At 43.8% G+C, this 279,415-nt stretch overlaps 1 protein-coding gene across 10 annotated transcripts; it reads right to left on the bottom strand.

Annotated features, from left to right (window-relative positions):
* Window positions 1-41,316: 41,316 nt before the first annotated feature.
* Window positions 41,317-250,939, bottom strand: fam20b (FAM20B glycosaminoglycan xylosylkinase). 10 transcript variants are annotated; one of them, XM_068037900.1, is made up of 12 exons: window positions 250,491-250,939; window positions 236,375-236,615; window positions 212,275-212,336; window positions 148,550-148,661; window positions 140,333-140,477; window positions 134,915-135,411; window positions 91,326-91,412; window positions 64,877-64,986; window positions 57,310-57,481; window positions 54,115-54,306; window positions 48,763-48,822; window positions 41,317-42,728 (listed from the first exon to the last, which is right to left on the bottom strand). In XM_068037900.1, the coding sequence occupies exons 6-12, from the start codon at window positions 135,289-135,291 to the stop codon at window positions 42,494-42,496; spliced, it is 1,233 nt and encodes a 410-aa protein (XP_067894001.1). In that variant the 5' UTR covers window positions 135,292-135,411; window positions 140,333-140,477; window positions 148,550-148,661; window positions 212,275-212,336; window positions 236,375-236,615; window positions 250,491-250,939; the 3' UTR covers window positions 41,317-42,493. The 10 variants fall into 10 exon arrangements, with proteins under 10 accessions (XP_067894001.1, XP_067893994.1, XP_067893997.1 ...); XM_068037893.1 differs by lacking the exons at window positions 140,333-140,477; window positions 148,550-148,661 and adding an exon at window positions 213,801-213,963; XM_068037896.1 differs by lacking the exon at window positions 236,375-236,615.
* Between the last annotated feature and the right edge of the window lie 28,476 nt (window positions 250,940-279,415).

The following is a 279,415-nucleotide window of genomic DNA, read 5'->3' as shown; positions in this document are numbered from 1 at the left end:
TTAAGATAACTGTAACAAAACCACCTTTAAAGTCCAAAAAGTAATTTAACATTGGAGTCACTTACCTGAGGTGGTGATAGAGTGTGTCCGATCTGGTCCGACTCGACCCGAGCCCGAATGCCGGACCCAGAAGTGCGACCCGACCAAACCTGACGCATGTCATTGGGTCCCGTCGGGTTCGGGTCAGGTAGCAGGCCTTTATCACCGGCTGCAGAAGTTTGAGCTCCAGGTTTCGGAACTCGAGCGGCAGCTGGAGTCACTGAGGCAGAGAACTAAATTGATATCGCGTTTCAGGAGGTAGTCACTCCAGAGCTCAAGAGAGTACAGGCAGAGAAGGATGCACAAGCACCATCTTTACCCCCTTGGATCCACCTATTGGGATAAACAAGAGCGGTAGCCATTTTAGGAAATCGTCAAAACTTCAGTTCACACAAGCCCCAGAGGGTTTCAACCCCTGTTGGTAATTACCCAGAATCTTGCCTTCCTTCTACTATGAACACATAGTAAGGATTGACTCCTCACATTTCAAAAAACTACCACAGGAATCCAGGTTAACCGTACTATGAGAAAAATAAAATTTTACTGTCTAAGAAGGTGGGGAAGAACTGGCCTCTTTTTTTGGCACTAGTCCCACGTTTATTTTTAGTTTATATAAACGTAACAGAAAAATATTGCAGTGAAATAGTACATTTCTTTCATCAAAGTTTTTAACAGTATTGCAACTAAATTTTAACAACATACGAGGTTCTCAGTGCTTCCTGCCCAGTTGCTGGTGTCTGGTTTCAGAGTGGCCATGGTGGGAACTAAGGGACAGGTTGCTTACTTGCCCTCTCAACTGAGGATGCAACACAGTGCAGGAGCATCCATGCAAAAGGGCAGAATTGCCTTATATTAAAAAGGGACATCCCCTCTGCTAAAACACGAACATCTATTGAAATTAACTTCCTGATAACACAAATAATAAATGACACATGATTTCAAATCAGTCTGTTTATATTACTCCCTGTCTACACTACCTTTTTCAATTTATTTTAATAAAAAATAAACTGGTCAGACTGCAATGACAATGCACTACAGTGTGATGCTAAATTGTTCTGTCAAATAACATTAATTTTTTTGACCGTGTCATATTTTTGCATCAAATAAAATGGGTAAATGACACTCTACAAACACTGCCGAGAGCCAGCATGAGACTCATTTAAACTGAAACATGCACAATTAATCTGCTGCTCAGTCCCTCTGTGTTCAGAAGTAAAAGCCCCCATTAACTTGTATCTTTGATCTGTCTGCCGAATCTGCCTCAATCTTCTGCAATCCTCATCACTATTAGCCAAACCTCATACAGTGATACTGTGCTTCAAACTCTAATCTGAACAACAGTTAAGCATCCCAACTCTTTGTTTCCTGCCCAGCAACTAACTTTCTATCCATGTTGCTACATTCCTCCTTAAACTATGTGCCTCAACTTTTTTGTGAAAAAATGTCTCAACACCCCTTCAAACAAGAATGAAGACAATATAATTCAGCATAGACAAATGTTTTATTTTCATCAGGTCTGCTTCCAGTAAAAAAAAATCACATTTAAATAAGGGTAATTGAGCTATCATGCATAATATTAAAAGGAACAGAATGTTTACAGTCATATAGTACCTAGAAAAAGTAGCAAGCTATCATAACCTAGAGCATATTCAAAATTATGTATAACCAAATGCCAGAGGACTGAGAATAACAATAATCAATAATGAATGAAACAATTACATCTCTCTTCTCTCCCTACAAGCTCCAAAGGCAATTTCTGCTTTCCTCCCTGAAGAACCCACAACTACTCCCCTCCAAAGATCTCACTAAGGATAGCCCCCCCCCCCCCCCATCAAAACAAAAATCACATCTTAAAACAAGATACCCTGGAGCATCGTGGCAGCAAACATGTTTTGAGAAATAAAAACAGAAATTGCTGGAAATGCACAGCAAGTCTGGTAGCATCTGTGGAGAGAGGAACAGTCAACATTTCAGGTCTATGATGCTTCATCAGAACTCTTGTGATTGTCATGATCCTGTTTTTTTTACCTCCGGGGAATATGTGGTGTGTCTTTAAGACAGCAAAGGAGCCATACTGCTTTAAGAACCGGCAAGCCTCAGGAGTTAGAGAAAGTGCATTTTGGTTGCCGTTAGATACAAGTATACGGAGAGGGAACCAAACATCTTTAAAGAATGCATCCTGGTTATCTTTTAAACTGTTTTTTGAGTTGAGACAGTCTGTTCTAGCTGGAGACACAGACAGACAGCTGTGTGTTAGCACCTGAAAGGAGAAACAGACCATTTAAAGTGAAGGAAGAATTTCGTCTGTTTGCTTATTATCTCTCAAAATTCTAAAAAAGGTTAAGCCAAAACAGAGATTTCTGATAATTTAAACTGAAGGAAGGGAAGTTAGACTCTGACAATCTTTTATCCCTCAAAAATTCTAAAGCCAAATTGATTCATTTAAAAAGTGTTCACAAATCGTTAATTGTGGAATTTCATCACTGGCGAAGGGAAGCATCACTGACTGCTGGAATTAGACTACAGACTGTTCTACTGTTGAAGAACCTTTTTTCCCCATCGGACGGCTGTGAGGACTTCAAGCAACATTGGATTGTAAAGTTGCAAGGCTTCTAATTTTTTCTGTTTTAAATGTTGTTTATGTCTTAGTAGTGTTTAAGAATTTAGTTTTTCTAATTAAAGAGTTAATTTGTTGATTTAAAGACACCTGGTTTGGTCAGCCTCATTCAGGGGTTAATAGATTGTACAATTTGACTGGGTCTTTCTTTAATTTGGAAAGTTTAAAATGATATGTTAGGCGATCTGTGGAGGGACAGGATTGAATTAACAGTGCGTTTCTCCCACCACAATCAGAATGGTATATTTGATTGGGGGCTTTGACTGGAGCGGTCGGTCGTAGCATCTGTGGAGAGAGGAACAGTCAACATTTCAGGTCTGTGATACTTCATCAGAACTCTTCTTGTGATAACCGAACTGATGGGCTTCCTTAGAATAGAAATTGCCCGTAAATCATAAATTGTGGTGCAAAAGGTTAGACAGTAACAAACAGATGTGCTGTGTGATTGATATTGGATACAAATGAGAGTGGTGTCCCTGTTTCAAGTATAAAAGCCTGACCCCTTGATCAGAAGAGCAATAAAACCTTGGAGTATTTTAAGAAAAATGTTGAATGCGAATTATACTCCAAAAGAGTAAAGGCAAGTGGCACACTTATTTAAACAAATAGCATACTGCAAAACTTTCAAAATACTGCACTTGATGTTGAGCTTTAGAAAGGATTTCCAGTCTATCAAGGAAGTTTTGTCATCTTATACATTTTAATTTGTGTTATCTTTTTTCAAAATAAATGCAGAGTCCTATTACAAGCTCCTGCTTCTGGAGTGAACTGTCGGACTGCAAAAATGTTGACTTCATAAAATTTAAATAGATTTTCAGTTGGATTCCCTCTATTTAACTCAAACAATTGCCACATTTCAATGATCCATAGCTTACAACCCGATTGACCTGCGACAAGGAATTTCACAAGCAATTCAAGAGATTTATTGTTCAGAGTAAGATGCATCAAATTAGAGAAAATGTTTAAATTAAAAGCAAGGACTTTTACTCTAGTAAGAGTAGATGCTGACCACTTTTATTTTGGATCAGACAGTTCACATTTTCAACAGGTTGTCCAGTTGTTTCTAAAACTTGAACTGGGTACTAAAATTCGAAAACTGAAATAACCCCCTCCTCTCCATCTGGTGACCGCAATGATTAAGTTAGATTGGCTCAGTGGTAGCACTCATACCTGAGTCAAGTTAGTGTGTGCAAGCCCCACTCAAGAAACTTGAGCACATAATCTGGACTGACACTTCAGTGCAGTGCTGGGGGAGTGCTGCACTGCCAGAGGTGCTGTCTTTCTGATATGATGTTCAACTGAAGGCCTGTTCAGTTGGCCATAAAAGATCCCATGGCGCAGTATGAAGAAGCAAGTCTCTGTTAACATTCAATCTTCAAATTACACCACAAAAACAAATTATCTACTGTTTATGGAATGTTGCCATGTTGCAAACGGAATACATAGCAACAGTGAGTACATATCAAAACAAAGCTATTGGCTATGAAACAAAAACAAGAAATGCTGGATTCACTCAGCAGGTCTGGCAGCATCTGTGGAAAGAGAAGCAGAGTTAACGTTTCGGGTCAGTGACCCTTCTTCGGAACTGACAAATATTAGAAAAGTCACAGATTATAAACAAGTGAGGTGGGGGTTGGGCAAGAGATAACAAAGGAGAAGGTGCAGATTGGACCAGGCCACATTGCTGACCATAAGGTCACGGAGCAAAGGCAAACAATATGTTAATGGTGTGTTGAAAGACAAAGCATCAGTACAGATTAGGTGTGAATATACTGAATATTGAACATCAGCAAGTGCAAACCTGAAGAAAAACAACCTGAAAAAAACAGTGGGTAAGCAAACTGAACAAACTAAGATGAAATGAAATAAATGCAAAAAAAGATTGTAAAAAATGTAAAAAGGAATGCAAAAAAAAGGAAGAAAAAATAACTAAAAATGACTAAAAATGAAAGTAAAGTGGGGGGCTGTCATGCTCTGAAATGATTGAACTCAATGTTCAGTCCGGCAGGCTGTAGTGTGCCTAATCGGTAGATGAGATGCTGTTCCTCGAGCTTGCGTTGATGTTCACTGGAACACTGCAGCAATCCCAGGACAGAGATGTGTGAATGAGAGCAGGGGGGAGTGTTGAAATGGCAAGCAACCGGAAGCTCAGGGTCCTGCTTGCGGACTGAGCGGAGATGTTCCGCAAAGCGGTCACCCAGTCTGCGCTTGGTCTCCCCAATGTAGAGGAGACCACACTGTGAGCAGCGAATACAGTATACTACATTGAAAGAAGTACAAGTAAATCGCTGCTTCACCTGAAAGGAGTGTTTGGGGCCTGGGATAGTGAGGAGAGAGGAGGTAAATGGGCAGGTATTACACCTCCTGCGATTGCAAGGGAAGGTGCCCTGGGACGGGGACGAGGTGGTGGGGGTAATGGAGGAGTGGACCAGGGTGTCGCGGAGGGAACGATCCCTTCGGAATGCTGACAGGGGAAGGGAGGGGAAGATGCGACTGGTAGTGGCATCACGCTGGAGGTGGCGAAAATGGCGGAGGATGATCCTTTGGATATGGAGGCTGGTGGGATGAAAAGTGAGGACAAGGGGAACCCTGTCACGGTTCTGGGAGGGAGGGGAAGGGGTGAGGGTAGAGGTGCGGGGAATGGGTCGGACACGGTTGAGGGCCCTGTCAAGCACAGTGGGGGGAAATCCTCGATTGAGGAAAAAGGAGGTCATATCAGAAGCACCGTCATGGAAGGTAGCATCATCAGAGCAGATGCGTCGGAGACGGAGAAACTGGGAGAATGGAATGGAGTCCTTACAGGAGGTAGGGTGTGAAGATGTGTAGTCGAGGTAGCTGTGGGAGTCAGTGGGCTTATAATGGATATTGGTAGACAACCTATCTCCAGAGATGGAGACAGAGAAGTCGAGGAAGGGAAAGGAAGTGTCAGAGATGGACCATGTAAAGGTGAGAGAAGGGTGGAAATTGGAAGCAAATTGGCTATTGGCTATGAAGTGCTTTGGGATCTCCTGAGGGCATGGATGGAATATGTACTTCCAGTACCAACATCGACAGGTGTTGGGCATTTAGCCCCACGAACCATTCAGTTAGATCACGGCTGAACTGTACTTCAGCTCCATTTACCTGTCTTTATTCATATCTGTTGATATCCTTACCCAACAAAAATCTAGCGATCCCAGTCTTGAAAATTTCAACTATCTCAGCATCCACAGCCTTTTGGGGAACAAGTTCCAGATTTCCATTACCCTTTATGCAAAAAAGTGCTTCCTAATTTCACTCCTAAATGGCCTAGCTTTCTTTAACTTTGAGATGATACCCTCTTGTTCTGGATTCCCCCAACCAGAAGAAATAAGAACATAGTAACCATAAATAGTTTCAGTCTGAAAGGTCAAATAAATTGGAAACAATTACTTGGTAGAGAACGAAAGCCCAGACAAATAGGCACAATACAAAACCATCTCACCACTATTATGAAAGTGATTTTTTTTTTTTGTAAAATATTTTTAAAGGAGTTTATAGTGAAACAGAATAAATGTTGGACTAGGTTTTTTTTAAAAAAGCCATCAAGGGGGCACTGAAGGAAATGGATTGGCAACAATGTTATTGGTTGTTACATGCCTCAAGTTAAAGATAGAACAGAAACTCTGGTAACAGGGGCAGAGAAGTGATAAGTGTCCCTTGATAGGATAAGCCCAGTAGCAGCAGAGCCCACCTGGGATGGGCAGAAAACTCACAAGCTTTTTGGTTGCGGGTGTGTGTGTTTTACCTTCTGGAGTGAGTGGCTGCTGCAGATGTACAAAAAGGAGAGAAGACCACAACCCAGTTTGTTTCCAGCATACCTCTGAAGGACCCTGAGAAGACCACTGTGTCAATTCATCTAATTTCCTGTCTTTGAAGAAAGCCTGCTAAATTACTTTTCAGCGCTGCCTGAAAAGAACTGTTCTAAAAGATCTCAGTGACCTGTCTACATGTACTCGGAAGTTAGACTGTATGACAGTTTTTGGAACAACATATCTCATCTCCTGTTTTCTTCAAAAGCAAGCAACTAATCTGCCCAAGTGTTCTTTGTCTGTAACAGCTCTGAATTTTGAAAAATCCCTTTTTTTCGGTTAACTGGTGTATGTATATGTGTGTGTGAGAGAGAGAGAGAGTGAGGGGCTAAGGCAGAAAAGGGAACTTTAAAATTTATTGTTGAAATTTAAAATTTTAATGTGTATGTTTATGCTTTACTTCATTACTAGTTGAGACTTGTTCTATAATAAACTGTTAATTTTGTTGTTCATTAAAGAAACCTGGTTAGTGTGTTCTATTTTGGGGGAAATAGAGTGACTGTATCGGTAAGTGGGAAAATTTAAAATATATGTTGTAACCTGTGGAGAAATGGGACCAGAATAAACAGTGCACTCCTCCCGCCTCTGTCATAACATATTATTGGGGTCTCATCTGGGATAAACCCAACCTAGAGATGGTACAATTGTAAGTGGGGTAATAATTAATTGGAAAAGGAAAAAAAAAACCAGGATTCTTGTGCAATAAAGTTTATTCTACCAGAATGTCTTAACAATTGCTGCAACTTTTTTGGGGAAAGAGGATGTATCCCTGAGTGATTTGAGACACTGAATCAAGGTTCAACTAAAGGATTTCGCAGAACTGTTGGTATTAGAGTTAATACCAGGAGCTAAGAAAGCAGACATAATTGAAGTAATAGCACACCATTTGAAATTGGAAGAAGAAAGTAAACCAGAGGGTAGTGCAGTTGAATTAGCTAAAATTCAGTTACCTATGAAGCAGCTTGAGCTTGAGCATGAAAAAGAATTAAGAAAACTTGAGCTTGAGGAAAAAATGATAAAATAAAAAACTTGAACTAGAATTGCAAAGAGAGAGAGAAGAAAGGGAAGTTGAGATTAGAAATCTGGAACTAAGTCAAAAGAGTGATCTTGACTCCAGTGAAAGTTCTGGGGGGAAAGACCTGGCTCCAGCTCAGGACCCAGTGGAGAGCTGTTTAAATTTGTGCAAGCCCTCCCGAAATTTGAGGAAAGGGATGTAGCGGCATTTTTCATTACTTTTGAAAAGATAGTCAAACAAATGAAGTGGCCAAAGGAAAGCTGGACATTGCTTATGCAAAGCAGGTTGATGGGTAGTGCTCATGAGGTTTATGCCATGCTTTCTGAAAAGGCATCTGCAGATTATGAGGTGGCAAAAAAGGTTATTCTCGCTGCATATAAGTTAGTCCCTGAAGCTTACCAACAGAAATTTTGGAATCTCCGGAGATTGTCTGAGCAGACTTAAACAGAATTTTAGAGGGTAAAGCAAATTAATTTTGATCGTTGGAGGTGGGCACTAAAGATAGAGGCCACGTATGAGAACCTTGGGGAATGAATTCTCCTGGAAGAATTTAAAAATTCACTGCCTCCATTAGTAAGAACCCATGTTAGTAAGAACTAGAAGGTTTCAATGGCCAGACAGGCAGTGGAAATTGCTGATGATTATGAGCTTGTGTATAAGCCCAAACCCTTTGTCTGTCATCCCCACAAACTCGGAAAGGATAGAAGGTGGGACAGTGAAAGGAAGGCAAGTAGCTGGGGACAAGAAGGGGCAGCTGTGAACACCCCGGGATCTCCTCCTCAAGCCAGAAAGGAAGGTGCTGAGGGTAGAAGTGAGGTCCGCAAGCCTAAATGTTACCATTGTCACAAGGTGGGACATCTTCGTGCCGAATGCTAGAAGTTGCGGGGAAAACCCATGAGACCTATTGGGGTGCACAAAGCCAACGCAGTGAAAAGGACCCTGACTGAGAGTACAGCAGATCAGGCTGTAGGTCTGACCGCAGCTATAAGGCCAACTACTAAAACCACCCTGAGTGCAGGGGTTGTGAATAAGATACCTGGGAGTTATAGGGAATTCTTGTCAAAAGGAAAAGTAACTCCTTATTCCCTCAAGTGAGGCAGTAAACTTATAGTTATACTTAGGGATACAGGAGCCATCCAAACACTTTTGCTGGGAAAAGGCATAACTTTTCCACCAGAAAGCGCACTGAATGCTAAGGTTTTAGTGAATGGTATTGGTGGGGGGTATATACCCATAGCTCTGTATCAGGTGCAACTAGAATGTGACCTAATGTCTGGAATGGTAACTGTAGGAATTGTCCATAGTTTGTCAGTAGATGGAGTTGACCTACTCCTGGGGAATGATTTGACCGAAGCGAAAGTTGTAGCTTCTCCAGTAGTCCCATTGCCGGAGGTAAAATTGGCACCACTGTCAGATAGCAGAATATCTGAAATATTCATTCGGGATTTGGATAATCCAAAGGAAATATTTAATAAGTCTTCTCTGATCATGGCTCAGCTAGCTGATAGTTAAATTTTTTTTTATTCATTCATGGGATGTGGGCGTTGCTGGCCAGGCCAGCATTTATTGCCCATCCCTAATTGCCCTTGAGAAGGTGGTGGTGAGCTTCTTGAACCACTGCAGTCCATGTGGGGTAGGTATACCCACAGTATTGTTAGGAAGGGAGTTCCAGGATTTTGACCCAGTGACAGTGAAGGAACGGCGATATAGTTCCAAGTCAGGATGGTGTGTGACTTGGAGGGGAACTTGCAAGTAGTGGTGTTCCCATGCATGTGTTGTCCTTGTCCTTCTAGTTGGCAGAGATCGCGGGTTTGGAAGGTGCTGTCAAAGGAGCCTTGGTGCGTTGCTGCAGTGCATCTTGTAGATGGTACACATAGCTGCCACTGTGCGTCGGTGGTGGAGGGAGTGAATGTTTGCAGATGGGGTGCCAATCAAGCGAGCTGCTTTGTCCTGGATGGTGTCGAGCTTCTTGGGTGTTGTTGGAGCTGCACCCAGCCAGGCAAGTGGACAGTATTCCATCACATTCCTGACTTGTGCCTTGTCGATGGTGGGCAGGCTTTGGGAAGTCAGGAGGTGAGTTACTCGCCACAGGATTCCTCGCCTCTGACCAGCTCTTGTAGCCACGTTATTTATATGGCTACTCCAGTTCAGTTTCTGGTCAATGGTAGCCGCTAGGATGTTGATAGTGGAGAAATTCAGCGATGGTAATGCCATTAAATGTCATGGGGAGATGGTTAGATTCTCTCTTGTTGGAGATGGTCATTGCCTGGCACATGTGTAGCGCGAATGTTACTTGCCAATCAGCCCAAGCCTGGATATTGTCCAGGTCTTGCTGCATTTCTACATGGACTGCTTCAGTATCTGAGGAGTCACGATTGGTGCAGAACATTGTGCAATCATCAGCGAACATCCCCACTTCTGACCTTATGATGGAAGGAAGGTCATTGATGAAGCAGCTGAAGATGGTTGGGCCGAGGACACTACCCTGAGGAACTCCTGCAGTGATGTCCTGGAGCTCAGATGATTGACCTCCAACAACAACAACCATTTTCCTTTGCGTTAGGTATGATTCCAGCCAGCGGAGGTTTTCCTCCGATTCCCATTGACCTTAGTTTAGGGCTCCTTGATGCCATACTCGGTCAAATGCTGCCTTGATGTCAAGGGCAGTCACTCTCACCTCACCTGTTGAGTTCAGCTCTTTTGTCCATGTTTGAACCAAGGCTGTAATGAGGTCAGGAGCTGAGTGGCCCTGGCAGAACCCAAACTGAGCATCACTGAGCAGGGTATTGCTAAGCAAGTGCCGCTTGATGGCACTGTTGATGACACCTTCCATCACTTTACTGATGATTGAGAGTAGGCTGATGGGGTGGTAATTGGTCAGATTGGACTTGTCCTGCTTTTTGTGTACAGGACATACCTGGGCAATTTTCCAGATTGCAGAGTAGATGCCAGTGTTGTAGCTGTACTGGAACAGCTTGGCTAGGGGCGCCACAAGTTCCGGAGCACAGGTCTTCAGTACTATTGCCGGAATATTGTTAGGGCCCATAGCCTTTGCAGTATCCAGTGCCTGCAGTTGTTTCTTGATATCACGTGGAGTGAATCGAATTGGCTGAAGACTGTCATCTGTGATGCTGGGGGCTGAGATGGATCATCAACTCGGCACTTCAGCCTTATCTTTCGCACTGATGTGCTGGGCTCCCCCATCATTGAGGATGGGGATAGTTGTGGAGCCACCTCTTCCAGTTAGTTGTTTAATTGTCCACCACCATTCATGGCTGGATGTGGAAGGCTGCAGAGCTCAGATCTGATCCCTTGGTTATGGGATTGCTTAGCTCTGTCTATTGCATGCTGCTTATGCAGTTTGGCATGTAGATAGTCCTATGTTGTAGCTTCACCAGGTTGACACCTCATTTTGAGGTATGCCTGGTGCTGCTCCTGGTACGCCCTCCTGCACTCCTCATTGAACCAGGGTTGGTGTCCTGGCTTGATGGTAATGGTAGAGTGGGGGATATGCCGGGCCATGAGGTTACAGATTGTGGTTGAGTACAATTCTGCTGCTGCTGATGGCCCACAGCGCCTCATGGATGCCCAGTTTTGCATTGCTAGATCTGTTCGAAATCTATCCCATTTAGCACGGTGGTAGTGCCACACAACACGATGGAGGGTATCCTCAATGTGAAGGCAGGACTTTGTTTCCACAAGGTCTGTGCGGTGGTCACTCCTACCAATACTATCATGGACAGATGCATCTGCGGCAGGCAGATTGGTGAGGACGAGGTCAAATATGTTTTCCCCTCTTGTTGGTTCCCTCACCACCTGCCACATACCCAGTCTAGCAGATATGTCCTTTAGGACTCGGCCAGCTCGGTCAGTAGTGGTGTTACCGAGCCACTCTTGGTGATGGACATTGAAGTCCCCCACCCAGAGTACATTCTGTGCCCTCGCCACCCTCAGTGCTTCTTCTAAGTGCTGTTCAACATGGAGGAGTACTGACTCATCAGCTGAGGGAGGGCAGTAGGTGGTATTCAGCAGGAAGTTTCCTTGTCCATGTTTGATTTGATGCCATGAGAATTCATGGGGTCCAGAGTCAATGTTGAGGACTCCCAGGGCAACTCCCTCCTTAATGTATATCACTGTTCCGCCGCCACCTCTGCTGGGTCTGTCCTGCCGATGGGACAGGACATACCCGTGGATGGTGATAGCAGTGTCTGGGACATTGTCTGTCAGGTATGATTCTGTGAGTATGACTATGTCAGGCTGTTGCTTGACTAGTCTGTGGGACAGTTCTCCCAACTTTGGCACTAGCCCCCAGATGTTAGTAAGGAGGACTTACAGGGTCGACAGGGCTAGGTTTGCCATTGTCGTTTCTGGTGCCTAGGTCGATTCCGGGTGTTCCGTCCGGTTTCATTCCTTTTTATTGACTTATTAGCGGTTAGATACAACTGAGTGGCTTGCTAGGCCATTTCAGAGGGCATGTAAGAGTTAACCACATTGTTGTGGGTCTGGAGTCACATGTAGGCCAGACCAGGTAAGGACAGCAGATTTCCTTCCCTGAAGGACATTAGTGAACCAGATGGGTTTTTACAACAATCAACAATGGTTTCATGGCCATCATTAGACTAGCTTTTTAGTTCCAGATTTATTAATTGAATTCAAATTCCACCTTCTGCTACGGTGGGATTCGAACCCATGTCCCCAGTGAAATACCCTGGGTCTCTGGGTTACTAGTCCAGTGACAATACCCCTATGCCACCACCTCCCCAGATAAAGCGGTCAAGAGAATTGGTGAAGTAAATTATTTGATTGGCACTCCAGGTCGCTGGAGAAAGAATCGGCTGTGTCATATCAATATGTTAAAATAATATTATCGCCAGGAGCAAGATAAGCAAGCACAGGTATATCAGGTACAGTGAAGGATGAAAGGGAGAGTGAGGATGAGGCAGAAGGAGGCCTAGACAATTCTCAAATTGAGACTCCTACTATCCAGTTAGCTAATACTGAATTGCTAAGGAGATTTGACACAATGGGCTAAATTTTAAGCCCCCCTCAAAGAGTGAGATGGTGGTGGGGGTGGGGCGGCGTAAAATGCAGCGGGAGTCTCCAGGAATCCCTCCCGACCTGCTGCCGCCTCCGCTGCCACTTTACGTAGGGCGGCGGTGGCGAAAAATGGCCCGCCTGCCCCAGGCCTATCAAGGCCCTTAAGTGGCCAATTAATGGACACTTAAGGGTCTCCACTCACCTCCATGGTGATTTAACTCGTGGCTAGTCGGACAGCCGAGGCCCGAGAAAAGCTGCCTGACAAAGGCAGGCGGCTCTCTGATGGCCCGGGGGTCCCTCATGATCGGGCACCCTGTGCTCGATGGAGGGCCGCTCCCGCTGCCCCAACCACCCCGAACACGCCCCTCCGTCCCCGCAATCGACCACCCTCGCCGGGGTGATTGGGCGGGCCCCAGCGAGGCAACCAAAACTTACCTTTGTTTCGGGCTCCCCGACATCATCCTCTTCAAGCTGGGCTGTAGTCCCAGCAGTGGCCACCGCTCCCGGCTGATTGGCCAGCAGCTCGATTAGGCAGGACGTCATACTTCAAGTGGGTGGAAGTTCCCGCCTCACACCAGTTAAAGCCCAGTGACCCGCAAAATAAGTGTCGGATCCCCAGACGAGGCGGAAGCGAGTTCGCCGCCGACTTTTCAGTCGGTGGCTGGCTCCTGTCCGCCCAGAGTTAAATCCCAGCTTCTGTTTTCATATTTAGATGCAAACCAACGAGAAGACCTAACAGGGCTAACCACAGCATTTAAAAGAGTCTGTGGGAATAAGCAAGGATGTACAACCTCAGCCACAAATGATGTGGATGTAAGAGAATCCATTCCTATAAAACAGCATCCAACCACTAAACTCCAGAGAAACAGGCCCAGGTAAAAGCAGAAATCCAATACCTGCTGGAAAACCACCTAATTGAACCCAGTCAAAGCAGCTGGAGTTCACCCATAGTATTAGTGCCTAAACCTGACAGGTCAACCAGACTTTGCATAGACTACAGAAAAGTTAATGCAGTAACAAAGGCAGACTCCTACCCAATCCCTTGCTTGGAAGACTGTATTGACAGAGTGGGCAGTGCCATGTTTCTTACAAAAATAGATTTGTTAAAGGCATACTGCCATGTTCCTTTCACTCCCAGAGCTAAAGAAATATCAGCTTTTGTCATGCTAGATGGTATTTTCCAGTGCCAAATGATACTATACAGGCAAAAAAAAAATGCCCCAGCAACCTTTCAGAGACTAATGAACCAAGTGATAGCCTGTGTTCCTAACTGTGTAAGTTTACCTTGATGATGTGCTAGTCTATAGTGACACTTGGAAGGACCACTTGGAACAACTAGAAACTCTGTTCAAAAAACTTAGCAATAAACCCTGCGAAAAGTGAATTTATGAAAGTGCCAGTGACCTGCCTTGGCCACAGACTTGGTGGACCAAAGGGCCTGTTTCAGTGCTGTATCGCTCCATTGGGCGGCACAGTGGTTAGCACCGCAGCCTCACAGTTCCAGCGACCAGGGTTCGATTCTGGGTACTGCCTGTGCGGAGTTTGCAAATTCGCCCTGTGACTGTGTGGGTTTCTGTCAGGTGCTCCGGTTTCCTCCCACAGCCAAAGACGTGCAGGTTGATAGGTAAATTGGCCATTGTAAATTGCCCCTAGTGTAGGTAGGTGGTAGGGAATATGGAATTAATGTAGGATTGGTATAGGTGAGTGGTTGTTGGTCGGCACAGACTCGATGGGCCGAAGGGCCTGTTTCAGTGCTGTATCACTCTATGACACTATGACCTTTTGAGTAGTCGGGGCCAGATGGCCAGTGGGGCGCCCAAAGCTCCACTTGCAAGTGTGACATGAAGGCCCTAAATGCCGACTGTCTCATCTAGGAGCCAGCAGCTGGCAAAAGAGGGAATGGCAACACATTCTGTGGACTGGTGTTCACTACCATGACGACCAGTTGCTACAGCAGCTTGGCAACAGGCGCCAACATCAAAAACAACTCTCAGTCTCACTTGGCAGCTTCTTGTGCAGCATTTGTGGCAGAACCTGCCTCTCAAGGATTAGCCTTCACAGCCATTAGCAAAGGTGCACTAAGAGAAGACACCCTCTCAAAATAAAGAGAAAGAAAAAAATTCTCCTTATCTCTGTCCTAAAAGGGCAACCCCCTACTTTTAAAACAGTGCCCCCTACTTCTGGTTCTCTTTCATAATTATGGAAAAGGACAAGGATAGAGCAGGAGTTAGAGTTCTCAACTGGGACAAGGCCAATTTCACTAAGCTGTGGAGTGATTTAGCGAAAGTGGACTGGGAACAGCTACTTGAAAGTAAATCAGTACCAGAGCAGTGGGAGGCATTCAAAGGGGAAATTCAAGGGGTTCGGCGTAAACATGGTCCCACAAAGAAAAAGGATGGGACGGCTAAATCTAGAGCCCCATGGATGTCAAGGAGCTTACAGGATAAGATAAAGCAGAAAAGGAAAGCTTATGCCCGACACAGAGAACTCCATACTACAGAAAGCCAAGATGAGTATAGAAGGTGGAGGGGTGAAATCAAAAAGGAAATTAGGAAAGCAAAGAGAGGGCATGAAAGAATATTGGCAAACAACATCAAGGTGAACCCAAAGATGTTTTATTAATACATTAAAAGGAAGAGGATAACTAAGGAAAGAGTAGGGCCTGAAGTGATTTATGACTTAAACCCCTAATAGGGACTAAACCAAATCAGGAGTACATCCCTATGCATCGCCTTTAATTAAGTTCTAACCAGATAAATTCTTATCGACACTTATTTGGGTCCAAAGAATTGAACCAGTTTTCCCTCAAAGAAAGAAAACTAACAGAGAATATTACCATCTTTTGGATAGCCTATTTTTAAAAATAATTATGGCTAAATCATAAATATCTCAGATATTATAAGGGTCTGGGAAGCTCTCTTCAATATGCATCTCTATACTTAAAGAGACAGAGAGAGGAGGTTCTTGTAGTTGTATACAGAATGATACATGAGACGATTTATTAATGTTTACATATTTATTAAAGAATTTAACATGTAATACACTTCTAAGTGGAAAAGTATACTACAATATCAAAGATTACTAAGAGATGTAAAACATAATCTTATTTCTAAAATAGAATCCAAAAGTTCAATCTTGACAATGTTACAGCAAAATATCTTAGAATATCCATCAAAATTCAAAGTAAACTGTTACCTTAAATTCCCCGAGTAAGCTTCCTGCTTAACAAGACAAAACACTCTCGGTTAATAGCAGAATTCTCTTGTCATGCAGTCAGCCATTCTTACAATAGGTGAGAAGCATTGATGAGGAATTTCAATATCCCTAATTTTTCAATTCAAAAGCTCTCACTTTTATACTGTTTCTAATCTATTAACTCATCTTTTGGAATGTCGGTGTTACCTTTCTGTGCGTGTTTTTCCCACTTTCGTTATCCATATATGGTAATATCATTACCTACTTATTCCCAATTAATTATCTGCTGAGAATTCCTTTCTCATGAAGTTGTGAGCTTTTATCTGGTCAAAATGTTTGTAATGTTTTATAGTAACACTAACACTTAACTTTATAAATGTGTTTTAAACTTAAAAGATTTTTAATTAAATTTGTGCAGTAACTGTTTTTGTAGATAACATTCCATTTTGTGATTGATCATCTGTGATGGTACTTTGTACCATCTCCTTAAGTCAGTCTGTCTATATCATTAACATTATCAACTAATTAGGATCATAGTTATCAGTACGGACCATGTATAGCCTGTCTCATTGAACTTAAAAGGCGTTTCTGGTACACATTCCATTGTACCAAGGATGTTCTTGGATTTTTAACTCTGCCCTTAAAGGGAATTTCGGTGAGTCTTGAAAACTGACCAATCTTTAATTCTAAAAGGTATAAAGTATTAATTATATCTAAATTCTACCTGGTTAAGCCTATTATACCTATATTTAATCACACCCCCTCTTGACCAGTATAAAGGTGAACAGCGAAGATAGGTAGTTTTAACCAAGTAATGTCTAAAATTTAAACATGCAATAGAGTGTTACTACTTTTTTTAGAAAACAGTGCGATAATATAAAAGCCTGCATCTACAATAATCATAGTTCGTGTTCTTACATGGATCATCTAGATTTTCCAAAAATGAATCTTTTAATTTTATCACAAAGTTCAGAATAATACTATGCGAAGTGTCGGCGATCTGAGGTTGTGAAATGTTTAATGAAATGACTGTATCTTGACATGTCGATCATCAACCTTCAATCGATGAAACCATATGATGAGATAGAGAAGTCTGATGAAGCGAGTTAGACATGTCTTCGATGAGATGGACAATAGGTGTGACTGAGATTCTATTTGCAGAGCTAGAAAAACTTATAGCAGCAAAAGAGAATAAAGGAAAAAACCCTGCAAAGACAATATCACTGAGCATAATTTTACAAAAAATCACAAGAACTAGAATGAGGATAACAATCCCAATTACAGTGAACACTGGAACTAGAGAATATGAGAATATACCAAAAGTGCATCCAAATACTCCTGTAACAGCATCAGTAAGCCATTCACTGGCAGATTTCGCAACAGAAGCCTCCACAACCCCTTGACTAATAGCTTGCAGCCAAGCTTGCCAAATATTAGTCGATTTAACCTGTGACAACAAGTGTTGTGCCCTTTTAATAATTTCCTCAACTGAATAATTGGTAAAGGTAAGAATCAATTCTATGCCCTGTAACTGCTAAGAACAGTACTGAGCTTACTAAGTTTAACAGGTGTATAAATAACAAGAGGAGAATAGGAATTTCTAGATCTAGAGGATTTAATATGTTGGAAAGTGTGAACACAGCAAGTAACATCTTCAGAGGATAGTATCATCCAGGTACCAATATCCAGATCACAGTCAGAACACCCGGAGGCTGTAACAAACGCATAGGAGCCATTTCCCAACGAGAAATGTCGCCAATAATCCGGTCGAACAGGAGTAGAGGTAACGGGTCAATTTGCCTTACCTGAACCAGTGCCACAAGGGTTAAGTTTTTGCCGAGTGTGACAGATAAGGAATCCCTGATCAGTGCAGTCACTCACCTGAATAAAATCATACATCGTTGAGGAGAGTTAAGAGTGGAATTAAACTGCGAATGCGGATGAGTTATCCCATCATATGGATGCTGTACTGTCACTAAGGCCCACGAGCTTCCACAAATGAATGTCCTTATCTGTGTAGCTTGTATTTTGTACAGCTAACAGTCATTAACACTTTGTCATCCAGCCTTAATGTTGAAAGCATGAGTCTGTTACTTGTTCTATTATTTCTATATTTCTGAGTCATGTTTTGGTTGTGAACTAGTTGAACCTATGTGTTCCTTGGGCTCAGGACAGGGGATTTAGTTTTGGTACGTTTATTTCATAACCCATTATAAGAATCAATATTTCTACATTGTTTGGAATTAAGAAAGTGTGAATATGATTGTTGAGTGTGTTCATTTCAATTTAAGATTTTGCACCCAGAAATGGGATATAATTAAAAGTTGGTTTTGCAACTATGCAAAGGCAATGAACAATTTTGTGAGGTAAGCTTCAGCCTTGAAGATGTCTGGCAGAAATCCAATTTAAAGGTTTAAAACACTGCTGTAATTGGACCAAAATTTAAAATCTGCCATAGCTTTTTTGAAGTTTAAATTAACAACATGTCTTACTGACTTTTTATGTAGCAAACGTCAGAAATTGGAAAGTAGTTTCACGGAGAGAAAGGATAAGTAAAGGAGATATGGGAAGGATTCTGTCTATTTTAACTTTAAGAGGCTGGCATTAAATGTTTTGTTGCAAGAATGTTAAATAATTCTGTCTTTTGTTTTGTTCCTTGTGGGTAGTTTCAACTAAAGAACAGGAAAAATGACATAATTTACCTTCAAAAAAGCATGTGCTATTTTGTTCTGTGTGCAGTTAGTACGTATTGCTCTGAATTTAGTTAAAATCATTAAGGTTACCGAACCTGTTAAGTTGGGAAAACTGGAATTTTATTAGTGGCCACAGTGAACTTCCAAGTAATCATGCCAAGTTTTGAGGGGGTCTTTAATTCCGGATACAAGGCTCACTCTTATAACATTAGCAGTTTTGGATTTTAAATGTTTATTGCTGTGAATTGGAATTTGGAACCAGCCTGGTGTTGTGCCTAACACGCACACACACTACTCTTAAAGAATCCACGGAATCCGATTGGTGAAAGGTATCTCAATATTTTATTCCCACATTAAATCGTCAAGTACAAGCTCTTACTACTTGTACAGTATCAAAACTCATCAAAGTACAAGGTCTCACTACTTGTACAGTATACTACCCGTCAAGACATGTGGTGATCAGTCTCGGACTTGCGGCTGCTCTTCGGTTCTCTGAGCCCCTGGCTCAGGGTATCTTCTCGCGTGTTCTTCCCCGGGGTTCTCGTACCTTCCTCAGTTTCAGTCAGGGGTTAAATCGTATTTCTAAGACTCGCCCCTCTTACTTACTCATAGGGGTCTGGTATAATGACATAATGATAATTCCTTATTTGGCTCAGTGAGAACCTGTTCAAAACTTCACAGTTTCCCATTGTCTATTATGAGTTTAATCATATCTGGTGTCCATGACGACTCCTAGTTTCTGGGATCCTCCTCAATACCTTTTCTACAATTATATCTACAACTCCTTGGCCATCTGTGTGCTGTGGCCTCTTTTACCCATCCTCCCTTCAACACGCTGTTCGTTGTTGTTTTACTGGCCCCTTTGTTTTAATTAAGTTCTTGTGTGTTTTTACTGTATGTGTTTTTACTGGGTCTACACTGGGTCATATCAAAAAAAAAAAAATCCTTGGGTTGGAAATGTCTAACAAAAGATGTTAAAAGGTTTGGAAACAATTGGAGTTTAATCTAAATTGCTGTCTCCTCTGATGGAGATGTTTTCTTTTGAAGTTGATAATGTTACCAAGAATTTTTGTTGTTTTCAATCACTAAGGTTACCAAAAAGAATTGGGGAAAAACAGTTTGAAATAGAGTTCGATTTGAAGTTTGGTTCTTTTTCAATCGAGAAAGTTTTAAAAAAAAGTGAGATAAAGTGACACATCTGGGAATGTTTTGCTCCACCCTCTTGAATACAAGCAGAGAAGTTAACCCTTTCTGTTGACAAATTTTTTTCATTAAATTCACACAACATTTGTAGTTCTGAGTGTAAATTTATATATTAGGCATTATTAAATTTTAAGTTTCTAAATTGATTGTTATGTTTGGACAAATTAACCCATTGGAGTCTGGGGCAGAGGCACAATGGATTCTGGATTCTTTGTGTTTAAGACATGTGATGATGCTGTCCAGGACCACATGACTACTTATGCCACAGCATGAGATCTAGCAGTTTCTTTCTAAAAATAATTTAAGAATTTATCTGCAGATATCAAATTTGGACTAAAGGCTTTGCCTTTCAAAGACTTGGCCTTAAGCCGTTCAGGCCATTTGTTATCTTCCAATACAAAGTGCTTGAGAAGGAGAGATATAGAAGTTATCTCTAAACTAGTTGCAAGCACTTCTATCTTTAATGCAATACCCCACCAAACCTGGGCATAATTATTTATGAGATTTGAATTAGATTAAAATAAATTGATATGAGTCGCCATTTCAAGCACTCAAAAGGGAACATCTACCTATTATTTAAGGGGATAATTAAATTTTCATTCAACAAAAAAACTGATGGAAAAGCAGTCTAGGTGGTTCCTGAGTATTAAAAAACAGTTTCTTTTGGGGAGAAATTAATTGAACATTGACAAAACTTGTCGGCCCAACAACACTGTTATTTGAATTTGGGATAATTTCAATTTTTTTTGAAGCAATAAGGGTCATCTAAAATAAAGAACAAACAAATATGTTAATAACTGGTACCACTTGTGAATTATGATTTTAGCTCTAAAGATATTATGAGAATATTGCATTGGACTGTAAAGTTCTTCCAGGGCTCATGCATGAGATAAAATGGTAACTAATAGGATGTGTAAAACTGGATGAGAGTAATTGATTGAGGGTAAGAGATAGAGTTGGAAAAATTACACCGCCAAATAGGAATTGGAAGAGTTAGGGAAGTGCGGTTAAGAATTGTACTTGACAGCTTTCGCGTGGAGATATTTGTATCTTTGCCTATGAGTTTTTTTTTAAAAGAGAACTGCATTTGATAGTCTGGCCACTACCTGAAACATTGGGACCATGCAGGGGGAGATAAACAAAGATCTCAGACAGACACCATCCCCCCTCCTTTTTTTGATCTTTTGTTAAGAATGTGTAGACAGGATACTGGAACACCGGTGTAAGTGTGCAGATGTGAATTGTTACATGTGAAGCAACTAACAAGCAAAATGCATGGTAAATGCACTGAAGAATGGGTCTCAGACAGGCACAACTACTTGACAAACAGCTTGGCATGAAATGGTTAAAGTGGCCAGTCGAGTGGGACAATATTTGAAATGATCAAAGTATTGACAAACACTCCATAGAGCAAATGACTTTCGAATAATCAGGATAAATTAAACACATTGGTAATGGTCAGAGGGAGGAAAATTAAAGCTCAGAGAGACAATTTTTTTTTATTCATTCATGGAATGTGGGCGTCACTGGCTATGCCAGCATTTATTGCCCATCCCTAATTGCCCTTTAGAAGGTGGTGGTGAGCTGCCTTCTTGAACCGCTGCAGTCCATTTGGGGTAGGTGGACCCACAGTGCTGTTAGGAAGGGAGTTCCAGGATTTTGACCCAGCGACAGTGAAGGAACGGCGATTTAGTTCCAAGTCAGGATGGTGTGTGACTTGGAGGGGAACTTGCAGGTGGTGGTGTTCCCATGTATTTACTGCCCTTGTCCTTCTAGTTGGTAGAGGTCACGGGTTTGGAAGGTCTAGGGCGAGGAAAATAATACTTAGCAAGAACTACTGTTCAGACCGAGGTTGGAGGAATGCACAGTCTTTCTCGAGTTCCACTACTCCACTGGTCACAACATGTATTTAAATGTTTTACCCACTTACTGATATGGCCAATTATATACTTTATCTATATAAGTGTCAGAATAAAAAACCACCAACCAGGTTTCTTTAATAAACAACAAAATTATTAATTTATTATAAAACAAGACATATTCAATAGAGATGCAAAGCTTATCAACACACAGGTTGAAATATGAAAGTATAAATATATTCCCTTCTAAAAAAAACCAACAAACATGCGCGCGTGCATACACACACACACATACTGATTAAAGAAAAAATAAAGAAGCTTTCTCTGCAGAGATCAACTTTACAAAAACAAAAATACTTTGCCCAAAAACTTATTAATTCTTGAAGAAAATGGGTAAGATATGAAATGGTCCAGCTGGCCCTTTCGTCTGGCATCCGGGTACACCTAGACAGCTGTCACTGGGATCTTTCTGGAGCAGTTCTGTTCAGGAGACATCGAGGAGTAGGCTTGCAGACCTTTCAAGAGAATTTGTGTATCATTGGATTCTCAGAAGATTTTCCAAAGCAGGTGGCAAAGGATGAGTTTGGTGGCTTCTCTCTTAGCAGGATACACACTGACTGCCCTCCAAACAATCTCCAAAAATGAAACCAAAACTTCTGAGACATAAATCTAGACATGTGACTTCTCTGTAAACAACTCCAAATAGTTCCATAGTCCATAAGGCTCTAGATTTTTACTTAGCTCAAGACTTGTGACTTACAGTAAGTGTTTTGAAAGAAAGTCCCAAGTGTCCTTCCAGTGACCCTTTCAAAAAAAAGTTCAACATCTCCTCAGGTATTTTCCACAGTCTTTTAAACACAAGTCCTCCAAAAATATTAATAATGGAAGCACGTTCATGACACTATGCACAAGATAGATACAGGTAAGGAGAGAGCTGGAGAATCTTTTAAGTCCATGCATGATGGAAGGATTGTTGATTGTGATCTTATTGTAATGAATGTAATATAAAGTTTTTGTGACCAGTGTGATTGAGCCATGTATGTTGCCACCATGATTAGATGAGTTAGAATTAAGGAAGAGGAATGGTTGGGTATTGGAATAGCAGTCAGCACTGCAGCCTGGAATAGAAAGGACCACTACCTCACAGAAACACTCAGTAAAAATGATGCAGAACAATGACTGTGGAATGCAGGAAATACAACAGCTACCTGACCACCAATGGTGAGAAACTGTATATAATGTAGGCCAACACCCATGGCTCCAGCCACTGTCCATGTTTATGATACTAACCCAGGCCACAGTGTTAGTACTACATGCTTTGCTATTTGAGGCACCTTGTGTGACAAGTGTGTTACAAGACATGAAACTTACAGCTTTTCTCAAATAGTAAAATAATTAATGAGGGGTCAATAAAGATATTTTCCCTTCAACCGGGAATTGTAAGATTATTAGGTGACTAAAACGTTACTAACCAGAATACTAATTGTGACAAAATACTCTCTAATACTAACAGAGAACGACAAAGGAGGAGGGGTAACCCTGATAGTAAAGGATGACTTAAGGACATTAAGAAGGGATCTGGCCTCAGACGATCATGAATAGCAGGAGTCAGAAAACACTGGTGGGAATAGTTTACAGGCCCCCTAACAACAGTTAAATTATTGGACAGAACATCAAATGGGAAATTATTGAAGCTTGTGAAAAAGGTAATGTATTAATTGTGGGTAACTTTAATCTACATATAGACTGGGACAATCAAATTGGCAACAGTGGTCTAGAAGATGAGTTTGTACAATGTTTTTGTGACAGTTTCTTGGAGCAATATGTTGTAGAACAGACTAGGGATAAAGCTATCTTAGATCTTGTAATATGCAATGAAGCAGGATTAATAAGCAATGTCATAGTAAAAGATCTACTGGGAAATAATGATCATAATACCATTGAATTTCATGTTAAGTGTGAAAGTGACACATTTCAATCACAAACAAGAATCTTCAACTTAAAGCCAATTACGAAGGTAAAAGTAGCAAGTTTTGAGGATTGGTAGTGCTTTGCAAACCAGCAAAAGGCCACCAAAAAGTTGATAAAAAGGGGGAAAAAATAGAATGAGAACTAACCAGCAATATAAAAACTGATTGTAAGAGCTTTTATAAGTACATAAAAAGGAAGAGAGAAGCTAAAGTAGACGTTGGTCCCTTAGAGGCAGAGACAGGAGAAATCATCATGGGGAATCAGGAAATGGCAGAAGCATTGAACAAATATTGTGTGTCTGTCTTCACAGTAGAAGACACAAATTCCTAGAAATAGGCAATAACCTAGAGGCTAGACAGAGTGAGGAAATTAAGGATATTGATATCAGCTGAAAAAGTATACAAGAAGAAATATTGGGTGCTTATGATAAAGGGATGGCAATAATCATGGGTGATTTTAATCTACATATAAACTGGAAAATTCAGATTGGCAATATGGATGATGAGTTCGTAGAATACTTTCGAGATAGTCTTTTAGAGCAGCACGTTCTGGAACCAACCAGAGAGCAGGTTATATTAGACTTAGTTTTGTGTAATGTGACAGGATTAATTAATGACCTCAGAGTAAAGGCACCTCTGGGCAGCAGCGACCACAATATGATTGAATTTTACATCCAGTTTGAAAGAAGAGTGGGTCTAAGACTGTATCTTAAACTTAAATAAGGGCAACTATGTGGGCATGAAAGCTGAGCTAGCCAAAGTGAACTGGGTTACTAGGCTAGGAGACAGATCAATAGAGAAGCAGTGGCAGAAATTTAAGGGAATATTTCAGAATACTCAGAATAAGTATATTCCTATTATAAAGAAAAATTCCAAGGGAAGGACCCACAATCTGTGATTAACTAAAGAAGTTAAGGAAAGCATCAAACTTAAGGAAAAAGCATATAATTGCACAAAGATGAGTGGTAGGTCAGATGATTGATCAGAATATAAAGAGCAGCAGAGAGTGACTAAAAGGTAAATCAGGAGAAAGAAATTAGAGTATGAGAGGAAGCTAGCTAGAAATGTGAAAACAGAAATCAAGAGTTTCCACAAGTATTTAAAAAGGAAAGGAGTAAGTAAAGTCAGTGTTGGTCCTGTAGAGAGTGAGAATGGGGAGTTAATAGTGGATAATAAGGAAATGGCAGATGAAATGAACAAATATTTTACTTCTGTCTTCACTATAGAGGATACAAAAAACATTCCAATAATAGCTATAAATCAGGAGGTGGAAGGAAGAGAGGAACTTGGTGAAATTACAATCACCAGGGAAACGGTATTAGCAAACTGATGGAGCTGCGGGCTGACAAGCTCGCGGGTCCTGATGGGCTTCATCCTAGGGTCTTAAAAGAGGTGGCTAATGAGGTAGCAGATGCGTTGGTGTTAATTTTTCAAAATTCGCTAGATTCCGGAAAGGTTTCATCAGACTGGAAAGTAGCAAATATAACCCCTCTATTCAAGAAGGTGGGGCGGGGTGGGGGGGGGGGGGGGGAGGGGTGCTGGGGGTGGAGACAGAAAAGAGGTAACTATGGCCAGTTACCTTGATGTCTGTCTTGGGGAAGGTGTTAGACTCGATCATTAAGGAGGCGATAGCTGGGCACTTAAAAAAAATCAGGGTAATCGGGAATAGTCAGCATGGTTTTGTGAAAGGGAAATCATGTTTAACCAATTTATTGAAGTTCTTTGAAGGCGTAAATGCACTGTGGATAAAGGGGAGCCCGTTGACATACCGTACTTGAATTTCCAGAAGGCATTTGACAAGGTGCCACATAAAAGGTTATTGTGCAAAGTAGGAGCTCATGGTGTAGGGGGTAACATACTGGCATGGATAGCAGATTGGCTGGCTGGCAGAAAACAGAGAGTATGCATAAATGGGTCCTTTTCTGATTGGCAGGATGTGACGAGTGGAGTCCCGCAGGGATCTGTGCCGGAGCCTCAACATTTTACAATTTATATCAATGACTTAGATGAGGGGAGAAATGGCATGGTAGCTAAATTTGCAGATGTCACAAAGATAGTAGGAAAGTATGTTGTGAAGAGGACATACGGAGGTTGAGTGAGTGGGCAAAAATCTAGCAGATGGAGTATAATGTAGGAAAATGTGAAGTTGTTCACTTTGGCAGGAAGAATAAAAAAGCAGAGTATCACTTAAATGGAGAATGACTGCAGAATTCTGAGGTGCAGAGGGATCTCGGTGTTCTAGTGCATGAGTCACAAAAGGTTCGTATGCAGGTACAGCAGGTAATAAAGGCGGCTAATAGAATGCTATCCTTTATTACAAGAGGAATTGAAAATAAAATTAAGGATGATATGCTTCAGTTATACAGGGCATTGGTGTGACCACATCTTGAATACTGTGTGCAGTTTTTAAAAAATTCATTCATGGGATGTGGGCGTCGCTGGCCAAGCCAGCATTTATTGCCCATCCCTAATTGCCCTTGAGAAGGTGGTGGTGAGCTGCCTTCTTGAACTGCTGCAGTCCATGTGGGGTAAGTGCACCCACAGTGCTGTCAGGAAGGGAGTTCCAGGATTTTGACCCAGTGACAGTGAAGGAACGGCGATATTGCTCCAAGTCAGGATGGTGTGTGACTTGGAGGGGAACTTGCAGGTGGTGGTGTTCCCATGCATTTGCTGACCTCGTCCTTCTAGTTGGTAGAGGTCGCAGGTTTGGAATGTGCTGTCTCAGGAGCCTTGCTGTGTTGCTGCAGGGCATCTTGTAGATGGTACACACTGCTGCCACTGTGCGTCGGTGGTGGAGGGAGTGAATGTTCGTGGATGGTGTGCCAATCAAGTGGGCTGTTTTGTTCTGGATGGTGTCGAGCTTCTTGAGTGTTGTTGGAGCTGTACCCATCCAGGCAAGTGGAGAGTATTCCATCGCACCCTGACATGTGCCTTGTAGATGGTGGACAGGCTTTGGGAAGTCAGGAGGTGAGTTACTCACCGCAGGATTCCTAGCCTCTGACCTGCTCTTGTAGCCACGCTATTTATATGGCTACTCCAGTTCAGTTTCTGGTCAATGGTAGCCCCTAGGATGTTGATAGTTGGGGATTACTGTGAGGTCATCAATTAATCCTATCTCGTTGCATAATACCAGGTCTAGTATAGCCTGCTCTCTGGTTGGCTCCAGAACATGCTGTTCTAAGAAACTATGCCAAAAACATTCCATGAACTCCTCATCTTGGCTACCTGTTCCCATCTGATTTTTCCAGTCTATATGTAAATTAAAATCCCCCATGATTATCACCATACCTTTCTGACAAGCTCCCATTATTTCTTCCTTTTATACTCTGTCCTACCATGTCACTCTCATGAGTGACTTACCTTTATCATTTCTCATCTCTACCCGAACCGCTTCTACATCCTGGTTTCCTGAACTTAAGTCATCTCTCTCTAATATACTAACACCATCATTAATTAACAAAGTCACTCCTCCACCTTTTCCTAGCTTCCTGTCCTTCCTAAATGTCATGTACCCTTCAATATTCAGGTCCCAATCTATGTCATCCTGCAGCTATGTCTCTGTAATGGCTATCAGATTGTAATTATTTATTTCTATTTGCGCTATCAGTTCATCTGTTTTGTTTTGAATGCTATGTGCATTTAGACACAGAGCCTTTAGTTTTGTCCTTTTATTATTTTTGTAACATCTAGCCTTGACTGCTGATTTACTCTTAGACTTGTACTCTCTATCCCTTCCTGTTACAGTCTGTTTTATAATTTCCCATATTAATACCTTTCTCTCTTGCCTTGTCTCTACTCTTTGATTTACCACTACTTCCCAAATTTGATCCCCTGCCCCCACTATTTAGTTTAAAACCCTCTCTACTTCCGGAGTTATGCGGCTTGCTACAACACCAGCCCAGTACAGTTCAGGTGTAGACCATTCCAACGGTACAGCCCCCACTTTCCCCAGTACTGCTGCCATTTCTACCACACCAGTCTTTGAGCCATGCATTTATTTCTCTAATCTGATTTGCTCTATGCCAATTTGCACATGGCACAGATAATAATCCAGAAATTATTACCTTTGAGGTTTTGCTTCTTAATTTGGTGCCTCGCTCCTCACACTGACTTTGCAGAACCTCCTTCCTTGTCCTGCCTATGTCATTGGTACCTACATGGACCACGACGATGGGATCCTCCCTCTCCCACTGTAAGTTCCTCTCCAGTCCTGAGCAGATGTCCCGAACCTTGGCACCGGGCAGGCAAAACAGCCTTCTGGACTCTCGCTCTTTGCTGCAGAGCACAGTATCAATCCCCCCTCACTATACTGTCCCCTACTAACACTACATTCCTTTTTGCTCCCTTCACATGAATGCCTCCCTGTACCACAGTGCCATGGTCAGTTAGCTCATCCAACCTGCAGCCCCACTCTCATCCAAACAAGCTGAAAGAACCTCAAACCTGTTGGACAATTGCAAAGGCTGAGGCTCCTGCACTCCTACCCGCTGGGTCCCCTCACCTGCCTCAGCTGCAGCTACATTCTCCTCCCTAACCACTGACCAAATCAGAAGACCCTATCCTAAGGGTGTGACCGCCTCCTGGTAACTTTCCCCCTCCCTGATGTGTCTCACTATCTGCAGCTCAGACTCCAGCTCTGAGCCGAAGCTCCTCAAGCCGCAAACACTTACTGCTGACGTGTTTGCCCCAGATCACATTGGCATCCAGGAGCTCCCACATGCGACAGTCATGACACATCTCCTGTCCTGCCATCCTTAATGTGTTTTGACTACTTCGTTATTTTATTCAATTATTTATTTTCCTTTAACCTTACCACCAGTTCCTACACTATTTTAAACCTTAGGAATAGAATAGACCTTAACCACTTACCAGATACTCACCAAAAGGCTAGCTTCTTCCTCTGTAGTAGAGGAAGAACCAAATCCTACAGGGTGAAACAGTTAGAAAAAGCAATGGAGCACCTCCTTTTCCTCACCCAACTCCCTCAACTCACCAAACTCCCAGCACTCTGTTCAAGTCGCACTGTCTTTTTTTTAACAATCTATTTAGTTCCCTGTTTAAACTATTATTTTTAATTAATACCTCTAGTCCTGCTCTGTGCTTATACTCTTATTACAGCACTTACTGTTACACTACCCAATTGAATATTTTTAATTTTCCAGGTCCTAATTTGAATCAATACACTCGCTCGCTCATTTTGTATGATAAATTATAAAATCCACCTTAGTTTTTCGTCTGTATACTCATGAATTGATCAAGTCTTATTTCATATTTGATTGATTTAGATTAAATTAAATTAAAAGCTTACCAGTATACTTAACCCGGCCAGCTCTTCCCGTGCTCGCTCTGTTGATTGTGACGTCACTTTTCAATTTTTTTTCTCCTGCTGTACTCCTGCTGCTCTCTCTCCGACCTTTTGGCGCGCTTTTTAAATCCCCGCTCCACTCCCACTGCTCTCTCTTTCCAGCTGTGAATGGAATGCTTCATGGCAATGCTGCTTCAGAGTAAGAAAAACTGCCAAAAATAGGGTTTCCATGTGGAAGCACAGTGTAATTAGCTAGTCATGAGGTCAGGGTGACAACATTCACAAAGAGGTATTTGGCCTCATCCTCCCAGGTGAAGGAGGAAGGATGAGGAGAAAAATACTTGCATGGGAGAGGAAGAATCCATGTTAAAAAACTAAACAAAATCATCATACCATCTCCAGAGTTGAGTAACGTCATCAGCTAGGACTATGTCTTTTCACTACTGGTGTTTAAATTTAGGCTTTAATTGATAGGATCAAATTACTCCCCTTCTCTGAGGGTTACATGTAACATCAATTCCAACAGGGTGTTAGTCCACAGCATAATGGTATGGGGTTAGAAATGTCTGAAATTGAGGGTTGAGCAGACATCTGGGCAATCGGAGAGGTTCCCAAACTGGGTTTTGTCTTTCAAATTCCAGGAATATTAGTGCACAGCAACACAGCATCACTTGCCAGTATGCTCATGTTATGTCAGTACCCACCAGCTCTCACATACTATATAATTGATGTAAGCGTGAAGTTTGGTGTTCCATAATTGTGAATGGATGGAAGGTTTTTGCTAGTGCAAAGTTGAGGGCTTTAATCCTAGGGAAGGAACATGTAGCCAAAAGAAAACTGGAAACAGTTTTCTTGGAATTCACATTTACTGCTTCCAACTGTTTTTTCTTAAAAGGGGGCCTCGGCGCATGGAACATGAATCGGTGAGGGTGGGTGGGCACAGCAGAAAAGATTGGGAACCGCTACTCTAAAGAGGATTGTTATCCTGTTTAAGATCTTTGTATCTGTCAGGAATACTTTAGTCTGACTGTGTGCAACATTATTTTGTTCAGCAGCACGGGCATCCACAAACCTGGTGAAAATAAAAGTTCATCAAAAAGAGCAAAACAGTAAAAAAACCAAAAGACGGAACACTGTTGGTCTTTATGTGGATCTCCAACCAAAAAACTGAAAGGAAAGGTAAACAAGTAATTACATTAATTAAGCTGCCACACATCACCTTTAAAAAAAAAATACAGAATTTTAGTTAAAGATTTCTGTCCCATAAGATGGGTACCTCCTTTTCCTGGTCTTGCAGTGGCCGATCCCAGTAAAGTATGTTCCCTCACTGCCTCAAAATCTCCATCAAATTTTGGCAGAGGCTGGGCAGGAGACATTATTACAAGTTATATATTTTCCTAGCAGGCCACTTGAAACAGAAAAAAAGAGACTACAAAAGGGCGATTGACATTCTATGGAGCATGATTGAAAGGGATGCTCAAGGCTAAAATCACATCTGTATCTTACTGTTTCTGTATCTTACTGGCTTTTTAACCTAAAGGGCTTTAAGGGCTCCTAAAATAAAAACAATATTTTGTTCTTGTATGGAGGATTTTTTTTTATATCTGTGATGGTACCTATATACAGCTACTTTGTCTCAATCTGAGCTACATGATATAAAGAGAGGACAAGTCATCAAAGCACTTGCAGGTAGGTTTAAAAAAAAATACACCGGTATTTGTGCTTCACGTGATAGGAGAAATAGGCAGTAGTAGTTCACCTGCAACTCATTAATTAGTGACAGAGTTAACAGTGCTGAGCATCCTCGTCTTCATAATCTTCATTGTGATGTTGTTCGCTGGCGTGTTTCAGGCATTGCAAGTCATAAAACAAGAACACCAACAACAATACCATGATGTCTTTGGAGGTGGGAAGTGAAGCAAATCAATGGTGGCAGTACCTCATTGTCTGGGACTGAGGCAACTTTGTTAAGTCAAATGAAATGTAATTTATAAAAACAACATTTTCTTTGTCCTACTGAAGTGACAATTACCACCAGCATATAAAGGATTATTTGTTGAATGAGAAAAATCTAGACACAATCAAAAGGTTTATTAATGGTTACCTGCAATTCTTTGTTATTCTAGTTGTAAACCAAAGACCTACCAGTACTTAACATACTAATCAGACACAGCCTTAGCTCAGTGGTAGTACACTTGCCTCAGAATCAGAAGGCGACTGTTTCTGCAGACTGTTGGAGATGCCTCTTTCAGATGAGACATTGAACCAAGGCCCAGACTGCCCTCTGAGGTGGATGTATAAGATCCCATAACACTATTTCATAGAAGAGGGGAGTTCTCCCCAGTATCCAGGCCAACATTGATCCTTCAACTAACACCTACAAGCAGATTACCTGGTCATTTAGCCCATTGCTGCTGTATTTCCTACAGTACAAAATTGACTGCACTTCAAAAGTACATCTGTGGCTGTAAAGTGCTTTGGAAGGATGTGAAAGGTGCTATATAAATGCAAGTTCTTTCCTTAAAAAATCAAGTTTAATGTGTTTTTACTGTTTAATTGTGAAGTAATTTTGTGCTAATGCATTGGACTGCTTACCATTGCAACTAATTTTGAATAATTTAGGCAATTGTTAGAAATTATACATGCTCAAATGGTCAGCTCCCACTGTGATGACTTCTTAATCTACTGGATTATTTATGGTCAGTTAAAATCTAGGAGAAATATATTGCACCAGGTATCTAGTGTTCTGTCCTCAGTATGGTGAGAAGCACATTTGGGCCCGTGGTTCAACATACAGTTACTGCTGTCAGCTGTCCTTCTGTGGGGAGGCACTGAATGAAGCTCCTCAGTCCTATTGAAATGTATAAAACATCCTTTACCTCTACTTCAATGTCTTCCCCTTGACAGCATTAAATGTGATTGGTATAATGTTTTCTGAAGGCCACAAGAGACTACATTTCAGAGAAATAAGACTTTTGGTGAGCAGTCAGGATCTAATCAAAGAAAGGTTTACCACATCCAGATAGAGGATCTCACTGTCCGAAACAGGAGGTAAACTGCATAGGAGTGAGATCTGACAAGACCTTTAAGAGCCCAGATCTTCAATGTCAGCAGGGAACTAAAAGCTTAATTGTCATTCATATTTTCACCTCTGCAACCATGTGGGAATTGAAGATAGAGGTGAAACCCAAAAATAACCCAATTTCTCAAGAAAACGGATAGCATCCAAGTTAATCTGCCCCTATTCCATGAGATCTATTTCAGGTAGTTAACGATAATTTTAGGAGCAAACAATTGGTAACCCAAGTTTTGAAACAGATCACCCGTCTTTTCAAAGTGAAGCATCTGCTCAATGAGGATAAGCCAAAACGGCAGCATAATGCCCACATAAGCCAAAGGCTGGATTGAAAAGGTGACTGGTTACAAAATAAATGCCTGGAAAAGGGATTATGAATTTTTCCTTGTCTATTGATTTTTTTAAAAAATGGGACCACTGTGACAGTCAGTGCCTATGGCTCTCCTCTGAGTCAAGGCGTTGTGGGTTCAAGTCCCACTCCAGAGACTTGAGCACATAATCTAAGTTTACAGTTCAATAATGACAAGTGTTGCATTTCCAGAGGAGCTGTCTTTCAGATGAAACTTTACACCAAAGCCCCATCTGCCCTCTCAGGTGGTGCAAAAGATCCCATGGCACTATTCGAAGAAGAGCAGGGGAGTTCTTCCAGAAGTAAAAACAGAAAGTGCTGGAAATACTCAACAAGTCAGGCAGTATCTGTGGAGTGAGAAGCAGAGTTAACGTTTCAGGTCTGTGACCCTTCATCAGAACTGTGAGGTGAAAACCAGACCTGCCAAGAATGAGGCATAATAATTTCGTCATATGGAACATTAATTTTAAACTCTTACTGGACTGAAAACATGGCTGCACCTGCATTCTAAAAGGACAGTGGCTGGAAACTTTTGTATTCTAAAAGACAGTTACCTGGAGAAGACAATGGAACATCTCTCTGATTCAATTAACCAAATGGATTTTGATCAAAAGACATTAAAGATGTAAAAGTCAGCATTCCAGCCCCTTACTGAGGATGTCTACTAAGATTGAAAGAATCTACAAAACCTCGCCGGGCAGGTTGTTCCAAAAAAGGAATTAGTCACATGGCTGGCCTGCTGGCCCAGGTTTGGTTTGAATTGTGCCACACAGGGAAAAACAGACTGCAACTGAACTTGAAGCGAGAGCATTTCTCCCCCTCTCTCTCACGAAAAGTGAAGATGGCAAATGGATTTCAAGAAGACAGCATCTCCCTGTCACTCTCGCTCCCTCTCACGAAAAGACAGGGACCCACTGAAGAAACTAAGCCTCAAGATAGAAAAACCATTGAAACAAGTTTGGAAGTGTGTACTGGGCTCCAATGAGACAGCAAGATTTAATGGCAAAGACTTTACATCAAACTCAAAAGACAGTAAATGAACTCCAGCTATTGCTTCAAACCTTTCCCGTTGATTCTTTCTCCTTTTCTGTCTCTATCTGCGTGTGTGGTCATCACGTATGCATGCTAGCGTGGTCGTGTCGCGTATATTTAGTAGTTTTAACCAAATTAGAGTTTTAAGGTTAATAAACTTACACCTGTCTTGTTTAAAATCTAAGAACACCTGCCTGGTTGATTTCTTTGCCATTACAATTGGAGAGCAGTGGACCAGGATTCACGGAGGGGGAAGCTAAAAACACGGTGTTCTAAAAAATTAAGCCCCATTGCAGCCAAACCAGGAAAAGGCTGAAAGGGAACCCCTGGACCTCTTTCTCACCTGGTCGTAACAACTGCCAAAAGTTAGAAATGTAATAGGTTTTAAGCAGGTGAAGCGGGGTTGGTGGGGAAGAGAACCAAAGGGACGGTGTGTGATAGGGCAGAGGGCAGGAGACATTAACTGACAAGGAGGTCATGGGGCAAAGGCAAAGCGAGTGTGCTAATGGTGTGGTGAAAGATAAAGCATTAGTGCAGATTGTTACTAACAGAATAATGAACAGCTCTGTCCAAAAGCAGAAACATGAAAAACGACCCCCCCCCCCACCCCCCCAACCGCTCTCATGCCCACATTTCTGTCCTGGGCCTGCTGCAGTTTTCCAGTGAACATCAATGCAAGCTCGAGGAATAGCACCTCATTTTTCCGATTCGGCACTCTACAGCCTTCCAGACTCAACATTGTTCAAGAATTTCAGAGCATGACTGGCCCCTTTTTGTTATGTTATTTTTTTTTGTATCATGTGTCTGCCTTAAACTTGTTTTTTCATGTCAGTTCTTTTGGACAGAGCTGTTCATTATTCCGATATTAACACACTCTCTGCACTAATGCTTTGTCTTTCACCACGCCATGAGCACACTCCCTTTGTTTTTGCCCCATGACCTCCTTGTCAGTTAATCTGTCCTGCCCTATCACACACCTTCCCTTTTATTCTCTCTCCCTCCCCCATTTCACTTGCTTAAAACCTATTACATTTCTAACCAGTTCTGATGACAGGTCACAGACCTGAAACATTAACTCTGCTTCTCTCTCCACAGATGCTGCAAGACCTGCTGAGTATTTCCAGCACTTTCTGTTTTTATTTCAGATTTCCAACATCTGCAGTGTTTTGCTTTTATTTTTAGCTCTTCCAGAAGTCCTGGCCAATATTTATCCCTCTATATGAAACAGATGATCTGGTCCTTATTTAATTGAGTTGTGGAATATTGCTTTGCAGAAATTGGCCATCGCATTTCCTACAAGTGACAACACTTCAAAAACTGACTGTAGCTTGGGACATCCTGAGCTTGCGAAAAGTGCCGTAGAAATGCAAGTTCTTTCATTCTTTTTCAAAGTGCCACAAACTGTCCATGGACTAGAACCTGAAAAGTCCATCAAGTCTAAAGCTAAAACTGCACAAAGGTGAAGTTAAATACTGTGCCAATTCATCTGGTGTCAGGTCCACATCCCTTGATGTTAAATGCCCTAAACCATCACAGGCACTAAAGATTTGGGTGGGGGTGGAGATTTGGGGGCATTAACTATAACCTAATTCCTGAGAGAATATTTGCTTCTATTGTCCATCATCTCAATGCCAAAGGAAGTTCAATTTGTACTTGGTTTCACATCAGAACCGCACAGACTTTCATACCTGTGATGAGTCAATGGTCATGCCTGCAAATTCTGTAGCTGTAGAGAGGTTGCAATTGTAGAGAGGCATCAGCTAAAAGAAATATCTGATATTGTCATTTTATTTCTTTGAATGCAGGCTCTCAAGAACGTTCAGAACAACAGCCAAAACATATGTAAGAAATCATCAGTGAGGTTTAACAAGTTCAGCTTCCTAGAGAGACTGATCATCTTCAGCTTTTTTCCTTCACAAGAGGTTTATTAACTGGTCCCGGTGCAAGACGAAAGAAATGTGAGAAAGAGGGAAATTACAAAGTAACAAGAATAAAAATTAAATCCAGTTTGATCCCACAGAACTTTTTTTTTGACACACGGCTTCATTTCATTTGCTAAAAGGTATCCAAATGAACAGTCCCTGAAAATCTAAGGAATCCCGAGGAAATGTAATAGGTAAACACATTCCATGGTTTCCTCTGAAGCAAGTATCTCAGGTAAATGCACTCCCATTGGGCTGCAACACCAAGATTCAGACTCTCTATCAACATGTGTTACTTATGAGGTTGGAAGTATGGAGCAACTATAGTGTGGTTGGGCAGAGTTCTTTTACCACATCTTACTGCAAAGTATGGAATAAGGGGGTCGAAATGCTTTGTACACTAAGTTGCACACCAAGGTGCTCACTGAGATGAACCTTGCCTTGTACTGTAAAAAGGCAGTGGTATGGCACTTAGGCCAGAATGTTCCTCATTTATCCCTGGAAGTGCATCAGAATGGTCTTAAACCCACCAGTGTTGTACCACTAAGAAGCCAAGCAATTTTCTGATGCATCTTCATTATATATTCATGATGGGCTTCAGGCACAATTAATACCCTCTATTGGCAACCCATTCAGTGCTGCTGCAGCAGATGAAAAGATGAAGCCAGCCATTTTGTTTCGATAGCCATCTGACTCAAAGCAATGTCTGAGGTTGAAGCTTTTTAGGATACCAAGCCTACAATTTTTAAGGTTGTTCATTTGAGATGCTGTTGTCTGTAATTTGGCCCAGTGTTTACACTTAAGGGAAAGAAGTCCATAAATGGCAGAATGGGCCTCGGAAAGGAGGTGGCCTTGGCAGTCAGTGCCAGCCCCATTAAGGAATGCCTTGTGAAATCTTGAATGAATTTCGTATGACAGTGCAGAGTGGCTTCACACTCTAAAGAGAAAGCCATCATGGAAGACCATTTCAAGGTTCCTGCTGCAAATCATCAGTTAATCAGCTCAGAAGCTTCAGCCACTATAGGAGAACTAGTTGACTAAGATTGAAAGGACTTGCAACAGTAGGCATGGTGGTATTAAACAATAAGAAAGTTGTCAGATTTCATTGGCAGGGAGGTATTTTTGGAACTGACAGGATACGTGCAGAATAATTTACAGCAAGGCAAGGTGCTAGGACCCCAGCTATTCACAATATATATTAATGATTTAGATGAGGGAATAAATGTAACATCTCCAAATTTGCAGATGACACAAAACTGGGTGGGAGGGTGAGCTGTGAGAAGGATACAGAGAGGCTTCAGGGTGACTTGGACAAGTTGAGTGAGTGGGCAAATGCATGGTAGATGCAGTATAATATGGATAAATGTGAGGTTATCCACTTTGGTTGCAAAAACAGGAAGGCAGATGATTATCTGAACAGCTGAGAGAGGGGAATATGCAACGAGACCTGGGAGTTCTCGTACGCTGAAGGTAAACACGCAGGTGCAGCAGCTGGTAAAAAAGGCAAATGGTGCATTGGCCTTCATAGCGAAAGGATTCGAGTACAGGAGCAGGGATGTCTTGCTGTAATTATACAGGGCCTTGGTGAGGCCACACCTGGAATATTGTGTGCAGTTTTGGTCTCCTTATCGGAGGAAGGATGTTCTTGCTATAGCAGGAGTGCAGCGAAGGTTTACCACTGATTCCTGGGATAGCGGGACTGACGTATGAGGAGAGACTGAGTCGGTTAGGATTGATTATATTCGCTGGAGTTCAGAAGAGTGGGGGGGGGGGGGGGGGCGGGATCTCATAGAAACCTATAAAATTCTAACAGGACTTGACAGGGTAGATGCAGGAAGGATGTTCCCAATGGTGGGGGAGTCCAGAATCAGGGGTCATAGTCTAAGGATACGGGGTAAACCTTTCAGGACTGAGATGAGGAGAAATTACTTCACCTGGGGAGTGGTGAGCCTGTGGAATTCGCTACCACAGAAAGCAGTTGAGGCCAAAACATTGTATGTTTTCAAGAAGGAGTTAGATATAGCTCTTGGGGTGAAAGGGATCAAAGGATTATGGGGGGAAAGCGGGAACAGGTTACTCAGTTGGATGATCAGCCATAATCATAATGAATGGTGGAGCAGGCTCGATGGGCCGAATGGCCTACTCCTGCTCCTATTTTCTATGTTTCTATACCTGGGCAAAATTAAAAATTGCAGCCTGAGAAATAGTGTCAAGAAGAGCTACATATCAGCCAGTGACTGAAGTGCATTTGTTGTCAACAGTGAACTGTGAACCTATGTAAGACTCAATTGACAGTGGGCATGGATCTTAGTTCGCTGAAGATCCGTTGAGTTGTGCTCACAACTCAGTAATGGCTTTGCTTGGGAAGCACAGGCTTCTGAAGCATTGCCAAGAGTCACGATGAAGTAGTCCAACTGTATCTGCAGACAAGGAGGCATCGGTAAAAGTGGGCAGCTTGGCAGCACTGTGCTGGGCTTCCAGATTTTCCTCCTCCTCAAAGCAGGAATGGGGGAGACCACGGCAGTTCCAGAGGACCAAATCAGTCCACACCTTTTTTTTAAAAAAGTTTTTTTTAAGTTTCAATCTTAAGGAAATTTGAAAAAAAACTTTACAAAAAAATGAGAAAGTGTAAACCAACTTTAAGTTAGAACCTTACCACCATCCTGTTACTTTCAGGTTTGGAGTACATGGCCCTCCAAAACAAGGCTCCAGCACCTCTTACTCAGAGACACTCTCTAATGCTGGCTGCCACGGAGGTGAATGTGACCCTTCTGCAAACCCCTCCCACATGCTGTAACTTACATATGGTGGGGCTGGGGTGTAGTGTGAAGTTGTGCACTCCCAGCAGGGTCCAAGGACAATCCACTGTTAAGTTTTATAGGTAGACATCTGGCTGTGGTTGTCAATTGTCTTCTTCAATCTTGCTCTGTTGGTTGGCCTGATTATGCCCAAAAACGGACAACCTGATGCAGGTAAACTGAACCCTTACTTAGTATCACTTATCGACTTTCTCTTGACTGTATAGCCTGTTTACCAAAGAATGCTTATACCACCAATAGCATCTGTTGATTTAGAGGAAGACCTTCAAAATGTAGACAGCCATGATAGTAGATTAAAGCTGTCCTAGGCAGTAGACTGCACTGGATGTTGGGCATCTGTTGCAGCAAGGCAACTTGCATGAAATCTTTTGCTAGAAGCAGGGAGGTTGACATCATAAAGGTTTGTGTGCTTATAACCACTGATAAGATCTAAGATATTACACCTGCTAGATGTCATGACAGTCTAGGAGTCCATCCTTACCTGGACGAATAGGGATATTACTCTGCTTTGTTGTCCTTAAAGTACTGTAGCATGTAATTGATGCACCTCTGTAGGCTAGATGAAGTTTGCCCATTTGGTAGACTTAGGGAACCATTACCCTAGGAATAGTAAATGCCTTACTGTTGGCAACAGGAATATGAATAGTGTAGCAGTCCTGGAGACATCAGTATTATCAGACACTGATGGGCATTTCCATTAGCAGTATTACCATCTAACAACTGAACTCTTCAAGTTGAATGCCTGAGCTTACTTCTATGGCATGCAGACAGTGCAAATTTGAAACAATTACATCATGTTCATGTAAATGAAAAATGAATTTCAATATAGATAAAGTGTGCGGTGGTGTGTTTGGTAGGAGGAATAAGCAGACCACCTACCCCTTGGATACTAAGAGTCTAAAGAGGTGCATGGGGATCTAGGGGTACTGATTCACAAATCATTAAAAACAACAAAGCCATAACAAGTTCAAACGAAGCACCGGGATTCATGTCTAAAGGAAAAAAATCAAAAGCAAAAGAAGTTATATTCACTTACATAGAACCTAGAGTACTGTGCACAGTTCTGGTCTCCACAAAAAGGATACAGAAGCATTGGGCAAAATGCAAAAAAGATTTGCAAGAATGACATCAGAACTGAGTGAGTACCATTATCAGGGAAAACAGAAGACAGACTGGCCACAGAGTGATGCCAGCCGAATGTGGCCCTTCAACAAACCCTGAGGTGATCTCAGAGATCATTAACATTAGAAAGGGCTTCGACATGGGGAGATGGAGAGAACATGTGTCTATTTATGGGGAGTCCAAAACTAGGGCCCGTAAATATAAGAAAGTCGCTAATAAATCCAATAAGGAATTCAAGAGGAACTTCTTTACCCAGTCAGAGGTGGGAATGTGGAACTCGCTAACACATTGAGTGGTTGAAGCGATTAGAACAGATGAACTTAAGGGCAAGTTAGCTAAATACAAGAGGGAGAAAGGAAAATTGAAATAAGGTGGGAGGATGCTAGTGGGGAGCAAAAACACCACCATAGGCTTGTATCTGTGCTGTATCGGCCCATGTAATGTTATTGGTTTCTTTTTGAGCCCCTCTTATATTCAAAATATACCTTACAAGGAGTCTCCACTCTATGATAGATTTGAGGTGTCATTGATGGATAAACTACAGCATTACTGACAGGTGAAACTTGATCCAAAAATCCTGGTTTAAATCTGGTGAGAAAGATAATTATTCAACTTTTGGCATTTGGGAAAGCTGCAACCATTGCTGGGATGGCAATTATGAAATAAGTACCAATGACTTCCAACACCAAGTGCCAAATCCAATTTTGCTACTCAAGTTGGAATGAAAGGAGGAAGAAATCCAGAGAAACGTCAGTATAAGGCATGGATAAACTGTGTAATAGGTTATATAAATCAAAACCAGTATCATAAAAGATATCTCACAATGATAGCAGAGACCAGCTGATGCTACACTTGAAGAATGTTCGGTGAAAATGACTTTGATAAGGAATGTCCAAACTCATGACTCCTGCAGTGCACTTTGATCTCAGTGCATGGTCTGCTATTTTAGATGTTCAAACAATGGAAAATAGACATCTGTAATGCTCATTGTTGTTAACAGAAGTCAACATATTCAGTGCTTAGAACCTTCATGTTTCTTCACTTGACAACACAAGTTTTTTTTTTAACACAAGATAAACATGTAACAGTAAGACAATTGTGTGCTCTTTGGAATGACAGAGGGAAAGGCTCACTGCTAATAGTTGGGACTCTTGATGCTGACAATTTAAGATTACTACCATTTGTGGAGGCTGCAAATAAAGAATTGAGGCTATTTGTGAACCTTGTACATTGCACAAAATGGAGTTCCATCGGCAAAGTAGTACTAAAGCACCTTTTTGCTCCAGTTCATACCCAGAGCAACTCACAATGCAAGTTCCCACGTAACTGTGTTGTCAGGGTAAGGTGCTGATCAAAAGCGATAGGGAAGGAGAGTGTAAGAATGGCAAGCTATGCAGGCACCCTAAAACATGAATAGGCTGTGAGCAGAACATCTGCCTGCCTTCTAGGGAGGAAATTGTCTTGTTTAAGAGGAAGAACATTTTTTAAAATGGAACATTAAAAGTAACTAGTTTTAAAATAAATTTAGGAACACAAATATTCCAGCATGAAATTCATACAAAGTAGAAATTAAATGACAAGAAACATTACTGACTGATGATCTTTAATAGAGACTCGCGAGTTTTATAACATACTGATGAAAAGGCAAATTTGTTGAAGCTGTGCTTTAATTTTTTTATTAAAATAGAAGGGTGTTATCCTACACAATGCTTGAATCATTTATTTGCACTGGAGGTGATCAGAACATTATTTTCCAAACAGGTGGGTTACCAGAGAATTTAAACCACAGCTCCAGACATCCTCTCCACTAAAATATGGAGTAATCTTCCATTTGTTATAGATACACTAAGCAATGCAGAGGTGGCAATCACCAAAGACTACTCCCAACAAATAAATTATCTGTATAATTATTTACACACCACTTTATTATCCTTCAAGAAAGGTTTCCATGTCTTGCTAATGTTTGAATCGATGATTTAAACAGTCCGAGCCTTCCTGCTTCGCAGGAATTATTGTAAACATCCAACCAAAAGCTGGTGGATCATATGCTGAGGGGGAGGAGAACTGCCACTGGCCATCAACTTTGAAAGTTCTACTGCCAGGTTTTGAGTATCTCACAAACACATTTAGTGCACATAAATGTCAAAACAGTAAACCAACAGCTCAAACATAGCACAGTATAAAGCTAAGAACCCAAACACATTTTTAAAATCAATAAACAAACAATTAGACATCCTGTTCTGTTACTCTTTACTCAAGTCCCATTTTTTTAAAAATCACTCAAAATGACAATAAACATAGAAATTCACAACCTTTTAATCCAAGCTCCTCCCCAGGAAAACAGTCTCAAACCATGGACACAAACTGTTCAGTTGCAGAACCAGCTACATCTCCCTTCCCAAACACTACCACACAGTGCTTGATAGTGTGGCCTGACTGAGAACTGAAAGTCAATCCACGGGTAAGGCTGAATGTCTGTTGGGTGTTGTGATCGAACTGCTTGTGTTCTGAACATTACAGTGCTTATATGAAAAAAATTATGGTTTAGAGTTCGCCATTTGCACCCTAATAATAGGACAAGTCTGATTGAGCACTATGATTACAAAAAGTCCTTTACCTTAAGCCTAACAGTTACACAGTTTTAAATGCTCACAAGTCAAAATAAGAAAATAAACATAAATTCTGCAGTTTAAGATAAACCACGGCTATGTTTTGAATTCACACAAACTGAAGGCATTCCTTCAGATTCTGCCTTGTTTGTATCTAATTTGCACTGCAGCAATACCATTACTGTACTGCATAAACAAATTTTTAAACGTTTTTCCATTTTCTGTCAGAAAAACTGAGACACAGGACCTGCGTTAGTGGGGTTTGTAATTTGTCCATATAAGCATCTTCAATATAACTGAGGCAGGCTTGTAAAGTAAAAGCTAATCCAATTGGAGAATGTCCTGGATTCCACTATTGGTAGTGTAAGATCAAGAACTTAAATAACCTTTCACTTCCTGAAGGTAACAGATGTCAGAATAAGCAGAGATTTATCACCTTTCTTTAGGACACTGAAAACAGGTCTGCATTATTTGACGTAAGACAAAACCACAAAGAACATGCTTACGGTTTCAGTAAAGATCAAGTGAAAGCATTACTTCAAAAAGCAATTTTACTGCCCTCATTTATGCTCATCTGTGTGTCAATGCATCCAGGGTTGGTAGAATTCAATTGGGCCAGCTGCTTTTCTAGTACCTGTCCTAGGAACAAGCCTACTTTTCCAAATAATTTATACCCCTAAAGGGAATGGAAACATTTTCTTAAATTTCCTTGAGTTTGTATTCCATACTGTGCACAGTTTGCACTATGTTTGTTTGACGTATGCAGAGCAGTAGTATTATTTGATCTGAATTTCGAATACCTTATTTCAAGTGAGATAGTTTCATTCTGTCTTCCACCAGCACATTGTCTGTCCCAAATTGTTCAATGCACTGCTTGATAGTAGCTATGATACTCATCAGCCGCCGGTCCATGGCCTCCAAATGTGCATCTGTCAAAACTGGGGTAATGGGGTCATGTGACATGGCAGTCCGCATAGCAGTACTCAGAACTCCATTCCTTAAGTAGTTTAACCTGTTCCAGGTAGACACTCTAATACTGTAAAAAGAAAGAGTCGCATCTGTATAAAATCTAGGTCAAAACAAAACAAAGTGAAAGCAACTCAAAAATTACCCTCTAACAAGTGTGAAGGCTGCGGAAATGAGAGTTCAAATAGAGTAAAACGTGCACACAGATGTGCAAATGTCATTAAAAATTCACTTCCTTGAATTTTTTTGGCAAAAATTATCAAAAATACTGAAAACAATAAACAATGGCATGTAATAGGGTAAAGAATTATAATGTAGTGTGCTCCTCACCACGTCCAACTTTAGAAAAAAATTGCTTCCTTGCATTTTCTAAGTTTTACCTGTTCCCAGATTATTGGCAATGTCATCTGGAAACTGGCTACGGGGATACATGTGAGAGGGGTCCTGGATGTCTCTCCTATATGATGAATTTCCCACACTCTGCTTGTATTAACTGATAACAGGAATTGAGTGTGCAAGAAACACAAATAAACTCATATGCAATCACTCTATAAGCTCTACAAACTGCCCTGCCCTCCCAACACTGCAATTTTAGTAGTCTATGTTTTCTGATGGCTAGTTATTTCTTCTTAGCAGATAGATGTCATATACTTTTTTTTAAAAACTGAAACAGGAGACAATTGAAAGCCTCTGACAATGTTGCTCCCACCCAGTTACTAAGGCTCCCCTCACCTTCAGATTTTTCCACTCCTTTCCATAGCTCTGGGTAAGGTGGCAAACACTGCCAGAACAGGGAGAGATGCAGGGAGAAGCTGTTAAGACCATAACCATAACCCAAAAATGCAGTGAGAATATTTAGGTAAATGCAGTTTATTTATTTTGTTCTTTTTCTCACCTTGCAATTTTTAAAATGTAATTGTTTGCTGCTGCTTTTGAGCTATTAAAAATTATAAACTGCTTCTACAAATAATCTTAGAGATTCCCTCGGAGTCAGATTGTCATTTATTTTATTCATTCATGGGATGTGGGCATTGCTGGCAAGGCCTGCATTTATTGCCCTTCAGAGACTGCCCTTATGAAGGTGGTGAGCAGCTGTGCCCATGCAAAGGAACTCCTACAGTGTCTTCAGAAATTAGAGAAGTTAGAAGTTAGAGAGGGAGCTTCAGAAATTTGATCTAGCGCCGAAGAAGGAATGGCAATATATTTCTAGAATGGTGTGTGACTTGGAGGGAAACTTGCAGGTTATGGTGTTCCCATGTGCTTGCTGCCCTAGTCCTTCTAAGTGGTAGAGGGCACAGGAGGTGAGAGGTGTTGTTGAAGAAGCCTTGGTGATAGTTTGCAATGCATCTTATTGATGGTACACACTGTACTGGTGGGGACCTCAGGAGGTGGTAGAGATGAATCATCCACTTGGCACTTCTAGCTGAAGATGGGTACAAATGCTTTAGCCTTGCCTTTTGTATGCACGTGCTGGGCTCCGCCATCCTTGAGGATGGGAATGTTCATGCAGCCAGCTCCTCCTGTGAGGAGTTTAATTGTCCACCATCCTTCATGACTGGATGTGGCAGGACTGCACAGCTTTGATCTGATCCGTTAATTGTGGGATCGCTTAGCTCTTGTCAATAGCATGCTGTTTCCGCTGTTAAATATGCATGTCCTATGTTATAACATCACCAGATTGGCACCTAATTTTTAAGTATGTCTGGTGCTGCTCCTGGCATGCTCTCCTACACTCCTCACTGAACCAGGGTTGGTCCGCTGGCTTGATGGTAATAGTACAGTGAAGGATACACTGAGCCATGAGGTTACAGATTGTGGTGGAATACAATTCTGCTGCTGATGACCCATGGCACCTCATGGATGCCCAGTTTTGAGCTGCTAGATCTGTTCTGAAACAATCCTGTTTAGCACAGAGGTAGTGCCACACAACAGGATGGAGGGTATCCTCAGTGTGAAGATGGGACTTCATCTCCACAAGGACTGTACAGTGGTCACTCCTACCAATACTGTCATGGACAGATGCATCTGCAACAAGTATATTGGTGAGGACGAGGTCAAGTAGCTTTTCCCCCCTCATAATGCTTCACTCACCACCTGCGCAGGCCCAGTCTGGCAAATATGTCCTTCAGGATTCAGCTAGCTCAGTTCGTAGTGGCGTTACCAAGCCGTTTTTGTGATGAACAGTGAAATTCCCCACCCCAGAGCACATTCTGTGCCCTTGCTACCCTCAGTACTTCTTCCAAGTGGTGTTCGATATTAAGTTGAAAATAGCAATAGCACTCCTTTGCAGATATTTAATCCAAATCACAAAGCTTAAATGAATTTACTAAAAAAGCAACATATTGTTCCCTTGTAATAAATGTTTCCATCTAAATTTTTAAGCCAAACTACAGGGATCATTTAAACTACTAAAAGAATATCCATGTACAACCCTCATCTCAGCTGTAATGCAGGACAATCTTTATTGCAGCCATCACCAGAATCACCACTCATACTCTGTTAACCATTTCCATTGTGAGATACAAGCTACAAAATAGATTTCAAGGAAAAAATGTGCATCAGGACTGTTACATTACTGACATTCTCTCATTCACATTCAAACTGTCATGATTCCATACATGGGAAATATGGACCTTTTCACAAGTAAATATGAATTTTCAAATCACACCACCTCGAGAGCAACATCTTATACATATTTCACATTTCAAATTCAAATGTTGCGCTTACATATAAATTCAAACACAGATTTTCAAGAATTTTCCTACCCAAATAAAAACTTTAAAGAAATTGTATTCTAAACTACCACAAAAAATATTTTGTGCAGAAAACTGAAGATTTGAGATTCATTACTTTGAGCTTATTTTTCTCCTCTTCATGTTTCTATAGGCACTTGCAACCTCCCAGTACCCCAACTAACTTACAACCACAGTCAAGGCCATTCCTGTCCACATCTGATGACCTTACATACGAACTTTCCGGCAGAAGCCACTGAATTGCACCCAAAACCGAAAGGTTGACTGCCTTTTTTTTCTCTGTATCTGGGAGCACTGTGGTCAATGGTAGTGTCCATGTTGCTGTCGGTAGTGATTAGCTAACCCAGTACGTACAGGAATCAGCCAGTGGAGCTTCTGAGCCTCTGTCTCAGAAATAAACCAGCTGCCTCATTTACCCACTGAACTTTAGCAAGCTTTACACCTGGTTTCTAATCCTCTTTTGTATATTCTAGCTGCTCAAGGAGGATGCAAAGGTTCTGACCAAACTGATGGAGCTGCGGACTGACAAGTCCCTAGGTCCTGATGGACTTCATCCAAGGGTCTTAAAAGAGGTGCCTAATGAGGTAGTAGATGCGTTGGTGTTAATGTTTCAAAATTCACTAGATTCTGGAAAGGTTTCATCAAACTGGAAAGTAGCAAATATAACCTCTCTATTCAAGAAGTGGGAGGAGGCAGAAAACAGGTAACTATAGGCCAGCTAGCTTGACGTCTGTCGTGGAGGTGGTGTTAGGATCAATCATTAAGGAGGTTGTAGCTGGGTACTTAGAAAAACTCAAGGTAATCGAGAATAGTCAGCATGGCTTTGTGAAAGGGAAATCATGCATAACAAATTTGTTGGCGTTCTTTGAAGGAGTGACATGTGCTGTGGATAAAGGGGAGCCCGCTGACGTACTGTACTTGGATTTCCAGAAGGCATTTGACAAGGTGCCACATAAAAGGTTATTGTGCAGAGTAGGAGCTCATGGTGTAGGGGGTAACATACTGGCATGGATAGAAGATTGGCTGGCTGGCAGAAAACAGAGAATATGCATAATTTCTGATTGGCAGGATGTGACGAGTGGAGTCCCACAGGGGTCTGTGCTGGGGCCTCAACTTTTTACAATTTATATCAATGACTTAGATGAGGGGAGCGATGGCATGGTAGCTAAATTTGCAAATGATACAAAGATAGGTAGGAAACTATGTTGTGAAGAGGACATAGGGAGGTTGCAGACAGATAGCGATTGGTTGAGTGAGTAGGCAAAAATCTGGCAGATAGAGTACAATGTGGGAAAATGTGAAGTTGTTCACTTTGGCAGGAAGAATAAAAAAGCAGAGTATCACTTAAACGGAGAACGACTGCAGAATTCAGAGGTGCAGAGGGATCTCGGTGTTCTAGTGCATGAATCACAAAAAGTTAGTATGCAGGTACAGCAAGTAATAAAGAAGACTAATGGAATGCTATCCTTTATTACAAGAGAAATTGTAAATAAAAGTAAGGATTATATGCTTCAGTTATATAGGGCATCGGTGAGACCACATTTTTAATACTCTGTACAGTTTTGGTCTCCTTATTTAAGGAAGGATGTAAATGCATTGGAGGTGGTTCAGATGAGGTTTACTAGATTGATACCTGGAATGAGCGGGTTGTCTTATGAGGAAAGGTTGGACAGACTGGGCTTGTTTTCACTGGAGTTTAGAAGAGTGAGGGGAGACTTGATTGAAGTTTATAAGATCCTGAATGGTCTTGACAAGGTGGTTGTGGAAAGGATGTTTCCTCTTGTGGGTGAGTACAGAACTAGGGGGCACTGTTTTAAAATTAGGGGTCACTCTTTTAGGACAGAGATGAGGAGATACTTTTTCTCTCAGAGGGTTGTGCGACTTTGGAACTCTGTGCCTCAGAAGGTGGTGGAGGCGGGGTCATTGAATATTTTTAAGGCAGAGTTAGATTCTCGTTCGGCAAGGGAATCAAGGGTTATCAGGAGCAGGAGGGAGTGTGGAATTCGAAACAGATCAGCCATGATCTTATTAAATGGCGGAGCAGGCTCGAGGGGCCGAATGGCCTGTTTCGGCTCCTAATTCATATGTTCCTATGTTTTGGCTGTGGGCTTGTCTCTAAAGGAAACTAATTTTTTCATGTTGCACATAGCCAAATATTTACTGATGAAACAATACCAGGAGCAGGACATGACAGCAGGATTGGGCTACTTCAACAACTGCAGTTTCTAAGTCATGACAAATTAATCGGTTGATTCATTAAGAAAATAATTGGTGTGGGTGTAATCAGCACTATATAGATATTGGACTCATTCTGATATTATTCAAGTGGATACAGCTTGTTCTTGTTCTTTGGCCTCCTTATCTCGAGACAATGGGTAAGCGCCTAGAGGTGGTCAGTGGTTTGTGGAGCAGCGCCTGGAGTGGCTATAAAGGCCAATTCTAGAGTGACAGGCTCTTCCACAGGTGCTGCAGAAAAATTTGTTTGTCAGGGCTGTTACACAGTTGGCTCTCCCCTTGCGCTTTTGTCTTTTTTCCTGCCAACTGCTAAGTCTCTTCGACTCGCCACACTTTAGCCCCTCCTTAATGGCTGCCCGCCAGCTCTGGCGAACAAATTAATCGGTTGATTCATCAAGAAAATAATTGGCGTGGCTGTAATCAGCACTATATAGATATTGGACTCATTCTGATATTATTCAAGTGGATACAGCTAATACCCTGCTATTGAGACACATTTATCAAAATACCAAATGTACACTTTCAACAGCTGGTATCTTTTAAAATAAGCTTCTAAGCAAACTTGTGCGTAGTTTATAATATATCGAATTGCTCACTGACAATGGACATATCCGCTTAAGCATCAACAGCCAATTTAAATAAATTAAATTAAAGTAGTGGGTAGCCTGCTTCCAGATTTCTGGCAATGTCAGTCATGAATGGTACATGAAAGTGGCCTGGAGTGACAGTGTCCTCCCTGTTGGGTAGTATCAATATTACATTGTGAATGAATGGAATCAAAAACCCACATGCTACCACTCTGTAGTGTGCAGCATTATGGCTCCAACACACTCTCACCACAAAACAAATATTCTAAAAAATAAAGTAAAGTAAATAAAGGAATCTGCACAACACATTGTTAGAAAACTTTCACAAGTGCCCACGCATCATGTTCTTTGGACAGCTGTTTGTACAAATGTAAGATTGTCACCAATGTAACAGTATTTTTGCATTTCAACGGGACACCTATTTTCATGTTTCAAAGATGATATGAGATTGAACGATTAAGCAAAGGAATAATTCTCGCCTATGGAATAATTTCTTTGCAACAACCTTTTTGTACGGCATAGCACTTACATGCAACATTGATAAACTGATGCGAGGATGCTTCTTTCATCTAAATTTGGATTCCCAAAACTAGAAATAGAAACAGAAAAAAAAATAACTTTTAGGATCTTTTTAATGAAATAATGCTTATCCCAGATGTTCGTGCTAGGCAATGGAACTTTCATGTGTTGTACAAAATACGACCATCAAGGTTCTCAGAGATCAGGAGCAGAACAATTATTTTATGTATAAAGCACTCGACATATTGCTTTAACATTATGGCTCAAAATTAGCCTCATAGAAACATCTTGTGCACTAGTGATATTTCCATTTTCCTTTAACTCTTAGCCCCATGAGAAAAATACCAGATTAGTGTTGAACTTTTGAATTCCCAAATCTACTGGAAACTGGGTTGACACTATTCAAACTAGTTTTACTTGCAAGCCTTACACAGATGTGAAAAAGTAACAACTTTCACTCAATTAGTCTGAATTGGAATTAAATATGCAGTATTGAAGAAAAAATACGAGCCTGGATTTCGTGATTTTTAAAAATTCATTCATGGGATGTGGGCGTCGCTGGCCAGGCCAGCATTTATTGCCCATCCCTAATTGCCCTTGAGAAGGTGGTGGTGAGCTGCCTTTTTGAACCGCTGCAGTCCATTTGGGGTAGGTATACCCACAGTGCCGTTAGGAAGGGAGTTCCAGGATTTTGACCCAGCGACAGTGAAGGAACGGCGATATAGTTCCAAGTCAGGATGGTGTGTGACTTGGAGGGGAACTTTCAGGTGGTGGTGTTCCCATGCATTTGCTGCCCTTGTCCTTCGAGGTGGTAGAGGTCGCGGGTTTGGAAGGTGCTGTCTAAAGGAGCCTTGGTGCATTGCTGCAGTCCATCTTGTAGATGGTACACACTGCTGCCACTGTGCGTCGGTGGTGGAGAGAGTGAATGTTTGTAGTTGGAGTGCCAATCAAGCTGGCTGCTTTGTCCCAGATGTTGTCAAGCTTCTTGAGTGTTGTTTGAGCTGCACCCATCCAGGCAAGTGGACAGTATTCCATCACCTTCCTGACTTGTGCCTTGCAGTTGGTGGACAGGCTTTGGGGAGTCAGAAGGTGAGTTACTCGCCGCAGGATTCCTAGCCTCTGACCTGCTCTTGTAGCCACAGTATTTATATGGCTACTCCAGTTCAGTTTCTGGTCAACGGTAGCCCCTAGGATGTTGATAGTGGGAGATTCAGCGATGATAATGCCATTGAATGTCAAAGAGAGATGGTTAGATTCTCTCTTGTTGGAGATGGTCATTGCCTGGCACTTGTGTGGTGCGAATGTTACTTGCCACTTATCAGCCCAAGCCTGGATATTGTCCAGGTCTTGCTGCATTTCTACACGGACTGCTTCAGTATCTGAGGAGTCACGAATGGTGCTGAACATTGTGCAATCATCAGCGAACATCCCCACTTCTGACCTTATGATTGAAGGTCATTGATGAAGCAGCTGAAGATGGTTGGGCCTAGGTCACTACCCTGAGGAACTCCTGCAGTGATGTCCTGGAGCTCAGATGATTGACCTCCAACAACCACAACCATCTTCCTCTGCGCTAGGTGTGACTCCAGCCAGCAAAGGGTTTTCCCCGATTCCCATTGACTCTAGTTTTGCTAGGGCTCCTTGATGCCATACTCGGTCAAATGCTGCCTTGATGTCAAGGGCAGTCACTCTCACCTCACCTCTTGAGTTCAGCCCTTTTGTCCATGTTTGAACCAAGGCTGTAATGAGGTCAGGAGCTGAGTGGCCCTGGCAGAACCCAAACAGGTTATTGCTAAGCAAGTGCCGCTTGATGGCACTGTTGATGCCACCTTCCATCACTTTACTGATGATTGAGAGTAGACTGATCAGGCGGTAATTGGCCGGGTTGAACTTATCCTGCTTTTTGTGTACAGGACATACCTAGGCAATTTTCCACATTGCAGGGTAGATGCCAGTGTTGTAGCTGTGCTGGAACAGTTTGGCTAGGGGCGCGACAAGTTCTGGAGAACAGGTCTTCAGTACTATTGCCGGAATATTGTCAAGGCCCATAGCTTTTGCAGTATCCAGTGCCATTTGTCGTTTCTTGATATCACGCGGAGTGAATCGAATTGGCTGAAGTCTGGCATCTGTGATGCTGGGGACTTCAGGAGGAGGTCGAGATGGATCATCAACTCGGCTCTTCTGGCTGAAGATTTTTGCAAATGCTTCAGCCTTATATTTCGCACTGATGTGCTGGGCTCCCCCATCATTGAGGATGGGGATATTTGTGCAGCCACCTCCTCCAGTTAGTTGTTTAATTGTCCACCACCATTCACAGCTGGATGTGGCAGGACTGCAGAGCTTAGATCTGATCCGTTGGTTATGGGATCGCTTAGCTCTGTCTATCACATGCTGCTTACGCAGTTTGGCACACAGATAGTCCTGTGTTGAGGCTTCACCAGGTTGACACCTCATTTTGAGGTATGCCTGGTGCTGCTCCTGGCACCCCCTCCTGCACTCTTCATTGAACCAGGGTTGGTCTCCTGGCTTGATGGTAATGGTAGAGTGGGGGATATGCTGGGCCATCAGGTTACAGATTGTGGTTGAGTACAATTTTGCTGCTGCTGATGGCCCACAGCGCCTCATGGATGCCCAGTTTTGCATTGCTAGATCTGTTCTAAATTTATCCCATTTAGCACGGTGGTAGTGTCACACAACACGATGGAGGTATCCTCAATGTGAAGGTGGGACTTCGTCTCCACAAGGACTGTGCGGTGGTCACTCCTACCAATACTATCATGGACAGATTCATCTGTGGCAGGCAGATTGGTGAGGACGAGGTCAAGTATGTTTTCCCCTGTTGTTGGTTCCCCCACCACCTGCCACATACCCAGTCTAGCAGATATGTCCTTTAGGACTCGGCCAGCTCGGTCAGTAGTGGTGCTACCAAGTCACTCTTGGACATTGAAGTCCCCCACCCAGAGTACATTCTGTGCCTTTGCCACCCTCAGTGCTTTTTCCAAGTGCTGTTCAACATGGAGGGGTCCGGACTCATCAGCTGAGGGAGGGAGGGCGGTAGGTGGTAATCAGCAGGAGGTTTCCTTGTCCATGTTTGATCTGATACCATGAGACTTCATTGGGTCCAGAGTCGATGTTGAGGACTCCCAGGGCAACTCCCTCCTTACTGTATACCACTGTTCCACCTTCTCTGACGGATCCGTCATGCTGGTGGGACAGGACCTACCCAGGGATGGTGATGGCAGTGTCTGGGACATTGTCTGTAAGGTACGATTCAGTGAGTATGACTATGTTAGGCTGTTGCTTGACTAGTATGTGGGACAGTTCTCCCAACTTTGGCACAAGTCCCCAGATGTTAGTAAGGAGGACTTTGCAGGGTCAACAGGGCTGGTTTTGCCGGTGTCGTTTCCGGTGCCCAGGTCGATGCCGGGTGGTCCATCCGGTTTCATTCCTTTTTATTGACTTCGTAGCGGTTAGATACAACTGAATGGCTTGCTGGTCCATTTCAGAGGGTATGTAAGAGTCAACCACATTGCTGTGGGTCTGGAGTCAGATGTCGGCCAGACCAGGTAACGACAGCAGGTTTCCTTCCCTCAAGGACATTAGTGAACCAGATGGGTTTTTACAACAATCAACGATGGTTTCATGGCTATCATTAGACTAGCTTTTTAATTCCAGATTTATTAATTGAATTCAAATTCCACCTTCTGCTGTGGTGGGATTTGAACCTATGTCCCCAGAGCAATGCCCTGGGTCTCTGGGTTACTAGTCCAGTGACAATACCACCACGCCACTGCCTCCCTCTAATTACCAATTCACTACACTTAACAGCTGGCCACAAATCTTTTTGTGGGCTGTTGAGAGGAATATTGCTCTAACTCAGCATTTGATGTAGTGTGGCCCACTCTATAGGACACTTAAGGTGTCTGCGAGCAGGGCAAGCAACAGCAACTCTCTTCAACCAGATTGAAGAATCGTCACTGAGGAACACCAGGAAATATAAATCACATTTAATTCATGTTAAGCTAAATAGAAAGCAAACAGCAAAATCATAAAGCAAAATATATTGGGAAATAAAGATGGGATTAAGAGAGAGAGATAAAAGACAGAAAGAACAAGCAAAAAAAAATGTAATTCTAAAAAAACTCCAATACTAATTAACTCCTGAAGGAATGTGACTCCACATTTGTAGATTACATTTTCAGGGCGAGAGAGGTTGTTTGCAGTAATTATCACATTGTTAAAAAACTCTCTCACACCTGAATGCACCAATCCTAACTTTTCAGGCACGTTTAGTGGATAGCTAGTGAGTAAAGTACCCCAGCTTCATGCGTTGGATGTATTTCAATGCAGAGTCTATAGCGCAGCCTGTGCTGAAGCAGGGTAACTCAAACAGCAAATTCCAGATTTCCACATTTAACTGTGCAAATGCTGTCCAATTTATTCTAGAATAACGGTGAGCATTGACAGCCTCACTGAACCAGTAAGTCATACAGCCAAAGCTGTACCCTAACTTTGAGATTCAGGTGACTGCTGTAAACTATAAGTTTCAATTTATGTGCTATATGATGTCATCCCAAATCAAAGCAAATTTGTCACTTTCAGTTAGCTGCAACTATTCACTAAACGTAATGCATGTCTGTCATCTAAAAGGGGAGAGACCATTAAACTAAAGCAATGTAACAATGAAACAGAGGTATCAAGGCTCCAACCATTTTATGAGAATTTACCAGCATGACCTCAAACATAATGGGCAGCTTACTGGAAAACTGCAGATGCGCTTCCCATTGATTTCAACTTTAGAGGCCTAGCTGTTGGAGTGGGGGCTTGCAAAATTCTACCCGATAATGTTGCAAAAACACTAATATTTTAATATTGGTCAGGTACATCAACGGTTTCCTGGTTCCAGAATCTACACTTCATGAGAAGCTTGGCTACTGCCCATGTGACAGTCAATTGCACCATTACTTTCAAGTAATCCAACTCTTTATTTGACCATTCCAGGGAAATATGTAATTTCTGGCATCTAAGCCATGAAAAGAGTGAAAAGGAAATGACAACAGACAGGAACAGATATCAACTTTTTATGCATTAGTGTCATAACCTCACTCAGTTTAAATATTTTATGATCACATGCCCATCCTAACATGTCCTTCTTAAAGCTAGTCTGCATACAAGCAAACATGACAAAGTGAATCAAGGCCTATTACAAACGATTTATTAAAAAAAACAAATCTCTCTACTATTTTTACTTATTATCCTTCCTCATTTCTATTAGATGTTAATAGTTCTCATATAATGGCATGATGCTATTCTACTAATTAGGCCATTTAGTAGAAGTCTACAATGAAGATTCTGCAGGTACCTCTTTGCATTGTCCAACAAAATTAACATGCTCGCTCCACCATCGTCTTGAAAGCTTTCGTAGTGATGCCGGTCTGCATTGCCAATCAAATAGTCAAAAATTGCAGTATCTATTATATCCAGGAGGCGCGGACCAGAATCATAAAGAGGGGTCTTCTTTACGGCATCACAGTAACTTTCATCATATTCCCACCTACAGCAAAGAGAAGTTACATTGAGGAGCAATACCCAAAAGTTTAGAAACAAATTACAGTACATACCAGAAAATCAAGATCATTATGTCATTGAGCATTGCTCACTGCCAAGATATTGTATCTCAGACTTTTATCACATTGATTGCTTTAACTAAGAGGCATTGTAATCCATTCTGTAGGATAAAACTTCATTAATTAAAAAAAAATTGTGTGCATGTGCTTGCGCATGTATGTTTCTGTGTACTACTGTACTTCTTAAAGCATTTTATCCCCTTTCTTGTCCTCTCTTGAAGGCAACACAAAAGGCACCAGAAGCCCTCTCGAGTGTGCCTGAATGATGCTCGTGCTACTAGAACCCATACTGTTGTCCAATAATTCAACAACCATAGCATTTCAGGTCAGCTCAATCCTGGCTTTCGCCATCTCACAGCAGTTCCTGTTTGAATCCTTTTTCTCTGATTTCCATATCACCTAGACTGCCCTGATAAAATACACCAATGTCCTATGCAATTGTGGTGCACTATGCCTCCTGAATCTCCCCACATACTTCATTATAATCATTCCACCCTCTCTCCTCAGTGATCCATTTTTGTTCCACTTCTACCAGTTGAAATGGAGCCATTAAATCTCCAATCTTTAATGTAATGTAGTACAATGTCCCATGGTGCTTCAAAGGAATATAACCAGACCAAAATTGACACTGGGCCAAAGGAGACATCAGGACAGTTAAAGTGGTAGGTTTTAAGCAGCCTCTTTAAAGGAGGAGAGAGGGGTTCAGGGAGGTAATTCCAGAGCTTGGGCTCTCCACAATTGGTGGGGCAAAGGAAGTGGAGGATCCACATGAGGCCCAGTCTTGTGCAGCTGGAGTCGGTCGCAAGATTGGGAAAGGTGAGGCCACGGAGGGATTTGAACAGGAGGATGAGACTTTTAAATTTGAGGTATTGCTGGACCAGGAGCCACTGTAAGTTAGTGAGCATAGAAGCAATCGGTGAACAAGATTTCATGCAAGTTAGGTTACGGACAGTAGAGTTTTGAATGAGTTCAAGGTTATGGAAAGTGGACGATGGGAGGCCAACCAAGAGAGTATTGGAATAGTTGTGTCTGGTGGTAATAAACCATGGATGAGGATTTCAGTAACAGATGGGCTGATGCAGGATTAGAAATGGGCAATATTACGGCGGCAGAGGGGACATGGGAATGGAAGCTTAACAGGATTAAACAGGATGCCAAGGTTGCGATTTTTCTGGCTCAGCCTCAGACAATGGTCAGGAAGAGGGTGGAATCAGCGGTTAGGGAACGGAGTTTCATGTGGGAGCTGAAGACCACAGCTTCGGTCTTCCCAATACTTAATTGGACGAAATTTGATGTTGAATAAGCAGTCGGGCAACTCAGACAGTGGAGTGTTGAGGTGGTGAGGTAGTGCTGGATAACATCAGCCAACATGTGGATCCTGGCACTCTGCGTTTGGATGATGTTGCTAAGGGGCAGTGTGTGGATGAGATGTAGAAGGGGCCAAGGATAGGTCCTTGGTGAATTATAGAAGTAACGGTACTGGAGTGGGAAGCAGGGCTTTTGCAGGCGTTTCTCTGGCTACAACTGGATAGAAATAGTGGAACCAGGCGAGGACAGTTCAACTCAGCTGCACAATGGAGGAGTGGCATTGGAGGAGGATGGCGTGGCCAACCATGAGGAGGAATAGTGCATCACAGTTACACATTATGTCTCCTGTGACTTTGATTAGAGCTATTTCAGAGCCATGGCAGGGGTGTAAACCTCATTGGAGAGGGCCAAACTGGAGCTGTGGATAAGTTGGATGTGGATTTTGGAGGCAACAACACGCTCAAGGATTTGGTGAGGAAAGGGAGGTTGGAGATGGGGAGATAGTTTGCAAGGACAGAGGGGTTAAGGGGAGGTCTTTTGGAGGTGGGGATTGATGACGACAGATTAAAAAGGGGGTGGGACAGTACCTGAGAAGAGGGAACTATTTACAATATTAGCTAGCATGGAGGCCAGGAAGAGTCGGGTGGCCTGCAGTTTAGTGGGAATAGGGTCAGGAGAGCAGGAGGTGGTCCTCATTCACAAGATAAACCTGGAGAGGACATAAGGGGAGATAGAGTGAAACTAGAGAAAGATGCGAGTTCAGATCTATGGTTAGAGAACGAAGATTTATATGCTGGTGAGCAGGATGGATTAAAGTGAGGTGTTCAGAGCAGGAAAGGTGCCAGAGGAGTAGGAAGACAAACTAAGGTGAGGTCTTGTCATAAGAACTGCACTGCCACCACAGCTGTTTGAATGGGGCAAGCAACGGAAGGTATAGACAGGCGGGGAGGCTTCAATAAAGGGGGAAATGTACCATCACCAGTGAACCAGATTTCCCTCAAAGCCACGATGTCAATGCAATAATCTGCATTAAGGTCATGGATTTCAAGGATCCTGTTCACAAAAGAATGGACATTCTGAAGGAAGAGGCAGAGAGGGGAAGTGGTTGTTAACCCACTGGTAGCGTCCATGAGGCCAGTGGGGGAGGTGAGTCAGGAACAGCGTTGGCAAGATTACCCCAGCAAGTGAGCCAGGTGGGAAGGTCAGCAACATATAATACGCGACTAACTTTAACTCTAATTTTTCCTCCTTTTCATTCCTTCCATTCCCTCCATGTGGCCAAGTGTCCAGTTTTTGCTCAGCATCACCTTAGCTGTTTGTTCCAAGATTTATGACTTTGTGAATGGTTGCAGTACAAGTCTGTGTTCAGTAACTTTACTGAGAGTTACACCACCCATAAGGAGTTATCTACTGGGGGGGCAGGGGGTGCACATTGAATAAGGAGAAGGGGCCATTATTGGCGTAACATAAGCAGCCAATTTCTCGAATTCCCAATTTCATTTGGCTTTTGCACATCCGAGTGTTATTAGGATGTTGATAAGATATTGTAAGCTCCATGATCATGAGAAATAAAAACTGACAGGCATCTGTGGAAATACGCAGCTAAATGACTCAGGGCATACCTGGCTAGCTTTCCCTCTCGATAAGTCCTGCCCCATGGGTGTCTATGTTTTTGTAATGGCCAGATGTCAGGTAACCATAGTGTGACAGATCCTTCCATAATATGCCCATCAGCACAGGCTGGTTCTGATTCCCTGCAGTAGTAGCATTTTCCATAAAAGCAGCTATTGTTACCTGAAACAGTAAAATAATTCATCAAGACAAATCCAGAAAATCAACAGTTTCATTTAAAACACCCCACAGAACCAGTGAAGTTCATTTACCATTCAAATTAACAATTGTAAAACTAAATACAGCAAGGATGCCACAACAAAAAGCTTCACTCCAATGGAATATAATTGTTTTCAGATCTGATCAAGGTGAGGCGATGTTTCATAAAATCACAATATAAGAAAAGCCTATGGAATGTCTCCTGACAATGCAGAACATGCGCAGAGCAATCGCCGATATAATCAATGCGTCCGAACATTTGCCAGCTTGCCAGTATGGGTCTGGGCATGGGCGCGTCAATGTCACACGCAATGATGTCCGAGTGTAGCTTCATCCCTCAATATGAACATACAAATTAGGAGAAGGCGGCCATTTGGCCCCTCTAGCCTGCTCCGCCATTTAATCAGATCATGTTTCTGTCTCGAATTCCACACTCCCATCTACCTCCAATAACCTTTGATTCCCTTGCCTACAAGAATGTATCTACTGCCACCATAAAATTTTTCAATGACCCCGCCTCCACCAGCTTCTCAGGCACAGAGTTCCAAAGTTGCACAACCCTCAGAGAGAAAAAATTTCTCCTCATCTTGGTCCTAAAATGGTGACCCCTAATTTTAAAACAGTGCCCCCTAGTTCTGGATTCATCCGCAAGAGGAAACATCATTTCCACATCCACCTTGTCAAGACCGTTCAGGATCTTACATACTTCAATCAAGTCTCCCCTCATTCTTCTAAATTCCAGTGAAAACAAGCTCAGTCTATCCAACCTCTCCTCATAAGACAACCCGCTCATTCCAGGTACCAATCTAGTCAACCTCCTCTGAACCAGCCAATCTTCTATCCATGCTAAAATGTAACCCCTTACACCATGAGCTCCTATTTTGTGCAATAACCTTTTATGTGGCACCTTGTCAAATGCCTTCTGGAAATCCAAGTACAGTACGTCAAAAGGCTCCCCTTTGTCCACGGCACATGTTGCTCCTCCAATGCATTCACATCCTTCCTTAAATAAGGAGACCAAAACTGCATAAAGTATTCGAGATGTGGTCTCACCAATGCCCTGATATAACTGAAGCATAACATCCTTACTTTAATTTTCAATTCCTCTTGTAATGAAGGATAGCATTCCAGTAGCCTTCTTTATGACTTGCTGTATACCTGCATACAAATTTTTTGTTACTCATGCACTGGAACACCTAGATCCCTCTGCACCTCGGAGTTCTTCAGTCATTCTCCGTTTAAGTGATACTCTGCTTTTTTATTCTTCCTGCCAAAGTGAACAACTTTACATTTTCCCACATTATGCTCCATCTGCTAGATTTTTGCCCACTCACTCAACCTATCGATATCTGTCTGCAACCTCCTTATGTCCTTTTCACAACATATTTTCCTACCTATCTTTGTGACATTGATATAAATTGTAAAAAGTTGAGGCCCCAGCACAGATCGCTGCAGGACTTCACTTGTCACACCCTGCCAATCAGAAAAGGACCCATTTATGCAAAAGCTCTGTTTTCTGCCAGCCAGCCAATCTTCTATCCATGCTAAAATGGAACCCCCTACACCATGAGCTCCTATTTTGCGCAATAACCTTTTATGTGGCACCTTGTCAAATGCCATCTGAAAATCCAAGTACAGTACATCAACAGGCTCCCCTTTGTCCACGGCACATTTTGCGCCTTCAAAGAAGTCTAATAAATTGGTTAAACACGATCTCCCTTTCACAAAGCCATCACCGCCTCCATTCCTCGCAACAGTACCCAGCTCCCTCCTGCAATTGTCGCCTCAATGGCCACTTCTCTGCCCCACTCCTGCCATTCTCTCCTGTGTCCGTCTGCTCACCACCTCATTTTGCTGCTCTCGACTGTTTGCCGCACCATCCCGCCACTCCACTCTGCTTGCTGCTCCATCCCGCTGCTCTCTGCTCATTTCGCCACTCCCGACTCTTCACCGCTCGCTTCCTTCCTCGCTGCTAGCACCCCGCTTGCTCCTCCCACCTGCTGCTTCTCCGGCTGGGGAGCGAGCAGCGGGAGGGAACAGCAAGCAGATGGGGGCAGGACAGAATGGCAGGATGGAGCGCCGAGCAGTGGGTTGAAACGGCGAAGAGTAGGGAGGGACGGGATGGAGCAGCGACTGTCAACAGCGGCGGGAGGGAGCAGGGAAGAGTGTGGCAATTGGGGGCGGGAGTGGGAAACTGAATGCAGCAATTGAGGCAGCGATCACAGGAGGGAGCTGGGAACTGAAGCGGCAATTGCAGGAGGGAATGGGGTACTGTTGTGCGGGAGGGTGTGGAGGCGACGATCACGGTCATTGAGGGGTGAGGGGGTTTGGGTTCAGTTCGTCTTTTTGTGTCAAATTGAACGGCGCCATCTTTAACATTGGCTGCTGCCTGAGATGTCGCAGACAGTGACTTTTCATAGAAACATAGAAAAATAGGAGCAGGAGTAGACCCTCCGAGCCTGCTCCGCCATTCAATGCGATCATGGCTGATCATCCAAACTCAGTACCCTGTTCCCGCATTCTCCCCGTATCCCTTGATCCCTTTAGCCCTAAGAACTATAACGAACTGTTTCTTGAATATATTTAATGATTTGGCCTCAACTGCTTTCCGTGGTAGAGAATTCCACAGGTTCACCACTCTCTGGGTGAAGAAATCTCTCCTCATCTCAGTCCTAAATGGCTTATTCCTTATCCTTAGACTGTGACCCCTGGTCCTAGACATCCCCCACCATCGGGAACATCCTTCCTGCATCTAGTCTATCCAGTCCTGTTAGAATTTTGTAGGTTTCTACGAGATCTCCTCTCATTCTTCTAAACTCTAGCGAATACAAGCCTAATCGACTCAATCTCTCCTCATACGTCAGTCCCGCCATCCCAGGAATCAGTCTGGTAAACCTTTGCTGCACTCCCTCTATAGCAGATAAGGAGATCAAAACTGCACACAATACTCAAGGTGTGGTCTCACCAAGGCCCTGCAATAATTGCAGCAAGACATCCTTGCTCCTGTACTCGAATCCTCTGACTATGAAGGCCAACATACCATTTGCCTTCTTAACTGCCTGCTGCACCTGCATGCTTACTTTCAGCGACTGGTGCACAAGAGCACCCAGGTCTCGCTGCACCTCCCCCTTTCCCAATCTATCGCCGTTCAGATAATAATCTGCCTTCCTGTTTTTGCCACCAAAGTGGATAACCTCACATTTATCCACATTATACTGCACCCGCCATGTATTTACCCACTCACTCAACCTGTCCAAATCACACTGGAGCTTCTCTGCATCCTCCTCACAGCTCACACTCCCACCCAGCTTTGTGTCGTCTGCAAACCTGGATATATTACATTTAATTCCCTCATCTATATCATTAATATATATTGTGAATAGCTGAGGTCCTAGCACTGATCCCTGAAGTACCCCACGAGTCACTGCCTGCCACTCGGGAAAAAACCCGTTTATTCCTACTCTTTGTTTCCTGTCTGCCAACCAGTTCTCTATCCATGTCAGTACCTTACACCCAATCCCATGTGCTTTAATTCTGCAGGCTAATCTCTTATGTGGGACCTTATCGAAAACCTTCTGAAAGTCCAAATACACCACATCCACTGGTGCTCCCTTATCTATTCTACTAGTTACATCCTCAAAAAGTTCCAGTAGATTTGTCAAGCATGATTTCCCTTTTGTAAATCCATGTTGACTTTGTCCGATCCTGTAACTGTTTTCCAAGTGCTCTGCTATTACATCTTTTATAATGGACTCTAGCATTTTCCCCACTACTGATGTCAGGCTAATCAGTCTACTTTCTCTCTTCTTTTTTAAATAGTGGGGTTACATTAGCTACCCTCCAATCCATTGGAACTGTTCCACAGTCTATAGAATTTTGAAAAATGACCAGCAATGCATCTACTATTTCTAGGGCCACTTCCTTAAGTTCTCTGGGATGTAGATTATCAGGCCCTGGGGATTTATCGGCCTTCAATCCCGTCACTTTCCCTAACACCATTTCCCCACTAATACGGATTCCATACAGTTCCTCCTTCTCACGAGACCCTATGTTCCCCAACATTTCTAGGAGGTAATTTGTGTCCTCCTTTGTGAAGACAGAACCAAAGTATGTATTTAATTGGCCTGCCATTTCTTTGTTCCCCATTATAAATTCCCCCGTTTCTGACTGTAAGGGACCCACATTTGTCTTCACTAATTTTTTTCTCTTCACATATCTATAGAAGCTTTTACAGTCAGTTCTCTGCGAGTTTACTCTCATACTCGATTTCCCCCTTCTTAATCAATCCCTTTGTCCTCCTTTGCTGAATTCTAAACTGCTCCCAATTATCAGGTTTGCTGCTTGTTCTGGCCATTTTATATTTCTCCTCCTTGGATCTAATACTATCCCTAATTTCTTTTGTAAGCCACGGTTGAGCCACCCTTCCTGTTTTATTTTTGAGCCAGACAGGAATGAACAATTGTTGTAATTCATCCATGCGCTCTTTAAATGCTAGCCATTGCCTATCCACTGTCAACCCTTTAAGTAACGTTCCCCAATCTATCATAGCCAACTCGTGCCTCATACCTTCATAGTTTCCTTTATTTAAATTCAGGACCCTAGTCTCGGAATCAACTCTCTCACTTTCGGTTTCAGTTGATGAGGCTGCATTTGCGCATGTGCCAATAGTGCGCTACTTAGTTGTTGTGTTGCCAGCAAACGCATCCAAAAGCCTATTGGCTTTCAGTGATCAATGTTGAAAACCAGAGGGACTACATGTGTTAACTCAGTTAGTGTTAGTCATTGACGTATTTGCATTTGATTGGCGAGGCTACTAAGCGCCACGCAGTGAAAGACATAAGTTACATAAAAGCTGTGAGCAAATTCCAAAAAGTGCATTTTGTTACAATTGTGCAATCTGTACGCCACAGCTTCTTGTAACTGTTGCTGCATGAGTTTCATTGGTCCCAAACCGAAGTATTTTTTATTTACCTCATTTTATTAAGTGACAAGAATATGGTTGATTTTTCTACTACTACAGGCACTGTTTTCCTCAGTCTTTGAATATAATTCAACTTCTGCATACAAAAGAACTCTGCCCTCGGACATGGGAAAAACTTGGATTCTGTCATCCTGCTCATTTGGTCTTCCTCACTCCTACTATACTCAAAGTTTTGTTTTGGAATCAAATCTCAGTTCCTGATTGTGAAGGCAGCAAAGAGATTTAAGTTAAAATAACAAAAATTTCAACACATACATAAAAATGACCAGCTCCAATGTACATCAGGTCACGAAGTACAAACACCTGGATGAGGAAGAAGAGTCATTACGGCTCCCTCAATACTACAGCAGGTTTACACTGTATTTTTCAGCATCATGTTTAACTAACTTGCTTGAGATTTTCATGAAGTAACAGAGAGGGTTGATGAGGGTAATGTGGTTGATGCAGTGTACATGGACTTCCAAAGGGCATTTGATAAAGTGCCATACAACAGGCTTGCCAGCAAAGTTAAAGCCTATGGAGTAAAAGGGACAGAAGCAGCATGGATACAAAGTTGTCTGATTGACAGGAAACAGAGAGTAGTGGTGAATAGTTGTTTTTCGGACTAGAGGAAGCTATATAGTGGGGTTCCCCAGATGTCAGTGTTAGGACCTCTGCTTTTCTTGATCTATATTAATGGCCTAGACTTTGGAGTACAGGGTACAATTTGAAAATGTGCAGTTGACACAAAACTTGGAAGTATTGTGAACTGTGAGGAGAATAATGATAAACTTCAAGAGGACATGGCAGGCTGGTGGAATGGGCGGACAAGTGGCAGTTGAAATTTAATGCAGAGAAGTGTGAAGTGATTCATTTTGATAGGAAGAATGAGGACAGGCAATTTAAAACACAGGGTACAATTCTAAAGGGGGTACAGGAGCAAAGGGACCTGGGGGTATATGTGCACAAATCATTGAAGGTTGCAGGGCAGGTTGAGAAAGCAAGGCATACTGGATCCTGGGCTTTATCAATAGAGGTAGAGTACAAAAGAAAGGAAGTTATGATGAAGCTTCATTAAACACTGGTTCAGCCTCAACTGGAGTATTATGCCCAATTGTGGGCATCACACTTTAGGAAGGATGTGAAGGCATTTAGAGATGGTGCAACAAAGGTTCCCGAGAATTGTTCCAGAGATAAGGAACTTCAGTTCTGTGGATAGATTGGAGAAGCTGGAGTTGTTCTCCTTGGAGATGAGAAAATTAAGAGGAGATTTGATAGAGGCTTTCAAAAACATGAGGAGTCTAGACAGAGCAGATAGGGAGAAACTGTTCCCGTTGGTAGCAGGGTCAAGAATCAGAGGACAGCGATTTAAGGTGATTGGCAAAACGCACAATGGTGACATGAGGAAAAGCTTTGCTACACAGTGCATGGTGAGCTGCTTTTGCAGAGAGCTGGCATGGGCATGACGGACTGAATGACCTCCTTCAGCGCTGTAACCATTCTATGATTTTCACCTGGCTGCAAAATAAAAGCATATGTCTAAGAGTTAGCCCTTCAGAGAGTAAAGGCAGCTTTTTCCCGTGGAATTGTTAAAATTAGTCAATTCTCAAAAGAGCTCTATGGTTTTCTAATATAGAACGGAAGTGTGTGCCATTCCAATGTTCTACTTCTTTATGCACCTCCACTCATGAGTTTGGATACAGAACAGGTTGACCCAGACCGGATTTTCAGTGCATAAAGAACACAACCAAAGAGGTTCAATATGTACTTAGCCATTTAGATCCTATATCCTGAATATCCTTCGATAAACCAGCTGCAGCAACATCAGGTGGATGTTAAAAATGAATAAAAATGACTACATTGATTTAATAGAGCTCACTTCTTTATACACTATGCAAGATTTCAGAATGAGATGGAGGAGCAAACGGACGTTGAATCACACTATGTCCCAAATGACTCTTTTATAATCCTTAATTCGTGATGGTTTATTACCATGCTTGTTAGATTAATTTGATTTTATATTATGCTTCAACTGTGATTTGATTCTAAAAGAAAGGCTGCCAGTTGGCTGATTTGGCAGGATACAAGATTTAGGGGAAGTTTAAAAGGTACCTCCTTGCAATCTTTCAGAATGACGATTTGCTTAAGGAGATGGGCATGGATGGTATTTCTTAACTCAAATTAGATCCCCCACTTTCACAACCTAACAGTCATAGCAGATTCAAAACAAAACCTTTCTCACCACCAACCCACCAAATTATCAAAGCATTTCAGTCCAATTTGTTTAAAAAAAAGTGTTAAAAAACCTTTCTGTATAATATGAAATATGTATGATATTGTGGAAGAAACAGAACTAACTATCTGGGATTAATACTCCATGCCCAAAATGGGGTACATACCTTGTCTGAGGAAGGTGCTCAGAAGCTGCTCAGAGGCAACTGGTTTTATCTCAGTATGTAAATTCACATATCTCCCGACAACCACTGGAGCACGGCGTAATCCCAAAATCCTGGGTGAAAAAATATAGGTTATCTCTATGGAGAATAATTATCCTCACGCAAAGCTAAACTATTAAAAGGATTTAACTTGTCACCTTAAATGCCTATCATGGCTGTAGAGCGGCAGTCAACAAACAACATGCAATAGGTCTGGTGAGGGGATTTATTAGTCAGTTCTGATCCAACACTTTTGAGGTTTAGCAATGATTAAGACAAAAGCCAATTGTGAGTTCGCAATATAAGAGCTAAAACTACAGCGTTTTGATGGTGAAATAAAAACAGAAAATGCTGGGAATACTCAGCAAGTCTGGCAGCATCTGTGAAAAGAGAAATAGTTCTGATGAAAGGTCACAAACCTGAAAGGTTAACTCTGTTTCTCTCTACAAAAATGATCCTATGACGTGCTGAGTATTTCCAGCATTTTCTGCTTTTATTTCAGACTTCCAGCATCCATGGGATTCTACTTTTGTGTTTTTACTGAGGTTTGCTACTCGTGAGTTTTCTTACTACTGATGCAGCTCTAGTGCTAATTTGGGCATTTTCTGAATGTAGCAAATTTGAGAAGTAGCTACATAGAGTTACACCCAGGAAAAGAGGCGGTCTCAGGCTCCCCTTTCGCCCCTTCTCTGGTTTGACCGCAACAGGGCTTATCCTTTTTTTTTAAAAACACAATGGTTGAGCTTACTACCTCAGTGAGCGCTTGCTCCTGTTCCTCTAATGTAATTGCAAAAGAAACAAACAAGTTTTCTTGAGTTTAAACAAGAGATAAGTTTATTACACTTAACACTCTAACCTGGTTTAAAATACTAAAAATACGCTACACATTCATGCACACATTCGCACGAGAGTCACAAACACACAGATAGATTACAGAGGGAAACAGATTTGGTGGTTGGATTAAAGTCTGGAATAAATGGAATTTAAATAGAGTTTATACATCCAAAAGTCTTCAGCTGAAATTGCATTCCTGAAGTCTTCGCTGGGCCAGGTGCATGGTGGTGGGCTTACTCTGCTCACGGCTCCTGAAGGCAGAAGAAGGGGTTGATTCACGTTCCCTGGTTGCTGGCTGTGGTGGCCTGTAAGCTTGAGGGGGTTTCCAGTCACAGCTGGATCTTCTCTCGATACTTTCTGGGGAGAGACCTGCTTCATTAATGGCTTTTCAGTTACTGCTCTCTGCTATCTGTGTGACAAACAAAGCTTACAGTTTCTCTATCAAGCCCCTATGTTTTTTAATGAGTTTTTTTCTGGAATCTTCCCTGAGATTCAAGGTGCTACATGCCTCAAGATGTCCAGTCACACATGGAGGGGGTTGGCTCTTTCAAAGTCAATGAGTGTAGCTGGCTTTGACGACCGTGTTGAGAAGGCCATTCTAGGTAATTCAATCACTAAGAGCCAATCATTGTTCTGGCTCGGCTGGGTGAGACTTTTCGTCTCCAGTTTTAATCTTCTGGTGTTTCAAATGTAAATTGCAGTCGCCATCTTGGCTGCCAGTTTTTTAAAAAGTTACTTCTAAGATTTTTCCATTAAAAGTTGAATGTAAGGTTCCAACCGATGAAATTAATATTTCTCCTTTGGCATATTGGGTTTTCATGACAATAGAATCATAGAACTGCTACAGCACAGAAGGAGGCCATTCAGCTCATCGTGTCCATGCCAGCGTTCTGCAAGAGCAACTCACTTCGTCCCACTCCCCTGCCTTTTCCTCTTAGCCCTGCAATTTTTTTCTTTTCACTTAATTATCCAGTCCTCTTTTGAAGGCTTTGATTGATTCTGCCTCCACCACACTCTCAGGTAGTGCATTCCAGATCCTAACCACTCGCTGCATAAAAAAACCTTTCCTCATGTCACTGTTGTTTCTTTTGCCAATCACTTCAAATTGGTATCCTCTGGTTCTGGATCCTTTGGCCGATGGGAACAGTTTCTTCCTATCTACTCTGTACTTACCCCTCATGAGTTTGAACACCGTTGTCAAATTTCCTTTTAATCTTCCCTTCTCCAAGGAGAACAGACCCAGCTTCTCCAATCTATCCACATAACTAAAATTCCTCATACCTGGAACAATTCTCGTAGATCTTTTCTGCATCCTCTCTAATGCCTTTACATCTTTCCTACATCAAGTGTGGTGCCCATAATTGGATCTACTAGCTAGAATCACATCACATTACTATTCAAACGCATTCAACTTGTAATGAGTACAACAGGATCTAAGCCAATAGCTAATGCACACATTATCAAAGTTGAGCATATTAAATGCATCTGCATGGTAACTTCCCGGACCAATTTAACAGACTAACACAAGCTTTTGGGGTTTCATAGATTCATGCCTCAGGTGATGCAAGCCTTTTGTCATTTCTAAATTGGACGACTCTTAAAATTGGTGTTACAAATTTCCTGTTTTGAAGCCCAGTTGGTAAAGAACTGGGGTGAGTTTTACCACACAACAAAAGGATTGGAAGAGGGGGGGGGACTGAAAATTTTTAAATTCTGAACCCCGACCAGAAACCACATCCAAACCACCCACTTCCAGGTTTTGCGACGGTGAGACAAGGTGCAGGCAGCCAACCAACTCCCAGGGGTGGACTCACAACTTAAATATGTTATGAGGCTATCAGACTTTGATTTAGCCTGGTTTGCAGGTTTTAAAGTAGTCATAGGTTTCCCAGGCCTTGGGAAACACGGCAGTTGAGGCGAGATGAGGACAGCTTCGAGGAGAAGACTTCAACACTACTCGTAGACCAGGAGGCGCTGGAATGCTTCTCTTGCTGGCTCCATAAGCTACTCCCTGCGCTCCCCACCCCCCCCCCCCACCGCATACAAAGGCGTACTGGTATTGAGGGGGTGGGGTGGGGTCAGGGACCAGATGAATCGGGCCTACTTAGGGCTGGGCCTGCTCCGAAGTGCTCCCTGCCCGACGGGAGCCAAGCCTGTCAATTAAGCTGACTCCTGGGCAGGGAACCTGCCAACACGCACGCTGCGGAGTTAAAATTTCAAAGGATATGGGGAAACCTATACTTCTGGGTTTCCCATCCGAAATCCCACCTCCTCTTTGCTGCATAACCTGCCCCTGTCACTATCCAGGCCGACCGCCAGATATAACATTGAAAAATGATTCCAAGACCTATGAGCCAGGAGGTTTTACTTTATTTGTGCATCAGTTTTGCAACCAGTACCACATAAATTGCTCGTCAATAAACATAATGTACAAGTTGCGGGTGAACATCTGAAGCTTTGTGCAGAAGTAAGATCACATTCCTAAGCGTGAGAAACTGCTGGTGAGCAAACAATTCCCAAAGTAGCTTCCTATAACACCATTTGTTTTATTTTAACTTAAGCGTACTGCAAATAAAGAAAAACCCAAATGTTTAAAAGAAGTGTCAATTTGCTTTTTTGCCATTAAGAAAAGGCACAAAAAGCATTTTGTAGGCCTGTACCAGAGCTTCTCAAACTAGGGTCCATACAACCTTACCAGGGGGTTCGGAAAATAATGTCAATGGGACCTGTTGCTGCGATGATCTGGGTGGGGCTGCTATTTTGATTTCCTTTGTTCACTCACTTGGTGCAGCAGAGTGCTCAGGGAGTTCGCTGTCAGGTCTGGGGGCCTGGTGCAATGGTAAGCAATCTCTGGGCCAGCACTTGGCCTGAGGCAGCACTGGAAGCAGACATGTAACCAGATTAGCAGGGCCTTGGACTGAATGAGAATCTCTGGTGAGTAGATGAGAGCTCCCATATACACCAGGAATGGATTTTCAGGGCGGGGGCACAGGAAAGGTAGGAAGGAGCTGCCACATCAGTCTTGTCCAAGGGCCTGGAATGATAGTCAAGCCAGGCTTTGTTCACTGAGTACAGCAGCTGGGTTCCAGGTGTCCCAAATGCAGAATACTGCACACCAGGTAAGCCGCTAAACAACTGAGGCAAAGGAAGAAACTCAAACATCCAGCAGCTGTTGGAGAAACCTTCGTGAGTTACTGCAATGCATCTTGTATATGATACACACTGTTGCCACTGTACGCCAGTGGTGGAGGGACTGAGGTGGTGTTTAAGGTGGTGGATGTGGTGCCAATCAAGCAGGCTGCTTTGTCCTGGGATGGTATCGAGCTTCTTGAGTGTTGTTGGAGCTGCTTTCAACCAGGCGAGTCTGGGACTTTGGCTGAAAGATATGATTCAGCGAGCTTGAGTATGTCAGGCTGTTGCTTGACTAATCTGTTGGACAGCTTATACAATTTCCCAGATGAGAGAGAGGAAGACTTTGCAGGGTCGACTGGGTTTGGTGTGCCATTGTCCTGTCCGAATCAGAGGTCCAGGTCAATGCAGGGTAATAGCTCCAGTTTTATTATCACACTTGCTTGCTGTTAGCTGGAGACCATTACAGAACACGAAAGGACTATAAGCTGCAACTGTCGCTTTGATGGTTAGATTCACTCTGTCTGAAAGTAAAGCATGAGTGAAGAACGATTTTACCAATCATAAAAAAATTGCTACTATCGAAATGATAGAGTAGCAACATAAGCCATTTATGAAGATCCAAGATGCAGAACACTTAATTATATTCAAAATTCTTGTTGGCAAATGTAATCTTGCTTCTCGGAAAAAGCTCTTGGAAACAAAATTCTGGAATTGTAAAATATTTCATGGTTAATAAAGGAAATTTTAAGAAACTTTTTAAAACCTATTGCTGAACCAAGGCAGTCTTTACCATAAATTTGCCAATGAAAGGTTTGAGAAAGCACAAGTATGTGTTTAGAATAAATTGATATAATTATGCAAATTAACCCAAAAATTAATATATCATTTCTAAGTTTCATATTTTTAACCAAAGTCCGACATAAATTAGAACTTGTGTTAATTATTTAAGCTATTTTATTTGAATTACAGCTATCGCTGCAGGTTCACCCAGGCTTTTGAGAGAAGCACTGCACTTGGGAGCATTGGTTTGAGAGTGACAGAAACTGAACAGATTTGCTGTGAAGTTGAACAGGCAATCAGATAATTGTGGTCAAGATTGAGACCTCAGAACACATTTTTGTTCACTGTGATTTCCATGAATATTGACAAGATTTTCAGCGGGGATATACGTTTGCAGTAATTACATCTGACTTTGACTCCTCCTTGTTGACAGGCATGATGTTTGAACTGAGCTAGGGAGCATAAATATTTAGATTTTTTCCCAGCCAACTCACTAACTGCTAAGCAGATAAGAAACAAAGGAACATAGGAACAGGAGTAGGATATTTCGCCCCTCAAACCTGTTCTGCCATCCACTGATCATGGCTTATCTGTGACCTAATTCCATACACTTGCCTTTATCTGATTGCCTGTTCAACTTCACAGTAAATCTGTCACTCTCAAACCAATGATGTGAATCATTTGTCCCGATCCAAATGCAATGCATTCACATTGTATGGGCGAGGAGAAGTCGAGTACCATAGCTTGAAACATGCATTTGTTTAAAATTGCTCTGCCAGTGAGTAGAGAAACTGATTAGTTATATTTACCACAAATAAAGAATTCACAGTATTACTAATATTCATAGATTTAGCCAAAATGTATTTGTGAATATTAGTTCTATAGTATACTGCACGAGCTAGTCTTGAGATTCCACAGGTGTGGGCAACATCAGGGAACCATGGCCTAGATCCCTCCCAAAAATTCCCACAACTGGAAACTTTTCTGGCCCAGTTGACAATGGCCAGCTGTCAGTGACTGACAGAAAGATGAGGCTTTTAACTAATAGATTTCCACAGGGCATGTAAATGTCAGTCCACATAATGTGACATTCATTGCAGCCAGCCATTGCATTAACTTTGTTTGCAGCAACTGGCTCTCTGCCCTGTGGCATTACCTTTGTTATTCAAACCAGCATGATGACAGATCAATCAGCATCCATCAGATTTCCTTTAAATCCAAAAAGGATAAATAAATATTTCTCCTGCTAGAAAACACGAGATTTCACAAATGCCATTTGGCAATAAATACCTTACAATACCTCATTAATAATGCTCATAAAAAATACCCACTTGTGTTAGCTGTACTAAATTGCTATAACTTTTTCCTCCAAGAGGTTTGTGGGTTCAAGACTTTAGCATCTACCTAAGGCTGATATTCCTGTGCACTACTGAGGGATGCTGTATTACCAAGATGTTAAACTGAGATGCCACATTTGCCTGTTGCAGCAGTAAAGGGTAACATTAGATACCCCACAGTATCAATGAAGAGCAAAAAGTTCTATCAAAGAACAAACAGAGACAAGGAACAGTACAGCACAGGAACAGGACATTCGGCCATCCAAGCCTGCGCCGATCTTGATGCCTGCCTAAACTAACACCTTCTGCACTTCCGGGGCCCATATCCCTCTATTTCCTTCCTATTCATGTATTTGTCAGGATGTCTCTTAAACGTCGCTATCGTATCTGCTTCCACCACCTCCCCTGGCAGCAAGTTCCAGGCACTCACCACCCTCTGTGTAAAAAACTTGCCTCGCACATCCCCTCTAAACTTTGCCCCTTGCACCTTAAACCTATGTCCCCTAGTAATTGACTCTTCCACCCTGGGAAAAAGCTTCTGACTATCCACTCTGTCCATGCCGCTCATAACTTTGTAAACATCTATCATGTCGCCCCTCCACCTCCGTCGTTCCAGTGAAAACAATCCGAATTTTTCCAACCTCTCCTCATAGCTAATGCCCTCCAGACCAGGCAACATCCTGGTAAACCTCCTCTGTACCCTCTCCAAAGCCTCCACGTCCTTCTGGTAGTGTGGCGACCAGAATTGCACGCAATATTCTAAGTGTCACCGAACTAAGGTTCTGTACAGCAGCAACATGACTTGCCAATTTTTATACTCTATGCCCCGACCGATGAAGGGACATCATTCCAAATTCAACTCGAGATTACTTTTCAGCAAAGCCATTACAATATATAGACATAGAAACTGCCCTTGTGGGCTGCACTCAGGGAAAGCAGCTCTACTGAACAACAGCCACAGAGAAAGTAAATAACTTATCTGAATGTGGAGCCAGGATGAAGAGGGGAGTTCCTCCTGATCCCATATTAAACAGCCAGATGAACACTTTTGAACCTTCCTCCCATCGTCAGTGCTCCCAAACACCCGACTCATTGCTGCCGCACCTAATCCTGATCCTCGACAGTGAACTCCAGAGCCCGACGATGGACTCCAAGCAACCCCGGATTCCAGGCCCGCTAACCCCCAACCGCAGACATCTGACCCACAGCTCCGATCCAATCCCCACACCCACTTGCCTGAGGGCCACGACGACAATTGAAGTTGTCAGATTTTTCTTCCCTTCTCTCCTTTTCTGCTGCATTATGCAGGCTATATGCCAATGAGGTCTGAGGCCTAATATCAGCGATGCCTCGCACCTCCCCATTGTAGCGCAGGATATTTACTTTGGGTGCTGCCAAATTTCTAGGCCATAAACTTCATTACCAGAAATGTGATCCAAATGCCCTAATCCCACACAAAGAAGTCATTGAACCATTCCCCATCACGAGCACAGCTTATAGATGTGTTTCACCACCTCAAATGGCACTGGTATAAAGCAACATAAAAGAGCTCTGACAGCAAATCGAAATGAAGTCAGTGCCATGAAGCAAAATGCCACACAATGAAATAAGCATCTTCTTTTCAGGTGTCTGACCCAGAAAGAGAAGATATTGCTTATTCATTTATGCATCAAAGACAGTCAGGGTTTTGCCTATTTAAAAGCATTCTCGAGTGATACAATGGGAAAAGGAGTGCAAGAGAAACAGTTCCAACTCCATTCTAAATTGAGGTGAAGACAATTTATCTTTCATTGAACAAACAGAAGCATGGGAACTGGAAGGAGCCATTCAGCCCCTTGAGCATGTTACAATATTCAATTACCTCATGGTTCATCTGTATCGCAACTCCATTTACCTTGTCTTTGCTCCATATCCTTTGATACCCGTACTTACTTAAAACTTATTAATCTCAATCTTGCAAATTTAGTTGACCTAGCAGCCACAGCATTTTGAGGGAGAGAGTTCTAGATTTCAATTATCCTTTGTGAGAAAGTGATGTCCGATTGACTCTTAAATGGCCTAGATCTACTTTGAAGTTTGTACCCATTGTTTTGTACTTCCCCAGTGAATTTCCTTTATTGATCTGGATTTTGCAGTCTGTGGCAAATTCTTACAGCTGCCCACAGGCTTTCTATGGGCTTTTGAATATCAATTTATGATGATTGGGAATCTGAAACACTTCTACAAGGGATCAAGGACTTGAGCGAACGGGACAAGCAACAGTGTTTCTTTTCATTCATTCGTGGGATGTGGGCGTCGCTGGCTAAGCCAGCATTTATTGCCCATACCTAATTGCCCTCGAGAAGGTGGTGGTGCGATGCCTTCTTTGGGATGCGGGTACACTAACAATGTGGTTAGGAAAGGAGATCCAGGATTTTGACCATGAGACAGTGAAGGAACGGCGATATAGTTCCAAGTCAGGATGATGTGTGGCTTGGAGGGGAAATTGCAGGTGGTGGTGTTCCCATGCGCCTCCTGCCTTTGTCCTTTTAGTGGTAGAGGTTGCGGGTTTGGAAGGTGCTGTAGAAGGAGCCTTGGTGAGTTGCTGCAGTGCAACTTGTAGATGGTACACACTGCTGTCACTGTGTGTCGGTAGTAAAGGGAGTGAATATTGAAGGTGGTGGATAGGGTGCCAATCAAGCAGGCTGCTTTGTCCTGGATGGTGCTGAGCTTCTTGATTGTTGTTGAAGCTGCACCCATCCAAGCAAGTGCAGAGTATTCCATCATATTCCTGATTTGTATCTTGTAGATGGTGGACGGGTATTGGGGAGACAGGAGGTGAGTTACTCCCAATTTTGGCACAAGCCGCCAGATGTTAGTAAGGAGGACTTTGCAGAGTCGACAGGGCTGGGTTTGCCGTTGTTGTTTCCAGTGCTTATGTCGATGCTGAGTGGTCCGTCCAGTTTCGTTCCTTTTCTTAGACTTCGTAGTTTGACTTGCTAGGCATTCAGAGGGCATTTAAAAGTCAACCACACTGCTGTGGGTCTGGAGTCACATGCAGGTCAGACCTGGTTAAGGACGGCAGATTTCCTTCCTTGTTTTTACAACAATCGACAATGGTTTCGTGGTCACCATTCGGCTAAACTTTTGAATTCCAGATTTTATTGATTGAATTCAAATTTCACCATCTGCCATGGAACTCATGTCCCTAGAGCATTAGCCTGGGCTTCTGGATGACTAGTCCAGTGACATTACCACTACCCCACCACCTACCCGTGTCATAAGAATTTAAGAAATAGGAGCAGCAGTAGACCAAATGGCCCCTTGCACCTGCTCCACCATTCAATACGATCTTGGATGATCTTCTGCCTCAACTCCACTTTCCTGCCCTCTCCCATATCCCCTGATTCCCATTGAGATCAAAGTCTATCTATCCCAGCCTTGCAGATACACAGTTATGGAGCATCCACAACACTCTAGGGCAGCTAATCCCAAAGATTCACAACCCACTGAGTGAAGAAATTTCTCTCAGTCCTAAATGATCGATCCATTATCCTGATTTCCCCAGCCAGGGAAAACCACCTCGCAGTGTCTACCCTATCAAGCCCCTTCAGAGTCTTGTATGTTTCAATGAGATCACCTCTCATTCTTTTGAACTCCGGAGATTATAGGTCCAATTTACTCAGCCTCTCATTATCGGACAACCCTCGCATCCTAGGAACCAATCTAGTGAACCTTCACTGCACTGCCTTCCTTTGATATGCAGACCAAAACTGTGCATAGTACACTGTGTGGTATCACCAAAGCCCTGTACAACTGTAGCAAAACTTCCTTGTTCTTGTACTGCAGTCCCCTTGTAATAAAGGCCAACATACCATTTGTCTTCCTAATTTCTTGCTGTACCTGCATACTAACTTTCGGCGTTCCTTATACAAGCACACCCAAGTCTCACTGAACATCAACATTAACATGTTTCATGCCCTTTAAAAAAGTCAACTTTTCTATTCTTACTACCAAATGGAATAAACTCACACTTCCCCACATTATACCCCATCAGCTACCTATTGCCCACTTACTTAACCTGTCTATATCGCTTTCAAGCCTCTTTGTATCCTCCTCACAACTTAGGAACATACCAATTAGGAGGAGTAAGCCATTCGGCCCCTTCGAGCCTGCTCTGCCATTTAATCAGATCATGGCTCCACTTTCCCACTGAACCCAATATCCTTTGACTCCCTTGTCAAGAATTTATCTACTCTGTCTTAAAAATATTCAATGACCCTGCCTCCACTGCTCTCTGGAGAAGTGAGTTCTAAAGATTGACAACCCTCAGAGAAAGAATTTCTCCTCATCTCTGTCTTAAATGGGTGACCCCTTATTTTTTAAACTGTGTCCTCTAGTTCTGGTCTCTCCCACAAGCAGAAAACATCCTTTCAGCATCTACCCTGTCAAGTCCCCTCAGGATCTTATGTTTGAATAAAATCACCTCTCATTCTGCTAAACTCCAATGGATACAGACCCAACCTGTCCAATCTTTCTTCATAAGATAACCTCCCCCACCCATCCCAGGTAACAGTCGAGTGAACCTTCCCTGAACTGCCTCTAACGCATTTATATACTTTCTTAAAAAAGACCAAAACTGTACACAGTACTCCAGATGTGGTCTCATCAATACCCCATGCAACTGCAGCAAAACATGCTTACTTTTATATTCCATTCCTCTTGCAATATCAACATTCCACTTGTCTTCCTAATCACTTGATGTATCTGCATACCAACTTTTTTGATTCATGTACTAGGACACCCAGATCCCTCCGTACCTCAGAGTTCTGCACTCTCTTGCCATTTAAATAATATGCTGTTTTACTATTCTTCCTGCCAAAGTTCCCATTTAGCTTTGTGTCATCAGAAAACTTGAATACATTACTCGCGATCTCTTTGTCAAAGTCAGGAATATCCAACCTTTTCGCGTGGGGGGCCACATTACAATTTTTGTCCTACTAAGGGGGCTGGTGAGAAAATTTCAGAAAGATAAAGGCATTAAAAAATTCTTATTATAAATCAACACAACAACTAACGTGCATTTTTGTAAAGAATGAGAAGACTAATTTATTGACTTACTTTCTTGTCACTATGTTGAACACTGATTTTGAGACAGACTTGGCATTGTTTTTGCTTGCATTAATAGTCAATCTCTGCCTGCACACTTGATGTAGCGATACAGAATATTCCGTATAGATGTCCACCTGTCAGGAGTGATCTTGATCTCTTTCTCTCCCCTCTCTGTGGCTACCTCTCTTCCCTGCTCTGTGTCTCTCACCACTCTTTGTCTCTCTCTCTCTCTCCACTCTGTGTCACCCTCCCCCTCCCTCCGTGTATTTCTCTCGCTCCCCACTCTTCGCTCATGGTTCGCCAGTCCCTGCTCATGGTTCACTGTTCCCCACTCCATGCTCATGTTTCGCCACTCTCTAATCTTGGTTCACTGCTCCCTGCCCCATTCCCATCCACTCCCTGAACCACGTGAAAACAGCAGGGGCGGCCGATCCCAGTGCGCCTGTGCCGCAAACTGCCAATCAGCGCTCACACTGACCGGGCAGCCTGCTGTCAGTCATGGACAGATAGACATCCACCATCCCTCAGACATAGGTCCCGCTTACCCTTCTGCCTGATGTACACATACAGGAGAGCCACAGGTAGGCCACTGTCAGTCACAGAAGACTGGCAGGTTGAATGGAAACTTTCAGCAGGCCGGAGTCTGGCCCGCAGGCCATATGTTGGACAACTCTGGTCTAAGTCATTAATATTGTTACAAGATTTTTGCTTTGTATTTAAAACTTCGAATGCTATGTGTTTTTAAAAAAACTGAAAAAGGACTTTTCAGTGGACACTGATACGTGCAAATAGCTGAAATTTTTGGATGTTTTGAAAAAAAGTTGAACTTGTACAAGGACAGGAAAGCAGGCAATTTCAAGGAAACCAGCAAGGGGTTTGACCTCCTTTAGAATTACTCTTTGAATGACATAGAAACATAGAAAATAGGAGCAGGAGTACGCCATTCGGTCCTTTGAGCCTGCACCGCCATTCAATACGATCATAGCTGATCGTCCAAACTCAGTACCCTGTTCCCGCTTTCTCCCCATATTCCTTGATTCCTTTAGCCCTAAGAACTATATCTAACTCTTTCTTGAATATATTTAATGATTTGGCCTCAACTGCTTTCCGTGGTAGAGAATTCCACAGGTTCACCACTCTCTGGGTGAAGAAATCCCTCCTCATCTCAGTCCTAAATGGCTTACCCCTTATCCTTAGATTGTGACCCCTCGTCCTGGACTCCCCCACCATCGGGAACATCCATCCTGCATCTAGCCTGTTAGAATTTTGTAGGTTTCTACGAGATTCCCTCTTATTCTTCTAAACTCTAGCAAATACAAGCCTAATTGACATGGGAGACTCTATGTCACTCTCTAGTGTCCTAGGCCCAGCCATCTTCAGCTGCTTCATCAATGACCTTCCTTCAATCATAAGGTCAGAAGTGGGGATGTTCGCTGATGATTGCACAATGTTCAGCACCATTCATGACACCTCAGATACTGAAGCAGTCAGTGTAGAAACGCAGCAAGACCTGGACAATATCCAGGCTTGGGCTGATAAGTGGCAAGTGCCAGGCAATGACCACCTCCAACAAGAGAGAATCAAACCATCTCCCCTTGACATTCAATGGTATTACCATCGCTGAATCCCCCACTATCAACATCCATTGACCAGAAACTGAACTGGAGTAGCCATATAAATACCGTGGCTACAAGAGCAGGTCAGAGGCTGGGAATCCTGCGGCGAGTAACTCACCTCCTGACTCCCCAAAGCCTGTCCACCATCTACAAGGCACAAGTCAGGAGTGTGATGGAATACTCTCCACTTGCCTGGATGGGTGCAGCTCCAACAACACTCAAGAAGCTCGACACCATCCAGGACAAAGCAGCCCATTTGATTGGCACCCCATCTACAAACATTCACTCCCTCCAACACCGACGCACAGTGGCAGCAGTGTGCACCATCTACAAGATGCACTGCAGCAATGCACTAAGGCTCCTTAGACAGCACCTTCCAAACCGGGACCTCTACCAAATAGAACGACAAGGGCAACAAATGTATGGGAACACCACCACCTGCAAGTTCCCTTCCAAGTCACACACCATCCTGACTTGGAACTATATCGCCGTTCCTTCACTGTCGCTGGGTCAAAATCCTGGAACTCCCTTCCTAACAGCACTGTGGGTGTACCTACCCCACATGGACTGCAGCAGTTCAAGAAGGCAGCTCACCACCAACTTCTCAAGGGCAATTAGGGATGGGCAATAAATGCTGGCCTGGCCAGCGATGCCCACATCCCATGAATGAATAAAAAAAAAAGTGACCTGTTCAGGAAGGTTTGCTTTCACTTTGGACCCTTTAAAAAGCCAGTGAGTTGGACAAAGAGCAGGCATTTGAAATTTGGTTTTTGACTTACTTAGAGATCAGAGAGGGAGACCCAGAAATAGTGTTACCTCTCTCTGTCAAGGAATCCTGCATCTCTCGAGAAGAAATCCAGTATTTCAAATGTGGCAGATTCCTATTGCCTCCTGTCTCTGAAGAATTCCTGCATCAAATGTGGTTCCTGTTGCCTCCTGTGTCTTAAGAAATCTTGAAAGTTGAAGAAATCTTCTATTGCTATCCTGCTGCTGTAAAACCTAAGACGACCTGTTGCTGCACCCCGATGAAAGACCTATGTGAAGCCCGCTGCAGTCGAATTGGATTGAACGCCTACCCATCGCAGACTGTTCATCAACCTCGCCTGGAGAGACTTCGAATGGCATCCAACTATTTGAATCTGAGACACCTCATCAAACCAAAGAACTTCCTACCAGAATGTGACAAACTAAATTATTTTATTATTCCTTCTATTCCTATGAAATAGCTGTAAACCAAAATCCTTATTCCCCAGTTAACTTTTTTTTTAATGTGTGTGTGTGCGCATGAGGGCAAGGGAAATAAGGAGCTTTTCGTATATAGATTTATCTCAGTATTGAATAAGACTTGTTTTTATAATAAATAGCTAATGTTGTTGTTGATTAAAGAAACCTGGTTGGTGTGCTTTATTCTGGAGGACAAATAGAGTATGTAATTGGCTGGTTTTTTCGGTAGATGGGAAAGATTTTTGATATGCTGTGACCCGCAGAGAAGTGGGATTGAATTAACATTGCACTCCTCCCACCTCGGTCATAACAATCCACGGATCCACTGAGGCCCAGCACTGATCCTTGCAGCATTCCATTAGTTACAGCCTGCCAACTTAAAAATGCCATGTTTATCCCTAATCTCGGCTTTCTGTCTGCGAACCAGTCCTTCATACATGTAAATATATTACTCCCAACTCCATGAGCCTTTACCTTGCACACTAGCTTTATTAGATGCCTTTTGGAAATCTGAGTATACTACATCTAATGGTTTCCCTTTATGCATCCGACTAGTTATAGCCTCAAAAAACTCTAATAAATTTGTTAAACACATATAAAACCATGTTGACTCTGTCTGATCATACTATGATTTTCTAAGTTGTTATGAAAGTGAATTTTTTTTTGGTTAAAATATTTTTAAAGGAATTTATAGTTAAGCTGAATAAATGTTGGACCAGGTTTTGTTTTTTAAGAAGACAGCCATCAAGGGTGCACTGAAGGAACTGGTAGCAACAATGTTACTGGTTGTCACATGACTCAATTTAAAGATAGAACAGAAACCTTGGTAACAGGGGCAGAGAAGTAGCATGCCTTCCCTTGATTGGACAAGCCCAGCAGCACCTGCGATGGGCGGAAAACTCACAAACATTTTGGTTGTGTGTGTGTGTGTTTTACCTTCTGGAAGGAGATAAAGTCAAGTCTGCCACAGAAATGTCAAGGAGGGAGAGAAGGCCACAATCCAGCTCGCTTTTCAGCAACTCCATAAAAGACCCTGTGAAGTCCACTGTGTCAATTCATCTCGTCTCCTGTCTTTGAAGAAAGCCTGCTAAAATTAATTCTCAACGCTGCCTGAAAATAACTGTTCTGAAGGATTTTAGTGACCTGTCTACGTGTACTCAGAAGTTAAACGATATGCCAGTTTTGGAACATATCTCATCTGCTGTTTTCTTCAAAAATGAGCAAGTAATATGCCCAAGTTCTTTTGTCTGTATAGAGCTCTGAATTTATCAAATCCCTTTTTTTTTCAGTTAACCGGCATATATTTGTGTGTGTGAAGGGACTAAGGTAAAAGGTAGTAAGGGTGGGTTAGTAAATTTGCGGATGACACGAAGGTCGGTGGAGTTGTGGATAGTGTTGAAGGGTGTTGTAGGGTACAGAGGGACATAGATAGGCTGCAGAGCTGGGCTGAGAGATGGCAAATGGAGTTTAATGCGGAGAAGTGTGAGGTGATTCACTTTGGAAGGAGTAACAGCAATGCAGAGTACTGGGCTAATGGGAAGATTCTTGGTAGTGTAGATGAGCAGAGAGATCTTGGTATCCAGGTACATAAATCCCTGAAAGTTGCTACCCAGGTTAATAGGGCTGTTAAGAAGGCATATGGTGTGTTAGCCTTTATTAGTAGGGGAATCGAGTTTCAGAGCCACGGGGTCATGATGCAGCTGTACAAAACTCTGGTGAGGCCGCACCTGGAGTATTGCGTGCAGTTCTGGTCACCGCATTATAGGAAGGATGTCGAAGCTTTGGAAAGGGTGCAGAGGAGATTTACTAGGATGTTGCCTGGTATGGAAGGAAGGTCTTACGAGGAAAGGCTGAGGGACTTGGGGTTGTTTTCGTTAGAGAGAAGGAGGAGGAGAGGTGACTTAATAGAGACATACAAGATAATCAGAGGGTTAGATAGGGTGGATAGTGAGAGTCTTTTTCCTCGGATGAGGATGGCAAACACGAGGGGACATAGCTTTAAGTTGAGGGGTGAAAGATATAGGACAGATGTCAGAGGTAGTTTCTTTACGCAGAGAGTAGTAGGGGCGTGGAACGCCCTGCCTGCAACAGTAGTAGACTCGCCAACTTTAAGGGCATTTAAGTGGTCATTGGATAGACATATGGATGTAAATGGAATAGTGTAGGTCAGATGATCGGCGGAACATCGAGGGCCGAAGGGCCTGTACTGCGCTGTAATATTCTAATTCTTAAAAAAAAAGGAAACTTTAAATTTTAATGTTGGAACTTTAAAATTTCAATCTGTGTGTTTATGCTTTACTTCATTACTAGTTAAGATTTGTTTTATAATAAACTGATAATTTTGTTGTTCATTAAAGAAACTTGGTTAGTATGTTCTACTCTGGAAAAACAGAGTATATGATTGATCGATAAGTGAGAAAATTTAGAGAGGTGGGACAAGAATAAACAGTGCACTCCTCCTGCCTCAGTCGTGACAAAGTGCATTCTTTCGACTTCCTTAATAATAGATTCCAGCATTTTCCCGACGACTGATGTCAGGCTAACTGGCCTGTAGTTTCCTCTTTTCTCCCACTCCCACCTTTCTTGAATAGCGGTGTTACATTTGCTAACTTCCAATCCGCTGGGATTGTTCTAAAATCTAGGGAATTTTGAAAAATCATAATCAGCGGATCCACTATCTCTGCAGCTACCTCTTTTAGAACCCTAGGATGTAGGCCATTAGGTCCTGGCGATTTGTCGGCTTTAAGTCCCTTAAGTTTCTCTAGTATATTTCCTTTGCTGATCTTTACTATTTTAAGTTTCTCAAACTTATCAGCCCCTTAGTTACCCACTATTTCTGGTATGTCATTTGTGCATTCTACTGTAAAGACAGACACAAAATATTTGTTCAACCCCTCGCCATTTCCTCATTCCCCCTGATCATTTCTCCTGTCCCTGCCTCTTTAGCTACTCTCCTCTCTATATACTTGTAAAAGCTCTCATAATTTGTATTTAATATTCCTGGCTAGTTTATTCTCATATTCTATTTTTTTTACATTTTTATGAACTTTTTGGTCACCCTTTGCTGGTTTCTAAAACTCTCCCAATCCTCAGGCTTACTACTATTCTTCATAACATTATAAGCTTCTTCTTTTAATTTAATACTATCCTCAACTTCCCTAGTAAGCCACAGATGGATCTTTCTCACTGAATTTTTGTTTTTTAATGTAACATATTTTTGTTGAAAATCTTGAATGATTTCTTTAAACATTTCCCATAGTTTATTTGCTGCCACACCTTTTAATCTATTTATACAATCAACCTTAGCCAGCTCTCCCCTCATCCCTATGCAATTGTCTCTTACACCAGATTGAACAATCCTCGCTGAGATACACAGGGATGGATTTTGTTGAGCTCCTGACATCAGGCTCCATGGCAAGGGGGAGCCGGAAGATCACAGCGGCAGGGGCCTGCCATGGAGCCCGATGCTGTGATTGCCGGGCCCCATCTTCCTGCTTGGCGATAGGACCTGATTTTAAATATTTAAATAAAGGACATGACTAAATTAACATGTCATTCCCCGCGATCTTACCAGCTAGCTGCGATTCTCCGTGCCACGACTGACACTTAAGTGCCTTCACTTTCCTGTCCAGGGAAAGATGGCGCCACCGAGGTGCGGAAAGGAGGAATTAAGGATTTTTAGTGTAATGAGGGGGACAGGGGAAGGAGCGACCTCAGCACTTTGTGCAGTTGGGGACGGGGGGGGAAAGAGGTTAACTATTCAATTTAAGTGTTTTGTGGGGAGCAAACGGGGCTATCATTTATTTTCTGTGTATTGGGGGGAATGGATCACACATTTATGTACAGTGTAGTGGGGGGGGGGACAGCAAAAATAGTGCCAGCTCCTGCACAGAGACAGCTGACGCTGTTGCCGGCGTCACAGAACCCGCCCCCCGCCATGTGATTGTGGGTCGCCATTTTTTCGCCTGCCACCGCTCCCATTCAGCCTACAGAGTCCAAACTAGAAAGTGTAAATTCGAATACTTAAATCAAAGTGACATCATGTACTGAATCTGAAATAGAGAGGGAAAGATGGGACTAAAAGAGAGATAAATGACAACGAAAAAAAGTACAAAAAATTTCTATAATCTCCAATAATTAAAATCTGTAGGAATGAGACTCCACACTAATAATAGTTAATTTTCAGTTCGGGAGATGTTGTTTGACAGTAATTAAGACTTAGCATGCTGTTAAAAATTCACTTACACCCAAACCCAGACTTTTTCATGAGTATCTACTTGGTAAGTACCAGAACTTCATGCCGTTACAAGTGTTTCAATGCAAATCTATCAGCAAGGTACTGGTTTAGTGAAGCTTCTGGATGAGCAGGGCAAATCAGAGAGAAACTTCTGAACTTCCGCATTTTACTGCGCATTTGCAGCATCTCTCAATTTATTCACATAAGTATTGCAAAAAGTTATTTTCTGAAAGAAATCCATCTAATCTGCATTTGAATGAATCAATACTAGCTGCTTTCACCAGCCCCCTAACGAATCCATTCCTCAGAATGACCACATGCTTACTGAAATATTATTTCCACACAGTAGTTTGAAATTTACTCCTCTTCCAGTCAAGCATGTCCACTGGTTCTCCTGTTCTGGACACTGTGAACTAGGTCATCATGGTCTATGATTTTCTCGTCCCTTTAGAATCCTAACAGAAGCAATCATATCTCCTCTCAACTTCCATTTTCCAGCCCAATTTACATAATCGTTCCTTATAATCCAATCTCTCAAACATTCTGGTTGCTCTTTTCTATGTCTTTCAATAGCTCCAATATCCTTTTTGCACCATGGCAAACAGAACTTTACAGGTTACACCAACGATCTATAAAGGATTACCTCACTATTTCGGCTCACTATTAACCTTCCAATACATCCCAATATCTGATTTGCTTTTCTCACTACTGCCAAGCATACTTGTATATTCATAAATTCTTTTTCTTTTGGGCCTCCTTATCTCGAGAGACAATGGATACGCGCCTGGAGGTGGTCAGTGGTTTGTGAAGCAGCGCCTGGAGTGGCTATAAAGGCCAATTCTGGAGTGACAGGCTCTTCCACAGGTGCTGCAGAGAAATTTGTTTGTTGGGGCTGTTGCACAGTTGGCTCTCCCCTTGCGCCTCTGTCTTTTTTCCTGCCAACTACTAAGTCTCTTCGACTCGCCACAATTTAGCCCTGTCTTTATGGCTGCCCGCCAGCTCTGGCGAATGCTGGCAACTGACTCCCACGACTTGTGATCAATGTCACACGATTTCATGTCGCGTTTGCAGACGTCTTTATAACGGAGACATGGACGGCCGGTGGGTCTGATACCAGTGGCGAGCTCGCTGTACAATGTGTCTTTGGGGATCCTGCCATCTTCCATGCGGCTCACATGGCCAAGCCATCTCAAGCGCCGCTGACTCAGTAGTGTGTATAAGCTGGGGGTGTTGGCCGCTTCAAGGACTTCTGTGTTGGAGATATAGTCCTGCCACCTGATGCCAAGTATTCTCCGAAGGCAGCGAAGATGGAATGAATTGAGACGTCGCTCTTGGCTGGCATACGTTGTCCAGGCCTCGCTGCCGTAGAGCAAGGTACTGAGGACATAAATGAACAATGGATTTTTACTGAAGCTAAAGACAATTTAAATGAACACCAAGCCAAGAGCAATGCTATTACAGTATAAGTTAGAATCAACAGAACAGCATTTGGACTATCAACATGCTGCAGTGCCATGACTGAAAACCTTAGTGCCATAACTGAAAACCTTAATATCTAATTATTCTACTGTGCCAACTAGTACAGTACTTCAAACTGTATACCGTAATGCAGATACAGTGTATAGTGCAGATATAGTGCAGGTTCTGTACAGGAAATGAATAGAATGAAAACATCTAAATACATGCAGACACTCTTCTGTGTGGGATGTTAATGCAGCATCGTCAGCAAAGAGGAGTTACCTGATGAGGACCTTCCGCACTTTGGTCTTCGCTCTTAGACGGGCAAGGTTGAACAACCTGCCATCTGATCTTGTGTGGAGGAAAATTCCTTCTTCTGATGACATGAACGCATGTGACAGCAGCAGGGAGAAGATGATCCCAAACAGTGTAGGTGCGAGAGCACAGCCCTGTTTCACGCCACTCAGGATAAGAAAGGGGTCTGATTAGGCATCGCTATGCTGAATTGTGCCTTTCATATTGTCATGGAATGAGGTGATAATATTTAGTAGCCTTGGTGGACATCCGATCTTTGCTAGTAGTCTGAAGAGACCACGTCTGCTGACGAGGTCAAAGGCTTTAGTGAGATCTATGAAAGCAACATAGAGGGGCATCTGTTGTCCACATCATTTCTCCTGTAGCTGGCGAAGGGAGAACAGCATGTCATCAGGGAACTCCTCTTTGCTGACGATGCTGCATTAACATCCCACACAGAAGAGTGTCTGCAGAGACTCATCGACAGGATTGTGGCTGCCTGCAACGAATTTGGCCTAACCGTCAGCCTCAAGAAAACGGACATCATGGGACAGGACGTCAGAAATGCTCCATCCATCAATATCAGCGACCACGCTCTGGAAGTGGTTCAAGAGTTCACCTACCTAGGCTCAACTATCACCAGTAACATGTCTCTCGATGCAAAAATCAACAAGCGCATGGGAAAGGCGTCCGCTGCTATGTCCAGACTGGCCAAGAGAGTGTGGGAAAATGGCGCACTGACACGGAACACAAAAGTCCGAGCGTATCAAGCCTGTGTCCTCAGTACCTTGCCCTACGGCAGCGAGGCCTGGACAACGTATATCAGCCAAGAGCGACATCTCAATTCATTCCATCTTTGCTGCCTCCAGAGAATCCTTGGCATCATGTGGCAGGACCATATCTCCAACGCAGAAGTTCTCGAGGCAGCCAACATTCCCAGCATATACACCCTACTGAGCCAGCGGCGCTTGAGATGGCTTGGCCATGTGAGCCGCATGGAAGACGGCAGGATCTCCAAAGACACATTGTACAGCGAGCTCGTCACTGGTATCAGACCCACCGGCCGTCCATGTCTCCGCTTTAAAGACGTCTGCAAACGCGACATGAAGTCCTGTGACACTGATCACAAGTCGTGGGAGTCAGTTGCCAGCGATCGCCAGAGCTGGCGGAAAGCCATAAAGGTGGGGCTAAAGAGCAGCGGGTCGAAGAGACTTAGCTGTTGGCAGGAAAAAAGACAGATGCGCAAGGAGAGAGCCAACTGTGTAACAGCCCCGACAACCAATTTTATCAGCAATGCCTGTGGAAGAGTCTGTCACTCTAGAATTGGCCTTTATAGCCACTCCAGGCGCTGCTCCACAAACCACTGACCACTTCTAGGCGCTTACCCATTGTCTCCTGAGACAAGGAGGCCAAAGAAGAAGAAGAAGAAATACATGCCAGACTGTTCTGACTTTGAATGCAAACTAAGTGCCTGGTTGCTGAATACACCTCTATCTTTTTCTCATCTACTAATCGCTCATATTCAAAAAATATACACATTATCCTGCCAAACATTTTTCATAAACTCAAATGAACTTTAGTTCATGCACATCAAAATCCTACCAATAATTGCTAGCAATGCACAGAACACATCTGACATAATGGGATGGTACAATTAAATCATAAGATATGTAGACCTTGCTCAGAACTGCCCAACTACAATACCTACTTGACATTAGATTCCTTTCATGATATTGTAAAATTCAAATCCAAATGAAACAAAAAAGCTTTCAATATATTTTATGTAATAAAACTTTAACAAGTGACTGGTTTATTTAAACAACAAAAAAATTTATAAATCAGCACTATATCAGGTTACAACACACTGAAGCAGATGTGCAATTTTATTAGGCTACATCCCTGACTTTTCTCAAGACTGTCAGCTGTTCCTAGGGCGGTCATTTCACTTTTCCATTTCATTGGAATTATGACCTCTCTGTTGTTCTTGGTTGAGCATAAACAAGCAGCATGGCAGGAGTATGGCATAATATAGCAAATCCAGCAACTCCCATCACAGATTTCAAATGATACTTTACACACTTGATTTCTGTTGCTGTTATATTAGAAAGGATGAATTACTGTGACAGTTTGCTTTATGTGAAACTATCTACAGCAGGCAATTTGTGAAATTATTCAATGGCTTATTCAAACACTGGACTGCAGAAATACAGTGTAGGACAGCCCAACCATTGACACTGTACGAACAATGGGAGGGAGGGAGGGAGGAAAGAAAGAATTGTATCTATATAGTGCCTTTCACAACCTAAGCACGTCCCAAAACTCGTTACAGCCATTAAGAACTTTTAAAGTGTGTTCACTGTTGTAATGTAAGAATAACTAAGAGATGTCAATTATGCCCATCCCGAACCCATCAACAGACATTTTGAATTCAATGGGTTCTTCTGAAACAAAGAAGATGTGAAATGGCCACTTCCTGGTCTATTGTTGGTCACCACAGGAAGGGGGCTCTGCATCTCCCAACAGAGGCAACATGCGAGAGAGTTTTACCTTAAAAAGTAGCTATCTGGACAGAGGGAATCAGATCAAGATAAAACCCTGCCCAGGCGAGAACTGAGAGATCCAACAAAAGCCAAAGAAGGAGCCTTACTGTGAATTCTACTTTTCAACTTGTTACAGCAGAAAACGGAAAGTGATCACCGCCTCCAGACTGAAGTCTCAACCACCAGAAAAACGTACAAACAACGCAGGCCTGCAACTTTAAAAGAGAAATTGTTCTCCGAAAGGATTCAACAGGTTTACTGTAAACCCCAAATACCTACCTCACTTCAAACCACTTACCCTTTTCCTCTCTATCTACCTATTCTTGTGTGCATGTGTGCAATTGATTGTGTGTGTGGGTGCAGTTGGGACCATTTCGGGAATGAATATTGCTTGATGGTAATCTTCTGTTTTAAAGCTACAAGAACACCTGACACTTCTGTTTATTCGACAAAACACAAGGGGTTATAACTCTAGCAACAAAAAACTGGCTGTGGGCAGTTGGGAGGTGAACAGTGGGAACCACCCACACCCCTTACCACCTGGCCAAAACAGCTATCAACCTAGCCAACTCTAATGCGCAGTTTGCTCTTTTTTGCAATTTGAAAGCAGTTGCTCCAGAATTCCCTCACTACACACTAAAATCCAAAATGCTTAAAGGCTGATTTTTCGAATGTGCACTTCTGGCATGGAAGCTAATCCAACAAGAGTGCATATTGCGAAATCACTGGTATGCTCCCTATGAATTTGCATCCTTTAGTAACAAATTTCCTTTATGTGCTTTGACCGAGTATGGCTCAGCACCAGCACACACCTGAAAAACAAGCCTTTTAGTGACACATTCGTTCATGTTTCAAAAACCTTAAAAGCGAAGCAGACCATAAGAAACAAATAGGAAGACAAAGCAACACTCGGCAAGACAAAGCATGGCAACAAACAGCAAGACAGAGAAAACAGGAGAAAAGACAATTGTACTTTTTGTAAAAACCAATACTAACTTTCAAACGGGAGTTGGATGACTGAAATTTGGAGGGCTATGAGCAAAGAGCAGCAAAATGGGACTTGTTGGGCAGCACGTTCAAACAGCAGGCATAGGCTGAATGGCCTTCTATGCTATATAATTCTATGATTGCAGGAATAAGAGTTGATGGTCTCAGGAGAGTAGTGGAGAAAATTGGCAGTAGGATTATATTCAAATCATGAGCAAGTAAAATTTGATTCAAACGATAGATAGTCTGGCATCTTTGTGACTGATATTATTGCTTCATCCTTCCAACTTCAGAGCTCTTGAAAAAGCTTTCAGTGGAATGCCTCTGCATCACAAACTCTGAAGAAAGCTCTCCATTCAGTGACACTGCACCTGCTGAGGTTTCCTTGCTGTACCATCATTATCCTTCATGCCTGCCCTTCTGCCAAACTAGTCTCAGGCCTTGTAAGAATCTGGGTCAACAAATTTGAGTAAAGATTTGTTATTTTTTAAAAAGATACAGTCTGTAAAGGAGGGAACATTTTGCTCTCCAAAAGAAAAAAAAAGCAGGATCTTTTCCTATCTCTCCAGAAACACCCTGTTCAAATTGCTGATCCTGACCCTCCTCAATTTTTATTTAGCATTTAACATGCTTGACCATACTGTTCTCCTCCAGTGTTTATCCTATTTTCCAGGGACTTCTGTGGGACTTCGCTTGTACGGTTCTACTACTACCCATCGAGACACAGCCAGCACAATTCTAGCATTGGCTTCTCTTCCCTCCCCGATAATGTTACATTAGAAAATCCATTAGAATCTATACTTGATGGCTGCTTTTTCTTCATCTGTAAGTTGCCCCTCAGTGGCATCATCCACAAGCATGGGGTCAGCTTCCAAACGTCAAGAGAACAATTTGTGGTAAGAACTGAAAACCACTGTTTCAGTCTTCTGGATGTTCAGCTGAAGGAAAGGACTTTGGGCGAGACTTTAATTCATTCAAAACTCACCCATTTACACAGAGTTAAAACTGGACCCTTTGAGTGGCACAGAGAGTCTGACGGAAAAAAATTGATTGTGGGGTAAGAGAAGAGGAAGAGCTCAAAAAAAAGGTCCCAAAACAATTTTTTCTTTGAGAGTCAGATGGAACAGCAGCATTCCTTTGGGATCCACAAATAAGCTCCTTTCTACTCTCAACCCCACTCTCACCCTTACCTGTGGGGCTCAGTTGTGGTCAGAAAAGAAAAATTCTTGGTCAGCCGAATGAGGGTTTCCAATTGGCACCCGCAGTTCACCGAAATTATGACGTGGCCTATGGAAAAACGTAGTTTGGTAATAGGGCCAGTAAATCCTGGCATGCCTCCCGAATTGCGCCCGGTTTAGTTAATTAACAAATTTAGGCCCAAATATCAGCTTCAATAAGAGTGTAAGAATTCTTTGAGAAATGACCGTTGTCTCTATGACACACTCATTCACTGTACTATCACCTCCACTTCTGAATTCTGTTTCTCAGATAATTTCCCACTGTTGTAGCAATGAAATGCATGTCCCTTCACTTCTGTCCACACCATTGTCCAGGGCCAAAAACACCATTAGCAATAGTAATGTACAAGAACATAAGAAATCGGAGCAGTAAGCCATACTGCCCCTCAAGCCTGCTCCACCATTCAACTAGGTCATAGCTAATCTATTTTTATACCACTTTCCTGCCATTTACCCCATGTCTCTCGATTCCCTTAGAGTCCAAAGATCTATCAATCTCGTCTTGAATATACTCAACATGTAAGCATCTACAGCCCTCTCGGGTAGAAAATTCCAAAGAATCACAACTCTCTGAGTGAAGAACTGTTTCCTCATCTCAGGCCTAAATGGCTGACTCCATATCCTGAGACTATAACCCCCTGTTCTAGATGTTCCTGCCAGACGGTATCTGTTTTCGTTTTCCTACCATTTTCTATTTTTATGTTGTGTCTGAAGACACTCTCTTGATATTCCTTTTATCTAGTTCTATCAAAAGGTCCTCACAATATTTTTTCTTTTCACATATTGACTGATTTGTTGTGAATTTTCAGAATCCTTGTCCTTCTTCACATATGAAAGCAATTTTTCAGAGGGGGAACAATACATCTAAATTTAGCATTAAATTCCTGAATAATTAGGGAATTTTAGTCTTGTTTAATATGTAACAGAAGCAGTTGCCGGAATTTTATGTTGGGCGGGAGGCCCGGTTTGGGGTGGGGGTGGGGGGGTGAGGGGGTGGTGGTACCCTGTGTTGTGCGGGCAGTTGGGCCATGGGGCGCAGGGTGTCCGATCAGGAGGCCCCCTCCCCAGCCCACAAGGAGGCTGCCAGGTTTTACTTGGCGGCCTCCTGGGGTACCTCAGCAGCCTGCCCGCCGCTGGCAAAATACCAGCAGTGGTGCGAGGAGGCCCTTAAGTGGCAGTTAATTGGCAGGCAGGCAGGCCATTTCTCGCTGCTGCTGCCCCTCATAAAACTGCAGCGGGGGCGGGAAGGAATTGGGAACAGCACCCCCTGCCTCCCGCTCAATTTTGCAACACCACCACCACCTCCCCCCCCCCTCAATACCGGGGGGCGGGTGTAAAGTTCTGGCCAGTGTTTTCCTTTATTAATATTTACACTACCAATACAGTATCAACAGCATGGTAATTAACATTTCCTGCTGCTCAATGTTGAGTTACACTATTGCAGCCTAGGGGGATGAGAGCACAGACTATGAAAACATATGTACAAAAATGTGCTAACTGGCCTGACTGTAATTCGTATTCCACTGGTTGAGGAAAAAATGAAGCTGAACAGTTTTCAATCTGAATATTGATTTCAGCAGAATGCTGGCACATTTCTCAATTTTTCTACTACCCTTGTACCAAAAACATGCTATATGTACAGTACCGATCCAGATGAAAAGCAGATACTTCAGCGTTGTGTCTGTCATAACCAGCATATGGCTCCCCTTCCACCACGTAACCCCTGCTGTACCTAAAACAAAAGCAAAAGGAATAATTAAACAAGAATTAAACTATAACAGATTTTTATACTATGGAAGATAGATATTAGCAGTTTTAAAATGCATCCCGTGGAACGACAGCTTAAAAATATCGCCTTAAAATGATTCCTCCCAACAGAAGATGATCTTCACTATGTCAACAAAAATGCAGCACTCAAGTAAATGTTTTGCTTGTATGCATTTTCAAAGGGTGGCTGACTGCCAGCACTATAAAATACAATATGAGTCAATCGTCAACATGCCAAAGAATCACCCAATGTCAATTCTGTATCAAGTAGACTTGCACACTCATTCCTACAGTGCCAAGCATCAGGACAGATACATCCATTCAAAGATTCAGTGAGTGAGTTGCAGGAGGGAGAACTTGGTAAATCGTCACCTTCTGTACATTATATTTTTATGGTTCTATTAATGAATGAAGGGCCACCCCAGTAAAAACCCCTGGTGCCTACAGTTATGAAATCTACTCATCCAGCACAAGGAGGTACTGTACCAAATCCATCCATAAAAGATGACATCAACTCCCAAAAGTCATCGACCTCACTTCCTCCCTCCACTGGGAAAAGATCTAGAAAAGAGCACCTGCTTTTTGGTCAGATTGCATTAGGTACAGTATTTCCAACTCCAAGTCTGAAAATTGTGGCTTCAGCCCCATTCCACTTATACTTCAATGCTGAGAGAGAACTGTATTGTTGGAGGTGACATCATGAAGTTGATGAATTAGACCAATGTTCCTTCTGCCTTGTTTCTGTTGCTGCCGCCTGTTCGGGTGGATGTAAAAAAATATATATTTATGTATGGCCTTTAAACATAGAAAAGTATTGCAAGGTGTTCCACGGAGTTGTAAGCCAAAATGGATGCTGTCAAAAGGAGGAAGATTAGAAAGGGTGACCAAAAGCTTGGTCAAATAGGTGTCTTAAGGAGCATCATAAAGGAGGAGATGATGGTGCAGAGGTACAGGAATTTATAGAAAGGAATTTCAGACTGTGAAGCTGATGCACCCAACAGTCCCCAGATCTATTCAAAGAGAATTAGGGATTTTTCACAAAGTCCTGGCCAATATTCATCTCTCAACCAACGCCGCCAAAACAGATTATTTATCTCATTGTTTTTAGTGGGTCCTAGCTGTTGCAAATTAGCTGTTACGTTTGCCTTCCACATGACAGCAATAATTTCTCAAGAAAAAACAAATAATTGTCTTTAAAGTACTTGGGGATATCCTGAGGACATGAAATGCATTATATAAATGTAAGTTCTTACTTTCACTCACAGCAAAGCAGTCAGTTATCACTGCAACATCTTCTATCCTTCACATTAGATGCTATCATGTTACATTATCATAGTAGTAAGAATCTCTACAGTAGACTGTCGTGTATGAAAGGCAACTTTAATGGACATCTTAAGAGTACAGCATTTCTATCAAATTAATATTAATCTGTTCCAACATTCTTAAGTTTGCACCTGGCAAGTTTTATATGCATTTTGTGGCGGCACAGTGGCGCAGTGGTTAGCACCGCAGCCTCACAGCTCCAGCGACCCGGATTCAATTCTGGGTACTGCCTGTCTGGAGTTTGCAAGTTCTCCCTGTGTCTGCGTGGGTTTCCTCCGGGTGCTCCGGTTTCCTCCCACATGCCAAAAGACTTGCAGGTTGATAGGTAAATTGGCCATTATAAATTGCCCCTAGTATAGGTAGGTGGTAAGGGAATATTGGGACAGGTGGGGATGTGGTAGGGAATATGGGATTAGCGTAGGATTAGTATAAATGGGTGGTTGATGGTCGGCACAGAACCGGTGGGCCGAAGGGCCTGTTTCAGTGCTGTATCTCTAAATAAATAAATAAAAAAATTTGTAACAACAGATGGTCTCATTGCTACAGTGGTTTACTGCAAAATGACTGCCAAATATTTTCCTGACGGAAAACCACTCCATTTGGACTTTCTATAATACTGAATGAATATACCAAAAATACATTGTTCATTACAACTAGGCTTACTATTTTGGTACTGAAAAGAATAAATGTCTATCACATTCAAGTGATTAATCAGGAAGGTAATTCCAGATATCGCTAATTTGTTCATTAAGGATCTAGCCTTATATTTCCCTAAATTCCTTTTGATAGATTTAATCTGCTTTAAAAACAAACTTCTTTGAAAAGCTTTTTCATAGAACTCTGTAGATGATCCATATTCTGTGTGATAAAGGGAATCTTCTGCAGCTTGTTCACGCCCTTCGACTAACACCCATGTGTTTAATTTTATTTCAAAGTGATTATAAACCATGTTTCCTCCAGTCACCATAATCTTGACTTGCAGTCAGTTTGAAATCAAACAGAATGACATTAAGGCTAACAAACAGAACGTGCTTTGGGAATGTCCTTGGCCAATGTCCCCAATACTAACCAAGTACCGTGTTCCACGGATGCCTTTGGCTAATGTCATGGAACAATATTTACTGGCCCTTCTCATACAAGTATAGATTAATTACCTCAAAGTATTTCAAAAAAATCTATTGCGAGTGTAACTAAATCTGTGGGTAAATAGGACATGTGCAAATCATTTAAATTGTTGAACAGCTCTTGTATATAATTACAACAAAAAAGCACAAATACTGCCACACATTATTAGCTTAAAAGTATTAGAAACCTTCCAGTGAAGTGAGGCAAAAAAACTCACTTCTCCCAAACAACCCACTTACCCAAACCTATCTTTCAATATCTTTCTCCAAGACTCTATACTTCTGAGATTTTGCAATTCCAACATGGTAAGTGAAAAAATCAAATTTGAAATTTTGTGCAGTTCAAAAGAAAAAAAAAAATCAGTGTGCACAGGCCTCCTCAGATCTGAGCCAGGTACTTACTCACTAGTTCCACACTAGCAATGACTGAAAAGTAGGGCTGGCATGTTCAGGAGTGTGTGAGTTTTCAAACAGTGTGATAAGTGATAATTACCGCTGAACAACTTCTCTGGCCCTGGAAATGTAATTTTACAAGTGTGGAGTGTCATTCCCTCAGAGGAAATTTAGTGTTGGAGATTATTTTTTTAAATCAAAATTAAAATAGTTTGTTTTTACTTTGTCTATCTCTCTCTTAATTTTTAATTTTTTTTATTTAGAGCTACAGCACTGAAACAGGCCCTTCAGCCCACCGAGTCTGTGCCGGCCAACAACCACCCATTTATACTAACCCTGCAGTAATTCCATATTCCCTACCACCTACCTATACTAGGGGCAATTTATAATGGCCAACTTACTTAACAACCTGCAAGTCTTTGGCTGTGGGAGGAAACCGGAGCACCCAGCGAAAACCCACACGGTCACAGGGAGAACTTGCAAACTCCGCACAGGCAGGACCCAGAATTGAACCTGGGTCCCTGGAGCTGTGAGGCTGCGGTGCTAACCACTGCACCGCCCAAATCCCAGCTGTATTTCCCAATCTTTATTTTGCTTCTTGTACATCATTTACTTTATATATCCTTAGTACTCCCTGGTATAGACTCTGCATGTTTCAGTGAGAATTCTTCAATCGAAGTAGTTGAAGAGCCTTGTTGTTTCTTGCTCAAAACTCTGTTTGTTCATATCCTGTATTAAGTCCAGATCCCCCAACTTCACTGATCTATGGTGGCTTTCTGTCTTCTCAGTGTCTGGCGCATCCAACGACATGAAGTGGGCGGCCATTCCGTCCCTGGCAACGTCGACCAGCGCCACTGTGCAGATGCCAATGCCATTTTTAAAGGGCTTTGAGCCCTAGATGACAATTTAAATATTAAAAGAAAAATCGGATTAAACTTTATTGAAAAAATGTAATGAATGTTTCTCGCCCCTTTCCTACCCCACCAATAAACATACACTTCATTCCGTGCCCTGTCTGCCCCACGTCAAATTACTTACCTTGTTTACCTGACCTTTCTCCCCGCCAGTGTTCACAAACTTTTATCTTTAACCCTTCCCATTAACCCCTCCACCAATCATATTAGTTTGACCCCACTCCCCCCCACACTGAAATACTTAGCTGCTCCCCCCTCCCCACCAGTGTCCCGCATTGGATCTCTGAACAGAAATCTGAAGGCGCAGGAGTGCCATCCACCGGCTACAATATTGGAGCGGGATGGATGATGGGGCGAGTAAGTATTTAACTCACTTATTTTAAGAAATTTAAATATTTAGATTGGCCTCCAGTCGCCAAGCAGCTGTGGGGGGGCCCTGTCATGAGGCCTTGCCGCCGCTGGCAATATCGGGCCGGGCTTCCCCAGCGTTGATGACCGTAGCGGGCCTCCTCCGGAGACATTTTCCGGACCTCGCACCGCTACGACCCCTGATGTCCGAGGGGGGGGCTGTAAAATCCAGCCCATATATTTACTCTTAGAGCTCAATTACAAAAAAACCCCAAAAGAATACTTTGGCCAGGTACTTGCTAACTCTTGAAGAAAAAAATAAAAGATATGTTTTGGTTTGGCATCCCAAGTACACATGGACGGCAGTCACTGGGATCTTCCTAGAACAGTTTTTGTCTGGCAACACTGAAGATCAGTTTGGGCAGGCTTTCCAGGAAAATACAGCAACTGGGGTTTCAGGCAGTTTCTGACACTTGCTTCTTCGGGCTTCTTAAAGAAATGGAAAACTGGCAGGCATTTCAAAGAGCTGGAACAGACTGAGTTGGGGTTTTGCTCCCTTTGCAAGTTTTCTCCAACTGTCTTTTCTTTTAAGCACTGTCTATATTACCAACTCACTGTCCAAAGCGAAACCAACGACATCATCCAGGATACAGCAGTTTAGTCAATCATCCCCTTAGACTCAATATTGCCATCAGCAGTGCATTGTGGCTACAATATGCATACTGTATTTATCTGCTATTGATTTCTTTTTATTCAAATTCAATCAGTTTGCAAAAAGTATTCCAATTGCTTTGAATGTAGCCTTTAAAATATGTACCTCTCTGCTGGCCCTCAGTTTTTCTGAAGCCCCAATGGTCAAATTTGATCATTCATAACAGTTTATTGTGGCTCTGTTGCCATACCATGTGTTGAGGTTATTAGTTGTGCATATACACAGCAGGATCTCTAAGCACGCAGCGAACAGAATCAATATAATAACTTGTTTCGAGTGCAAAATTTAAGCTTTCAAGCAACCAAGCCATAGTTGTCAATACACTTACTACAGAACTTTATTAATCTGGTTAAAGGACCGAAGCAGCTTTATTTTTAACTGATTCAAGAACACACGGTTTTTGAAAAGCTAGGGGACTGAAAAGAGTTGCATCATTTTTGGATGCAACATTCAAAATATTCCGAAGAAGGGTCACTGACCCGAAACGTTAACTCTGCTTCTCTTTCCACAGATGCTGCCAGACCTGCTGAGTGATTCCAGCATTTCTTGTTTTTGTTTCAAAATATTAGACAAGTTTTGTACACACATCTAATATAAATATTAATAAACCTATTCACAGATTTATCAAAGAATAATCAAGCTTACTCAATCCAGTTCAGCACAAAATAATGGAAAAGTATTTAATAAAAGGGAAAGAAAATTCACATACTAGAACTGCAGCTTGCTTTCCAAAGAAAAAAAAGACAATGTTCATGAAACTAGGCTACCAAAGGCAAAGCTGCTGTCAGTCAAATTATAAATACTTCAAATTCCCTAGCGTCTGAAAACCAATAGGTCTGTAGTAAAAGAATTGTTCAAAGTAATCAGACATTCAATTAACATTTCTCTTATTCCTCGGACTGCTGTCAAATCAGAAACCACAGTTAGAACATAAGGAATTTCTTAGATGTCCAAAGCAAAATGTTGAAATTTTTTAAATAATGTACTCATGCTATCAATTACCAACACTCAATTCCAAGATAAAATGTCAAAAAAATGTTAACACTCTCACCATAATCATCCTGTATCATGTAACAATCTGGTACAGTTGACATAAAAACATTGAAAAGAGCAAGGTTTTGATAGGAACACAGAAACAGGAGAAGGCCTTTCAGATCCTTGAGCCTGTTTGGCCATTCAATGAAATCAAGGCTGATCTGTGTCTTAACTCTACCTTACCAGCCTTGACTCTATATCCTTTCATACCCTCATCTAGAAAAACAACCAATTGGCACAGTGGTGCAGTGGTTAGCACTGCAGCCTCACAGCTCCAGCAACCCAGGTTCAATTCTGGGTACTGCCTATGCGGAGTTTCCAAGTTCTCCCTGTGACCGCGTGGGTTTTTGCCAGGTGCTCCGGTTTCCTCCCACAGCCAAAGACTTGCAGGTTGATAGGTAAATTGGCCATTATAAATTGCCCCTAGTATAGGTAGGTGGTAGGGGAATATAGGGAAGGTGGGGATGTGGTAGGAATATGGGATTAGTGTAAGATTAGTATAAATAGGTGGTTGATTGTTGGCACAGACTCGGTGGGCCGAAGGGCCTGTTTCAGTGCTGTATCTCTAAATAAAAATAAATAAATAACCAAGCGAGCATCTACTGTTTCTTATTTCCCCTTGTCTTAGATTTCACCACCACCAGAAAAGTTTCCATTAACCTCATCAATTCCTTTAAAAAGCGTTAAAAACCTCCCATCAATTTACCTCCTAACCTCCTAAAATCCAAAGAATACAATCCTAATTTATGCCATCTATCCTCATAACCTAAATATATCATAGAATCAATGAAAGTTTACGGCTCGGAAAGAGGCCATGGCCCATCATATCTGTGCTGGCCCAAAAATCAGCCAGCCTCTTTCCAGCATTTGGTCCTTAGCCCTGCAGGTTACGGCACTTGAGATGCACATCCAGGCACCTTTGAATGAGATGAGGGTTTCTGCCTCTACTGCCCTTGCTGGCAGTGAGGTCCAGATCCCCACTACCCTCTCGGTGAAAAAGCCTTTCCTCATCTCCCCTCTAATCTTTCTACCAATCACTTTAAATCTATGCCCCGGAGTCACTGAACTCTGCTAAGGTAAATAGGCCCTTCCCATCCACTCGAACCAGGCCCCTTACAATTTTGTACATCTCAATCAAATCTCCCCTCAGCCTTCTCTGTTCCAAGGAGAGCAAAGAACAAAGAAAATTACAGCACAGGAACAGGCCCTTCGGCCCTCCAAGCCTGCGCCGATCCAGATCCTCTATCTAAACATGACGCCTATTTTCTAAGGGTCTGTATCTCTTTACTTCCTGCCCATTCATGTATCTGTCTAGATACATCTTAAAAGACGCTATCGTGCCCGCGTCTACCACCTCTGCTGGCAACGCGTTCCAGGCACCCACCACCCTCTGCGTAAAGAACTGTCCACGCATATCCCCCCTAAACTTTTCCCCTCTCACTTTGAACTCGTGACCCCTAGTAATTGAATCCCCCACTCTGGGAAAAAGCTTCTTGCTATCCAACCTGTCTATACCTCTCATGATTTTGTACACTATGCAAGCCTATCAACTCTTTTCTCACAGTTGTATTTTTCCAGTCCAGGCAACATCCTTGTATATCTCCTCTGTACCCTCTCTATCCTTTCTAAGAGGTGGTGCCCGAAACCATGCACTGTATTTCAGATGTGAATAAAACAGGGCTTTATACAACTACAGCAAAACTTTCTTCCCTTTATATTCTAGCCCTCTAGTTGTGAAGGCTAACATTCTATTAGCCTTTTGGCTTATTTTTTGTACCTGGACATTACATTTCAATGATCTGTGTACATGTACCTCCACTGTTTCTAGCTTTTCACCATTTATATACTCTGATTTATCCTTTCTTGGTCCAAAATGGATAACTTCACATTTATCTGCATTGAATTCCATCTGTCACAGTTTCAGACACTCACTTAATCTATCAACATCTCTGTAATTTTATGCTCCATCTACATTTGTTACTATACCACCAATTTTTGTGTCCTTGGCAAATGTGAATATACAGCTCCCTGTTGTGTTACCCAAATCATAAATATATAGTGAATAGTGAAGATCACAGCACAGATCCTTGTGGGACACCATTTGTCACTTCCTTCCAGTTCGAGTACATACTCATTGTCCCTACTTTGTCTTCTAGCACCTAACAATCCCCTAAACAGGTCGATAATTTGCCTTCAATTCCATGCGCTTTAATTTTAACCAAGTCTCGTATGTAGAATTTTATCCTATGCTGTCTGGAAGTCCACATAAACTACATCCATTGACATTCCCCTGTCTACTAATTTAGTTACTTCTCAAAAAATTTAATTAGGTTCGTAAGACATCACCTACCCTTTACAAATTCATGTTGGCTCACTCCTATCAGCTCAAATATGTTGACGTGCTCAGTCACGCTGTCCTTAATTATAGATTCCAATAACTTTCCCACAACAGATATTCGACTAACGTCTATAATTTCCTTGCTTCTCTCTCTCTGGTTTCTTAAATAATGAAGTTATATTTGCAATTTTCCAATCTAAAGGGCCAATCCTGACTCCAGATAGCTTTGACCCTTGATGTTAGCTCAAATGTCTGCAATTTCCTAACTGACTTCCTTCAAAACCCTGGGGTGGAAACTATAAGGCCCTGGAAATTTGTTAGCCATTCCTGCATTATTTTTTCCCACAATACTGTTTTCTTGCTGGCATTAATTTTAGTGAGTTCCGGTCCTTGATTCATTAGTGATTTCCCTGAAACGTCAGCTATATTATCCTCTTCCCCCACCGTGAAGACTGACACAAAGAGCTGGATTTTGTTCCCAGCCCGCCGTCGGGTTCCGTGGCGGGGAGTGGGGGTGGGGGCCAGAGAATCGGAGCGGCAGCAACCGCCACAGAACCCAACGCCAGGATGGACGGGCCTAATCCTCCCATGGGTGGGATAGGCCGAAGTCAGCCTTCCCACCCAAAGCCCAAATGAGGTCCTTAAGTGGCCTACTGACTGCCAATTAAGGGCCTCTTCCCATCACTGCTGGGATCTTAGCGCGGGGGGGGGGGGGGGGGGGGCGGGGGTGCAGTCGGGGGATCTGCCACACAGACACCCTCCCTGTGGGCTTGGGAGTGGAGGGGGGAAGACCTCCTTCGTGGGCAATTTGTGGCCTATGGACGACCTCCTTGGGAACCACTGCACCCTTCTGGGAACCCCCTGGACCAAATACTCATCCCTCCCTCAGCAGATAACCCAGCAACTCTGCCTCACCTTCCTCAGGTCCGGGGTTCCAACGCTGGGCCTGGGTCCGAGGCCTCTGCAGTACTGGCAGTGGCCAAAGTTCCTGATGGCACTGCCGATACTGTTGCGCTGCCGGCCTTCTGATTGAGTGTTTAAAGGGATGGGGATCCTGCCTCCTTAAACTTTGACCCCAAAAGACAGGAGGATCACTCCGGGGGTCAGAAAAAATTCAGAGGCGAGGTTACCCCCGTCTTTTCAGCCCAGTGCTGGGAGCCCCGCCTCCTGCGTTAAATCCGGCCCAAAGTATTCAACAAGTCTGTCATTTCCTTATTTTCATTTGCATATTACCCACAGCTGTTTTTATAGGACCCACTACCCTATTCTAATTGTAACAACTTTTTGTGTTAATCTTCATTACCCTTGAAAGTTTCATTTTGTTATCTCTTCTTGCAGCTTTTACTTTTTTTTGTCTTCCTGTTCATTACATTTCTGTCACTCCCCTGAAATTACATTCTTTGCATTTATACAAGCTCTTTCCTTTACTATTATGTTATCGCTCACTTCTTTTGTCAATCATGGCTGTTTTATTTCTTAAGTAGAGCTCTTTCCCCTTCGGGGTATATATTGGTCTTGTATGGAGTTAAATTCTTCTTTGGACACCTACCGCTGTCCATCTGTAGTTTTATCCGATAACAGTTGTGCCCAGTTTGCTGTTGTCAGTCTCTATCTCGTTCCATTAAAGTTTGTCTTACCAAACTCTAGAATCTTAGTAACTGAGTTGACTTTCACCCCGGAGTGTGTACTGAATGCTAGAGTGTTAGTAAACAGTATCGGAGGAAAGTATATGCCCATACCTTCATATCGGGTGCACCTGGAATGCGACCTTGTTTCAGGACCAGTAATAGTGGGGATTGTCCATAGTTTACCTGTGGACAGAATGACCTGCTCCTGGGAAATGATCTGGCAGGGGCGAAGGTGGTAGCTTCCCCAGTGCTTTTAGAGAGAGGGAAGAGGTCAGGGAGACAGACATTTACAGGAAAAGGTCCCTGGCATTTTTCCTGACTGTATGGTGACCTGGTCCATGAACAAACAAGCTCCGTCACAGCAGTGTGAACTGGCACTGCAGATAGATGACCATACTGTCTGGTTATCTGAAAACTTCTTTGGGAAGTTAGCGGACCCAAAGGATGGATGTCATGCTCGACCCCCACCTGCCAAGAATGAGGCATATTAATTTTGTCATTTGAAAACTGTTGAAGTGAAGAAAGGACTTGTTCTGGCTGGAAAGACATTTGTATATCAACAGACAGTGCTGTGGAGACAAAGGGGTTACTTCCCTTATTGAATTTAACCCACAATGGATTTTGAGCAACAGGTATTGTGTGTAAGAGGAGACATTCCAGGTTGGCTAAGACCAGAAAATGCACAAACAGATGTGGTCAGACCAGCTGGTCACGTGACTAGCCTGCTTGGCACCCTGTTTTTTTCTGAATTGTACAAACAGTTTGAACTCAGAGTGTCTGTTTGCCCCTGACTGAAAAGAGCTCTCCTGGCTGGCTCGCCACAGCCTCTCCTGTCTGCTCCCACCTCTTTCTCACGGAAGCCCAAATCCACTGAAGACACATGAATCCCAAGAGAGAAAAGTCTTTTACAGCGAATAAGGTTTAACAATAATACTGGGCCCCAACGAAAAGCAAAATCTACCTACAATCAAGGACTCTACAGTGAGCTCGAAGATCCATAACAAAAACCCTCTTCAGAGATTGCCTCAAACTTTTCCACTTTATTTCTTCTGCTGTGTTCCGTCTCTATCTGCATCTGTGTATCGCGTCTACATGCTAGCATGGGCGCGTTGTGTATCTGTAGGCATTAACCAAATTAGAGTTTAAGTTTAATAAATTTCAACCTTTCTTCTTTCAACCTAAGAAAACCTGTTTGTGCTGGTTTCTTTGCCTTACAATTGGAAAACAGTGAACAAGGATTCACCAAGGGGGAGCTAAAAAAAATGGTGTATTTAAAATAAAACCCTGTTACGGTAAGATCAGGTGAAGGCTGAGAGGGAACCCTTAGACACCTTTCTCACCGGGTCGTAACAATGGGTTAAATAGATCTTCCTTGTTCGAGGCGCAGCAAGCTGACGCAGGGTGAAAAGAATTAGCACAGACTGCCCAAACTGAAGCAGAGGGAGTTCCACAGTGCTACTATTTAAAGGACGAGGTGCTGATGAAGTCCTCACAGACCTGCAGACGAAGAGTGGACATTGGTTCACCAGGTAGTGGTGCCGCCGAGGTACCGTAGAGAAATATTGAGAATAGCCCACGAGATTCCAATGACTGGACTTGTCGGTATCAGAAAAACCCAAGCCTGCATCAGGCAGCATTTGCACTGACCACAACTCCAAGAGGATGTAGTGGAGTTCCGTAAGACTTGCCACACGCACCAGGTTATGTGGAAGCCTCAACCTGCAATTAAACCTGTACCCCTAATTCCCATACTGGCTTTTGGGGAACTGATCAGCAGAGTGCTGGTAGATTGTGTGGGACCCCTGCCGAAAATAAAAGATGCTACCACGATCTTCTCACCATTATGGATGTGGCTAGCCAATTTCCAGAGGCTATCCCTCTAAGAACTATCTCTGCCAAGGTAGTGGTAGAGGGGCTACCAGAAGGATGAGGAGGCTTTGGAGAGGGTACAGAAGAGGTTTACCAGGATGTTGCCTGGTCTGGAGGGCATTAGCTATGAGGAGAGGTTGGATAAACTTGGATTGTTTTCATTGGAACGACGGAGGTGAAGGGGTGACATGATAGAGGTTTACAAAGTTATGAGTGGCATGGACAGAGTGGATTGTCAGAAGCTTTTTCCCAGGGTGGAAGAGTCAGTTACTAGGGGATATAGGTTTAAGGTGCAAGGGGCAAAGTTTAGAGGGGATGTGCGAGGCAAGTTCTTTACACAGAGGATGGTGAGTGCCTGGAACCTGCTACCGGGGGAGGTGGTGGAAGCAGGTACGATAGCGACGTTTAAGAGGCATCTTGACAAATACATGAATAGGATGGAAATAGAGGGATACGGTCCCCGGAAGTGCAGAAGGTTTTAGTTTAGACAGGCATCAAGATCGGCGCAGGCTTGGAGGGCCAAATGGTCTGTTCCTGTGCTGTACTGTTCTTTGTTCTAAACTGATTCTTTACCCGATGTGGATTGCCTGTTGAGATCCAGTCAGATCAGGGCACAAATTTATTGTGCGGTATTTGTCAAAAGGTCATGGGTAATCTAGGCATAACCCAGCTAAAGTCTCAGCCTACCACCCACAAACACAAAGGGCTTCGGAATGGTACCACCAGACCCTAAAGACAATGATCAGGGCATACTGCTATGAGTACCACCACGACTGGTACTTCTTCTGTTTGCTACCAGAGACTCACCCAATGAGTCCACTGGTTTTAGTCCCTCTGAATTAGTTTGTGGACAGGAGGTAAGAGGTCCTCTAAAACTGATCAAGGAGAGGTTTTTGGGACCCAGGAACGAATCTTCTCTGTTAAACTACATCTCCATGTTCCGAGAACAACACACAAGAGCCTGTGCGATGGCTCAGGAATACCAAAACACTTCCCCGACAACTATAAAAAGGTAGGCGGATAAACATGCCAAGGCCAGAACATTTCAGCCCAGAGACCATGGGCTGGGTTTTACATTGGGTGGACGGGAACTGGCCACCGCCGGAGAGATTCAGTGGTGAACCTTCTTCTGCCTAGCCTGGGGATCCATCCCATATCTTACAGATCCCCAGGCTTTAACCTGCTTGAGGGAGGATGTCCTGCCTCATTAAACTGCCACTTAAGGGCCTTGAATGGCCTGGGGCGGGTGGCCTGTTTTCCGCCCCCCATCCCACCCAAAGTGGGGCGGAGGTGGGAATAGGTGGGGAAGGCCTCCTGGAGCCTCCCACTCTATTTTATGCCACCCACCCCCGTCCCCCCACACCGCCACCATCCGGCTCGCTGGGGTGGTGTAAAATTCCGGCCCATGTGTTAGCACTATTACCAATAGAGGGAGAACCATTGAAAGCCCGGTTCAGCGGCCCGTACAGAGTAGTAAAGTGAATTAGCCAGGTAAATTATATAATTGACACCCCAGATCATAGGAAAAAGCAAAGGCTGTGCCACATCATTACGTTAAAAGGGGATCACAGCCGGGAAGGCGACAAGCAAGCACAGATCTTTCAGACAGTCAGGAACGAGGAGGGCGAAAGGGACAGTGAGGACGAGTTAGAGGGAGACCTGGAGGATTCCCAAATTGAATCCCCTACCCGCCCGTTAACTAACACTGATATGTTAGGGGAATTAGACACGGTACTGTCCTATTTAAATGCAGAAGACAGACGAGACCTAACAAGGCTGCTCACAGCATTTAAAGGGATTTGCAAGGACAAAGCAGGTTGCACAATCCTAACCCTACGCTATGTAGACGTAGGAGAGACCCCTTCGATAAATCAAAACCTCTATTGCCTAGGTCCCAGGAAACTCACCCAAGTTCAGGAGGCGATTCAGTATACGCTAGAGTACAAGCTTATTGAGCCCAGTCAGAGCAGTTTAAGTTCCCCAGTTGTGCTGGTGCCCAAAACCAATGACTCAACAAGGCTCTGCATTGATTACAGAAAGATTAATGCAGTGACCAGAGCTGATTCCTACATAATTCCCCACCTGGAAGACTATATTAATAGAGTAGGAAACACCACTGACATAACTAAAATAGACTTGTTAAAAGGGTACTGGCAGGTTTCCTTAACCCCCCGAGCTAAAGAGATCTCGGCTTGTGTCACCCCAGTTGACTTATTCGGGTCACTGACCCGAAACGTTAACTCTGCTTCTCTTTCCACAGATGCTGCCAGACCTGCTGAATGGTTCCAGCATTTCTTGTTTTTATTTCAGATTTCCAGCATCCGCAGTATTTTGCTTTTATTGACTTATTCCAGTGCCAGGTGATGCCCTTTGGATTAAGAAATGCCCCAGCCACCTTCCAAAGGCTGATGAACCAGGTAGTGGCTGGCCTGCCCAACTGTGTCGTGTAGCTAGATGATCCGTTAGCGTACAGTGGCACCCGAGGGTCCACCTAGACCAGTTCGAAGTCCTCTTCCGAAGGTTACAATCAGCTGACCTCATGGTAAATCATGCAAAGAGTGAGTTTGCTAAAGCTCAAGTAACCTACCTGAGGCATATTGTGGGTCAAGGGCGAGTGTTGCCCAGAAAAGCAAAGGTACTGCACTGATTGATTTTCCCATCCCCACGACCAAACGGAAAATAACGCGATTTTTGGGTGTGGGTTTTACCGCACGTTTGTGCTAATCTTCAGCACTACAACCACCCCACTGACAGACTTATTACAGAAACAAGCAAAGGTAGCGTGGTCAGGGAGGTGCCAAACAGCTTTCGAGATACTGAAAGCCATCTTAACCAATGAAGCGGTGCTGGCAGCTCCAAACTTTAACAAACCATTTAAAGTGGCAGTGGATGCAACTGGCCTAGAGGTAGGTACCGTCCTGAGATGATGAGTTAGGCAATGAGACACCAGTTGGGTACTTCTCCAAAAAATTAAACAGACATCAAAAGTAGATACTCTACTGTGGAGAAGGAAGCCCTGAGATGGTTGTTGGCTCTCAAAGATTTTGAGGTGCATGCCCAAAATGGATATAGAGAGACCGTAGCTTATACCGACCACAATCCTTTGACTGTTACAGAAAAATTGAAAACCCAGAATACAAGGCTTTTTCGTTGGAGCCTGCTTCTGCAACCTTACCACCTAAAGATTATCCACATTGGAGGGAAAAACAATGTGATAGCTGACGATTTATCTAGGGTTTAGCTCAGCATGGAACCATCCTGTATAAAAAAAAAGTACGGTATGGCTATGACGGTGAGACTGGTGTGTGTGTGTGTGTGTGTGTGTGTGTGTGTGTGTGCGCGCATACAGTTTCTTTTTAAATTTGTGGTCTCACAATGAAATGACCCTGTTGTCATATTTCATTTTGTGTGGTGGGAGGTGTTATGTCAATGTTTTTTATTGAATGATAACTTTCTTTGGTCCACTGATCGGAGATATGAATTTTTCTTTTTGAAGAAATTTAAAAAGAACATTTTAAACAGGATGACTGCTGGCAACTTAAGATGATCACCGAGTTTGCTACATTGTATCCTACATTACCAAGGACCATAAGGAGGGAGACAAAATGTCTGTGCATTTCCCAGCAAAAACCAAGACCCAGGAAGTTTAAAGGAACTACCTGTTCTTTTCAGCAAGCAGCGAAATACTGCTAACTGCTATGTTTGAATCACTGAGTGTCTGTCATGTGACAAACCCCTCCCCATCTGTGGTTTTAAGCTGGTGTTTTCTCTGCAGCAGAGGAGAAGCAATTGGATTCTGACATGAATGTGGGTCCCTCTCCCTCCATTCCAGCTTGAAAGCTTTCAAATCCTGCTTGTTGACTGACCACCTTTGCATACTCCGGCTAAAATCTGAAACCCCGTTGGAAGAAATCATCCGCATCGCTATCTCCAAGAGACTCACTGAACCAGTCATCTACCTCTTCTAACTGAAAGCCTCAGGACCACTGTATTCAGCTAGAAGCCAGCCAAATCACCAAACTTCAGACTGTATACTTTTTTTTAATGAACTCTAACTCCACCAATCTGCCTTTCCCCACTCTGCAACCTATTTTTGTGTGCGTATACCTCTAGTGTGTGTGTGAGAGAGTGAAAGTTGGTGTGTAGTTTATTATTTTCATTAGTTCGGTTTAGGTTAACCTGTTTCTTTGTTAAACTCAAGAAAACCTGTCTGACTTTTTCTTGTTTTGGCAAGTGTTACGACTGAGGTGGGAGGAGTGCACTGTCTTTTTGAGTCCCACTTCTCCGCAGGTCACAACATATATTTTAAAAATGTTTACCCAGTTATTAATTAATCAATCATATACTCTACTCTTTGTCCCAGAATAAAATACACCAAACAGGTTTCTTTAATGAACAACAAAATCATCAGTTTATCAAACAAGACTTATCCAGTAACGAAGCAAAACATTAACACACAGATTGAAATGAAAGTTCCCCTTTTAAATCTCACACACACACACACACACACACACACACACACACACACACAGAAAAAAACACAGCAATTCTCTCTGCAGAGGTCTGTTACAAAAAAAGACCAAAGAAAACCACTTTGTCCAAATACTTGCTAATTCTTGAAGAATAAAAGATATGCAAGGAAGTCAGTTGTCCCTTTTGGTCTGGCATCCGGGTAAACGGAGACATGTCACTGGGATCTTTTCTAAAGCAGTTCTTTACAGGCGGCATTGAGAATTAATCTGGCAGGTATCTTTGCAGGATTTCTTCAAAGAGGTAGAGAAAGAGGTGAGCTGGGTGGTTTCAACTGTCTTCAAAACAGTTCACACCCGAACTAAACTGAAAACAATATCCAAACCCCAAACAGAAAGTCAACCTCCTGACCGCCATAAACCTCGACATGTGGCTTCTCTGTAAACATTTTCCCCAGGTCACCAAGGTTTTAGTTGTATATTGAGCTTAAAACACATGATTTCCAACACAGATTGTTTTCAGACATCTCAAGTGAGCTTGGTAAAAAAAACACATCCATGGAACCTTTTCAGCTTTAATACAAGTCCTAGAAAAAAAATTTTAAAAATGGAAGCATTTTCATAACAGAAGTAAATAATCAAACACCTGCTGAATTGGACAGTGCATCCACTTTAAAAAAACTAACGCGATCGCCGCCTTTCTTCCCCAAACGGTGTAAGCGGGGTAGAGAGAGAGTGACAAGATAGGCAGGGGAGGGGAGGGAGACTGCGAGTGGGACGGAGTGGGGAGCAGAAGCGGGAGGGAGCGGGTAGCAGAAGTGGGAGGGAGCAGGGAGCACAGGCAGAGCAGAGGGGATGAAGCAGTGAGGCTGGGAATGAGTGGCCCATAGGTGTGGGGGGCTGAGGGGTGTGGTTGGTGAAGCGGGGAGCGAGTGGCAGAGGAGGGAGAAGTGACGAGGCATGGAGCAAGTGGCGAGCAGACAGGCACAGGAGACAGCGGTGAACAGATGTGCGAAGGCAAGAGGGAGTGGGGTACTGCTGGGGGAGGCAATCGCAACTACTGTGGGCATTTGGGTTTCATTTGTTTTTGTGATAAATTGAGCAGTGCCATCTTTACTACTGGCAGCGGCCAAAAATGTCACAGACAATGAGTCTTCAGTGCATGAGGCTGCATTTGTGCATGTGCAAGTCCTGCCCACCTAGTGGTTGCGTTGTCAGCAAATGCAGCCAAGAATTCAACCTGTTGTGGTCAAATAAGAAGGAAAAGAAGGAAGCCCTTTGACCCCTCCTCACTTGACCGTAACACTATACAAAGTTAAATTTATCGATTGAGAAAAAATTTGCCTATATTTCAACCTTTCAAATCACAAAGGTCTCCACCAATGATCGATGACTTTAATCCCAGTAAACTCAAAAGATGAATTTTTTGCCTTAGATTTCAGTAGTTCCAACAGCAGAAATCAGATAAGTTTGAAGAACACAGAAGTATGGAAAGGAATATTAGATTGTGCTCAAATACAGTTGAAAGTGGAGTCTAGGAGGTGTCATGACAGTTTAAAGAAGGGAAATTATGTGGAAGGTACAAGAACATATTACATGCAAGTGTAAAGTTCGATAACTACCATGAAACAAGAAAAGACATCTTGACTTAATCAAGATGTACCCCAGAGAAAATAAAACTGCATTTTCAAAATAGCAGTATTCTTTTTACTACGTCATCCAAGATATCAACTTGAACAGGAAAAACATGATTGTTACTTGCTGGCCCTTTTCACTGTATGTAGCAAACTAACTTTGTCCACTGCAGAGTGAACTTCAAAACAGCTATTACCAACAAGTTTTATTAAATTAAACCAAGTTAAGTTGTGATACTGCAATTTTGAACTGATTAGGCTGTTAAATTGAATCCCATTAATATTTTAATCCATATCACAGAATCACAGAATAATACAGTGCAGAAGAGGCCCTGAAATATCACGCTGTTCTGTTTGTGATTATTAAATTGACTACTGCTATAGCCTTGAAGTAGTCTAACAATAGATATTACTTCCACAGAGCATGTCCTGTTTAGTCCTTGAATAGAGTTAAATAAGTTTATCGAGTGTTATGTGTGTTGGCGGTTGAACTGTGGCCAAATAGTTTTCATTGAGTTGGTTTATGTAGGATGATAAAATAGGCAATAAAAACCCAGGTAATAAATCTGAATCCCAAACCATTATTCCGGCACCAATAACAGCATTTAAAGGCATCAGCCTTCAGAATTCATCTACTCATTTATGCTCCCAACTCAACTACATATAGCTTCCAAGGAGAATGTCAGTGTCAAGGAAATTAAATTTTTGGAAGGACAGCAAATGATTTACACTTCACTTCACTGTAGACTCTTGCTGTTTTTCAAACTATCTAGGTCACAGCCCCATTATTTCATTTGTTAATTTCCTCACTTCTGCTAGCTAAAGTCAAAAGGTGTAAATCAACAACCTCTATTATTAGTCTATATTGCAAAAATACAGGAAGCTTTCTGTTAAATTGATGACAACATATTCAGGCATTACACAATCTATAAGCTTCAAATGCGTGCTGAATATTCATCCTCTGCTTAGGAACTGTAGTGCAGATGGATATTGATAGATGATAATCCTTCACTATCTCCTTGGGGACAAAGACATATTTTAAAATGATTCGCTCCTTGTTGCTGAGTTACGCAATGATTTTCTTTTGCAGATCAGAGATTATAAAAATGTGAACAGATAGGTAACCATTTAAACTTTATTATTAGTGATGAATGACCTTAGATTGTGATCATTAGATGCCCACACAGAAGTTCTTGACCATACTCAAAATAATGCTGGATTAGCAGATTTAGCCAAATAGGGGAGAAGTAATGATTAATCAGGTTTGGCAGCATCTGTTCTGATGAAAGGGTGTCAACCTGAAGCAGTAACTCCATTTTTCTCTCTCCACAAATGCTGCCTGACCTGCTGAGAATTTCCAGCATTTCCTGTTCATATTTCAGATTTCCAGCATCTGCAATATTTTGCTTTTATGATTAATCATAATCAATCAGTTAGAACTTTCAAACATATAGTAAATGGAAACATTATGCACAGTTGAAACTGTTTATGGAAACCAAGAAATCTGACGGCAACCCAGACGACGGGAGCCGATATTAATATCGTTGCAGGTATCTCCTTATCCTGAGCGGATCGGTGGTGGCATGGGAGGCACCGACGGTACAGGTGTACGACAACTCCTGCCTGCACCCTGGACAATACGCTCAGCTCCCTAGAGGAAGGATTGGGGAATGGTTAAAGAAGCCGAATACCTGAATTACGGACCGGGTCACCACCCAGACACATCAGACGAAAGTCTGGGAACCGAACCATTATGTATCCGAAACATAAACGAGGGGTATTGAGACTCCAGCTGCGACGGAGAGCTACGCCTATCAGCACCAGGGCAACCAGTCCGACTGGCACAACCTCCATGCCTTCGGGGATGGGAGCCCATGGGCTGGGTATATAACCCTAGTAGGGAAAGGGTGCCCCAGGTATGGATTTTTCCCAACGGATCTCAGCATCCCAACCACCCCCCTTGCCGATCAGAACGGACACAAAGGGGGAATTAACAATAACAGGGATATATGATAATGTGACCGGATTGGGTAAATGGTATTATGGGTGTCGAACAAATAACGCAGACAACACCAACCTTCATTCAGTAAACATCACAGCCGGATGGATTGATCTGCCCCCCTTCGTTAGGGAGCCAGGCCTTGATGGCCAGTATTGTCAAGAAGTATGTAAATATGTAACAGACACAATTGTTATGATACGCAACGCTATAATTTGAGTACTTGTGAGTATCAAAGGCCGATTTGCTGTCCTAGGATGACAAACCCCGCCCCCCTCCAGATGGGATAGTTAGAGTAGGGAAGGCTAAACCCTTGTTGTAAGACGTTACCATGGTATCCCTGGAAGTGACTTACAATGTTACGAACCTGGTAACTGTGCTACAGGGACCGTGTAGGGATCATCAGAGTTCAATCAGATGGGCTAGATATCAGTTCGGACAGCTCATTGGGGATTACAAGGCTCGAATTACCCCAGGAATCAGGAGATGGGAAAAATGGAGAAGGAGCTTGGTGGGAGATGTAGGGGGACTCTTTGGAAGCACGAACTCAGTAATAAACTCTGCTCATATCCATGAAGTAAATAGTTACACGTCACAAGGCTATGGGGCAAGTGCTGGCAAATGGAATTAGGTAGACAGGTCAGGTGTCTTTAATGCATCGGTGCAGACTCGATGGGCCGAAGGGCCTCTTCTGCACTGTATTATCTAGTGATTCTGTGACAAGCAGCTGCTGAAACAGTCAAAGTTCTGTAGTATAATGCATACGGGACAGAATATGCCCTGAGTGCTATTGAGATACAAGGCGAAGGACTGGTGAGAGCCCTAAATATTACCAATCAAGAACTAGTTGATACCATCGACTCACAAAGCAGGGGGAGGGCATGTGACATGTTAGCCCGAGATTTGATAGAGGGAATAAACTCAGATATAGGAGACATCAGATTTGGAATCGTTCCCGGACACATGTTTGAATCAATATACCAACTGAATCTCATAAACCTACACTAGGAACGACGAGAGCTAGTGGTCACTCGACCCCAGGGTGGAGGAACGGACGGGGTTATTAAATTCCCAGTGATAATACCCCAACAGTACCACCTGGGAACCTCCTTTAACAACAGTTATCGCTTTGAGTCATTGGGAGTGGAACGGGATGGTTGAGTATACCGAACAGGATCCCATGAGTACCTCTCTTACGTTAACTCCACGATTTGGATGAGTACCAAGGAATGTTGTGCTGAATCCAAGAATTATATTGTATGTACTTGTCGTACCCTCGAGCCCCTGACTAACCGCAGCAAAATCATGCTCGAGATGTCCCCCGTCCAGCATGCTTTTAAGGCAGTTCAGATGTCCTCAACGCAATTGTGATCTATGACAAGCGAGGCCGAAATGGTTTTTGGAGGATTAACACCAGATTTTGCATGCAAGTGACAGACTCACTTATATTAGGGGACTTCCACCTGCCTGGGCAAACAACAGGTTACGTATTTAGCCCCTGGTGGGATGATACGGAATTTACAGATGAAACCCGGGCAGGGTAGCGCGGTCGGCTATGCAGCAAGCCACAAAGATAGCACATCGGTATACCCAGGCATTGAAAGAACAAACCACACGGGGGTGCATCCAAATAGACCTGGCTACCAGATCAGCAGCACAATTGGCTAGGTCGGCCTCAACTTACTCTACCACATGGCAACTGACAAATTGGTGAGAAATCCTCCACATGGTAATGCCCATTTTTAGTTTGGCACTATTGGTATGGACCATCTGTCTGTGTCACTACCAGCGGCGAGCCCTAAAAGAGTATAAAATGGCATTCCGAGGATATGCTCCAGTACCCGCCATGCACACAAGGGGAAGGGATACGGGGATAAGTGGAAAGGCTAATCTACATAGTTTGGCAGTTTAAGATTCCTCCAGAAGTCTGGACGACTGGCCACCCGAAGGACAAACGGAAGAATTCTCAACGCTGGTGTCTGGCCAACTTGGGCAGGGCTAAGGGCTAAAAGGTGGGGGGGGGGCTATAGGGGGAGCAAAAGGACGAGGACAGTGAACAAAGGAGAAGGCCCGATGAACCACAAGTTGTTCGAGTGATTTGAACCAGGCAAGGGTCAAATACGTTTCATGTGTACATGCCTTAGGTTGAACAAAGGAAAGGGCCTGATGCTGTCAGGAGTGACAAAAACCAGACAACTCTCGAAGTTTCATGTGTACGTGCCTTGCTAATGATTGGATAGTATAATGTATACCTGCTTAGAATGTAATTGGGTAACCTAGCAATGTCCAAGTAGACACAATTGGATAGAGATAAGAAAGTAAGAAGTGTAACCGATTGATTGGTAAATGCAAACGAACTGTTATCTGTAAAATGGTATAAGAATGATGCTTTGTAACCACTCGGGGAGTTCGTACACCATCTTGTATGGGTACGGTCTCTCCTGCACATGCTTGCAATAAACCGGTAGAGATTTAAATAAGTAAAGGAGCTTGAGTCTCATGTGGTCTATCGCGGAATCAGAGGGTGACTGAACTCCCTTTCAGGCTCAATTCTGACTGGATTAGACTAAAAGAGATTTTTTCCCACCCCATTCCAGTTTCCACCACAGGTTATTCAACCCAAAGATGAAACACTTTGACCCTAACTGTGAAATAAGAGTCATTCAAATATTTGGCTGTCTTTATGGTAGTAGTTTGTGTTTTTTAAGTGACCATACCAAATCTAGTCAGAGTCATTTACAGCACAGAAGACCATCAAGCCCATGCAGTTCTCTGTAGAGTAATCAGGTCAGTCCCATTTCCCTGCTCTATCCCTGTAGCCCTGCAAGTTCATTTCCCTCAAGTGCCTAACCAATTTCCTTTTAAAGTCATCAATTGTCTCCGCTTTCACCACCATCGTAGGCAGCGAGTTCTAGGTCATACCACTCACTGCATAAAAAACTTCTTCCTTACATCCCTTCTGCATCTCTAGCCTAAAACCTTAAATCTATGTCCCCTCGTCCTTGTACCATCAGCTAATGGAAACAGCTTTTGTGTATCTTATCTGAACCTGTTACACTTTTGGACACCTCTATCAGACCTCCCCTCAACCTCCTTGGCTCCACGGAGAAGACCAGCTTCTTCAACCTAACCTTGCAGCTAAAATCCCTTATCTCAGAACCACTCTGTCCACAAAAAGCAGGACAAATCCAATTCAGCCAATTACTGCCCCATCTGTCTACGCTCGATCGTTAGCAAAGTGATGGAAGGTGGCGTCAAGTGTTATCAAGCGCCACTTAAAAAACAAGCTGCTCACCGATGCCCAGTTTGGGTTCTACCAGGACCATTCGGCTCCTGACCTCAGTACAGCCTTGGTCCAAACATGGACAAAAAAAACTGAACTTAAGGGGTGAGGTGATATCAAGGCAGCTTTTGACTGAGTGTGGCATCAAGGAGCCCTACCCAAATTGAAATCAATGGGAATCAGGGGGAAAACGCTCCACTGGTTGGAGTTAGACCTAGCATAGGAACATAGCAAATAGGATCAGGAGTAGGCCATTCGGCCACTCGAGACTGCTCTGCCATTCAACTAGATCATAGCTAATCCTCTACCTCAATGCAATTTTCCCGCACTATCCTTATACCCCTTAATATCTTGAAATTTATCGATCTCTGTCTTGAATATACTCAATGAATGAACCTCTAAAGCCCTCTGGGGTAGAAAATTCCAAAGATTCACCACCTTCAGTGAAGAAATTCCTCCTAATCTCAGTTCTAAATGGCCTACCGCTTACTCTGAGACTGTGTCCTCTGGTTCTGGACCCACCCCTCCACAGCCAGGGGAAACATCCTTCCTACATCTTGAGGAATTTTGTATGCCTCAATGAGATCACCTCTCATTCTTCTAAACTCGAGAGAACATGGGCCCAATCTCCTCAATCTTTCCTCATAGGTCATCCCACCATCCCAGGCATCAGTCTGGTATACTTTCATTGCATTCCCTCTATGGCAAGTATATCCTTCCCTAGATAAAAGAGACCAAATCTGTACACAATACTACAGGTGCAGTCTCACCAAGGCTCTATACAATTCAGCAAGATATTTTTACTCCTGTACTCAAATCCTCTTACAATAAAGGCCAACAGACCATTTGCTTTCTGTCATGCACACCAGATGTGCGATGATACAAACTATGGATCAACTCTGGAGTTATGAAAAACTGACTGTCTTTAAAAAAATTAATTTATTTTATAAAGTGAACAATGGTCCAAAAGGGCCACCGGAGAAAATAGGACTGGCCTTTTGTGCATTCAAACTGTCTGACAAAGACAAAGGTCAAATCTTCAAAGCTAAGAGGTGTCTAGTGCACCCCATCCTAAAAACATTGGCAGCGTTTGCTGACAATGCAACCACTAGGTGGCGCTGCAGTGACACATGCGCAAATGCAGCCTGTGCCACGAAAACATCACAGTCTGCGACGTCCGGCAGCTGCCAGGACTAAAGATGGCACTGCACAAATAATCACATAAAGGCAACCTAAACACATGGCAGCACACAATGGCCGGAGGGAGAGAGTGAGCAAAGGAGGCGGGCGAGCAGGCCGGGGAGGGGGGAGAGCAAGCCGGCCAAGGAGGGAGCGAGTGAGGAGGGAGCGAGCGAGGGGGCCAGAGAGGGGAGGGAGGGAGTGAGTGGGCCGGGGAGGGGAGGGAGAGGGTGGTGGGGGGAGGAGGACAGCGCACCTGTCACCACCAAGGTCTTCAGCCGCACTCTCCCCATCCCCCACACCCCGCTCTCCCCCACCCCGCTCTCTGCCCGCGTTACGCGCGGATGTCATCTGCGCATGCGCCAACCAGTCCTGGCAATGCGGAATGCAGTGAATGCGCAGAGAGTAGGACTGAATCTGCACATGTGCGCATTCTGATGACGCCAGCTGCTGGCTGTGTTGCCAATAATCACTTTGAAAAACATTCCAGAATTGAATGTCTTATAAAATAAAGAAGGTGTGAAGTAGCCACGTTCTGGGCCATTGTGCGATCACCATTGGGAAGAGACAAGAACGTATCCTACCAGGAAGTGGGAAGTAACACAGCTTTACCTTAAAGAAAAACAGCCAAAAGAGAGAGAGCCAGAGAGAGAAAAAGCTTGTGTTCCAGCCAAGCCAGAAGGCATGTGCCCTGCTGTAGAATCCTACATTCACATTAAACAGCAGCGAGAGATAGAAGAGACCCAATGGCTTCAACTGAATCTTCAATCAAGAGAGAAATCTACAATCATCTCAGGCCTGCACCCATTGAGAACTTGATTTCCAAGAGAATCTAACAGGTTTATCATGACACCTCCCCACTAAAAGTCACCTTCCTTTTTCCACTCTCTATCTCTTCTTGTGTGCGCAAGCGAATGTGCGAGTGGATACAGTTGTGACAATTTCAGGATAAGGTGTATTGATCAACTGATTTTCGGCCTTTTAAAACCTACAACTAAACCTGCCGCTCTCTATTTATTTGAAAAATAGAACACCGATGAGATAAACCTAAATAAAAATACACGCTGCAGTCAGGTGGTATGTTAAACAGTGAGAACCACTTGCTGCACCAGCATGTTCGCTTCCAGTAACTTATGAACAAGGACGCCCAGGTCCCTTTGGACATCAGCACTTCCCAATCTCTCACTATTTAAGAAATACTCTGCATCTCTGTTTTTCCCTACCAAAGTGGATAACTTCACATTTTTTCACATTATATTCCATCTGTCATGTTCTTGCCCACTCACTTAGCCTGTCCCATCCCCTTAAATCCTCTTTGCACTTTCCTTACCACTCACATTCCCACCTAGTTGTGTGTCATCAGCAAATGTGGAAATATTATATCTGGACCCACATCCAAATCATCAATACAGATTGTGAATAGCTGGGGCTCCAATCACTGATCTTTGCAGTACCCCACTAGTCACAGCGGGCCAACCTGAGAATGACCCATTTATTCTACTCTCTCCTCTGTCCGCTAACCAATTCTCAATCTATGCCAGTATATTACTCCCAATGCCATATGCTCTAATTTTGCTTACTAACCTCCTGCCTTCTGAAAATACAAATACAAATAGCACAAATGAAGATGGTTGTGGTTGTTGGAGGCCAATCATCTTAGCCCCAGGACATCACTGCAGGAGTTCCTCAGGGTAGTGTCCTAGGCCCAACCATCTTCAGCTGCGTCATCAATGATCTTCCCTCCATCATAAGGTCAGAAGTGGGGGTGTTTGCTGATGATTGTATGATGTTCAGCATCATTCGCAATGCCTCAGATACCGAAACAGTCCGTGTCCAGATGCAGCACGACCTGGCTGACATTCAGGCTTGGGATGATAGGTGGCAAGTAACATTTGCCCTATACAAGTGCCAGGCAATGACCATGACCAATTAGGGAGAATCTTTCCATGACAGTATTGGTAGGAGTGACAGTCCTACTGGAGACAAAGTCCCATCTTCACATTGAGGATACCCTCCATTGTGTTGTGTGGCACTACCACCGTGCTAAATGGGATAGATTTCGAACAGATCGAGCAACTCAAAAAAGGGCATCCATGAGGCACTGCGGGCCATCAACAGCAGCAGAATTGTACTCAACCACAATCTGTAACCTCATGGCCCGGCATATCCCCCACTTTATCATTACCATCAAGCCGGGGGACCAACCCTGGCTCAATGAAAAGTGCAGGAGGGCATGCCAGGAGCAGCACCAGGCATATCTCAAAATGAGGTGTCAACCTGGTGAAGCTACAACACAGGACTACTTGCCTGCCAAACAGCGTAAGCAGCATAAAATAGATAGAGCGAAGCGATTCCACCAGCAACGGATCAGATCTAAGCTCTGCAGTCCTGTCACATCCAGTTGTGAATGATGGTGGACAATTAAACAACTAACAAGAGATGGTGGCTCCTCAATGATGGGGAGGCCCAGCACATCAGTGCGAAAAGTAAGTTTGAAACATTTTCAACAATCTTCAGCCATAAGTGCCGAGTGGATGATCCATCTCGGCCTCCTCCTGAAGTCCCCAACATCACAGATGCCAGAATTCAGCCAATTCGATTCACTGCACATGAGATCAAGAAACGTTTGAAGGCACTGGATACTGCAAAGGCTATGGGCCCTGACAACATTCCGGCAATGTACTGAAGAACTGCGCTCCAGAACTTGCCGCGCCCCTAGCCAAACTGTTCCAGTACAGCTACAACACTGGCATCTACCCTGCAATGTGGAAAATTGCCCAGGTATGTCCTGTATACAAAATGCAGGACAAAGCCAACCCGACCAGTTACTGCCCCATCAGTCTACTCTCAATCATCAGTAAAGTGATGGAAGGTGTCTAAGACAGTGCTAACAAGCAGCACTTGCTTAGCAATAACCTGCTCACTGATGCTCAGTTCCTGACCTCATTACAGCCTTGGTTCAAACATGGGCAAAAGAGCTGAACTCAAGAGGTGAGGTGAGAGTGACTGCTCTTGACATCAAGGCAGCATTTGACCAAGTGTGGCATCAAAGAACCCTAGCAAAATTGGAGTCAATGGGAATCAGGGGGAAAACTCTTCACTGGTTAGAGGCATACCTAACACAAAGGATGATGGTTGTTGTTGTTGGAGGTCAATCATCTGAGCTCCAGGACATCACTGCAGGAGTTCCTCAGGGTAGTGTCCTAGGCCCAACCATCTTCAGCTGTTTCATCAATGACCTTCCTTCAATCATAAGGTCAGAAGTGGGGATGTCTGCTGCTGATTGCGCAATGTTCAGCACCATTCGTGACTCCTCAGATACTGAAGCAGTCCGTATAGAAATGCAGCAAATCCTGGACAATATCCAGGCTAGGGTTGATGTATGGCACAAATGTTACTTGCCACCTAAGTGCCAGGCAATGACCATCTCAAACAAGAGACAATCTAAGCACCTCCCCTTGGCATTCAATGGCATTACAAACACTGAATCCCCCCACTAACATCCTGGCAGTTACCATTGACCAGAAACTGAACTGGAGTAGCCATATAAATACCATTGCTACAAGAGCAGGTCAGAGGCTAGGCATCCTGCGGCAAGTAACTCACTTCCTGATTCCCCAAAGCCTGTCCACCATCTGCAAGGCACAAGTCAGGGGTGTGATGGAATACTCTCCACTTGCTTGGATGAGTGCAGCTCCAACAACACTCAAAAAGCTCGACACCATCCAGGACAAAGCAGCCCACTTGATTGGCACCACCGATCCTGAAACATTCATTCCCTTCTCCGCCGACCCACAGTGGCAACAGTGTGTACCATCTAGAAGATGCACTGCAGCAACGCAACAAGGCTCCTTAGACAGCACCTTCCAAACCCACGACCTCTACCACCTAGAAGGACAAGGGCAGCAGTTGCATCGGAACACCACCACCTGCAAGTTTCCCTCTAAGTCACACAGCATCCTGACTTGGAACTATATCGCCGTCCCTTCACTGTCACTGGGTCAAAGTCCTGGAACACCCTTCGTAACAGCACTGTGCGTGTATCTACCCCAAATGGACTGCAGCGATTCAAGAAGGTGGCTCACCTCCATCTTTTCAAGGGCAATTAGGAATGGGCAATAAATGCTAGCATAGCCAGCGATGCCCACATCCCATGAATGAATAAAAAAAACTTGTTGTCCTTGACTATAAGCATCAAGAAAAGTGGTCATGGAACAAGAAGTCGCATCTCCGCCCCGATCACACTAAATAACACACCACTGGAAGTGGTCAGTAAATTCTGTTACCTTGGGTCCTCGGTGACAGACAATCTGTCCCTTGATGCAGAGCTTGATACACGCATAGGGAAAGCAGCTATCACCTTTGGCCGACTTGCAAAAGACACATGGGCGAACACCAAGCTGACCCTTAGGACCAAGCTGATAGTTTATAAGGCCTTTGTTCTCAGCACCTTGCTGTATGGCTGTGAAACAAGGGTGACTTACAGCTACCAGGAAAAGCTCAATAACTTCTACATTCGCTGTCTGTGGCGCATCACGGGTATATCCTGGCAGGACAAAATCACAAATATTGCAGTTTTGAAAAAAAAAGGCAGAGCTTCCAAGTGTGTTTGTTGGCACAAATCAAACAGAGTTGGTTTCGGTGGATCAGACAAGTCTGCAGGACGGAAGACGGTCGCACACCCAAGGACCTTCTGCATGGTGAAGTAGCTGGGGCCAGACGACCAGTCGGGCATCCAAAGCTCCGCTTCAAGGATGCTTGCAAGCGGGGCACAAAGGCCCTAAATGTTGACTATCGCACTTGAGAGTCACTAGCTGGAAAAAGAGGGAAATGGCGATGACCAGTTGCTACAGCAGCTTGGCAACAGGCGCCAACGTCAAAAACAACAACACAGAGCGTCACTTGGCAGCTTCACATGCAGCACTTGTGGCAGAACCTGCCTCTAAAGGATTGGCCTTCACAGCCATCAGCAAAGGCGCACCAAGAGAAGACATCCCACCTAAATAGATTGCCTATCTTGACTCTATATTTTCTCCCCTGGTCCAGTATCTTCCCACCTACATCCGTGACTCTTCAATGCCCTATGCTACTTTGACAATTTCCAGTTTCCTAGCCCTAACCGCCTCCTCTTCACTATGGATGCCCAATCTCTCTACACCTCCATCCCCCACCAGGACGGTTTGAGGGCTCTCTGCTTCTTCCTTGAACAGAGGCCCAACCAGTCCCCATCCATCACCACCCTCCTCTGCCTGACTGAACTTGTTCTCACATTGAACAACTTCTCCTTCAATTCCACTCACTTCCTCCAAGTAAAAGGTGTTGCTATGGGTACCCGCATAGGTCCTAGTTATGCCTGTCTTTTTGTGGGATATGTCGAACATTCCTTGTTCCAGTCCTACTCAGGCCCCCTACCCCAACTCTTTTTCCGGTACATTGATGACTGTATCGGTGCCGTTTCCTGTTCCCGCCCAGAACTAGAAAACTTTATTCACTTTGCTTCTAATTTCCACACTTCTCTCACCTTTACATGGTCCATCTCGGACACTTCCCTTAACTTCCTCGACTTCTCTGTCTCCAACTCTGAGGATAGGCTGTCTACAAATATTCATTATAAGCCCATCGACTCCCACAACTACCTCGACTACACTTCTTCACACCCTGCCTCCTGTAAGGACTCCATTCCATTCTCCCAGTTTCTCCATCTCCGACGCATCTGCTGTGATGATGCTACCTTCCACAACAGTACTTCCGACATGTCTTCCGTTTTCCACAACCGAGGATTCCCCCTCCACTGTGGTTGACAGGGCCCTCAACCGTGTCCAGCCCATTTCCTGCACCTCTAACCTCACCCCTTCCCCTCCCTCCCAGAGCCGCGACAGGGTTCCCCTTGTCCTCACTTTCCACCCCACCAGCCTTCACATCCAAAGGATCATCCTCCGCCATTTCCGGCATAATGCTACTACCAAACACATCTTCCCCTCCCTTCCCGTCAGCATTCTGAAGGGATCATTCCCTCCGCAACACCCTCGCCCACTCCTCCATTACCCCCATCACCTCATCCCCATCCCATGGCACCTTCCCCTGCAATCGCAGGAGGTGTAATACCTGCCCATTTCCCTCCTCTCGACTCACTATCCAAGGCCCCAAGCACTCCTTGCAGGTGAAGCAACGATTTACTTGTACTTCTTTCAATTTGGTATACTGCATTCGCTGCTCACAATGTGGTCTCCTCTACATTGGGGAGACCAAACGCACATTGGGTGACCGCTTTGCAGAACATCTCCGCTCAGTCCGTAAACATGACCCTGAGTTTCCGGTTGCTGCCCATTTCAACACCACCCCCTACCCGCTCTCATGCTCACATCTCTGTCCTGGGATTGCTGCAGTGTTCCAACGAACATCAACGCAAGCTCGAGGAACAGCACCTCATTTACCAATTAGGCACACTACAGCCTGCCGGACTGAACACTGAGTTCAATAATTTCAAAGCATGACGGGTCCCCCTTTTTATGCTTAGTTGTTTTTTCTTTTTCCTTTTTTATTTGGTTATTTTATTTTAGATTTTTCAGTTTGTTTAGTTTGTTTCCACTTTGCTTACCCACTGTTTTGTTTTTTTTAATGTGTTTTTTTATGTTTGTGCCTGGAGTGTTCTGTGCTTTACAGTCATTCACACCCTCTCTGCACTAACGCCTTGTCTTTCAGCACACCATTAACATACCGTTCGCCTTTGTTCCATGACCTTCTGGTCAGTTATTCTCTGTGACCCTGTCCTATCAACACCTTCACCTTTGTTATCTCTGGCCCCATCCCCGCTTTACTTGCTTAAAACCTTTTACATTTCTAATAATATTTGTCAGTTCTGAAGAAGGCTCTCTGACCTGAAACGTTAACTCTGCTTCTCTCTGCACTGATGCTGCCAGACCTCCTGAGTATTTCCAGCATTTCTTGTTTTTATTTCAGATTTCCAGCATCTGCAGTATTTTGCTTTTAGTTAATTAGATTGCTTGCTGTGTGTCCATCATTTTTCGTAGATGGAAGGATGCTAACCCAGACAGTTCACGTTTTTCACTGACGACCAAGCCTTTACAATCATATTTGGTTCAAAGAAGGGGCGCACCATCTGTCAAGGGAGAACAGCTTCAAAGATGGACATCGATTGATGTTTCATCAGTACAATATGTAATATCGTAAGTCAGCAGATTTTGAAATCCTCAAATACTCTCTTCCTCAGTCAGCTGAAAGCTGAGCTGGCATATTGGAGGCGACAATGAACCTCGTCGTCTATGTCTGCCTTCGCCGAGAGGAGGCTCCCGAGATATGGAAAACGGTCCACATTTTCCAGGATCTCACCATCGATCTTTATTGACAAGGGGAGGTGTTGTGCTGTGGGAGCTGGTTGGAAGAGGACCTGCGTTTCTAAGTGTTTAGTTAGAGAAAGACCCATTTTCTCATATGCTTCAGAGCAGGAATGGACAAATACCGAGAGCTCCATTTCAGAGTGAGTACACATGCAAGCGATGTGTACCACAACTTCTGGATCACTCCATTCCCCCTGCAGAATATTCTGCACCCTCTCCCTGATTATTCCTTTAATGCATTTCAGAAGATTGAAGCTAATATGACTTCACAATTCAAAGATTTAGATCTTTTCTTTAAAAGATAAATGTTCACACTACAAGTTTAGGTCTGCATTGGTACCTTCTCAGGGTCAGTGACATCAGTCACTCATAAAAGTGATTTGACGCTTTTAATTTTGGGGAACTGAGTCACGCTGCTCTAAACCTTAATGTACAATGTGATAACCCAAGGTACAAGAATAATATCTGCGTGTGACCCAAACCAGAAATAGTGTCTTTTGCATTCTTACAGGTTTGCTTCAATCTCTTTAACGACAGAACAAGCAAACAATTATTGAGCCAAGCCCGATACAAGTAAGCTGCTTCATTTAACAGTATGAACATATAGAATGGCTGATGTGAGTGGACTCAATTTATCTTTATGCAGTAACAAAAAGTAAAAACATATTCTGATTTACCCACCACCGCCACCCCCAACCACATCCCATCGGTGGATCGTTTGATCAAACTTTTTTTTTTACTATTTTCTCCCCAGCACTCCAATATATTCCCATAATCCAGCAGACACTAAATATCCAGCAGATAACAAGGATAATTTTATAAATAGTGCAAAATGTACTCTGTCATTTCAAAAACAATAACCTGTTGGAGGCACCTAGTTGTTATATTTTAAAAGCTTTGGATTTGCTATTTCTAAATGTTTTAAATATTTCAAAACAAATTTACATCCTATAATTTGTAGCCATCAAATTTACCACATCCAGTATTTAAATTTAAATACCCAGCAAACTAGGTTCAACACCACAGCATATAACAGAAGCAGAGGGAGAGTAGCTCTTAAGAAATCTCATTTTTCTCTCCTCCACAGTGCCTGTCAGTTTTGCATTTCTTTGGAGTGGAACCTGCTGTGCAGTATGCAAAGATGGCAGTATACCTGCACCCAATTATAACAAAGTCAAAACCTAACACAGGTTTCAGCTTGATAAGTAACAAATCTGAAGCTTCCAAACAAAATGGAACACTCAAATTATATTGAGGAAAGGTCACCGATCTGAAACATTAACTCGTTTATTTATTTGTGGGATGCGGGTGTTGCTGGCCAGGCCAGCATTTCTTGTCTGTGAGTAGGTGGTGGTGAGCCGCCTTCTTGAACCGCTGCAGTCCTTGGGTGTAGGTACACCAATGGTGCTGTTAGGAACGGAGTTCCAGGATTTTGATCCTAGCGACAGTGAAGGAATGGCGATGGTGTGTGGCTTGGAGGGGAACTTGCTGGTGGTGGTGGTGGTGTTCCAATGTATCTGGTGCCCTCGCCCTTCTCGGTGGTAGAAGTCACGGGTTTGGAAGGTGCTGTCAAAAGGAGCCTTGGTAAGTGGCTGCAGTGCATCTTGTAGATGGTACACACCGCTGCCACTGCGTGTCGATGCTGAAGGGAGTGAATGTTGAAGGTGGCGGATGAGGTGCCAATCAAGCAGGCTGCTGCGTCCTGGATGGTGCTGAGCTTCTTGAGCGTCATTGGAGCTGCACCCATCCAGGCAAGTGAAGAGTGTTCCATCACACTCCTGACTTGTACCTTGTAGATGGTGGTCAGGCATTAGGGAGAGAGGAGGTGAGTTACTCGCCGCCAAATTCCCAGTCTCTGACCTGCTGTTGTAGCCATAGTATTTATGTGGCTGGTCCAGTTCAGTATTTGGTTAATGGTAACCCCCAGGATGTTGATAGTGGGGGATTCAGTAATGGTAATACCATTGAACACCAAGGGGAGATGGATAGATTCTCTCTTGTTTGAGATCGTCAATTCCTGGCACTTGTGTGGCCCAAATGTAACTTGTCACTTACCCACCCAAGCCTGCAAGTTGTCCAGGTCCTGCTGCATCTGGACACGGGCTGCTTCAGTATCTGAGGATTCATGAATGTTGCTGAACATTATGCAATCATCAGCGAACATCCCCACTTCTGACATATGATGGAGGGAAGGTCATTGATGAAGCAGCTGAAGATGGTTTGGCCTAGGACACTACCCTGAGGAACTCCTGCAGTGCTGGCCTGGGACTGAGATGATTGACCTCCAACAAACACAACTATCTTCCTTTATGCTAGATATGACTGCAGCCAGCAGAGAGTTTTCCCCGATTCCCATTGACTCCAGTTTTGCTAGGGCTCCTTGATGGCATACTCAGTCAAATGCGACCTTGATGTCAAGGACAGTCACTCTCAGCTCACCTCTTGAGTTCAGCTCTTTTGTCCATGTTTGAACCAAGGCTGTAATGAGGTCAGGAGTTGAGTAACCCTGGCGGAACCCAAACTGAATGTCAGCAAGCAGATTATTGCAGAATAAGAGCTGCTTGATAGCACTGTCAATGACTCCTTCCATCACTTTGCTGATGATCGAGAGTAAACTGATAGTTGGCCAGATTGGATTTGTCCTGCTTTTTGTGTACAGGACATACCTGGACAATTTTCCACATTGCTGGGAGGTGCCAGTGTTGTAGCTGTACTGGAACAGCTTGACCAGGGGTGCAGCCAGTTCTGGAGCACATGTCTTAAGTATTATTGCCAGAATGTTGTCAGGGCCCATAGCTTTTGCAATATCCAGCACCTTCAAGCCGCTTCTTAATATCACGTGGAGTGAATTGAATTGGCTGAAGGTTGGCATCGGTGATGCAAGGGACCTCTGAAGGAGGCAGAGATGAATCATCCACTCGGCACTTCTGGCTGAAGATGGCTGCAAGTGCTTCAGCTTTGTCTTTTGCACTGATGTGCTGGGCTCCCCCATTGTAGAAGATGGGGATATTTGTTGAGCCTCCTCCTCCTGTTAGTTGTTTAATTGTCCAACACCACTCACAACTGCATGTGGCAGGATTGCAGAGTTTAGATCTGATCCGTTGGTTGTGGGATTGCTAAGCTCTGCCGCTGTTTGGCATGCAAGTCGTCCTGTGTTGTAGCTTCATTTTTAAGTCTGTCCTCTCCACATATGCTGCCAGACCTAAGTATTCACAGCTTTTCTGGTTTTATTTTAGATCTCTAGCATCTGCAATATTTTGCTTTTCACAATTGCAGTTTTTAACGAATCTGTTGTACATTACCAGGAAATTATATGCCCGGTGTATAAATGATCAAAAATGGTCTTTCCCAAAGGATAAGAAAAAAAAGTAAACATGCATAGACCTGAATTTTAGGGCCCACCTTACAATATCCTTGCCAACTCCCACCACCCATCATCCTTTCACCAATTAAAAATGTTGCTCCCATTGCTTTTAACATAATTTGATCAGAATATTTTAGAACATTTTAAGATAATTCAAAAATAAGTAAATTCATCCCAATATTCCTTTCTTTTATCATTTTTAGTGGCAGAGCAAATGTGAAAGCAGGGAGCTTAATCTTGGCTCTATATATGAACAGCTCTATGGAATGGAATAAACATTTGGGCTAAGAACTATAAACAAAGCTTGTAGCACAGAGGTAAATTATGAAAAATTATAAGCTGTGGCCTCAGCAAAATGTTCAAACTACATATTACTTATGCACAGGCCAAGGTTGTATTATAGTGTAAGAATAAAACCAAGTCCCCTTCAATTCAGGGCATTCTAGGGTCAGTAGCAATGCAGCCACATGGAGGGTCTGGAGAATGGGAGCTAGTCACTTAAGGACTGGTGTTCTTCTCTGATAACATAACATATTCTCGGAAGTAGACGGAGCCTGTGAACCAGATTGTATTATTTGCATGTCATTTAATATAAATGTAAGACCAAATCAGTCACTGTACTAAAAGTTATTATAAAAAGCACTCATGTAGGAATCATAAGCACAGCTAGTGTCACCAGACTATTTGTTCCAATGGTAACCACTAAGAAACCCGCTAACACAGGCACATCCTGGATGGGCTCGAGTTAAAAATTTGGAGATGACAGGTGTAAACAGATTGACTGATTTCTGTCTGAAGGGATAATCTCAAGCCTAAAGTAGGAAGGGGAAGGAGCATGCCAATTGCGTATAACTGCATTATTAAAAATAGCCAATCCCTAGGGTGATCCATACCTAAATTGGGGAGATAGTTGCCTTCCAGGATTAAGAGCCTAGCCATGACAAGTGCACCGGCAGTGATATGCTCTACAATCCAGATGTAGTGGAAAAATGTAAAGCCAAGCAAGAAGAGTAGGAGGGTTTAAATCAACGTTTCAACAAAAAGTAGAGGAATTAACCAGTGCCTTAGAGAGGGTCCTGAAACAACCAGGGAAATCTGCATAGGGCTGGAGACATGACAGACCCAGATACACATGGACAAAAGAAAAGTACATGAACTGGAAGAATGTTTAAAAGTGTGTATGAATGTGTGGAATGTTTGAGCTAAAAGCAGTGTAAACTTCTGTGGTCTGGTCTTTGATAATTATGCAGCATTTTAAACGTATGCTGTTTTATACCATTACAGGGATCCATAGCTATATGTTGCTTGAAAGTGTGAATATGTTGAGTACCTTCATTTCAATTTAAGATTGTGCACCTAGAAGTGAAGAAAACTTTGTGGTTTACATTTTAAGTTTAGACACTGATGCAGATCTATTTTGACTGTGGCAGCTTACATTTGCCAAGTATCTGTACAGCAAGGTGCAACATGATAACTGGTTCAAACCAGAGTAAAAGACAACCAACCAAGAATTACAAAGTTACAATACACAGTATACTCACTACCTGTTAAAAAGAAAAGCTTGCATTTCTAGAGCATCTTTCATGATCTCAGGATATGCAAAGCACTTTACAGCCAAGGATCAGTCATGATCGTACTGAATGGCAGAGCAGGCTCGAGGGGCCATATGGTCTACTCCTGCTCCTATTTCTTACATTATGTTCTTAAGTACTTTTGGAGCGTAGTCACTGTTGCAATGCAGGAAAGGGTACTTTTCTAAAAAAAAAGATACCATTCACTGTGGGTGGCACAGTGGCGCAGTGGTTAGCACCGCAGCCTCACAGCTCCAGCAACCCGGGTTCAATTCTGGGTACTGCCTGTGTGGAGTTTGCAAGTTCTCCCTGTGTCTGTGTGGGTTTCCTCCGGGTGCTCCGGTTTCCTCCCACATGCCAGAAGACTTGCAGGTTGATAGGTTAATTGGCCATTATAAATTGCCCCTAGTATAGGTAGGTGGTAGGGAACTATAGGGACAGGTGGGGATGTGGTAGGAATATGGAATTAGTGTAGGATTAGTATAAATGGGTGGTTGATGGTCGGCACAGACTCGGTGGGCCTGTTTCAGTGCTGTACCTCTAAAACTAAAAAAAACTATAAAATAGGAAAAAAGATAACATTCACAAAAAAGGAAAAAAATCCCTGAAATGACCCCTACCAAAGGTATTCAGTTTCCATATTGATTCTACACTCAATGCCACAAATACCTCTTAGAATAAAAGTTATGACAATGAGCAGCTCTGGAAAAACAGAATACAAAGCTGACCCATCTCATCTTTTAGAACTCCCAACCACTTTCTTCTGCACAGAGCTACCCTCCCTTGGTGCACTATGCATGCTTTCAGCTCCATTCTCAGAGCTGGGATTGTTCAGTTAGGTTCTTGCTCCCCGCCACCCAAGAAGCAACAGAATTACAGAGGCTCACAATCTAACTCAAAGGTCACAGGAATGAGTGATGTAGGAAATTCAACTGTTTGACAGTGAGGTTATCAACAAGCACTCTTCAGCCAAATACAGCACATAACTAATGCAGAAGAGAACAAAAAGACATATAATAGGAAAAGGCACTAGTATCAGAAGCAGCTAGATTATCCATATTCTGGATTCTCCATGACAATTTTTTTTTTTAATATACAGGAGTTGACAAAATCAGCAGCTTATTTTTTATTTACAAAATTCTTATACCAAGAGCTAGAATTAGCTCAGTGATACAGAGGCTGCTAATGGATGTGGGCATATTGCCTTAGGTACTCACCTCTGTGAGTGCCATGGTTGGTGTCAGGTATGTGACAAGGCCGAAAGCTTGAGTTGAGTCATAGTTAAGTCATATATGTGGGGAGGTGCAATCTCATGGATAAGCTGATAGATCAGCAGCTTAGTATTAGTTTATCTGGCCAGCAGAAGCAGTTGAAGTGAGTGCTGATGAAGGGGGCTGAAGATGACACGCAAGGAGAAGAGGAGCATTCATAATTGGTGGAATCAGCTGCATAGTTTCAAGACTCTCCATTACTGCTGACATCCATTATCTACTGATGTCCATTATCTCCCAAGGCAATCCTCTCCATTTGGCTGCGTCAAGATTCAATTGTATCCTAGTTTGTAAGGCAATATAGCCAGAAGAGCATTTACATTCCACTTCTCCGAAGCTCCAGTAACTTTTGTTTCTGTCTCTTCTAGACCAAGGGTTAGCTTGTGTGTTAATAGGTAGATTTCCTTTTAAAACAGTTCAAGACATTTTGTTTTAAATGAGAAAATAAATTTTTTTCATTAGTGTTATCACAAACACTGCCATTTCATAGCATAGTGATGGCAGTGAATGACCCAATATACAACCCTCAATCTACAATTTTATAACTTGTAGGATATGTGAATTATTTAAGTTTATATGGATTTAAATTTTGTTTCAGCAAATTGACTGGTTCTTGGCTGTTTCTCGTCTGTGAATGGCAGCTTAAGAAACAACATGAGGATCTATATGCGAAACTGTGTACTGGTTAATGATCAGCAGCTTTTCCTATCCGACTAACAAATAGAATAAATTCTGGCTTGCTCAATTTCATCAACTGGATGTTTGGGGCAATCAGCGTGGTTAACAGAAAATGGTTATTTGAGCCAGAAAAGACTTAGTGCCATTTGGACTCATGATGGTTTGAGCACAATATTATGAAAGCAGGTTAGACACAAGACTTGAATACATAAAAATATGTCTAATATTTTATGCTATTTTGGTAGGACTTCATTGCACCCAGCCAGGGAAGTGGAGAGTATTCAATCACACTCCTGACTTGTGCCTGTAGATGGCGAACAGGCATTGGGGAGACAGGAAGTGAGTTACTCACCAGAGTTCCTCTGACCTGCTCTTGTAGCCACAGTTTTTAAGTGGCTGGTCCAGTTCAGTTTCTGGTCAATGGTAACCCCCAGGATGTTGATAGTAGGGGATTCAATAATGGCAATGGCACTGAACACCAAGGGGAGATAGTTAGATTCTCTCTTGTTTGAGATGGTCATTGACTGGCACTTGTGTGATGCAAATGGTACTTGCCACTTATCAGCCCAAGCCTGGATGTTGCCCAGGTCTTGCTGCAACTTCAATACCTGAGGAGTTGCGAATGGTGAACATTGTGCAATCATCAGCAAACATCCCCACTTCTGACCTTATGATGGAGGGAAGGTCATTGATGAAGCAGCTGAAGATGGTTGGGCCTAGGACACTACCCTGAGGAACTCCTGCAGTGATGTCCTGGGACTGAGATGATTGACCTCCAACAGCCTCAACCATCTTCCTTTGTGTTAGGTATGATTCCAACCAGTGAAGAGTTTTCCCCGACTCCCACTGACTCCAGTTCTGCTAGGGCTCAATGAAGCCATACTCAGCCAAATGCTACCACTATGTCAAGGGCAGTCACTCTCACCTCACCTCTGGAGTTTAGCCGGGTAGATGCCAGTAGTGTAACTGTACGGGAACAGCTTGGCTAGGGGTGTGGCTAGTTCTTGAGCTCAAGTCTTCAATACTATTGCCGGAATGTTGTCCGGGCCCATAGCCTTTGCAGTATCCAGTGCCTTCAGCCGTTTCTTGATATCACTTGTAGTGAATCGGATTGGCTGAAGACTGGCATCTGTGAAGCTGGGGACCTCAGGAGGAAGCCAAGATGGATCATCCTCTTGGCACATCTGGCTGAAGGTGAATGCCAGTGCTTCAGCCTAGTCTTTTGCACTGATGTGCTAGGCTCCCCCATCATTGAGGATGGGGATATTTGTGGAGCCTCCTCCTCCTGTTAGTTATTTAATTGTCCATGTTATGACCTAGGCGGGGGCAGTACACTGCTAATTCAGTCCCACTTCTCCACAGGTCACAGCATATCAATAAATCTTCCCACTTACCAAAGAAGCCAACCAGATCCTATTTGTCCCTGAATAAAGGACATCAACCAGGTTTCTTTAATAAACAACAAAATTAACTGTTCATTATAAAACCAAGTCTTAACCAATAATGAAATAAATTTATATACAAATTGAGATATTAAAGCTCCTTATTTTCCCTAGGCCTCGTGCACACGTACATACATCCAAAAACCAGTTAACTGGGGGGAAAAAAGGGATTTTGGTTCACAGCTGTTTCATAGGAATGAAAGGAATGAAATAAACTTAGTCTGTCATGATCTGGAAGAAAGTTCTTCGGTTTGGTGAGGTGTCCCAAAGTCAAACAGCTGCATGCCACTTGAAGTCTTTCCAGGCGAGCTTGATGAACAGTCTGTGATGGGTAGGCGTTCAAACAACTTTAACAGTAGAAGACTTCACATAAGGTCTTTCATCAGGCGTGCAGCAACACGGATCGTCTTAGGTCTTACATCAGCAGTATAGCTGTCAAACGTTTCTTCCAATATTCTGGATTTCTTAAACCCAGGAGGCAATAGTACAGCTTGATGCAGGGATTCTTCAGAGACAGGAGGCAATAGGAATCTGCCACATTTGAAATTCAGGGTTTCTTCTCAAGAGATGCAGGATTCCTTTGCAGAGCGGCAATACTTTTTCTGGGTCGTCTTCTGATCTCCAGGTAGGTCAAAATCAAATTTCAAATGCCTATTTGTCCAAATCCACTGGCTTTTTAAAGTTCCAAACCGAACCCAAAACCTTCCTGAAACCGGTCACATGCTCAATCATAAATTCTTTCTCGTCATAACATGCTCTGAGGTCAACCCCCTGCTGGTTTCCTTGAAATGACCTGCATTCCAGTCCTTGTTTACCAGTTCAGCTTTGGTTGAACTTCCTTTCAAAACATCCATAAAGTTCAACTATTTGCAGGTGTCTCAATGTCCACTGAAATCCTTTTTCAGTTTTTTAAAAACACCAGAATCCTAAGTTTTAATACAAAAAAAATCTTTGTAACATCCACCATTTACGACTGGATGTGGCAAGACTGCAGAGCAGAGATCTGATCCATTGGTTGTGGGATCGCTTAGCCCTGTCTATGGCATGCTGCTTCTGCTGTTTGGCATGCAAGGAGTCCTGTGTGTTAGCTTCACCAAGCTGACATCTTATTTTTAGGAATGCCTGTTGCTGCTGCTGGCATGCCCTTCCACACTCTTCATTGAACCATGGTGGGTTCCTCGGCTTGATGGCATTGATAGAGTGGGCGATATGCTGGGCCATGAGGTTAGATTGTGGTTGAATATAATTCTGCTGCTGCCCCACAGCGCCTCATGGATGTCCAGTTTTTTGAGTTGCTAGATTTGATCAAAATCTATTCCATTTAGCAGGGTGATAGTGCCACACAACACGATAGTGGGTATCCTCAGTCTGAAGTCGAGATGTCGTCTCCACAAGAACCGTGCAGTAGTCACTCCTACCAATATTGTCAGTGACAGATGTATCTGCGACAGGTACATTGGTGAGAACGAGGTCAAGTAGGTTTTTCCCTCTTGTTGGTTCCCTCACCACCTGCCGCAGGCCCAGTCCAGCAGCTATGTTCTTTAGGACACGTACAGCTTAGTCATTTGTGGTGCTACCAAGCCACTCTTGGTGACAGACATTGAAGTCCCCCACCCAGAAAACATTCTGTGCCCTTGATACCCTCACTGCTTCTTCCAATTTGTGTTCAACATGGAGAAGCACTGATTCATCAGCCGAGGGCGGGGGGCGGGGGGGGGGAAGCGGAAGGTGGTAATTAGGAGACTTCCTTGCCCATGTTTGCCCTGATGCCATGAGACTTCATGGGTCCAGAGTCAATGTTGAGGACTCCCAGGGCAACTCCCTCTTAAGTGTATACCACTGTGCTGCCACCTCTGGTGGGTCTGTTCTGCCGGTGGGACAGGACATAACCAGGGATGGTATTGGTGGTGTCTGGGACGTTGTCTGTAAGGTATGACTCCATGAATATGACTATGTTAGGGTTTTTCTCAACTAGTCTGTGGGACAGCTTTCCCAATTTCGGCACAAGCCCCCAGATGCTAGTAAGAAGGACCTTGCAGGGTTGACAGGGCTGGGTTTGCCTAGGAGGACTTGCTTAGGTCAATGCTAAGTGGTCTGTCCGGTTTCATTCCTTTTCTTAGGCATCATAGCAGTTTGAGAATTGGGCTTGCTAGGCCATTTCAGAGGACAGTTAAGAGTCAACCACATTGTTGTGGTTCTGGAGTCACATATAGGCCAGACCAGGTAAGGACGGCAGATTTCCTTCCCTAAAAGACATTAGTGAACCAGATGGGTTTTTACAACAATCGACCATGGTTTCATGGTCACCATTAGACTAGCTTACAATTCCACATTTATTAATTTAATTCAAATTTCACCAACTGCAGTGATGGGAGTCGAACCAGTGTCCCCAGAGTATTAGCCTGGAAGTTTGGATTACTAGTCCAGTGACATTACCACGATATAACCACTACACCACTGCCTCCCTCTGCTGAACAACTGCTGGACGATTTTCACATTAATATCATCCAAATGCCATAATCTCTCAGCATATTCTAGGCAAATACTTCCCCTGTTGACTCATCCTTAGCTTCAGATAAAGGCGGCAACTGGCTTTAAGGTACACAAATATCGCCATGAGTTATTCCCATGACCAGTGACATGACCTTGCCAGTTACTTTTCAAGAACTCTAGGATTTGAAGTCTGTCTGAAGGTCAGCAGCAAAGCCAGTAATGAGTAGATAATCTACTGACAAAAATTTAAAGTCAAAATGCTGTCTCTGGATCTTCTGTGCAAGCATACGTTGAGTTCCAGATTCTCAAAGTACATCTCCATCTCAAGTTCAGGCCCTGGTCATTCTGAGGAATACCTAAAAAATTAGCACTGATTAAGGAAAGTTAGACGCCGTCTCAGAAAACAACGAAGAATGCATTAGGGTCCTTCTGGCCACTCAGTTACCATAACCTCTAATAAAGTACAGCAAAAATGTAAAATTCATGTAACTGAAGCATAGCTGTTTCGACTGTAATCATAAATCAATAATGGATAGGAGTGTGCACTGTCTAGCCAGAAAGGTGTGTTGAAAGAGCAAACAAAGGACATGATCTTTAAATTGTCAACCATTCATCAATTTGACAACACTGGATGGATTTCTGTTGTTGGCTTGTATAAGCATATAATAGATGCAATCCTGCAGTTGCCCTCATTAGTCATTAGGGTCTGAAGTACTATTCTCAAGAGATATTTTTGTACAAAATGGGGGTTGGAAGTCACTTACAACTGGACTTGCATTTACCAAGAAGAGTTATACCATTTCCAAGTCTGGAATTTCATGTTGAACCTGTGTCTATAAATACTGTGTTTTATAAATGATGCCTTTGGGAACAACACAAAAGTGTGTTTTATAGGGTAGGTTTGCGAAGCAAGCTTTCTCTACAGGTTTTCAGTTAGACTCTGCCATAAACTATCAGGGAATTCGTATTCTATCAGAAAGCCTTTTTCAGAAAGGAAGGGTGTTAACTTTAATCTAATTTCAGTGTTGATGCAAAATAATACCTTTTAGGTTTGAACACAACCTTTTGTCCACCTTCAAGCACAAGGAGAGCCTTCAGCTGGGTTCCTTTGTAGCCCACATCAGCCTTAATGATCTTTTTGGTAGCCATGGCATGTAGAATGGCTCCAAGCTCTGGAGTATCTTCTGGGTACACCTCCCTGGGAACAACCCACTGTGCTGCAATCTCCCATGGTGACTGCAGTGTGTGCTCCAGATTTGGATTCAGTTCAATCTTAAGTTTGTCCATCATATGCTGGAAAGAGTGCTGATCCTCTCGGTTAGCTGCAGAGGAGTCTGAGTTGTCAATCAGGAATACTTTTGTAAAAATGAAAATAACAAGGAGGATAGCTAGCAAAACGACACGCTGCTTCAGCTTCATGATGGCCTCAGACTCAAGATGTTACTAGGTATCATAAACTGTCTCAATATAAAGGCGGTGGTAACAGTCCAACATTAACTTCAGCTGAACTCTATCACTTTCATATCAATAATTGCTGTCCTGAAAGAAAAAGAAAAATATATTGTTAATAAAAGCCTTTTTCAAAATGTTTCAAACACAGCATTGGCATAAGTAGTTGAGTGGCTAGTTTCTAATTAGACAGCTATAGACTTGATTTATCCAACATTGCAATTTACGTGCTATAGATGGCAATAAGCTTAATCAATTTGTGTCTCATCAATAAATACATTTCCTAAGCTGCTCAGGGAAAAGAAAAACGGACATGAATGGGAAAACACAAATACGTCTCATTAGTCAAAGAGCAACATTAACAGCAGACACAGAATTGTGTGTAATCCTGATCAACTTATCCTACCAGCTAAAGGTAGCTAGTTCCTCTTAATTGAGAAAGAAAATAAAACTAATAGTGCAGCTCATCATCAACTAAAACTGGTTCAGTGGTTTGAATTATAACAAATCCCTAGGTCCTGGAATAATTATTACTCTTGTCCTAATTCTCTCAAAAGCTTAATTGTTTCTTCTAGTGTACAGTACTCTGATCTGCACAATGGGTTTATCAAGGTTAAAATTATTTGTTTCAACTTATACTCAAATATCCTTGAAATGTATAACTTCAGCCTGGATAACAACTTCACGTAAGGGCCTAAGTATGAACTCAGATAAAAAAACAGAAAGAGCTCTGCGCTAAGGAGCACTCTGTCTGTATCTACAACAAAAGGGTCAGGTCAACAAAAACTCTTGTACTTTAGCATACAAGTTATGACACAGAAGGAGGCCTATCAGCCCATTATGTATGCTGAGCTGATAAAACTAGCCGCCCAAGCTAATCCCACCTTTCAGGTACCTTTTAAATGAGTTGAGAATTTCTGCCTCCACCACCCACCTGGGGCAGTGAATTTCAGAAATCCACCACCCACTGGGTGAAAAAGTTTTTCGTCATGTCCCTTCTAATTCTTCTACCAATCACCTTAAATCCATAAAATATCAAGGGACAATAGACATGCATGGACTGTCAGGGCTGTGTTGTTTGAGGGCAGGAATGCCAAGATCAACGGGCAACTGATTATACTCCGCAAAATACTTAGGGGAGAAAATATTTCTGGATATGTTCCAAAAGACTCTTGGAAAGGAAGGGAAGCCAACCAGAAGTTGTCGTTCATGAAGCAGGGTAGAACTTCTGTTCAGCGAGTTTGAAGGGTTAGGTTCCTTACTGAAGTGCAAACCTTGAGGGTAGTAATCTCGAGAATACTTTCAATGTTACACAACGGTCAGTCAGTCAGAAACAGATGATACCTTAATTCATGGCATGAAATATTTTATAGGAAGGCTTTCACTGAGCACATTGAAACAAATGCCAGGACAGAGGGAAATTGTTCAGACAAGAAAGATAGGATTCACCCAAACTTGACTGGTATCAACATTCTTAGAGATGGTAATTAAAACGTTAAGTATTGGCGGGGGGGGGGGGGGGGGGGGGAAAGAGAGGGGGGAATGTGTTAAACAATTAAGTTACAAGGGAGGGATAAAGAAACAGCCCCAAAAGAAAGGAAATTAATCACAAAGATCGAATAAGAAAATAAATGCTGTTAGGGATAGACTTAATCCATTAAAGTGCAATTACATAAATGCTAGAATTATTTGTAACAAATTGGCTAAACTCAAGGCTGTTATTACATGCTGGGAGTCTCAAAAAGGTGGTTAACCTTAATGATAGAGACGAGTGAAACACAAGGGGGCAACGAAGCACAAATCTATCAGGAGAGGAGGCGGAGTGGCTGTGAAATGTCAGGGCCCCTGGGAGGTAAAAGTTGGTATCGGATAATCTTTTCAATGTCACAAATTACATTCTGTGTGACTGCTAGCATGGTGCATTATTCCTCCTCACCTCTGCAGCCCCTGTCACATTTAGGAACATAGGAACATTTGTTACAGGAGTAGGCCATTTAGCTCCTCGAGCCTGCTCGTCCACTGACTTACTGTGCTGTGTATGCTCTCGCCATAGTCCCAAAGGAACATCGGCATCTCTCCCCGTTAGAGGGAGACAGTTGGTGATGTACAGCTTGAGGGTCACCACTGCTCAAGCGTGGGGTAAGGCAAGGAGGCAGACCTCCATGAGCTACCACAGCCGTTATGGGGATTGAACCCACGCTGTTAGTGTCTTTCTGCATCACACTCTAGCCGTCGAGCCAACTGAGCTAACTGTAGATCATGGCTGATCTGCATCTCAACTCCATTTTACTGGCTTTGCTCCATATCCCTGGTTTCCCTTTCCTAACAAAAATCTGTCTATCCCACATTTGAAAGCTCCAACTGATCAAGCACTCTCAGCCTTTTGGGAGAATGTGCCAAATTTCATTAGTGCGAATTTGTGCTGCCTGGATTTCGCTCCTCAATGGCCTAGCTCTAATTTTAAGATTATGTCACCTTGTTCTCGATTTTCCCCATCAGACAAAATAATTTCTCAGTAAGTGCCACATCACATCCTTTTCAAATTTTAAATATCTCGATCAGATCATCCCTCAATCCCCAACACTCAAGTTTATGCAACCAGTCCTCATAACTTAATCTTTTAAGCCTAGTTTCATGTTGGTGAATCGATGGTGCAACCCCTCAATAACAAAAATATCCTTTCCAAGTTCAGTGCCCAAACTGAATGCAGACTCGATACAACCGAAGCATAACTTTCTCGCCTTTGCATTCCAGACCCCTTGAGATAAAGGCCAATATTCCATTAGCCCCTTAAGATTACTTTTTGCATCCGACTAATGGCTTTTAGTGATTTGTGTACTTGGGACTCCCAAATCTCTTCACTCCTCTACAATTCATAGTTTCTCACTACTTAGAAAATATTCCAATTTATCTTTCTTGGGTCCAAACTGGATGACCTCATACTTGCCCACATTGAATTCCATTTATTATAGTTTTTCCCACTCAAAATCTGTCTATGTACCTTCACAACTTGCTGCTCCCATCTATACTACTCACTGTCCCTCCCGACTTTGCCTCATTGACACTATTACTCCATAGTGATGTGATTAGTACTATTTGCTCACATGGATGTAAGTGTCAGTATGGACTAACTGCACTTAAGGGCGTTTCCATTGTGTGACTTCTATGTATTTCTGAGTAACCCAAGTAAAGACTGAAGTTGGAAAAGGAATTGAGAAAGTGAGAAAGCCACATACAGTAATGCTGACCTGCAGCTCTTATATTTTCAGAGGAGAAAATAAGACATTGTGGTGGAAGGCAGGGGCAGAAGAAAAGAGCGAGAAAACACGAGAAGAAGGGAGGCAGCAGGCGAGGGAGTCAGAGGGAGGGCAGCAGGCGATGAAAGAGGGAGGCAGAAAGCTGGTGGAGAAGTGGGGCTCACCAATGACAGCTAAGGAACCAGACATGGATAGGAAGAGACAAAGGAGAGAGCAGAGTGAGAGGAAAAAGACAGGATTGAGAGAAAGGGAGGGAGGAATAAGCAATCACATTTAAAGAGAGGGAAGGAAGGGAGATTGTACAGGAGTTCGAGCAAGAAAGAGCACATCTATGCCAACTCTCAGCATTCTATAAACATGCTACTTAACATTCGTGAGAATTCTCATAAAAGCATATGTTTAGACCTACAATATGCAGCAGCAGCTAGAATCCATTAGGACCAGCTCCTCTATCAAAAGAATGCTGAGGGGAGTGGGGAACAGATGCCAATGAAGGTAAAAGGGAATGAAGGGGAATAGGGAATTGATACAAAGCAGTGTGGGAATGTGCAGAAGCCAGCAGGGGGAGGATAAAAGAGTGAGCTTGAATTGGGAGGTGGGGATGGGTAGTGCCAGGTGTGAAACACTGACAAAGATGATTTGCTGGAACAACTGTTTAAGCAACAGGAAGTCCTGATGAGATAATCAGAGAGGATTGATTCTAATCATGTCAGAGCTGATTTAATATCAACTGATACTATTAACATGAGGTATTTCAGTTGTGCATGTGTGAACTTAGCTTTCTCATACTGTGGAACTTAGCAATACATCCAAGCCATTCCCCAACATCAGCACTAAATGCTTAAACAAAGGCGCTCACCCCTAAAAAAATATACTTTCTTCATTCAACATGGTCTTAATTCAATTCTAAATTAAAGGCAGTGTACTACAAAAATTACAGCTTTACTGCAACCACAGTGCATCTGTTCAAAAGTACAGGCCTGACAAATGTAAACTACACCCTGCCATCGAAAACAAGCACCAAAATCAGCTAACTAAGAGCAATATTTAACAAATTCAGAATTCCATTGGCAGAATAAAAAAAAAATCCCTAAATAATCCAATTATTTCATGCAACCTTTATCCCAATCAGAACTGGAATGGAATTATCAGATTTTTGTAAATCCCATCCATTTCCTTTTTGTTATACCCTCAGAGAGACCATTAACATTAAAACACAAGATATGAACGCCCCAGACCAATTTAAAGAATTAAGATTTCACAACAAGATTTCACATTTTAAGACTTTTATTGTAACAACTAAAAGAAATCCCCATTAACTAAACAGTACCTCGTAAGTAGCTGATACCCCAATTTAAAGAGAAAAGTATGTTCTTCACTTATTAAAACACTTGAAAACCTCACAACACGCTTATACGTTACACAGTCGTCCTTCATAACAAAATCTTTTCAGCTGAAAGTCCCAAACTGCTCTCAGTTGCAATGGGTTGGATCGCCAAGGCCTTACTCAAAGTCAATGCCCTGTTTGCCCACTTTTTCCAAGCCCTTTCGCCCTGGACTTCCATGAATAAAGAGATCTGATGAAAGGTCTCAGACCTGAAACGTTAACTCTGCTTCTCTCTCCACAGATGCTGCCTGACCTGAGTATTTCCAGCACTTTGTTTTTATTTCAGATTTCCAGCATCTGCAGTATTTTGCTTTTATGAATAATGTGATCTACGGTGATCCTGTTGGTCTTTTACTTCTCCACAAACCTCAACGTTCAAAACAGGTGCAAGTCTGCACAGCCTATTGCTATATCAGTCTTCTGAGAGCAGGTGTTTCCTCTCTCCTCTTTGAGGCTGCCACCACTGGTCTTCTTTACAGCCTCCTTGCCTTCTGAAAATCTGTTGAATTTATCTGGAATCAAAAGTCAATAGCCAATTATTTTTTCCAATATGCACAGTCCACAAGTCTGGCTACAGCGGAGCCACCCAGGCTTTCCATTGTTTCCAGGTGTTAGCAACTGCCATTCGTATTTACATTTTCAGAATCACTGACTCCTTGTTCACGATCTGAAAGTCTAGGAGGGTGAAACCCATTGTTCTTCAGGTGTTATACCCCTGCAATCTCTGCTTTTCAAAAAGGTCTTTGATCTGGGTTCTTTATTGCCCTGGTAACCAAGATCCCTGCCTTGTCTTTAAGCAGAGTTGATGTGAGGTCACCTGACATTTCTGGCTCCATCTTAAACTACATTAAAAATCACAGTTTTAAAACATAATCATGTTAAAAAGTCCAGCGTTCATAACTTTTCTGATTCAGATTTGTTCATAACTATTCTGATTCAGATTTTTAATGTTTCAAATGGGGTAACCCTTTCTGACACTGTTCTATCACATTACTTCAGCAAATCCAATCTCCTTTGACTTTCACTGGATTGGCATATCAATCCAATCTCTACATCACAATCAGGCTAGAGCCAAGATGACAAGGCAATTTAACTGTTCCTTTGGAAAGCTTCCTAATGTCCACAGGGAACTGTGAAACCAATCAAGGTGCGACATTACGAAATGTGCACTTGCTCTGCCAAACAATCAAATGATAAAGTAGTGTTGATTTCACAGTCTCTTCAACTTCTCTGTACAGTAAACAAGAATCACTGAAAACCTGTTGCCGCAATTCATTTTAGTGATCCATTCAGTACATCAGAAAAGCAACCACATGTAACTATTAACACAATCAGTAAATATCTAATTGAAAGCATTTTGAATCTTTGGAAGATACCTTTTTTCTTTTGTTGGCCTATGTCAGTTTGATTGTTAAACTGTTATAATAATGTACTTTACCATATCTCAAAGTGTTTAACAATGTGCATGTTAACAGTGAAAAATAAAGACATTACTGCAATAATAATCTGACAATTCGTGGGTAAATAAAATTCTTGAATATACTGAATCATTTATATATAGAAAACAAAAGTTTAAATGAAACTGAGGCTGTCTTTGGCTTGCGTGGCATTCAAATAGAATAAATGCAAATCACTTACTGGGATAGAGGACCAGAACATAAATGTTCTGAAAGCAAAACATTTGACTGTGAACCATTACACATTTTGTTGTAAGTTAATGATTTCTAACTGATTAAAAATAACAATTATGAGAGCTGAAATGTCAGACCATAGGAAGGTACGGAGTGGAGTTCTGGAAATGTCAGTGTTTATTTCTGTTTATAATTTAAATCAAAAATCTGGACTTTAAAGCTAAATAGAAACTTGTCAAATTTACTGACTGTATTAAAATATGGACAGTATAGACAAAGGGTTAGATTTTAAATTTAACCTTTTCTCTTATAAGAAGAATTACCCCAACTTCTCCAGTCTCTCCACATAATTGAACTTCCTCAGCCTTGGTACCACGCTAGTAAATCGCCTCTGCATCCTCCACAAGACCTGGTCGTCCTTCCTAAATTGTGGTGCCCAGAATTGACCACAATACTCCAGCCGAGTCCGAAGCAGTGTCTCCCCCCACACCACCCCACCCCCCGCCCACAACCGAGCGTTTAGCATATTTCTTTGTTTTCGCCAGAAAGCCAAGGTTCATATATGCATTTTTAACAGCCTTCTCAACTTTCCCTACCATCTTCAAAGACTTGTGCACATACACTCCCAGGTTTCCCTGTTCCTGCACCTTTTAAAATTGTATCATTTAGTTTATATTGCCCATCCTCATTCTTCTCACTCAAATCATAGAAAGTTTAAGGCACAGAAAGAGGCCACTTGGCCCATCGTGTCTGTGCCAGTCGAAAAATGATCCAACTATTCTAATCCCACCTTCCAGCATTTGGTCCGTAGCCCTGCAGCTTATGGCAGTTCAGGTGCATATCCAGACTCCTTTTGAATGAGTTGAGGGTTTCTGCCTCAACTACGCTTTCAGACAGTGAGTTCCAGACCATCACCATCCTCTGGGTGAAAAAGATTTTCCTCATCTTCCCTCTAATTTTTCTACCAATCACTTTAAATCCATGCCCCCTCACCACTGATCTCTCTGCTAAAATGAATAGATCCTTCACCTCCACTCTATCCAGGCACCTCAAAATTTTGTACATTTCAATCAGATCTCCCCTCAGCCTTCTCTGTTCCAAGGAGAACAATCCCGGCCTATCCAATCTTTCCTCATAGCTACATTTTTCCAGTCCTGGCAACATCCTGGTAAATCTCCTCTGTACCCTCTCTAGTGCAATTATGTCCTTTCTGTAATGAAGTGACCAGAAATGCACACAGTACTCAAGTTGTGGCCTAACTAATGATTTATACAGTTCCAGCATAACCTCCCTGCTCTTACATTCTATACATCAGCTAATAAAGGAAAGGATTCCACATGCCCTCTTAACCACCTTATCGACCTGTCCTGCTACCTTCAGGGATCTGTGGACGTTCACTCCAAGGTCCCTCACTTCCTCTACACTTCCCAGTATTTTCCCATTAATCGTGTATTCCTTTGCCTTGTTTAACCTCACCAAATGAATCACCTCACACTTCTCCAAGTTGAATTCCATTTGCCACGTTTCTGCCCATCTGACCTGACCATCAATATCTTCCTGCAGCCTACAGCTATCCTTCTCGCTATCTACCACACGGCCAATCTTTGTGTCGTCCACAAACTTCTTGATCATGCCCCCTACATTTACGTCTAAATCGTTAATATACACCACAAAAAGCAGGGGACCCAGTACCGAACCCTCCAGAACGCCACTGGAAACAGCTCTCCAGTCGCTAAAACAGCCGTTAACAACTACCCTTTGTTTCCTGCCACTGAGCCAATTTTGTATCCACCTTGCTGCATTTCCCTGGATCCCATGGGATTTTATTTTTTTAACCAGTCTGCCATGTGGGACCTTGTCAAAAGCCTTTCTAAAATACATGTAGACCACATCAACTGCACTACCCTCATCTATTTTTCTTGTTACTTCTTCAAAAAATTCGATCAAGTTGGTCAAACACGATCTTCCCTTAACAAATCCATGCTGACTATCCTTGATTAATGTGTCCTTCTAAGTGACAGTTTATCCTGTGTCTCAAAATAGATTCCAATAATTTGCCCAATACTGAGGTTAGACTGACCGGCCTGTAATTATTCGGTCTATCCTTCGCTCCCTTTTTAAACAGAGGTACAACATTAGCAATTCGCCAATCCTCCGGCATCACACCTGTATCCAGTGAGGACTGGAAAATGATGGTTAGACCATCAGCTACTTCCTCTATTGCTTCTTTTAACATCCTAGGATACATTTCATGTGGTCCTGGTGATTTATCAACTTTCAAGGATGCTAATCCCATTAATACTTCCTCTCTCCCTATGTTTATCACATCCAATACTTCACACTCTTCCTCCTTAACTACAATATCTGCATCATCCCCCTCTTCTGCAAAGTATTCATCAAGAATCACACCAATATCTTACGCTCCTACACACAGGTTACCTTTTTGGTCTTTTATGGGCCCTACTCTCTCCTTAGTTACCCTCTTACTCTTAATGTATTATAAAACATTTTTGGGTTCACCTTGATTTTGCTTGCCAATATTCTTTCATGCCCTCTCTTTGCTTTCCTAATTTCCTTTTTGATTTCACCCCTCCATTTTACACTATTTATCAATCTAAACATCTCCCCTTGATGTTCAACAGCATTACCATTGCTTAATGCCCCACCATCAATATCCTGGGGGGTTAACTATAGACCAAAAACTTAACTGGACCATCCATATAAATATTGCGCTACAAGTGCAGGTCAGAGGCTGGGAATTCTGTAGCAAGCAGTTCACCTCCTGACTCCTCAAAGCCTGTCCACCATGTACAAGGCACAAGTCAGTGTGTGTTGAAATACCCTCCACTTACCTGGATGAGTGCAGCTTCAACAACACTCAAGAAGCTCAATGCCATCCAGGACAAAGCAACCCACTTGATTGGCATCCCATCCACCACCTTAAAAATTCACTCCCTCCACCACTGGCTTACAGTGGCAGCAGTACCATCTATAAGATACACTACAGGAACTCACCAAGCCTCCTTCCGTAGCACCTTCCAAACACGCGGCCTCTACCACCTAGAAGGATAAGTATGTGAATGGGAACACCACCTCTAGGTTCCCCTCCAAGCCACACACCATCCAGACTTGGAACTATATTGCCATCCCTTCACTGTCACTGGGTTAAAATCCTGGAATTCCCTCCCTAACAGCATTATGGGTGTACCTACACCACATGGACTGCAGCGGTTCAAGATGGCAGCTCACCACCACCTTTGCAAGGGCAATTAGGGATGGGAAACAAACAGTGGCCTAGCTAGAGATGCTCACATCCCATGAACAAATAATTTTTAAAAATTCTGTATTAAACTTCATCCGTCATGTGTCTGTACATCTCACCAGTCTGTTATGTCCTCCCGAAGTCTGTTACCATCTTCCTATTTGTTAATAGTACATTTCCAAGTTTTGTGTCATCTACAAACTTTGAAATTATACCCTGCATTTCCAAATTCAGGTCATTAATATGTATCAAAATCAGTAGCAGTCCTAATACTGACCACTAGGGAACCCAACTGTATATTTCCCTCCAGTCTGTAAAACAAACCTTCACCACTACTCACTGCTTTTTGTCACATAGCCACTTTCCCTTTAATCACATGGGCTTCAATTTTGTTAACAAGTCTAATATATGGTATTTTGACAAACATCTCTTGAAAATGCATCAACACATCAACCGCACTAACCTCATCAACCCTCTCCATTACTTCATCAAAGAACTCGATCAAGTTAGGCAAACATAATTTGCATTTAACAAATCCATGTTGACTTTCATTTATTAGCCCATACTTTTCCAAATGCTAATTAATCTTGTCTTCTATTATTGTCTCTAAAAGCATCCCCACTGGTCTGTAGTTGCTGGGTTTATCCCTCTCCCCTTTTTTAAACCGGGGTGTACTATTGGCAATCCTCCAGCCCTCTAGCACCACCCAGTATCTGGATGGAATATTGTGGCCAGAGTTTCCACGATTTCTACCCTTACTTCCCTCACTAACATAGTAGGCATCCAATCCAGACTGGGTGACATTTCTACTTTGAGGCCTCCCAAGCTTTTAAGTACCTATTCGTTATTTATTATATCCTGTCCAATATTGCTACTATTTCGTCCTTTCCTGCTACATTGGCAGCATCAACTTCTCTAGTGAAAACAGTTGCAAAGTACTCAGCCATGCACACTCTCTGTTTCCATAAGAATATCTCCTTTTTGATATCTAATTAGCCCTATCCTTCCTTTAACTACCCTTTTATTCTAATATGTGTTTATAGAAGACTTTTGGATTTCTTTTTATGTTAGCCGCTATTCTCATTCTCTTTGCACCTCTTATTCCATTTTTTGGATCTCCTCTGTACTTTATATATTTGGCTTGGTTCTCTGCTGCATTACAACCTTACCTTTGTCTTAAGCCTCCTTCTTCTGTCTTGTTTTAATCTTTGTATTTTTTGTCATCCAGGGAGCTCTAACTCTGGATGCCCTTTCTTTTTCTCCTTGTAAGAATGTGTCTACTCTGCACCCAAACCATCTCCTCGTTGAAGACCTCCCATTGTTTAATTACCGTGTTACCGACCAATTTTTGATTCTGATCCACCTGGGCCAGGTCATTTTAATGCACCTAAATTAGCCCTCCTCCAGTTAATTTTTCTTATATTCTTGACTGTTCTTGTTCTTTCCCAACTACTCTAAACCTGATGGTATTATGATCACTGTTTCCCAAATGTTTGCCATATAAACATGACCCAATTGCCCTACTTCATTCTCCAGAACTAGATCCAGCCTCTTCCTTCCTCATTGGGCTGAAACATACTGATCAAGGAAGTTCTTTTGTATACATTTCAGGAATTCTTCCTCTCTTTGCCCCTTATACTGCTACTGTATCAGTCTAAACTGTTATGATTGAAGTCCCCCATTATTACTACTCTGTAGTTCTTGCACCTTTCTATAACTAGCCTGCAAATTTGCACCTCTATCTCCTTCCACTATTTGGTGGCCAATTGTATATACCCAGTAGGGTAATAAACTCCTCTCTCGTTCCTTAATTCTAACCAAATGAATTCCACCTTTGACCCCTCATGTACATCATGCCTCTCCAGTGCTATAATAGCTCAGTTAATCAATACTGCCACGCCCCCTCATTTTTCTTTTTCCCTATCTTCTCTAAATACCTTGTAGCCAGGAATATTAAGTTCCCAATTATCTCCCTCTTTGAGCTTGGTCACTTGTTGCAGCTATATTAACCCATGTAGTGACTGCTCACTAACCTTATTTACCATGCTACATGCACTTATGCATGCATACTCCAAACCCATTACAGACTGACTCACATTTTTCCTCTATCTGATCCCTACTATATCTGAATTATTGCTATCTGTCTCTGTGTATCTTGGTTTCTCCCCTTTAATGTCTCATCCTAACGCCACCCTCCCCCCCACCCTGCAAATGAGTTTAAACCATTCCCTCCAGCACTAGTTAACCTTCCCACGAGGACACTGGTCCAAGCTCTGTTGAAGGACGATATGTCATCATTGAACAGGTCACTCCTGCCAAAGAACCAGTCTCAATGCTCCAGCAATCTGAAGTCTTCCCTCCTGCACCACCATTTCTTCAGCCACGCTTTAACCTGTCTTATCCCACTATCCCTATACTCACTTGCACGTGCTACTGGGAGGAATACAGCGATTATTACATTTGAGGTCCTGCTCATGAACTTCCTCCCAAACTCCTGAAACACTTGACCAAAGGACTTCAACTCTTTTCCTTTCTGTCATTGGTTCCTATATGGATCATGACTTCTGCCTTTTCGGCTTCCCCCCTCAAAATGTTCTCCATCCTCTCAGTGAAATCCTTTACCCTGGCACCAGGGAGGCAACACACCATAAAGTTTTCAAGCCAGCGATTGCAGAAACGCCCGTTTATTCCCCAAGCATTGAATCTCCTATGGTACTTCATTTCTAAGCTTTGCTGTGCCCCCCTCTGCAGTCATTGCCCCATGGTGCTGTGGAAATATTCTAGACTACATTCCCCTGAGGCATCATCACCCACACCGGTATTCAGCACTGAAAACCAGTTTCAGAGTGCCACACTCCCAGAGGATTCCTGCGCTGAATGCCTCTTCCTACCCTGTTGGATGGGTACCCTCTTACTATTCTCCTGAATTCTCTGTAGCTGCTGGGTGCCACCTCCTGGAACATGTGCACCAGGAAATTCTTAGCCTTCAATTTGCCCTGCCGTGACTCCAGCGGCTCCTCAAGTTCAGAAACCCTGAACATGAGTTCGAGGACCTAGAGGCACTTTCTGCACAAATGATTGTCCAGGACACATGAAGCGCCTTGGAATTCCCACATGGCATAGGAATTGCAGGCAACAGGTCTCAGCTCTCCCATCATTTTATTTAGTATCCCTTTACTCCTATTTATTTTTCAATTATAGATGTATACCAGATTTTTTAAATGCAATTTGGATCCTTTTAATGCCTTTAACTCTACTTAGTTTAATTTTATCCCCTTAGATCTAATTAAGTGCAATGATATATATATTTATTTATTTACTATTGCCTGTTGGTTTCAAGTACTTAGCACCTCCTTCCCTCTTTGCACCGATTTCTCTCTCAAATGCCTGTCATCATTCTCTTTAGAAAGCCACTCATTCAGCAGATTCTCCCAGCTATGTGCACAGCTCTGTGCATTAGCATATATACATCTAAACCTAGAGAAAGGTGGGAGGGAGAAGAGTCGATAGAGAAGAAAAATATGAAACAACAGATTCGTGATAATACTGGACAGCACCAAGGAAAGGGAGGGGGGCACTGCCTGTACATATGATTATAAAGGAGAGAGAAAGCAAGATAAAAAAGCAGACAGCCCTGCTAAGCACAGCCCCCAGGCCTCGCCATCAGCTACTCTCCTCAATATGCCTTCACCAGTGATAAGCATGGCTTCCTTTTCCATCTGGACAAGTGTCTGGACGGAGCTTGGATCCCATCCTCCGCTCCCCTCCAGTCTGATCCTTTCCTACTTGTGTATCATCTAGTCCTGTAAAAAAGGTTGAAATGAGTTAGCATATAATTCCTGTAAAATGTTGTGCCGCTCTGCGAGGAATCTTCATCTAGTGTGCATGCCGAGAAGCAGCAGCAGCAAACTTGGAGAAGAATGAGGAAGTGGTCACATACAAGAGAGTGGCTCCCATGGGAAATGTGTAAGGAGTTAGCAGAAGAGTGAAAGATCTTCCAATTGTCACCATATACTGCTGCTTATGCCTGCTGCAATAAGGAGAAATGGTATAGTGACCTAATGTGAGTGTAGAAACATATGGAGTGGATGTAAACGAAATTTGACATGCTGGGGGTGGGTTGGGAAAAATACATGCTGTGGTAAGGTCTAATGCAGAAAGATAAAGACAACAAGACATCAATCCCACCCTTGCTGCCCTGGTCAAGTCATTGAACCTCTTGCACATTGCACCCATGTCCTTGGGATGATGCTCTGGGCAATTATTACTTCAGCCACCTCCCTCCAGGCTTATTTATTTATTTTTATTTAGAGATACAGCACTGAAACAGGCCCTTCGGCCCACCGAGTCTGTGCCGACCAACAACCACCCATTTATACTAACCCTACAGTAATCCCATATTCCCTACCACCTACCTATGCTAGGGGCAATTTACAATGGCCAATTTACCTATCACCTGCAAGTCTTTGGCAGTGGGAGGAAACCGGAGCACCCGGTGAAAACCCACGCAGTCACAGGGATAACTTGCAAACTCTGCACAGGCAGTACCCAGAATTGAACCCGGGTCCCTGGAGCTGTGAGGCTGCGGTGCTAACCATTGCGCCACTGTATCGCTTGTTCTTCAACTTGTTTAGGGACCTGGTGCCATCCAAAGAGGATCTGTTTGCATGCTCTCACCTGCACCACCAGGAGCTCAAACACTGTTCGTTGAACTGAGGGTCACTTGCTTTTGATATCCTGTACTGGCTTGAAATAAATTCCTGTAGCAGCCACAGTCTGTACAGGGTGAAAGTAGATTTGTCTTTAAACAGGTGAATTCACTTTTTAAATATTTTCTGCATAGGTCAAAATCCTGCCCATCAATTAGGCAACCATCTGTAACTCCTGAAAATGTGTGGGTAGCTCGTCAACAACATGCTAATGATGCCCGACCATCAAATTTGGCCACTCCTTCCACAGATGATTGGGCGGCCAGCCAGACTGCTCTATGCACTGGCCACGCAAAATCCATCCACAATATCTACCTAAGTTGATTTTACATTATGGGAGCAGAGCTAATTGCATGTAGGCTTTCTGTACCTGCTGCCCATTAGCTCTATAATGTAAACAAGTCGAGGTGCCTAGAAGTGATGGCATCACAGTCTCACTAAAATGTGAGAGATGATTCTTTCATTTAGAAATGGGAACCAGTTTTACCAATGTAAACACAGGAAACTCATCTTTCTCATTTGCTCTCTACGGGTCTTGGTAACAAGAAAGGTGGCACACGCATAGGAAACAGGTTAACCAATGTTAAGCAAACAGTAGAAGAGTGACATGTGAACATGCTGTCCTGAGATTGGATGCATGGTAAGTGGATAAAGATCATAACAAATAAATACAGATGAAGGAGATCTCATTTGGCTCATTGCAAAACAGGAAAATAGGAACCGAAGTAGGCCATTCAGCCCCTTGAGCCTGTTTCAACATTTAATTTGACTGGTTAGGCCGACAAGCCTGTTTCCACACTGTAATTTCCAAATGTCACCTTTGGAACCTAGATTTCAATCCAGAAAAGCAGGGCAGATAATAGTTGCCTTCCTAGAAGTTGTTAAAGATGCCAAGTGATATGAATGTGACAAAAATGAAGAATGTTTGCCTAATATTTAGCATTGTGTTAACTTCTTCCAATTCTGTCATGACACGAGTTTAAAAAATAGCTTTATTTGCATTAATAATTTACTAGGTTAATGACAGTTCATGGATTTCTTCCCATAGTTATTGTTGCAATGTAAAATAGTTGGTCTTTCAACAATATCCATGTGATTCAGGTTTGAATGGTTTTAAACTACAAGCTTTAATACATTTTAACTATTCATTATTGTTCTTGTACAACTGCTCTACAGTATTACATTAAATCACAACAAATTATTACGTGATTTCCCGGTGTACTCCAAAGCTATTAAGCATGACCTCCATTACTAGGCGTTACTATTTCCTGACTGTTCAGAGCACTGCAACAACCACCGACCACTAACCCTATAACTATATTCAATAAGCCAGAATCTAATTGCATACATACTGATCTTGTCTCTGACCATAGCTTGTTGTTAGCCATCTGCTATCGGTAAGTTTCTGGCTCTTTGCAGCCTGCTCCCAAACAAAAACTGTATTTTCGGCAAGGGTATTTTAACTTGCTGTACACAGGTAGGATCTGATGGGAAGATGGTCAACTAGTAATAGTCAATACTCGAACTATGACAATCATTTCAGGTTTTATTCTATTAGTCTCCGATTGATGTCTGAGAAAGGAGGTCAAGCCATGCAATTGAACTGTAAATATCTTGCGGGATTTATTCAAATAGGTTTTTTTTTTAATTAATGTACAATTGGTCATGGACTTTTTTTTAATAAAAGGTATTTACAAACCCATTTTGTGAAAGCAAAGAATCTGTCTGGAGAGTGAGAGTCAGATCAAACTGCTTCTGTAGGCAGTGAGGAAAGAGAACTACAATATAAAAATATTACATCATAATTTAGGATTGCAAACCATTTTTCTGCTTAATACAAGGAGCTAGTTAAGCTCAATAACAATTGCAAAGATAAATTTTGCACCCATTCACTTATTGTTTAATAAATTTGCTTCACAATTAAAGCCCAAGTCTAAGTCTAGTGTAATTATATTCTGCTGCCTTCCAAAAATGAGAAAGACCATGTAAAAATACATGATAAAATGAGTAGCTGAAAGAAATTCAAAGTTTCTCTATTCAATGCCTTGGCATACTATGAAGTGACTTGGATATGTGGGCAAATGTAAAGACACTTTGAGGCACCAAGTAGCTCACCTACAGCTGTGGTCCAAGAAGCAGCTGTAAAAATAGTTTTTTAAAAACAAATTCTGTTCAGAGGATAAAGGTTTAATTCTTTTGTTAATTACCCTCAAGCTTTAAGAATGGTTTATGTACAAAATGGAGAAATAGAAACTTATACTAAAGAGTGGCTTCTTTTAAACATAGCTTCAGGTAAAGGACAGCTTTAGTTGCAGAGTAGGGACTTCAAACTTCATTGGCAGTACCATCACAGTACACTTTACTGTGAAGAAAATGTTCCAACTACCCAATAGACACATCCCTCACTTTGACAAGCACAGAACATATTAAAGAACAACTATCCACATATACATAATTTGTTTCAATCGATTCTAGGTGTAATTTTCAGTAAAATAACAGGTTCTAAGCTTGTATACTTCATTTAAGAAATCCATTTGGCTCACTTTTGAGACATGCACAAGTACATCTGTGACATCAAAGAATTCTGCACTAGTTAGTCTTGGCAGTTTGAATATAAATCTATTAACTACATGTAGATTGAAAGAAAAAGTGAAGTAGATTTCCTCAGTGGAAATCAAGAATTATGCAATAAAAGTTGATTACTGGGCAAAAGGTCTGTGAAATGAGATGGAACCCAGCTGAACCAGGATAAATCTCTTATGCCACCTCTGATACTTTCAACAGGGTAACAGAAGGCACGATTAATATATTCAACAATAGCAATGATATAATTCTGTCTCAACTTTGCCAACACCAATGACTCAATTCCAATTAGCTCAACCTAAGTGCAATTAACATTTTACATGTGACAGGACTACTGTAACATTAATCTGTAACTGTTTTATGATACCACAATAACCAGTGTGAAACAAAACCAGTTATCAATAGTAAAATATGAAGCAATACAAAAAACTGCCAACAAAGAATATTTTTCAACTAAAAGTGTCATCTGCTGCACAACACTGCCTGTGTGATTTTAAAGGCTTTAAGGATTAACCACTGTGATAATCTTATACTCAGATCTGTAGCAGGTAAACACTATTACAATGTTTTTCAAGAAATTGTATTGAACACAATGTCCAAAAACAAATTATTTCTTCCAAATGTGAGTCTCATTTATCTGTTCCAGTGGACACAGCAGATTATGTCCTGAATTTTTTGTAAAAGAAAATGTGTTGCGTCAATGTGTTTTGTTGAATGATAATTTTCTTTGGTTCACTGACTGGAGATCTGAATTTATTTTTTTCTGAAGAAATTTAAAAAGAACATTTAAAACAGGACGACTGCTGGCAGCTTAAGACGATCCTACATTGCAAAGGACTGTGAGCAGGGAGGCAAAATTTCTGTGCATTTCCCAGCAAGAACCAAGACCCAGGAAGTTTAAAGGAACTACAGCTAACTGCTATGTTTGAATCACTGAGTGACTCTTATATGACAAGCCCCTCTCTGGTTTTAAGCTGGTGTTTTCTCTACAGCAAAGGAGAAGCAACTGGACACTGACATGAGCATACCCTAAGTGGGGCTCTCTCTCTCCGTCTCCATTTCAGCTTGAAAACTTTCAAATCCTGCCTGTTGACTGATCACCTTTGCATATTCTGGGTACAATACGAAACCCCGTTGGAGGAAATCATCCACATCGCTATCTCCAAGAGACTCACCAAACTAGTCATCTACCTCTTCAAACTAAAAGCCTCAGGACCACTGAAGTCAACTAAAAGCCAGCCGAATCATCAAACTCCACAGACTGTATACCTTCTGTTTTATGGACTCCAACTCAACCAATCTACCTTTCCCCACTATGTAATCTATTTGTGTGCGTGTAAACTTCTAGTGTGTGTGAGAGAGTGACAGTTGGTGTATTGTTTATTATTTTATTAGTTCGGTTTAGGTACAATGAAAGTAAACCTCTTTCTTTCTTCACTAAAGAAAACTGGTCTGATTGGTTCTGGTTATAGCAAGTAAGTAATCAAAAACCTACTGAATTGGCCAGTACATCCACTTTAAGAATTAAACCTGTTGTGGTCAAACAAGGAGAGGGAAAAGAGCGAAGCCCTTCGACCCCTCCTCATTTGACCCTAACAAATGTCATGGATATTAGAATTTTGAGTAAATGTGATGCAAGTAAAGCAAAACTGTGCAATTTAGGTAGAAGGCCAAGAAAGATTTTTTTAAATGTTTTAAAGACCGAGACGAATCAGGTTACAGCTATCTTCAGCATGGCTTCACATGGGTCCTTAACTGAGCGTGCTAAATCAGGCTCCTCCACCACATACATGTATAGTCCCTAACCTACTAATCTCCATACATGTATTTCTTGAGTCATCAGGATATCAGCAAAAGCAGTGTTCTGAGGTCCAACGTGATCTGTACATGCACAGCAAATTAGGTGCATAACAGCTAATCTATTCAAAGAAGCCAAGCACTTTTTCCTGGTTTTGACTGGATAGCTGATAGCTACTAGGCATGCAACAATCCCAAGTTTTTGACATGGGTAGATTATGTTTTTTCTTTTATAATATAAAAAAATTCTTATAAACATAAATGTCATGAGTATATAAGATGACAGTGCAACAAATTGCTCCCCTGCAACCAAGTATATAATATATATTTGTACAGAATTGCTTAAAAAACAAAGAATTGCATCACATTCATGGCCTAATAGTTATTAGTTTATATACACATGTATCTCATTAGAAACAGAACATCAACATCCTGAAGTAAAAAACGGCACACTATCTTCTTTACAGAGATTCCTCACTGGCCCAATTGGCCTCCTTCTGTGCTGTACTAGTCTATGATTCTATTCACTCCAAAATTCAAACTTGAAATTGCATTCACTGGAGCAAAATATTTTCTTGAAAACTGAAATCCTACTTGAAGACCATGTTGCAGCATTTTATGTTCCACACTCAGAATATTATGGGCTGGCTCTTGCTGTAAAAATAACTGAATGGCACACACTGTTATTAATGTGCAGAACAACAACTTGCATTTATATAGAGCACTTAACATAAAACACTTCAAGGTGCTTACCAAGCATGATACCAATAAAAACATTTTTGACATCAAGGTTGGTCAGAGGTAGGTTTTAAGGAGCATCTTAAAGGAGCAGAGAGAGGAAAAGAGATTTACAGAGGGAATTCCAGAGCTTAAGGGCCAAGTCAGCTGAAAGCACAGCCATTGATGGTGCAGTGATCAAAATCAGGCATGCGCAAGAGACCAGAATAGGAGGAACACAGAGATCTCAAAGGCTTGCAGGGCTGGAGGAGGTTACAGAGATAGGGAGTGTTTTGAAAACAAGGATGAGGATTTTAAATTTGCAGTGTTGTCAGACCAGGAGCCAGTGTAGGTCAACAATCACAGGGGTGATGGCAAAACGAGACTTGGAGTGAGTTAAAAAAGAGGCTACAGAGTTTTGGAAGAGCACAAGTTTATTTAGGGTGGAAAATGGGAGGCCGACCAGGAGAGCATTGGAATAGTTGAGTCTAAAGGTAGCAAAGGCATGGGTGAGAGCTTTGAGGGTCACAGTTGCACGATGCTACGGTGGTGGAAGTAGGCAGTCTTAGTGGTGGAGTGAATGCATGGTTGGAAGCTCAACTTAAGGTCAAACACAACACCAAGGTTGCGAACTGTCTGGCTCAGCTTCAGACAGTTGCCAGGGATGGAAACAGTGGTCAGGGAATGACGTTTGTGGTGGGGATCAAAGACAATGGCTTCAGTCTTCCCATTATTGAGTTGAAGGAAATTTTTGCTCCTCCAATATTGGATGTTAGACAACCAGTGTCACAATAGTGGATGGGTCCAGATAGGTGGTGGCGAGAGAGAGGCAAGTGTCATCAGAATAGATGTGGAGCCTGATGTGTTTTCGGATGAAATCACCAAGGGGTAGCATGTAGATGAGAAATAGAAGAGGGCTAAGAATAAATCTTTTGGGGACTCCAGAGGTTATGGTGCAGGAGTGGGAAGAGAAACCACTACAGCCAATTCTCTGGCTACGATTCAATATATAAGAACGGAACCAAGCAAGAGCATTTTCTTGCTGAACAATGGAGGAGAGGAACGTATGGTCAACTGTATCGAAGTTGTACATAAGTTAAGCAGAAGTAGGGATAGTTTATCACAATCAAGAATGTCATTTGCAACTTTGATAAGGGTTGTTTCAGCACTGTGGTGGGGCCAGAAACCTGATTGGACGGATGCAAACATGGAACGGTGGGAAAGATTTGCACAGATTTGAGTGGCGACCACAAGTTCCAAGGAAAGGAGAGGTTTGACACAATTTGGAGAGGAAAAGGAGGTTGGAGGCGGCAGTTATTTGGGAGTACAGAAGGGTCAAGGGAGAGTTTTTTGAGGAGAAAGGTGATGACTGCAGAGGAGAGGGAACTGTTAATATCAGCTAGCATGGGGCTCAGGAAGGAAAATTGAGTGCTCAACAGTTTCATATGAATAAGCTAGAGGGAGCATTAAGTGGGTCTCATGGACAAGATGAGCAGCTCAGAGAGAAAGACACAAGATTGGATAGAATCCACAGAAAGATAAAAATTCAGGACTAGGACAGCAGGGAATATCAGGGAGATTTGGCCAGTGGGCGAGGGGAAGGGAAGGAAGCAACAGAGGCAACTGAACAGATGGTGTTGATTGTTGTGACAAGTTAGTTCATGAGCTTCTCACACTTGTTGGAGGTGAGGGTAGAGGAAGCAGGGGAGGGTGGTTTAAGAAGACAGGTTGTGGTGGAGCACAGAAGCCAAAGGTTAACCTTGCATTCCTTGATGATCTTTAAATAGTGAGCAGTATTAGCGATGGCGAATAGGACCCAATAACGCTTGATGTGATTGGCCAGATTTAGCGATGGATAGCTAAAGCAGTTGTCTGCCAAAGACATTGAAATCTGTGTCCCTTGGACTTAAGGGAGTGAACACAAGGGGCTACATGGGGAACAACTAGAGTGAGAAAGAGTAATGGTTTTAATGGGAACAAGGGAACCCCACCACCTGCAAGTTCTTGGAGGCAATAGTGTTCCCATGCACTTATCTGTTTGGTGGTAGAGGTCTTGGGCTTTGGACATGCTGTTGAACAAGCCTCGGTGAGTTACTGCAATGCATCCTGCAGATATTACATGCAGGTGGTGGAGGGAGTGGATGTTTTAGGTGATGGATGGACTGCTGACCAAGTGGGTTGCTTTGTCCTGGAAGATGAGAAGCTTCTTGATTGTTGATGCAGCTGTGCCCATCTGAACAAATGGAAAGTATTCCGTCATGCTCCTGACTTGTGCTTTGTAGGCGATAGAGACACTTTGGGGAATCAAGAAGTCAGCTACTTGCTGCAAATTACCCAGCCTCTGACCTGCACTGGTAACCATGGTATTTATTTGAGTTTCTGGTCAATGGTGCCCCCAGTATGTTTATTGTGGAGGATGTGGCAGTGGTAATGCCATTGAATGTTAAGCAGAGGCAATTAAATTGTTCCTTGTTGGCAATAGTCATTGCCCTGCACTTGTGTTACTTGCCACTTATAGCTCAAGCCTGGATGTTGTGCAGTTCCTACAGCTGTTGACAACACCTTCCATAATTTTGCTGATGATTGAGAGTAGACTGATGGGATGGTAATTTATTTTTTTTATTTAGAGATACAGCACTGAAACAGGCCCTTCGGCCCACCGAGTCTGTGCCGACCAACAATCACCCATTTATACTAACCCTACAGTAATCCCATATTCCCTACCACCCACCTACACGAGGGGCAATTTGCAATGGCCAATTTACCTATCACCTACAAGTCTTTGGCTGTAGTACCCGGCGAAAACCCACGCGGTCACAGGGAGAACTTGCAAACTCTGCACAGGCAGTACCCAGAATTGAACCCGGGTCCCTGGAGCTATGAGGCTGCGGTGCTAACCACTGCGTCGCCCAAATTGGTCAGGTTGGATCTGTCCTGCTTTTTGTGCACAGGACATACCTGGGAAATTTTCCACATTGTCGGGTAAATGCTGTAGTTGTAGTGGAACAGCTTGGCTAGGGGTGCGGCTAGTTCTGGAGCACAAGTCTTCAAACCTATTGCCGGAATGTTGTCACGACCCATAGCCGTTGCAGTATCCAGTGCCTTCAAGCCATTTCTTAATATCACGTGGAGTGTATCATATTGGCTGAAAACTGGCATTTGTGATGCTGGGGACCTCAGGAGGAGGCAGAGATGGATCATCGACTCCGCACTGCTGGCTGAAGATGGATGTAAATGCTTCAGCCTTGTCTTTTGCACTGATGTGCTGGGCTCCTCCATCGTGGAAGATGGGGATGTTTGTGGAGCCTCCCCCTCCTGTTAGTTATTTAATTGTCCACCACCATTCACGACTGGTGTGGCAGGACTGCAGAACTTAGATCTGATCCGTTGGTTGTGGGATCACTTAGTCCTGTCTATCGCATGCTGCTTCTGCTGTTTGGCATGCAAGTAGTCCTGTGTTGTAGCTTCACCAGGCTGCCATCTCATTTTTAAGAATGCCTGGTGCTGCTTCTGGCATGCCCTCCTACATTCTTCGTTGAACCAGGGTTGATTCCCCAGCTTGATGGTAATGGTCGCATGGGGGATATGCTGGCCCACGAGGTCACAGATTGTGGTTGAATACAATTCTGCTGCTGCTGATGGCCCACAGCACCTCATGGGTGCCCATTTCGGAGTTGCTAGATCTGTTCGAAATCTATCCCACTTAGCATGGTGGTAGTGCCACACAGGTGCATGGGAATAACATTAGTTCCAAGTCACACACCAGCATGACTTGGAAATATATCACTGTTCCTTTATCCTCATTAGGTCAAAATCATGGAACTCATTACCTACAAGCTCTATGGGAGTATCTTCACCACACGGATCGTAGCAATTCAAGAAAGCGGCTCACCATCACCTTCTCAAAGGCAATAAATGCTGGTCTTGCCAGTGTTGCGCAGATCCCGAGAATCAATATAATGAGAAAATCAACCGAATATGAAGCCGATACCAACGGTTTTGTTTACTTCATAGCAAGATCATCTTGATCATATTACACTCCACAATTAAAATGTCTGTTGAAATTCCATTTTTGGCCAATACTAATTGCCTTGACAACATTGTCAGAAAAAGGACTGAAGACAAAAGCTGTTATTCACTCATTTACACTCAAAAGCACCATTAATCTTTGCCAGAACATTGAAATACTTTTCTTGAAAGAAACCTCTTTATGCAATAATTCTATCGCTGAACTGCAAGAAATCATCTAAATTAGTAAAACTATAAAAATCGCAGTTTAAAAATGTAAAGCTTAATTTTGTTGACAAATAAAAGGTAACTCTTCCAATTTTCTGACTATTTCATGGATATCAGAAGCAGAGGGTCAGATATGTGTATTGAAGTTGAGAGGGTTCAACTTAGGATGTTATCCAGTGCTGTTTTGGAAGTGTGACAATCCATCTGAACTGTCAATATTTTAAATGTATATATTTTCATTCTCTCAAATGTTAAGTTCTCTATACTTGATACCACTTGGAGGAGCCAAAGAAAATAAGTTATCTTAACACAAGCAAACCACCTCACTCTTTCATGACTGACATATGTCTCTTTTTTTTTATTCATTCATGGGATGTGGGCGACACTGGCCAGGCCAGCATTTATTGCCCATCCCTAATTGCCCTTGAGAAGGTGGTGGTGAGCTGCCTTCTTGAACCGCTGCAGTCCATTTAGGGTAGGTATACCCACAGTGCTGTTAGGAAGGGAGTTCCAGGATTTTGACCCAGCGACAGTGAAGGAACGGCGATATAGTCCCAAGTCAGGATGGTGTGTGACTTGGAGGGGAACTTGCAGATGGTGGGGTTCCCATGTATTTGCTGCCCTTGTCCTTCTAGTTGGTAGAAGTCGCGGGTTTGGAAGGTGCTGTCTAATGAGCCTTGGTGCATTGCTGCAGTGCATCTTGTAGATGGTACACACTGCTGACACTGTGCGTCGGTGGTGGAGGGACTGAATGTTTGTAGATGGGGTGCCAATCAAACGGGCTGCTTTGTCCTGGATGGTGTCGAGCTTCTTGAGTGTTGTTTGAGCTGCACCCATCCAGGCAAGTGGAGAGTATTCCATCACACTCCTGACTTGTGCCTTGTAGATGGTGGACAAGCTTTGGGGAGTCAGGTGGTGAGTTACTCGCCTCAGGATTCCTAGCCTCTGATCTGCTCTTGCAGCCACGGTATTTATATGGCTACTCCAGTTCAGTTTCTGGTCAATGGCAGCCCCTAGGATGTTGATAGTGGGGGATTCAGCGATGGTAATGCTGTTGAATGTCAAGGGGAGATGGTTAGATTCTCTCTTGTTGGAGATGGTCATTGCCTGAAACTTGTGTGGCGCGAATGTTACTTGCCACTTATCAGCCCAAGCCTGGATATTGTCCAGGTCTTGCTGCATTTCTACACCGACTGCTTCAGTATCTGAGGAGTCATGAATGGTGCTGAACATTGTGCAATCATCCGCGAACATCCCCACTTCTGATCTTATGACTGAAGGAAGGTCATTGATGAAGCAGGTGAAGATGGTTGGGCCAAGGACACTACCCTGAGGAACTCCTGCAGTGATGTCCTGGAGCTCAGATGATTGACCTCCAACAACCACAACCATCTTCCTTTGCGCTAGGTATGACTCCAGCCAGTGGAGGGTTTTCCCCCTGATTCCCATTGACCTCAGTTTTCCTAGGGCTCCTTGATGCCATACTCGGTCAAATGCTGCCCTGATGTCAAGGGCAGTCACTCTCACCTCACCTCTTGAGTTCAGCCCTTTTGTCCATGTTTGAACCAAGGCTGTAATGAGGTCAGGAGCTGAATGGCCCTGGCGGAACCCAAACTGAGCGTCACTGAGCAGGTTATTGCTAAGCAAGTGCTGCTTGATGGCACTGTTGATGACACCTTCCATCACTTTACTGATGATAGAGAGTAGGCTGATGGGGCGGTAATTGGCCGGGTTGGATTTGTCCTGCTTTTTGTGTACAGGACATACCTGGGCAATTTTCCACATTGCAGAATAGATGGCAGTGAGCTGTACTGGAACAGCTTGGCTCGGGGCGCAGCAAGTTCTGGAGCACAGGTCTTCAGTATTGCCGGAATATCGTCAGGGCCCATAGCTTTTGCAGTATCCAGTGCCTTCAGTCGTTTCTTGATATCACGCGGAGTGAATCGAATTGGCTGACGTCTGGCATCTGTGATGCTGGGGACTTCAGGAGGAGGCCGAGATGGGTCAGCAACTCGGCACTTCTGGCTGAAGATTGTTAGAAATGCTTCAGTCTTATCTTTCGCACTGATGTGCTGGGCTCCCCCATCATTAAGGATGGGGATATTTGTGGAGCCACCTCCTCCAGTTAGTTGTTTAATTGTCCACCACCATTCACGGCTGGATGTGGCAGGACTGCAGAGCTTAGATCTGATCCGTTGGTTATGGGATCGCTTAGCTCTGTCTATCGCATGCTGCTTACGCAGTTTGGCACGCAGATAGTCCTGTGTTGTAGCTTCACCAGGTTGACACCTCATTTTGAGGTATGCCTGGTGCTGCTCCTGGCATGCCCTCCTGCACTCTTCATTGAACCAGGGTTGGTCTCCTGGCTTGATGGTAATGGTAGAGTGGGGGATATGCCGGGCCATGAGGTTACAGATTGAGGTTGAGTACAATTCTGCTGCTGCTGATGGCCCACAGCGCCTCATGGATGCCCAGTTTTGCAATGCTAGATCTGTTCAAAATCTATCCCATTTAGCACAGTGATAGTGCCACACAACACGATGGACGGTATCCTCAATGAGAAGGCGGGACTTCGTCTCCACAAGGACTATGCGGTGGTCACTCCTACTAATACAGTCATGGACAGAAGCATCTGCAGCAGGCAGATTGGTGAGGCAGAGGTCAAGTATGTTTTTCCCTCATGTTGGTTCCCCCACCACCGGCCACAGGCCCAGTCTAGCAGCTATGTCCTTTGGACTCGGCCAGCTTGGTCAGTAGTGGTGCTACCGAGCCACTCTTGGTGATGGACATTGAAGTCCCCCACCCAGAGTACATTTTGTGCCCTTGCCACCCACAGTGCTTCCTCCAAGTGGTGTTCAACATGGTGGAGTACTGAGTCATCAGCTGAGGGAGGGCGGTAGGTGGTAATCAGTAGGAGGTTACCTTGCCCATGTTTGACCTGATGTCATGAGACTTCATGGGGTCCGGAGTCGATGTTGCTTATATGAATAAATACATGCATTTAAATAGTGCTTTACACAAATATTTCAAACTACTTGACATAATAAGTTACTTTGGAACTGTATGCACTGTTACATAGACAAATTTGGCAGTTATTCAATGCTAGCTACATCCCACAAACAGCAATGGGATATACAACTAGTTGGTTTTTTCCTTAAGTGATATTGTTTATGTATAAACATATGAATTAGAAGCATGGAGTAGACCATATGGCCCCTTGAATTCAATACATTCATGGCCGGTCTTCTACTTGAACTCCAGTTTCCTGCCCTCTCCCCATATCCCTCAATTCCATGGGAGACCAAAAATCTATCTATTCCAGGCCTTAATATACTCAACGATGGAGCATCCAAAATCCGCTGAGATAGAGAACTCCAAAGATTCACAACCCTTTGCATGAAGAAATATCTCAACTTAGTCCTAAATGATCAACCCCTTATTCTGGGGCTGTGTTCTAGATTCCCCAGCCAGGGAAAACAACCTCTCAATGTCTATATTCTGTCAAGTTCCATCACCTCACATTCTTGTAAACTCCAGACAGTATAGGCCCAATTTACTCAGCCTCTCCATCATAGGACAACCCCCTCATTCCAGGAACCAATCTAGTGAACCTTCGCTGTACCGCTTCCAATGCAGATGTATCCTTCCTTAGATATGGAGACCAGAACAGCGCAATATACGCCAAGTATGCTCTCACCAAAGCCCTACACAATTGTAGCAAGACTTCTTGTCCTCCAGTCCTCTTGTAATAATGACCAACATGCCATTTGTCTTCCTAATTGCTTGTGTAGCTGCATGCTAACTTCGTGTTCCTTGTACAAGTACACCCAAGTCTCTCTGAACATTTAAGTTTACGATTCTTGTTTGGGACTCGAGTATGTATGCTCTCAAACTTAATATCGAATTCATTTGTGTCCTGATTACTTTTCCCCAGAGGATGTTTTAGTATGAGATTACTAATTAACCCTGCTGCATTACACAATGCTAGAACGAAAATTGTTTGACCCCCAATTGGTTCCACAATTTATTGTTACAGGAAACTGTCACAAAAGCATTAGGAACACAGGAAATAGGAGCAGGAGTAGGCCATTCAGCCCATCAAGCCTGCTCCGCCATGTAAACAGATCATGGCTGATCATCTACCTCTACGCCATTTTTCCCCACTATTCCCATACCCCTTGATGTCATTAGTATCCAGAAATATATCAATTTCTGTCTTGAACATGCTCAATGATTGAGCTTCCACAGCCCTCTGGGGTAGGGGATTCCAAAGTTTCGCTACCCTCTAAGTAAAGAAATTCCTCCCCATCTCAGTCTTAAATGACCTGCCCCTTATTCTGAGACTGGGTCCTCTGGTTCTAGACTCACCAGTGAGAGGAAACATTCTATCCACATCTACCCTGTCACGACCTGTAAGAATTTTGTAAGTTTCAATGAGACTACCTCTCATTCTTCAAAACTCCAGACAATACAGGCCCAGTTTCTGCAATCTCTCCTCATAAGAGATTCCCGCTATCCCAAGGATTGGTCTGCACTCCCTCTATGACAAGAATAGTTCCTTCGATAAGGAGATCAAAACCGTACACAACACTCCAGGTGCGGTCTCACCAAGGGTCTATACAAGTTTACTCCTGTACTCAAATCCCCTTGCAATAGCTTTCAGTGACTCAAGGACAACGATACCCAGGTCCCTTTGGACATCAACATTTCCCAGCCTCTCACCATTTAAGAAATACTCCGCCTTTCATTTCTCCTATCAAAGTGGATCACTTCACACTTATTCACATTATATTCCATCTATCATGTTCTTGTCCATTCACTTTGCCTGTCCAAGTCCCCTTGAAGCCTCCTTGCATCCTCCTCACACCTTGTATTCCCACCTAGTTCTGTGTCATCAGCAAATTTGGAAATATTACATTTGATTCCCATATCCAAATCATTTATATAGATTGTGAACAGCTGTGGCCCAAGCACTGATCCATACAACACCCCACTAGTAACAGCCTGCCATCCTGAGAATGACCCCTTTATTCTCTGCTTTCTGTCTGTTCACCAATTCTCAATCCATACCGGTATATTACCCCAATCCCATGTGCTCTAATTTTGTTCACTAATCTCCTGTGTGGGACCTTATCAAAAGCCTTCTGAAAATCCAAATAAACCACATCCATTGGTTCTCCTTTATCTATGCTACAAGTAACCGCCTCAAAGAACTCCAACAGCTTTGTCAAATATGATTTCCGTTTCATCCATGTTGAGTCTGCCCAATCATATCATTGTTTTCCAAGTGTCCAATTATCACATCCTTTATAGTAGATTCTAAAATTTTCCTTACTACTGACGTCAAACTAACAGGTCTGTAGTTCTCGGTTTTCTCTCTCGCTCCCTTCTTAAATATTGGGGTTACATTTGCTACTTTCCAGTCTGCAGGAACCCTTCCAGAATTGACAGAATTTTGAAAGATAACCACCAATGCATCCACTATCTCTACAGTCACCTCCTTCAATACTCTGGGATGTGGCTCATCTGGTCCAGGGGACTTATTAACTTTCAATCCAATTAATTTTTCGAGTAATACCTCTTTATCGATACTAATTTCTCTCAGTTCCTCATTTTCACAAGCCCCTTGGTTCCCTTGTATTTCTGGGGCATTTTCTGCACCTTCCTCCATGAAGACAGACACAAAGTAATTGTTTAATCTCTCCACCATTTCCCTATTCCCCACTACAAATTCTACTGCCTCTGCTTATAATGGACCCACATTTGTTCTTGCTAATCTTTTCCTTTTCACATGCCTAAAGAAGCTGTTACAGTCTGCTGTTATGTTTCTCGCTAGCTTGCACTTATATTCTCTTTTCCCTTTCTTTATCAGTTTCTTGGTCATCCTTTGCTGGATTCTAAATTGCTCCCACTCCTCGGGCTTGCCACTTTTTCTGGCAACTTTATAAGCCACTTCCTTTGATCTAATGCAATTTTTAACATCTATTGTTAGCCACGGTTGATTCACCAACTTTCCTGTTGGGTTTTTGTGTCTTAGAGTCACGTATATTTGTTGTAAAAGGTGTAATACTTCTTTAAATACTAGCCATTGCCTGTCAAATCTTTTAATGTATTTTCCCAATCCACCATAGCCAACTTGCTCCTCATACCTTCATAGTTTCCTTTGTTCAGATTTAAGACCCTAGTTTCAGAACTAACTATATCTCTTTCAAATTAAATGTAAAATTCTATCATACTGTGGTCACAATTTCCTAATGACTCCTTTACAACAAGGTTATTAATTAGCCCTTTCTCATTACATAATACTCAATCTAAAACAGCCAGACGCCTAGTTGATTCCTCAACATACTGCTCCAGAAACCCATCTCGCACACACTCCAGGAATTCATCCTCTACAGAATTAGTGCTGATTAGGTTTACACAGTCTATATGTAAATTGAAGTTGCCCATGGGGTTCTAATTTCCTGATTTATACCATGCCCAACATTACCACCAATGTTTGGTGGCCTATAAACAACTCCCACCAATGTTTGCTGCCCCTTGCTGTTCCTCAGCTCCACCCAAACTGATTCTGCATCTTAAATAAAAGCAAAATATTGCAGATGCTGGAAATCTGAAATAAAAACAAGAAATGCTGGAAATACTCAGCAGGTCTGGCAGCATCTGTGGAGAAAGAAGCAGAGTTAACATTTCAGGTCAGTGACCCTTCATCAGAACTGGCAAATGTGAGAAATGTAATAGGTTTTCAGCAAATAAAGCATGGGTGGGGCAAGAGATAACAAAAGAGGTGGTGATAGGACAGAGAATAACCGACCAGAAGCAAAGGCAAACGGTATGTTAATGGTGTGCTGAAAGACAAAGCGTTGGTGCAGAGAGGGTGTTAATTGACAAAAATGAACAGCCCTGGCCCAAAGCACAAACATGAAAGAAAAGTGGGTAGGCACATAGTAAAAAAAAAAAATGAATGATGAAACTAACAAATAAAATAAACAAATAATAAATAATAAAGAAAAAATAACTAAAAGTTAGTGATCTCAATGTTCAGTCTGGCAGGCTGCAGCGTGCCTAATCGGTAAATGAGATGCTGTTCCTCGAGCTTCCATTGATGTTCACTGGAACACTGCAGCAAGCCCAGGACAGATATGAGGGCATGAAAGCGGGGGCGGGGGGGGGGGCGGGGGGGGGGGGGGGAGGTGTTAAAATGACAAGCAACCGGAAGCTCGGAGTCATGCTTTCGGACTGAGCGGAGGTGTTCCGCAAAGCGGCCACCCAATCTGTGTTTGGTTTCCCCAATGTAGAGGAGACCACATTGTGAGCAGTGAATACAGTATACTACATTGAAAAAAGTACAAGTAAATCACTGCTTCACCTGAAAGGAGTGTTTGGGGCTTTGGATAGTGAGGAGAAAGGAGGTAAAAGGGCAGGTGTTACACCTCCTGTGATTGCATGGAAGGTGCCATGGGAAGGGGACAAGGTTTTGGGGGTAATGAAGGCGTGGACCCGGGTGTTGCGGAGGGAACGATTCCTTCGGAATGCTGACAGGGGAGGGGAGGGGAAGATACATTTGGTAGTAGCATCACGCTGGACATGGTGGAAATGGCGGTGGATGATCCTTTGGATGTGGAGGCTGGTGGGACTTGAGTAAAGCGATTTGAGTAAAGACAGGCAGAGTGGGACAAGAAGGAACAAAGAGTTTAACAGTAATAGTGCATTACATAAGGTCCTCGCAAAGAATAGCGGTTTAAAAAAAAAGGTTCATTATCTGAATGCACAAAGCATTTATAACAAGATAGATGACCTAATTTGGACCCCAACTCCTCAAACTCTCTCCACAGAACATTATTCCTAGTTCTACCTATGTCACTGTTTCCTACATGGACCACGACAACTGGACCCACCCCTTCCCAGTCCAAGTTCAATTCCAGTCGTAACAAGATGTCTTTAACCTCGGCACCGGGCAGGCAATACAACCTTTGGAACTTCCAGTCGCAGCTGCAGGGAACATATCTAACCCCCTAACTATACTGTCCCCTATCAATGCCACATTCCTTTTCACTCCCCACTTGAATGGGGTCCAGCACCATGGTGCTATGGTCAGTTTGCCCAACCACTCTGCAGTTCTTGTACTCATCCACACAAGTATCAAGTACCTCATACCTATCAAGGGCCAAAACTCCTCTATCACTACATTCTGGATCCCCACACCTGCCTGACTCGCAGCCACACCCTTCCGTCCCTGAAAAGTGACCAACTCTAAAATTCTACTTAACCTAAAGGGTGTGACTACCTCCTGGAATGAAGTGTCCAGGTAATGTTCCCCCACCCTGATGCCCCACAATGTCTGCAGCTCAGGCTCCACCTCAACAAATCTCAGGCGAAATTGCTCAAGCTAGAAATGGTTGTCTGGGATTGCCATGCTCTTCACAATTTCCCACATGTCGTAGGTAAAGCACACCATCTGCCCTGCCATTTCTGTCTAACCTTACTTATTTTTTATTTATTTTATTAGCTACTAATTTAGTAAAGTAATAGCAAGCAACAGTTGCCCAGCTTAGAAACAAAAGAAAAACACTCACTAGCTACTAGTAAAAGAAAAATAAAAGTACCTCCTTGTCCCTCTGCACTGAATTCCCATTTGCACCAAATTCCTAATTTTAGCATTCTGCTTACAAAGCATACATTTCTGCGATCACTCTGTGCTCCAGCATCAGACCATCTTCCTGCTCCACTTCGAATCATGCAATGGAATCTTGAACATACACGAGAACTGACCAACAAACAGGACTTTGGTTTAGCATATAATCTGGACGACAGCACCCGGTTACACCCAAGTGTCAAATTAGATTATGAGCTGAAACTCTGGTACAGCACTTAAACCCAAAACTTTTGACTCAGATGCAAGAAAGTTCCCAACTAAGCCAAGCTGTCAGACAGTTGAATTAAATTTTTTTGATGAACTGTTCCTTATTCAGGTGTCAGATAGAAGCATTAAATTGCATTTCAAATATACACCCTGGCTGAGATGAAAACTCAATAGCACTTTAGATTTTCCACACAGTTGGACAGCAAGATTCTACCTGCAAATAAATTTAAACACTAATTTTCCTCTTAACTGCGCTGGAGAAATCACCATAGTCTGAGAAAGAATTGAAATTTGTAGGAATATATAGAAATGGGAAAAAAAACATACATCTTACATGCGTATCTGATTGTGGAAAGGGAGAGAAACAATGATTTTCATCACTAGTTTGGAAAAATGGCTTAAAATAAAGTTAATTCTGGATTACTTGACTTATGTTTATATTTTACTGAATTATCAGCCTGTGTAAAAGAAATAAAGGTCTTGCATTTATATAGTACCTTTCATGCCTTCAAGACACCTCAAAACACTTTACAGCCAATTAATTGTCACCATTATAAGAAAACGCAGTAACCAATTTGCACACTGCAAGGTCCCACAAACAGCAATGATTTAAATGATCGGATAATCTGTTTTTTAATAATGTTGGTTGTGGGATAAATATTAGTCAGGATATCAGGGAGAACTCCCCTGCTCTTTCTTGAAAAGTGCTCTGGGATCTTTTATGACCAACTGAGAGGGCAGACAGTACTTTGCTTTGATTTTTCATCCAAAAAATGGCATATCCTATAATACAGCACTTTCTTAGTACTACAGTGAAGCATCAGCCTGGAATGTGTGCTCAAGTCTCTGGAATGGGGTTTCAACCCACGATCTTCTGACTCAGAGATTGCAACTAGTGGTCAAAATGAAATTATTAAACAGAATTGTACTTAATCTTGGAATCAAAGGATCATTGCTATGCTGGCTCTATACAAGAATAGCTGACTACAAACTCTGCTTGCTGCTATGTAAGCTGGGCAATCACAACCTATTAGCTTTCCAATACGACACGACTGATCATCAATTTTAAATCTAGATTTTTAAATGCATCCAAATTCTTTCATTTTTGTGCAAGACAGTCATTCTTATATTAGTTGGAGGGAACTGAATGTTGTCATGGGCATGATGGAAATTTTTGATGGACAATATATTATAAATTTTAAATTATGCTGTTAGCTACTTGTGAAAGGAAATCTGTCTTTAGATTTTGAGATCATCATCATCATTTAGGATGTCTTAAAGTCATAAAAGGTGCTACATAAAGGCAAGACCTTTATTTCTTTTACATAGGCTGATAATTCAGTACAATGTAAACATGAGTCATCCAGCATTAACTTTATCTTATCTTTCCAAACTAATAATGAAAATCTTTGTCACTCTCCCTTCCTATAATCAGATACACATGTAAGATGGATGTTACTTTTCCCCATTTGTTGTGTATTTTGAGAAGTGAGTTAATAAGAACATAAGAAATAAAGCAATACACAATGCTGTCTAGAGATATACACGTCTGTGAGTATGTATGTGTTATGTATGTATGTGACAGCTCATACCGCCATCTCACAGAGAGAAATAGTTGTGTTAAATTTAACTAACATTGCATGTTGATTGCAGCCAGAATTGTCTCCTGACTTTGACATGTGGGATGTATGCAAAACATGCAGACACACATATTCTCTGTGCCAAACTATTTAAGTTGCCAGTAAATTATCAAAATCAAATGTGAAGCTCCAAGTCAGACATCTACAATCCATAACCCTGAAAAGAAAAATTGATTTACAAATTGCCTGCTTTGGGGAAAGAACTTGTTTGATCTGGAATGGCAAAAAAGATTGCTTGGACAACACAAATGGCTTTTCCTATTCTGGATTTCCCTTCAATTACATCTTTCTACAGCACGGTGATGAGGCAGGACTGTGTTAGCAAAGGCGCACCACCCCGCATTACAATCTTCAAAGATTCTGTTAAGAGATTCTATAAAGCATCCAAAATTCCAAGCACTATTATTTTCAAGGTAAATTATAGTATTACGTGAGTATCATATTGCTGTATTGCTTTGGGGATAATGAAAATTCATTTAGATATATGTAATTACTACATTTAGCTTGAATCTGACAGTGCAGTGTTTACTGCTTTTCAGAAGTACTGCAAGGAGGAGTGTCCACGCAATCTTGGTGCAAAATATCACAGGAAAGATTTCATTTTTAATCTCATGGCACACTCTTTCCATTAAGAGCAATTTCTGCTTAGAGGGGACGAGTCTGCATATTGAAACTGCATTTTGTAATGAGCAAAATAGAATTGTGAGAGAGTCCACATTAAAACAACGTCCTTCTATCCATATTACTGGATTTAAGTCCAACCCATCCGAGGATGAAAATAGTTTTACTGCCAGTTACAAGCGCCCAACAAGCAAAGAGTTTAGTCAATGTCAAACCAGTTCTCATGCCAAAAATTAACCACAAAAATGTCTATAATACAACATCAATGGGCTTTAAACTGGTTATACTTTCTAAGCTGAGCATCACTAAGACTGCCTATTTCAACCTTGATAATAATAGCCTGTCTCCACCTCTGCTGCTGAAACCATCATCCATGCTTTTGTTACCTCCAAACCCAAGAGGGGTTGTGGGGGAAACTCTCCATAAGCTACAGCCATGGTGTCAAAACTAGCACAAAGATGGACGTGGTTGTTGGAGGCCAATCAACTCAGCCCCATAACGTTAACTGCAAGAGTTCCCCAGGGCAGTGTCTGAGGCCCAACCATGTTAAGCTGTTTCATCAATGACTTTCCCTCCATCATACAGTCAGAAATGGGGATGTTCCCTGATGACTGCACCCAGTGCTCAGATCCATTCACAACCCCTAAGCTAATGAAGCTTTATCTACAAGATGCACTGCAGCAACGCACCAAGGCTTCTTTGGCAGCACCTTCCAAACCCACGGCCTCTAACACTTAAAAGAGCAAGGTGGCAGGCACATGGGAACACCACCACCTGCAAGTTCCCCTCCAAGTCACACACCATTCCTGACTTAGAAATATATCGTTGTTCCTTCATCATCACTGGGTCAAAATCCTGGAACTCCCTATCCAACAGTATTGTGGGTGTATCTGCAGCCATTCAAGAATGCGGCTCACCACCAAATTCTCAAGGTCAATTAGGGATGGACAATAAATGCTGGCTTTGCCAGTGATGGTCACATCCCATGAACAAGTTTTTTTTAAAAAGCTCAGTATTTTACCAGCTCTTGTATCCCCCACTGTTGCTGGCCTTTCCTTCAGACATCCTAGGCCCCAAGCTCTGTAATTCCCTCCCTAAATCTCTCATCTCTCACTCCTCCTTCAACATTCTCCTTAAAACCTACATCTCTGTCCAAACTTTAGGTCATCTGTCCAAATGTCTTCATCTTTGGCTTGGTGTCAATTTGTGTTCTATTCCTCTTCTGTGAAGTGCCTTAGATTGGCTTTACTACACTAAAGGTGCTTTACAAATGCAAACTGTTGTTATAAACCATAGGATAATTGATTTGGGAGAGCACGAGACTGAAAATTATACTGGTGCTGCAATAATGCTCTTCTGAAGTTGTGTCAATATGTAGAATACCAATTCTGGCCTCTTGAGCGTGCCCGATATTAATTGCTCCATCAGTAGCAGCCATGCCTTCAGATGTCAATGGCCCTAAGCTCTGGAATTTCCTCCCTAAATCTCTCCATCACTCTTTCCTCCCAAAAGGCATTCCTTAAAACCTATCTCTTTGACCGAGCTTTTGGTCATCTGCCCAAATATCTTACGTGGCTCAGTGTCAAATTTTGGTTTTACACTTTACTACATTAAAGGCTATGTGTACACACACACACAAGTTGCTGATGTTATTATTGGTAAGAAGAAACCACAAACAGCAAGTCAGACAGACATTGACGATTGATCATAAACACTTTGGGAATGGCAGAGGAATGACTCCATTGGGAACAATCCAAACTGGGAAATACTTAAGCCACCGAAAAAGCTTAATTCTCCTTAAGTCTCCTGAACAGCACAAAATCTCAGTGCGCCATAAAAATTTGAATGGGGAGAAGAAATTACAAGGAGATCTTGATTTTAAAGAGGAATATGAAGTGCAGGACAGACAGAAGTTACAAAAAAAAATCACCAAGGAGAAATCAAGACCTAGAGGAACAGTGGTCACAGTTGGATAAAACAAAGCAGTTTTCAGGGGATAAAAACAGGTTAGCACTCATAAGGAACAAAATACTTAAGTAAATTCATAAAGGGTGCAACTGACTGAAGGTTAACCAAACAGTAGTTAAAGCAGAAGATACATAGAAATAAGCAGCATATGTATAAACTGAAGTAAAGAGGGATAACCAAGAAAAGTGAAATGAAGCGGAAAGGGGATGAATGACAGAAGGAAAATATAAAGGGAAATAGCAGAGGAATAAAATGAAGATGTAAGCCATGAGGTGTTTGCAGTGTGATGTTTATGAAGGAAAAGTCAGGTTTACTCAATCGACTACAAGGTGTGCAAAAATTGACTATTGATTGACAAGCTTAAAGAAAAGGTTATGATTTAACATAGGAAGGTACAGGAATTTGCAAGGACTAACATAAGTGAGGAAATTATTGAGGATAAACCAACTGTATTAGATTCAATTAAGTATGTCACCACAGGCCAGTGAAAGGTCCAGGCTGTATAACTCGACCTTAAGAATAAACCTTAATGAATTGGAGCTAGTGACCAGGTCAATCAGGAAAAGGTTTGCCAGGCTTTGGAGAACTAATACGAAGGGAAGAAATGCAATAGAATATGAATTGAAGTTGATAATACTAGTAAGAGAAAGAACAGAGTCTACAAAGCTACAGAGATGATATTAATGAACAGATGCTGACCATAAGTGAATAAGGAAACAAGGTATCAGAAGAATAAGTAACTAGAAGAACAGAGGGAAGCTTCAACTAAGATGCAGTTTACAAGCCGTACAGAGATTATAGTCTGAGGGAATTCAACAAAATAGATAGCCACATGTGTTGTAAACATAATATAAATAGGGTACCACCTACCTGGAACTAGAAAAGTGCATATTTAGGAAAGGTTGGAAGGGTTAAGGAAGTGAAAAAGAAATGAACTAGAGGTGGTAGTCCACATGCAAGTTTTTTTTAATTCTTTCACGGGATGTGGGTATCGCTGGAAAGGCCATCATTTCTTACCCATTCCTGATTGCCCTTGAGAAGATAGTGCTGAGGTGCCTTCTTGAACCCCTGCAGTCCATCTGGTGCAGGTACATCCACAATGCTGTTAGAAAGGGAATTCTAGGATTTTGATCCAGCGTCAGTGAAGGAACGGCAATGTATTTCCAAGTACGGATAGGGTGCGACTTGGAGGGGAACTTGAAGATGGTGATGCGCCCATGTGTCTGCTGTCCTTATCCTTCTAAGTGGAAAAGTTCACAGGATTGGAATGTGCTGTTGAAGGAGGCGTGGTGAGCTACTGCAATGCATCCTCCATAAGGAACACACTGCTACCCCTGTGCGTCGGTGGTGCAGGGAGTGAATGTTTAAGGGGTGGATGGGGTGCCAATCAATCAGGCTGTTTTCTCCTGGATGGTGTTGAGCTTCTGAGCGTTGTTGGAACAGCACTCATCCAGGTAAGTGGAGAATATTCCATCACATTCCTGACTTGTGCCTTGTGAATGGTGGACAGGCATTCGGGAGCCAGGAGGTGGGTTAATCACCACAGAATTCCCATTCTCCGACCTACTCTTCTAGCCACAGTATTTATGTGGCTGGTCCAGTTCGATTTCTAGTCAATGGTACCACCCAGAATGTTGATATTAAGGGAATCAGCGATGGCAATGCCATTGAATGTCAAGGGGAAATGGTTAAGATTCTCTCTTATTGGACATCATCATTGCTGGCACTTATGTGGAAAGTCAGATTTGTGCCACACATCAGTCTAAGCCTGAAGGTTGTCCAAGTCTTGCTTCAGTATCTGAGGAGTTGCGAATGGTACTTAACATCGTACAACCATCAGCAAACATCCCCACTTCTGACCTTATGATGGAGGGACCGTTATTGATGAAGCAGCTGAAGAGGGATGGACCAGGACACTACCCTGAGAAACTCCTGCAGCATTGTCCTGGGGTTGAGATGATTGGCCTTCAATAACCACAACCATCTTCTTTGTGCTAGATATGACCCAACCAGTGAAGCGTTTTCCCATTGACTTCAGTTTGGCTAGCGCCCCTTGCTGCCACACTCGGTCAAATGCTACTGTGATATCAAGGGCAATCACTTTCACCTGACCTCGAGTTCAGCTCTTTGGTCCATGTTTCGACCAAGGCTGTAATGAGGTCAGGAGCAGAGTGGCCCTGGCGGAACCCAAACTGAGCATCAGTGAGCAGGTTATTGCTGTTTGTGGCACTTGATAGCACTGTCAATGACACCTCCCATCACTTTGTTGATTGAGAGTAGACTGATGGGACAGTAATTGGTCAGGTTGGATTTGTCCTGCTTTTCGTGGATAAGACATACCTTTTCCACCTTGACGTGTAGATGCCAGTGTTGCAGCTGAAACAGCTTGGCCCCGGTGTGGCTAGTTCTGCAGCACAACTGTTCAGTACTACAAGCTAGGATGTTGTCAGGACCCATAGCCTTTGCAAAATCCAGTGCCTTCAGCCATTTCTTGATATCACGTGGAGTGAATCGGATCGGCCGAAGACTAGCATCTGTGATGTATGGGACCTCGGGAGGAGGTCGAGATGGATCATCAACATGGCACTTCCATCCCTCTTCAGCTGCTTCATCAATAACGGTCCCTCCATCATAAGGTCAGAAGTGGGGATGTTTGCTGATGGTTGTACGATGTTAAGACCGAGAGTCAACAGGAATCATGGGGGAAACTCTCCGCTGGTTGGAGTCGTACCTAGCACAAAGGAAGATGGTTGTAGTTGCTGGAGGTCAAACATCTCAGTCCCAAGACATCACTGCAGGTGTTCCTCAGGGTAGTGTCCTAGGCCCAACCATCTTCAGCTGCTTCATCAATGATCTTCCTTCAATCATCAGGTCAGAAGTGGGGATGTTCGCTGATGATTGCACAATGTTCAGCACCATTTGCGACTCCTCAGATATGAAGCAGTCTGTGTAGAATTGCAGCAAGACCTGGAAAACATCCAGGCCTGGGCTGATAAGTGGCAAGTAACATTTGTCCCATACAAGTGCCAGACAATAGTCATCTCCAACAAGAGAGAATCTAACCATCTCCCCTTGACATTCAATGGCATTACCATTGCTGAATCCCCACTATTAACATTCATTGGGTTACCATTGACCAGAAGCTGAACTGGAGTAGCCATATAAATACCTTGGATACAAGAGCAGGTCGGAGGCTAGGAATTCTGCAGTGAATGACTCACCTGCTGACTCCCCAGAGCCTGTCCACCATCTAGAAGGCACAAGTCAGGAGTGTGATGGAATACTCTCCACTTGCCTGGATGGGTGCAGCTCCAACAACACTCAAGAAGCTCGACACCATTCAGGCCAAAGCAGCCCGCTTGATTGTTTGTGGATGGGGTGCCAATCACTCCTTCCATCACTGACGCACAATGGCAGCAGTGTGTACCATCTACAAAATCCACTGCAGTAACGCACCAAGGCTCCTGAGACAGCACCTTCCAGTTATAGGGGATTCAATTGTAAGGGGAATAGATAGGCGTTTCTGCGGCCGCAAAAGAGACTCCAGGATGGTATGTTGCCTTTCTGGTGCTACGGTCAAGGATGTCTCAGAGCGGTTACAGGACATCCTGAAGGGGGAGGGTGAACAGCCAGTGGTCGTGGTACACATTAGTAAAAACGACATAGGTAAAAAACAAAAGGATGAAGTCCTAAAAGCAGAATATAGGGAGCTAGGAAGTAAGTTGAAAAGTAGGACTTCAAAGGTAGTGATCTCAGGATTACTACCAGTGCCATGTGCTAGTCAGAGTAGAAATAGCAGGATATGTCAGATAAATACGTGGCTGAAGAGATGGTGTGAGGGGGAGGGTTTTAGATTCCTGGGGCATTGGGACCGGTTCTGGGGGAGGTGGGACCAGTACAAGCTGGACATGTTACACCTGGGCAGGTCCGGGACTGATGTCCTAGGGGGAGTATCTGCTAGAGTGGCTGGGGATGGTTTAAACTAAAATGGTAGGGGGAGGGAATCATTGCAAGCAGTCAGAGGAGGGGGATCAAAGACAAGAACAAAAGACAGTAAGGGGAATAAGAAAAGTGATAGGCAGAGAAATCAAGGGCCAGAATCAAACAGGACTCAGTGAAAAATATTGGGAAGAGGACAAGTAATGTTAAAAAGACAAGCCTTAAGGCTTTGTGCCATAATGCGCGGAGCATTCGCAATAAAGTGGATGAATTAATCGCACAAATAGATGTAAACGGGTATGATACAGTCAGGATTACGGAGACATGTCTGCAAGGTGACCAGGGATGGGAAATGAACATCCAGGGATATTCAGTATTTAGGAAGGACAGACAAAAGGCAAAAGGCGGTGGAGTTGCATTGCTGGTTAAAGAGGAAATTAATGCAATAGTGAGAAAAGATATTAGTTCTGACAATGTGGAACCTGTATGGGTAAAGCCGAGAAACACTAAGGGCAAAAAGCGTTAGTAGGGGTTGTATACAGACCCCCAAACTGTAGTGGTGATGTTGGGAATGGCATTAAACAGGAAATTAGAGATGCATGCAATAAAGGTACATCTGTAATTATGGGTGAGTTTAATCTGCATTGGGCAAATCAAATTAGTCACAATACCATAGAGGAATTCTTGGAGTGTATACGGGATGGTTTTCTGGACCAATACATTGAGGAACCAACTAGAGAACAGGCCATCGTAGACTGGGTATTGTGTAATGAGAGAGGAATAATTGACAATCTAGTGGTGCGAGACCCCTTGGGGACGAGCGACCATAATATGATAGAATTCTTCATCAGGATGGAGAGTGACGTAGTTGATTCTGAGACAAGAGTCCTGAATCTTAGGAAAGGAAACTACGAAGGTATGAGGCGCGAGTTGGCCATGACAGATTGGGAAGCATTACTTAAAGGGATGACGGTGGATAGGCAATGGCAAACATTTAAACAGCGCATGGATGAGAGAAATGGTGTTGGGGAAATTGATGGGATTGAAGGCCAATAAATCCCCAGGGACTGATGGTATGCATCCCAGAGTACTTAAGGAAGTGGTCCTAGAAATAGTGGATGCATTGGTGGTCATCTTCCAAGATTCTATAGAACAGTTCCTACAGATTGGAGGGTAGCTAATGTAACCCCACTATTTAAAAAGGGAGGTAGAGAGAAAGCAGGAAATTATAGACCAGTCAGCCTGACGTCGGTAGTGGGGAAAATTCTAGAGTCCGTTATCAAAGATTTTATAGCAGAGCACTTGGAGAACAGTGGCAGAATTGGACAGAGTCAGCATGGATTTACGAAAGGGAAATCATGCTTGACAAATCTAGAATTCTTCGAGGGTGTAACTAGTAGAGTTGATGAGGGGGAGCCAGCAGATGTGGTTTATTTGGACTTTCAGAAGGCTTTCGACAAAGTCCCAATTAAGAGATTAGCTTGTAAAATTAAAGCGCATGGGATTGGGGGTAGTGTATTGTGATGGATAGAAAATTGGCGGACAGGAAATAAAGAGTAGGGATAAATGGGTCTTTTTCTGAATGGCAGGCAGTGACTAGTGGGGTACTGCAGGGATCGGTGCTAGGACCCCAGCTATTCACAATATACATTAATGATTTAGATGAGGGAACTAAATGTAATATCTCCAAATTTGCAGATGACACAAAACTGGGTGGGAGGGTGAGTTGTGAGGAGGATGCAGAGAGGATTCAGGGCGATTTGGACAAGTTGAGTGAGTGGGCTAATGCATGGCAGATGCAGTATAATATGGATAAATGTGAGGTTATCCACTTTGCTGCAAAAACAGGAAGGCAGATTATTATCTGAATGGTTATAAACGGAGAGAGGGGAATATGCAGAGAGACCTGGGTGTTCTCGTACATCAGTCGCTGAAGATAAGCATGCAGGTGCAACAGGCGGTAAAAAAGGCAAATGATATGTTGGCCTTCATAGCAAGAGGATTAGAGTACAGAAGCAGAGATGTCTTGCTGCAATTATACAGGGCCTTGGTGAGGCCACACCTGGAATCTTGTGTGCAGTTTTGGTCTCCTTATCTGAGGAAGGATGTTCTTGTTATAGAGGGAGTTCAGCGAAGATTTACCAGATTGATTCCTGGGATGGCAGGACTGACATATGAGGAGAGATTGAGTCGGTTAGGATTATATTCGCTGGAGTTCAGAAGAGTAAGGGGGGAATCTCAGAGAAACCTATTAAATTCCAACAGGACTTGACAGGGTAGATTCAGAAGGATGTTCCCGATGGTGGGGGAGCCCAGAACCAGGGGTCATAGTCTAAGGATATGGGGTAAACCTTTCAGGACTGAGATGAGGAGAAATTTCTTCACCCAGAGAGTGGTGAGCCTGTGGAATTCGCTACCACAGAAAGCAGTGGAGGCCAAAACATTGAATGCATTCAAAAAGGAGTTAGATATAGCTCTTGGGTCTAAAGGGATCAAAGGGTCTGGGGCGAAAGCAGGAACAGGCTACCGAGTTGGATGATCAGCCATGATCATAATGAATGGCGGAGCAGGCTCGTAGGGCCAAATGGCCTACTCCTGCTCCTATTTTCTATGTTTCTATGTTTCTAAACCCGCGACCTCTGCCACTAGAAGGACAAGGGCAGCAGATGCATGGGAAAACCACCACCTGCAAGTTCCCCTCCAAGCCACACCACAATCCTGTCTATATCACCATTCCTTCACTGTCACTGGGTCAAAATCCTGGAACTCCGTTCCGAACAGCACTGTGGGAGTACCTACCCCACATGACCTGCAGTGGTTCAAGAAGGCAGCTCACCACCACCTGCTCAAGGGCAACAAATGCTGTACTAGCCAGTGACACCCACATCCCCTGAACAAATAAAAAAAAAAGAGACAACCCCCACCACCATGTATGTCTGAACAACTTTGAATTTCAAAGATCATTCCAGAAATGTCTGTTTCAGAGGTAGTCATGTGACCTGTATAATTCTGAAGTTTTGTGAATTATGCCTTTGAAAGCAGACAGTAACTGAACTCCAAGGAAGAAAGCACCTCTCTCTCTCTCCAGAAAGTCCCAGGGAAGCCTCGGTGGCAGCTACTAAGCCTCAAGACTACTGACTCCTACAGGCAACAAGCAGGGAATACGGATAAAGCCCCTCTCCTGCCTTCTGGAACCAGAGAAGCAAGCACGAATTGTGCTATCTATCCATCTATCTATTTGTGTGCATGTGTGCCTCTTATATAAATTTGCACGTGGAGGTGTCGCGTATTTTAGTCATTTTAACCAGTTTAGAGTGAAAAGGTTAATAATCTTCCATCTTTCTTGTTCAAACTCAAGAAAACCTGTCTGACTGACTTATTTGTAATTAGATTAGATTAGATTAGATTAGAGATACAGCACTGAAACAGGCCCTTCGGCCCACCGAGTCTGTGCCGACCATCAACCACCCATTTATACTAATCCCACACTACCATATTCCTACCAAACATCCTCACCTGTCCCTATATTTCCCTACCACCTACCTATACTAGTGACAATTTATAATGGCCAATTTACCTATCAACCTGCAAGTCTTTTGGCTTGTGGGAGGAAACCGGAGCACCCGGAGAAAACCCACGCAGACACAGGGAGAACTTGCAAACTCCACACAGGCAGTACCCAGAATCGAATTATATTCGAGGAACAGTGAGCAAGTGCTCACTGAGGTGGTAAGCTAAATCACGGTGTTAAACGAATAAATCCTGTTGCGGTCAAACCAGAGAAGGGGTGAAAGGGGAGCATGAAACCCCTTCCTCACCTGGTCAGAACAACTGTCATGGACAGATGCATCTGTAACAGGCAGATTGGTGAGGACAAGAACTAGTAGGTTTTTCCCCCGTTGATTCCCTCACAACCTGCAGCAGGCCTAGTCTGGCACATATGTCCTTCAGGACTTGGCCCGCTTGGTCAGTTGTGATGCTATCGAGCCACTCTTGGTGATGGACATACAAGTCCCCCAGCCAGAGTACATTTTGTGCCCTTGCCACCCTCAGTGCTTCCTTCAAGTGGTGTTCAACATAGAGGAGTACTGATTCACCAGCTGAGGGAGGGTGGTAGGTGGCAATCAGCAGGAGGTTTCCTTGCCCATATCTAATCTGATGCCATGAGACTTCATGGGTTCTGGAGCCAATGTTGCGGACTCCCAGGGAAACTCCCTCTCAACTGTCTACCACTGTGCCGCCACCTCTGGTGGGTCTGTCCTGCCAGTGAGACGAGACATATCCAGGAATGGTGATGGTGGTGTCTGGGACATTGGATGCAAGGTATGTTTCAGTGAGTATGACTATGACAGGCTGTTGCTGGACTAGTCTGCGGGACAGCTCTCCCAATTTTGGCACAAGCCCCCAGATGTTACTGAGGAGAACTTTGCAGAGTCGACAGGGCTGGGTTTGCTGTTGTTGTTTCTGGTGCCTAGGTCAATGCCGGGTGTTCCCTCCAGCTTTATTCCTAATCAACTTCTGTATAGCAGTTTTGTACAACTGAATGGTTTTCTAGGCCATTTCAGAGGGCGGTTAAGAGTCAACCACACTGCGTGGGTCTGAAGTCACATGTAGGCCAGACCAGGCAAGGGCAGCAGATTTCCTTCCCTGAAGGATATTAGTGAACCAGATGGTTTTTTACAACAAACAATAGTAGTTTCATATCAACATTGCTGACTAGCTTTCAATTCCAGATCTCCATTAATAAATTGAATTTATTAATTCATTGAACTTAAATTCCACCGGCTGGAATTTGAACGTGTCCCCAGATTATTAGCCTGGGACTCTGGACTAGTCCAGTGACATTACCACTATGCCACCATCTTGTCTCCCCAGTAAACTGACACAGGGAGAAATGATACAGCTGCATCTACAATCACATACACAAGCATTGCCTCAAAACACAAAAGATAGAATGGCTTTCCTCATTTGTAAAGGTGGAAGCAGCTCTGTTTCATTGTTGAGCTTTCTGATGCAACACTACTCATCACTGACACTTGGTTCCAGCACTTCACCACAAAGCATATAATTTTTTTAAATGAACAATTTTGAAACGTCAATACACACCAATGGTTTAAAAAGGTATCCTATTTTTAAAGTTACATTGTTACTTTCAAGTAATATCAGCTTGGCTGAGTATGTATGTGTGTGTGTTAATGAAAGGGTACGTGCGTGTGTGTGGAAAAGGAAGTCATCAGAGGCTGTAGACCAGTACAGTATTTTACTGCATCACAGACCATCACAGGTTTCTGGCACCTCTTCAAAAAGGCAACTAAATATTTGCAACACTTTTTTTAAAAATCACTTGGGAGATGAGATCCATTCCAATACAGATATTATGTTAGGTTTGATTAGAAAAGCATGGCAGGAAAAGCAACGGCAGGCAAATGAGAATCAAAATGGCACTTAGTAATAAAGAAAAGAAACACTTGCATTTATATAGCCCCTTTTATTTATTTATTTTTATTTTATTTATTGATACAGCACTGAAACAGGCCCTTCGGCCCACCGAGTCTGTGCCGACCATCAACCACCCATTTATACTAATCCTACATTAATCCCATTACCCTCTCACATCCCCACCTTCCCTCAATTCCCCTACCACCTACCTATACTACAGGCAATTTATAATGGCCAATCAACCTGCAAGTCTTTGGCTGTGGGAGGAAACCAGACAACCGGCGAAAACCCGCACAGCGGTCACAGGGAGAACTTGCAAACTCCGCACAGACAGTACCCAGAATCGAACCTAGGTCGCTGGAGCAGTGAGGCTGCGGTGCTAACCACTGCGTTGCCCAACCTCAGGATGTCCCAAAGCGCTTTAGAGCCAATGAAGCAGGTTTGAATTTGTCATTATTGGAATGTAGGAAATGTGGTAGCCAATTTGTGTGCAACAAGGTCCCACAAACAGCAATACAATAATGACTAGGTAATCTGTTTTTGTGATAATGATTGAGGGTTAAATATTGGATACTGGGGATAACTCCCCGACTTCTCTTCAAAATAGTATCATGAGATCTTTACATCCACCTGAGAGGGCAGACAGGGCCTCAGTTTAATATCTCATCCGAAAAACAGCACTTCCAACAGTGCAGCACTCCCTCAGTACTCAACCTTGATGTCACAGAATCATGCATCTGTTACAGCTCTTTGAAAGAGCTGTCTATCCAATTAGTCCCACTCCCTGCTCTTTGCCTATATCCTGCAAATTTCTTCTTTTCAAATATATATCCAATTCCTCTTTGAATGTCACTACTGAATCTGCTTTCATGACCTTTTCTTGTACCGGGTTCGAGATCATAACTTGCAGCGCAAACAAATGTCTCCTCAATTCCCTCCTGGATAGTTTGCCAATTATATTAAATCTGTCCTCTCGATACTGGCCCTCCTGCCTGTGAAAACAGTTTCTCCCCACCTCTGCATGATTGCAGTCAGCAGATCCAGGAATAGAAATGGAGCAGAGGAGGGAGAGAAAAACAAGCAAGCATAAAGAGAAACAAGTCATTAAAAGGTTAATTTTGTTAGTGTGAAATACCAGCTGAACAAATCTTAAGATTTCAGTGCTTCAACTCTTAGCCATGTACTATCTTTAATAGATTTATCTTTTCATTACCATCACAAAATATGCTGATCTCAATATTAATCAGCTATGTGCCAGCATTACTCATACAATAAACGTAATCTTAATCTGCAGCAGAATGCACGCAAGAAGACAAAGATTTAGAAACATTTGAAAGATAAAACAAAATTAGTTTCAAAAATGCAAATAAACTAGAACATTCATGTTATTAGGCATCATAACTCAAAAGAGAGAAAGCTGACAGTACATAACACAAATAAAAACAACCCTAATTATACTGAACCAGCAAAATTAAGGACTTGTAGCAATGCAGTGCAACATCTTTTTCATTCACCAAAATTGAGTGCAATCTTTAAGGAACTCCAAGTAACACAAGCAGCTTATGCATTGTTCTTTTCATTCCATCAGATGGAAAACAGAATTTATAAACATGTAGATATCATCATAGAAAGGCTCCAAATATCAACAAGCACTTCTATTTCCAATTACTTTGAGACCTAGTTTTACGATCTTTGCTATCTGTTGAGGGTCAACCATATGAAAGAAAAATTGTGCACATATCAACTTCCCCATTACTCCAAATAAATAGGAAACATTTCAGATTAATTTCAGTTCTACATCAAGAAGCTTTCCAGGTAGTATAAGCTCAGTCTGAATACTTGCATTACGTTCAGAACAGTGCTGCCATTTCACAGGCCTATCTCCCTTTCCTCAAATCTTCTTGTGCTTTGCCATCTGTTTCAAATTACTATCTTCAATTCAATTCAGTCACAGTCAATAGTTTCCAGTGGGCAAAACCAGCATTATGGCACACCGTTCATACAGCTACATTGTCTTTACTCCTTGCAACTTGGTACATTCCCCAACCAAGAGGGTATTTTATTTCCATATAGCAATCCCTTCCACCTCCGGGAATCAATCACTGATTTCTTATAGCATGCAAACAGCATTCCACACAGGGAACAGTATCTGCTTCACTAACTGCAAGACAGTTTGCAAACAGCAAGTCAGATCACTGATCACAGCAACATCTTCCTCAGACCTCCGCTCCCCTCCCATACTATCTCCCCATGCGACATTGCTGAACAGCAAAATCCAAAATCCTTCTGCCTGGTACGGAGAAACAAAATATCAGAAAATAAACCAAACATTATAACAAAAAAAAATTACTTTTTTTAAAAAAAGATTAAGTAGCCAGCCATTTTTATATCCAGTCTCCAACCTCACATCATCAAACAAACTTGCTTTGAGAATGTAAAGGTGTTCCATTAGGAAACATTACTGCTCAAAATTTATATTGAAGAATGAGGTTTCATTTTCAACATTCATTGTTCATAACAGATTATGGACATGCAAACATTACCAATAAAGCACTGATAAACTCTCAACCAAAGTGAAATAGAAGTATTTTATAATGCCACACAACCAAAAGATACTTTCTCATCTACTTAGGACTGTTACTTTCCTCGTAACTCGGATCATTCATCCCTAGTGTCATCATGCTAAATGTGCAGTGTATATACTTGAGGGCTATATCTTCCTCTGAAAATGAAGAGCAGCCCAAAACTTCACAGAAACTTCCAGATCGGGCAATATCATTATCATGGCCTCTGCTATTATATTTAACAGTGTTGATACAAAGCCCAAAATCCCATTTACCTTCAATTTTTAACCTGTCCATCTACATTTAAAGATTTATATTTCTAAACAGCTTTACACTTGCACATCATTGAGAAATTTACTATTTAAAGTACTTTTTCTTTACTCATAAGTTTCTTAACCAACTTCTTATATAACAACTTAGCAAATACTTTCTGGTAGTCCATATGAGTACTGCAGCTTCTCAGTCTCCACTTCAATAACTTTCAAAAAAATTCATCAGGTTACTAAAAAAAAATGGCCTAACCAACACAAAATAAATTGTGACTTATGGCATGGATTTATGAAAGGTAAGCCATTATTCTCTGGTTATCGTCAGTAAAAGTTTTCCAATTACAGACGCAAGTTGAAAGCTGCCCAATTTAACACATTTTCCCTTTTGGACTAGGGTGCACTATTCACCTTGGGGTCCTGCAGCAATGGGAAGTGCTTTTCAGGGCAATGGAGCTTGTTGGAGGAGAGGCCCAGGAGAACAGCACCAAAACTGATCTTGGCCCCTTGAAATACAGGACCAGCCAACCCATTCGTACTAGTTCAGCTCCTTTCCAATGCTCTGTAGTTCTACTTTTCCCCCTCAGGTACCCTCTTATTACTTTACCCAATGTCAGCCAATGCTTGACCTGACCTTTTTGCTGTAAAGCATTTAAAAACACAAATTTATACTCTTTTAAAATGGAGAGAGAGAAAACCTCAGGCCTGATTTTCTGATACATGGTCCTAGCTTATGCCACAAGACAGAAGCGTAAAATTTATCACTTACTGCATTATTAGTGCCTTGCTACTTATATGGTCTTTAATAAACATAAATCTCCATGAAGAAATAAAACCCCTTATTAAATACTCAAAAGTTCACCACTTTTGACTGTTTGCAATTTTTTTTTATAAGAACTTCCTACACAATGGTGCAGGTGAAATTTAACTGAACTTCCATCAGCAATACATAGACGATTGGCAAAAGAATTCAAATCAATTTTCAATGTTAAAAAAGTGATTTCAGTCAAAGAAATTACAATCATAGGTGTTGATAACATTTTGCCTTCTAAGCCCTTTATGCCTTTTTCGGTAAGCCACCCTATCGGAGTCCTCATCTGACTCCACTGCAGCAGAACTCATGTGTGGCCTCGCTCTCTGGCAAGCTGGCACCTGTGCTATCCTTGTTCCCTCCATGGCTGCAGGAAATTTGTGCCAATGTCTCACCACATGCATATCCCACCTCTAAGCTATCCTCTAAAGTATGTGCAGTATCAGTAACCGAGCTAGTGGCTGCGCGTATGAGGAAATATGCAAGTGTTTCTTCTACTTCATGGTTTTCCACCTCTTCTTCTTCCAGTATTGCTTGGCTAGGTTGCAGTCATGTTCCTGCTAAGCTGCGTGCGTGCACGGCCGTGTAGCAGCCTGAAGCTACCATGCAGGCCTTATTTTGTAAAATACCACACCCAGCCACATTAAAAAAAAGTTTAAAAGGTACCACGCATTGAAAAAACAGCCCATGCACAACAGAATTTTACAAGGAACACTGATTGCAGTTTTTGGGTATCTGAAAGGAGAAACGCACAAGCGCAGAGTTGTAGTAAGGGGAATAGGGGGAAGCAAGAGGTGCATGCTTATACCATCTGCAGCTTGTAAATCAGAAGAGCTTACGGGACAAGGTGGAAGTGGGATGTGAGAACGAGGATTAGTTATGAGTGGACCACTATCTTCAATGGTTTCAGTCCTGCCACTGGACATGGCCTCAGTCATGGTTGCTCCAATGAGAGCAAGCACTGTCTCCTCCACCGGTTAGGTGCTACTGCTTCTGGTGCTACGACGTCAGTAGATTGCTAATGCGAAAAATACAAGATATGAACCCCCAGATTAATTTCAAGAACTACACAAGATTTCACATTAAGACTTTCATTGTAACAATTAAACTAAAAGAAATCCCCATTAACCAAACAGTACTTTGCAAGTAGCCAATACCCCAAATTACAAAGAAAGGTATTTTCTTCACTTATTCCAACACTTGAAAACCTCACGCCACACTTACATGTTACACAGTCCATTTTGATGGCAAAATCTTTGTGGTTAAAAGTCCCAAACTGCTCCCAGTTGTAATGAGTTGGATCTCCCAGACCTTTTCAAAATCGTCATCTTCGCTCACTTCTCCAAGCACTTCCAAACTGGACAACCGCGAATAAGGCAATTCCTGGTGATCCTGTTGGGCTTTTACTTATCCGCAAGCTACAACTTTCAAAACAGGTTCAAGTCTTCCCAGCCTTTCACTCTATCAGGTTTCCGGCAGCAGATGCCCCCCGCAGCCCCCCCAAACTCTCTATCTCTCTCTCTGTCTCGAGGCTGCCACCCTAGTTGACTTCCTTACAAGCTGTCTGCCTTCAGAAAATCTGTTAAATTTATCTGGAACCAAATGTCAATAGCTTATCGTCCTTTTCCAATATGCAAAGTCCAGAAATCTGGTTTCTGCAGAGTCACCTGGGTCTTCCATTTTTCCCAGATGTTAACAGTTGCCTAGTACAGTTGAATTCTCAATATCACTGACTCCTTGTTTACAATCCGAAAGTCTAGGAGGGTGAAACCCATTGTTCTTCAGGTGTTATCCCTGCAGTCTGTTATTGTACAAAAATAGTCTTTGATCAGTGTTCTCTACTGTCCTGGTAACCAAGATTTCTGGCTTCTCCTTGAGCCGAGTGGATGTGAGGTCACCTGACTTCTCAGACTCCATCTTAAACTTTTAAAAATCACTGTTTTTAAAACATAATAATGTTACAAAGTCCAGTGTTCATAACGCTGGTTATACACTACCTTGTCCTGCAAGAGAGAAGCAAGTGTGTCAGTGAGTTTGGCGCTGTACATTTGGGTGATGCGACTGTCATCTTGACTACCTGGCAGTGTTTGCAAGCTGTGAGATGTGCCCAAGTGGTTTGCAGCAGTGCTAAATGTGTGAGCATGAGATGAAGCTATGAATGCTATGTATCATTTCTGATTGATAAAGATTGTTGATGGCGAGTAATGGGGATGTGGTGCATTGAGCAGTGCATGAAGCTAGTGGTGCAGTTGGTGGGATATTATTTGAAGATAAATTCACTGGCCTGAGCCATTGGTGTGAGGTCATTGACTTTCTTGCAGCACAGCAGTCACATCCTCAGGACTACATGCCTGGCACTGACCACCACAGCTATCTACTCCCATGGTCTTTGCACAGTTTGTCTGCAGGGCCTCCTGTGGATATAAGACCACACTCAACTCTTGTCCACCTCCTCCATGGCACCCAATGTAGTGTCAGAGAACCCCGGAGCATGCTCTCTCCCTAGTTGTATCTTAATTCAGTGTTCTTCTTGCTTCTACTCTCTTCTGCACCTGCTCCAGCCAGAATGCACCTTCCCTTTAAGAGGTGCAAGCTAGCTTTAAGTGGTGCTAGTGTTGCACAAACCTGGGCCCCTTGCTGGGGCATTCAGCTACTCATTGACAGCAATGGGCACAAGGTAATTAAGTATTGTAATACCCGCTCCCGTTATTTGGACCTGTCCAATTTCACAGCTACTATATAAATACAAGTTGTTGTTGTGCTCCATGAGATCCACAATGTGGCCTCTTTAATCAATCAGTCTCTGACCCACTCAACTACCTTGCCTCAACAGAAGACTCACTGGCATCATTAACTGCTCTCTTTCTGTAGAGACATTTATCTCCTATGTTTCAAGAGCCCCTACTTTAAAAGATAAACCCTCAGATTCTGTAAAATTTCGAAGCTTCCTTTTCTCTATTCGGTCTTCAAAACTAGCATTGTTAGTCAACTCTGCACCTACCACTCCTTATTCAAATCTCTGGTCATGTGTCCATTCTGTCCACAGCACAACTGCCTTGGTCAAAGTCACTTCATATCTGCAATTTTAGCACAATATCCTTCCCAGTTTTTATCAAACCTTTTGTAGTCTTTGATGCCATTGACCACTCCAATTTTGTCTGTCACCTTCCTTCTAAGGTTTATTCCTGCTATACCATCTTACCTCAATATGGCCAGGAAATCTCCTTTTGATTCTGCTCCATCACCTGCCTGATTACTTCAGGTGCACTCTAAGGTTCCATCCTTGGCCCACTCCTAATCCTTATTTACAAACAATCTCTGCAGCAGGAACAACATTAACTGAAAGCAGTTTTCATGTGTATGCTGATGACAATCATCTTTACATCATCGCCCATACCAGCAACTCAACTATTGCTGTCTTACACAACGACCCTACCAAAATTAATTTATAAACAAATCCGAAATGTATCCAGTTTAACACTGGCAAAACTGAAGTTCCCCTATTTGGCACCCATCAGGACTCTATACCCAGGCCCTGGACATCATTCCCCAACCCCTGATGCTCATTTGGCTGAACTTGTATTCTCAAGCATCCTGCTTTACCCTACACGAAACATAAAAGTCCACATCCTAGCCATCAGAAAGACTGCCAGTTTCTACCTTAGTGACATTGTTCACCCTCATCCTTTGCTCTTTTTTTTATTCATTCATTTGTACGATGCGGGCATCTTTGGCTAGGCCAGCGTTTATTGCCCATCCTAATTGCCCTCGAGAAGGTGAGCTGTCTTCTTGAACCTACTTTGGGTATAGGTACACCCACTGTGCTGTTAGGAAGGGAATTCCAGGATTTTTAACCCAGTGACAGTGAAAGAATGGTGATAGAGTTCGAAGTCAGGATGGTGTGTGGCTTGGAGGGGAACTTGTAGGTGATGGTGTTCCCATGCATCTGTTGCTCTTGTCCTTCTAGGTTGTAGAGGTCGCGGGTTTGGAAGGGGCTATCTAAGGAGCCTTGGTGAGTTGCTGCAGTGCATCTTGTAGATGGTATACACTGCTGCCACTGTGCGTCAGTGGTAAAAGGAGTGAACGTTGAACATGGGGTGCCAATCAAGCGGACTGCTCTGTCCTGGATGAGTCGAGCTTCTTGAGTGTTGTTGGAGCTGCACCCAACCAGGCAAGTGAAGAGCATTCCATCACACTCCTGACTTGTGCCTTGTAGATGGTGGACAGCTGAAACTCTAACACCTTCAATATCTCCAAACACAACTATTAAAGATTCTCCCTCCTTGCATCTGTAAAATTATTAGGTTACTAGCTAGAATACTAATTGTTAAAATCTAGCTATTCTCTTTGGCCTCCTTATCTCGAGAGACAATGGGTAAGCACCTGGAGGTGGTCAGTGGTGCGTGGAGCAGCGCCTGGAGTGGCTATAAAGGCCAATTCTAGAGTGACAGGCTCTTCCACAGGTGCTGCAGAAAATTTTGATTGTCGGGGCTGTTACACAGTTGGCTCTCCCCTTGCGCCTCTGTCTTTTTTCCTGCCAACTAGTAAGTCTCTTCGACTCGCCACACTTTACCCTGCCTTTATGGCTGCCTGCCAGCTCTGGCGAACGCTGGCAACTGACTCCCACGACTTGTGATCAATGTCACAGGATTTCATGTCGCGTTTGCAGACGTCTTTAAAGCGGAGACATGGACGGCCGGTGGGTCTGATACCAGTGGCGAGCTCGCTGTACAATGTGTCTTTGGGGATCCTGCCATCTTCCATGCGGCTCACATGGCCAAGCCATCTCAAGCGCCGCTGACTCAATAGTGTGTATAAGCTGGGGATGCTGGTCGCCTCAAGGACTTCTGTGTTGGAGATACGGTCCTGCCACCTGATGCCAAGTATTCTCCAGAGGCAGCAAAGATGGAATGAATTGAGACATCGCTCTTGGCTGACATACGTTGTCCAGGCCTCGCTGCCATAGAGCAAGGTACTGAGGACACAGGCCTGATACACTCGGACTTTTATGTTCCGTGTCAGTGCGCCATTTTCCCACACTCTCTTGGCCAGTCTAGACATAGCAGTGGAAGCCTTTCCCATGCACTTGTTGATTTCTGCATCTAGAGACAGGTTACTGGTGATAGCTGAGCCTAGGTAGGTGAACTCTTGAACCACTTCCAGAGCGTGGTCGCCAATATTGATAGATGGAGCATTTCTGACGTCCTGCCCCATGATGTTCGTTTTCTTGAGGCTGATGGTTAGGCCAAATTCATTGCAGGCAGCCGCAAACCTGTCGATGAGACTCTGCAGGCACTCTTCAGTGTGAGATGTTAAAGCAGCATCGTCAGCAAAGAGGAGTTCCCTGATGAGGACTTTCCGTACTTTGGACTTCGCTCTTAGACGGGCAAGGTTGAACAACCTGCCCCCTGATCTTGTGTGGAGGAAAATTCCTTCTTCAGAGGACTTGAACGCATGTGAAAGCAGCAGGGAGAAGAAAATGCCAAAAAGTGTGGGTGCGAGAACACAGCCCTGTTTCACGCCACTCAGGATAGGAAAGGGCTCTGAGGAGGAGCCACCATGTTGCATTGTGCCTTTCATATTGTCATGGAATGAGGTGATGATACTTAGTAGCTTTGGTGAGCATCCAATCTTTTCTAGTAGTCTGAAGAGACCACGGCTGTTGACGAGGTCAAAGGCTTTGGTGAGATCAATGAAAGCAATGTAGAGGGGCATCTGTTGTTCGCGGCATTTCTCCTGTATCTGACGAAGGGAGAACAGCATGTCAACGGTCGATCTCTCTGCACGAAAGCTACACAGTGCCTCAGGGTAGATGCGCTCGGCCAGCTTCTGGAGCCTGTTTAGAGCGACTCCAGCAAAGACTTTCCCCACTATGCTGAGCAGGGAGATTCCACGGTAGTTGTTGCAGTCACCGCGGTCACCTTTGTTTTTATAGAGGGTGATGATATTGGCATCGCGCATGTCCTGAGGTACTACTCCCTCATCCCAGCACAGGCATAGCAGTTCATGTAGTGCTGAGAGTATAGCAGGCTTGGCACTCTTGATTATTTCGGGGTAATGCTGTCCTTCCCAGGGGCTTTTCCGCTGGCTAGAGAATCAATGGCATCACTGAGTTCCGATTTGGTTGGCTGTATGTCCAGCTCATCCATGACTGGTAGAGGCTGGGCTGCATTGAGGGCAGTCTCAGTGACAACATTCTCCCTGGAGTACAGTTCTAGGTAGTGCTCAACCCAGCGGTCCATTTGTTTGCGTTGGTCAGTGATTATGTCCCCTGATTTAGATTTGAGGGGGGCGATCTTCTTGATGGTTGGCCCAAGAGCTCTCTTAATGCCATCATACATTCCTCTGATGTTTCCGGTGTCTGAGGCCAGCTAAATATGACTGCATAGGTGTTGCCAGTAGTCGTTTGCGCAGTGCCTGGCTGTTCTTTGTGCAGTGCTTCTGGCTGCTTTAAGTGCTACCGATGTTAACTCGCTGGGGGCTTTCTTGTAGTTCAACAGTGCAATGCGCATGGCGGCTATGACAGGTTCCAGCTCTTCATTATGAGATTGAAACCAGTCTGCATTTCTCTTCGCACTTTTGCCGTAGGTGGTCAAAGCTGACTCACAGATGGCGTCTCTGATGTGGGCCCACCTGGTCTCAGCATCCCCTGTGGGAGTGTTTTGAAGGTCTGTTACAAGCGAATTTAGAAATTTTTGTAACAGCTGTGGGTGAGAAAATCTGTTTGTGTTGATGTGCAGGTGGCCCTTCTGCTTGGAATGATGCAACTTCTTTGGTCTGAGTCTAACCTTGCTGCACACCAGGGAGTGGTCGGTGTCATAGTCCGCACTGTGGAAGCTGCGTGTGATTTGAACACTGTTTAAGGCGGCTCGCCTTGTGACAATGAGGTCTAGCTGGTGCCAATGACGCGATCTTGGGTGCCTCCATGAAACCTGGTGACAGGGTTTAGTGTGAAAGAACGAGTTGATGATGCAGAGGTTATGATAGGTACACAACTCAAGCAGTCTCTGCCCGTTCTCATTCATCCTTCCAATGCCACAGCGCCCAAGGCAGGAGGGCCATGAGTCATGGTCGGCCCCAACCCTGGCATTAAAGTCCCCCAGCAGGAATAGGTGTTCAGTGTTGGGGATGCTGCTAATAATGTTATGGAGTTCCTCATAGAACTGATCTTTAGCTTCAGGTGGGGAGCAGAGTGTTGGAGCATAGATGCTGAGTAGGTGTACTGGGCCAGAGGTGGTGAGCAGTCGGATGGACAGTATGCGTTACGAGCCATTTGAGGGAGGCTCTATCATGCTGAGCAAGGAGTTTCTGATGGCGAAGCCCACTCCATGCTGTCTTGGTTCTTCAGGATCCCTGCCCTGCCAGAAGAAGGTGCAGTCTTGCTCTGCTAGAGATCCACTAGCACGGGAGGCGTGTCTCCTGAAGTGCTGCAATGTCTACATTGAGTCTACTGAGCTCGTTGTTAATGACGGCGGTCTTCCGAGAATCGTTGATTTGTGTAAGGTCTTCCGACAGGCCAGGACACATAGTTCTGACGTTCCAGCTTGCAAAGCGAAGGGCTGGTACCTTCTTTCCTTTTTTCGTGTTGTTTGGTGCGGTGTTTCAGTCCACCTTTCGGGCAATGACCCTGAGCTCCAAGCACCCATTGAAGCAGGTAGACTGTGGCGGGACAGAACCTTATTGACCGGGGGCTGCCCGGTTTGAGGAGGGTGGTAGTTGTCCAGTGAGGTGCGATGACCTCTCCCACCGACAAAGGCAACCCGTGGCGCCCAGTTTCTACGCCAATTTATCTGGACTTATAACCCGTAACTGCTGCCTTCCGTGTTGTTTCAGTCGCTGTGAGGCAACTATGGAGTGACCTCTCCATGGCGCACGCCTGGGCGAATTTATGGAGGTTCAGAGTTGCCCAGTCGTCAAAACCCCCCTCTCGGCCTTTCTGGTGGGGTCCAAAGGAGTGCAGGGTACGACGTTTGGCACCGGTATGGCTGCAGGAACTGTTGGAAACATGCCAAAGGTGACACATGACCGCCTACGGGGTTCTGCTCCGGATTTTCTGTTAGGGTTTACTCCCTTAGCCTTGTTCTCTCCCGAGACGCCCACAAGGCAGTGGGGTTGTTAGGGCCACTACACAGGTGTAGGATGATGCCGGTGGGAGGAGGGGGTGCGAGGGGGAGGGGTGGAGGGAAGGGGGTGCGAGGGGGAGCTGGGAAGGGGGCTGTAAGGGGGTGGGGGGGGGTGCAGGGGGAAGATGGTGCGGGGGGGGGCTGGGACGGGGTTGTGAGGGGGTGAGCTGAGAGAGTGGAGCAGGGAAGGGGAAGGGGAAAGCGGGTGCAGGTAACAAGCCATCTCCTCAGTTCCCACCATCGACGCCTGGAAAGCTCATCCGCGTCCTTCGGGAGGTGAAGCATCTTTTGGCAGACTTACAAAGGTGATTATATTCACTAAGGGTTTTTTGATGTGGTTTATATAAAGGCATACAGCATTGCCGACAGTGCGCTGCAGATGCTCTCCGAGCCATCTCCCGCGGGCGCTTTGAAGTTGCTGCCGAGGAGCCGTTCGTGGATTTTTGGGTGTTCGGGGCACCTTTTCGCACTGCTTCCCTCGGGTCCCGCTGCTCCTTCTTCTCTTCAATGGACTTACCGCATGCCGTGGCCGCGGACACTCTGGGCGGTGAAGACAGCAGGATTGGAGATCAAAGCATCACCAGCTGCACTCTTCAGTTTCGTCCGGATCAATTTCATTGAGAAAACAAAGAGCAGGTGTGGCTGGGGGAGGGCAGTGGGCACAGGTAACATAAACTAAACTAACTGTTAGCTTTTAGTTAGGGCTAAAATGAACTGATTTAAAGAGCCAGGGGAGTTTAAACAGTTTAAGAGGGTAGGTTGGGGGAGAAAACACTAAGAATGGGAGCAGATGGCCATGGATAGAGTTGAGCAGCAAGGGAGCTTCCTAGGGAGCTTGCAGCCCAGGAGCCATCTTAATCTAGCTATTATAAACCAACAATTGACTTATCATCAACTAACATTTAACTTTATTCGAACCCTTCTTTGTAGTATGCCAAGTAGGAAAACTTAGGAAAAGATATAGACAGTATAGACAATAGTCAAGATAGAGTGATTCTGGGAGATTGCCAAGTTTTAAAATGCTTATTTGCAAGCAAAAGGGTGAGACCTTGAGAGCAGTCAGTGAAAAAAGCTTCTGAGAGAAAGAACTATAGATTTGTTTCTCTGAGATAAGGAACCACGGTGTCACGACCAGGTGAGAAAGGTGCTTAGAGGTCCCTCTCAGCCTTCACCTAGTCTTACCGTAACAGGGTTTAATTTTTAAAACACTTTTGTTTTTAAGATCCCCCTTGATGAAATCCTTGTTCACCACTTTCCAATTATAAGGCAAAGAAACCAGCACAAATAGGTTTGCTTAGGTTTAAAGAAGAAAAGTTGAAATTAATTAAACTTGAACTTAAATTTATCCACTTTTAAGCCTGCTAAAACAGCTAATACTTTCTCCCTTTCAATGCTAATTTGTTCACGTATATCACAATCTCCCTCCCTGAACTCTGCACGTACATCGTCCTTCTCCATAGTGAACACAGATGAAAAGTAATCATTTAAAACCTCACCTATGTCCTCTGACTCACCACACAGATTGCCACTTTGGTCCCTAATGGGCCCTACACTTTCCCTGGTTATCCTCTTGCCCTTAATAGACTTATAAAATGCATTGGGATTTTCCTTCATCTTGCCCACCAGTGTTTTTTCTGTCGCCTCTTCGCTCTCCTAATTACTTTTTTTTTTAAGTACCCCCCTACACTTTGTATACTCCTTTGTGCTCATTTCTTTGCCTTATAATTGGAAAGCAGTGAACATGGATTCACCAAGGGGGAGCTCAAAACACGGTGCGTTTAAAAAAATTAAATCCTGTTACAATAAGACCAGGTGAAGGCTGAAAGAGACCCCTAGACACCTTTCTCACCTGATCATAACAGTCCCCCCCTATTTCTCATTTACATGTGCCCCTTGGAGACATCATCCAAAACCATGGCATCAATTTCAATATGTACAATGATAATACCCAGCTCGACCTCTCCTCCACTTCTCGACCCTTTTCTCTGTCTCTAAATTGTCAGACATCAGTGTTGGTTAAGCAGAAATTTGCTCAAATTAAATAGCAGGAAAACAGAAGCCATTGTCTTTGGTCCCCATTACAAAATCCTTGTTGTTCTCCTTGGAACAGAGCAGACTGAGGGGAGATTTGATTGAGAAATACAAAATTGTTGTTAGGGGCATGGATACAGTGGATGGTAAGGGCCTATTTATCTTAGCAGAGAGGTTAGTGACTAGGGAGCATAGATTTAAAGTGATTCGGAGAAGGATTAGAGGGGAGATGAGGAAAAACTTTTTCACCCAGATGGTGGTGGGGGTCTGGAACTCTGTCTGAAAGGGTGGTAGAGGCAGAAAATCTCATCTCATTTAAAAGATGCCTGAATGTGCACCTCAGGTGCCATAACCTGCAGGGCTATGGACCAAATGCTGGAAAGTGGGATTCGATCAGCTGGCTCTTTTTTTTTTGGGCCAAGTGGTCTCTTTCTTTGCCATAAACTTTCTATGATTCTAAAATCCCTTCTACCGCCACTAATTTCATCCCTCTCCCTGGCAACTGCGTGAGACTGAACCGGACTGTTGGCAGTCTGGGTAATATATTTGACCCAAGATAAGCATCACAACTGCACCATTAAAACAGCCTATTTCGACCTTTGTAACATCACCAGAATTTAATCTTGCCTCAGCTCATCTGCTACTGAAACCCTCATCCAAGCCTTTGTTACCTCAAGATTTGATGGTTCCAATGCACTCCTGGTTGGTATCCCATATTCTACCCTCTGCAAACTGGGAGTGTAAGGCTGGAGCAAGTTGCAGAAGTAGGTTCACGCAATGCCATGGAGGAATTTGTAAACATGGATCAGGAATCGAATTCAAATTACTGGGGGAATGGGGAGCTAATGGAGGATCAAAGTTGTGTAACAGGTGTCAGGCAAACCCCCCCCCACCTACCAAGACTGAGGCACCCATTATTTCGCCACATGAACATTAAAACTTAAAATTGCAAGCCGCTGACTGAAAGACATTTTTGAATACTAACGAGCAGTGTTGGAGCAGAATGGACCCAGTCGTTGCTTCCCCAATACACAGAAGTGGTGGTCAAACCAGTTTTAGTCACATAACTAGCTGGCTGGAGTTTTTTTTTAATTTGGACTTCCAACAAAGGATTTGAACTGAGACAAAGCCGTGTACTCAAGGAGTAAAGATCTCTCCTGGAACTGAAGCAAGAATTACAGCCTCTCCTGTCTGCCTGCTTCGATCTCTTTCCCATAGAAGTGAATCTTGCGAAAACACGCGAAATTCAAAGAGAGAAAGCTTTCCTACGTGAACAAGGTTTTAAGACGACTACTGAGCCCCAACGAAAAGCAAGACTACTTACAAAAGGACTACAGTGAGCTCGAAGCACCGGAACAAGATATTGCCTCAAAGCCCTCTCTACTATATTTTCCTCTTCTCTTTTCTGTCCCTACCTGTATGTGCTATCGCGTGTGCATGCTAGCGTGTGCGTGTCATATATCCTTAGGCGTGAATCGTATTAGAGTTTAAGTATAATTTTTAATAAAATTTCATCTGTCTTCATTAAACCTCAGAAAGCCTTTGTGAATTGGTTTCTTTGTCTTATAATTGGAAAGTTGTGAACAAGGATTCACAAAAAGGGGAGCTGAAAACAGTGTGTTTAAAATTAAACCCTGTTACAATAAGACCAGTGAAGATAGTAACAGACCCCTGGACACCTTTCGCACCTGGTCATAACACAGGACACTCAGAAGATGAGCAACAGCAACGTGCATTTAAATAGCAACTTTAACGCAACAAAATGTCCCAAGCTGTTTTGCAGAAGCAAAATTTAACACCAAGTCACATAAGGAGATATTTGGCCAGATGACCAAAAGCTTGGTCAAAGAGGTAGGTTTCAAGGAGTATCTAAAAGGAGGAAGGAGAGGCAGAGAGACAAGGGATGGAATTCCAGAGCTTAGGGCCTAGGTGGCTCAAGGTCATTCAAACTCTGCTATCCATGTCCTAATTTGCACCAAGCCCCACTCGCCTATCTCCCCTGCACTAGTTCGCCTGCATTGGTTCGCTGTCCAGCAATGCCACGATTTTAAAATTCTCATCCTTGCCTTCAAATAGCTTCATGGCCTTGCCCCCATCCCCCCATCTCTAATTTCTTTTAGCCCTACAACCCACTAGATTCCTGCGTTCCACAAATTCCGACCTATTGAGCACTCCCGATTGTAATAACTCCACCACTGGAGGTTGTGCCTTCAACCACTTATAAACACGAACTCAGCATCAGGTAAACTGACCTCCCTTTACTGAAGGAATGGAAAGTTAGTTTCTGCCAGCAAGAATGGTATCAACAGCCAACCTAAAGTGAAGGAGGAGACAGTCCATGACAGCGACCAGAGACAGTCCAGCAGAACACCACACAGGATGTCACTGGATCGTTAACCTCTCAGCCTCCCGAAACAGAATATTTGGCTATTTGGAGTTTTGAGTTGTACAACTAACTAAGGTTGCATGAATCTCCAACTGAAAAACTTATTGTATTTTAATGTTAATGAAACAAATAGTTATAAAAGTTAAAAATCTTGGTTAATCTTACCTTTGATTACACTAAGGAATAAAGAGAGAGTGAATACATAAAGCATACAATACTAAGGCAAATGTCATGTATCTTCACTCTAAATTAAGCAAACAGAAATTCCACCTACATGAAGTTCTCAGCAATTGGTTGGGAGATTCTTAAGCAGGGTAATAGAGTTTCTCCATACGTCAGACATCAGTCAGAATCACTCTGAAGAGGAAACTATGAAGTAGGAAACTTGACAGTTCATTAACCTGCTCCCTGGACAGCCTAATGACAAACATGAGTGTGGTGGTTTCTGAATACTTTAATGAGATTTTAAACATCCGCTTGAAGTACTGGAGTAGGAAGACAGCTTCAGCTGAACATGTCAGAGGTCTTGTACTTTGGATGACAATACAGGACTTACTCAGTAATGCAGTCGAGTGTCAGTCTCATTCACGCAATCAAACTCTGAGCAGGATTTGAACACAAAAAATTCTAACTCAGAAGTGAAGGCTGCAATCAACTGAGCCAAACTGATAATTAGATTGGGTTGGAGTTTTGCCAAGATCAGGAAAGAGGCCATGGGGCACCATCTCAGTTGAAGGTTGGAATCTGACACAGAAGAGTTTATAAAGAAAATTTCTAAACATTTGGTTTCTTAAAAAAAAGTTTAGCCAATTTTTATCCATATGGGGCTACAGCGACCAAATTCTAATAACTCTACACTTATGCAGCTCAAGAACAAAGGAGAATTCCAGTAATGCACAGCAACTTACTTGCAGTAACAACGTTGGAATGACTAATTGACTAATACTAGGTCAAATTTTCCTGGAAAAATAACATCGTGTTAAATGACGCACAGGTTGGCCAGCAAGATCAAGGGTGATGTGACATTTTCGAACATTTTCTGGTTGATTTACACTACTCCGCCATTTGCCTTGCACAAAAGGCATCTCGCCCTCAGCTTCTCTGTTATTTTTAAGAAATTGTTGCATTTTCACACTAATCGCCCATTAAACTCATTAAAGAAAGTTGGGGCTCATAATCATCAGCGTAAGCATCTTTTTAACAATGTGATAATTGGAAGGCTGCATTTGCTGACAACACAACCACTAGGTAGTACTAGCACATGCACAAATGCAGCTTCTTCCACTGAATGTCACTGTCTGCGATGTTTCAGGCAGTTGCCAGTATTAAAGATGGCGCTGCTCAATTTATCACAAAAAACAAATTCACCCCGAAAATCCCCTCAATGGCTGCCATTGACGTCTCCATCCCACTCCCAACAATCCCCCGCTCCCTCCTGCTATTGCGCTTCTCTTTGCTGTTCCCTCCTGCACCTATCTTCTCACCGCTGGCTCCCAGCTGCCTTTCCTTAGTCACTCACTCCGACCTCCCCCGCCTCCAGCCGCTCGCTCCCCGCTTCCCCCCACTTCAGCCGCTCGCTCCAGACCTCGCTGCTGCTCCCCCACCCCCCCTCCCCTCAGCCAAATGCACCCCGTTCCTCGCCTCTCCACCCCACTAACCACCCCATTCCCCACTCCCCCCCCACCACCACCACCACCCTGCTCTCCCCCCCCCCCCCCACCCCAGCTGCTAGCTCCAGGCTGCGCTGCTTCCTGCTTCCCACTTCTCAGCCACTCACTCCCACCTTCAATCATTCTCCGGCACGCTGCCCGAAGAAGCAATGCGGGCCGCGAGGTGTGACGGGGAAATGTAGGAGCGAGTAGCTGAGAGGAGGAAAGCGGCGCGGCTTGGAGCTAGGGACGGCGAAGTGAGGAGTGGGGTACGATCGGCCCAGGGGAGTGGGGGGAGCAGTGGCGAGGTCTGGAGCGAGCGGCTGAGGGGACGAAAACAGCCAGTGGGGAGGAGGGGAGAAAGTGTCAAAGGTGGGAGCGAATGACTGAGGTGGGGGAAGCGGGGAGGCCTGGGGCGAGTGGCTGAGGGGGAAGAGCGGCCAGTGGGGCGGGAGCGAGTAGCTGAGTGGGTGGGGGGAGCGATGGCTGAGGGAAGGCAGCGGCGTGGCGGGGATTGAGCAGGGTGAAGCAGTGATTGAAGCAGGATGGTGGGAGGGAGCGGGGTACTTTTCGGGTAAATGGAGACAGGTGAATGGAGATGGCTATTGAGGGGTGAGGACGTCATTGCGTGGTGACGTCATGCGCACACATTCCTACTGGCAAGCTAGCAAATGTTCGCACGCATTGATGACGTCCGCGATCACTCTGTGCATGCTCTGTGTTGTCAGGAGTCACTTTGTAATTGGAAATACAATATTGAACAATCTCTCGAGCCCAGAAAGGGAACAATTTAAACTGCTAAGTCTCATTTTTGCATGTAGCAAATTGCTGTTGGATTTTCAACATTCAATTTTTAAATTTTTCTTATTTTTCTTTTGTCTCTTTTCTCTCTCTTAAGCCAATCTTTCTTTCCGAGCATCAATTGCTGTTTGCAGAAGAGTTCCAAACTTCTACCAGCCTTTGCGTGTAGAAGTGTTTCCTAACCATTTCTGGCTATTTCTTAGTCCTAGACTCCCCAACCAGCGGAAATAGGGCAGATAACGAACGAGGAACCACTAGTTCCCCTTAACATCATGAAAACTACAATCAAATCACCCCTTAATCTTCTAAATTTGAGGAATACAAACGTAGTTTGTGGAATCTTTCAATTAAACCCTTTGAGTCCAGGTAAATATACGTTGCACTCCCAAGCCAATATAGGGGGCTAGAAATTTGTGTGCCTCATTTTTCTGTCATAGTTCGAACCTGCTTGTGCCCATTCAGACTGAGGCGGGTACAATGCAATTTTAATGTAAGCACCTCATTTCCCTGATTGTAGCATTAGGCCTCATTACTCCCACACCACTCCTCTGATCTCAAAGCTGCCACTGCGCTCTGCGGACAGAAGGAATGGCAGCATTGTTTGTTGACCACTTGCACCAGACATCCTGCTCTTGTTAAAGGCTCACTGCCTATTAAAGGGAAGCTGCAAACCTGAAATCATGCCTGACAAAATCACTTCTGAACATTTTACGGCTAGCTCAAGGGACACAGCTCCCCAGTTCAGTGACTCCGATCTGGAGGCACTAGTCAACATGGTCAGTCCAGGAGGGAGGCAATGTTTCATCAGGGTAGAGGGAAATCCTCAAGGCACAGCCAGAGGAGTTGAATACCTATAGTTTGGTGTCAGGAACACAGTAGCAATATGAAAAAAAAACCTCACATATGGTTAAGGCGAGTGATTACATTTTCACAGTACATCTCATGCCCATCAGGTCAACAATCGCTCACTCAGCTCTATGCACCGCCCGCCTATCACTCTCACAGCAGCACCCCTGGCACTCAGGACTCATGCCCAACATTCACTTAGTACACCTCACCCACACACATCTACCAATGTTGCCAGCATCACACCTACATCCTCCTGCCTCCACACACCTCCAACTCTTCAGCTATGCCAGGCAGATCACCCAAATACAGCACAATCACTGGCACTCTGCCCTCTCCTTTGCAGGAGAAGGTTGCCCATAATAACAGAGCGAGGCAGGAGTATGGTGTGTCCATGAAACCACTCACTGAGCCCATTGGAGGAGAAGGTGCTACAAATCATGGGATTGGAGGGGACTCAGCCTGTGGCATCTTGAGCAGCAGGGGCTGTCCAGGATGATGGTAAGTGACAGTCTTATGCCACATTTCTACTCCACATCCTCAGATGTGGCATCAAATGGAAACTGAAGATGGCGCCATCATGGAATTCCTGATTCCTTCCCACCCACTTGCCCTCATGCCAAACCTCCCTCTCTGCTTGTATGCTTTCAGATACAAAAGAACTGCTGCCTGCACAGTCCCAGCAGAGGCAAGAGGAAGAGCTACTCCACAGAAGTGTTAAGGAAGCACTGTCACTTGATCTTACACTAGCAACCATCAGTTCAGATACTGGCAATGCAAGGGGCTTAGAAATTAGTATAGAGTCGGGATTAGCACATGGGCACAAGTGGGCTGCAACCAGGCTGGGGAAAAGTGTAGCTCGTGTTCCAACTCCCCAAAGGTCAAGGTCACAGCGGAATTCTGCTGCAGGGGACTCAGGTGAAGAAGTCGATGGGGCAGCACACAGGAGAACACTGATGACAATACGTACTGAGATGCTTGGGCCAGACAGCTTCCTGTCACTGTCCAGAAGCATGAAGGAATCCAGCTCCAACTTGGGACAGGGCATCGCACAGCGCCTGGAGAACATTCTTTCCAGCGTGGAAATAGTCAACTCCATGTCAGCACTACTAGACCCACTCACAAAGAAGCATCTGGTGACCATTGCTTCAGCTTCCACTGCAGCACAAGCGGAATCCTCAAGACGTTTCAGTCTGCAGTAGAAGTTCAAACGGAGGTAATGAGATCCATGATTGTTGTTATGCAAGCTCTGACTGCTGCCATTATGGGTGCAAAATGGATGCGTTTTCAATGGGATCCATTTGCATGACACCAAGTTTTCACAGCAATTACTGTACGATGCAATCCATCACATGAAAAGTCATTTTCTCATATCAAAGTCCATTGGGACCCAAAAAGAACAGCAGCAATGAGAGTATCATAAAAAGATTACATTATTCTTCATTGGTATTGATGCCAGAATTCTGACAAATTGGAACAAAACAGAGGATACGTTCCAGCAATTTGCTCAGAGGGGAACATGAGCACATACTGGAACATTTAACATGCTGGGCTGTGACAGTTCAGCTGATTGTTCTAAATTGTCTTTTCACATGCATTGAAGCCTACCTCTTTACCAATACAATGGCATTCATTATAAGTTAGCAATAACTCACATCATGCAGGTTTATTAAAAATGAAGAGCTTGCTTAAACACTCAATTCTGTTGTAAAACAGTTTTGTTTCAGTAACATTAAATAGATTGCGCATTTTGCATTCTGCTTAAGTGTTAAATTAATGGGTAAGGATTTCAGGATGAAAATATATGTTGTAGCATTAGTTTGGGTACAAAATTAATAGATTTACATCTTATGATTCTTCTTTCTTATATCTTCTCAGCTAATGCACCATTTTCAGTCTAAGAGAACAGATTAGAAAACTGTACCCAGGTTTCAACCAATCTTGATTCAGTTGTTTTAAGGTACACAAGAGCACCTCAAAGCAATTTAGAAGCAATATGGCTTATTCTAGTCTAATGGACAGTTACATAAATATGCTCAATTAGTTTAGGCTAAAAGATTTATTTCTTTTTAAATTAGTAGAACATTTGCTTCAGCACCAAAATTAAAAAGCTGCAAATATCTGCCTGAAAATAACAGACCGATTAAACACCAACATCTGTAACAGTGTTGCCGAGTTTCTAAATGAGTAGGAAATCCAAGACAGTAAGCAGAATCATTACAATTATTTTTGTCATATATAGGCTGTTTTTCAGTTCAGAATAGCATTGGCATAGATGCTTGGCATTTCCTATAGCAACAGACAGCAATTCAAATATGGATCTTAAAATCAATGAATAAGACCCAACCAATCTTTACACTGTAACAAAGGAAATGGTAATAAATTACTGTGTAATACCATGTAAAGTGCCCTCTGTCACTAACAGTTTCCAATTTCCTGGCTGTAACCATCTCCTCTTCACCATGGACATCCGATCTCTCTATACCTCCATCCTCCACCAGGACAATTTGAAGGCTCTCCACTTGTTCCTTCAATGGAGGCCCAACCAGTCTCCATCCTCCATCACCACCCTCCTCCTCCACCACCTGGTTGAACTTGTTCTCACATTGAACAACTTCTATGTCAACTCCGCTAACTTCCTCCAAGTAAAAGGTGTTGCTATGAGAACCTGCATTTTTGTGGGATATGTGGAACACTACTTGTTTCGGTCCTACTCAGGCCCCCACATAATCTCTTTACCCAGTACATTGATAACCGTATTGCTGCCATTTCCTGCTCTCCCCCCACATTGGAAAACTTCACCAACTTGGCTTCCAATTTTTACCCCTCCCTCACGTTCACATGGTCCATCTCCAACTCTTCCCTTCCTCAACTTCTTCAACGAAAGCGAAGTCTGCAGGGTGGATGAGCAAACTGGCCATGGCACCATGGTACAGGAAGTCATTCAAGCAAGGGGAACAAAAAGGAAAGTAGTGGTAGTAGGGGACATTATAGCGAGGGGGATTGACACTGTTCTCTGCAGAAAAGAGAGAGAGTCCAGAAGGCTGTGTTGCCTGCCCGATGCCAGGGTTCAGGACATCTGCTAAGGGCTGGAGAGGAACTTACAATGGGAAGGGGAGGATCCAGTTGTCATGGTCCAAGTAGGTACCAACGACATAGGCAGGACAAGGAAAGAGGTTCTGCATAGTCAGTATGAGGAGCGAGGCACCAAATTAAGAAGCAGAACCTTAAAGGTAATAATCTTTGGCTTATTACCTGAACCACGTGCAAATTGGCGTAGGGCAATTCGGATTACAGAAATGTATGTGCGGCAGAAGTGGGTTCCAGTTCGTGAGGCACTGGCATGGGTACTGGGGAAAGTGGGGGCTGTACCGTTGGGACAGGCTACACCTGAACCGTGCTGGAACAGAGTTCTAGTGAGCCACATAACTAGGGAAGTAGAAAGGATTTTAAACTAAATAGAGGGGGCAAGGGATCAAATTTGGGAAGATGTGGTAGATCAAAGAGTAGAAACAAGGCAAGAGAGAAGGTATTAATATGGGAAATGATAAAAAGACCATGACGGGAAGGGACAGAGAGTACAAATCTAAGAGTAAATCAGCAGATAAGACTAGAGGTTACAAAATAATAAAAGGACAAAACTAAAAGCTCTGTATCTGAATGCACATAGAATTTAACAAAATGAATTGATAGCGTAAACAGAAATAAATAAGTGCAACCTGATAGCCAACACAGAGACATAGCTTCAGGATGACCTAGATTGGGACCTGAATGTTGAAGGGTGCATGACATTTAGGAAGGAGAGGAAGCTAGAAAAAGGTGGAGGGGTGGCTCTGTTAATTAATGATGGTATCAGCACAATAGAGAGGGATGACCTAAGTTCTGGATATAGAAGCGCTTTGGGTAGAGATGAGAAATGATAAAGGCAAGAAGTCACTCGTGGGAGTGGTGTACAGGCCCCCCTAAAAGTAACCACATGGTAGGAAGGGATATAAAGGAAGAAATAATGGGAGATTGTCAGAAAGGTATGGCGATAATCATGGGGGATTTTAATCTACATAGAGACTGGAAAAATCAGGCGGGCAAAGGTAGACAGAGGAGGAGTTCATAGAATGTTTTCAGGATAGTTTCTTAGAACAGCACGTTCTGGAACCAGACAGCAGGCTATACTAGACCTGGCATTGTGCAATGAGATAGGATTAATTAATGACCTCACCGTAACGGTGACCCTAGGCAGTGATCATAATATAATTGACTTCTACATTCAGTTTGAGGGAGAGAAGGGTGGGTCTAAAACTACTATTTTAAACTTAAATATGGGCAATTATGAGGACATGAAAGCAGAATGAACTGGCAAATTAGGTTAAGGGATAGGTCAATAGAGATGCAGTGGTGGAGGATATTTCAGAATACACAGAATAGATATATTCCAATGAGAAAGTAAAATTCCAAGGGGAGGACCCACCATCTGTGGTTAACTAAAAAAGTTAAAGATAGCCAAAGCCAAAGACTTGCAGGTTGATAGGTAAATTGGCCATTATAAATTGCCCCTAGTATAGGTAGGTGGTAGGGGAATTGAGGGAAGGTGGGGATGTGAGAAGGTAATGGGATTAATGTAGGATTAGTATAAATGGGTGGTTGATGGTCGGCACAGACTCGGTGGGCCAAAGGGCCTGTTTCAGTGCTGTATCTCTGAATGAATGAATAGCATCAAACTTAAAGAAAAAGCATATTAACATGCTAGGCCCCCACCTGCCAAGAATGAGGCACATTAATTTTGTCATGAACATTGATTTTAAACTGTTACTGGAGTGAAGAAAGGACTTCTTAAACAGATCAGCCGTGGCTGGAAAAGACATTTGCATTTTAACAGTCGGTGCTTGTGTAGACAAAGGACCATTCCCTGACACATTCAACCCACAATGGACCTTGATCACCAGGTATTGTGTGTAAGGGGAGCATTCCAGAGACTGCTACGGTGATATAATCCAAGACGTGGTCAGACCAGTCAGTCACATGACTATCCTGCTTGGCAACCTGGGTTTTTCTGAATTGTACAAACAGTTTGAACTCAAGAGTATCTGTTTGCTCCTGGACTGAGAAGATCTCTCCTGTCTGCTACCTTCTCTCACAAGCTTCTGAATCCACTGAAGACACATTAGGAATCTGCAAGGGGATATAGATAGGTTGAGTGAGTGGGCAAAAACTAGGCAGATGGAGTTTAACGTAGCAAAGTGTGAGGTCATGCACTTTGGTAGGAAGAATCAAAAGGCAGACTATTATTTAAATGGAGAGAGACTTCAAAAAGTGCAGCACAGAGGGATCTGGGTGTTCTTGTGCATGAAACACAAAAAGTAATTAAGGCAGCAAATGGAATTTTGGCTTTTATTGCTAGGAGGTTGGAGTTTAAAAATAGGGAAGTCTTGTTACAACTGTACAGGGTGTTGGTGAGGCCACACCTGGAGTACTGTGTACAGTTTTGGTCGCCGTATTTTATAAAGGATATACTGGCATTGGAGGCAGTTCAAAAGAGATGTACTAGGCTGATTCCTGGGATGAAGGGGTTGACTTATCAAGAACAGCTGAACAGGTTAGGCCTTTATTCATTACAGTTTAGAAGAATGAGGGCTGATCTTATTGAAACATGCAAGATTCTAAGGGGGCCTGACAGGGTAGATGTTGAGAAGATGTTTCCACTCGTGGGGGAATCTCGAACTAGGGGACATGGTTACAGAATAAGGGGACACTCATTTAAAACTGAGATGCAAAGGAATTTCTTCTCTCAGAGGGTGGTGAATGTCTGGAATTCTCTCTCCCAGAGAGTTGTGGAGGCTAAATCACTGAAAGTATTTAAAGAGGAGGTAGATAGATTTTTGAAATGTCGGGAAGTTAAGGGCTTTGAGGAGCTGACACGAAAGAGGAGTTGAGGTCTGCGGCAGATCAGCCATGATCTTATCAGCAGGGCAGGTTTGAGGGGCCGAATGGCCTACTCCTGCTCCTATTTTTTATGTTCTTATGAACCCCAAGAGAGAAAAGTCTCCTACAGCGAACAAGGTTTAAGAATAATACTGTGCCCCAATGAAAAGCAAGATCTACCTACAATCAAGGACTCTACAGTGAGCTCGAAGAACCGTAACAAAAACTCTTCAGATATTGCCTCAAACTTTTCACTTTATTTTTCTTCTCTTTTCTGTCTCTAATTGCATCTGTGTATCACGTATACATGCTAGCCTGGGTGCATTTTGTATCTGTAGGCGTCAACCAAATTAGAGTTTAAATTTAATAAATTTCAACTTTTCTTCTTTAAACCTTTGCCTTATGGTTGGAAAGCCATGAGCAAGGGTTCACCAAGGGGGAGCTAAAAACACAATGTTTTAAAAATTAAACCCTGTAATGGTAAGACCAGGTGAAGGCTGAGAGGGACCCCTAGACACCTTTCTCACCTGGTCATAACAATAGAATTGTACAAAGATGGGTGTCAGGTAAGAAGATTGGACAGAATATTTAAAAAACAGCAAAGAATGACAAAAAGAATAATAAAGAGGGACAAATTAGAGTATGAGAGAAAGCTAGCTAGAAATATAAAAACAGAAAGTAAGGGTTTCTGTAGATATTTTAATAAAGAAAAGTTAACAAAGTGAACATTGGTCAAATAGAAAGTGAGTGTGGGGAATTAAAAGGGAAAAGGTGATGGCAGATGAATTGACCAGGAAGGAAACAAAAATTAGAACAAACTGAGGCCAGGGCACATTTGATGAGAAGGGAACAGGTAGGGAATTCCAGAGTACACAAGACAAGCTTTATAGGACAGGAATATAGCTATGAACAAATAGCCTGAAATAATACAATGGAGGGAGCAAGGAACAAGGCATAACCTGATGTCAGAGGAGTCAAGGATATGCATCAGTACTTAAAGTTGGGGGAGGGACGATGAACAATCTAAAGGAAGGATGAGTAGCTTAAAGTCAATTTGCTGGGTTATATGGCACTCAAAAAGGACCAGAGGGAGTTAGAGTGGTTGATTTTGTTATAAGGATGTAAGGTCAGTGATTTAAATAAGTTGTAAATTGTGAATGATTTAATCAGGGAAAGTGGCAAGTAAAGCAAGTCAACAGTTGAGCTTCAAAGTGATCAAATACATTGAATAGAGTGGTCCTGGGGAAAGTAGTAAGTGGAAATAAGTGGCCTTGGGAACAGAATGGATATGGTGGAGGAAGCTCAGCTTAGAGCTGAGTAGTACGCCAAGATTTTGTACTCCCAAGCTAGCTTGAAGTGGCAACCAGCAATTTATCAAATCAAGACTAAAAGGAATGTACGAGCAGATGACAACCAAAATTAATGACTTAACTGAGCTGGATGAAATTTTGGTTCATTAGGATTTTAATTTCATACAGGCAGTCAGCAGTTTAGCAACAGTCTTTGGATAATGGAGCATGCAGACCAGTAGTATTTGGCAGTGTACATGAGCAACCTAATCCCTACCTTCCTAATATCACCTCAGGTTAGTTCACAAAAGAGCAAGGGCCAAAAACAGATTTCTGGGGTAAACCAGAGCTGATTTTATGAACAGAGGAAATGATGTGGAGGCACTCTGAGTTGCAACAAGTACATTCAGAGACAACAATGCCACAGAGCTGTGTTGCAGAGGAGTAATATTGAAGGGGGATGTTTTGTTCAAAGACATGGATCCTCACAATTCAAATATAGCTTATGGATATGAGTAATGCTCACTGGTGGGGAGCAGATTTTACAATCTACACAATGACCCCATTATAAATGGTCCCCTGTCAAAATTACTGTCACCCACCTTCTCAAAAACCTACTTTCAACCATTTTGTCCTCACTAGTGATGATCCCATCTGCAATTTCTCTCTACTCTCCAAGGAACATAATCATGTTGTCTCCTGGAAGTGTGCCCATCTTTCCCCACAACTCCGTCTTAATCCCTCCAATTCGGCTACTGCCCTTCCAACAGCTCTGAAATGGCTGCAACAAAAGTAACAACTGACATCCTCTGTAATTGTGACATGAGGCATTATCGCGCCTCATTCTCCTCAACTTCTCATAGAAACATAGCCTCCTCCTGTGCTGTAAGAATCTATTTTGCCTATTGTGCCTGTTCCAGCTCTTCAAAACAGCCATCCAACCAGTCTTACTTCCCTGCTCTTTCCCATTCAAGTATTTATTCAATTCCCTTTTGAAAGTTATTACTGAATCGACTTCCACCACCCTTTCAGGCAGTGCATTCCAGATCATAACAACTCAGTGCATTAAAAAAATTCTTCTTAACTGCCAAAAGGCTTCTAATGGGATTAGTGTAGGATTAGTATAGATGGGTGGTTGATGGTCGGCACAGACTCGGTGGGCCAAAGGGCCTGTTTCAGTGCTGTATCTCTAAACTAAACTAAACAATTAAACACGAAGCCGTGGAGATTCAGGGTAAACCCTAGGAATGAACAGAAACTGATGAAGATGGGAAACGAGCTTGCATTAGATGAATTATGTCAGATTGGGGGGGCTCTCTTGTCTCTGACAGCAGTTGACCGTACCATCCTCCTCTAATGTCAACTCTGTGGGACACCATCTGAGCAATTGCTTCCCATTTCCACACCGTCAGCTCCACAGTCAGCTTGGGGTTCATCCCTGCTCCCACCTATTCATCATCCACATGCTGCACCTTGGTGACCAGAGCTGCACACATGATCAGCTTACATATGCACACCTATGAAACCCGGCTCTACCTCCCCACCTTGAAACTTAAACCTTTTTTTTGCTATTATCCTGCATGTCCAAGATTCAGTCTTGGATCTACTTCCTCCAGCTTAACATTTGGAAGACAAAAGTCATCCTGCTTGGCCCCATCACAAACTCCATTTCTCCAATACTAACTCCACCCCAATCTCCTGCCACTGCCTCAGGCTGTTCACAACCTCAATGCCTTATTGGATTCTAAGGCGACGTTTCCAACCACATATTTGCTCCTTAGATAAGACCGTCTACTTCCACCTTCAATCCTAACCATACCCCTTTGCTGCTCAAACGCTCGTACATACTTTCATTACTTCAAACTTCAGTGCTCCAATATTTTCCTGGTAACCCTCCTATCCTTCACCCTCCATAAACTCCCACTTTCAAAACTCTGCTGCGCATATCCTATCCCTACCAAGTTCTGTTCACCCATCACCTCAATCCTTGCTGAGCTACAGTTTCCCGATCGCACGCAAGACTAAAACTCTTGTCCTTGCCATTAAATCCTTCCATGGTGTCATCTCACCCTATCTCTGCAACCATTTTCAGTTCTACACCCCTCTCTAAAACAGTGCTCCTTTGAATCCTACCTCTTTTGCATCCCTACCTCCCTTTGCCACCATTGGCTGTCTAGGTACCATTTTCTAAAATTCACTCCCTAAAACCCACCAACTCCCATTGCTCCTTCAAGACTCTGAAACCCACCTCTTTAACCAAGCTTTTGTTTACACCTCCAAACTGAAGTAGCGCAAGTTTAAAGAAAAAGCACCACAGTCTGCAGGGAAGGAAAATGTGTATTAAAGCCAGGCAAGCTAGTCTAGGAGCATAGGAACAGGAGTAGGCCATTCAGCCCCTCAAGTCTGTTCCACCATTCAATGATCTCTAGCTTAACTCCATGCACCTACCTTTGTTCCATAATCCTTAATATCCTTGCCCAACAAAAACCTATCAATCTAATTTTTCAATTGCCCCCTAACCTCAACTTGTTTTCTTTAAACATGAAATCCAAGGAAGGGCCAGACAATTAGCGTGTCATACTGAAAGGCCTACTGATAAATCACTGAACAGGCTAAAGAATCAGGGGGACAGCCCACCCATAAGCTGGGTACACAGAGAAAAGGGACAGAGAGACACATGAACAATTAATTAACTCGCTCAGTCTGGTAAAAAGCCCAACTGACAGAGAGGAAACCATGTTCAGCCCAGAGCTGGTCAGAATCAGAAGGCTGACCAGAGAAAAGTTAAGCAAACCCATCAATAGGAATAATGTGGTGCATTTATTTTTACTTCTCTTTTCCTCTAGAAGGGTTCCATAATTAGTTAAATCAAGGTGAAATTCAATGACATTTGTCATTCTGTACATGCACTAGCTACCTGTAAAATAAAGCAGCTTCACTAAATGGGATTTGCTCTGATTTTCTCTCATTAAATGTTCCAGTCTACCTTGTGAAAAATGGAGTTGTGTGTAAGAGAGGATATCCAAGGCATGAAGGGGTCCTGCCTGTTACAGCCCTGTGTTATGTAACTGTATAGTTACATACTGAGTGATGTGGACATGCGCTTGGACCCAAGACGTTTAGACAGACTGCCTACAGGAATCATCAGCACTGCTGTACCCAAGGAGCTACCAACAAAAAAATATGGAGCGCGTAGGTATATTAGCACATTTTTCTACATTAAACCTTTTGGAACTTCCTGAAACGTCATGAAAGGCAATATACAAATCCAAATTCTTTTTTACATACATACAAACATATGAATTAGGAGAAGTAGGCCACATGCCCCTTGAGCCTGCTCCACCATTCAATAAGATCATGGCTGATCTGATTGTAACCTTGACTCCACATTGCTGCCTACCCCAGATAACCTTTCACCCCCTTGCTTATCAAGAATCTATCTACATCCGCTTTGAAAATATTTACAAGACTCTGCTTCCACTGCCTTTTGAGGAAGAGAGTTCCAAAGACTCACGAACCTCAGAAAGAAATTCTCCTCATCTCTGTCTTAAATGGGTGACCCCTTATTTTTAAATAGTGCCCCTAGTTCTAGATTCTCTTACCATGGGAAACATTCTTTCCATATCTGCCCTGTCAAGACCCCTCTTATATGTTTCAATCAAGTCGCCTTTTACTCTTCTCAACTCCAGCGGATACAAACTTAGCCTGTCCAACATTTCCTCATAAGACGACCTGCCCATTCCAGGTATCAGTCCAGTAAACCTTCTCTGAACTGCTTCCAACGCATTTACATCCTTCCTTAAATAAAGAGACCAACACTGTACATAGTACTCCAGATGTGGTCTCACCAATGCCCTATTCAATTCCCCTCACAATCAACGATAACATTCTATTAGCTTTCCTAATTACTTGTTGAACCTGAATACTAACCTTTGGTGATTCATGCACTAGGACACCCAGATCCCTCTGCATCTCAGAGCTCTGCAATCTCTCACCATTTAGATAATATGCTTCTTTTTTATTCTTTGTGCCAAAATGGGCAATTTCACAATTTTCTACATGATACTCCATTTGCCAGATCTTTGCCCACTCACTCCCTATTTCGCAGCTTTACAATTCACATATAATGAATATTGCATTACAGTAAAAATAGGAGATAGAATTAAGGCGGCCCAGATGAACAGCTTGTTAGACGCAAGCTATTATTTTCATGAGTACTCACCAAAAAAGATCAACCTTCCTTTGTTGTCATATTGAGAACAAGATCAGCTCATAACTCTACCCCTGAAATTAAAATAAGATATTTGAATGTTAAATCCTGTACCAGATAAGAGATTTTACAATATGTAACACACATTTAGTCACAAATTATCAGACCAATTTCCCATCAACACTTCCCCCGCACAACCAACATTCCTCACACACAAGCATTGATCATGGGATTAGGACCTACCATTTATATCTACACAGGTTTTACAATATGCCCAAATTAGCTTGCCTTTTTTGTGCTCTATGTAACAAAGTCCAAATTATATTGATATTATCTGAGCCAAATCAGTTCACAAAAGGATAAAGTACAACAGGAGTGCTATAATTAACTCAAATTTGCCAGAGTTAATGATGAAGTCAGGCATGGTGATGGATTAACCAACACAACATTATTCAACTTTAAACAATGCTATCACTAGGTTAAGTACTGAGGATTACAGTAAAATAATTGGATGCAAACTAACCATCAACCAACATAGCGTAACAGCAGTTTAAGTGTATCATTGCATTAGTTGAGTTTTCCTTACATTCAGTGTCCATTTGTTACTTTTCCACATGGTGATACCACCAAGGGATCGGCACAGAGAGCTGGTGAAGGTGGTAAGAAGGGGTTTTAAGGGTTAATGTCTATCTGAAGTTCAGTTTTTTTCTTCAATTTAGCAATTAACTAAAAATTACTCCTTCAGCTAAGAGAAGTAAAGTTTTATTCCAGCATTAAAACTGGGATATAGAAGCTTCCTGGGAGCAGCTACAGCTAGTAACTTAGATAACTGGCTTAAACTGGTTTTCAGAAGCTTGAATCAGTTGTTTTTCGGAAAGTATAAAAGAAGGGCTTCCTCAGTGTTGCTGTGGGTGGGTGGGAGTTCGGAGAGGGAGGTGCTTCTTGCTTTCTGTTTCTACCTTTTTTCCAGCCTCCAGTAGCTGGCTCTTACTTCAGTACAGGGGAAGATGATGATTGGTGAGTAACTGGTAAGTTATTCTATTTATACTCATTGTAATAAATAGTTTTTAAAGTTACGGTATGGCAGGTCAGCTTGGCCAAGTGGAATGTACATCCTGCGTTATGTGGGAAGTCATGGATGCACCATGTGTTCCAGACAAACACATCTGCAGGAAGTGTCACTGGGTTTCGGAACTCGAGCGGCGGCTAGAGTCACTATTGTGCATCTACGAGGCGGAAGACTACTTGGATGACATGTTCAGGGAGGTGGTCACACTGCAGGTTAGGAGCATGCAGGCACAGAGGAACTGGGTGACTGTCAGGCAGTCTAAGAGAACCAGGCAGGTCGTGCAGGAGTCCCCTGAGTCTATCTTGCTTGCTAATCAATTTTCCATTTTGGATACTGGTGAGAGCGATAGTTTATCAAGGGAGTGCAGCCAGAGCAAAGTCCGGGGCACCACGCGTGGCTCAGCTGCACAGGAGGGAAGAAAGAAGAGCAATAGTGATAGGGGGTTCGATAGTCAGGAGATCACACAGACCTTTCTGCAGCAGTTAACGTGACTCCAGAATGGTGTGTTGCCTCCCCGGTGCCAGGGTCAAGGATGTCATGGAGTGACTGCAGGACATCCTTCTGGGGGTGAACAGCCAGAGATCGTAATCCACATTGGTACCAATGGCACAGGTAGGAAGAGGGATGAGGTCCTGAAAGCAGATTTTAGGGAGTTAGGAAAGAAATTAAAAAGCAGGACCTCAAGCACCAAACTCAGGATTACTCTCAGTGTCATGCGTTAGTAAGCACAGAAATAGGAGGATTGACCAATTGACCACGTGGATGGAGAATTGGTGTAGAAGGGAGGGCATCAGATTGCTGAGGCATTGGGACCAGATCTGGGGCAGGTGGGACCTGTACAAGAGGGGATGGGATATACCTCAACAGGACTGGGACTAATATCCTCGCAGGGAGAAATGCTTGTGTTGTTGGGGGGTGTGACCAGCTCTTTCTTTGAAACAGCATCTTCTGGGGAGGATTGTTGATTCTTCAAAGCTTACGAGACACACTCGGTGGGGAGGAGGGTGGAGTGCTGTCTCTTACAAAGTGAATGGCTCGCAAAATACTTTGATCATCACTATTGACAAAATCCATCTCGCTAATTGAATCAGGGAGCACTCCCATTGTCTCTATATGCAACTGTCTCTTGGAATGCAAATGTGCAGCCATGTTTTAGCTGTTCAGCTCTGTGGTCCTTTTAAACAAGTTATGTTCAATACTGAGTAAAAAGGTCAAGTAGTGTCCATATGACGACATTAATATGTTTCCATTTGGCAGGTGTGGTTTCCGTCATAGCATGTTAACCTTTATCACAAAAAGGATGAGTACAAGAGTAGCAAAGACTAGCTTCAAATGTACAGAACCTTGCTTAGACCACACCTAGATTATTGTGTGCAGTTTTGGTCCCCTTACCTTAGGGAGGACATTATTGCCTTCGAGGGAGCGCAACAGAGGTTCACCAGACTTGTTCCCAGGATGGCAGGACTGTCCTATGAAGAGAGATTGGGGAAACTGGGCCTGTATTCTAGAGTTTCGAAGAATGAGAGGTGATCTCATTGAAACCTACAAAATACTTAAAGGGATAGACAGGGTAGATGCAGCCAAGATGTTTCCCTTGGTTGTGGAGTCTAGAACCAGGGGACACTATTTCAAAATAAGGGGAAGCCACTTAGAACAGAGATGAGGAAAAATTTCATTACTCAAAGGGTTGTGAATCTTTAGACTTCTCCACCCCAGAGGGCTGTGGAAGTTCAGTCATTGAGTAAGTTTAAAGCAGAGATTGACAGATTTCTAAATACCAATGGCATAAAGGGATATGGGAGTAGTGTGGGGGAAAAAGGCACTGAAGTGGACGATCAACCATGATCTATTAAATGGCTCAGCGGCTCGAAGGACTGAATAGCCTACTCCTACGTTCCTTTCTGTGCACGGAGACTTAAGCTATTAAACGAACAGTTGTGATACACATTACAGTTTTAATAAGGTACAATTAAAAACAATCTTCCGAAACTGACCAGCTTCCAATGAACACTACTGGCTTTGAGATCTATTTCAAAAGTTCTTGTAACTCCTTTAAACTCCTCCTAAACCAAGCATGACCTTAAGTATCTTGAATTTAGCTAGGCAAATCCCATTCAGGGAGACATAACTATCAACAACCAATGAAGATAATCATTCCAGTCAAATGGGACACCTTATAAAGATGACATTCAACTTATAGGTATTTATTAGAAACAATAATTTGATTTTATTTGATAAAGAATAGGCTCCAATTAAATGTTATATTCTTTTCTTCTGCACTGCACTTAAATCATGGTAAGGAACACTGACTTCTGCAGTCAAGAATATCCCATAATTTTTCTTGGGACATGAACCTTATCTAGCCAGACTGCAGCTCATCAATCAGTATTTTGGTCTGCAGTTTGCTCCAATGCAGGTCTTGACCGAGAACATCTGGCGATACCGGGATACAACACTTATTTATATCTAAGATTATCCAGCATGCAAGGGATTGACCCTTTTAGCTTTCTCAGATGCTTTTAAGTAGTCTGTCCAAAATACCCATTATTTCCTATAATATCATTTGACAGAATCAGTTCCCATTCTGAAAACTAACTACATAATTTCAAATCATACGTGCATGGGATCGGATATCATAAGGGATATGTAGCACAATGGAATCGACAACAGTCTTTCATCCCAAAGACCAAGGTTAAAATTAACCCAGACTGATTGATATCTGTTTGCTGGTGTACAGATCAGTCTGAAATCAGTTTAGGCAGTCTAAATCCACTGCACAGTACAAAACTACACCTAAAATCAATATTAAACTTGCAACTCATTCATCAAGACCACAATAACCCCTCAGCTTCAGATGACTATTCCAGCAAATAGAGAAATATTGCACTAATGGAGGAGGAGGTTCTTTGAGTTCGGAGCCTAGGCACATCAATGCAGCAAAGAGGGACCTTACACAGGATTTCCCATTACTAAATTACAAAACTGACACGAGAATGCTCCACAATTGATGCTTGGAAATGGAAAGCATTTCATTCTACAGCACTAGCATACTTTATTCTCATGAACAGTAAATTCCAAGTTTGAAAGAAAATATAGCATTATTCCAGTACAGGTTCCTTTACCAACATACGAATTAGGAGCAGGAGTAGGCCACTCGGCTCCTCGAGCCTACTCCACCATTCAATAAGTTCGTGGCTGAACTGATTATTCCACATTTCCACCTACCCCCGATAACTTTCCGCCCCCTTGCTTATCAAGAGTCTATCTACCTCTGCCTTAAAAATATTCAAAGACTCTGCTTCCGCCGCCTTTTCAGGAAGAGAAGTCCAAAGACTCACAACCCTCAGAGCAAAATTTCTCCTCATCTGTCTTAAATGGGCGACCCCTTATTTTTAAACGGTAACCCCTAGTTCTAGATTCTCCCACAAGGGGAAATATCCTTTCCACATCCACCCTGTCAAGACCCCTCAGGATCTTATATGGTTCAATCAAGTTGCCTCTTACTCTTCTAAATTTCAGCGGATATGAGCCTACCCTGTCCAATCTTTGCTCGTAAGACAGCCCACCCATTCCAGGTATTTGTCTAGTAAACCTTCACTGTACTGCCTCCAACGCAGTTACGTCCTTCCTTAAATAAGGAGACTAGTACTGTACACAGTACTCCAAATGTGGTCTCAACAACGCCCTGTATAGTGAAGCATAACCTCCCTACTTTTGTATTCAATTCCCCTCGCGATAAACTATTCTATTAGCTTTCCTAATTACATGCTGTACCCTCATATCAACCTTTTGCCATTCATGCACTAGGGCACCCAGATCCCTCTACATCTCAGAGCTCTGCAATCTCTCACCATTTAGATAATATGCTTTTTTATTCTTCCTGCCAAAGTGGACAATTTCACACTTTCCCACATTATACTCCATTTGCCAGATCCTTGCCCACTCACTTAACCTATCTATATCCCTTCGTAGCTTCCTTATGTCCTCTTCACAACTTACTTTCCTACCTATCTTTGTGTCATCAGCAAATTTAGCAACTATACTTTCGATCCCTTCATCTAAGTCATTTATATAAATTGTAAAAGTTGAGGCCCCCGCACAGATCCTTGTGGCACACCACTCATTGCCAATCAGAAAATTATTTATTTATGCCTACTCTGTTTCCTGTCAGCTAGCCAATCTTCTATCCATGCCAATATGTTAACCCCTACACTATGAGCTTTTATTTTCTGCAAAAACCTTTGATGTGGCACCTTATCAAATGCCTTCTGGAAATCTAAGTACAATACAACGACCGGTTCCCCTTTATTCACAGCACGTGTAACTCCCTCAAAGAACTCCAATAAATTGGTTAAACATGATTTCCCTTTCACAAATCCATGTTGACTCTGTCTGATACCTTGAATTTTTCTAAATGCCCTGCTATAACGTCTTTAATAATAGCTTCTAACATTTTCCCTAAGGCAGATGTTAAGCTAACTGGCCTGTAGTTTCCTGCTTTCTGTCTCCCTCCCTTTTTGAATAAAGGAGTTACATTCGCTATTTTCCAGTCCAGCAGAACCTTCCCCGAATCTAGGGAATTTTGGAAAATTAAAACTAACGCACCAACTATCTCACTAGTCACTTCTTTTAATACCAGAGGATGAAGTCCTTCAGGACACGAGGACTTGTCAGCCCACAACTCCAACAATTTGTTCAGTACAACTTCCCTGGTGATTATAATTTTCTTGAGTTCCTCCCTCCTTTCCATTTCCTGACTTACAGCTAATACTGGGATGTTACTTATATTCTGAACAGTGAAGACCGATGCAAAATATCTATTTAATTCATCTGCCATCTCCTTATCATCCATTAATTCCCCAAACTCACTTTCTATAGGACCAACACTCACTTTGTTAACTCTTTTCTTTTTTAAATATCTATAGAAACTCTTACTATCTGTCTTTATATTTCCAGCTAGCTTTCTCTCGTACTCTAATTTTATCTTCTTGGTCAATCTTTTAGTCCTTCTTTGCTGTTTTTTTATATTCTGTCCAATCTTCTGACCTGCCTCACATCGTTGCGCAAATATAGGCTTTTTCTTTAAGTTTGATACTATCTTTAACTGTTTTAGTTAACCACGGACGGCGGGTCCCACCCTTGAAATTGTTCTTTCTCGTTGAAATGCATCTATTCTGTGTATTCTTAAATGTCTGCCACTGCATCTCTATTGACCTATCCCTTAACCTGATTTGCCAATTCACTTTAGCTAGCTCTGCTTTCATGCCCTCATAATTGCCCTTATTTAAGTTTAAAATACTAGTTTTGGACCCACTCTTCTCTCCTTCAAACTGAAAGTAAAATTCAATCATATGATCGCTGCTACCTAGGGGCGCCTTAACTATGAGGTTGTTAATTAATCCTATCTCATTGCACAATACCAGGTCTAGTATAGCCTGCTCTCTGGTTGGTTCCAGAATGTATTGTTCCAAGAAATTATGCCAAAAACATTCTATGTACTCCTCATCTAAGCTACCTCTGCCCATCTGATTTTTCCAGTCTACATGTAGGTCAAAATCCCCTTTGCCAATTTAAAATTACATACAAAAATTGTTTCAGAATAATTATTTTTATTTATTCTTTCATAGGATGTGGGCATTGCTGGCAAGGCAAGCGCTTATTGCCCATCCCCAATTATCCTTGACAACTGAGTGGCTTGCTCAGCCATTTTAGAGGGCAGTTAAGAGTCAACCACATTGCTGTGGGTCTCAAGTCACATGTAGGCCAGACCAGGTAAGGTTGTCAAATTTACTTCCCTAAAGGACATTGGTAAATCAGATGGGTTCTTAAGATAATCAATGATAGTTTCACAGCACCATTACTGAGACTAGCTTTCAATTCCAGATTTTAATTAATTATTCGAATTTAAATTCCACCAGCTGCCATGGTGGGATTGAACCCATGTCCTGTGGAATTAGTCCAGGCCTCTGGATTAGTAGTCCAGTGCCATTACCACTATGCACCGTCTCCCCCAAATTGACAGTTAAGTTTCCATTTATAATTTACTACTCAGTCATTTTTGTGCTAAGGAAACTAAATTGTCCAATAATTTGAATTAAGCACTAAAACACAGTTGTAGGAACATGGCATTAAAAACCTGAATTATCAGGACATTTTAATAATCGGTGTACTTTTTTTTATTCATTTGTGAGATGTGGGCGTCACTGGATAAGCCAACATTTATTGCCCTTGAACTGAATGGCTTGCTAGGCCATTCCAGAGGGTATTTAAGAGTCAACCACATTGCTGTGGGTCTGGAGTCACATGTAGGCCAGACCAGGTAAGGATAGCAGATTTCCTTCCCTAAAAGGACATTAGTGAACCAGATGGGTTTTTACAACAATTGACAATGTTTTCATGGTCACCATTAGACTAGTTTTAATTCCAGATTTATTAATTGAATTCAAACTTCACCATCTGCCACAGTGGGATTCGAACCCATGCCCCCAGAGCATTAGCCTGGGCTCTGGATTATTAGTCCAGTGACATTACCACTATGCCACCGCCTCCCCCTGGACCCCCAAACCTATTTTCTCCGTTTAGAAAGTACACTGTTATATCCTTTTTAGATCCAAAGTCAATGACCTCACATTTGCCTACATTGAACTCCATTTGCCACAGTTTTGTCCATTGACTTAATCTATCAATACCTCTTTGTAATTTTATACTTCCATCTACATTGCTTACAATACCACCTATCTTTGTGGCATCGGCAAATTTTGATATGTAGCTTTCTATTCCATTATCCAACACAGATCCTTGCGGGACACCACTAGTCATATCATGCCAATTGAGTACCTGCCCATTGTCCCTACTCTGTCTCCTTCTGCTCAATTTCCTACCCAGGTCAATAATTTGCTTTCAATTCCATGAACTTCAACTTCAGCTAACAGTCTCTTAGGAGGGACCTTATCAAATGCCTTCTGGAAGAAATATAAATAACATTCATAGGCATTCCCCTGTCCACTACTTTAATCACATCTTTCAAAAAATTCAGATTCGTCAAGCATGACCTACTGTTATGAAAGTGCGATTTTAAAAAAAAATTGAGGACTAATATTTTAAAATTATGGACATTGATTTATTTAGGAAAACTGAAAAGATTCCATGGGTGTGTTTTTTTTAAAACAAGGGTCACTTAGAAGTCTTGTTTGAAAACAAACATTTACAGGATGTCACACGCCTTAAGCTCAATAAACAGAAATCGTGGTGACTTGGTGGAGATGTTTACAGAGAAGTGACATGTCAAGATTTATGGTGGTCAGGAGATTTCACTTTTGGGATATTGTTTTGATTTCAGTTGGGGTGTGGACTGTGTTGAAAACAACTGGATTTGTAACCAGCTGAAAAACACCCAGTTCCTCTTTCTCGATCTCTTTGGAAAAGCCCTGCAAATCCAGTGTGAGAGCTAAAACCCCGATGCTGCATTTCTTCTGAGACGCTCCTGGAAGGCCTGCCAGGTTAATTCTCAATGCCACCTGGAAAGAACTGCTCCAGAAAAGATCCCAGTGACCCATCTACGTGTACTCGGATGCCAGACTATATGCTATTTTTGGGACACAACATATCTCATCCTTTTTCTTCAAGAATTAACAAGTATTTGGCCGAAGTATTTTTTTTTTGTCTTTTTTTGTAAAGGACCTCTGCAAGGAAAATCTCTTTTTTTCCTTTAACCAGTGTGTGAGTGAGTGTGCATGTTGGGTATTTAAAAAGAGAACTTTCATATTTCAATCTGCGTGTTAATGCTTTGCTTCGTTACTGGATAAGTCTTGTTTTACAATAAACTGATAATCTTGTTTATTAAATAAACTTGGTTGGTGCATTTTATTCTGGGATAAAGAATAGAGTATCTGATTGACCATATCGGTAACTGGGTAAACATTTAAATATATGTTGTGACCTGTGGAGAAGTGGAACTAGAAAAGACAATGCACTCCTCCCACCTTGGTCATAACACTACCCTTTACAAATCTATGCTGGCGCTCTCCGAGCAGGTGAACATTTTCAAGATGTTCAGTCACCCTATCCTTAATTATTGCCGCTAGCAATTTCCCGACAATAGATGTTAGGCTAATTGGTCTATAATTCTCTGATTTTCCTCTGTCACCTTTCTTAAATAGTGGAGTGACATGTACAGTTTTCCAATCTAAATCCAGATTTGAGAAAACTTCGGAAGATTATAGTTAGGGCATCTGCAATGTTCTCAGCTACTGCTTTTAAAACCCTGGTATGGGAACCATCCAGTCCTGGGAACTTGCCGCTCTTTAGTGACATTAATTTCTTCATTACTATCTTGCTTATGTTAATTTTGTTGAATCCCTGGGCTGAATTTACAGACCCCCATGATGTCGGGGGTCGTGGCCACGGTGGGGGGGTGGGGGGGGGGCAGAAAATGCCTCCTGCAGAAGCCCACCATGGGCCTTAGCACCAGGATGACCTGGCCCAATATAGCCAGCAGGGGCGAGGCCTCATGGTGGCCCCCCCCCCCCACCCCCGGCCGCTCAGCGACGGGAAACAACTTAACATATGTCAAATAATGTAAATGCTTTCGGATTCCCGTCCGAGGTTCTGAGGCTGAACATTGGCAGGGAGGGGGAAGCAGGTAAGCTATTCAGTGTGGGGGGTGGGGGGGAGTGGTAGGGGATGGTGGGAAGGGGTAAAGATTTAAGTTTATGAATTTTGGGTGGGGGGAAACATCAGGTGCACAAGCTAAGTATTTTGGCCGGGGGGTGCTGGGGGGGGGGGGGGAAAGAGGGCAAGGAATTAAATCTATAGTTATTGGGTGGGGGCTGGAGAGGGTGAGGATCAATGTAATTAATTTTTACAATCATTTCTCCTTTAAGTATTTAAACTGCAAGTTAGGGCTCGAAGCCCTTTAAAAATGGCGTCAGCGCCTGTGCAAAGGCAGCTGACGCCATTGCCAAGGACGGACCACCCGCTCCCTCCACGTCATAATATCGCAGTGGCTCCGGAAAACGCGGCCCGCCTTTATGGCGGTCCCGTGTCCCTGATTTGCTGATAGTTTCCTTGGAATGCCTGGAATGATGATCTCTTCCTCTCCTGTAAATACTGTAAATTAATTATTCAGTGTGTCTGCCATTTCCTTATTTTCACTGACAACATCACCATTATGTGTTTTCAGGGGCCCACATTGCTTCAGACCACCATTGTTTTTATATTGTAATTGTAAAAGTTTTTTGTGTTTATATTGATATCCCCTTGTAAGTTTCTTTTCATACTCCATTTTGTAGTTCATCCAAAAGTCTGCTAATTGTATCTGATCCCACATTAAGTGCCACTGCCATTGTGAACTTTTATAGGTTTTCTGTTCCCCAATGTACTTCATTCAGCATCATCACTCTCACTTATAAATTATTATAGGCATCACCACTTCACCTTTAAAACCTTCTCTAGTTCTTTGAATCTAGCTCACATAAGTTACTATGCTTTATTATGGTACTATGTTACCACTATCCAAGGCCCCAACACTCCTTTCAGGTAAACACAGAGATTTACTTGTACTTATTACAATTTCGTGCACTGTGTATTCGCTGCTTACAATGTGGTCTCCTCTACATTGGGGAGACCAAACGCAGATTGGGTGACTGCTTTGCGGAACACCTCCACTCAATCCGAAAGCATGACTCCGAGCTTCCAGTTGCTTGCCATTTCAACACACACCCCCTGTTCTCGTGCCCACACATCTGTCCTGGGCTTTCCGCAGAGTGTTCCAGTGAACATCAACACAAGGTCGAGGTACAGCACCTCATTCACGGATTAGGTACACTACAGTCTGTCGGACTGAACATGGAGTTCAATAATTTCAGAGCATGACAGGCCCCCCTTTTTATTTTCAGTTTTTTTTCTTTTTTCTTTTTATTTTTATTTGTTTCATCATTCATTTTTCTTCCCATGTGCCCGCCCACTGTTTTTTTTCTTGTTTGTGCTTTGGGCCAGGACTGTTCATTTTCCTGTCCATTAACACCCTCTCTGCACTAACGCTTTGTCTTTTAACTCACTATTAACATACTGTTTGCCTATGCTCCATGACATTCTTGTCAGTTATTCTGTGACCCTGTCCTATCAACACCTTTACTTTTGTTATCTCTTGTTTTATTTGCTTAAAACCTATTACATTTCTAACCTTTGCCTGTTCTGATGAAGGGTCACTGACCTGAAACATTAACTCTGCTTCTCTCTCCACAGATGCTGCCAACCTGCTGAGTATTTCCAGCATTTCTTGTTTTTATTTCACATACTTCACTTTCTGGCTCTAGATTCCTGTGCATTCCCTCTCCTCCTGCTCAACCACTGGTGGCAGAGCATGAATTTTCACACTCTAAATTATTTCATAAATTTCTCCTGCCTTGACACTTGGCTCTCCATTTTGATAAGTCTCTCCAAAATGTAAGCTTCACGGCTTCACTTATTTCCCTATTTCTTCTCCTATTGCTGCTCAGCATCATTTCTCCTCTCCTCTGTGAAGCATATTGAGGCTTTTACCTGAAAAGTATTTTATCAATGCAAGTTACTTTTCTTGAACTACTCTTCTCGAATTTGAATTGAGGAGAATTGTTAAACAGTACATAGTGAGTTTTACTTGACCCAGGAAACTTGAATTAATGTCCCAAGTAGAGAAGTTTCCCAAGAAAAATATCCCTAACAGGGAAAACAAACTTTCAGCCAAAATCAAACACTCTCATTGACAAAGTAAAGTCATTGATAAGACTGGACTTCCAAGTAGACGACAGTGCAAACAGCAGTTTTGGCTTCAGGTTTCCCATCAAGAGCAAGCACAGCTCTTACGAGAAAACCACAGGGCTGGGTGGTAGAGAGGAAGATAAGATCGGGAAACCCACAAATCAAAGAAAGCTCAATTTAGCTTAGCTCAATGTTCCACAGCTGCTGAATGTTTGCTTTCAGGTTTTGCTGGTCAGGTTGTGTGCAGATTCTAGCTTTCCAACCGATTTAGCAGCCCCAATAGGGTCAAGCAGGCCTGTGGTATCTTCCTTACAGCTTGGATTGAGGACATCACAAAATACATAAATTCAGATTGTGCACATGGTACGGGGTTTGGGTGGTTCCCACTGTTCAACTTCCACCTGACTACAGCGTGTGTTTTATTATTACAGTTTAATCCCTTTGTGTTTTATTTGTCAAAAAAAAGGCATCAGGTTTTCTTGTAGGTTTAAAATAGAAAATCAATTATTTATCAATACTCCTTAACCCCGAAACTGTCGCAACTGCATCCACTCACACAATCTCTCACCACACACAAAACACAAAGAACAGACAGATAGAGAGGAAAAGGGGTAAGTGACTGAAAGTAGGAGTAGGTTTCGGGGGTGGGGGGCACGGTAAACTTGTTGAATTCTCTCTGAAGTCAAGTTCTCAATTGCAGGCCTGAGGCATTTGTAGCTTTCGCTCTTGATTGAAAGTTCAGTTGAAGACAGTGGATCACTTCTATTTCACTGTTGTATAATTGCAGATGTAGAATTCTACAGCAGGACGCGACCCTTCTGGTTTGCTGGATGTTCTCCCAGCCCCTTAGTTGGAAAAGCTGTTTGGAAGCTTCCTGCTGCACGTCTCCCCTTCTCTCTCTAGGCTGCCTTTGAAGATAAAGATTTGTTTCATCTCGCCTCTGCTGCAAGGCAGGTATTTGCTTCCCTGTAGTGACCAACAATTGCCTAGAATGTGGCTATTTCACACCTTCTTTGCTTCAGAAGAACCCATTCAATTCAAAAGTGTCTCTTGATGGGTTCAGGATGAAAATAATTTGGTTACGATGTTTCCACTTCACACCTTCTTAGTTTCAGAAGTTTCATTCAGTTCGAGAATATTTCAGGATGGCTGTAGGATGGGTGCAGTTGACACCTTTTAGCTTTGAAGATATTCCTTTATCCCTGTCAGACAGTTTGAATATACAAAAGCTAAGTCTTTTAAGCTTCGGCAACCATTTTGGAGCACATTCTTTTAAAAAGTGAACAAAGATCCATTTTTAAAAGAAACTCAGTTTTAATAACTCTTCAGTTTTAGTCCATAATTTTTCATTGTTGCAGCTCTTGCACATATGACAAGATATACATCTAAATTTGTACATTGGACAAGCTTTTCAACTTGAGGAAGCTGTAACCTTGATAAATGTCAGTTAATTGCTCATTTACAAATTCTTGTTTGTCGATGTCTTTGCACTTGAAGCACACAACTGGATCTGCAACTGATTGTTGCCAGAGTTCCTGTAGTTCACAATTAAGGACTTAACATCAGCCTTGAGAAAAAAAGATAACAACTGAGTGTTGCCTGGGATGACTCAAACAACCTGGAAGACAAGTCTGGAACAGCACTGGTAGAAGCATGGGAGCATGCCCTCACCACTGAGGAATAGTATACACCACATGATGTAAGGGATGCCACTTGGTCAGACAAGATGCAGGCAAATCTCCAGGAATACCAGGGCACCAAAATTGAGACAGATTAGGTAAAACAGAGGCACAAATTTTGACAGAGTAGCAGTTTAATGAAAGGGCACATGCACAGTTAGTCCAGAGGTAACTAATTTCCCACAAGATGATCTTGCTGCTTCTCCATTTTAATTTAACACTGAAGGAATAGCATTTGGCAAATCAGTTTACCTGACAATGCCACAGCCCATCCACGCTTCATTGTGTCTCCAACTTTGGAAGCGAAGTTTCAAGCGACAGGACAAGGAGGAACAACAAGCCCTTTCATACACCACCATAAAGAAGGGCAGATCTGCAGCAGAGGGGCAAGCTTCAGTGGTTATGAGGATAGACAGAACTAGAAGAGCCCAGGGCTAGCTTCAAAGAATATAAAACAGACTTGCAGGTATTTGGTTCAAAGCTATGAAAGATTGGAGCAAAGTCCTGGCACCTGTTCCTGAAGGAGTAAATGTCAGGCAGTGCATGCAAATTAATTAATTCGGGGGTTGGGGTTCGGGAGAGTTGGAAGAGGGGAACAGAGTTATATCACGGTAGCAAACAACAGGAGGAGTTGTTATATCCACAATCTGATTAATTCACTGTGTCACCTTGAGATCCATTGATGAATGCCAACCACAAACTAAATAGCAATGTCAGGGGATCACCAAAATACGCTAATCTTGCATCTATAACATTAGACGTACAACATTATATTACAGGCAAACAAAATATTTGTTGATTTATAATTAAACTTGTACAATCAACTTAAACAATCTGGAGAGCAGTCTGAAACAAGAGTTGTTGGGTACCATATTCAATTGTATTCATCTGAATTAACAAAGAAGTCAAAATGTTTTAACAGGTGAATTCTGCAATCTTATATGTGCTCTGCAGAATGGCCTGGAAGCTTTGTTTCCAGCTATAGAACTGCTGTAAGGCAGCTTGAAACAGAAACAGTGTGTGTGGAAATGCCCCCGCAGCCACATTGTGAATGGATGCAGTGTGCAGCATACAACACTCTACTGACCACACCACTACAGGGAAAATTCTACACATTCCCAGCCAACAACTGACCAGCAATTTTAAAACTTTAAAAAGGAACAAAGGCCAAATCAATACCAGAAAAGGTGTACAGATTTCTTTCTTTAATGACATTTAGGATCATGTTTTGAGGCCAGAACAATATACTTGTCTATTAAGCAATATTATTCCAGCTCCACCACATCTCCAATATATCCATCGTCTTGAGTAGATGTAAAAGATCCCATGGCATTATTTCGAAAAAAAAGCAGGGGAGTTATCCCCAGTGTCCTGGTCAATATCTGTTGGTGGGTTTATTTGATAGGCAGGGCCTGGCACAACTGTGAGATGACAGTGGCTAATTAGATATTTTAAAACTTTATTTTAACATTTGGGTACTGAGTGTACCGAGCATAATTTTTTATCCATCTGATACAAGGCACCTGGAGTAAGGTCCTCTATTTAGGAGGGCGGGGTGGAGAGATGAGGTGCTGCACATTCACCCACCCCTCTCATGAACCACAGGGGGTCCAATTTTTTTTAAAACAATGAACTTCTGAAGGAAGATTCCTGCGGCACATTTTGGGGTAAGTTCTAGCGGATGGAAAATTGGGAGATTCAATTGAAATACCAGAGAACTGTTTTCCCGAGGAGTTAAATTGTGTTGATTTCCTATTTGGTACCACCACTGATGTGCTCAATACCACTTATTATTCCAAAGCTATTCGTCGTACTAAAAATGAAGATTCACTAGATTTGAATGAAAAGGTTTTAGAAAAGCAGTCAGGTGAATTAAAAGAATACATCAGCGTTGCCTCTACACACAAAGATGACAATGATAACATTCTGTACCCTCCATAGTTTCTACACAGTCTAACTCCAATGCGGGTGCCACCGCACAAGCTCAAACTCAAGGAAGCAGTTATAATGTTGCGACAAGACTTTAATCCTAATCAAGGAATTTATAATGGAACAAGAATAGTAGTTAGGAATCTGGTTTCTTCGATGATGGATGCTGAAATTATAACAGGCAGATTTCAAGGAAATAGAGAGTGTTTATTTCTCAATTGAGAAAACCGTTCTCCAGTATTTCAATTGAATCTCCGAATTTTCCAACCCTAGAACTTAACCCAAAATGTGCCCCAGGAATCTTTCTTCAAAAGTTCATTGTTGTTTTAAAAATAAAATTGGCCAACCTCTGGTTCATCAGAAGGGTGGGTGAATGTGCAGCACCTCATCGTTCCACCACCACCACCACCCCCACCCCCCACTGTAAACAGAGGACCTTATATCTTTCTCCAGTGCCTTGCAGCAGATGGATAAAAAAAATTGTTATACTAGGTATACTCAGCACCCGAATGTTAAAATGAAGTCTTAAAATATCTAATTAGTCATTGAGCCCCATCAGATGTAAACCTGCCTTTTCAACTCAGGAGAAAAAGTTCCTAGTTAGACTTTCATTGACAATAAACAAGACACAAAGCCAGACTTCTGACAAAATTTGTATCTGTATTCTTAGGTCTGTGTTTGCACATGGACACCTATAAGCAGCTTTTCCAGAGTGAGAAGCTTGGGATGGATGATATGGGAGGAGTTGGAGGGAGGAGATAGCAACAGAGGGGTTGCATGGGACAGCTGGAACTGAATAGGATGGGGATGGCCTGAGAGGCAAGGGATGACTTGTGAGGGGTGAATGAGATAATGGAATTGGTTAAGTACACTAATTTGGTCACAAATGTTTTGCAAGTCCCTCCTAGTGTAAAAATAAAAGGTACTTTATACCAAACATTGAGATTTGTAAAACTGCATCCGAACATTTTTTGATTTTGTATGCAATTTCACAGATGTAAATTCGTGGGATGCCTGAACAAACTCTATAAATTCAACTCGCTCAGGTAATCCTCTTTCTCTTCCCCACCCCCCCTTACTTTCTTAAAGTACCTGTATTTTACATGCATACCTACAACTGACAGTGATGTATTACTTTTCACGTATTATGCCAATACTATGCATAAAATACATTAAACGGTATTACTGTTTCATTGTGGCACAATTGAAAAAACTAATATTGATCAATGCCCTAAAAAAAAAAAATTTTAGGCACATCCAATTTCTTAGCTGCCAGTGCTAATGGATTATCTATTCTGATGCTGCACTTAGAGAAGCTGGCAATTCAAATTTTCCATTCATCTTGGATTCCATACTCTAGTGATAGTGTTGTGCATTCCTCTTTTCCAGTCACTCAGGGAAAATATAAAATGTTTATCCGCATCCAAGTTATCTAAAATAGTGTACTAATATATTTTTGAAAGAAACCTCCAATCTTGCCATTATTGTGCACTGCCCTCCCAAACTGATCTTCATTTATCATTCCAAGTTCGTTCAACTTGTTGCACACGAATGGCCAATTCATATTTCAAAACACCATGATGAATTAATTCCATGTCATATCAAGAAACAGCTGAAAGCACTGGATACAGCAAAGACTATGGGCCCTGACAACATCCCGGCAGTAGTACTGAAGACTTGTGCTCCAGAACTTGCCGCACCCCTAGCCAAGCTGTTCCAGTATAGCTACAACACTGGCATCTACCCGACAACGTGGAAAACTGCCCAGGTATGTCCTGTCCACAACAAGTACGACAAATCCAATCCAGCCAATTACCACTCCATCAGCAGCAAAGTGATGGAAGGTGTCATCAACAGTGCCATCAAGCAGCACTTGCTTAGCAATAACCTGCTAACTGATGCTCAGTATGGGTTCCGCCAGGGCCACTCAGTTCCTGACCTCATTACAGCCTTGGTCCAAACATGGTCCAAAAGAGCTGAACTCAAGAGGTGAGATGAGAGTAACTGCCCTTGACATCAAGGAAGCATTTAGCAGAGTGCGACATCAAGGAACCCTAGCAAAATTGGAGTCAATGGGAATCGGGAGAAAGCTGCCCACTGGTTGGAGTAATACCTAGTACAAAGGAAGATGGTTATGGTTGTTGGAAACCAAACATCTAAGCTTCAGGACGTCGCTGCAAAAGTTCCTCAGGGTAGTGTCCTAGGCCCAACCATCTTCAGCTGCTTCATCAATGACCTTCCCTTCATAAGGTGAGAAGTGGGGATGTTCATTGATGATTGCACAGTGTTCAATACCATTTGCGACTCAGATACTGAAGCAGTTCATTTTCATACGCAGCAAGACCTGGACAACATTCAGGCTTGAGCTGATATGTGGCAAGTTACATTCACGCCACACAAGTACCATTGCTGAATCCCCCACCATCAACATCCTGGAGGTTAACACTGACCAGAAACTAAACAGGACCAGCCATATAAATATTGTGGTTACAAAAGCAGGTCAGACACTGGAAATTCTGTGGTCAGTAACTCATCTCCTGATTCCCCAAAGCCTGCCCACCATCTACAAAGCACACATCAGGACTGTGATGGAATACCCTCCACTTGCCTGGATGAGTACAGCTCCAATAACACTCAAGAAGCTCAACACCATCCAAGACAAAGCAGCCTGCTTGATCGGCATCCCATCCACCAACTACAATATTCACTCCCTCCACCACCAGCACACAATGGCAGCAGTGTATACTATCTACAAGATGCACTGCAGTGACTCGCCAAGCCTCCTTTGACAGCATCTTCAAAAACCAGGACCTCTACACCTAGAAGGACAAGGGCAGCAGACACATGGGAAAACCACCACCCGCAAGTTCCCCTCCTAGACACATCACCCTGATTTGGAACTATATCACTGTCCCTTCACTGTAGCTGGGACAAAAACCTGGAACTCAGTTCCTAACAGCAATGTGGCTGTACCTACACCAGATGAGCAGCAGCGGTTCAAGGCAGCGGCACACCACCTTCGCAAAGGCAATTAGGTTTGGGCAACAAATGATGGCCTTGCCAGCAACGCTCACATCCCATGAAAGAATAAAAAAGGTCAGTGATCAAATTACACAAATACTTCTGCAACATTTAATATTTCTGAAGTAGAAGTTCACTACGATTTAAAACATGGTGAAGGGCTTGACGCAAGGAATTATTTAGATTGTTAATGCTTATTCATTCGTACTTTGGTACCATTCATAAGGAAAAAAAATAGGAGTAGCCCCATGGCTGATCTGATCTTGGCCTCAACTATACTTTCCTGCCTGTGCCCCTTGACCATTGACTCCCCGATGGTTCAATCATCTCCCAGTCTTGAATATATTCAATAACTCAGCTTCCACAGCTCTCTGGAGTAAAGAATTCCAGCTCTCTGGGGCAAAGAATTCCAAAGATTCCCAACCTTAGAGAAGAAATTCCTCCTCATCTCCATCTTAAATGGGCGACCCCTTATTCGGAAACTCACGAGAAAACATCCTCTTAGCATTTACCCTGTCATTTACCCTCAGAATCTTTTATGTTTCAATAAGATCACTTCTCATTCTTCTAAACTCCAATAAGTGTAGGCCCAACCTGCTTAATCTTTCCTGGGATGACGGGGTTGTCTCATGAGGAATCAACCTAGTGAATCTTCTCTGAATTGCCTCTAATGCAAGTCTAACACTTCTCAAATAAGGAGACAAAATCTGCATGCAATACTCTAGGTGTGGTATCACTAACACCCTGCACAGTTGCAGCATGACTTCTCTACTTTTATACTCCATTCCACTTGCAATTCTATTCTGTGTGCATTCCAAATTACTTGCTGTACCTACATGCTAACTTTTTGTCTTTCATGTACAAGGACACCCTGATCCCTCTGTACCACAGCATTGTTCTCTCTTTCCATTTAAATATTTTGCTTTTCTATTCTTCCTGCCAAAGTGAATAACCTCACATTTTCCCACATTATACTCTGCCAAATTTTTGCCCACTTAACCTATCTATATCCCTTTGCAAACTTTATGTCCTCCTCCCAACTTGCTTTCCCACCTAACTTTGTAATGTCAGCAAATTTGGCTACAAACGCTCCGGTCCCTTCATCCAAGTCATTAATATAGATTGTAAATAGTTGAGGCCCATAGTTGAGACCTCTCCAGCTTGTGAGTACTTGACTCTGAAAATTTTAAAAGATATTCTTTTAGCGCCTTCCCCGCCCCCCGCTCCCCATATTCCTCCAATCAAATAATTTATTGGCGAAGTGTTGAGTGGACAATTTTGGCCACAAACAAACATTCCAAGTCACAGCACCTTGATTTCCCAATTATTTGTCTAGAAATATAGAAAATAGGAGGAGTAGGCCATTTGGCCCTTCGAGCCTGCTCCACCATTCATTACGATCATGGCTGATCATCCAACTCAGTAATCTGTTCCCACTTTCTCCCCACATCCTTCGATCCCTTTCGCCCCAAGATCTATCTTGAAAACATACAATGTTTTGGCCTCAACTGCTTTCTGTGGTAGTGAATTCCACAGGCTCACCACTCTCTGGGTGAAGAAATTTCTCCTCATCTCAGTCCTGATAGGTTTACCCCATATCCTTAGACTATGACCCCTGGTTCTGGACTCCCCCACCATCAGGAACATCCTTCCTGCATCTTGAATGCACACACAGATATTCAGTTTCGCATCCAAACCTGTAGGATCAATGATGCTTTTAGTGAAGCTAAATAAGGAATGGGCACCTGAACACAAGTCAAGCAATTAGGAACAAGCTATGATGTTAACACAAAGCATACCAAATGGCCTCTTTTTGACAAAACAGAACACTGGTTAGAGCTTACTCATATTAAAAACTTAAAATATTGTCTTTCCACCCATTTTGGATGTGAAAGTGGTTCGTCATATTGGTCTGCCAGTTGCCAACGAATGGAGAATTTGAGAAGGTGTCTCCTGCATACTTAGCAAAGATCTTTCACAGAACAGGAAATGATAAAACTTACCTAACAATATTTCATTGGGGCCTCCTTCGTTCCCAAAAGATGCTTGAAATATATGCACAATGAAAGCCGCATCAAGTTTAACAGTTTTTGTTATAAATAGCTTATATCAACAACAATAAAAAAAAACCTAAAGATTAAATTTTTTTCAGGTCTCAGAATTTCCTTTAAAAGAAATTGAAAAAAGAAACTGGCTACATGGACGCTGTTATGGTCCAACAAGAACTGATTGAGAAAGTGCCATCTGGATAATTTTCAGGACAAACCAACACACTACTATTCCAAGTCACAACACACAACTGTTTCTCAAAGATTTGCCTGCAGTGGAATGACAATGTTCAATGTACACACAGATGTACAGTTTTACAACTACATTTTTTTTATTCATTTATGGGATGTGGGCATCGCTGGCTAGGAAAGCATTTATTGCCCATCCCTAATTGCCCTTGAGAAGGTAGTGGTGAGTTGCCTTCTTGAACTACTGCAGTCCATGGGAGGTAGGGACCACAGTGCTGTTAGGAAGGGTGTTCCAGGATTTTGACCCAGCGACAGTGAAGGAACGGCAATACAGTTCCAAGTCAGGATGGTGCGTGACTTGGAGGGGGAAACTTGTAGGTGGTGGTGTTCCCATGCATTTGCTGCCCTTGTCCTTCCAGTTGGTAGAGGTCACGTGCTTGGAAGGTGCTGTCTAAGGAGCCTCGGCGTATTGCTGCAGTGCATCTTGTAGATGGTAAACACTGCTGCTACTGTGCATTGATGGTGGAAGGAGTGAATATTTCTGGATGGGGTGCCAATCAAGTGGGCTGCTCTCTCCTGGATGGTGTTGAGATTCTTGAGTGTCATTGGAGCTGCACTCATCCAGGCAAGTGGAGAGTATTTCAGCACACTCCAGACTTATGCCTTGTAGATGGTGGACAGGCTTTGGGGAGTCAGGAAGTGAGTTACTCGCTGCATGATTCCTAGCCTCTGACCTGCTCTTGTAGCCAAAAGGTATTTATATGGCTACTCCAGTTCAGCTTCTGATCGATGGTAACCCCCAGGTTGTTGATAATGAGGATTCAGCGATGGTAATCCCATTGAATGTCAAGGGAAGATTATTAGATTCGCTCTTGTTGGAGATGGTCATTGCCTGGCACTTGTGTGGTACGAATGTTACTTGCCACCTATCAGCCCAAGCCTGGATATTGCCCAGGTCTTGCTGCATTTCTTCACAGACTGCTTCAGTATCCGAGGAGTTGCGAATGGTGCTGAACGTTGTGCAATCATCAGTGAACATCCCCACTTCTGACCTGATGATTGAAGAAAGATCATTGATGAAGCAGCTGAAGATGGTTGGGCCTAGGACACTATCCTGAAGAACTCCTGCATGATATCCTCGAGCTCAGATGATTAACTTCCAACAACCATCTTCCTTTGCACTAGGTATGACTCCAACCAGCGGAGAGTTTTCCCCCCTTGATTCCCATTGACTTCAGTTTTTCTGGGGCTCCTTGATGGCATACTCGGTTAAATGCTGCCTTGATGTCAAGGGCAGACACTCTCACCTCATCTCTCAAGTTCAGCTCTTTTGTCCATGTTTGAACCAAGGCTGTCATGAGGTTAGCAGCTGAGTGGCCCTGGCAGAACCCAAACTGAGCAAGTTATTGCTAAGCAAGTGCCGCTTGATGGCACTGTTGATGACACCTTCCATCACTTTACTGATGATTGAGAGTAGGCTGATGGGGCGGTAATTGGCCGGGTTGGACTTGTCCTGTTTTTGTGTACAGGACATACTTGGGCAATTTTCCACATTGCAGGGTAGATGCCAGTGTTGTAGCTGTACTGGAACAGCTTGGCTAGGGGTGCGGCAGGTTCCGGGGCACAGGTCTTCAGTACTATTGCTGGAATATTGTCAGGGTCCATAGCCTTTGCAGTATCCAGTGCCTTCTGTCGTTTCTTGATATCACGCGGAGTGAATCAAATTGGCTGAAGACTGGCATCTGTGATGCCGGGGACTTCAGGAAGAGGCCGAGATGGATCATCGACTCGGCACTTCTGGCTGAAGACTGTTGCAAATGCTTCAGCCTTATCTTTCGCACTGATGTGCTGCGCTCCCCCATCATTGAGGATGGGTATATTTGTGGAGCCACCTCCTCCAGTTAGTTGTTTAACTGTCCACCACCATTCACGACTGGATGTGGCAGGACTGCAGAGCTTAGACCTGATGGTTATGAGATCGCTTAACTCTATCGCATGCTGCTTACGCAGTTTGGCACACATATAGTCCTGTGTTGTAGCTTCACCAGGTTGATGCCTCATTCTATGCGATCAATGGCAACTTTTATACTGAAATTAAATGGGAAGGAGCCGTCTGAACAGCACTGGAGTCAAAATGACATTGACACTGCTTTACACACACAACTTTGAAGAAAAAGGCAAAGATATACCAATTGAATATGGGAAAGCAACTGTATTGGGAAAGATGAAAGGAGAGGGAGACAAACGAGAAAATGTTAAGAGATGGGGAACAAGGATAAGGACTACACCTACACAACTAATATGTTCCACCGAGTTGCTGGTAACAAGCAGATAAAGGTGGCAATACATTGTACAACTACAATAGGAGAAAATCTAATGAAGTTAATTCTGTATTGATAAAATATCTTAGCACTAAAGGTTGGGGGAAAGATAGTGGCTGAGCAATAAGGAAGGCACTGTACTTAGCATTGATTGAAGGACTCAATACTTTGGCTATGTTTGCTACTACACCAACATTTACCAAGTTAATGCAAGTGCGATCTCACTAAAGGCATACGTTCTCTGATTACATAAAGGTCAATCATTTTTTTTTAATAATATATGAAGAAACACATGAATCACATTTCCCCAAGTACAAAATACCTGGAAATTAGTGTTTACTTTCTCAAACCAAAAATATCCAAGCAAACAAAACGACAATTCTAACAAAACTTTTGGTAGGAAAACTTTTAATTCTAAAAGGGGGCGGTAGCACAGTCGTAATATGTTACAACCAAGGCAGGAGTAATGCACTGTTAATTCAGTCCCACTACTCCACAGGTCATAGCATATTAGTAAAGTTTCCCACCTACCGGAAAATAGCCAAATTAACCACTCTATTTGTCCTCCAGAATAAAGCATACCAAACCAGGTTTCCTTAAACAATAAAATTAACTATTTATTCATAAACTAAACCTTAAACAATAAATGAGATACATCTATATATGAAAAGATGTAATAACTCCTTATTCTTCCTAACCCTCATGCACACATACACATACATACATTCAAAAACCAGTTAACCAGTGAAAAAGGCTTTTCACTTTCTAACCGTTTCTTAGGAATAATAAAATAATTGGGTTGTAATGTTCTAGTAGGACATTTCTGGGTCAGTGAGGTGTCCCAGAGTCAAATAGCCAGATGCCACTCTAAGTGTCTCCAAGCAAGGTTGATGAACAGTCTGTGATGGGTTGGCATTCACGTCACTTCATCTGCAGCAGGCGTCACACAGATCTTTCAGCAAAGGGTGTAGCAACAGGTCTAATTGGGTTTTGAAATAGCGGTCTAGCAATAGAAGCTTTCTTGAGATTTCAGGATCTCTCAAAACATAAGAGACAAGAAGAATCACTCCTGAGGCAGAGATTTTTCAGAGACCGGAGGCAATTGGAGTCTTCTACCTTTTAAAATGCAGGGCTTCCCCTCAGCAAAGCAGCCTTTATCCACAGAGAGCAGCAATTCCTCTTTTCCCGAGTCTTTTCCTCTCCAAGCAGACCACAGCCACACCGCAAATGTAGGAATTCTTTTTCCAAGAGAGGCAAATCTTTTTAGAGAGTAGGTCTTTTCCCCTCTGGTCTGCAAACACAGATCCCAGCCAGCTGCTTCCAGCTCCCTGGTCTTTTTCACACTGCAAATCTGAAACTAAAACCCCAACAATAAGTCACGTGACAGTCATAAATCTTCCATTCATTTCCCTATTGAGCTACTTGGAAACAGGTGCCTTTCAGTTTATGCACTCAGTTCAAACACCAAGTTTCAGCATTCAATGTTCACAGAAAATCCTTTCCCTCAGTCTTAAAAAGCACACAGAATTCTTAGCTTTCAAAAAAAAAGTTCTTGTGACAAATTGCACTGCACAAGTACTCCAGAAGCCTGAACTAATCTTCTGGTGACGAGTTCAAATTCCACCATGGCAATTAGGGGGGATATAAATTCAATTAATTAATAAATCTGGAATAAATTACTAGTTTCATTATTAATAATCTGGTTAAGGATTTAAAAGCTGTTAATATAACTTCATTAATTGACTTGTACCTCTAATTTTAAACAATAGCTGTCCATGCTTGTAAACTCCCCTTGCTCATTATTAATAAGCCAAGTTGAAGTGCAAAGTCCTATTTTGCAGGACAACACCACGATTGCAAAGAGTAAGAGAAGTTGAGGTAAATCGAAAATAATCATACCAAGCCTAAGTTTTAAAGGCTGCTCTTTGTAGCAGGTAGGAGACACAGAGCAATGTGAAGAGTTTCAAGGTTACTTTGCAGTCCTAGAAAATAACAGATCAGTCTTGAGACATGTCTTGATCTCAAGAGAGAGAGAGAGTGGGAGTGGGGTGCACGATGAGTGTGTGGTGATATCTGCAGCATTGGATGAATGAAAGGAAATCCAGATGAATACTGACCATGGTGAGATACCAGACAGGTTGTGACAGAGACTTGAAGCTATGGGTGAGGCATTTCTCTTTAAAAATTCATTCATGGAATGTGGTCGTCGCTGGCAAGGCCAGAATTTATTACCCATCCCTAATTGCCTTGGTGAGCCACTGTCTTGAACTGCTACAGTCTGTGTGGTGAAGTTACTCTCACAATGCTGTTAAGTAGTGAGTTCTAGGACTTTGGTCCAGGGACAATGAAGGAACATCAATGTATTTTCAAGTCAGGATGGTGTTCAGGCTTTGAGTAGTCAGGAGGTGAGACACTCACCACAGAATACCCAGCTTCTGACCTGCTCTTGAAGCTACAGTATTTATGTAACCAATCCAGTTAAGTTTCTGGTCAATGATAATCTCCAGGATGTTGATGGTGGGAAATCTGGTAATGGTAATGCCATAGAATGTCAAGGGATGGTGGTCAGGCCCTTTTGTTGGAGACTGTCATTGCCTGGCACAAATATTACTTGCTACTCATTAGTGCAAGCTTGAATGCGATCCAGGTTTTGCTGCATGTGGGCACGGACTGCTTTATTATCTGAGGAGTTGCTAATGCAACTGAACACTGTACAATCATCACCAAACATCCCCAGTTCTGACCTTATGATGGAGGCAAGGTCATTGATGAAGACATTCAAGATAGCTGAGCTTAGGGCACTGCCCTGAAGTACTCCTGCTCTGATGTCCTAGGGCTGAGATGATTAGCTTCCAACAATTCTCTTGTCCTGGAATGCTAGGGAGAATATGCAAGTCTTGAATAGACTTTTGTTCAAGGAAAAAGAAGTTTAGCACAAAAGAAAGCAAGCTTCTTAGAGGGACTTGGACACATTCAGGTTCACACAAGAGGAGACTGTCAGGCTCAGAATCTTGACAGAGGAAAGCCAAGGATGAAGCTAATAGCTACAAAAAAGGTGTTTGTATATTCGGGTGCATTTATATTACAACTTTAGAATATCACAAAGCAGGCTGCACTTCACAGCATCAGCAAAGCTGCAGTATAATACCAGAGTCAGGTCTTGAAAGGAAGTAGTACAAGACCCAGAATGTCTCACAGTGTTCGCATTGATACCACACAGAGTGTAGCACCAGTAAAGTGTCAAATTGATTTTAAAAGTGCCAGAAGTTACACTCGGTCTACTCAGCATGTTTTTAGATGATCTGGTGCAGAGTTAAATGTTTATCCTGACTTGGAACTATTTCGCTGTTCCCTCACTGACGCTGGGTCAAAATCCTGGAACTCCCTTCCTGACAGTACTATTGGTATACCTACCCCACATGGACTGCAGCGGTTCAAGAAGGCAGCTCACCACCACCTTCTCAAGGACAATTAGGGATGGGCAATAAATAAATCCCATGAATGAATAAAAAAGACACTCCGGACAATCCCAACCATGCTCTCAAAAGAGTTAAAAATTTAATTAACGAGAACAGAGATCTGTTCGTGCCTGTAATGCGCAGAGTTCTTTACTGAGACGCTGTCAGAGTCAAGCAGGATAAATAAGATGCAGTCTGCTGGAGCAGATACTGCAGGTTCCAGTCACTGATGGTAATGTCACTGATCTAGTAATCCAGAGGCACAGGCTAATGCCCTGGGGATGCTGGTTCAAATCCCACCATGGCATCTGGAATTGAAAGCTAGTCTCAGTAATTGTGCCATTAAACCATCATTGGTGTAAAAGTACAACAGCATGCATAGAATACAATGAGTTAGGCTAAATGGATGTTGCCTGGATTAGAGAAGAGTAGGAAGTGGTTACACCAGGGGTCAATGCTACGTCCACTTTTGTTCTCGATATAGATGGTAAGCATTTGGGAATGGGCAAACTTTGCTGCCAACACAGTAGTTTGGCAAACAGAACTGAAGACTTCAGGAAGGCAGGTTAGTGCAATGAGCAGACAAGTTGCAATACAAGTTAAGGTAGATATGTGAGAGGTAATACATTTTTGGGAGGAAAAAAACAAGGAATGGCAATATACAAAGACACTGAAGGTCGCGGATGAACAGAGACACCTAGGGGTTCAAATATTTAATTCACAGAAAGTACAAGGGCAGGTAGATAAAAGTCATAAAGACCAAAAGCATTTGAAGTTTCATCAATAAGGACATAGAGGACAAGAGTAAACAAGTAACAACAGACTTAAACAAAGCCATAATTAGAATACTAAATGCAGTTTTGGGTGCCCTATTACAGGATTCCAACTAAATTCACATGGCAATAGCTGATTCCAGTTTCTAAACATGACATTATGCAAATGCCAGATATATCCAGCTATCCAAAAAGTTAACTTACATTAATGTGTGAATCACAAACATGGAAAAATTGCTTATTTGGTAAAAGGAGTTTAATTTTGGCTCAGAACTACAAACTAGCAGCTTTAAATGACCCCAAGTTCCCCTGCGAAAGTTATAGTGCTGTGAGCCTGAACCTGGGGCAAAACCTGATGTCAGCCATGACGTTGTCATGACTAGAACTGCAAGATTTATTATGTTTTCTCATAAGCACACAGAACAAATCCCTGACTTTGACAGTCTGTAAGCTTGGTTAAAGAGCACATTTTTAGCCATGAGGAGTACACCATTAGAATTTAAAATGTAATAACAAACCCAGTGAGGTATTCATGCATCACAGCCATTTTTCAAGTATTGCCTTATTAAAAAAGTGCAATTACTTAAGCACATTACAGAATATTATACAGAGAAATATAGTTGGTTCAAAATGATAAATAAGATTATAAATTTTATAAGTTTAAATAATATCATAAGCCATCCACTTGTAGTTGCTTATAGATGTCACCTGAACCTCAAGATTGAAATTACAACCTCAATATTCTCAACCACACATGGATCTTCACAAAAGTGCTCCATCTAAGGCATTAAACTAAAGCTCTCAATAAAGAGGCGCTGGGAAAACACATTGACAACCTTGTTGACAAAACCATTTTTGGTAATTTAATGAGAGCAGCCCATTTTCGGCTAGACTGGGTAATCACCTCTGTCTCCAGCTGGCCTTTGGCTTCTCGTGCAAATTGTGTGTGGCCATCTTGACAGCTCGCTGTTGTGTTTTTTTTTAATTCATATGTAACAATCTCAGTAAAAGTCTGAGGCAAAGTTTCACACGATGAAATTAATATTTCCATTTGGCATGTGGGGTCTGTCACATCTATGACAGAAGTTGGGCTAACTGGCTTGTAGTTTCCTGCTTTCTGTCTCCTTCCTTTCTTGAATAGAGGAGTTACATTTGCTATTTTCCAATCTGATGGGACTTTACCAGAAACTAGGGACTTTTGGAAAATTACAACCAATGCATCTATTATCTCCGCAGTCACTTCTTTTAAGACCGTAGGATGAAGTCCATCAGGTCCTATGGACTTGTCAACCTTTAGTTCGAATAGTTTTCTCAGTACCCTTTCCCTGCTGATTGCAACTGTTTCAAGTTCCTCCCTTCCTTTCACCTCTTGATTTACCAGTATTTTTGGGATGTTAATTGTATCTTCCACAGTGAAGAAAGACACAAAATATCTGTTCAACGCTTCTGCCATTTCTTTATTTCCCATTAATTCCCCAGACACTCTCAAGGGACCCACGTTCACTTTTGTTACTCTTTTCCTTTTTAAATACTTGCAGAAACTCTTACCATCTGTTTTTATATTTCTAGCTAGCTTTCTCTCAAACTCTACTTGCTCCTTCACTACGAGCAACAACTCAAATTGCCCCATCCCACTCTCGTCAACCTTCCCACACAGTGCACCGCTGGGGGTTAATCTTGCCATCGCTTGTCTGTCCAACTCACCCCTCCCACTGCTGACCCTATGGATTCTGTTCTCACTACCCCTATATACTTCTCCCTCCAGAATGTCAGTTCACTTACCAGATTACACAGTCAGTTACCCCACCTGAGCTCAAATAATTAGTTAACTCAACCAGAACAGATGCTAATGATCACTAAAATGTCCAAACTGCCTTTCATTATCTGATCCAGTAATCCAAAGACACGAGTTCAAATTCCACCATGGCAGTTTGTGAATTTGAATTCAGTTCATTCAATACATTCTTGCAAACTACTGCCCCTTCAACATCCTTTTCCTCTCCAAACCTTGAACATGTTGTCACCTCCCCAAACTTGCCCATCTTTGTTGCAACTTCATGTTTAATCTCTCCAATCAAGTTTCTGCTTCTGCCACAACACTGAAAAGGCCTTGATCAGTCATAAATGACATCCCATGTGACTGTAACCATGGTGCACTATCCCTCCTCATCATTCTCAACTTGCCTGCTGTCTTGGACACAATTGACCATGCCATCTTTGCCTCCGTTGTCCAACTGAGTGGGTCTGCCCTCACCTGGTTCCATTCTTATCTATCCAGTCACAGCCAGAGAGTGTCCTGCAATGAGGTTCTCTTCCCACTCTCACACGGCTCCCTCATATTTCTTTTCTATATGTTGCCCCTCATCAACATAGTCAGATTGCATACGTATGCTGACGGCATGTAGCTCTAATTCACTGGGACTTCCCTCGCCTCCTCCACTGCTCTGATTTGACACACTGCTTGTCTGAAATCCAGTATTGGATGAGAAGTTTCCTCCAATTAATTATTAGGAAGACTAAAGCCACAGTCTTCAGCACCTGCCACAAATTCCATCCAACTCCCAGGCCACTGCCTGAGACTGAACCAGACTATTGGCAACATCGGGATCCTATCTGACCACAAGCTGAGCTTCTGACCCCATATTCTCCCTATCACCAAGACTGTCTACTTCCATCTCTGCCTTTGCCTCTGCTCATCTGCTACTGAAACCCTCAACCATGCTTTTCTAAGCTCGATTAAAATGCTTCCCAGGCCCTCGTTTTCCACCCTCCATAGACTTGGATTCATTCAAAACTCTGCCCCAATATTTCCTTATGCGGCACGCTATCAAATTTTGTCTGATAGCCCTCCCGCAAAGCGCCTTGATATGTTCACCGCATTAAAAGTACAATATATATGCAATTTGTTGTTACTGAGATATTGGGAAGGTGACTTAAAGCTTTGTCAAGAAGGGGGTTTCACAGTCGCCTGGGGGGGTGTGGGGGAGGGGAAGAAGAGGGGAATGGGGGGGGGGGAAGAAGAGGGGAATGGGGGGGGGGGAAGAAGAGGGGAATGGGGGGGGGGGGAAGAAGAGGGGAATGGGGGGGGGGGGAAGAAGAGGGGAATGGGGGGGGGGGGAGAAGAGGGGAATGGGGGGGGGGAAGAAGAGGGGAATGGGGGGGGGGAAGAAGAGGGGAATGGGGGGGGGGGGGAAGAAGAGGGGAATGGGGGGGGGGGAAGAAGAGGGGAATGGGGGGGGGGAAGAAGAGGGGAATGGGGGGGGGGAAGAAGAGGGGAATGGGGGGGGGAAGAAGAGGGGAATGGGGGGGGGAAGAAGAGGGGAATGGGGGGGGGGAAGAAGAGGGGAATGGGGGGGGGGGAAGAAGAGGGGAATGGGGGGGGGGAAGAAGAGGGGAATGGGGGGGGGGAAGAAGAGGGGAATGGGGGGGGGGGAAGAAGAGGGGAATGGGGGGGGGGGAAGAAGAGGGGAATGGGGGGGGGGAAGAAGAGGGGAATGGGGGGGGGAAGAAGAGGGGAATGGGGGGGGGAAGAAGAGGGGAATGGGGGGGGGAAGAAGAGGGGAATGGGGGGGGAAGAAGAGGGGAATGGGGGGGGGGAAGAAGAGGGGAATGGGGGGGGGGGAAGAAGAGGGGAATGGGGGGGGGAAGAAGAGGGGAATGGGGGGGGGGAAGAAGAGGGGAATGGGGGGGGGGAAGAAGAGGGGAATGGGGGGGGGGAAGAAGAGGGGAATGGGGGGGGGAAGAAGAGGGGAATGGGGGGGGGGAAGAAGAGGGGAATGGGGGGGGGGAAGAAGAGGGGAATGGGGGGGGGGAAGAAGAGGGGAATGGGGGGAAGAAGAGGGGAATGGGGGGGGAAGAAGAGGGGAATGGGGGGGGAAGAAGAGGGGAATGGGGGGGGAAGAAGAGGGGAATGGGGGGGGAAGAAGAGGGGAATGGGGGGGGAAGAAGAGGGGAATGGGGGGGGAAGAAGAGGGGAATGGGGGGGGAAGAAGAGGGGAATGGGGGGGGAAGAAGAGGGGAATGGGGGGGAAGAAGAGGGGAATGGGGGGGGAAGAAGAGGGGAATGGGGGGGGAAGAAGAGGGGAATGGGGGGGGAAGAAGAGGGGAATGGGGGGGGAAGAAGAGGGGAATGGGGGGGGAAGAAGAGGGGAATGGGGGGGGAAGAAGAGGGGAATGGGGGGGAAGAAGAGGGGAATGGGGGGGGAAGAAGAGGGGAATGGGGGGGGAAGAAGAGGGGAATGGGGGGGGGAAGAAGAGGGGAATGGGGGGGGGAAGAAGAGGGGAATGGGGGGGGGAAGAAGAGGGGAATGGGGGGGGGAAGAAGAGGGGAATGGGGGGGGGGGGAAGAAGAGGGGAATGGGGGGGGGGGAAGAAGAGGGGAATGGGGGGGGGGAAGAAGAGGGGAATGGGGGGGGGGAAGAAGAGGGGAATGGGGGGGGGGAAGAAGAGGGGAATGGGGGGGGGGAAGAAGAGGGGAATGGGGGGGGGGAAGAAGAGGGGAATGGGGGGGGGGGAAGAAGAGGGGAATGGGGGGGGGAAGAAGAGGGGAATGGGGGGGGGAAGAAGAGGGGAATGGGGGGGGGAAGAAGAGGGGAATGGGGGGGGGGGGGAAGAAGAGGGGAATGGGGGGGGGGAAGAAGAGGGGAATGGGGGGGGGGAAGAAGAGGGGAATGGGGGGGGGAAGAAGAGGGGAATGGGGGGGGAAGAAGAGGGGAATGGGGGGGGAAGAAGAGGGGAATGGGGGGGGGAAGAAGAGGGGAATGGGGGGGGGAAGAAGAGGGGAATGGGGGGGGGAAGAAGAGGGGAATGGGGGGGGGAAAGAAGAGGGGAATGGGGGGGGGAAAGAAGAGGGGAATGGGGGGGGGAAAGAAGAGGGGAATGGGGGGGGGGAAGAAGAGGGGAATGGGGGGGGGAAGAAGAGGGGAATGGGGGGGGGGAAGAAGAGGGGAATGGGGGGGGGAAGAGGAGGGGAATGGGGGGGGGGAAGAAGAGGGGAATGGGGGGGGGGAAGAAGAGGGGAATGGGGGGGGGGAAGAAGAGGGGAATGGGGGGGGGGAAGAAGAGGGGAATGGGGGGGGGGAAGAAGAGGGGAATGGGGGGGGGGAAGAAGAGGGGAATGGGGGGGGGGAAGAAGAGGGGAATGGGGGGGGGGAAGAAGAGGGGAATGGGGGGGGGAAGAAGAGGGGAATGGGGGGGGGGAAGAAGAGGGGAATGGGGGGGGGGAAGAAGAGGGGAATGGGGGGGGGGAAGAAGAGGGGAATGGGGGGGGGGAAGAAGAGGGGAATGGGGGGGGGGAAGAAGAGGGGAATGGGGGGGGAAGAAGAGGGGAATGGGGGGGGGGAAGAAGAGGGGAATGGGGGGGGGAAGAAGAGGGGAATGGGGGGGGAAGAAGAGGGGAATGGGGGGGGGAAGAAGAGGGGAATGGGGGGGAAGAAGAGGGGAATGGGGGGGGAAGAAGAGGGGAATGGGGGGGGAAGAAGAGGGGAATGGGGGGGGAAGAAGAGGGGAATGGGGGGGGAAGAAGAGGGGAATGGGGGGGGAAGAAGAGGGGAATGGGGGGGAAGAAGAGGGGAATGGGGGGGGAAGAAGAGGGGAATGGGGGGGGGAAGAAGAAGAGGGGAATGGGGGGGGGAAGAAGAAGAGGGGAATGGGGGGGGGGGGAAGAAGAAGAGGGGAATGGGAGGGGGGGGGGAGGAGGGGGGTGGGGGGGGGGGAGAGGAGAGAGGACCGGGGGAGGAAATGGGGGGGGTGGACTGGGAGAGGAATGGGGAATGGGGGGGGGAGGGGAATGTGGAATGTGGGGGGTGGAGGGGAGTGGGGAATGGGGGGGGGGCAGAAGAGGGGAATGGGGGGGGGAGAAGAGGGGAATGGGGGGGGGGGGAGAAGAGGGGAATGGGGGGGGGGGGAGAAGAGGGGAATGGGGGGGGGGAGAAGAGGGGAATGGGGGGGGGGAGGAGGGGAATGGGGGGGGAAGAAGAAGAGGGGAATGGGGGGGGGAAGAAGAAGAGGGGAATGGGGGGGGGAAGAAGAAGAGGGGAATGGGGGGGGGAAGAAGAAGAGGGGAATGGGGGGGGGAAGAAGAAGAGGGGAATGGGGGGGGGGGAAGAAGAGGGGAATGGGGGGGGGGGAGAAGAGGGGAATGGGGGGGGGAAGAAGAAGAGGGGAATGGGGGGGGGAAGAAGAAGAGGGGAATGGGGGGGGGAAGAAGAAGAGGGGAATGGGGGGGGGAAGAAGAAGAGGGGAATGGGGGGGGGAAGAAGAAGAGGGGAATGGGGGGGGGAAGAAGAAGAGGGGAATGGGGGGGGGAAGAAGAAGAGGGGAATGGGGGGGGGAAGAAGAAGAGGGGAATGGGGGGGGGAAGAAGAAGAGGGGAATGGGGGGGGGAAGAAGAGGAGGGGAATGGGGGGGGGAAGAAGAAGAGGGGAATGGGGGGGGGAAGAAGAAGAGGGGAATGGGGGGGGGAAGAAGAAGAGGGGAATGGGGGGGGAAGAAGAAGAGGGGAATGGGGGGGTGAAGAAAAAGAGGGGAATGGGGGGGGGAAGAAAAAGAGGGGAATGGTGGGGGGGGAGAAAAAGAGGGGAATGGTGGGGGGGGAAGAAGAAGAGGGGAATGGGGGGGGGGGAGAAGAAGAGGGGAATGGGGAGGGGGGGGAAGAAGAGGGGAGGAATGGGGGGGGGGGGGAAGGGGGGGGAGAGGAGAGAGGACCGGGGGAGGAAATGGGGGGGGTGGACTGGGAGAGGAATGGGGAATGTGGGGGGGAGGGGAATGGGGAATGTGGGGGTGGCGGAGGGGAATGTGGAATGTGGGGGGGGGAGGGGAATGTGGAATGTGGGGGGTGGAGGGGAATGTGGAATAATGGGGGGGAAGAAGAGGGGAATGGGGGGGGAAGAAGAGGGGAATGGGGGGGGAAGAAGAGGGGAATGGGGGGGGGGAAGAAGAGGGGAATGGGGGGGGGAAGAAGAGGGGAATGGGGGGGGGAGAAGAGGGGAATGGGGGGGGGAGAAGAGGGGAATGGGGGGGGGGAGAAGAGGGGAATGGGGGGGGGAGAAGAGGGGAATGGGGGGGGGAGAAGAGGGGAATGGGGGGGGGAGAAGAGGGGAATGGGGGGGGGAGAAGAGGGGAATGGGGGGGGGAGAAGAGGGGAATGGGGGGGGGAGAAGAGGGGAATGGGGGGGGGAGAAGAGGGGAATGGGGGGGGGGAGAAGAGGGGAATGGGGGGGGGAGAAGAGGGGAATGGGGGGGGGAGAAGAGGGGAATGGGGGGGGGGAGAAGAGGGGAATGGGGGGGGGAGAAGAGGGGAATGGGGGGGGGAGAAGAGGGGAATGGGGGGGGAAGAAGAGGGGAATGGGGGGGGAAGAAGAGGGGAATGGGGGGGGAAGAAGAGGGGAATGGGGGGGGAAGAAGAGGGGAATGGGGGGGGAAGAAGAGGGGAATGGGGGGGGAAGAAGAGGGGAATGGGGGGGGAAGAAGAGGGGAATGGGGGGGGAAGAAGAGGGGAATGGGGGGGGAAGAAGAGGGGAATGGGGGGGGAAGAAGAGGGGAATGGGGGGGGAAGAAGAGGGGAATGGGGGGGGAAGAAGAGGGGAATGGGGGGGAAGAAGAGGGGAATGGGGGGGGAAGAAGAGGGGAATGGGGGGGGAAGAAGAGGGGAATGGGGGGGGAAGAAGAGGGGAATGGGGGGGGAAGAAGAGGGGAATGGGGGGGGAAGAAGAGGGGAATGGGGGGGGAAGAAGAGGGGAATGGGGGGGGAAGAAGAGGGGAATGGGGGGGGAAGAAGAGGGGAATGGGGGGGGAAGAAGAGGGGAATGGGGGGGGAAGAAGAGGGGAATGGGGGGGGAAGAAGAGGGGAATGGGGGGGGAAGAAGAGGGGAATGGGGGGGGGAAGAAGAGGGGAATGGGGGGGGAAGAAGAGGGGAATGGGGGGGGAAGAAGAGGGGAATGGGGGGGGAAGAAGAGGGGAATGGGGGGGGAAGAAGAGGGGAATGGCGGGGAAGAAGAGGGGAATGGGGGGGGAAGAAGAGGGGAATGGGGGGGGAAGAAGAGGGGAATGGGGGGGGAAGAAGAGGGGAATGGGGGGGGAAGAAGAGGGGAATGGGGGGGGAAGAAGAGGGGAATGGGGGGGGAAGAAGAGGGGAATGGGGGGGGAAGAAGAGGGGAATGGGGGGGGAAGAAGAGGGGAATGGGGGGGGAAGAAGAGGGGAATGGGGGGGGAAGAAGAGGGGAATGGGGGGGAAGAAGAGGGGAATGGGGGGGGAAGAAGAGGGGAATGGGGGGGGAAGAAGAGGGGAATGGGGGGGGAAGAAGAGGGGAATGGGGGGGAAGAAGAGGGGAATGGGGGGGGAAGAAGAGGGGAATGGGGGGGGAAGAAGAGGGGAATGGGGGGGGAGGGAGTGGGAATGGGGGGGGAGGGGAGTGGGGAATGGGGGGGGAGGGGAGTGGGGAATGGGGGGGGGGGGGGAGTGGGGAATGGGGGGGGGGAGTGGGGAATGGGGGGGGAGGGGAGTGGGGAATGGGGGGGGGAGGGGAGTGGGGAATGGGGGGGGGGAGGGGAGTGGGGAATGGGGGGGGGGAGGGGAGTGGGGAATGGGGGGGGGGGAGGGGAGTGGGGAATGGGGGGGGAGGGGAGTGGGGAATGGGGGGGGAGGGGAGTGGGGAATGGGGGGGGAGGGGAGTGGGGAATGGGGGGGGAGGGGAGTGGGGAATGGGGGGGGAGGGGAGTGGGGAATGGGGGGGGAGGGGAGTGGGGAATGGGGGGGGAGGGGAGTGGGGAATGGGGGGGGAGGGGAGTGGGGAATGGGGGGGGAGGGGAGTGGGGAATGGGGGGGGAGGGGAGTGGGGAATGGGGGGGAGGGGAGTGGGGAATGGGGGGGGAGGGGAGTGGGGAATGGGGGGGGGAGGGGAGTGGGGAATGGGGGGGGGAGGGGAGTGGGGAATGGGGGGGGGAGGGGAGTGGGGAATGGGGGGGGGAGGGGAGTGGGGAATGGGGGGGGGAGGGGAGTGGGGAATGGGGGGGGGAGGGGAGTGGGGAATGGGGGGGGGAGGGGAGTGGGGAATGGGGGGGGGAGGGGAGTGGGGAATGGGGGGGGAGGGGAGTGGGGAATGGGGGGGGAGGGGAGTGGGGAATGGGGGGGGAGGGGAGTGGGGAATGGGGGGGGAGGGGAGTGGGGAATGGGGGGGGGAGGGGAGTGGGGAATGGGGGGGGGAGGGGAGTGGGGAATGGGGGGGGGAGGGGAGTGGGGAATGGGGGGGGAGGGGAGTGGGGAATGGGGGGGGAGGGGAGTGGGGAATGGGGGGGGGGAGGGGAGTGGGGAATGGGGGGGGGGAGGGGAGTGGGGAATGGGGGGGGGAGGGGAGTGGGGAATGGGGGGGGAGGGGAGTGGGGAATGGGGGGGGCGAGGGGAGTGGGGAATGGGGGGGGAGGGGAGTGGGGAATGGGGGGGGGAGGGGAGTGGGGAATGGGGGGGGGAGGGGAGTGGGGAATGGGGGGGGGGAGGGGAGTGGGGAATGAGGGGGGGGAGGGGAGTGGGGAATGAGGGGGGGGAGGGGAGTGGGGAATGGGGGGGAGATCGGGAGGGAGGGGGGAATGGGGGGGGAGATCGGGAGGGAGGGGGGAATGGAGGGAGAGATCGGGAGGGATGGGGAATGGGGGGGAGAGATCGGGAGGGATGGGGAATGGGGGGGAGAGATCGGGAGGGATGGGGAATGGGGGGGAGAGATCGGGAGGGATGGGGAATGGGGGGGAGAGATCGGGAGGGAGGGGGGGGAAATGGGGGGGGGAAATGGGGGGAGAGATCGGGAGGGAGGGAGGGGGGGGAATGGGGGGGAGAGATCGGGAGGGATGGGGAATGGGGGGGAGAGATCGGGAGGGATGGGGAATGGGGGGGGAGAGATCGGGAGGGATGGGGAATGGGGGGGGAGAGATCGGGAGGGATGGGGAATGGGGGGGGAGAGATCGGGAGGGATGGGGAATGGGGGGGGAGAGATCGGGAGGGATGGGGAATGGGGGGGGAGAGATCGGGAAGGATGGGGAATGGGGGGGAAGAGATCGGGAGGGATGGGGAGAGATCGGGAGGGAGGGGGAATGGGTGGGGAGAGATCGGGAGGGAGGGGGAATGGGGGGGGAGAGATCGGGAGGGAGGGGGGAATGGGGGGGAGAGATCGGGAGGGAGGGGGGAATGGGGGGGAGAGATCGGGAGGGAGGGGGGAATGGGGGGGGAGAGATCGGGAGGGAGGGGGGGGAAATGGGGGGGGAGATGGGGGGGAGATCGGGAGGGAATGGGGGGGAGATCGGGAGGGAGGGGGGGAATGGGGGGGAGATCGGGAGGGAGGGGGGGAATGGGGGGGAGATCGGGAGGGAGGGGGAATGGGGGGGGAAGATCGGGAGGGAGGGGGAATGGGGGGGGGAAGATCGGGAGGGAGGGGGAATGGGGGGGGGAAGATCGGGAGGGAGGGGGAATGGGGGGGGGAAGATCGGGAGGGAGGGGGGAATGGGGGGGGGGAGATCGGGAGGGAGGGGGAATGGGGGGGGGGAGATCGGGAGGGAGGGGGAATGGGGGGGGGAAGATCGGGAGGGAGGGAGGGGGAGATCGGGAAAGAGGGAGGGGGAATGGGGAAGAATCGGGATGGGGGTGTTTCGGGAGGGAGGGAGGGAGGGGGGGGTGTTTCGGGAGGGAGGGAGGGAGGGGGGGGTGTTTCGGGAGGGAGGGGGGGGGTCTGGAGGGAGGGGTATGGGGCGGCCATTCATCAAGTTGAAGCCACAGGTTTGTCAGTACCACGGCCGCGGTCAGTGTTATATAAATAGAGGCGACCTCCCGAGTGTAAAGTAACCGTCACATCGCAGCGATATCCCGGTCCCAGGTTCTGCCCGGGCCTTCCTCCTCCGTGTCCAGCATCCAAACACTGCCAGCCCAGGCCTCTCCCTGGCCGCTGTTAACCGCGAAGGTGCCCGTTTAACGCTCCCTCCCCTCCCCGGGCTCCAGGCCCCGGCTGCCGCTCACTCACCGGCTCCTTCCCGCCGACACGCGCCAGTTCCGTTGGCGCCGCGCGCCTGAGTCTCGGGGCCGTTGCCGGGGCTTTCGCGCTCCCGCTGCTCTCAAATCGCCGATGGCAATAATGCGGCACTTCCGCCTGCACCGCCCGCAAGCCTGCCTCCGAGTGCCAGCGAAACCCTCCTCACCTCCCTGTCCCTTGTCCCTGCTGCACTGGCAGGAAGGGGAAACCACCGAAAAAAGCAGGTTGTCCAATCCACGACACTGGTTCCCCTTCAAATAAAGAGGCTGCTTGAGCAATATAAACGCCCTAAACATTCTCCCTCCTTATGCTTCGGCCCAACTCGTGTACATTTTCTTGTTTACCCACATTTCCCAAAGTCCAGTCATCCCTCCAAAACATTGCAAGTTATGTGTTTCCTTTGCTCTGTGTATGTATTGCCAACCAGGCAGGAACAAACGTAGTCTTCACTGAGAATGGGGACCATTGGACAAAAATATACCAATGTAATTTAATTTCCACACTTCCATGGATTGCTATGGCTATATTTATAATGGGAGCTGCCTATGTAAACTTGTCACGGTGTTATAACACACTCCTACTCCTGGTGGTGATGTAATACCTACACTGACAGAGAGGTGTAATTGCAGTGTGACAAGATTCCCAGAAGAGTCTTCTTTGAAAACATGAACACGGATTTAACAAAGGAAAAGTGAAGCACATTGATGTAAGATTTTTAATATTGAGATAGATATTGATAATTTTAATAATGATTTGTATTTATATAGCACCTTTAATGTGTTAAAATGCCCCAAGGTGCTTGACAAGTGTCATCAAACAAAATTTGACACTGAGCTACAAATGGAGATATTAGGCCAGTTTGGCAAAAGCTTGGTCGAAGAGGTAGATTTTGAGGACCATCTTAAAGGAGGAAAGAGTGGTAGAAAGATGGAAAGATTTAGGGAGAGAATTCCAGAGACTAGAATAAAGCCTGGCTGGGGTATAAAATTAAAACCCGACCTGGGCCCCACCCAACCACAGCCAACCCAAACCCAACTCAAGCCCGAGCCCTTTAATTTTTTTTCGAGCCCGACCCGAATCTCCTTCATCTGTTCCAGCAGCAGGCTATTCCTGCAGCTGGAGTTGTGGGGAATCATGGATAAGCTTGATCCCGTGACTTCCCGGAAGCAGTGCCCAGCCCAACCTGACCCGAGCCCGAATGCTGGACTCAGAACTTCGACCTGACCCGACCCCAACCCCAACCCGACACACGTAGTCAGGACTAGTCAGGTTTGGGTCAGGTAACCAGGCTTTAGATTGGAGTCTTGGCAGCAGAAGGCATAGCCAGCAATAATGGAACAATTAAAGTGGGGAATGTTCAAGAGGCTAGAACTGGCAGAGCACAGAAATCTTGGGGAACCGTAAGGCTGAAGGAGGTTAAAGGAGGGGGTGTTTCTGACATTACAACAGTGACTGCACTTCAAAAATACTTCATTGGCTGTCAAGTGCTTTGAGACATCCTCTTCTTTCTTTGGCCTCCTTATCTCGAGGGACAATGGATAAGCGCCTGGAGGTGGTCAGTGGTTTGTGAAGCAGCGCCTGGAGTGGCTATAAAGGCCAATTCTAGAGTGACAGGCTCTTCCACAGGTGCTGCAGAAAAATTTGTTTGTCGGGGCTGTTAGACAGTTGGCTCTCCCCTTGCGCCTCTGTCTTTTTTCCTGCCAACTACTAAGTCTCTTCGACTCGCCACACTTTAGCCCCGTCTTTATGGCTGCCCGCCAGCTCTGGCGAACGCTGGCAACTGACTCCCACGACTTGTGATCAATGTCACAGGATTTCATGTCGCGTTTGCAGACGTCTTTAAAGCGGAGACATGGACGGCCGGTGGGTCTGATACCAGTGGCGAACTCGCTGTACAATGTGTCTTTGGGGATCCTGCCATCTTCCATGCGGCTCACATGGCCAAGCCATCTCAAGCGCCGCTGACTCAGTAGTGTGTACAAGCTGGGGATGTTGGCCGCCTCGAGGACTTCTGTGTTGGAGATACGGTCCTGCCACCTGATGCCAAGTATTCTCCGGAGGCAGCGAAGATGGAATGAATTGAGACATCGCTCTTGGCTGACATACGTTGTCCAGGTCTCGCTGCCATAGAACAAGGTACTGAGGACACAGGCCTGATACACTCGGACTTTTGTGTTCCGTGTCAGTGCGCCATTTTCCCACACTCTCTTGGCCAGTCTGGACATAGCAGTGGAAGCCTTTCCCATGCGCTTGTTGATTTCTGCATCTAGAGACAGGTTACTGGTGATAGTTGAGCCTAGGTAGGTGAACTCTTGAACCACTTCCAGAGCGTGGTCACCAATATTGATGGATGGAGCATTTCTGACGTCCTGCCCCATGATGTTCGTTTTCTTGAGGCTGATGGTTAGGCCAAATTCATTGCAGGCAGCCGCAAACCTGTCGATGAGACTCTGCAGGCACTCTTCAGTGTGAGATGTTAAAGCAGCATCGTCAGCAAAGAGGAGTTCCCTGATGAGGACTTTCCGTACTTTGGACTTCGCTCTTAGACGGGCAAGGTTGAACAACCTGCCCCCTGATCTTGTGTGGAGGAAAATTCCTTCTTCAGAGGACTTGAATGCATGTGAAAGCAGCAGGGAGAAGAAAACCCCAAAAAGTATGGGTGCGAGAACACAGCCCTGTTTCACGCCACTCAAGATAGGAAAGGGCTCTGATGAGGAGCCACCATGTAGAATTGTGCCTTTCATATTGTCATGGAATGAGGTGATGATACTTAGTAGCTTTGGTGGGCATCCAATCTTTTCTAGTAGTCTGAAGAGAACACGTCTGCTGACGAGGTCAAAGGCTTTGGTGAAATCAATGAAAGCAATGTAGAGGGGCATCTGTTGTTCACGGCATTTCTCCTGTATCTGACGAAGGGAGAACAGCATGTCAACGGTCGATCTCTGCACGAAAGCCACACTGTGACATCCAGTGGTCGTGAAAGGTTCTACACCAATGCAAGTCTTTTCTTTTTAAAGAGATAGGGAGGGGCAAGGTCATGAAGGGATTTAAATACAAGGATAAGAATTTTAAATTCAAGATGGAGCTTAACTGTGAGCCAGTGTAGGTGAGCGAGCACAGGGGAGATAGGTAAGCAGGACTTGGTGTGAGCTGGGACACGTGCAGCAGAATGTTTGGACGACTTCATGTTGTGAAGGGTAGAACATGGGAGGCCAGCCTGGAATCTGTTGGAACAGTCAAGACTATAGGTAACAAAGGCTAGGATGAGGGTTTCAGCAACAGATAAGCTGAAAGCAAGGGCAGAGTCGGCTGATTTTAAGGAGGTGGAAATAGGCATTTTAAATGAAGATGCAGATATGTGGTAGGAAAGGCAATGAGCACTGAAGAATCGGAGTTTGTGAAGGTAGAGTACCTGAAGGTGGAGAAACAAAAGTAGGCATGATTATGGGAAAGATAAAAGAAAACAGGAAAAGGAAGAGAAAATGGGAAATTGAAGTGATGAGCTCTAGCCTGGAGCAGCAGCCAAAATGCACACACAAATGGACACTTGGAAACTAAGCTACATAGACATGGTTACAGTCAGCGAACAAATTGATGTCCAAGTGCCAAGATAGGTGATTGGTGAGATATATGATGGCAGAGCACTGAGGTGTGAATTCCATTAGTTTAACTGTTTCCTGAAGCAATATTGAAAGAGCTGTTGCTGGTGACGAGACTGCCACATGGAAATAGGTCAATCACTGGTGCCTGTGGATGGTCCCTCAGGAATCACAGTTGGTAAATATAAAAGTTGCAGAAACGGAACTCCATGTTTCAACTGTCAAATGCTGGTAGGTCAAAGCAGCAGTGGGAAGTTGCCTTTCAAAACACCGTTTCTCTTGCTGTCAGTAAAAAAAAAAGGCTCTTGGGATGATGTGACAGAAGAAACAAGAAACAACCCAGTGTGGTCTCCACCAATCAGCTTCAAATTGATTTGGGATGCCAAAATCAACCTTCCCGCAGACACAAATCAGTATTTTTTCTGCTGGTGAAATCTTCCCCAATAACTGTGGGCGGCACAGTGGCGCAGTGGTTAGCACCGCAGCCTCACAGCTCCAGGGACCCGGGTTCGATTCCGGGTACTGCCTGTGTGGAGTTTGCAAGTTCTCCCTGTGTCTGCGTGGGTTTTCTCCGGGTGCTCCGGTTTCCTCCCACAAGCCAAAAGACTTGCAGGTTGATAGGTAAATTGGCCATTATAAATTGTCACTAGTATAGGTAGGTGGTAGGGAAATATAGGGACAGGTGGGGATGTTTGGTAGGAATATGGGATTAGTGTGGGATTAGTATAAATGGGTGGTTGATGTTCGGCACAGACTCGGTGGGCCGAAGGGCCTGTTTCAGTGCTGTATCTCTAATCTAATCTAACAGAGTCAAATTCTACAGCTGATAATTTAATAATTTCCTACACACACAACTTTAAATCAGATACTTTGACAGTGACACAGACCAAGTAGGATTCAGGTTGGAACCCACTCCGTTGAATTAGCTGGGGCAGCAGCACAGGAGCTAAACTTGTCAATTAGTGATGGTACAGCTGATCCATATGCAGTCTTCTGGAAAAAGAATGTGTGGACCACCGGGATGAGACGTGATACTTTGTCTCCTCCCCTCCTGTCCCCACACCTCCCCCTCCCCCACCGCACACACATGTATAGCTTGCCCTCTTCTGAGGTGTTGATGGTGTTATCTGTTTGTCCTCTAGTACATTAGGGTAGCCATTCTTCATCACCCATCATTCAAATACTTCCATTCATCATCGTACAATATGGGAATCATCACATCTAGATCTCATCCAATGGGACAGTGAAAATATTGTTCCTTTCAATTCTTCATGCTTCTTACAATTTCAACTAATGGTTACCACCCCTGCCTGAACTTTGACTTCACCCTAATTCCCTTTTTCAACTTTTTACTTTCTTGACCTCATTATGTTCTTTGATTTCAAATGGAAGAAAGAACAAATTTGCATTTACACACCATCTTTTCTGTACCCAACAAAGTGAGACCGGGAGGCCATTAAAGAGCAGCAATGGTGGGAAGAAGCGAGACCCGGAGGCTATCCAGTCCTGTCTAATCCAGTCCTGTCCAGTCTTATCCATTCCAGTCCTGTCCAGTCTTATCCAGTCCAATCCAGTCCAGTCCACCAGAGCGGACCGACCACGTTCTGAGAAAAATCAACGTGTGACATCACAGGTAAACAGGTGGTTGATTGGTTGGTGAGAGTTTTCTCATTTATCTTTCAAAACTTAGGTAATTTTAGTAATTGTAAGGTTTATTTACTAATAGTAGTATAGCTTAATAGATTGGCTGGTGAATATTTCCTATTAATTAAGTAAATAACTAATTAGTTATTTAAAACACAATAGCAGGGCAGGTGATGTGTTGTGGCTGCAGTATGCGGGAGCTGGTGGATGCCAGTGTGATCCATGGCAACCATATCTGCAGTAAGTATCTGCGGCCTGATGAGCTCCGGCGCAGAGTTGATGAGCTGGAGGCTGAGCTGCAGACACTGCGATGCATCAGGGAGGGGGAATGCTATCTGGACACTTTGTTTCAGAAGGCAGTCACAACCCTTAGGTTAGAGTCTTCTGATTTGGTCAGTGGTCAGGGACGGGATGATGTGACTGCGAGTGAGGCAGTTAAAGGGATTGAGAAGACAGGAGTGGAGGAGCCTCAGCCCTTGCAAAATTATCCAATAGTTTGAGATTCTTACAGCTTAGATGGATGAAAGTGAGGGCTGCAGGGTGGATGAGCAAACTGACCATGGTACAGGAATCAATTCAAGAGGGGGAAGTAAATAGGAATATAGTGGTAGTATGGGACAATATAGTAGGGGGATAGACACAGTTTTCTGCAGTCAAGAGCGAGAGTCCAGAAGACTGTGTTGCCTGCCCGGTGCCAGGGTTCAGGACATCTGCTCAAGGCTGGAGAGAAACTTGCAGAGGGAGGGGAAGATCCAGTTGGCGTGGTCCACATGGGTACCGACAACATACATAGGACTAGGAAAGAGGTTCTTCATAGAGAGTATGAGCATCTAGGGTCTAAATTGAAAATCAGAGGCTCAAAGGCAATAATCTCTGGATTATTACCTGAGTTACGAGCAAATTAGAGTAGGGTAAATACAATTAGAGAGTTAAATGCATAGCTCAAAGATTGATGTGGGAGAAATTGGTTTCAATTCATAGGGCACTGGCACCAGTACTGGGGAAAGTGGGAGCTTTACCATTGGGATGGTTTTCACCTGAACTGTGCTGGGACCAGGGTTCTGGCGAGTCGTATAACTAGGGTGGTAGAGAGGGCTTTAAACTAAATAGTGGGGGCGAGAGATCAAGTGAGAGAAGATATGATAAATTAAAGAGAGAGGACAAGGCAAAAGAACAAGGTAGCAATAAGGGAAATAATAATCAGGTGTGGCAGGAAGAGACAGAATGTACAGAATTAAGGATATGCAAGCAGCTCAAGCTTGAGGCTGCATAAATAGTAAAAAGACAGAACTAAAGACTCTGTATTTGAATGCACGTAGCATTCGTAACAAAACAAATGAATTGATGGCTCAAACAGAAATAAATAGTACATAGTCTGATAGCCATTACAGAGACATGGCTGCAAAATGACAAAGCTTGGACCTGAATATTCAAGGGTATAGGACATTTCAAAAGGACAGGAAACTAGGAAAAGGTGAAGGGGTAGTTGTTAATTAAGGATGACAATTATTGAGAATTAATTAAGGATGACTTTGTGTCTGTCTTCACAGTAGAAGACATTAGTTCCATACCAGAAATAGGCAGCAACCTAGAGGCTAAAAAGAGTGATGAAATTAAGGAAATTGATATCAGTCGAGAAAAAGGAATGAAGAAACTTGAGGGACTAAAATCTGACAAGTCCCTGGGACCAGATGGCCTACATCCTAGGGTTCTAAAAGAGATAGCTGAAGAGATAGTGGATGCACTGGCTATGATTTTCCAGAATCCCTCAGATTCAGGAATGGTCCCATCAGATTAGAAGTTGGCCAATGTTACACCGCATTTCAAGAAAGGAGGTAGAGCGAAAACAGGGAACTACAGGCCAGTTAGCCTAACATCAGTCGTTGGGAAGATGCTGGAAACTATTATTAAAGAAGTCGTAACATTGCACTTGGAAAAGCATAGTATGATCAAAACAAGTCAGCATGGTTTTACTAAAGGAAAATCCTGTTTGACAAATTTATTAGAGTTTTTTGAGGACGTAACTAGTTGGGTAGATAAAGGGGAACCAGTAGATGTAGTATACCTGGATTTCCCAAAGGCATTCGATAAGGTACCACATAAAAGATTAATAGGCAAGATAAGGGCTCATGGTGTTGGGGGTAATATATTAGTGTGGATAGAGGTTTGGTTAACAGACAGGAAGCATAGAGCAGGCATAAATAGGTCATTTTCAAGTTGGCAGGCAGTGAATAGTGGGGTGCCACAAAGATCAGTGCTGGGCCCTCAGCTATTTAGACTCTATATTAATGACTTGGTTGAAGAGACAGGGACTAATGCATCTAAGATTGCTGATGATACAAAGCTTGGTGGAAAGGTAAGCTGCGGGGAGGACACAGAGAGACTGCAAAGAGATATAGACAGGCTAAGTGAGTGGGCAACAAGATGGCAAATGGAATATAATGTAGGGAAGTGTGAAGTTGTTCACTTTGGTCGTAAAAATAGAAACAGCAGAATATTTTTTAAAAGGTGTGAAACTGTTAAGTGTTGACGTTCAGAGAGACTTGGGGGTACTCATACAAGAAACGCACAAAGTTAACATGCAGGTGCAGCAGGCTATTAGGAAGGCAGATGGCTTGTTGGCCTTTATTGCAAGGGGACTGGCATACAGGAATAAAGAATTCTTACTAAAACTGTACAGGGCTTTGGTGAGACTGCACCTAGAATACTGTGTGCAGTTTTGGTCTCCACATTTAAGAAAGGATATACTTGCACTGAAGGCAGTGCAGTGAAGATTTACTAAATTGGTCACTGGGATGACAGGGTTGTCCTATATGAGAGGCTGAGTAAATTGGGCCTATATTCTCTGGAGTTTAGAAGAACGAGAGGCGATCTAATTGAGATACAAGATTCTGAAAGGGCTTGATAGGGTAGAAGCTGAGAGATTGTTTCCACTGGTTGGGAAATCTAGAACATGGGGGCACAGTCTCAGGATAAGGGGCCAATCAATCAGGACTGCGATGAGGAGAATTTACAACACTCCAAGGGTTGTGAATCTTTGGAATTCTCTATCCCAGTGGGTTGTGGATGCTCCATCGTTGAATACATTTAAGGCTGGGATAGATAGATGTTTGGTCTCACAGGGAATCAAGGGATATGGGGAGCCAGCAGGAAAGTGGAATTGAAGCCCAAGATCAACCATGATTGTACTGAATGGCGGAGTAGGCTCAATGGGCCATATGGTTAAGTTCTATTTCTCCTATTTCTTGTGTTCTTGTGACATTAGTACAATAGAGAGAGGTGACCTTAACTCTAAAAATCAAGATGTAGAATCAGTTTGGGTAGAGATAAGAAACAGTAAAGGTAGAAAGTCACTTGTGGGAGTAGTTTATAGGCCCCCTAACAGTATTCACACTGTAGGATGGGATATACAGGAAGAAATAACAGGGGCTTGTGAGAAAAGTACGGTGACAATCATGGTGATTTTAATCTACAGATAGATTGGACGAATCAGATTGGCAAAGGTAGCCTGGAGGATGAGTTCATGCAGTGTTTTTGGTACAGTTTCTTAGAGCAGCACATTCTGGAGCCAACCAGAGAGCAGGCTACTCTAGATCTGGTAATGTGTAACGAGACAAGATTAATTAATGGCCTCATAGTAAAGGCGCCCCTAGGTAGCAGTGAGGGTAATAAGAGTGATCTAAGACTAGTGTTTTAAACTTAAATAAGGGTAATTATGAGGGTTTGAAGACACAGCTAGCTAAAGTAAACTGGGAAATTAGGTTAAGGGATAGGTCAGTAGAGATGCAGTGGCAGACATTTAAGGAGATATTTCATAACACTCAGCAAAGAAACATTCCAGTGAGAAAGAAAGACTCTAGGGGAAGGACGCACCATCCATGGCTAACTAAGGAAGTTAAAGATAGTATCAAATTGAAAGAAAAAGCGTACAATTCAGCGAAGAGTAGTGGCAGGTTAGAAGGTTGAACCGAATATAAAAAACAGCAAAGAATGATGAAAAGAATAATGAGAGAGAAATTAGAGTACAAGAGAAAGCTAGCTAGAAATATAAAAATGGATAGGTAATTAAAAAGGAAAAGAGTAAGCAAAGTAAGTGTTGGTCCTCTAGAGAGCGAATCTGGGGAGTTAATAATGGAAAATAAGGAAATGGCAGAGGAATTGAACAGATTTTTTGCATCTGTCTTCACTGTAGACGGTATAAATAAAATCCCAGAAATAATTGTGAATCAAGAGTTGAAAGGGAGGGAGGAGCTTGAAACAATTACCATCACCAGGGAAAGGTTACTGAGAAAGTATTAGAACTAGACAAATCCCCCAGGTCCTGATGGACTTCATCCTAGGGTCATTAAAGAAGTGTCTACTGAGATAGTGGATGCATTGGTTTTAATTTTCCAAAATTCCCTAGATTCTGGAAAGGTCCCATCAGATTAGAATATAGCGAATGTATTTCAATGCTATTCAAGAAAGGAGGAAGACAGAAAGCTACAGACCAGTTAGCTTAACATCTGTCATAGGGAAAATGCTGGAATCTGTTATTAAGAAGGTTATAGCAGGTCATTTAGAAAATCTCAATGCAATCAGGCAGAATCAACATGGTTTTGTGAAAGGGATATCATGTTTGACTAATTTATTGGAGTTCTTTGAGGAAGTAACAAGCAACATGGATAAAGGGGAACTTATGGGTGTACGGATATGGTGTACTTGGTTTTCCAGAAGGCATTTGACAAGGTGCCACATCAAAGGTTACTAAACAAAATAAGAGCTCATGGCGGAGGGGATAACATATTAGCATGGATAGAGGATTGGTTAGCTAGCAGGAAACAGAGAATTGGCTAAATGGGTTGTTTTCAGGTTGGCAAGCTGCAACTAGTGACACAGGGATCAGTGCTGGGGCATCAACTATTTACAATTTATATCAATGACTTGGATGAAAGGACAGAAAGTATGGTTGCTAAATTTGCTGATGACATAGTAGGAAAGTAAGTCGTGAAGAGGACATAAGGATGTTACAAAGGGATATAGATAGGTTAAGTGATTGGGCAAAGATTTGGCAGATGGAGTATAATGTGGGAAAGTGTGAACTTGTCCACTTTGGCCAGAAAATAGAAAAGCAACATATTATTTAAATGGAGAGAGATTGCAGAACTCTGAGGTGCAGAGGGATCTGGGTGTCCCAGTACACGGAACATATAAAGTTAATATGCAGGTACAGCAAGTGATTTGGAAGGCAATTGCAATGTTGTTGTTTGTTGCAAGGGGAATGGAATATAAAAGTAGAGATGTTTTGCTACAGTTGAACAGGGCATTGGTGAGACCACATCTAGAGGGATTGTGTACAGTTTTGGTCTCCTTAAGAAAGGATATAATTGCATTGGAAGCAGTTCAGAGAAGGTTAATTCAACTGATTCCTGGAATGACAGGGTTATCTTATGAGGAAAGGTTGGATCTGTATTCATTGGAGTTCAGAAGCTTGAGAGGTAATTTTATTGAATCATTTAAGATCCTGAGCAGACTTGACAGGGTGGATGTTGAAAGGATGTTTCCCATTGTGGGAGAGAATAAAACTAAGGGGCACAGTTTAAAAATAAGGGGTCTCCCATTTAAACAGAGATGAGGAGAATTTTTTCTTTGAGGGTTGTGTGTCTGTGGAACTCTCTTCCCCGAGAGCGCTGGAGGCAGGGTCATTGAATGTTTTTAAGGCAGAGGTAGACAGATTCTTGACAAACAAGGGAGTCAAGGAGTATTTGGGGTAGGCAGGAAAGTGGAGCTGAGTCCACAAACAGATCAGCCATGATCTTAAGAAATGGCAGAACAGGTTTGAGGCGCCGAATAGCCTACTCCTGCTCCTAGTTCGTATGTTCATATGTATGCATGTTCATAAGACATTACAAAGCAGATCAAAGTCAATTAATTCCTTTTCAAAGTGGAATTGTTGTTTTGCAGACAGCCAGAGACTTGCATGCAGCAAGGTTCCAAAAGCAGCAATGAGATGACGGACCCGTATGAATGTTGGCCAAAAAACTGGGAGATCTTTCTCTTTATCATTCAAAGAGTGCCAAAGAATCTTTTATGCCCACTTGAACAATCAGCTGGGACCTTGTCATCCAAAAGACAGCAATTCCAATAATATAAAATTCCCTTATTGCTGGACTGAAGTATAAGCCTAGATTATGAGCTGGAGGGGAACTTGAACGCACAACCTCCTGCCTCAAGGATGAAAGTGCAGCCAACCAAGCCAAGATGCCATTCTTACACTTCTTCGCAGTAAAGTTCCTTTCTTGCCAATAATGCCTTTTCCCCTCAGTGACTCTTTAGCTCATCAGGAACGATGCTAGGGTGGGGGGTGGGTAAAATAGTGGCAAGGCAGAATCCGCTGCATTCCCATATCCTTCTGAGCCCAGCGATTTGACATCCTGTGTGGGAGGCCTCACAAATATTGAGATTTCGAGGTTTGATGATTTAATTCAGACCCATATGTAATTTTAACTCCAAAATATGTGGTTCATGCAGTCTCTAATTCCAAATCACCAGAAAAAGCAGCATTGGGTCAGAAGTGGCCCAGAAGACCACTTCCTTTGGAGTTCCACTCCCACCCACTAACCATGATGTCAGCCCCTGGTTTAGGGATGAAGACAGAAGCTGAACTATTTTATCATGGAGGTGCTTCCATAATTAGTATTTTTGAGGACTTGTGTTTAAAAGACTGTGGAAAATACCTGAGAAGATGTCTGGACTTGTTTTTTTTTTAAAGGGTCACTGGAAGGACACTTGGAACTTTGTTTAAAAACAAAACACTGACTGGAAGTCACATGTCTTAAGCTAAACAGCTGGAGCCTTATGGACTATGGAACTATTTGGACTAAGAGAAGTCACATGTCTGGATTTATGGCTGTCAGAAGTTTTGGTTTCGTATTCGGATATTGTTTGGAGTTCAGTTGGTGTGTATCCTGCTAAGAGAGAAGCCACCCAACTTATCCTTTTTCATCTGCTTTGGAAGATCTTCTGAGAATCCAGTGTGATAGCTGAAACCACTCATGCAGTAATTCTTCCGAAAAGCCTACAAGACTACTCCTTGACATCTCCTGAACAGAACTACTCCAAAAAGATCCCAGTGACAGCCGTCTGTGTGTACCTGGATGCCAGAACAAAAGGCCATCTGGAACATTCCATATCTTATCATTTTTCTTCAAGAATTGACAATAATGTGGCCAAAGATTTTTTTAAGTTGATCTCTACAGAGCCAGTTTCTTTCATTTTTCTTTAAACGGTGTCTGTGTGTGCGTGCGCACGCACAGGCATGTGTTAGGATATTTCAGAAGGGTAGATATTTATACTTTCATATTTCAAACTGCGTGTTAATAAGCTTTGCATCCTTATTGAATAAGTTGTGTTTTATAATAAATCAACAAGTTTGTTGTCTATTGAAGAAACATGGTTGGCGGATATTATTCTGAAACTAATATAGAATTGGCCATATTGGTTACTGGGTAAAACATTTAAATGTATGTTGTGACCAGTGGAGTAGTGGAACTAGAGAAAGACAGTACATTCCTCCAAACTCAGTTGTAACAATTTAAATGAGGAACTGGAGTTAAAATGGCGCAGGCCTTACATTTTCATCCCGCCAGAGTTACGTCCATAATACTCAGTTCCATCCAAGATTTTAAGTACTGCTTACACATCTGAGGTCGCACTTCCAAATCCTATCACATTATTGGACAGGATACAAAAAAAGGTTTGCTGTGTGGTAGGCAATTCTCTTATTTAATGCCTTGAAATACTGTTGCAACCTTTTTTTTAAATCTCTCATTTCATTTCTTTGATATTATCCTCCCTTGAAATTTTCTGTCTTGTTCTCCCAAGCTGAAAATGTGCTGTCAAACACACTTCACATTGTCCTTGTATTCTCACTGTGTTATGATTAAGACACGTTGCACAGTCAACTACTGTAGCTCACTCTTCCCAAGGGCCTCAAAGCTGTGGAACTCCTCCCCTCCTCTGGTCTTTGCTTCCTTTTATAATCTTAAGATTTTGAAAGCCCAAGTCTGACAGCATCTCCTGATTTATCTCATCCTCTGTTGTTTTTATACTTATGGGACTTGGGCCTTCACCAGGTTCTCTTCGGCTGCAAAAAAAGATCCCCAGTGAGGAGAAAACCGGAGGTGGGGTTGGAAGAGGGAAATGGCCCCAAGCACGAAAAGATAAATCAATTTCCTTCTGCACTTTGTTGGAAAGTGCATCTAAGCTTTGTGGCAGCAAATTCAGTCTGTTACAAAAGAAGTGAAATATTTAAGTGTTACAATAAACAGAGGCCAACAATTAATTGAACATATAATTGAACAAAGAACAGTACAGCACAGGAACAGGCCATTCGGCCCTCCAAGCCTGCGCCGATCTTGATGCCTGCCTAAACTAAAACCTTCTGCACTTCCGGGGTCCATATCCCTTTATTCCCATCCTATTCATGTATTTGTCAAGATGCCTCTTAAACGTCGCTATCGTACCTGCTTCCACCACCTCCCCCGGCAGCAAGTTCCAGGCACTCACCACCCTCTATGTAAAGAACTTGCCTTGCACATCCCCTCTAAACTTTGCCCCTCGCACCTTAAACCTATGTCCCCTAGTAACTGACTCTTCCACCCTGGGAAAAAGCTTCTGACTATCCACTCTGTCCATGCCGCTTATAACTTTGCAAACCTCTATTATGTCGCCTCTCCACCCTCCGTCGTTCCAGTGAAAACAATCCGAGTCTATCCAACCTCTCCTCATAGCTAATGCCCTCCAGACCAGGCAACATCCTGGTAAACCTCTTCTGTACCCTCTCCAAAGCCTCCACGTCCTTCTGGTAGTGTGGCGACCAGAATTGCACGCAATATTCTAAGTGTGGCCGAACTAAAGTTCTGTACAGCTGCAGCATGACTTGCCAATTTTTATACTCTATGCCCCGACCGATGAAGGCAAGCATGCCCTATGCCTTCTTGACTACCTTATCCACCTGTGTTGCCACTTTCAGTGACCTGTGGACCTGTACGCCCAGATCTCTCTGCCTGTCAATACTCCTAAGGGTTCTGCCATTTACTGTATACTTCCCACCTGCATTTGACCTTCCAAAATGCATTACCTCACATTTGTCCGGATTAAACTCCATCTGCCATTTCTCCGCCCAAGTCTCCAACCGATCTATATCCTGCTGTATCCTCTGACAATCCTCATCACTATCTGCAACTCCACCAACCTTTGTGTCGTCTGCAAACTTACTAATCAGACCAGCTACATTTTCCTCCAAATCATTTATATACTCTACAAAGAGCAAAGGTCTCAGCACTGATCCCTGTGGAACACCACTCGTCACATCCCTCCATTCAGAAAAGCACCCTTCCACCGCTACCCTCTGTCTTCTATGACCGAGCCAGTTCTGTATCCATCTTGCCAGCTCCCCTCTGATCCCATGTGACTTCACCTTTTGTACAGTCTGCCATGAGGGACCTTGTCAAAGGCTTTACTGAAGTCCATATAGATAACATCCACTGCCCTTCCTTCATCAATCATCTTTGTCACTTCCTCAAAAAACGCAATCAAATTAGTGAGACACAACCTCCCCTTCACAAAACCATGCTGCCTCTCGCGAATAAGTTTGTTTGTTTCCAAATGGGAGTAAATCCTGTCCCGAAGAATCCTCTCTAATAATTTCCCTACCACTGACGTAAGGCTCACCGGCCTATAATTTCCTGGATTATCCTTGCTACCCTTCTTAAACAAAGGAACAACATTGGCTATTCTCCAGTCCTCTGGGACCTCACCTGTAGCCAATGAGGATACAAAGATTTCTGTCAAGGCCCCAGCATTTTCTTCCCTTGCCTCCCTTAGTATTCTGGGGTAGATTCCATCAGGCCCTGGGGACTTATCTACCTTAAAGCTTTGCAAGACACCCAACACCTCCTCCTTTTTGATAATGAGAAGACTGAGACTATCTACACTCCCTTCCCTAGGCTCATCATCCACCAAGTCCTTCTCTTTGGTGAATACTGATGCAAAGTACTCATTTAGCACCTTGCCCATTTCCTCTGGCTCCACACATAGATTCCCTTCTCTGTCCTCGAGTGGGCCAACCCTTTCCCTAGTTACCCTCTTGCTCTTTATATACGTATAAAAAGCCTTGGGATTATCCTTAATCCTGTTTGCCAATGACTTTTCATGACCCCTTTTAGCCCTTCTGACTCCTTCCTTAAGTTCCTTCCTACTGTCTTTATATTCCTCAAGGGATTCGTCTGTTCCTAGCCTTCCAGCCTTTACGAATGCTTCCTTTTTCTTTTTGACTAGGCTCACAATATCCCGCGTTATCCAAGGTTCCCGAAACTTACCAAACTTATCCTTCTTCCTCACAGGAATATGCCGGTCCTGGATTCTAATCAACTGACATTTGAAAGACTCCCACATGTCAGATGTTGATTTACCCTCAAACAGCCGCCCCCAATCTAAATTCTTCAGTTCCTGCCTAATATTGTTATAATTAGCCTTCCCCCAATTTAGCACCTTCACCCGAGGACTACTCTTATCCTTATCCACAAGTAGCTTAAAATTTATGGAATTATGGTTACTGTTCCCGAAATGCTCCCCGACTGAAACTTCGACCACCTGGCCGGGCTCATTCCCCAATACCAGGTCCAGTACGGCCCCATCCCTAATTGGACTATCTACATATTGTTTCAAGAAGCCCTCCTGGATGCACCTTACAAATTCTGCCCCATCCAAGCCCCTAGCACTAAGTGAGTCCCAGTCAATATAGGGGAAGTTAAAATCACCCACCACTACAACCCTGTTACCTTTACATCTTTCCAAATTCTGTCTACATATATGCTCCTCTACCTCCCACTGGCTGTTGGGAGGCCTGTAGAAAACCCCCAACATCGTGACTGCACCCTTCCTATTCCTGAGCTCCACCCATATTGCCTCGCTGCATGACCCCTCCGAGGTGTCCTCCCGCAGTACAGCTGTGATATTCTCCTTCAACAGTAATGCAACTCCCCCACCCCTTTTACATCCCCCTCTATCCCGCCTGAAGCTTCTAAATCCTGGAACATTTAGCTGCCAATCCTGTCCTTCCCTCAACCAAGTCTCTGTAAAAGCAACAACATCATAGTTCCAAGTACTAATCGAAGCTAAGTTCATCTGCCTTACCTGTTATACTTCTCGCATTGAAACAAATGCACTTCAGACCACCAGTCCCGCTGTGCTCCGCAACATCTCCCTGCCTGCTCTTCCTCTTTGTCTTACTGGCCTTATTTACTAGTTCCCCCTTATTTATTTCACTGTCCTACTGCTCTGGTTCCCACCCCCCTGCCACACTAGTTTAAACCCTCCCGAGTGACGCTAGCAAACCTCGCAGCCAGGATATTTGTGCTCCTCCAGTTTAGATGCAACTTCTCCTTCTTGTACAGGTCCCATCTGTCCCTGAAGAGATCCCAATGGTCCAGATATCTGAAACCCTCCCTTCTACACCAGCTGTTCAGCCACGTGTTTAGCTGCACTATCTTCCTATTTCTAGCCTCACTAGCACGTGGCACAGGGAGTAATCCCGAGATTACAACCCTCGAGATCCTGTCTTTTAACTTTCTACCTAACTCCCTAAACTCCCCCTGCAGGACCTCATCACTCTTCCTGCCTATGTCGTTGGTACCAATGTGTACCACAACCTCTGGCTGTTCACCCTCCCCCTTCAGAATGCCCCCTGTCCGTTCAGAGACATCCTTGACCCTGGCACCAGGGAGGCTCTTTCATGTCCACAGAAGCGCCTATCTGTGCCCCTGACTATAGAGTCCCCTAAAACTATTGCTCTTCTGTGCTTTGTCCCTCCCTGCTGAACAACAGTGCCAGCCGTGGTGCCACTGCTCTGGCTGCTGCTGTTTTCCCCTGATCGGCCAACCCCCCCAACAGTATCCAAAACAGTATACTTGTTGGAGAGGGGGATAGCCACAGGGGATTCCTGCACTGACTACCTGCCCCTTCTAGAGGTCACCCATCTATCTGCCTGCACCTTGGGTGTAACCACTTCTCTAAAATTCCTGTCTATGATGCTTTCTGCCACCTGCATGCTCCTAAGTGCATCCAACAGCTGCTCCAACCGATCCATGCGGTCTTTGAGGAGCTTCAACTGGGTACACTTCCTGCAGATGTAGTCGTCCGGAACGCTGGAAGCGTCACGGACCTCCCACATCTCACAGGTGAAGCACTTCACCCCTCTAACAGACATTTCTAGCACTAATTAATAAATTAATTTAAGATAAATAAATACTTATTAAATCCTTACTAAATTGTTATAATAACTATATGGTCCCTAGCGCTAGATTCCTACTATAAATATTAAATGCTATCTAAATACAGTAATCCCCTCCCTCTGGTTTAGTTACTCGACTTATTAATTAGTTAATTAGGGTTTTAATCAATTTTTATCAATGTTTTATATTCAAATTCAGTAAAAAAAAAAATTGCCTACCAGCCAATCAGGTCGAGCTTTCTGTGATGGCAACTTACAGTTTTTTTTAAACCAGAGTTAAGTTTTTTATACTTACCAGTCCGGAACTCCACCCTCCGAGTCTTCTCCCAGTCAGCTGTGCTCTTTGGAAGCTCTTGGCTTCCCTCACTCTGAGGACAGGGAGGAAAGGAAAGGAGCTCCTCGCTCCCTCCTTACTGAACTTCCTCAGTTACCAAACTTCCACTGTAGCACTCTATTGTAACCCAAGTCAGCACTCTAGTGCAAACAAAGTCAGCACTGTAAGATGGCTCACTTTTATACTGACTGACTCTAGCCGCCTGAAAACTGGTTTAAGCCACTTCTCTAATTATAAGGTGCAGCTGCAAGCAGAGCCTGAGTGAACCCTGTTTAAAGCTGGTCTAAAACTCACCTTCTCCAACCCTAACAGCAACGGTTAAGTTAAAATGCTAAATAAAAGACCAATTAGATTTAAGATAAAATTAACCCTTAATTATCCTCAGTTACCAAACTTCCACTGTAGCACTCTGTTGCAACCCAAGTCAGCACTCCAGTGCAAACAAAGTCAGCACTGTAAGATGGCTCACTTTTATACTGACTGACTCTAGCCCCCTGAAAACTGGTTTAAGCCACTTCTCTAATTAACAAGGTGCAGCTGCAAGCAGAGCCTGAGTGAACCCTGTTGAGGTCTATTGACTGTCAGTATAACAATAACTTACATTTATTTAGCATAGTTAATGTAGTAAAATGTCCCAAGGAGCTTAACAAGAGCAATATCAATCAAACGCTTTTGACACTGAGCCACAGAAGGATAAATCAGGTCAGATGACCACAAGCTTGATCCAAGAGGTGGTTCTTAAGGAGCGTCTAAAAGAGGAGAGAGGGGTAAAAAGGCTGGGCAGTTTAGTGAGGGAATTCCAAAGCTTAGGTCCATAGGCAGCTGAAATGGTGGAGCAATTAAAATTGGAGATGCATGTTGAGGCCAGAAATGGAGGAGTTCAGAGATCGTGAAGGTTAATAGGGCTCGAGGAGATTAACAGAGATAGGGAGGAGTGAGGCCATGGAGGGATTTGGAAACAAGGATGAGAATTCTAAAATTGAGGTGTTGTCGGATGGGGTGCTAGTGAAGGTCAGCAAGCATGAGGGTGATGGGCGAATGAGATTTGGAGGAAGTTAAGATACAGGCAGCAGAGTTTTGGATGAGCACAAATTTATGTAGGGTGGAAGCTGGGATGCAGTCTTGGTGAAGGTCGGATTTGTGGTCAGAAACTCATCTCAGGGTTAAACACCACACCAAGGATGCAAATGGTCTTGCACAACATACAACAGTTGCCAGGGATGGAAATGGTGGACAGGGAATGAAGTTTGTGGTGGGAACTAAAGCCAATGGCTTCAATTTTTCCCACTAATTAGTTGGAGGAAATTTCTGCTCATCCAATATTGGATGTAGGACAAGCACTGTAACAAATCAGAGACAGTGAAGGGGTCCAACGAGGTGGTGCTAAGATAGAACTGAATGTCGTCAGCGTACATGTGTTTTTGGATGGTCTCGCTGTGGTGCGGCATGTAGATGAGAAAGAGAAAGGGGCCAAGAATAGATCCTGGGGGAACTCCAGAGGTAACAGCGAGAGTGAGAAGGGAAACCATTGTAGATGATTCTCTGGCTACAAGTCGATAGATAAGAATGGAACCAAGCGAGGGCAGTTCTACCCAGCTGGGAGACTGAAAAGGTATTGCAGGAGGATGGCACTGTCAAATGTGTCATAAACTGAAAATAAGTTGAGAAGGATGAGAAGGGGTAGCTTATCATGGTCACGGTCACATTTTTGATTTTAACAAAGGCTGTTTCAGTATTGTGACTGTGCTGGAAACATGTTTGGAGGGATTCAAATATGGAATTGTGGGAAAGATGGGCACAGATTTAGGAAGCGACAACATGTTGAAGGACCTTGGAGAGGAAAGGAAAGTTGGAAACGGAACAGTAAGTTTGCAGGTGCAAAGGGCTCACAAGTAGGTTTTTAGAGGAGAGGGATGATGACAGCAAATTTGAAGGGGGATGGTGACAGCACCTGAGGAGAGAGAATGGCTAGTTAAAATTTCATTTACCACACCACCCACTAAATGAACGGTAAAAGTTCATGTGCAGGAGAAGGAACAAAAATCCCCAATGCTTTCTTGAGAGAGTGGTTTAGAGAGTGAAGACAAGAGACTGAAAGTACAAGAATTAGAGGAGAATAGGAAAGCTAGAGTTTTTTTTTATTCGTTCATGGGATGTAGGCATCGCTGGCAAGGCCAGCAATTATTGTTCATCCCTAATTGCCCTTGAGAAGGTGATGGTGAGCTGTCTTCTTGAACTGCTGTAGTCCTTGTGGTGTAGGTACACCCACTGTGCTGTTAAGGAGGGAGTGCCAGGATTTTGACCCAGTGACAATGAAGGAATGCTGATTTTTTTTCTAAATCAGGATGGTGAGAGACTTGGAGGAGAATTTGCAGGTGGTGGTGTTCCCATGCACCTACTGCCCTTTTCCTTCCAGGTGGTAGGGGTTGCAAGTTTAGAAGATGTTGTCAAAGGAGCCTTGGCGAGTTACTGCAGTGCATCTTGTAGATGATACACACTGCTGCCACTGTGTGCCAGTGGTGGATCGTCTCTTGTACAACTTCCAAGGTATGCCTCAATTGTCAAGTTTCAGTTGCAGATGATACTTGTGTGTGCGCTCACTCTAAAACTGAACTCCAGATCATTTTCGACTCCTTCTCTGAACCATATGAGAAAATGGGTCTTTCACTAAACACTTGGAAAAAGAAGATCCTCTTCCAACCAGAACTTCTGATAAAAGGTCACAGACCTGAGACGTTAACTCTGCTTCTCTCTCCACAGATGCTGCCTGACCTGCTGAGTATTTCCAGAACTTTCTGTTTTTATTTCAGATTTCCTGCATCTGCAATATTTTGCTTTTGTTCTACTCAGAACTTGGTCGTGGCAGGAGACTCCCAGAAGGACAGCGGAAACGCTTTAGAGATATCCTCAAAACATCCCTGAAGAGATCAAACATCCCCATCAACACGTGGGAGTCCCTGGCTCGTGACCATTCTAGATGGAAAAAGCTCAATTGGGAAGACATCGTACACCATGAGGGACTTGGTCAGGAACACGCGGAGGCGAAGTCAGAGCATCGGAAGGAGCGCATAACCCTCCAAACTACTCATCTACCTGCCCTTCAAGCACCACCTGCCCCTCATCTGACAGAGTCTGCAGATCATGCATTGGACTTATCAACCATCTCGGAACCCATCGAACCACAATGGAAGCAAGTCATCCTCGACCCCGAGGGACTGCCTGAGACAGCTTCCCTTGTGTCCCGGTGACCAGAACTACACCCAGAACTCAGGGTGCAGCATTGTATTGTTTGATAACATCCTTTAACATGCACTCTAGCGTTTTTCTTTATCATTCAACACTTTATTGGCTTTCACTGTTTACTGCTCTGCAGTGATTGGATTTGTTTTAGCATTGTCTTGTAAGATCCTGGGTCTTTTACAACTTCATGCTCAGCTATTTTGATTCCACTCATGAAGTATGTTGGCTTCTCATTTTCCCTTCTAATATGCAGTCAATTTGTACTTATTAATTTTCATCTGTCTTTGTTCTACCCACTTACGTACTTTGTCCAGCTCATGCTGCAATTTCTGAGCTGCCTCCTCTGATTTCACTGCTCCTCCTGATGTGATATCAGCAGCAAATCTGAATAGTTTGTATTGCATCCATGTTCAAATGATGTATATTATTGATAGCAGTAATTCCAACATCAATCCTTGGCAGATCCACCTCAGTACTTCTCCCAACCCCAATACAATTATTCTAACTTGTGCCCATTGCTTTCTATCCTTCGGCCTGTACTCATACTGAAGATTTACACTGACTTCTCACAACATTCAGTAGCTTGTTGTGTGGAGCTTTGTCAAACATTATGGAAATCTAAGTATAAAACATCAGGCTTACCATTATTCATGTCAATGACCTCACTTCCTTGAAGAAATCACCGAGGTTGGCCAAACAGGATCTTCCCCTTCTGAATCTATGTTGATTGTTGTTTTTTTTAATTCATTCATGGGATGTGGGCGTCGCTGGCCAGGCCAGCATTTATTGCCCATCCCTAATTGCCCTCGAGAAGGTGGTGGTGAGCTGCCTTCTTGAACCGCTGCAGTCCATGTGGGGTAGATACACCCACAGTGCTGTTAGGAAGGGAGTTCCAGGATTTTGACCCAGTGACAGTGAAGGAACGGCGATATAGTTCCAAGTCAGGATGGTGTGTGACTTGGAGAGGAACTTGCAGGTGGTGGTGTTCCCATGCATTTGCTGCCCTTCTAGTTGGTAGAGGTTGCGGGTTTGGAAGTTGCTGTCTAAGGATGCCTTGGTACGTTGCTGCAGTGCATCTTGTAGATCGTACACACTGCTGACACTGTGCGTCGGTGGTGGAGGGAGTGAATGTTTGTAGATGGGGTGCCAATCAAGTGGGCTGCTTTGTCCTGGATGGTGTCGAGCTTCTCGAGTGTTGTTGGAGCTGCACCCATCCAGGCAAGTGGAGAGTATTCCATCACACTCCTGACTTGTGCCTTCCAGATGGTGGACAGGCCCTGGGGAGTCAGGAGGTGAGTTATTCGCCGCAGGATTCCTAGCCTCTGACCTGCTCTTGTAGCCATGGTATTTATATGGCTACTCCAGTTCAGTTTCTGGTCAATGGCAGCCCCTAGGATGTTGATAGCGGGGGATTCAGTGATGGTAATGCCATTGAATGTCAAGGGGAGATGGTTAGATTCTCTCTTGTTGGAGATGGTCATTGCCTGGCACTTGTGTGGCACGAATGTTACTTGTCACTTATCAGCCCAATCCTGGATATTGTCCAAGTCTTTCTGCATTTCTACACGGACTGCTTCAGTATCTGAGGAGTCACGAATGGTGCTGAACATTGTGCAATCATCAGCGAACATCCCCACTTCTGACCTTATGATTGAAGGAAGGTCATTGATGAAGCAGCTGAAGATGGTTGGGCCTAGGACACTACCCTGAGGAACTTCTAAAGTGATGTCCCAGAGCTCAGATGATTGACCTCCAACAACCACAACCTTTGCCTTAGGAATGACTCCAGCCAGTGGAGGGTTTTCCCCCTGATTCCCATTGACCTCAGTTTTGCTAGGGCTCCTTGATGCCATACTCGGTCAAATGCTGCCTTGATGTCAAGGGCAGTCTCTCTCACCTCACCTCTTGAGTTCAGCTCTTTTGTCCATGTTTGAACCAAGGCTGTAATGAGGTCAGGAGCTGAGTGGCCCTGGCGGAACCCAAACTGAGCGTCACTGAGCAGGTTATTGTTAAGCAAGTGCTGCTTGATGGCACTGTTGAAGAGACCTTCCATCACTTTACTGACAATTGAGGGTAGGCTGATGGGGCGGTAATTGGCTGGGTTGGACTTGTCCTGCTTTTTGTGTACAGGACATACCTGGGCAGTTTTCCACATTGCAGAGTAGATGCCAGTGTTGCAGCTGTACTGGAACAGCTTGGCTAGGGGCGCGGCATGTTCTGGAGCACAGGTCTTCAGTATCCAGTGCCTTCTGTAATTTCTTGATATCACGTGGAGTGAATCGAATTGACTGAAGTCTGGCATGTGTGATGCCGGGGACTTCAGGAGGAAGCAGAGATGGATCAGCAACTTGGCACTTCTGGCTGAAGATTGTTGCAAATGCTTCAGCCTTATCTTTCACACTGATGTGCTGGGCTCCCCCATCATTGAGGATGGGGCTATTTGTGGAGCCACCTCCTCCAGTTAGTTGTTTAATTGTCCTCCACCATTCTTAGCTAGATGTGGCAGGACTGCAGAGCTTAGATCTGATTTGTTGGTTATGGGATTGCTTAGCTCTGTCTATCGCATGCTGCTTACGCAGTTTGGCATGCAGATCATCCTGTGTTGTAGCTTCACCAGGTTGACACCTCATTTTGAGGTATGCCTGGTGCTGCTCCTGGCATGCCCTCCTGCACTCTTCATTGAACCAGGGTTGGTCTCCTGGTTTGATGGTAATGGTAGAGTGGGGGATATGCCGGGCCATGAGGTTACAGATTGTGGTTGAGTACAATTCTGCTGCTGATAATGGCCCACAGCGCCTCATGGATGCCCAGTTTTGCATTGCTCGATCTGTTCGAAATCTATCCCATTTAGCACGGTGGTAGTGCCACACAACACGAAGGAGGGTATCCTGAATGTGAAGGTGGGACTCGGTCTCCACAACGACTGTGCGGTGGTCACTCCTACCAATACTGTCATGGACAGATGCATCTGCAGCAGGCAGATTGGTGAGGACGAGGTCAAGTATGTTTTCCCCTCTTGTTGGTTCCCTCACCACCTGCCGCATACCCAGTCTAGCAGATATGTCCTTTCGGACTCGGCCTGCTCGGCTACCGAGCCACTCTTGGTGATGGACATTGAAGTCCCCCACCCAGAGTACATTCTGTGCCTTCGCCACCCTCAGTGCTTCCTCCAAGTGCTGTTCAACATGGAGGAGTACTGACTCATCAGCTGAGGGAGGGCGGTAGGTGGTAATTAGTAGGAGGTTACCTTGCCCATGTTTGACCTGATGCCATGAGACTTCATGGGGTCCAGAGACGATGTTGAGGACTCCCAGGGCAACTCCCTCCCTACTGTATACCACTGTGCCGCCACCTCTGCTGGGTTTGTCCTGCCGGTGGGACAGGACATACCCGGGGATGGTGATGGCAGTGTCTGGGACGTTGTCTGTAAGGTATGATTCCGTGAGTATCACTATGTCAGGCTGTTGCTTGACTCGTCTGTGGGACAGCTCTCCCAACTTTGGCACAAGCCCCCAGATGTTAGTAAGGAGGACTTTGCAGGGTTGGCAGGGCTGGGTTTGCTGTTGTCATTTCTGGTGCCTAGGTCGATGCTGGGTGGTCCGTCTGGTTTCATTCCTTTTTATTGACTTCGTAGCAGTTAGGTACAACTGAATGCCTTGCTAGGCCATTTCAGAGGGCATGTAAGAGTTAGCCACATTGCTGTGGGTCTGGAGTCACACGTAGGCCAGACCAGGTAAGGACAGCAGATTTCCTTCCCTAAAGGACATTAGTGAACCTATGTTTCCTATGTTATTAATGTAAAGTCTATCTTCAAGCTTGCACCTGATAATCCATTCCATTATATTGAATGGGACTAAAGTAAGACTAATGGGTCTGCGGTTGCCTGTGTCTGTCTTGTGAAGAATGACCACTTGGGTGAGGTACAAGAAAGTTGCCTGCACCTGTGGAGCGATTCACCAACCGAGCCCAATCCTATGGTCACCTGCCTCTGTACACATGCCCGGACTAATTCCTTTCTTTTCAAGTCTAGAGACATTGAAGCCAATGACATGTGCAACATAGGGAATGAAGTGGGGTCTTCGTGGCCTGTATGCTCAGTATAATATGACATTGGGACTTTACTACATTAAAGGCATCATATAAACTGTACCTCAGCATGGTGCAGCACCTTCAGAAGAAGAATAAGAAAAGGGAAGAGAAAACTTGCTGTATGTCGTTTTAAAACCCCTAAATCTTGTCACTCCATTGTTGGAGCACCAATACATAATGCCACTGTACCCACTCTAGGATGATATTCCAGCCAGAATGGCAAGAATGGTAAGAGATTTCTGATACAATTAAAGTGCTGACTGATATAATGCTCCTCCATTATAAAACAACTTGTAAAGCAAGGCACCTCCAACAGTGCAGCACTCCCTCAATACTGCACTGTCAAGTCTCTGAAGTGGGTCTTGAACCCACAATCTTCTAACTCAGAGGCTAGGGGGTTACCACTGAGCATAATTCCTTCAATCTACTTCTTAGAAGAGAAGAAAACAATCTGATACAACCACCTCCCCGCATAATGTATACAACAGCTGTGATGGAAACAACTGACAAAACATTTTAATTGAATGAATTGGATGGAGACAAAGGTTAATTGAGTTTGCCAGGTACCAGTGAAAAGAAGTCTCCAACTGTGACTCTTGGGAGATACTTTGACATTGCTACTTACATATTTATTCACTTTTGTTATATTTTTATTGCTAATGGCTGGATCTATGCCAATCATCACACTCCACAGTAAGTTAGAACAGACACACATCTCACAGTATTAATCAAAAAAAGATTAAGCATACAGCACCATCATGAAAAATAAATTGTTTGGCAAGTCTGATCCATCTCTTTTAACAGTGAATGCCAATGAGCTATTCCAACATGGGTGGCATCATAGCCAAACCTGATCATGAAGCGAAAATGTGACCAAATTGGCACAAATAAGATAGGTTGCCAGCTGCACAGGTAAGTTAATTCAATGGCAACAGAAAGGATGATTACAAAGACAGAAAATGTGAATGATGTGAATATAAAAGTGCACAATATAACAACACTGTCATTCCCCGGATCAACATCGTCAATAACCTAAACTCCTCATTTAAAACTTCAAGATACTGGGATGAATTTTACAGACCCTCCCAACTTTGGGGGTCATGGCGGGGGGACTGGAAAATGCCTCCGGGAGAGGCCCGCCACAGTCCTTGATGCCGGGAAGGCCTGGCCCCACATTGCCGGCGGCAGCAAGGCCTCGTGGTGGGCCTCCCCCCCCCCACCCCACTGCTCGGTGGCAGCATCAACAATTAAATATGTAAATTTATTAAAATTAATGGATTAAATACTTACCCGCTCCCGCTGTTGGTCCCGGTGCGATATTTGTGCTGTGGCCAGCATTCCTGTGCCTTCAGATCTCCATCCAGCGATCCAAAGCATAATACTGGTGGGGAGGGGGGAGCAGGTAAGTATTTCACTGCGGGATGGGGGAGCGAGGGTCAAACTAATATGATTGGTGTAGGGGATGGTGGGAAGGGTTAAAGATAAAAGTTTGTGAACTTTATGGGGGGGAAGGTCAGGTGCACAAGGTAAGTATTTTGGTGGGTGGGGGGAGAAGAGGGCTAGGAATGAATTGTTTGGTTATTGGGAGGGTGGGAGAGGTGCTAGGAAAATTTTAAATTTTTTTGAATACATTCTAACCTCTCTATTTCTTTAAAAGTTCCAATGAAATGTAAGGGCTCAAAGCCCTTAAAAAATGGAGTCAGCGCTTGCGCAATGGCGCCTGATGCCGCTGTTGGGGATGCACTGCCCGCCCGCTCCATGCCATCAGGGTCAGGGTGGGGGGAGGGGGGGGGGATGGTCGGTAGTCTGCTCTGGCCATTTAAATGATCCACCGCATTTAATATCATGGCAGCTCTGCGACGAGCAGTCCACGCGGGCAGACCGCCATAGTTTATGGCAGCAGCAGTGGCACCATAAATTTCAGCCCACTGTTTTCACTATACTGTTACGATTGCGGCAGGAGCAATGCACTGTCAATTCAGTCCCGTCACTCCACAGGTCGCAGCATATTATTAAAGTTTTCCCATCCAACCGGAACACTGCCAAATTAAACACTCTAGTAACCCCCAGAAAAAAACAGACCAAACCTTTAGACAATCTTTAGACAACAACAAATTAACTATTTATTAAAACTAAAACACTATTAAGATAAACCTATGTCTAAAGACCTATAACTTCTTATTTTAACCTAACTTCTCCATTCACACACATACACTCAAAAATAACAGTAGTTAACTGGTTTCAAAAGTGGTGTTTTTAAAAATTAGCTGTTTCTTAAGAATAAAGAAATAAGTCTTTGTGGGTTATCCTGATGGATGAAGTATTCGAATGTGAAAATAATCAAATGCTACTCAAAGTCTTCACATGGATTTGATGAAGCAGTCTGTTTTTGATAGGCATTCAAACTCTTCGGCTGCAGCGGGCATCAACACCGGCAAATTCCAGAAAATACAATCAGTCAAGAGAGATTCAATCTTGAAGCAAATACCTCCTAGCTTGGAAGTAAACAAAAGGAGTTTTACAACCTTCAGCAACACAAATGGTCTCTTAAAAGAAAGGGCTTTTTTTCCTCCTCAACAGGCAATCAACTCGGCCCGTAGCTCCCTAAAGAATTTTTGCTGCGAGAAAATAGACATCTCTTCAGTAGCACGCCTCGCTGGAAAGTTTCTCAAAACAAACTGGTTCAGACCAGTTTTTGCCAGTTTTACACACAGTCAAATCGAAACATTATACCATGTGACCTCTCTCTCCCGCTGTGGCATCGGGTAACAAGTGCAGCTGGCACACTGTGTCTCAGAAATCCAAATCCCTGTCTTCAAGGTGTACCATTTTTTAACAGAGTCTTAAAGGCACACACTGTTTTTAATCCGAGGAGAAAAATAATTACAGTTCCGTGACAATAACGTGCACAATGTGCTACAAGTGTAATATATGTCAATACATTGCAACAAAACAATTGTAATAATATTAAAATAAAACAAATCACGGTGAGTCACTTGTAAGCAATGTCAATGACCACAGCCCTTCTGGCTGTTTTCCCATCCCAAATAAAGCCAAGTTCGTCAAGTTCATACAATCAGTGTTCCATTTAACCTTCAAAAATAGACAATATTTGTATTTGTACAGCACCTGATCGCATCATTAGAGTGTGCCAAAGGACTTCACATGACCAAGTAGATGTCCCCCCACTGCTACCCCCCCACCCCCGAAAGTGCCAGCCAGTGTCTGATAGAGATGGTGATAGGATTCATCGGGCAGGCTGCAGACAGAAGACAAGCATCCTCGAGCAGCCATCGCGATATCATGCCACCCAGGTCAGAACCAGCTTGGTCTGTTGTTGGGGGGAATGGTGGGCTGACATCCAATCATGGCAGCAGCCCAGGTTGGTATTATGGACCCAGGAGGAGAGCTCCTGTTCCTCCTGGCACCGCAAAAATAAACACAGACCTTCCTTTTGGGGCCTCTTTGGCCGGACAGCCAGATGACGCAGGGCTCCATATATGTTTTATACTTCAATTTCCAGAAGGTTGAGCTATGTGTTCAACTGAATGTTGTGGGTGTTCAGGGTTTCGCTTAAGTATAAATTGGCTGGAGGATAGAAAACAATGCACACTTGTTACAATACTTATATTGGGGTTGGGAGATGTACTGAGTTGGACGTTCCAAGGATTGATGTTGGAACTCTTACTATCAACAATTTAAAGCATTTGGACTGATTTGATGCTGATATCACATG

The sequence above is a fragment of the Heterodontus francisci genome, chromosome 8 (genome assembly GCF_036365525.1).
Source record: "Heterodontus francisci isolate sHetFra1 chromosome 8, sHetFra1.hap1, whole genome shotgun sequence".
NCBI classification, from domain to species: Eukaryota; Metazoa; Chordata; class Chondrichthyes; order Heterodontiformes; family Heterodontidae; genus Heterodontus; species Heterodontus francisci.
The sequence above is the reverse complement of the archived record's forward strand: the minus strand, read 5'-3'. Positions and strand labels throughout refer to the sequence as shown.

Coding starts and splice junctions, on each gene's coding strand:
- fam20b (XM_068037893.1), bottom strand. CDS start 135,291: ATGAAGCTGAAGCAGCGTGTCGTTTTGCTAGCTATCCTCCTTGTTATT. Junction 57,482..64,876: donor GAGCACCTTCCTCAGACAAG/GTATGTACCCCA, acceptor TTACTGTTTCAG/GTAACAATAGCTGCTTTTAT. Junction 42,729..48,762: donor TCAGTTTATCAATGTTGCAT/GTAAGTGCTATG, acceptor TTCTTTTTACAG/TATTAGAGTGTCTACCTGGA.